Source organism: Budorcas taxicolor, chromosome X, assembly GCF_023091745.1.
Source record: "Budorcas taxicolor isolate Tak-1 chromosome X, Takin1.1, whole genome shotgun sequence".
Lineage (NCBI taxonomy): Eukaryota > Metazoa > Chordata > Mammalia > Artiodactyla > Bovidae > Budorcas > Budorcas taxicolor.
The window spans coordinates 88261926-88550283 of record NC_068935.1 but is presented as its reverse complement, the minus strand read 5'-3'; the positions used below and the strand labels follow the sequence as shown (position 1 = coordinate 88550283).

General features: G+C 40.1%; 1 protein-coding gene across 1 annotated transcript; it reads left to right on the top strand.

Moving 5' to 3' along the window:
• The first annotated feature begins 89486 nt into the window (after positions 1–89486).
• On the top strand, positions 89487–265525 carry DGKK (diacylglycerol kinase kappa). The gene is made up of 28 exons (XM_052662711.1): positions 89487–90002; positions 142014–142124; positions 148374–148454; positions 150416–150520; positions 159185–159320; positions 159797–159900; positions 160204–160329; positions 205638–205740; positions 210763–210946; positions 211648–211756; positions 212519–212658; positions 213578–213659; positions 236896–236987; positions 237871–237970; positions 238943–239162; positions 240942–241046; positions 241692–241788; positions 243313–243420; positions 248270–248366; positions 248636–248743; positions 249376–249489; positions 249837–249971; positions 253715–253875; positions 254568–254709; positions 255974–256060; positions 259610–259720; positions 263846–263969; positions 265446–265525. The coding sequence occupies exons 1-28, from the start codon at positions 89487–89489 to the stop codon at positions 265523–265525; spliced, it is 3678 nt and encodes a 1225-aa protein (XP_052518671.1).
• Positions 265526–288358: the final 22833 nt, after the last annotated feature.

The window sequence follows — 288358 nt, the reverse complement described above, 5'->3', positions numbered from 1 at the left end:
ATGTCTTTATATGGTTTTGATATTACGGTAATGCTGTCCTCATAGAATCAGTTAGGAAATGGTCCATTCTGTTTCTATTTTTTAGAAGAGATTATAGAGAATTGATATCATTTCTTTCTTAAATGTTTGGTAGATTCACCAGAGAAACCATCTGAGCCTACTGCTTTCTGTTTTGGAACGTTATCAACTATTGACTTAATTTATATAATGGATATATCTGTTCCTCATTGTGTGAGTTTTGGTAGCTTCTGTCTTTCAAGAATTTGTCCCTTATATCTACGTTATCAAATTGTGGACAGAGAGTTGTTCATATTCCTTTATTATCCTTTTAATACCAGTGATCAGCAGTGATAACTTCTCTTTTATTTCTAATATAAGTAATTCATGTCTTCTTTCCTTTTTTTGTGGTTAGCCTGGTGAGTAGTTCAGTAATTTTGCCAGTCTTTTCAAATAATCAACTTTTAGTTTTGTTAAATTTTTTCTGTAAATTTTGTTTTCAATTTCAATGACTTCTAAACTAATTTTTCTTATTTTATCTTCTGTTTCTCTGCTTCCTCTGATTTTAATAGAGCATTTTAACAAAGCATTATTCCATTTTGTTTACTTTCTTAGCATATCAATTATATTTCTTTTGTATTTTTAGTAGTTTCCCTAGAGTTTGCAGTATACATTTACAATTAATCTAAGTCCACTTGAAAATATCATAAAATAAAATAATATTTATTCACCAGAAGTGTGGATATTTTATAACAAAGTATTCCCAATTCCACCCAGTCATTCCTTATAACATTGCTGTCATTCATTTCACCTATCCATAAGCTATGATTACCAAATACATTGTTATTATTATTATTATTATTTTGAATAAACTCCTATCTGTTAGATTGACTAGGAATAAGAAAAATTCAATGTTTTATTGTATCTTTGTTTATTCTCTAACATTCTTCTTTCATCTGAGTTTCTGACATATCACTTTCCTTCTCCTTCTCTTAACATTTCTCACACAGAAGGTTTACTAGTGACAAATTGCTACACTTTCAGTTGGTTTGAGGAACCAACTTTCACCTTTCTTTCACTTTCGAAGGATCACTCTGAAAGAGGAGATTTTTCTCTTTCAAAACTTTTAATGTTTCACTCTACTCTCTTTGTGCTTGTATTATTTCTGAAGAGAAGATTGATGTGATTCTTACACTTGCTCCTCTATAGGTAAGGTATTCCCCTGCCCCTCTGGCTTCTTTTAAAATTTCCTTATTATCTTTGACTTTCTGCAGTTTGAATGTGATATGCCTATATGCAGATCCTTTGATATTTATCCAGCATAGTGTTCTTTGAGCTTCTGGAATCTGTGATTTGCTGTCTGTCATTAATTTTGGAAAATTCCCAACCATTATTACTCTAAATATTTCTTCTCCTTTCTCTACTTTATTTCTGATATTCCCAAATATGTTACCCATTTTCTAATGTACACAAATTAGACATTTTCTAATGTTACACATTTTCTAATTTTCCCTTGTTCTTAGATATTCTGTTATGACTTTTTCATTCTTTTTTCTCTTTGCATTTCAATTTTGGAAGTTCTATTAACACACCTTCTACCATATCTGAATTTTGTTGTAATGCTTGCTTTGTCTCCTCATATTGTTTTGTTTTTTGTGATTTTTTTAAATTGGGAATATTACTTTAAAGATTTATCTATGTTGTAATGAATATTCTTAATTTCTTTTTATTGTAGAATAATATTTTATTGAATGGGTGTACATTATACTTACCCATTCATCACTTGATGAAAATTTGGGTTGTGTCCACTTTTTGACTGTTATGAATTATGCTACTATAAACAGCATGTGAAAATAAGACATACTTTTTATTTTTCTTGGGTATATATCTAGGAGCAGATTTGTTGGACTATATAATAATTCTTTTTTTCACTTTATGAGGGACTGTTAAATTGATTTTCACAGAAACTGCACTGATTTACATATTCACCAGAAATACAGGAGAGTTTCAAATTCCTTACATCCTCACTCACTGTTGTCATTATCTGTCTTTTTGATTATAGCTATCCTAATGGGTGTGAAGTAGTATCACATCATGGTTTTCATTGCATTCCCCTAACAACTACTGATGTTGAGAATTTTTCCATAGGTTTAATAGCCAGTTATATGGTTTATATGAGAAATGTTTATTAAAATCATTTGCCTTATTATTAAAATTGCTATTGTTTTTTATTGAGGTAAAATTCATATAAATAAAATCAACCATTTAAAAGTGTATGATTCAAGGGCATTTAGTACATTCACAGATGTAATACAACCATTATTGCTATCTAATTCCAAGAAAAACTAGGTGTTCAACATAAATCATGTTATTTGTATAACCTGTGTAGACAAATTGTTACCATATGGCTCAAAGCTGTAAATGTGCAAAACACTCTTACCATTCGGCATTCCATTTTGTTTTGCCTTTTACCACAAAGGTCTGTCTAGTCAAGGCTATGGTTTTTCCAGTAGTCATGTATGGATGTGACAGTTGGACTGTGAAGAAACCTGAGAGCCGAAGAATTGATGCTTTTCAACTGTGGTGTTGGAGAAGACTCTTGAGAGTCCCTTGGACTGCAAGGAGATCCAACCAGTCCATCCTAAAGGAGATCAGTCCTGGGTGTTCTTTGAACGGAATGATGCTAAAGCTGAAACTCCAGTACTTTGTCCACCTCATGCAAAGAGTTGACTCATTGGCAAAGATTCTGATGCTGGGAGGGGTTGGGGGCAGGAGGAAAAGGGGACGACAGAGGATGAAATGGCTGGATGGCATCACTGACTCAATGGACGTGAATTTGAGTGAACTCCAGGAGTTGGTGATGGACAGGGAGGCCTGGTGTGCTGCAATTCATGGGGTCGCAAAGAGTCAGACACGACTGAGTGACTGAACTGAACTGACCGCTTGTAAGTTTTTGTTGAAAAGTAGACATGGTGTGGGCTTTCCTGGTGGCTCAGCTGGTAAAGAATCTGCCTGCAATGTGGGAGACCTGGGTTCGATCCCTGGGTAGGGAAAATACCCAGGAGAAGGAAACGGCTACCCACTCCAGTATTCTGGCCTGAAAAATTCCATGGACTGTACAGTCCATGGGGTTGCAAAGAGTCAGACACGACTGAGCAACTTTCACTTTCAGACATGATGTATCAGTTCAGTTCAGTTCAGTTCAGTCGCTCAGTCGTGTAAAACTCAGCAACCCCATGAACTGCAGCATGCCAGGCCTCCCTGCCCATCACCAACTCCTGGAGATTACACAAACTCATGCCCATTGAGTTGGTGCTGCCATCCAACCATCTAATCCTCTGTTGTTCCTTCTCCTCCTGCCCCCAATCCCTCCTAGCATCAGAGACTTTTCCAATGAGTGAACTCTTCGCGTGAGGTGGCCAAAGTACTGGAGTTTCAGCTTCAATATCAGTCCTTCCAATGAACACCCAGGAGTGATCTCCTTTAGGATGGACTGGTTGGATCTCCTTGCAGTCCAAGGGACTCTCCCAACACCATAGTTCAAAAATATCAATTCTTCAACAGTCAGCTTTCTTTATAGTCCAACTTTCATATCCATACATGACTACTGGAAAAAACATAGCCTTGACTAGACGAGCCTTTGGTGACAAAGTAATGTCTCTACTTTTTTTTTTTTTCTTTTGGTTTATACTGTCTGTCTAGGTTGGTCATAACTTTCCTTTCAAGGAGCAAATGTCTTTTAATTTCATGGCTGCAGTCACCATCTGCAGTGATTTTGGAGCCCAGAAAAATAAAGTCTGACACTGTTTCCACTGTTTCCCCATTTCCCATGAAGTGATGGAACCAATGCCATGATCTTAGTTTTCTGAATGTTGAGCTTTAAGCCAACTTTCTCACTCTCTTCTTTCACTTTCATCAAAAGGCTCTTTAGTTCTTCACTTTCTGCCACAAAGGTGGTGTCATCTGCATATCTGAGGTTATTGATATTTCTCCTGGCTATCTTGATTCCAGCTTGTGCTTCTTCCAGTCCAGTGTTTCTCATGATGTGCTCTGCATATAAGTTAAATAAGCAGGGTGACAATATACAGCCTTGATGTACTCCTTTTCCTATTGGGAACCAGTCTGTTGTTCCATGTCCAGTTCTAACTATTGCTTCCTGACCTGCATACAGGTTTCTCAAGAGGCAGGTCAGGTGGTCTGGGATTCCCATCTCTTTCAGAATTTTCCACATTTTATTGTGATCCACACAGTCAAAGGCTTTGACATAGTCAATAAAGGAGAAATAGATGCTTTTCTGGAACTTTCTTGCTTTTTCGATGATCCAGTGGATGTTGACAATTTGATCTCTGGTTCCTCTGCCTTTTCTAAAACCAGCTTGAACATCTGGAAGTTCACGGTTCATGTGTTGCTGAAGCCTGGCTTGGAGAATTTTGAGCATCACTTTACTAGCCTGTGAGATGAGTGCAATTGTGCGGTAGTTTGAGCATTCTTTGGCATTGCCTTTCTTTGAGATTGGAATGAAAACTGACCTTTTCCAGTCCTGTGCCCACTGCTGAGTTCTCCAAATTTGCTGGCATATTGAGTGCAGCACTTTCACAGCATCATCTTTTAGGATTTGAAATTGCTCAACTGGAATTCCATCACCTCCATTAGCTTTGTTCATAGTGATGCTTCCTAAGGCCCACTTGACTTCAAATTCCAGGATGTCTGGATGTATGATGTATCGGGTAAATAGAAACTGAAGTAAGTATGCCTGTAGTGTTAGATTTTATATTTATCTAGCTAGGAGTTAAGCTGCCTTTAATGTTTTCTGCAGTAAACTTCAATTTCCTGTAGTGTCCTCATTTTTGTCTCCCCTGTTGTCCTAGACAAGAGTTCACTGTTGTTTTTGCTGTAATTGCCTGTTATAAAGGAACACTCTTGATGTTGTAGTTAGGTATGAGGGGAAGGGAAATATTCTATAATCCTATGATTGGATGCCATTCTTTTAGTGGGCTTGTGTTTTTACAGAATTTGGTGATCTCTCGTTTTTTATTGAATTTTCAAATCCATTAACATTGAATATTATTATTGAGAGATTGGATTCGTGTCTCTTGTTTTACTTTTGGTTTCCTGTATGCCTCATGTCTTTTCTGTCCTCCTTTAATGCCTTTTTTTGCATTGAGTGAGTATTCTTAGTGAAACATTTTAGTATCATTAATGATTTTTCACTATGTATTCTTAGTCATATTCTTACTGTTTTCTCTAGGAATGGCCACATACCTCTTAACTTATCAGAATCTACTTTAGAATTATACTAACTTAATTCCAGTATGTGGAGTAGAAAATGGCAACCCAGTCCAGTATTCTTGCCTGGGAAATCCCATGGAAAGAGGAGCCTGGTGGGCTGCAGTCCATGGGATCGGAAAGAGTCGGGCACAACTGAGCAGCTAAACAACAAATTCCAGTATGAGGTAGAAACTTTATTCCTATAAACCTGTATTTTCCCCTCTTCGGTGCTATTCTGGGCTTCCCAGGTGGTCAGTGGTAAAGAATCCGTGTGCCAATGTAGGAGATGTGGGTTCAATCCTTGGGTTGGGAAGATTCCCTGGAGGAGGAAATGGCAACCGAGTCCAATATTCTTGCCTGGAAAATCCCATAGACAAAGGATGGCAGGCTATGGTCCACAGGTTAGCAAAGAGTCAGACATGACTTAATGGCTGAGTATACACATATGTATCTATATATGATAAAACCAACATATATTGTTTTAATTATCATATAGTATAAATTTATATACTTGAAAGAAACTCAGAGAAGAAAGAACAGCTAGTATATTTTATACAGTTTATTATAGTAGCCTTTTTAATTAACTATTTTCAGTTGTCTTTATTTTTTTCTGTGCATTCAAGTTACCATCTGGTGTCCTTTTCTTACTCCAAATCAGCTTTTTCCTGCCTGCATCCTTTGCCCTTTCATTATCAAATGGATCACATTCTATATGTCATAGGCTCAAAATATGATTGCTTTTTAAAATATCAACTAACCAACATATAAGTTTTATTGGGCAATTCCTGTGTACTAGGACATACTGAGATAAGAAAAATTCCTCTAAGATCTTATGTCTTATACCCAAAAGGCAGTAGATCTACAATGAGAGGGATTTGGGGTAAGATGCTAGGGCTATCTGTACATAGATATTAGACAGCAAGGAGGATTAATGAGGAACAATATCCACAAGCAGCAAAATATTACTGTCTACTTTGCTACAAAAGACTGCTCAAAAAGAAAGATCTTTGTGGTGAGCAAAGTACAAAGTTAAGCAAAGCAGTAGTCTCAAGGATCCTACACTGAGCATGGGCTCAGAAATTTGTTGATCCTGAGCTTATTTGGCCTCCTTGTCCATGTAGTTCTTTCAGAATTCAATTAAAAAAAAAACCTACATTCAACCTGTCATGATGCCATTGAGTTACTACTTTCTTTAAGGTAAATATGGAGAATATCTGTTTATTCTTATCAGCATAAGTGACACTTGTGTTTGCAGAGGACTCAAACTCCCCTGTTAGGGAGGTAACTTTGATGGGGTTGTGACTTGCTGTCCTCAGGTGTCTCCTGCACACGTGGGACTGACTTACAGTGAGAAGCATGTACCTCAAGGGCATTTCAGCACACCTTACTGACTGTAGGAGGTACAGGAAGAGTTGTTAGCACCAGGCTTCATTGCTGCAAGGCAGTTATCCCTCTGGCTTTGCAGTTCAGTTCAGTTCAGTCGCTCAGTCGTGTCTGACTCTTTGCAACCCCATTAATCACAGCACGCCAGGCCTCCCTGTTCCTCACCATCTCCCGGAGTTCACTCAGACTCATGTCCATCGAGTCCATGATGCCATCCAGCCAACTAATCCTCGGTTGTCCCCTTCTCCTCCTGCCCCCAATCTCTCCCAGCATCAGAGTCTTGTCCAATGAGTCAACTCTTCTCATGAGGTGGCCAAAGTACTGGAGTTTCAGCTTTAGCATCATTCCTTCCAAAGAAATCCCAGGGCTGATCTCCTTCAGAATGGACTGGTTGGATCTCCTTGCAGTCCAAGGGACTCACAAGAGTCTTCTCCAACACCACAGTTCAAAAGCATCAATTCTTCGGCGCTCAGCCTTCTTCACAGTTCAACTCTCACATCCATCTGGCTTTGCTTTAGATAACATTTGTTTCCCAGGTAAAACAGAAGTATTGGAATAGTGCCTTACCTTGGTCTGGTAGTCTTAACTCCTGCTGAAATGAGCTTAGGACAGAAGGAGAGTCTTTGACATTCAAGTATATTCAATGGTGTAAGAAAATCACTGGAGTATTACCTGGAAATATCATGGGCCCATAACAATTTCATACATGCAAATGTCCCATAGCTCATTTGAATACAGTCTGTATGTTTCTCGTGTCATTGAATGGCTTTAGGTCACTTTAGGCTTCCTTGTTGTAAGTTATTTAGTCCTTGATCTGCTACTAGGTTTGTGTATGATCTTGGCAGCACGTTGGGGTAGGATATGTGGTTGCAAGCTGATGTTTAAGACTTTGCATATCTGTTGAAAAATTTGCTTTTAAATTGGCTATACTGTTATAATTTTTTACATAATTACCTTTATAAGTATTAATTTCTTTCTTATGGATTTTAATTACTATCTGGTGTGTCACTTGCTTTCAGCCTGAAGAACTTTCTTTAATATTTCTTGCAAATCAAGTCTGCTAACAGCAAGTTCTCTCAGGTTTTGCTGATCTGAGAATGTCTTTTATTTCTTCTTCCTTTCTGAAAGATACTTTTACTACTTACAGTTGATCCTTGAACAATGCAGGAGTTAGGGGTGCCAACCTTCCTTGTAGTCAAAAACCTTTATATAACTTAAAGTCAGTTTTCTTTATATGTGATTCTTTTACATCTGTAGATACAGGCGAACCTTGGATATAGAGGAACCACATATTTGCATCCTTGGGTTCAATCAACCATAGATTGTGTGGTATGACAGTATTGACTACTGAAAAAAATTATGTAAAAGTGCACTGACACAGTTCAAACTCTTTCTGTTGAAACGTCAACTGTATCAGACACTTGCTTGGCAGACTTTTTACCTCTTTTAAGATGTCATGTCACTGCTTCCTGGCTTCTATTGTTTCTGATGAGAAGCCATTTATCCATCTTATTGTGTCATCCTTGAACATATGAATCAATTTTTTCTCACTGATTTCAAGATTTTCTCTTTGTCGTCTTTCAGCATTTTGACTACAATATGTTTGTATGTGGATCTTCTTAAATTTATTCTTCTTGGACTTTATTGATCTTCTTGCATATGTAGATTAATATTTTCAATCAATTTGCGAAAATTTCAACCAATATTTCTATGTACTTTCCTGTTCATTTCTCTCTCTATTCTTCTTCTGGTATTCCCACCATGCATATATTGGTATACTGAATGAGGTCCCATATTTATCTGAATCCCTGTTCAATTGTTTTTTGCTCTTTTTCCTCTATGTTCAGATTGCCTAATATTTTAAATCTATCTTCAAGTTCACTGATTTTTTTCTTTCTTTTGCCCACTCAGATCTATTGTTGAGCCCTGTTACTGACTTTTTTCATTTTGGTTATTGTACTTTTCAAATCTAGAAATTCGTTTTGATTCTTTTTTATAATTTCTCTATTTTGTAAGATATGTCATCATACTTCTTTTAATTTTTAAGAAAGATTTTTATTACCTAGTTGAACACATTTATAATGAGTCTTTGCCTACTTAGTCAATATCCAGGTCCCCTCAAAGGCAGTTTCTGTTGCATGCTTTTTTCCTGTATATGGATCATACTTTTCTGTTTCTTTGCATGTTCCAATTTTTTGTTAAAATGGACATTTTAGATAATATAGTAAAACAGTTCTGGATATAGATTCCCTCTCTCCAGTTTAGGTTTTTATTGCTTGACTGTTTATTTGTTTGTTTTGTGATTTAGTCGGACTATTTCAGTGAAGTCTATTTCTCCCTTGATACAGAGCTTCTGTTGCTCGTCAGAGGGTAGAGCCTTAGACATACACAGTTTTCCTGCCCACCAGGAATGACTGTAGTTTTAATCTGTCTCTCTTTGACTATCTCTCTCCCTGGTGTTCTTATTAAACTTGTGGCTAATCTGCTCCTATTAGTATTATACCCAGCTGTTGGCCTCTGTTAATTGCTGATGATTGCTCTATAGTTTTCAAGAATGCTTTGCAGCATAAATTGCTCCACAGTCTGATCTAATTGTAGTTGCATTCCTTGGCAGAGATACAGTGTTGCCAGTCTTTTAGGCTTGCTCAGATCTGCTTCTGGGAAGGAGTTTTTCATTATAGATCAGGAACTGGTGGGTGGAGTGGGAATAAGAAATGGGAAACCTGTTAGGCACTAGATACTCCACCTAGATCCTCCCTCTAGAGTCAGTGGTGTATGTTTGTGTGTGCCTGAGTATGCAGGAGGCACTGGTACATGCAGGAGGCACTGGTGTCACCCCCAGTTGCTGACACAATGTAGTATGCATTTTTGCAGTTAAGAACTGGAGAAGATAGGATCTGCAGTGTTCACTGGTCACTGATTCTACCTGGAATAGGTCTTCTACCCTGGAAATCTTGGCACTGTGGGAGCTATGACTCAACTACCAAGTGCTTTGGAACAGCTCTCTCATAAGACAGAGCTCTGCTGGAAAGAGGGACTATTTTCTTCATCAGCTGCCCTGCCCTGTCTGGATTCTCCATATATCGTGGGAGTTGGGGTGGGGAACAGGTGCATCCTGGCTACTGCCACCTATTGTATATAGATCTTCCATGTAACAGAGCTATGGAAAATGAATTGCTGAAGTTTACCAACTTCCAAAAGCACACAAAATAGCTTATCCATCCCAGGGGTCTGGGGAGATGAGAATCATCACTTGGCAGCAGAGACTGTTGAAATAGTTCTGCATGACAGAGCTGCCAGGGATGGCTGCAATATCTGCCCCAAAAGCCCTGGCCTCTTTCCACTTTTCTTGTTTTTATATATTTTTAAAATAAACATTTCTCAACTTTGTTAAGACCTTTGATCAATCTCCAGAGACTTTGATAATTTTGCCAGCTTACTAAATGTTTTTCTGAGGGAGAAATTTCCTTCAGCTCCATAGCCATTCTGGAAGTTGGAAGATCGTCCTTTTCCCTTTTATAACCACTCGTGTAGAGTAAGTTGTTTACGCTTAGTCTCTCCACTTCCTCATTACTTTCCCTCCTCAACCTATTGGGGTCAAGCTCCTGCCCCTACTATTCCCATGTGGTAAGTTTCCTGGTAATCTCCTCTCAGTCAAATCAATGGACACTTTTCAGTTCTAATTACACCTGTGACTCTTAGAAGAATCTGACTTATTGGACCAATCCCCTTTTGAAACTCTCTCCAATGTTAGTTTTTGTAATGTCTTTCGCTCGTGAGTCTCCTCCTACTTTGCCAACTATGCTTTGATATTCTTTTAGACTCTTCTTTATTTACCTTCTTCTCAAATGAAGAGTTTTCCCAGACTCTCCTTCTTGTTATTGCTTCTTCCTCTATAAACTTTCCCTTGGACAGTAAATTCACTCTCTTTGTTTCAAGTACTTCTGATAATAAAGTGCCTCCCAAATCTACATCTATATTATCTTGCCTGGAACTTGATATTTGTGTCCAAAACCTGCTGAAAATCTTCACACTGATGTTTCCTGTGCTCTTCAAATTCAACATCTACGAAACAAGCCTTATCGTCTATCTCCCCTGAAACCTGTTCCTTCTTCTGTATTTTAATTTTCAATAAATTGATCCATATCCACAAACTCCTCAGTACAGAAACCAGTAAGTCATCCTTAACTCCTTCCCTTTGCTCCCCAGCAATCCAATCAAGTAACCAAGTCCCATTAATTTTATCCTTTTTATTTTTAGATTTTTTAAAATATAAATTTATTTATTTTAATTGGAGGTTAATTACTTTACAATATTGCATTGGTTTTTGCCATACATCCTTTTTAAAATATGTATACATGTACACATATGGCTGATTAATGTCAAGGTATGGCAAAAATCACCACGATATTGTAAAGTAATTAGCCTTCAATTAAAATAAATTAATTTTAAAAAACTCTCAGATTTTATCTTTAAAACTCTCAGATTTATTCTTTTGTCTCTAGTCTTTCTGTCCCTGCCTTAATTCGGCAACCATCATGTATAGCCTTTACCTAACGGTCTCCATGTTCTAGTCCAACCCCAGTACCTCCCCATTCCTGATACAGCAGCCAGAATGAGGTATCTATAATATATATAAATGATGTTATTCTTATTGTTGTTCAGTCACTAAGTTGTGTCCAACCCCATGGACTGCAGCTTCCCAGTCCTTCACTATCTCCCAAGGTTTGCTCAAACTCATGTCCACTGAATTGGTGATGCTATCCAATCATCTCATCCTCTGTTGTCCCCTTCTCCTCCAGTCCTCAATCTTTCCCAGCATCAGGGTCTTTTCCAATGAGTCATCTCTTTGCATCAGGTGGTGAAAATATTCAAGTTTCAGTATCAGCATCAGTCCTTCCAATAAATATTCAGGGTTGATTTCCTTTAGGGTTGACTTCTTTGATCTCCTTGCAGTCCAAAGGACTCTCAAGAGTCTTCTCCACACCACAATTCAAAAGCATAAATTTTTCAGTGCTCAGCCTTCTTTATGGTCCAACTCTCACATCCATTCATGACTACTGGAAAAACCACGGCTTTAACTATATGGACCTTTGTCAGCAAAGCAATGTCTCTGCTTTTTAATATGCTGTCTACGTTTTCATAGCTTTCCTTCCAAGGAGCAAGTATCTTAGTTTCATGGCTGCAGTCAACATTTGCCGTGATTTTGGAGCCAAAGAAAATAAAATCTGTCACTGCTTCCACTTTTCCCACTTCTATTTGCCATGAAGTGATGGGACCAGATGCCATGATCTTAGTTTTTTGAATGTTGAGTTTTAAGCCAGTTTTTTTCACTCTCCTTTCACCCTTACCAAGAGGCTCTTTAGTTCCTCTTCGCTTTCTGCCATTAGAATGGTATCATTTGCATATCTGAGGTTGTTGATATTTCTCCCAGCAATCTTGATTTCAGCTTATGATTCATCCAATCCAGCATTTCACATGATATATTCTACATATAAGTTAAATAAGCAGGGTGACAATATACAGCCTTGACATACTCCTTTCCCAATTTTGAACCAGTCTGTTGTTCCATGTCTGGTTCTGTTGCTTCCTGACCTGCATACAGGTTTCTCAGGAGACAAATAAGGTGGTCTGGTATTCCTGTCTCTTTAAGAATTTTTCACAATTTGTTGTGCTCCACACAGTCAAAGACTTTAGCATAGTCAATGAAGCAGAAGTAGATGTTTTTTCTGGAATTCCCTTGTTTTCTCTATGATGCAACGAATGTTGGCAATTTGATCTCTTGTTCCTCTGCCTTGTCTAAATCCAGGTTGTGCATCTGGAAGTTCTCAGTTCATGTACTGCTGAAGCCTAGCTTGAATGATTTTGAGCATTACCTTGCTAGTATGTGAAACTGAGAAATTGTACAGTAGTTTGAACATTCTTCGGCATTGCCTTTCTTTGGGGTTGGAATGAAAAACAACCTTTTCCTGTCTTGTGACCACTGCTAAAAAGTTCTGTGACAGCTCCTCATCACCAGAAGGATAACATTCAAATTTCTTATGTTCTATAAAGCCCTACATGACCTTACCCCTGACCACTTATCTGACTGTATCTCTTACCAATTTCTGCCTTCCTCCATCTCTTCCAATCATATATCCAAAGTTACCAAATATTCTGTTAATGAACATCTTTCTTGCTTTAGATTAAGTCTCCATTTCTCATGATAACAATTCCAACCAGTTCATGATCTCTTTGTGTTACTCAGCAAATGAACCAGGCTTTTGGTTGCTTTCTCATCTTCTCAGAAGCTCCTCAAAAAGTTAGAGTACCCTACTTACATATCTTCACTGTCTGACAATGTCTATAAATTCTTTAAAATTCATTCCAAAACCAACTCTTCCATGAGGCCATCCTTGATATGCCTATACTAAATTAGGCATTGTCTCCTTCACTAGGCCTGTAGGTTTCAAGTGTAATGTTCATCACTGTTTCATGAGTCCTAGCACAGTGCCTACTCTAGCCTAAGTGAAAGTGAAAGTTACTCAGTCATGTCCAATTCTTTGCAAACCCATGGACTATACAGTCCATGGAATTCTCTAGGCCAGAATACTGGAGTAGGTAGCCTATCCCTTCTCCAGCGGATCTTCCTGGCCTAGGAATCAAAACAGGGTCTCCTGCTTTTCAGGCAGATTCTAGCCTAAGTGATCTGTAAATGTTTCTTAAGTACATGAGTGACGATTACCACTTAGATACTCTACCATTGTTTTTTTTTTTTTTACATGTTAATGCAACACTTTCAATAACCCTGCACAGTTTGTATTATTATTATCTCTTTTTTGTACATGAGGAAACTGAGGCACAGAGAAGCAAAGCCTTTGCCTAAGATCATATGGCTGATCAGTGGCAGTAACTGAACTGTAGCTCAGTTCTTCAGCACTCTGAAGCTTACACTTTATAAACTTCTGGAGTTAACTGCAGGTTGGGGATATAGTGAGTAGTATAAACATATGTGCAGAATTGAGAAGATAGAATACATATATGGGAAACAGTAAAGAGTTCAGCTAGTTTATAGATTTATAGAACCTAGCATGATAGGAAGAGATCTGAATGTAGATAGCTTCAAATGCCAAACAAAGAAGCATGGACTTATTTAGCAGACATATATAAGAGTGACATGCTGAATGTGTCCTTTTGAGAATATTAATCAAGTGTCACTATGCAAGATGGATTTGAAGCCAAGAAACTGGAGGACAGGGAACAAGTCAGGGCTGTTGATGTTGCTCAGCAATCTTGTTCCTCGGCACTTCCCTCTGTCTTTCCTCTCAACATGTTCCAAGCTCTTAAATACATTTATTCAGCCCTTTACCTGATCCATTGCTTGCACTTTCAGCAACTGACCTTTTTGAGATGAGTTAAAAGGACTTAGGTTGGAGAAGGCAATGGCACCCCCTCCAGTACTCTTGCCTGGAAAATCATGTGGATGGAGGAGCCTGGTAGGCTGCAGTCCATGGGGTCGCTAAGAGTCGGACACGACTGAGCAACTTCACTTTCACTTTTCACTTTCATGCATTGGAGAAGGAAATGGCAACCCACTCCAGTGTTCTTGACTGGAGAATCCCAGGGACAGGGGAGCCTGGTAGGCTGCCGTCTATGGGATCACACAGAGTCGGGCACGACTGAAGCGACTTAGCAGTAACAGCAGCAGCAGCAGCAGCAGCAAAGTACTTAGGTAGGAATGCCTTCCATTCTTGACTTTCTACTGCCGAATTTATCTGTAGCTTGTCCCATCCATTTTCTTAGTAATGATAGCTATCATTTTGAGCACTTACTATCTCATGTAATCCTTGAAACTATACTGTGAGAAAGGCTTGGTTATCCTCAATTAGTAACTGAGAAAATTGAGGCCTGGAGTGGTTCAGTGCTTGTCAGGTTCATCCAGATAGCAAGTGGGTGATTTAACCAGATAGCAAGTGGGGGATTTAAACCTAGGGCTATTTGATTCTAAGATCACCTTATTACTACTGCAGAATGGGAGTGAAAGGTATACCACTCTCCTCTTGGGCTCCATTCTGTCCATCTCCTTTCACCTCCGAAGGGGATCTTTTCCAACAGCTATTCCCTGTTTTTCTCCAGTAAACTCAACCTCTATTTATGCAGACTTTTCCCTCTCAGTGAATATATACCCTAAATTCTCATGCACTGAAAAACAATATCAAGCCAACAAAAGAATTCATTTAACCCATTTTCCCCCTATAAACATCATCCTAGTTCATATTCTTCATTCCACGTGCCTGTAAATATTTGTCTACCCTGTCTCTACTTCCTCACCTCCTACCCTGGAATCTGGTCTCAGTTTCTACCACTGCATGATATCACTTTTGCTAAAGCCACCAAATTGACACATTTTACTTCAGTCCTTATATTACCTAATCTCTCTGTTTCAGTCTTTTCTCCTTGTTCTTCTTGCACTGTGTCCTCTGTTATTAACTTTCACATCATCACTTTACTTCAGGTCCCCATCATTGCTTATCTATATAAACCTTTCTCCACTTTTATCATCTCTCAAATGGATTCATTCTCCACACTGGCCATAAGACTGAGCTTTCTAAAATGTAAATCTAACCATATCATTGCCCTGCTTAAAATCCTTCAATTCAAATAAAAACCTACATAGTTCATGATACATAACCCTTCAACGTTTAGCTTCATCTTTCTCCTCTCTTTCCTGCATACTCTGTTTTCCAGCCATATTTAATGTTTTCTTTTCATTCCCTGATGCCTTTCATGTGCTTTGCTTCCTCTTTTGTCCGCACATTTCTTTTCCCTGATCACTAAACTCCTCTTCCTTTAAGAGTCAGTTCAAATGTAGTTTCCTTTTTCTATCTGACCTGTCTGCCTGCAATTTCTCCACTCCTATCTTTTCACATTTCTCAATCCATCAGACACAGTTTGTTGCTTTGTGCCCTGTTTCAAAACAGGACCTTTAATAGCAGTAACAGATTCCAATAACAATCATTATTATGTTCCTCAAAGACAAAAGCTGTGTCACAAACATTGCTGTATCTTCAATGCCTGGTACAGAGCAGATGCTCAATGAATGTTGAATTTAAAGAATGAATTGTATGTGTGTGTGTGTGTGTGTGTGTGTGTGTGTGTGTGTGTATGTGATATATATGTAAAAATAAATGTCCAATATATAAAAATAACAGAGATCCAGTCTATGATAGCAACCATAGGAATATAACAGAAGAGAGAATAGACCTTGACTGGGTATGGAAAAGAGAATATGAACAAAACATCAAAGGTAATTGGAAATGTTGGTATCAACGGCAGAGAATGGAAGGTTAATAGGATTGAAGCATACATGGTGGTTGCCGAATTAAGGCAGGGGCAGAAAGACTAGAGAAAAAAGAATAAATCTGAGAGTTATTTGAAGGATAAAATTAATGTGACTTGATGACTTGATTGGATTGCTGGGGAGCAAAGGAGAGCAACTAAGGATGACTTACTCTGCATTGGAATGCTGAAATGGGATTGGTTATATTGAAGGTAAACATGACACATCCAGCTAGCAATTCAGAGCCACTGGAAATAGAGGGACAAATCTTGGGAATGAAATTGAGATTTCCAATACAGAACCTGAAAATAGACTTCTCATATAGAGAACAAGTGTCAAGGGCTTTTCTGGTAGCTCAGTGGTAAAGAATCCACCTGCCACTGTGGGGAACACAGGTTCGATCCCTGGTCTGGGAAGGTGCCACATGCAGCGGAGCAACTAGGCCTGTGTGCCACAGCTATTGAGCCTGTGCTCTACAGCCTAGGGGCCACAACTACTGAGCTCACATGCCACAGTTACTGAAAACTGTGTCCTAGACCCATTTCTCTGCAACAAGAGAAGCCACCACAATGAGAAGCTTGCATACCACAACTAGAGAATAGCCCCTGCTCTCTGTAACTAGAGAAAAGCCCGTGCAGCAACGAAGACCCAGAGGAGTAAAAAATAAATAAGAAAACAAATAAACAAAATTTCCTTTTTAAAAAAGAAAGCTGATGTCACAACAGGAATTAGTTTGATTGAAATTTCCCTCTATCACCTTATCTCCCACAGATTTGGGGAAGACAGTTATTAAGACCTTTCTATTTATAAATTATGACCAGATTACTTTGGTTGCATGTATGTGATTGAATGAGTGATGAGGATAGACATCTAGGTTCCCTTTCAGTCACCCATTTATTCAACAGGTGCCTACTTTCTATCAGACTCTGTGCCAGGTACTGGTCTTAACAAGACGGATTGAGTGCTTGCCTTCATGTGATACGTGGGATTGTGAACAAGGCACCATAAAACAAGCAATCACATAGATGTATAGAAAAGAAATATGTATGGCAAACCACTACAATATTGTAAAGTAATTAGCCTCCAATTAAAATGAATAAATTTATAAAAACGAAATAAATAAAATGTCAGAGAACCAAAAAAAAAAGAAATATATAATAGAAATTATGAAAACTATGATGATATGAAAGTAGAGAATAACTAGGGGAAATCCCCAAGAATTCTTTGAGGACGTGATATTTGAGACCTTAATTTTCATCAACTTCCTCAGTGGTCAGCTACTTAGAAATAGGGCAAAACCCATAAATTAGGAATCATTTAATGTCAGGGAGCCCAGTGGCACATTCAGTTGATCCTCTCAACCTCACTCCCATGCATATACACACCACCACCACCATCATCCTCATCCCTACAAATCTACCCAGCTGTAGCTTCAGAGAAGCAAAGACTGTTGGAATCAAGGGATAGGATGTGCTTTGTGGTGGCTAGTCTCCAAAAATGACCCCAAGTGAACCATACTTCCCAGTGTTCACACCTTTGCATAGTTCCCATCCCACACTGATTTTGAGCTGGCATTGTGACTCATTTTCACCAATCGTATGTGGCAGAAGTGATGTTTTGTAACCTCTGAAGTCAGGTCTAAAGGGATCTGAAGTTTCTGTTTTTGCCACTTAGTACTCTCCTTCTTGAATCCAACTGTCTTGCTATGAGGCAGCCCAAGCAGTCTTGTGAAGAGGGCTGAATGAAGGAAAACCAAGCCCTCAGCCAACAGTCCAGATGATTTCTCAGCCAATAGTTAGTAATGTGAATGAGATCATTTTGGATCTTCTAGTCATACCAGAGTGCTTCCCAGGTGGTGCTAGTGGTAAAGAGCCTGCCTGCCAATGCAGGAGACTTTAGAGACAAAGGTTCAATCCCTGGGTTGGAAAGATCCCCTGGAGGAGGGCACATCAACCCACTCCAGTATTCTTGCCAGGAGAATCCCACGGAGAGAGGAGCCTGGTGGGCTACAGTCCATAGGGTCACAAAGAGTCAGACATAACTGAAGCGACTTAGTACAGCACAGCACAGTCATCCCAACATCTCAACTGACAGCATATGAAACAAAACTGCCATGTCAACACTGCAGAATAATGAAATTTAAGAAAGAAACCATTATTGTTTTAAGCCACTAAATTTTGCAGCAGTAATTGAAATAAGTCCTAACATCCATGAAAGACCAAAAGAAAGAATATGTTAAACCAAAGCAGCATAAGTTATCTTTTTTGTGACTTTTTAGTCTTTGTTTATTTTGCATTTTCCAACCTTTTTTCTCTTATAAATATCAGTAATTTCTTTTGTAATTATAAAAAATAAACTTTCTAAGAATTTTATTTTTTTAATATAAATTTATTTAAGTAAAAGCATGCTGGGATGATTTGGGTGTAGCCTTCGCCATAGGATTGAGTGGTCAACTTGGTAATGAATAGATGACTGCCCACACAGTGCCCTTGCTGACTCTCCATTGATTGCACCAGTGTTTTTTACCTAGTCAGAGCAGTACTGGTAAAGTATCTTCCCGACTCATGAATCCAGTCCACAATTAGGGGTTGAATAAAAGGCACTCCAAACTTATTTGGAGATTAAGGAGTAGAACGGAGTAAAGCAAGGAAATAAATCAATAACAGAAAAAACACATCATGTAGCTAAAAGAGGTTGGAAAGTTTGGGGTCTTGGGTAGAGAATAACTGGACATTTCTGGAAACAGTTGAAACCCTGCTATTGGGAGAAAAGTTTGCAGCAGAACTTTAAGTATGTTAACAGAACTCTTGTCTTTCTCAATCCTCACCTTCCTGTTGCTTATTTCTTTGGCAAAAGGCATACAGATAATGCAGGTAAACTTCAACTTGCCAAATAGGCAGATGAAAATGACAGCTGTCTAACTGATACTCTCTATCAGACAAGAACTCTTCCTTCTCTTGGCAAGGAGACATCCCAGTTGGCACCTAGAAACTTTATGGCAGCAAAACAATGTAGAGGAATTGGACACAAAAATGCATTTTCATGTCACTTGCCACAAAAGCAATGAGTTGAAAATTGCTATTTCAGCTTTTAAAAAGACATTTTTAAAAACCTTTCTTCAGATTTACCCCTTTGGCAAAAGACAGCTAAGTTTTAAATCTTTCCTCCTCTGTTATTCCATTCAATTAGCAGGTGACAATCCCTTTCCATCCAATCTGTTGATTAAATTTGCATCAACTTATTCAGACTCAGTCAACCAGAAACTTAGGTGACAGTCTTCTCTTCAGTATGTATAAGTGTAGCATAAACAGATATTCACAGCTTGATTATAAATATTTCTGCTTCAGCAACACAAAAAATGTTATTTATTGCTTGCCTCCAAATTAGAAATAAACTAAATCAAAACCAAGTTCAACATTCAAAATAAAACCAAGGTTATTATGAAACAGCAGAATGAGAGAAGAAATATTTTAACAATTTCAAGACAAATCATCAGTCTCAAATTTGTGGTTTAGGAAAAAGCTTTGCTAAATCCTACTAGTTAAAGAAACAGCCAAAAAAATGGACAAAGGGATGTGATTAGTAAGTTCCCTTCTTGTACTTTGATAGTGTGAGTGTTGGACTGTGCATGAGCTGAAGGTGCAAGAAAATGAACTCAACAGCAAAACGCATTCTGCTTCTTATTTAATCAACTATAGTTTGATCACCTCCTTTTTATCTTATACTAGAGTTACAAAATGAAAAGAGTTCTGGTTCAGGAAAACACTGTGTATGGAAATCAAGGTCTGTAGAAGTAAGAAACCTTCCTTCAGTGACACCTAGAAAGGCTGGTAAGAAGGTGACTGAGGGATGAGAACTTTGAGAAAACGTGAATTTTGAAATTGATGATGAAAGCTTTAAAACATGACCAGCCACTTCAGGGGCTGGGTATATAGGAAAGGGGCTTTGTTCTAGGTGATTCTGTAGACAGCATCTGAGGAACCTACAGTATTTAGAATTGTACAGAAACGGCCGTGTTTATTGAGTCATCAGAAAAGCTGTGAGAAAAAGTTCTGGTTTTGAATGAATGGCAGTATTCATTCATTGATTTATTCAAAGGATATTTATTGGGTTACTACTTCATATTATGCCTTGTTATAAGTTCTGGGGATATAGCAGTGAACAAAACAATGTCTTTGCTCTCACAGAACCTAAATTTTAGTAATTAATTGAAAATGGCAGTGCACAAAATTTTTAAATGCCTGTTAAGAGCAGGATTAATTTCACTTGTACAACCTGTGCCTGACTCCTGAACTGACTTAAATTCCCTCATTGGTGTCTATATATCAACATCAGGGAGCCACACTGCACCCCCCAAGAATCTTCCCTTTCTGCTTCAGCTCATGACTTCCCATCCTTCAATCCCCTGTGGCTGACTTTTAGATGGGTCTGGATGCATTAAGAATGTTAACTCCACATTATGGAACAGGGCCTGCAGCTTGTTCCAGCCTCAAAGGAAGGTCCTAAGTGTCCCAGTCTGTTGGCTGAAGCTCATACTAGATAAGAGAAAGTGGTGAGAGTGAAAGCAGGCCAGAAGGTAGGGGATGGATCTGGAGAAGGAAATGGTAACCCACTCCAGTATTCTTGCCTGGAGATTCTCATGGACAGAGGAGCCTGGTGGACTACAGTTCATGGGGTCACAAAGAGTCAGACATGACTGAGCAACTAACAATTTCACTTTCTTTCACTTTCCCTTGTTAGTACTCTCAACCAAATTGAACACAGGATAATACACAGTTCTTCATATCTGTGTTCAGAAATCATTACCTTCTCCTCCACATTATGGTCTATCCTTTTCCCATACTCCTAAACTCAATGAATAAATAATACCAACACCCACCTATCTGCATCAGGTGAAAAACCTAGGAAATTTCCTTTGACACATCCTACCTCTTCATTGCCACTTTATTCAGCAAATCGTGGACCTCTTCATTTCCACTTTATTCAACAAATCCTGTAAGCCCAACCTTGCAAACATATTCTGAATTCACCTACCTCTCTCCTGCCATAGTCTCTTCCATAGTCCAAGCCACCATCCCTCATCTGACTACCACAATATCCTCCCGCATACATACTTGCCACCTTCAACCAATCCACGCTGCAGTCAGAGTGACCTTTACAGAAAGCCAATCAGGTTGTGATACACACATGTGAGCTACTCAGTGGTTTCCCACTGCTTTTAGAGAACAGAACTTCTTAACATGGCCTTCCACGGCTTGTCCCCTACTGTATCTCCAACCACACCTCAAAATATGCATCCCCTATTCTCTACAATCAATCACACTAGCCTTCTTTCAGACCTTCTTCCTTCCCATGTCTCAGTTGCCATGGGGGTCTTTGAATACACTGTTCCTTCAGCCTAAAATGTTCTTTTTCTTCACCTACTTAGCTCTTGTTCATTATCAAATCTCTACTACATAGCAATTCCCCTAAGAAGCTTTACTTGATCTGCCAGTCTCAATTAGGCCCTCATAATTATTCTCTCACAGCACGTGGAAGTCTTTCTTCCCAGCACATTTCAAAGTTGGACCTTTAGATTTGCCTAAGTGATTATTTAATTGATGTCTATCTCCCTCATTAGACTGTAAGCTGGGAGAAGGGGGAGGGATTGTATTTGTTGTGCTTCCCATTGTATCACTAATGCTTAGCACAGTAGGAAACATACAGTGAGTGCTCACTAGAAATTTGAATCCAGTCTCCTTTATCCCTTGCATTCCAGACATACTAGCGTCATTCCAATAACCTGTTCTTTGAACACTCTCATGCAGGAGCTTTGGCACTTTCTGCTCTTATACTTGTAAAACTCTTCCTCCAGCTCACTCTCCTAATTGTTCAGGTCTATGCTCAAATATTTTCTTTTTGAGCAAATATCTGTGGGGTGAACCCTTGCGTAAAGTGTTACTATAGGTGATAGTAAGGATCATTAACATAGTCCCAGTGGAATATAAACTTCATGAGAGCAGAGATTTTGATCTACTTTTTTTCCACTGATATATCCCCAACTCTTAGAACAGCACCAGAAATACAATTGGTACTCAACAAATATATGCTGAAAAAAATGGGTTATTCCAAGCACCTAACAAAAGTTGCCTATATTATGCAATAAGACAATTTGAAAGATCATTGAAAAATGAAATCATTGGAAAATTAGTGGGAAGCCATCTGAAACAATTTGTGTGAGGAAGAAATATTGGAATATTTACCTGTACTTAGAGATTCTATTAATGAGGGACACATCCTGAGGTCTCTCAGAGAGTGAGGTTTGGGTATGAAGAATTTCTCAGCTTATATTCTCTTCCTCCTGGAATTACCTAACATTGACTTAAAAGTTATTCTCATAAGGATTAGTCTGATTTTCCTAACTACTATACAATGTAAACTCCTTGAGACAAGTGAGTATATTTCCCTCTTCTCTAGGAAAGACTCAGTAGTCGCCCAACTCAATAGTTGCCCCATTTAGGAAGATGCTTCTGAAGCATCCTTTTTGCTTCTGCTTGAACTAATAATGCTCCTTTGCCTTTTTCCCTCCTTTTCCAGAAATACTGGAAGTTGTGGGGAGAGAGGAATGGAGCTGTAATTATTACTACAAAAAAAAAAAAAAAAAACACACACCTCTGACTTCTCTCAGTTTAATAAGAATACTGTTTTTTTTTCACATATGATCAAATTAGTATATTGCAGAAATAGAATAGAGATGTATTTCTTAATATAGTTAAGAGAAATACAGCATTTTCTCAATGGATCCAAAGGATAATGGACTATTTCTAAAATCATTTGCTGGAAACAAGTGATAGAACCAAATCACAACTCTACCGCAAGCTTCATAATTCATATAATTGAGGGAACTGTAGGACTCATCAAATCAGTGCCATGGGGTCCTGAGTATGGTTCAAACATCAGAAACAAAATACAGAGTATGCTAAAAGAAAGTTTTCAGTTTTCCTGAGGTTACTTACTAACAAACCTAAGATTTTCTTTATTTGCTCTTCCATAAGATGTATGTCCATCATTTTAAGTTTCTTAAACAGAATATAACAAAATAATAACTATTAATAATTATGGACTGCAAATAGCCAGACTTTGAACTTCTTGGGTGAATATGACCTCAAACTATCCCTAACTGTTCTTCCTAATTATTTCAACAGCAAGAGGGAAAGCAGTGGATGTCTTTTCCTTTATTTGTATAAAGCATTGCCAGGCTGTCTTTATAGAGCTGACAGGCTCTACACCTAGAAAAAGAACCAAACACCACAACATATGCCATTCACAGTCTTCAACCTACCAGGCCCATTTACAATGGTCCTAATGTGTGGGTATGAAAAATGTGCCAGGCAGGGGCCTGTCTTGGCTCTGTGAATTGATTCTTGGTAACTTTTAATCTCCTGTAGAGACGACCCCCTCCCACATGCGAGTCAACTCTAAGCCTGTTCTGACACATGAGACACATACCAAAATGCCCCCAACTAGATGGACAAGGGAATGTCAGAATGTACATTCTGACATTTTTTTTGTAGCAGGAAAGGGAAATGGACTATGAAACCAGAACAATCATATACAACAAGAAACTAACTTCACTATCTTTCATAAGGTCCCTAAAACCAACCTCATCTATTTTGAACTATCCTGCCTTATGACTCAGTAAGCAGTATCTAGAACCAAGCTGCTTCAATTCAAATTTCATTTCTTCCACGGGAGCTTTGGGTAAATGATTTAACTCTTGGTGTCCTTATTTCCTCCTCTAAAATAGGGCGACTAATAGTACCTACTTCCTAGGGTTTCTGTGACAAGAAAATATGTTTATAAAAGACTGTATTAAAAGTGCCTAAGTCATAGGACATTAATATTCAATAAGGGTTCAGTTCAGTTCAGTTCAGTCGCTCAGTCGTGTCTGACTCTTTGCGACCCCATGAATCGCAGCACGCCAGGCCTCCCTGTCCATCACCAACTCCCGGAGTTTACTCAGACTCAACGTCCATCGAGTCAGTGATGCCATCCAGCCATCTCATCCTCGGTCATCCCCTTCTCCTCCTGCCCCCAATCCCTCCCAACATCAGAGTCTTTTCCAATGAGTCAACTCTCTGCATGAGGTGGCCAAAGTACTGAAGTTTCAGCTTTAGCATCATTCCTTCCAAAGAAATCCCAGGGCTGATCTCCTTCAGAATGGACTGGTTGGATCTCCTTGCAGTCCAAGGGACTCTCAAGAGTCTTCTCCAACACCACAGTTCAATAAGGGTAGCTATCATTATTTAACTAATGGGTAGGGTAATTAGCCAGTTGTATCAGCCAAGACAAACTATGCCTAAACTTTAGATCAGACAGCCATGATTTATAAACCTATTTCTTTCAATACACTAACATGTTGCTTGCTTTCCCTTAGCTTTCAAATTAAAAAAAAAAAAAAAGGCTTTAGTTCAACTTGTGTCCCTATTACTGTGCAATATTCATTGAGTTACTTAACCTGTCTGTCTCGCTTTCCTCTATTACAAAAAGAGTATAATAAGAGCACTTTCATGATAAGGTTATGGTGAAGATTAAATGGGCTATTTCACATGAAATTCTTGAGACAATGCCTTCTAGGAAGACTGAGTGGGACAAGGGAAATATTGAAGAAAGCCCAGGGAAGTGAATTTTAATGATGAGGAAATTAAGTAGCTCATCTAAAATCTTACAATTAGAAGTGGTATATCCAGGATTTGAGTATAGTCTGAATGTACATTTTCCTCGAGTTTTTTTTTTCCCCTTCCTTATTGCCCAACTCTCCCTTGCATGAAGTTCCTTCTTCAGAGTAGTATAACCACTGTTCCCCAAATGTACCTTTCCCCAGCACATCTTCGCACACTGCATCCCTTGCTTGAAATGCTGTTTCCTCTTTCTTAGCACTTCTCTTAATCAGATTCTAAGTGAAATTATACCCTGCAAAATGGAGCTGCAGTGACTTGGTCTCCAGCCCACACTGATGTATTTGCCTCTCAACTCTGGAATTCTCAGTGTCTCCATCAAACGGTTGACTTTACTACTAGCGACTGACTGACACTTTTTTTTTTTTTTTGCCATGAGAAAAGTACTTTATTAATCTTTCAGAAATACATTAGATTGAATCAATTATAGATCTTCCATTAAGATAATTTGATTTTTTTTTCATATTTGCACTATGTAGACTGCAATAAACATAAACCAAACATTATGAGTAAACCTTTATTTTTTTAATATAAATTTATTTGTTACTGAGGTGCCTAGTGTTTGCCCAAGTATCATGCTAAGCAGTTAAATGCATGATCTCATTTAATCCTCCCATGAAGCTCAGAGCTAAGTACTTTGATTAACAGCCTCATTTTATAAATGAAAAAACTGAGACATAGCAAGGCTAAGTTATTTGTTAATGGCTTATAAATGGAGGAGACAAGGTTCCCATTCAGGGTATGTAATCCCTAAGACCACACTTTCCCCACAACATTCCACTGGCTGATGTCCTTAGGCTTCTCTTCACATGTTTCTCTCAGCTCCCTAGCTTAATTCTGAGCTAATTGAGGGGAACAACTGTGTCTTATTTATCTTTATAGTTCCAGTGTACCTAGTAGCATAGTACTGTCAAGAAAGAGGTATCATAAATATTTACTCAATAAAAATTGGCTTCCAACTTAATACACAATTTCATCTTGAATATCAAACAGAAACAAACTTAAATCATGTTTATGGGTGAAATTAGGCAAGGTAGTGTGGCTTGATCATCAATTTCATTAGTCATTAGTGGCAGGGTGATATCTGCATATTCTGGAACCTGAGATAAGCTTCTTTTTGTCTTTCTGTCTTTCATCACTCACTCATTCAATAAACTGTGATAGAGGTAAAATCATGCATAAGGTGCTATGGAAGCACAGAGAAAAGAATTGACTGGGGGTAGGGTGGGCAAGGGAAGGTGGGCATGGTAAAGGTGTTAGAAAATGTTTCTCAGAGATGGTGGCATAGCCCCATTCAGCAGCCACTGCAGTGCCATTTCAATAAATGGATGCATAATAAATGGCAGTAATAATGCCATTACCTAAATAAATAATGGAAATGGAATAGAGTTGGCAGAGATCACTTGGTTTTAGAATTCTTAGTGAAAACAAGTTAGAGAAAGGATCTTGAGGCTTAAGGGCATCGGATTTGCCAGGGCTTAAAGCATTGGTTCTTTATAAGAAATAAAAGATGGAGGAATAAAAAAAGAATCCCCATGTGCCTCTTATGTGCTGTATATTTGATGTGTATTATTTCATTTAGTACTAGAGTTTTTCTCCCATTTTATAGTAATGATGCTGAAGACAGGAAGTGAAATGATTTATAAATGATGAAGATCAGTGTAACTTCAGTTTTAGGGCTTTTCCATGAATACTGGGAGCAAACTCTCATATAGGTCTTATTAATTATAAAGCATATTTCTTAGGGTGTTACATTTAGTAAGTTGTTTAATTCTCTTAACATCCCATTGGGGTAGGTACTAATATTGCCATGTTATTTTACAGAAAATAAAATTGAAACACAAGGAAATTAAGCAATTTGCACTAGATCATACAGCAAAAGTGCTTCCCTGATAGCGCAGTTGGTAAAGAATCTGCCTGCAATGCAGGAGACCCGGTTCCATTCCTGGGTTGGGAAGATCGGCTGGAGAAGGGATAGGCTACCCACTCCAGTACTCTTGGTCTTCCCTTGTGGCTCAGCTGGTAAAGAATCCACCTGCAATGCGGATGACTTGGGTTCGATCCCTGGGTTGGGAAGATCCCCTAGAGAAGTGAAAGGCTACCCACTCCAGTATTCTGGCCTGGAAAATTCCATGGACTCTATAGTCCATGGGGTTGCAAAGAGTTGGACACGACTGAGCGACTTTCACTCACATAGAGCAAAAAATAATACAGCCAGAATTCAGACGAGATCGGGTGTGTTCAGGGTGGTATGGCCGTAGACTAGAGCCGGAATTCAAACATGAGTCATCTGTCTCTTAAACCATATATACTAGGCTGTTTCTATTATGTTAGGCCACCTAGTTAGCTGGAGGTTGCATTTGCTTTCCCAATTCTACCAGAGCATTAGCACAATTCTTCCTGTAAAGTTGAGACTAGGATAGGTATAATAGAGAAAAGGAAAAGAGAACTGGGGTCAGCAGGGGAAACCAGCATTTCTTACTACGTCTTTTCTTCCCCTGCTTTACTCTAAGGTTAGAGAAGGGTGGGGTGGGTAGCAGCCAAGGGGCACTGAGGTCACAAACCTCTCCCTCACCCTTGTCACTCAATCTAACAAGGACATAGTCAATCTTTTTAGGAATACTCCATGATGAACCCCCTCAACCTTATCCTAGAGAAATGCACAATGACTGACACTAGATCCTTACATTTCTCCTCAGTTTGCCCTATTTTCCACCCAGAGATACCATGCCAAAGAGAATTGGCAGAGTTCACTCATGATGGGGGTGTCCCATTTAAAGAAGCTTAAGGGAAAGCATGATATTTTCTAGTTCTGAACTGCAAGGACACAAGGTAAGGAGCGAAAGAATGTTCTGAAAGTGAAAGTCACTCAGTCATGTCAGACTCTTTGCAACTCCATGGGCTATACAGTCCATGGAATTCTCCAGGCCAGAATACTAGAGTAGGTAACCTTTCCCTTCTCCCCTGTGAGAAATCGCTGTCCTTCCAGCAACAAGCCTGTTGATTTGTTGGATATGGGTTGTCAAAATTAATGTCTTCTCTGACCGCCTCACTATCCAACTTACCTTTCACTTCTGTTGCCTCAGTTTACAACAAAATAGCTGACTATGTGTCATTAACATTTGTCAGGTCACTTTGGCGAATGATTTTCTGTAATGTTTTTTAGTTGGTTTTAATAGATAGAAGTAGAGCAGACAGGAGGAGCTGGTCCCAACTGTGTCTCCTAAAGGCACTTCGTTTAATGAAGGATGGGGAAGCCTGGTATGCTGTAGTCCATGGGGTTGCAAAGAGTCAGACACAACCTAGCAACTGAATAACAACAAAAGGCACTTCCATCTGATACACCAATCCTTCGCTGCATGCCACTCAATGAAATTCAACTCATTCGGAACTCATTTCCCCACACATTTGGAATTGAGTTCATCATTCCAGAGGCCGATTAAGCTGACCAGGACAGCCCAGCTTACAGAAAGGCATACACTAATTGAAGTGGGCACTCTCCAATCTTATCATGAATAAGAAATGGTGCATATACTTGATCACAACTCCCTTCACAAGTTTCCAACCTGCAAAATAGTACAGAGAGTGGTTTGTAACAAGCTAGAGAATTACCATTCTAAGTGTTTTTCTGCAGCTTGACTTCATTACATCTTGAATTAAATCAATGTTGCAGCACCCACCCCCAGTAGAGGTGATGAATGGGGGTTAGCTCTGAAGATTTCAGAGAAAGCAAAGAGCTTCTCCAACCTGTAGGCAGAGAAAAGTGTTGGCTGAAACCAAGCCTGAAGCAACTGTTGTGGGAAAAGAAAGGAGGAGAGGAAGGGGGAGGGGAAGGGAGATAAGAGGCGAGAGTGAAGGGTGAAAGTGAGTGGAGTACTGGATAGCAAAGACCAGAGAGAAGGTGAAGGATGCAACAGCTGCTGATCAAGCCCCAGAGCACAGAGCCAATATCTATGGGAAGTTTCCCTCCCACCCCCCGGGAAATAACTACATCAGGAAGCATACTAAGAACTTCATTGAGCAAAACTGTGGCTACAACTGCTTGGAGCTATGGATTGGGGAGGGCAAAAGACAAGCTTCTAGGTGTGGGAATGACTTGAGGGGGTCAGGGGTAGAAAAAGATAGAGAATAGAGGAAAATGCAACAATCTGTAAAAGAATAGAAAAAAAAACATTAAAGGTGAGATTCAGATGTTGACATTCCTTTTGCTCTTTAGTATCAGAGTCTCACGGGAGAAGAAAGAATTACACAATCCTCAAGGTGAAAGAAAGACATGTGCAGAATCACTGAAGGGAAGAGAAAACATCAGTAAACCATTCAAATGATGATTTGTTGTCAGGATTGGATACCCAGTGATATTAAGTAAATATTCACACAGAGACTGTGTGGTGGGAACATTAATAATTCACACATTGGGATGCTTCCCGGGGATCTATTTGATACAATTCAAATCTGAGGCATGACAGAATTTGATGTAAGTTGGAAGCCTCAGTGATGGCTGTCTATTGTGGAGTTAGCAGTAAAGCTACAAAGGAAAGAATCAGATGAATTTTAGAACTAAGAAACCAGCTAATTGAATCCTCCCCTTGACAGATAAAGATGCTGTGGTTCATAAGGGAAAGGTATTTGCCTAATGAATTACTGTGGGCTTTTAGGTCAGGAACTAGTGCTCCCCATACAGTTGGTCACTCGTGCTATCTGTGTGGGTCTAGAACTGAGGATAATTGGGACAAAGAGACACCAGAGCCAAATGCCATCTCCCACCCCCAAACTCATCTCCAGGAATCAGGAAGTAGATAGATCCACAAATAGGTGTAAACAAAAGAGAAAAGTGCCTGTGAGAAAGGTCTGGCCATCATAGTGTTAGGTAGGTAGAACAGGGAAAAGGAGTCCAAAATGGCAGTGGCTACAAGACAAGGAAGGGAGAAGTCCGCGAAAATGGAACAAAAGAAGGTCCGAGGACCAGAGTGAGGACCTCAGGTAAAACAAACAACACTCCTGGCTGGCCCAATTTATATAGGACAGGCCCAGGGAGAGATAAACATATAAATAAAGGAGCCAAAGCTAACTATCTCTCTCTCTCCCACACGCTGGGGCACTCTTCTCCTCGTGTCTTTGGATCAATGCCCTCACGCCTCGAAGATGGATTTTCCTGCTATCTTCTAAGTAAAATAGAGCTGTAACACTGAGCTGTAACACTGATTTGTCTAAGAGCTATAACATGGTCCATTCGAGACCTGAGAGCTATAAGTCTATCCAAGACCTGAGAGCTGTGACACGCCGAGGAGGCTTTAATGTCCATCACTCCAAATCTTTGTTGTGACAAGACAAAGAAGTGAGGAACATACACTCACATGACAATAGCAAGAAATGGGCTTTTCATCTCATTACCTGAAGTAATTAAATGGAAACAGCACCAAATAACATGCAGTCAAAATGACACTCTAATATCATCTATAAATTGAAAAGTATTTTTGAGATGCTTTTATGTATTCCATACTATGTAAGTCTGTGAGACATGTAGATGAGACATGATGTTTAATTTGCTCTCCCAAAGGAGATCCTATGTGGGTGAGGAAAACAGCTCTAGCAAGTGTGTCTGGCTACTAAAGGCCTGGGTTTTCCAGATCAGACCTCATTTAAAATACTCTACTCCATGATCCTGATTGTATATTCATAGTTGAAAAGAAAACATCTTAAGTTGGTTTAGAACTTTTGGTCATTCAGTTATTCTATATATGTGTGTGTGTGTGTGTGTGTGTGTGTGTGTGTGTGTATATATGTTAGGTGTCTGCTGCAAGGCAAGCATTGCACAAGGTGGCTAGGGATACAATGATAAACAAGACAAAGTCTCTGGCTTCACAGAACTCATAATCTGGTGAGAGACACAGACAAGCAAACACACCATTATAGACATTGGATAAAGGTTATCACAGAGTGAAACAGTGCTATAGGAACATAAAGGAGGGGACATTTTTATGCTTCTTGGAGGCTGAGAAGACTTCTGAGAGGTGGTGATAGCTAAGGCAATGACTGAAGGACAAGCAATTAACAAGGCAAAAGAGAGAACTAGAAAGGGGTGGAAGGCTATTCCTGGCAAAGAAAATAACATGTGCAAAGTCCCCAAGGCAAGAAAGCAAAATATGGAAATTACTTAAGGTCAGCTAAGTGTCAAATTGTTGGTTGTATATCACAAGGTCAGAAAGGGAAAACTAAAGGGTTTTTGAAGGGGAGGGGGTGACAAGCAGGAATGCAGTCTGGGAAAAATTCTAAAATACTGGATATTGGCAAATATAATTTTGACTTTCAAAAAATAGGGGAAAGGGAGTTCCACAAATGATTGACCAGTGTCTCTGATGTTAACCCAGGTCCATATTTCTAAATGTATTGGTAGTTTAAAAACATATTAAAAAAAATAAGTAGGCCTTACCAAGTGTTAGCCATGACAGGCTAACTTCATTTTCTTTATTTATGGAAGTTTTAACTTAGGGAAATGCTACAAGCAGGGCATATCTGTGTGCCAGACAGTTTCTCCTGATAATTTTTTCAACAATTGGAGAAATGAGGGTGGTTGATAGTAGAATTTGATGATTCCCAATAGGGTGAATGAGCATCCCCAAACATGTAAATGAAATCAGATGTGATGGAAAACTTAATAAGGAGACACAAAAATCTTTCCTCTTAACCAGGCCATAAGTACTCTATAACTAGAATGACCATATAATTTATCATCCAAACTGGAATATTTTGAGAGTGACAGGGGTAATTTTTAACAATTATATCAGTGAAATATGCATGAACCAGGACTGACCCCAGGCAGATCAGGGTATACAGTCTCTGATCTGTAACAATTTATCACATGAATGAATGTACAAATGCATGAATGAATCTCACCTAAGAATACCACTTCTCCTTAAGTCCTTTTAAGTGTGCTATAGTCAGGAGATGGTATCAAGGATCTTTCTAATTCTCTACTGCTGCTTCCAAAGAACTACTCCTCATATAAAAAAATCATTTTTTGAGGTTTATTCTTTCAGCAAGTGGTCAATACCATGCAAAAACCTCCTGGTCATTCTTCCACACTTATTTAAGACTTTGGAACCTACCCCTAGTTTCTTCCTGTCTCATACAAGGTTCAGCGCCATCCTCAGGGGACTTCAAGGGTCACTAACTCATTAATCCATGTGGCCTCACAGTTCTTTTTTTCTGGTTTTTTTTTTTAATTATTTATTTTAATTGGAAGATAATTTCTTTACAGTATTGTGATGGTTTTAGCCATACATCAACATGAATCGGTCACAGGGATACATGCGTCTCCCCCATCCTGATCACCCCCTCCCACCTCCCCCATCCTATTACTCTGGGTTGTCCCAGAGCACTGGCTTTGGGTGCCCTGCTTCATGAATCAAACTTACACTGGTCATCTGTTTTACATATGGCAGTGTACATGTTTCAGTCCAATTCTCTCAAATCATCCCACCTTTGCCTTCTCCCACTGAGTCCAAAAGCCTGTTCTTTACATCTGTGTCTGCTTTATTGCCCTGCATGTAGGACTGTTGGTACTGTCTTTCTAAATTCCATACATATGCATAATATACAGTATTTGTCTTTCTCTTTCTGACTTATTTCACTCTGTATAATAGATTCTGGTGACCTTCTCTTTTTCTTGCTTCAATCGTAACCACACCTTAGACATTTTTTTAGCACTTGGAACTGTTCCATTTCTGAAACTTGAACTTGAATATCCTATTATCTGACCATGCTTTCCTATGTTTCTAACTCTCTCACTCCTTAACTCCTAGGACATTAATTCTTCAGGCTCATTGAAACTTTGTTACTTCCTTTAACCAGCATATAACCCTTGAGCAATAAATTTCACCTCTTTACTGTCCTCTCTCTGACACTGCCTTTCCATCTTGTCCCTCCACTGCACCCTAGCAACCAAACTTTTATAGGGTCACCTGCCCTTTCTTCACCTATCCTAGGCTGAGTGTGATAGAGAAAAATCACACAAACCTGATTTTTGTGTGAAAAATCACACAAAAAATCTTAATCTCCAATCTTTGCCTGATCTTCAAATGACCAGAAAATCTTCCCATGCTACCCTATTCATATTCCTTTTTCAGTACCATCAGTGGCTGTTTGAAACTTTCACCAAGTACTTCAAGTCTCCTACCCACCATATCTCCCAATATATTCAGTAGATGAACTTGCCTCCTATTTACTAAGAAAGCAGAGGTCATCAGGATAGAAATTCTCCCAACTTTATTTCTCTACCTAGAAACTTATCTTCACCTGCAACTACCCTAACCTTATCCCTCATGCCTCAGGGGAAAAGAGGTATCTCCTTCTAACCAAGGTTTATTTCTCTATCTGTGCCCTTTATCTCATATTTTGCTTCCTCGAGAATGTTGTTCCATTATCTTTTCTCTCTTCTCTACCTTCAACATCTCCTTTTCTACTGAAATGGCCCTTTTCAATGTCTCCAATGACTACTTGGACAAAGTTTGTTTGTTTTTTCAAAATTTTGTTAAACTTATTTTGAAATAATTACAGATTCACAGGAAATTACAAAGATATTATAGAGTGGTACCACGTACCCTTCACCCAGTTTTCCCCAATGATCACATCTTAATTATAGTATAAAATCAAAATAAGAAATTGTATTGGTACAATGTGTGTGTGCCATGTCATCATATCGTGTGGATTCCTGTAATAACCACAGCATCAAGATACAGAACTACACCATCACCATAAGGGTCCTCATCATGCTACTCCTTTACACTCCAAACACCTCCTTACCTCCATTATCCTTAACTGGTTAATCATGGAACTGTTTTCCATCTCTATAATTTTGTGATTTTGAAGATGTTATATAAATGGCAAATAGTATGTGACTTTTTGAGATTTGCTTTTCTCACTCAAAACATTTCCTCTGAGATCCATCCAAGCTGTTGAATGGTTCATTCATTTTCATTGCCAAATAGTATACCATGGTATAAATATATGATAGTTTACCCATTCATCTGTGTAGGATATTATGATTATTTCCAGTTTGAGGCAATTAAAAACAAAGAATTTTTAAACTATCTTAGAGCCTGTACTTTTCCATATAAAATAAAAATTTGTCTAATGTCTACAAATAATCTTGTTGGGATTTATAAGGACTGCATTAAACCTGTATATAACACTTTAGGGAGAATTGTCATCCTTACTAGGTTGAATCTTCCAATCCATGAACACAGTATATATCTCCATTTAAATATATTTTTTAGTTCTTTCATCAGTATTTTATAATTTCAACATACCAATCTTATACATGTTTTGTTAGATTTACACCTAAGTGTTTAATTTTTATTTTTGAGTGATATTGTAAATGGTGCATGTGTGCATGCTAAGTTGCCTCAGTCGTGTCTGACTCTTTTTGACCCTATGGTCTGTAGCCTGTCAGGCTCCTCTGTCCATGAGATTCTCCAGGCAAGAATACTGGAGTGGGTTGCCATGCCCTCCTCCAGGGGATCTTCCCAATATAGGAATCAAACCTGCATTTCCTGCATTGGTAAGCAGGTTTTTTACCACTAGCACCACCTGGGAAGACCACTGTAAATGGTACTGTATTTTAAATTTTTGTTTCTACATGCTCATTGCTGGTGTATAGAAACAAAATTGACTTTTGTAGTTGACCTCATATCCTATGTATTTGCTGAACTTACTGATTAGTTCCAGGAGTTTTATTGCACCTTCCCTGAGATTTGATACATAGACAATCATGTCTTCTGGAAAAGGAGAAAATTGTATTTCTTCCTTTCCTATCTGTATGCTTTTTATTTCCTTATTGAACTGGTTAAAACTTCCAGTGCTGTGTTGAATAGCAATGGTGAGAACAAAAATCCTTGCCTTGTTTTAGATCTTAGGAGAACATTCCGTCTTTAACAATTATGTTACCTGTGGATCTTTTGTATATTTTCTTTATCAACATTAGGATGTCACACTCCATCCTTAGTTTGCTGAGAGTTTTTGCTATGAATGAGTGTTGAATTTAGTCAACAGTATTTCCACATCAATTGATATGAACATCTTCTATTTATCTTTTAGCCTCAGTGTGCTGGATGACATTGCTTGATTAACAAATAATGAAGCCATTTTGAATCCTTGAAATAAACACTTGTCTTTCTGTTAGTGATTTCTAGTTTTATTCTATTGCAGTCATAGAACAAATTCCATATGATTTCACTTCTTTTAAATTTCTCGAGGTTTGTTTTATAACTCAGGGCGTGGGTTCTCTTGGTATATGTTCTTTGAGCACTTGGAAAGAATGCATATGCTAATGTTTTGGAGTAAAATACTGTTTAAACATCCTGTTGAGTTCTTCTATAATCCTCGTTAATGTTCTGAAAAGTTGTTCTACTGATTCCTAAGAGAGAATATTTGAAGTCTCCAATTATAATTCAGGATTTGTCTCTTTCTTCTTTCAGTTTTACCAATTTTTGCTTCAGTATTTATGTAATTTGTTGGTTTGTTTCTATACATTTAGAATTCTTATGTCTTCTTGATGAATTGATCATTTTATCATGATGTAATATTCCTCTTGTAATAATACAAGAGTTTCAAGGAGGGTTTCAAAGAGGCAGAGGAACCAGAGATCAAATTGCCAACATTCGTTGGATCATGGAGAAAGCAAGGGAGTTCCAGAAAAACATTGATTTCTGCTTCAGTGACTACACTAAAGCCTTTGACTGTGTGGATCACAACAAACTGTGGAAAATTCTCAAAGAGATGAGATTATGAGACCTCCTTACCTGTTTCCTGAGAAATCTGTAGGCCAAGAAGCAACAGTTAGAACTGCATATGCAACAACTGACTGGTTAAAACTTGGGAAGGGAGTACGACAAGCCTGTATACTGCACCCTGCTTATTTAACTTATATACAGAGTACATCATGTGAAACACTGGCCTGGATGAATCACAAGTTGGAATCAAGATTGCCAGGAGAAATATCAACAACCTCAGATATGCAGATGATACCACTCTAATGGCAGAAAGCAAAGAGCCCCTTGATGAGGGTGAAAGGGAAGAGTGAAAAAGCTGGCTTAGCCAGCTCAACATAAAGAAACTAACATAAAGAAACTCAATTCAACATAAAGAAACTAAGATCATTGCATCTGGTCCCATTACTTCATGGCAAACAGAAGAGGAAAAAGTGGAAGCAGTGACAGCTTTTATTTTCTTGGGCTCCAACACCACTGAGGACTGTGACTGCAGCCATGAAATTGAAAGATGTTTTCTCCTTGGAAGGAAGGCTATGACAAACCTAGACAGCAAATTAAAAAGCAGAGACATCACTTTGCCAACAAAGATTCATATAGTCAAAGCTATGGTTTTTCCAGTAGTCATGTAAGGATGCGAAAGTTGGACTATAAAGAAGGCTGAGCACCAAAGAATTGATGCTTTCGAATTGTGGTGCTGGAGAAGACTCTTGAGAGTCCCTTGGACAGCAAGGAGGTCAAACCAGTCAATCCTAAAGGAAATCAACCCTGAATATTCATTGGAAGGACTGTTGCTGAAGCTGAAGCTCTAATACTTTGGCAAAGAACCATTGGGGGGGAAAAAAAAACCCAACAACCTGACACTGGGAAAGATTGAAGGCAAAAGGAGAAAGCAGAGACAGAGGATGAGATGGTTAAATAGCATCACTGACTCAGTGGACATGGATTTGAGCAAACTCCGGGAGATAGTGGAGGACAGAGGAGCCTAGTGTGCTGCAGTCCATGGGGTCCCAAAGAGTCCAACACAATTTAGTGACTGAATAACAACAAATATTCCTCTTTGTTCCTGGTGATTTTTATTTTTTGCTCTGAAATCTGCCTTACATAAATTCAACTTATCCCCTTTTGCTTTCTTCTTTTTTTAAAAAAAGTTATTTGTTTGTTTGTTTTTGGCTGGGCTGGGTCTTTGTTGCTGCTCAGGCTTTTTTTCTAGTTGTGGAGAGCTACTCTGTAGTTGTGGTGCACTGGGCTTCTCATTGCGGTAGCTTCTCTTGTTACAGAACATTGGCTCTAGGGTGAGCAAACTTCAGTAGTTTTGGTTCCCGGTCTCTAGAGCACAGGCTCAACAGTTGTGGTGCCCAGGCTTAGTTGCTCTGCAGCATGTAAGATCTTCCTGAACCAGGGATCGAAGCAATGTCTCCTACATTGTCGGGCAGATTCTTTTCCACTGAGTCATCAGGCAAGCCTCTTGCTTTCTTTTAATTAATGCTTGCATAATATATCTTTTTCCATACTTTTAATTTCGTCATATATATATATTATATTTGAAGTGAGTTTCTTGTAGATGCCATTTAGTTAGAATTTTTTATTTCAATTCACTCTGTCAATCTCTGTTTTTGAATTGAGATATTTAGACTACTTGAATTTAATGTAATTATTGATACTAGGGCTCTTAAGCCTACAGTTTTATTTTTAACAAATCTGGTTTTCTGTTATTTGGTTTCTCAGTTCTCTGTTTTTCTCCTTGTGCTGTGCTGTGCTAATTCACTTCAGTTGTGTCTGACTCTTCATGACCCTGTAGACTGTAGCCCACCAGGCTCCTCTGTCCATGGGATTCTCCAGGCAAGACCACTGGAGTGGGTTGCCATGCCATCCTTTAGGGCATCTTCCTGACCCAGGGATCAAACCTGTGTCTCTAAAGTCTCCTGCATTGGCAGGCAGGCTCTTTACCACTAGTAACACCTGGGAAGCCTTTCCTCTCTATAATTTATTTGAACTTTTTAGTTTAAATTTACTTCTTTGTATAGCATTTGAGTGATTAATCTTAGCTCTCCATTATACATGTATAACAACACATTCTACTGGTGTCAGTGTTTTTCTAGTTACAGTTAAGTATAGAGGCCTTACTTCTCTTTATGTTCTTTGCTCTCCTACATTTATAACATAATTGTCTTAAATATCCCCTCTATATACATTGAGTACAGCATCAGTGTTATCATTTTTCTTCAACCATCAAGTATAATTTATAAACTTATGAGAGGGAAAGTGTATTAACTCCCTAGGGCTTCCATAACAAAATACTGGGTGGTTTAAATAACAAAGATTTGCTTTCTTATAGTTCTGAAGGCTAGAAGTCTAAAACCAAGGCATTTTTTTTTATTTTTGGTTTTTTCCAAGGCCTCTCTGCTTAGCTTATAGGTGATAATTGTCTTGCTGTGTAGTCACATGATTTTTTCTTTGTTTGTGTGCATGTCTGTGTCGTAAGCTCCTTTCCTATAGATAAGATCACCAGTCACATTGGATCAGTGTCCACCCATATGACCTTATATTACCTTAATTATCTCTTTAAAGGTTCCATCTCCAATACAGTCACATGCTGAGGTCCTACAGGTTAAGACATCAACATATGAATTTTGGAAGTACACCATTCTCTCCATAACAGAAAGCTTACTGTATTTACCTATATTTTTGCTCTTTTGGCTGTTCTTCCTTCCTTTCTTATGTTTCAAGATCCCTTATTTTAGAATTTCTTTTCTGTTTTGAAAACTTTCCTTGCCATTCTTTTAAGGTAATTAGGTCTGCTAGCCCCAGTTTCCTTCCTCTGAGGATGTCTTTATTTCTCCATCATATCTAAAGGATATTTTACTAGGTATAGAATTCTGATTCAGAAGTTACTTTTTTTAAGTTCTTAAAAAATCTTGTGCCACTTCCTCCCAACCTTAATGGTTAATTCACTATCATTCTAGTTGTTTTTCTCTTGTAGGAAATACATTATTTTTCTGTTACTTTAAGATTGTTTTTATTTGTCTTTAGTTTTCAAAACTTTTACAATGATGTGTCTTGACACAGATTTCCTGGCATGGATGTTTTGAGTTCACTTAGCATCTTGAATCGGAAAAGGCAATGGCACCCTACTCCAGTACTCTTGCCTGGAAAATCATATGGATGGAGGAGTCCATGGGGTCGCTAAGAGTCGGACACGACTGAGCAACTTCACTTTCACTTTGCACTTTCATGCATTGGAGAAGGAAAAGGCAACCCACTCCACTGTTCTTGCCTGGAGAATCCCAGGGATGGGGGAGCCTGGTGGGCTGCCGTCTATGGGGTCGCACAGAGTCGGACACAACTGAAGTGACTTAGCAGCAGCAGCAGCATCTTAAATCTGTAGGTTTGTGTCTTTTGCCAAATTAGAAGAAATTTCAGCAATTTATTTTTCTCCAAATACTTTTTTAGCCCCACCCTTTTTTCCCTCTCCTTCTGGAACACCAATAACATGGAAGTTAGTGAGGCCTTCTTTGTTTTCAGTCTGTTATTCACATTGGGTATTTTCTATTGCTCTAATTTCAAGTGCTCAGAGTCTTTCGTCTGCCTTCTCTATCCTGATATTAAACCCATCCATTGACTTTTTAAATTTGGTTATTGTATTGTAAGTTCTAAAATCTCCACTTGCTTCTTCTTTTTTTAATATAAATTTATTTATTTTAATTGGAGGTTAATTACTTTACAATATTGTATTGGTTTTGCCATACATCAACATGAATCCGCCACAGGTGTACACGTGTTCCCCATCCTGAACCCCCCTCCCTCCTCCCTCCCCGTACCATCCCTCTGGGTCATCTCAGTGCACCAGCCCCAAGCATCCAGTATCATGCATCGAACCTGGACTGGCGATTTGTTTCATATATGATATTATACATGTTTCAATGCCATTCTCCCAAATCATCCCACCCTCGCCCTCTCCCACAGAGTCCAAAAGACTGTGCTGAGAATTTCTATTTCCTTGCTAAAAGTTTTTCGTTTTTCATTCATTTCAAGAATGTTTGTAACTACTCACTGAAGCATTTTTATTGACATTTATATTTGTTTTGATAATTCTAACATCTCTTGGTGTCATCTTGCTGTTGGTGTCTGTTGATAGGCTGTTGTCATTCAAGTGGAGATTACCCTAGTTCTTAGAATGAGAGTCATTTTTTTAAATCGAAACCAGGACATTTGGGGTAATTCGTTGTGGGACATGGGTTTTTACTGCTCTGGTGTCATGGAAGGATGGGTGCTGCGATTACTTCCATGCAAGAATTAAAGTCCAGTTTCTCTATAGGCCTCCATTGATATTTAGGGGGAGCATTGTTAAGTCTCAACTCTCCACAAGGCTTCCTCTGACATCACTCCAGCAAGTAGAGGGTGAGGTCTGTCATCACCGCCAGGTGGAAATGAAAGTCCAAGTTTTCCCTGTGATTTTCACTGACATCCTGAAAGGGTGGTCCCGTCACCTCTTGGTGAGGATGAAAATCCCAACTTCCCACTCACACTCTCTGACACTTCCCTGGCAGGAGGTGGTGTGGGGTTGGGTACCTTGTTACAGCCTGGTCAGGGTGAAATTCTGCACTCATTTTGTCTTTGCTGACAATGTGGGTGGGGGTGTGGTCCACAGATTTTCCTGTGGTGTTGACTTGGAGTTTTCTATCTTGCTATTTTCCCCCTCTCCTGGTCTTTTGTCTGGAGATAACAAGCTTTTCTAGGCCTTTTTTTCCTGTACCTATTGTTGTTGGCTTCTCTAACACCCAAGCTGGGATATATGAAACACAGCGGAAATCAGTCCAGAGGATTCATCTCTATGTCATTCCTTTGGATCCAAAGTTTCTAGCTGGTCTGTCTTCTTCTCTCTACCTAATAGTCTTTTTGTTCTATAGAAGTTTTCCAGGGTTTTTAGATACATTTAGTGGGCTTTCCAGGTGGTGTAGTCGTAAAGAATCCTCCTGCCAATGCAGGAGATGCAGATCTGATCCCTGGGTCGGGAAGTTCCCCTGGAGTAGGAAATGGCAACTCGCTCCAGTATTCTTGCCTAGAAAATTCCATGGACAGAGAAGCCTTGTGGGCTACAGTCCATGGGGTCACAGTCAGACATGACTCAGTGACTGAGTACAAGCACAACAAGTGGGCAGAATAAGGAAAACTATGTCTACTCAATCTTACTGGAAGTATGAATCCCATAATCCCAAATAATCATCTTACATCTTTGATTTGACTTCCCTGCAACATTTGACTCTGTCAACTACACCTTCCTTCTTGAAATTCTCATATTTTGACTGTTCTCCTACTCTCTGCTTTTCTTCAGAATCATCTTGCTGGTCATTCTTAGTCAACATTATGGATTTCTTTTCCCCACTCAGATAAATTTTGGAGTTTCCCAGGTTCTACATCAGATTTCTAATTTTAGCACTCTATGCTCTATCAAGATTGACTTTCAGACCTATCAAGCTCAGCTTTCTTGGTCAAACTCTCCATGTGTATATCCAGTTGCCTACAGGGCATAAACACATAAATATCTATAAGTACCAGAAATTTAACATGTCAAAAACTAAACTCATCATTTTTCACCTGAAACCTGATTTTTTTGCTTGTATTCTTGAAGGGGTGGTTAAGGATATAGTGGTTAAACATACATACTCTGTAGCCTAGATTCCCAAAGTTCAATTTGTTACTAGCTACATAGATATGGGCAAGTTATTTAATTTTTCAGTTCATCAGCTTTATCATTTGTAATGCGAGATAGTAATTATCTCATAGGTTAAAGGATGGATCATTATGACTTAAAATTTTTCAAATCCCTCCTTCAGGATCCAATTCAAACCCATTATCATAGTAAACAAGGTTCAGCCCCATGTTTTGACACTTTCCCTGTCATTTCCTCCGCTGACATTGCTCATGCAGTCTATGCTCTATTAAATTTGAAGTTTTCAAAATGTACCATGTTCTTCCTATCCCTACTGCCTGAAACAGTTTGTCCTGCCCTTTTAAAATAAATATTTTCATCTTTTAAGAAACTACTCAAATGCTCAAACTCAAACCCCTGAAGAGCCTTTCTTGATTTATTTAACACATATGTAAAGTTTCACACACATCAACTCATTTTATTTCTACAATTCCATAGATGGATGATATAATTATCCTCATTTTATTGATAAAAAGAATGAGGCACAGAGGGATCACACAACTAATAAGAGGTTAAGTGAATATATCACTCTAGGCTCATCCCTCCCAAGCCCAAGCTGAGACTTGGTACCCTTTTTATGCACTTCCATGTAACTCTAAACATGAGATCAACTTAGCATTCATTTATTAGTCTTTTAATTGTCTATTCCTACCACAATACATAGAAGTTATGGGGCTGTTTTTGTATCTCAGCCCTGGCACAGGACCTGGCCCTCTAAATGTTTTCTGAGTGAATGAATGGGATAATGAGTTGAATGAAAGAAAAGTTAACAGGAATGAATGTAAGGGGTTGCCTTTGAGTCCCAAGAACAAGCTATACAATGAAGGATGGGCAGTGTATCTTAACACCAGCCTGTATAAGAACTATATAGATATGTGGTTTGACAGGTACCCCCATTCCAGTCAACAGTAGGGTGTAGCTGTCAAAAAAAGTCTAATGAGGGAATGGCAACCCTCATTAGCTCAGATTTTCATAGCTAGAATCACTGCAACTTGGTTCTGTCCTCGTTATGTGCCTTCCTGACTTAGATAAGGCACGGTAGTACATTTCAAGTCTAAGATGGCATCAGGTGGAGGCTACTTCCAAATTTCAAAAGCATCAAAATGCAAAATGGCTGAGGGCCATTGGAAGATGTCATTAACTTTAAGACCCTTTCTGTCTTCAAAGAAGAGCTTGCATCTTAAGGTTAAAACACGAGGATTTGCAGTCTTAGCTCCACCACTTGATGGGACCTAAAAGAGTTAGCTTCACTAGCAATGCTAAGGCTAAGCACAAAGCTTTTGTATATAACCTCTAAGTTACAGCACTTCCTTAAAACTGATTTCCCTTTTCCCACTTCCTCTCACTTTTTAATATTAGTCCAGGCATTACAACAGGGAGTCTGTCCATCTCTATTTTTTTCTTAAGATTCTATTTCTCTGGTCCTAAGGCCCTACTCCAAACCCAAAGCCCATGGATGAGACTGAACCCAGATCTCTGAACTCCCCAGTCCCCAAAAGCAATCTATAGTTAATACGGTAATTTTCAGAAGCTCTTGACTTTGAGGACCCCTATAACCTTTAGACTTCTGACTCTCTATCTGCTTTTTCTGGTGGCAAAAGCTTGTCTCATCCTTTGGACACAGTGCTTTAGACCCACTGACGGCCCCTCAAAGGCTGGCCTCTGCAGCCAGTTAGCGTCCACAGAACTGCTTTGCTCCACTATGAAAAGCACTCTCACAGCTGTGACAAGAGCAGGGCCAAAAAGCACTTCATCATGGCTTGAAGCCTGCTGCAGTGTTTAAAGCATATTTGCCACTTGATTATCAGCCTGTGGATCATTTACTTTGTGAATTATCTGTGGTCATTTAGAGCCCTTGGTTGCCCCTCCTCCCGATTGCAGAGACTGCATCCAGGTGCCTCCACTCCCAACCAGCAGGCTCTCCTTCTCCCTTTGCCAACAATTCTTACGTGCTCAGGAAATGCAAACTCATTCTAATATTGGCCCAAGAAAAAAAGAATTAGGAACAGAGATGGCTATAAGGAAACTCTTAAATCCATCTCTGAGACAAAAAGAGAGAATTCAGAGCTTATCAATATCAATGATAACCTCAAGTAGTGCATATAATTAAGAGTGGGCTTGATTCTCTGAAGACATGCTGAGGTACATATAAACATGTAGTCTGAAGAAACTCATGCAGCAAAAATAGGCACTGTATATATTGTAGCTGTCCAGAGGTAGATCACTTTTGATATCTGGCTGAGAATAGACTAAAAATCAGAGAACTAGATGAAACACTAGAGAAAAAAGATGGAGTGGTCTGAAAGCTCATTGCCACTGAAAAATAAAAGATTTATAGATGCTAAAGAGATAGGAGTGGGGAGATGAAGAACTAACAAATAGGAAAGGAGGGAAAGAAGAAAAAGTGGTGGGAGAAATACTTGTAGACACCCTGGGGATGTTTGATGATAACAATGATGAAGATGGAGAAGAAAATCAGCAGTGCTGACTTTCTGCCTGCTGCTGGCTGCGGTAATGAAGGGGACTCCAGGATAGTACAGTGTGGAGCAACTGTAAGTCAGCATGGGGTGGCTCAGGGCTGTCTGCAAGGATGAGCTATAGCTATTTGCATTCATTTTTCAACAGGCTCAAAATAAGAAGGACATCAAAAGATGGGGGAAATAGTTTTTAAAAAAAGAGAAGAAGAAAAGAAATGATGAGGAAAACCAGAAACTGCAGCCCGAAAGAAGCTGGGAAAAGGACAAAGAGAAGCATGTGGCAAAGATTCAAGCTAAAAAGTACTTAAGGTCCAGCTATTTTAAGAGGTGCCTAAGGTGGAGAGCCAAATGAGACATAGCCTTAGTCATCATTGTGCCCTAAATGCCTAGTTCAATGCCTGGCACATTGTGAGTATTCACAAGGATTTTGTGTGATTTGGGATAGGTATATGTGTGCATGTGCACACAGGTACATGTGCATACTCCTGTAGAAAGTTAGGTGCAAGCTAAAGAATAAAATTCTCTTCAGAGATATGACAAACCTAGCAGAGTTTATTCCTATCTCTATCTGCATGAATGCTTGATATTCCAGTCCACATCAAGCCTCAATCATGCCCTTCACCACTTGGGACTCTGATTGCCCTGTTTATGGTACTCATCTTGTTCTGAGAGTTTGATTATACAGGTTGTTGTCTTTTCTGGGTACTCATTGAGCATAGAGATCTGTTGACCATAGCTCTTCCTAAAACAGAGCTAGACACATAATAGGTGCTTGAAAAACAGTAGAGTGAGTGAATTAACTAAGTATAAAATCCCAGTATTCTTCAGATAAATCACAGATTGATGTTACTCTCCAAGAAACTGTCTTAAAGTAGAAAGGAACAGCAACTTCCCAGTAATGGTGGCTGAAGGCTGCTTATTGCTTTGGAGAACATATTGGGAATCACAAAATGGTTCTTAGTCAACCTACCTTCCTAGAAGAACCCCTTAATAAATTCCTACTGAATGATGACAGCTCTGCTGCCTACAAAATGTAACCTCACATTTTAGGACAAAGGCTGATTTTAAGGCATTTTTATTTTTATTTTTTCACTAAAACAAATAAACTCTGTATTATTTTAAAGAGTTTCTAAGGAGTTTCCAAGGATGAATCTTATTTTGCACACAATCCAAAAGGTCCTTAGAAATGCCTTAACAGAAATAGGTCTAGGAGATGATAATGACACCTAACACTTGTGAGACACAATCTAGTTTGCAAAGGTTCCTCATATCAATTGTCACATTTAATCCTCACAACAAGTGTGAGGTACAGTTTATATTACCATTTTGTAGATTAAAAAATACTGAACCATAATGGAAAAGAATATATATATATACATATTTATACACATATATATACACACACACACACACACACACGTATACACACACATACACACACACACACACACACACCCAGACATGTGTCTATATAACTGAGTAACTTTGTGACTTTGCTGTACAAAAGAAATTAATACAACATTTGTAAATCAGCTATACTTCAATAATTTTTTTAATGTAAAAAAAGGCTGAGGTTTGGAGAACTGAAGTGACTTGCTGGTAAATGGTAAATGTCAGAATCTGCATTTATTGCAGAGATCAACTCTATCTAGAAACTTTAGCCGCCCAGATCCATCTGCAAGAGCAGCTTGTCATGCCCTTCTAATAACTATGATTTAAAGCTCCTTCCTTTGGGAACTCTCCTATCCTCCTATAGGAGTCAGCCACAGCCTGGTTTATCCCCCTCACCCACTAGCCTTCTTTTAGAGGGCCCAGTCTTTGGATGCAGATGAGTGATCTATGTAAGGCCTACCTGGATGAAAATGAAGAGGTCACTAACCACTATGAGCCTCATCTCATCTCCATGCAGCAGTTATGAGGATAAAGTGCGACAATGCATGCCAATCTTCCAGCACAGTACTGATAGCAATGACAACAATGGTTGTCCACTATGTGATCAACTATGTTTCATTTTGAAAATATGACACACACACAGAGAAATGCATGCTCACAAATATTCATGCACGCATGTACATACACACAGGTGCACACGTTATTACAGATCCAATGGTGCACACTTTCCAATGGTTTCCAGGGGGCGCAGTTGTTTACATTAAAATCATAGCATCTGGTCCCATCACTTCATGGCAAATAGATAGGGAGACAATGGAAACAATGAGAGACTTTATTGTATTGGGCTCCAAAATCACTGCAGATGGTGACTGCAGCCATGAAAAAGTAGCTTGCTCCTTGGAAGAAAAGCTATGATCAACCTAGACAACCTTTTAAAAAGCAGAGATGTTATTTTGCCGACCAAGGTCCATCTAGTTTAAAGCTATGGTTTTTCCAGTAGTCATGTATGGATGTGAGAGTTGGACTACAAAGAAAGCTAAGCACCAAAGAATTGATGCTTTTGAACCATGGTGTTGGAGAAAATTCTTGAGAGTCCCTTGGATTGCCAGGAGATCAAACCAGTCCATCCTAAAGGAAATCAGTCCTGAATATTCATTAGAAGGACTGATGCTGAAGCTGAAACTCCAATACTTTGGCCACCTGATGGAAGAACTGACTCACTGAAAAAGACCCTGATGCTGGGAAAAATTGAAGGCAGGAGGAGAAGGGGATGACAGAGGATGAGAGGGTTGGATGACATCACTGACTCAATGGACATGAATTTGAGCAAGCTCTGGGAGTTGGTGATGGACAGGGAAGCCTGGTGTGTTGCAGTCCACGGGGTAGCAAAGAGTTGGACAAGATGGAGCAACTAAACTGAACTGAATATTAAACAATTTATGTTTCATGCATTTTTCTGTGTGTATCCTATATTTCACACACACACACACACACACACACACACACAAAGTTGTTTTTTCTTTTTTATCTGTTGTTTCCAATTGACAAAGTTAAGTATATGCTTGTGGAGATTTTTTTTTTGAAGTATTAAAATGTAGAAAATGATTATAACACAGTGCTTCTGAAATATACAAAAGTAATCAGTCGTCTTTATTATCTCTGGAACAACATGTCACAAATGATAAGACCTCCATTAACTCTGAAAGCCCCATAAAATGTCCTACTTTGCCCCTTTTTAAATGAAGTCAATAACCTCTAGAAAATCCACAGGGATTAGTTTGGGGTACAAGTCTCTGAAAAAAAATTGTGTATGTGTTACTGTCCTCTAGAATCCTGTTGACATCACATGCATGCTTAGTCACTCAGTCGTGTCCAACTCTTTGCGACCCTAAGGACTATAGCCCACCAGGCTCCTCTGTCCGTAGAGTTTTCCAGGTGAGAATACTATAGTAGGTTGCCATTTCCTCTTCCAGGGGATCTTCCTAACCCAGGGATCGAACATGTGTCTCCTGCATTGGAAGGCAATTTTTTTTTTTTAACCACTGAGCCACCTAGGAAGCCTATTATCTGAAGCCAAATGACTAATTTGATACAATGCTGCCCTGGAAAAAACAAACACCCAAGAATGGTCATCTCACCTCTCTTTCCCAACCTACCCAGGACTACCTATCCAGTTGGGAATATAAGAATGATGGTAGCTACTGCCGTATTTGTTATTGGATATTTCTTTTTTTTTTTTTTTTCACTTTCAATATGTTTTTTTTTAATTTTTATTTTTACTTTATTTTACTTTACAATACTGTATTGGTTTTGCCATACATTGACATGGTCCACCATGGGTGTACATGAGTTCCCAATCCTGAAACCCCCTTCCTTAACCAAAGACACGTCACTACCAGTGGCTAATGAAAGAACCTGATTGCTAAGGAGCAGCTGTACAAAATCTCTTGCTGCAGATTCAAACTATAGTAACACAATAAAATGTCAGGAAATTATTATCTTCAGTCACCATATCCTCTGTCTCTGTCTTCTTTTCCCTGTATACACCCTCAAGCCTTATTACATGCTGTTTCCTCTGTCTAGAACACTGTCCCCCGTTTTCATCCCGGCTCTTACTTTGCTAACCTATATTCTTATTGTTGTTCAGTCACTAAGTCATGTCCAACTCTTTGTGACCTCATGGACTGAAGCAGACCAGGCTTCCTTGTCCTTCACCATTTCCTGGAGTTTGTTCAAATCCATGTCCATTGAGTTGGTGATGCTAGCTAATCAACTCATCCTCTACCACCGCCTTCTCCTTTTGCCCTCAGTCTTTCCCAGCATCAGGGTCTTTTCCAATGAGTCAACTCTTCACATCAGGTGGCCCAAGTATTGGAACTTCAGCTTCAGTAAAAGTCCTTCCAATGAATATTCAGGGTTGCTTTCCTTTAAAATTGATTGGTTTGATCTCCTTGCTATCCAAAGGACTCTCAAGAATCTTCTCCAGCACCACAGTTCAAAAGCATGAATTCTTCGGTGCTCAGCCTTCTTTAGAAATGGCAACCCATTCCAGTATTCTTGCCTGGAGAATCCCAGCGACAGAGGAGCCTAGTGGGCTGCCGTCTATGGGGTTGCACAGAGTCAGACACAACTGAAGTGACTTAGCAGCAGCAGCAGCAGCCTTCTTTATGGTCCAACTCTCACATCCATACATGACTATTAGAAAAACCATAGCTTTGACTATAAGGACCTTTGTTGGCAAAGTGATGTCTTTGCTTTTTAATATGCTGTCTAGGTTTGTCATAACTTTTCTTCCAAGGCTACCCAGGCTAGATTTGATGTCATTCCTCTTTACTCCCATAGCACCCTTTACTATCCCTCTTATAGTCCTGATCACACTAGATTGTACTGGCTTGCTTATGGTCTGGTTTACCATGGTAGTCTCAGCATCAATCACAGATTCTGGCACAGTGGCACAACGAAGGTTATTGAATGAGCAAATGAAAGAAAATGCATTTCTATGAAGCCTCCCCCCACCTCTCTCAGTCAGGACAAACTGTTCTTTCCATGTTTTATAGCACTTTTTTACAGACCTCTATTCTAGGCTGTCTCATGTTATAATTAGTTGTGTACAAGATGTCTTCCCTCACAATGTTTCATGCTTCTAGGGGCAAGGAATTAACCTTATCTATCTCTGTATTTTCCCTAAGACTTACACTATTCCTTATTTGTACAAAATAGACCTAAATAAATGTTTGTTGAATTGAATTGAATTTTTCTGCCCTCTAGCCCCACTGTCACACAGTTGATGATTAGTAATGAGTAGTTCATGATCTGTAAACAAAAACTTAACTGCGCTAGAGAAATTGCTATTTTAAAGAACCCCTTAGCAAATGTTTAGGGGTAGCAAAAAAATACGGATAGTGTAATGTGAGTAATTATCTCTTAGTTTAGCTGGTTTGTAAATCCAGTCTTTCATAAATAGATTTTCTTACTGCAAAAAGAAGCATACGCTTGTGATTACTTCAAATTTTTCAATTTTACTGTTTTGCTTCTCAGAATATATATATGTATATGAAATGGTCAGAATTAACCTATATGTGTGTGTGTTTGTGTGTGTGTGTATGCCAGAATTAATTTAGAGAACTAAATGAAAAGACACTGAGATGTCATATGCATGCACACACACACATATGGGAAAAGGGTTGTAAATTAGAGAGACCTTTTTGGTCTTAGCTCTAATCTGAGAGGGCACAGTTAACTGAGATGAGAGGCAGCATAATGAACATAGCCTGACACTTTTGCAAGGCACTAATTTAAACTCAAGGCGTAGATGCTGCTGCTGCTGCTGCTAAATCGCTTCAGTCGTGTCCGACTCTGTATGACCCCATAGACGGCAGCCCACCAGGCTCCTCCATCCATGGGATTTTCCAGGCAAGAACGCTGGAGCGGGTTGCCATTTCCTTCTCCAATGCATGAAAGTGAAAAGTGAGAGTGAAGTCGCTCAGTCGTGTCCGACTCTTAGGGACTTCATGGACTGCAGCCTACCAGGCTCCTCCGTCCATGGGATTTTCCAGGCAAGAGTACTGGAGTGGGGTGCCATTGCCTTCTCCGCAAGGCATGTAGATTCAGTCTTTAATTTGTTGCTTATATTGCATACTTTGGTCACAACTTTGAAAAATTAAACGGAACATTGCTATCTCTACTCCACTGGTCTCCCAGTAGAAAAACTTTCCCTTGTGCAGTCCATTTCCCACACAGCTTGCCAGAGTTTTCTAATGAAAACATAAATCATATCACATATGTATACTGGTTGCAACTCTCCAATGGCTTCACACAACATGAGAGCAAAAATACAAACTCCCTATCTCAGTCTAGCAGATCTCAGATGACTCAAACCCTACCTACTTCTCTTAACTATTCTCCACCTCACTCTTATTGTTGTTCAATTCCTTGAACAAGTCAAGCTATTCCCAGCTTAGACTTTGCAAATAGTTTCCTTGCCTTGAATGCTCTTCTCTTAGCTCTTTCCAAGGCTGATTCCTTTTCATCTTCCTGGTCTCCAGTCAAATACCATACCCTGACCATTTTACTTAAAGAAATCCTCCATCCCAACATTGGTCACTTTCTAAAGTCATTACCTTTATAGCACTTGGGCTTCCCTGATAGCTCAATTGGTAGAGAATCCACCTGCAGTGCAGGAGACCCCAGTTTGATTCCTGGGTCAGGAAAATCCACTGAAAAATGGATAGGCTACCCACTCCAGTATTCATGGGCTTCCCTTGTGGCTCAGCTGGTAAAGAATCCACCCGCAATGCAGGAGACCTGGGTTCGATCCCTGGGTTGGGAAGATTCCCTGGAGAAGGGAAAAGCTACCCATTCTAGTATTCTGGCGAGATTTCCACAGACTGTATAGTCCATGAGGTTGCAATGAGTCGGACATGACTGAGCGACTTTCACTTCACTTTACAGCACTTACCACCATCTAATATCATTATCTTATTTATATACTTGCTTATTGTGTGTTTTTTTCTTTAAGAAAGTAAGTTCTATTAAAGCAAAGGCCTTGTACACTGCTGTATCCTCTGCAGCTAGAATAGTGCCTCGTACAAAGTGTTTAATAAATATTCATGAAATAAATTATTGTGAAAATCAGTTGGGATCCTTTTCAGTACTGATATAGTTCAGTGTCTTGCCAAAGGCTGAAAAATTCAATCTGACTCAATTTAATTTAGTCCAGCAAGCATTTATTTGTGTTATTCACCTCTGATTCTCTAGAACCTAAGAATGGAGCCTGGCACATTGTAGATGCTCAACTAACAATGGTTAAATGAAGGAATAAACTGTGCACCTACTGTGTGCAACAGTGAGCTAGGGATAGTCCCTAGAGAAGGGGGCCACAATAATGAAGAAAGCAGTCCAAGAATTATTTGTTGACTACCAAATGGCCAAAGGCAGAGGCTTGGTCTGGTCTCCATGGCAACCTTTCAATAGAAAGCATACGAAGGAATCTATCTTATACCTTTCTGCCAGGCCAAATAGGAGCTGTAAAGAAGTTGAGAAAAGGAAAGGAATTTTTTTCCAAGGCTCTATGTCACCCCTCCTTTCTGCTAACAGGGTGTGGATCTTCAAACTGCTTGCAGGAGGTCTGTTTGGGGAGAGGCCTCTCCATCAATCTTGTTTCCACCAGAGCTCACTGATGGAGGAGTGAGTACAGCACAGCACCAGTTTCCTAGTAAGGGGATCCCTGGAGGCCTACCTGAATCACTGCGGAGGAGGAGTTTCCATGGAGAGGGCTTCTTCCCTTAACTCCATTAGGCCTAGATGAAAGGTGGGGATGGCAAGTGGGAAGGGGCCTAGCCTAGATTAAAGCTGCAACTTACGAAGCAGGAAGGAGGCTCTGTGCCACTTCTTCCTACAGCTGCATCTCGTCCCTGCTGCCCTATTGGTGACATGTTCTGGAAAAGTACTGTCTATACTGTAGATTGTACAGAAAGGCTCTTTCTAAAAGCACCAGTTCAGCAGGGCTGAGCTGGATTATTTATGAAGAATTGGTCCTGAGATATGTTACTTCTATTTTTCCAAACTCTCCAAAGAAGGATAATACTGGCCTCATTTTACAAATGAGAAAACTGAGACTCAAGTTAAGCAGAAGTTTAAAAGTTCAGACTCTGAAGCCAGACTACCTGAGCTGAGCTCCATCACTTAACCCTTCAGAGCCTCAGCTTCCTCATCTCTAAAGTCATGGTGAAAATCCACAGGGATTACACAAACACACACACGTATGCACACACACTAATCCTATGAAAGTGCTTAACACATCTAGTAAATAGTACATCATTGTTCAATAAATATTAGCTGCTGTCATTATCCAGAGTTACCCAAGAAGTGTGGAGTCCAGATTCAAACCCAGCTCTGTCAGGCCCCAAAGCCCAGTTGCTTTCATTATACCATGGGTTCTCAAATCTTAGCATGCATCAGAATGACTTAGAGCATGAGCTAAAACACAAGTTACTAGGCTTTGCCCCTAGAGTTTTAGGTCTGGGTGGACTCTGAGAATTTACATTTCTAAGAAGTTCCCAGCTGCTACTGCTGCTATTGGTCTAGAGACCTTGCTATGGACCACTGCACAAAACCCCTAAACTGGAAGTTTGCTTTCAAAGAACATCTAAAACCAGTTCAAGAGATTTTAGATGATAATAAGGTGTGAATTCTTCCAGAGCAACTGCATTTTAAATAGGGGATTATAGAAGCTGAGAGATTGAGGCTCTGCCTACAGAGAAGCACAAAGTAGGGTTGCATTTTTAGAGCCAGAAACTTGCCCCTCCAGTCATAAAAACTATATGCCTGCTCTTCATCTAGAGACTATACAGCTACTGTGTGCAACATAAGAAGGCCCAAGGGGAGAATCTCTTGACTGCTCATCAAAGTCACAATGGCAAACAGCCAACCCTGGAGGGGAGGTGTTCAGGACTTTTCTAGGGCTTTTGGGGGCTTGTCCAAATCACATTATTGGCATTGGTTCAAGCCTGAGCTCACACCTTGGGGATTTGAGGGCTAGTGGGAAATATGGAGCCTGTAGGTCTGTTTTAACAGTGAATCCACTTGGCTGGGATGGACTTTTCTTTTCAGTGGAACAGCTGTAAAACACTGTCTCACCAACAATTCATTTCAAAAAGGATCGAATATAGATACATGGGCCTTTTCAGGTCTCCCACTAATTAAAGTATATGTCTGGGAATTCTGTACTCTGGAACACCCATATCAACTTTCCTAAACTCCTATCTACAGTCCAGTTACCATTGGAGGTAATAATGCATCACATAGGGCTTAAGCAAAGCCCCTCTCCCCACTGCTTCTTAAGACTCTGTGCTATGCTTGATGCCCATAATAACTATCCACTTCCACTCTAGACTCTCAATTATTTATTTCCCCCTTTTAACAACACCATCCAGAGACCAGATTCAGATCCCTGATAGACAATATTTCCCTAATTTTCCAAGAAACATTGGTTCAAAATATAGTCCTTTGGCATAGGCTGCTCAAAATACAAACATCCCTGGCAGAATAAGACTTCAAAACACAATAATTCTTAATACCTTAATGTCAGTGATTCTGGAAGTCCTTTCCAAGTGTCAGCAAGCTAGGAGAAGATGGGGCATACAATGCAAGCTTCTAAAGAGCTGGGCCTATGGTTGCCATATCTCCATATTCATATCCCCAGGAAGGTCCTGATTTTATTCTGCCCTGTTTCTTTTCATATTTTGTTGTTTCATTGGGAAAGCCAGTTAAGACTGTGCATGCATTAGCTACTAAGTCTTCCAGAACATATCTATACATTGAAAATGTAGAAATTTTACCTTACTGTGCCAGGTCTCCAATTTTGACTTTTGTAAACAATAGATAGCTTTCTTTCCAGACAGTGAAAGTGCTATCTCTTTCTCTCTGTCTCTCTCTCTCACACACACACACATACACATGTCTCTTTATGTAATGTTACAGCTGGAAATCCCTTCATGATCATCTATTGCCCATGTTTCTCAGTTGGAGGAATGTATTAGAATCAGCTAGGTCACTTTATGGCTGCAAAGAATATAATCAATCTGATTTCAGTATTGACCATCTGGTGATGTCCATGTGTAGAGTCTTCTCTTATGTTGTTGGAAGAGGGTGTTTGCTATGACCAGTGCGTTCTCTTGACAAAACTCTATTAGCCTTTGCCCTGCTTCATTCTGTATTCCAAGGCAAAATTTGCCTGCTACTCCAGGTATTTCTTAACTTCTGACTTTCACATTCCAGTCCCCTATAATGAAAAGGACATCTTTTTTGGGTGTTAGTTCTAATGAAAAGGGGCTTCCCTGGTGGCTCAGAGGTTAAAGCATCTGCCCGCAATGCAAAAGACCTGGGTTTGATCCCTGGGTCGGGAAGATCCCTGGAGAAGGAAATGGCAACCCACTCCAGTATTCTTGCCTGGAGAAAGAACCCCATGGACGGAGGAGCCTGGTGGGCTACAGTCCACGGGGTCGTAAAGAGTAGGACATGACTAAGCGACTTCACTTTCACTTTCTAATGAAAAGGACATCTTTTTGTGTGTTAGTCTTGTAGGTCTTCACAGAACCATTCAACTCTAGCTTCTTCAGCATTACTGGTCGGGGCATAGACTTGGATTACTGTGATATTGAATGGTTTGCCTTGGAAATGAACAGAGGCCATTCTGTCATTTTTAAATTGTATCCAAGTACTACATTTTGGACTCTTTTGTTGACTATGTTGGCCACTCCATATCTTCTAAGGGATTCTTACCCACAGTAGTAGATATAATGGTCATCTGAGTTAAATTCACCCATTCCAGTCCATTTTAGTTTGCTAATTCCCAAAATGTCGATGTTCACTCTCGCCATCTCCTGTTTGATCACTTCCAATTTCTCTTGATTCATGGACCTAACATTCCAGGTTCCTATGCAATATTGCTCTTTACAGCATTGGACCTTGCTTTTATCACCAGTCACATCCACAACTGGGTGTTGTTTTTGCTTTGGCTCCCTCTCTTCATTCTTTCTGGAGTTATTTCTCCACTGATCACCAGTAACATATTGGGCACCTACCAACCTGGGTAGTTTATCCTTCAGTGTCCAATCTTTTTGCCTTTTTCATACTGTTCATGGGGTTCTCAAGGCAAGAATACTGAAGTGGTTTGCCATTCCCTTCACCAGTGGACCATATTTTTTCAGAAGACCAGGAGTTGACTATGGCTCAGATCATGAACTCCTTATTGCAAAATTCAGACTTTAATTGAAGAAAGTAGGGAAAACCACTGGACCATTCAGGTATGACCTAAATCAAATCCCTTATGATTATACAGTGGAAGTGACAAACAGATTAAAGGGATTAGAGCTAATAGACAGAGTGCCTGAAGAACTTTGGATGGAGGTTCCTGACATTCTACAGGAGACAGGAATCAAGACCATCCCCAAGATAAAGAAATGCAAAAAGGCAAAATGGTTGTCTGAGGAGGCCTTACAAATAGCTGAGGAAAGGAGAGAAGCCAAAGGCAAAGGAGAAAAGGAGAGATATACCCATTTAAATGCAGAGTTCCAAAGAATAGCAAGGAGAGATAAGAAAGCCTTCCTCAGTGATCAATGCAAATAAATAGAGGAAATCAATAGAATGAGAAAGACTAGAGATCTGGTCAAGAAAATTAGAGATATCAAGGGAACATTTCATGCAAAAATGGGCACAATAAAGGACAGAAATGGTATGGACCTAACAGAAGCAGAAGATATTAAGAAGAAGGGGCAAGAATACACAGAAGAACTACACAAAAAAGATCTTCACAACCCAGATAATCATGAAGGTGTGGTCACTCACCTAGAGCCAGACATCCTGGAATGAAAAGTCAAGTGGGCCTTAGAAAGCATCACTATGAACAAAGCTAGTGGAGGTGATGGAATTCCAGTTGAGCTATTTCAAATCCTAAAAGATGATGCTGTGAAAGTGCTGCACTCAGTGTGCCAGCAAATTTGGAAAACTCAGCAGTGGCCACAGGACCGGGAAAGGTCAGTTTTCATTCCAATCCCAAAGAAAGGCAATGCCAAAGAATGCTCTAACTACCGCACAATGGCACTCATCTCACACGCTAGTCAAGTAATGCTCAAAATTCTCCAAGCCAGGCTTCAACAGTACATGAACCATGAAATCACAGATGTTCAAGCTGGGCTTTAGAAAAGGCAGAGGAACCAGAGATCAAATTGCCAACATCCATTGGATCATTGAAAAAAGCAAGAGAGTTCCAGAAAAACATCTATTTCTGCTTTATTGACTATGCCAAAGCCTTTGACTGTGTGGATCACAACAAACTGTGGAAAATTCTAAAAAAAGATGGGAATACCAGACCACCTGACATGTCTCTTGAGAAATCTGTATGCAGGTCAGGAAGCAACAGTTAGAACTGGACATGGAACAACAGACTGGTTCCCAATAGGAAAAGGAGTACATCAAGGCTGTATATTGTCACCCTGCTTATTTAACTTATATGCAGAGTACATCATGAGAAACGCTGGGCTGGATGAAGCACAAGCTGGAATCAAGATTGTCAGGAGAAATATCAATAACCTCAGATATGCAGATAACACCACACTTATGGCAAAAAGTGAAGAACTAAAGAGCCTCTTGATGAAAGTGAAAGAGGAGAGTGAAAAAGCTGGTTTAAAACTCAACATTCAGAAAACGAAGATCATGGCATCTGGTCCCATCACTTCATGGCAAATAGATGAGGGAACAATGGAAACACTGAGAGACTTTATTTTGGGGGGCTCCAAAATCACTGCAGATGGTGACTGTAGCTATGAAATTAAAAGACACTTGCTCCTTGGAAGAAAAGCTGTGACCAACCTAGACAACATATTAAAAAGCAGAGATATTACTTTGCCAGCAAAGGTCTGTCTAGTCAAAGTTATGGTTTTCCCAGTAGTCATGTATGAATGTGAATTGGACTATAAAGAAAGCTGAGCACCGAAGAATTGATGGGTTTGAACTGTAATCTTGGAGGACTCTTGGGAGTCCCTTGGACTGCAAGGAGATCAAACCAGTCCATCCTAAAGGAAATCAGTCCTGAATATTCATTGGAAGGACTGATGTTGAAGCTGAAACTCCAATACTTTGGCCACTTGATGTGAAGAACTGACTCATTTGGCAAAGGCCTTAATGCTGGGAAAAATTGAAGGCAGGAGGAGAAGAGGATGACAGAGGATGAGATGGTTGGATGGCATCACTGACTTGATGGACATGAGTTTGAATAAACTCTGGGAGTTTGTGATAGATGGGGAGGCCTGGCGTGCTGCAGTCCATGGGGTCACAAAGAGTTGAACATGACCTAGTGACTGAACTGAACTGAGCTGAGGTCACTTTTTAAAACAAGGCACCTAGGCCTTATTCTGTATTTATTGCGGCTCCAACAAGGAGACCTGGGCAACTAGATTTTCTAATGCACACAGTTGGTTGATCTAGTTCAAGTTCTTCATTTTAAAAATTTAGAACGTGAAGTCCAGGGAAGGAAGGCACTTGCCCAAGGTTACATTGCCAGTCGTGACAGAACTGAAATAATCAACCTTGAAATAGCCAATTCATTGCCTTGACTCACAAGTTTGTCCAGAATTACTCTGGTGGCCTACAAGTTTAAGTGTACCCAACAAAAGCTATAAAACAATGAACACAAAGATAAGTGATAAAGGGAAAACAGGGAGAAGGAAAAAGAAAGCACAGTTCAAAAAGAAAGCACAGTGGATTTCAAATGATTCAGGAGCTTTGATGGGGATAAGGACCTGGGAAGTTGTGAAATTTCCAATACTTACTAACTGAACAGAATCTGTACAGAAACTATTTGAGATTCATACTGCAAATTCTATTGGGAATTACATGATCCTTGAGCTCAGCTGCTTCATCTTTGTATTGCTATTAGTCACCTTGGGTTGGCCTTCCATTCCCCCACTATGATCTCTTCAATTGTCCTTATCCCCAGGCTGTGCTGTGTGACACTTTCACCCCACACTGAATCCTACCCAATCTTCCGTCTCTTTTTGGGTCAGACAGGCTCCCATCTATCCTTTGGTGTTACAGCCACTTATGGATGGGCAGAAATAATGTCCCTATGGACTTATTTACATGAGTTAGTTTTCTTTTCAGATTTATTTTTGAGACGGAGGGAACTGAAAGGCTCCAAAGCTTTTTCTACCAACACATCAATGACATCCCAATCGAGAGGAGGGATTTTTTAGTTGTCACAGCTGTCTGTTTGAAATAGGGTCCTGAAAGAAATTAAGCTATTATAAATTCAAGATTAAGGAAACTAGCTAGAAGACTTGTAGCATCAATTACTCAACCATCTTAACCTTCTATCAATACACAAGTAACCTCTACCATGTGCATTTGTGATTTCTGCCCTTCTGAGCCTTGATAACAAAGGCCATTAAATTATGCTGAAGTCATTTTCTTCAGCTTTGAGTTTTATTTTCTTACGTGAAATACATGTACAGTTACAAAATTCAAAAGGTACAAAAGGATATAATTTTACATGAATCGCCTCCCCCTACCCTCTCCCGCCCCACTGCTGACCTCTACCCTTTTGCTCTGTCATTCAGTTCTGTGTACACAAAAGATACATAGTTTACACTCTTGTACATCTTGCTTCTTTTACATAATATTTCTGTATAGTTTCATATCAATATGTATGAAACTACCTCATCCTTACCGCCTATAGTAACCATAACCAATTGGTGGGCAGTTCAATTCCGTATCTTATGCTTTTACAAATAACGCTATATTGAGTAATCCTGACCATACATCATTTTGCATACATACATGTTTATCAATATGATAAATTCTTAAGAATAGAATTACTGGGTCAAACTCTAATATTTTAAACTAAGTTTTAAAATAATTTTCTGTCTATACCCAATAGGAGTTATAATATTCTGGATTTTCTGAGAGAAATAAGGATGTTTTAAATACTATTTCTTTAAGCCTTTTATCTTGTATTGGAGTAGAGCTGATTAACAATGTTGTGACAGTTTCAGGTGGACAGCAAAGAGACTCAGCTGTACATATACATGTAAATTCTAGAAACTCCTCAGCGTGTATTAAGAGCAAGACTTGAAAACCTATACATAATTTTACTATAAGCAACAGTATATAAAGCACTCAGGGTAACAGATAGGAAATTTCTGTCACACTAGAAGAAGAAATCTTTTCCAGTGCTGAGAAGAGCCATAGGTCAGTGTCTTCATTCACCTACATACCTTTTAAGAGGCTGAAAATGAAAGTAGGAAATGGAGGTGCTGATGATGATAGTGATCATGATAAAAAGAACCGGTTAGCTTCAGAAGGAAATCTGAGATCAGCGGGATTGCCTTAAAAAACTGACACTTTAGGGAATCAGAAATTCTAAGAGGGCTGGTCAGCTAGTCAAAGCCTATAAACAGAAAGCCTAGATGCCATCTAGTACCTGGACCTCAAAGCCAGAGGTTCTCAAACCCATAGACTATAGCAATATTCAAGGTTGTCTCTCAGCCAAAAAGACCAGCCAAATCTCAACTGACACATGCATAGAACACATAGTGATTAGGCAGAACGGCAAATGTCTAAGGTGAAGCCAGTTAGCTATCTGGCCTACGGCAAGTGAATCACCATTGGTCTCCCCTTCCCCATGACTATGAGACAAGTCAAACATCCTCCTTTTAATTTGCCACTATCCTAAAAGGAGCTTCTCCAGTGGCCCAGTGGTAAAGAACCCGCCTGCAATGCAGGAGATGCGGGTTTGATCCCTGGGTCAGGAAGATCTCCTGGAGGAGGAAATGACAACCCACTCCAGTATTCTTGCCTGGAAAATCTCATGGACAGAGGAGCCTGGTGGGCTATAGTCCATAGCAATGCAAAGAGTAAGACATGACTTAGCAACAGCAACACAACTTAGTGACAATACATCCCAAGAAAAAAGAGATTTGGGGAAATTTCTTAAAGAGATTGAACTTGTAATTGAATGACACAAGGAAGTTAAGAAACTTTTGTGTGGGATTTGAAGTAGAGTACACTCTAAACCAAGGAAACTGCATTGCGTCCAGTACCTTGAGTTTTTGTTTGCATATGCTGTAGTCATTTTATACATAGATTTTGGCTCCTCCATTACATTCCCTAGAGTATTCATCACATATCTTCTCTGCTCAGTCAAGCCCCCCTGTATGCAATCCTGCCTACCACCTTACTGAAAACATCATTCTAAGTGAGCACCATAGAATTCCCTTCTCCCTACATTTCTACCCAGCATTCTGTTTCCTTCTTTGTATTACCTACCTTCTCTGCAAAAACTGTCTATGTCCATCTATTTGCCCTTTCCTTAACCTCCAGCCCTCCGGCTTCTAGCCCTACCACTCTCCTATACTCTTCTACTTTTATCAGTAAACCCATGAAATGAAATAATAATTGTAGAGTATATGGCACAGTTCATGACACAGAATTCATGCTTGATAATATTGTAGGTTTTCTCAAACATATGCATATGTGCGCACCCATGCATACACACACACACACACACACATACATACATACACACACACAGTCAACTCCAATGACTTTCCCTTTCTCATTCTTTACCTCTTTGTAGAATTTGACACTGTTGATCACTCTCCTTCCATTTCTCAAAGTTTCTCTCACTTGATTCCAGGAACACTACCCATTAGTGTAGTGCCATAATATTTTTCTCTTTTCCTCCTATCCCTTCCAAATACAGTCACAGCCCAAGGTTCACAATGGAAATCCCTAATGTCTCTACATTGTCTCTCCCATAAAGCACTGCTACACAAACCATAGTTCATGTACCAGTACTGATACTCAAATTATTAGTTACTAGTCCACAACGAGATAAGAAGCTTGTCCAGAATGTAAATCACTCACATCACTAAGCACATAGATTAGCCCAGCTGGCAGTTTTGGGCAACAAAGCTTTCTCGATGAAGGATGCAGTGCATTGATTTACATTCTACCCAAAGTGTCTGCTCTCATCACAGTTTGGTGCTTTGAGGAGTATTGCCTTTGAGGTCCTACATTATGGCTTCACTACTAGCCTCTAGTCAACATCCCTAACCCCAGCTTCTCCCCCAAAGTTCCAAACTTGCATCTCTAGCTGACTGTTAGACCCCAACAACCAACAACAACCTGGATATTATATCAGCTCTTTAAACTCAACAAATCAAAAACTAAACTCATACCTAAAATCCTTTTTTGAAACAAATAAAACTAAAATAAAAACCAAATACATCTTTTTATATAAATTTTGACCATATGCACAATATATACATTCATTTTCTTTATAAATTTTTTGATGTTACAGATGAGGCTCATTTTGCATACCATTAATAGTCAAGGTCCACTCCTCTCTTCCTCAGAAATAATCCTTGTTGACAGTTTGGGTTTTAGTATACTTCTAGATCTTTTCTACACGTGTACATATATACATACAGAATATGTACTTATAGAAAACATAGGCATTTGGGCTTTTTCATCTCAGTGTTATATTGCAATGTATCATTTAAAATGTATCAGTGGAATGTGAATGGAAGTGATACATTCTACTGCTAAACCTTGGTGCTAAAATACAAGTCCTTCTGCTCTCTCTCTCTTTCCCTTCTATTATGACCATGGGGCCCATATGTGGAAGATATTGGTTTACAATATGGAAGAAACTGGGTCTCTGGATGACTGTGAGAAGCAGATGATCCCTCACTGACTTCATTGTGTGAACAATATATCATTGGTCATATATGAACAAACAATATATTTTTATGGTTTCAAGTCACAGAGATTTCAGGGTTGTTTATTACAATATCTAGCATTTATTACCCTGATCAATATATACCTTTAGGTTGTCTTAAAGCTTTTGCTACTTCAAATAATGCCACAATGAACAAGTTTTAGCACATGTCCATTTGCTTTCCTGTGATAAATTCCTTTCTACAATTTATCCTCTACTTTGGCTCAAACTTCATGGTCATTGTTAACTATTCACAATTTTGCCCTCCTCCCCATCCAGTTAGTTACAAAACTTTGGTAAATTTTACTTGGTAATGTCTCTTCAGTTCAGTTCAGTTCAGTCGCTCAGTCGTGTCCGACTCTTTGCGACCCCATGAATCGCAGCACGCCAGGCCTCCCTGTTCATCACCAAATCCCGGAGTTCACTCAGACTCACGTCCATCTAGTCCGTGATGCCATCCAGCCATCTCATCCTCGGTCGTCCCCTTCTCCTCCTGCCCCCAGCCCCTCCCAGCATCAGAGTCTTTTCCAATGAGTCAACTCTTCGCATGAGGTGGCCAAAGTACTGGAGTTTCAGCTTTAGCATCATTCCTTCCAAAGAAATCCCTGGGCTGATCTCCTTCAGAATGGACTGGTTGGATCTCCTTGCAGTCCAAGGGACTCTCAAGCATCAATTCTCTGGCACTCAGCCTTCTTCACAGTCCAACTCTCACATCCATACATGACCACAGGAAAAACCACACAACCATAGTTGATCTGAGTTTCATACACTTCCACCTTGATCAAGAAATTATCATGACCTCGTCATTCCATATACAATAAAATATAAACTCCTTGACCTGACACTTAAAGTCACAATCTAGTCCATTTCTACCTTTCCAACTTTAACATTAGTTACTTCCCCTTCAATCAGAAATACTTTCCCTTAAATATAAATTTGCTGCCTATATTTACAATGCTGCTTCCCTTTAGTTCCCCTTTCTATATATCTGAGTCCTACTAATTTTTATGATCATTATATCCTCTCTCTTCTGTGAAACTATTTCTGACCAGTTTACTTCACTGTAACTTCCAAGTCCACAAATTCCTTCAGCAACTTTATTTCCTCATTTGGCTCATAGACACTCTCTGGTTTTTAACCTTTCAAACTCTCAATTTCATACCACCATCCACATCAAGACCTTTTTGTAGATTAATACAGCTTTCCTGCTTCAGGACATCATCTGTTCTGAAATTTTCTACCATACATGTATTTTCTTCCCACTTAGGAATCCTGTGTTACCACCTTTTTGTCTCTCTTCCACCATGTATTTCTCATTTTGGTATTTTTTCATAAATATTCTTATATCTTCAAGCACAGCTGCATTTCTCTCTGACACTTTTCCATGGGCCCTAAAAGACTCCCTCATTTTCTCTTGTCTAAATATGGGTCAAAATGGGTAAGACTGGAAGCTTACAACTTTACTTCAAGGAAAGTGGAAGCAGCAAAGATCTTGTGGTCATGTTGGGCAGTTATTGGGGATTTTATAAAAGAGGGCAGAGGCTAGGTAAAAAAAAAAATAGATAGAAGTCACCTCAGGAGTTCCAGATAAAAGAAATAGATGAAGCAGTCTGGGGGAGGTAAAAACCAAGGTGGAAAGAAATTGGAAGAGCTATACAACTAAGGAGAAAACAGGCTGGATGGAAACTATGGACCAAGTGTTTAGGAGGTGAAAAGGTAACCAAGAATCTATGATAGCCTTAATGTTTTCTTCTTTGTTCCATTTCTGATTCAACCAAAGGCTATAATTATGGTTGATGAGTGTAAAAGCAGTGCTGATGCAACCAAATTAATTAATTCAGAACCATGTGCTTTAAAGTGAAATTAAATATGGTAGGAAAAAAAAAAAAACCTATGCAAAATCTTCTAAAGTCCTTAAATGTGCCAAAAGTTCTATTCAGAAACTCTGCTGAAGCCTTCATCTTATTTTATTCCATTCTTAATTAAACCAGTTTCTCTTCAAGTACCAGAACTAAAACACATCTTAATAAACTTTATAATTTTATTTAATTATTAGTGCGTTATTTCTCTTGCTTGACTACATCCAATATACCTTGATTCATGGACCTAACACTCCAAGTTCCTATGAAATATTGTTCTTTACAACATCAGACTTGATCTCACCACCAGAAACATCCACAACTGAGTGTCATTTCTGCTTTGGCCCAGCCACTTCACTCTTTCTGGTCAGTCAGTCAGTTCAGTTGCTCAGTCGTGTGTGACTCTTTGCAACCCCATGAATTGCAGCACACCAGGCTACCCTGTCCATCACCAACTCCCAGAGTTCACTCAAATTCATGTCCATCGAGTCTGTGATGCCACCCAGCCATCTCATCCTCTGTCATCCCTTTCTCCTCCTGCCCCCAATCCCTCCCAACATCAGTCTTTTCCAATGAGTCAACTCTTCTCATGAGGTGGCCAAAGTATTGGAGTTTCAGCTTTAGCATCAGTCTTTCCAAAGAACATCCAGGACTGATCTTTAGAATGGACTTATTGGATCCTTCTGCTCTACCCCAGTAGCATGTTGGACACCTTCCATCTGGTGGGCTTATAATAAAGTGTCATATCTTTTTGTCTTTTCATACTGTTTATGTTCACGGGGTTCTCATGGCAAGAATACTGGAGTAGTTTGCCATTCCCTCCTCTGGTGGATAATGTTTTGTTCATGAATCAAGGTAAATTGGATGTATTCAAGCAGGGGATGGCAAAAGTGAACATCAACATCTTAGGAATCAGTGAACTAAAATGGACAGGAATTGGTAAATTTAATTCAGATGACCATTATATCTACTACTGTGGGCAAGAATCCCCTTAGGAAAAATGGAATAAGTGCTCCTAATAGACAACAAAAGATTCAGAAATGCAGTACTTGGGTACAATCACAAAAGTAGGAAGTCAGGAGATACCTGGAGTAACAGGCAAGTTTGGCCTTGGAGTACAAAATGAATCAGGTCAAAGGCTAATAGAGTTTTGTCAAGAGAACACGCTGGTCACAGTAAACACCATTTTTCAACAGTACAAGAGACAACTCTACACATGGACATCACCAAATTGTCAATACTGAAATCAGATTGATTATATCCTTTGCAGCCAAAGATGAAGAAACCCTTTACAGTCAGTAAAAACAAGACCTGAAGTTGACTGTGGCTCAGATCATCAGCTCCTTATTGCAAAATCCAGGCTTAAATTTTAAAAGGCAGGGAAAATCATTAGTCCATTTAGGTATGACCTAAATCAAATTCCTTATGATTATACAGTGGAGGTGACAAATAGGTTCAAGGGATTAGATCTGGCAAACAGAGTGCTTGAAGAACTATGGACAGAGTTTCATAAAATTGTATAGGTGGTAGTGACCAAAACCATCCCCCAAAAAAAGAAATGCAAGAAGGCAAAGTGGTTGCTAAGAAGGCTTTACAAATACCTGAGGAAAGAAGAAATGGCAAGACTGAATGTCGACATTCTAGGAATCAGCAAACTAAAATGGACTGGAGTGGGTGAATTTAACTCAGATGACCATTATATCTACTACTGCTGGCAGGAATCCCTCAGAAGAAATGGAGTAGCCATCATGGTCAACAAAAGAGTCCGAAATGCAGTACTTGGATGCAATCTCAAAAACGACAGAAAGATCTCTGTTCGTTTCCAAGGCAAACCATTCAATATCACGGTAATCCAAGTCTATGCCCCAACCAGTAACGCTGAAGAAGCTGAATTTGAACAGTTCTATGAAGACCTACAAGACCTTTTAGAACTAACACCCAAAAAAGATGTCCTTTTCATTATAGGGGACTGGAATGCAAAAGTAGGAAGTCAAGAAACACCTGGAGTAACAGGCAAATTTGGCCTTGGAATGCAGAATGAAGCAGGGCAGAGACTAATAGAGTTTTGCCAAGAAAATGTACTGGTCATAGCAAACACCCTCTTCCAACAATACAAGAGAAGACTCTACACATGGACATCACCAGATGGTCAACACTGAAATCAGACTGATTATATTCTTTGCAGCCAAAGATGGAGAAGCTCTATACAGTCAGCAAAAACAAGACCAGGAGCTGACTGTGGCTCAGATCATGAACTCCTTATTGCCAAATTCAGACTTAAATTGAAGAAAGTAGGGGAAAACACTAGACCATTCAGGTATGACCTAAATCAAATCCCTTATGACTATACAGTGGAAGTGAGAAATAGATTTAAGGGCCTAGATCTGATAGATAGAGTGCCTGATGAACTATGGAGTGAGGTTCGTGACATTGTACAGGAGACAGGGAGCAAGACCATTCTCATGGAAAAGAAATGCAAAAAAGCAAAATGGCTGTCTGGGGAGGCCTTACAAATAGCTGTGAAAAGAGGAGAGGCGAAAAACAAAGGAGAAAAGGAAAGATATAAGCATCTGAATGCAGAGTTCCAAAGAATAGCAAGAAGAGATAAGAAAGCCTTCTTCAAGAGGAAAAGAACAGAATGGGAAAGACTAGAGATCTCTTCAAGAAAATTAGAGATACCAAGGGAACATTTCATGCAAAGATGGGCTCGATAAAAGACAGAAATGGTATGGACCTAACAGAAGCAGAAGATATTAAGAAGAGGTGGCAAGAATACACAGAAGAACTGTACAAAAAAGATCTTCATGACCAAGATAATCACGATGGTGTGATCACTCACCTAGAGCCAGACATCCTGGAATGTGAAGTCAAGTGGGCCTTAGAAAGCATCACTACGAACAAAGCTAGTGGAGGTGATGGAATTCCAGAGGAGCTATTTCAAATCCTGAAAGATGATGCTGTGAAAGTGCTGCACTCAATATGCCAACACATTTGGAAAACTCAGCAGTGGCCACAGGACTGGAAAAGGTTAGTTTTCATTCCAATCTCAAAGAAAAGCAATGCCAAAGAATGCTCAAACTACCACACAGTTGCACTCAATTCACATGCTAGTAAAGTAATGCTCAAAATTCTCCAAGCTAGGCTTCAGCAATACATGAACCGTGAACTTCCTCATGTTCAAGCTGGTTTTAGAAAAGGCAGAAGAACCAGAGATCAAATTGCCAACATCTGCTGGATCATGGAAAAAGCAAGAGAGTTCCAGAAAAACATCTATTTCTGCTTTATTGACTATGCCAAAGCCTTTGACTGTGTAGATCACAATAAACTATGGAAAATTCTGAGAGAGATGGGAATCCCAGACCACCTGACCTGCCTCTTGAGAAATCTGTATGGAGGTCAAGAAGCAACAGTTAGAACTGGACATGGAACAACAGACTGGTTCCAAATAGGAAAAGGAGTACATCAAGGCTGTATATTGTCACCCTGCTTATTTAACTTATATGGAAAGTACATCATGAGAAACACTGGGCTGGAAGAAGCACAAGCTGGAATCAAGATTGCCGGGAGAAATATCAATCACCTCAGATATGCAGATGACACCACCCTTATGGCAGAAAGTGAAGAGGAACTAAAAAGCCTCTTGATGAAAGTGAAAGAGGAGAGTGAAAAAGTTGGCTTAAAGCTCAACATTCAGAAAACGAAGATCATGGCATCTGGTCCCATCACTTCATGGGAAATAGATGGGGAAACAGGGGAAACAGTAGAAACAGTGTCAGACTTTATTTTTGGGGGCTCCAAAATCACTGCAGATGGTGACTGCAGCCATGAAATTAAAAGACGCTTGCTCCTTGGAAGAAAAGTTATAACCAACCTAGATAGTATATTCAAAAGCAGAGACATTACTTTGCCGACTAAGGTCCGTCTAGTCAAGGCTATGGTTTTTCCTGTGGTCATGTATGGATGTGAGAGTTGGACTGTGAAGAAGGCTGAGTGCCAGAGAATTGATGCTTGAGAGTCCCTTGGACTGCAAGGAGATCCAACCAGTCCATTCTGAAGGAGATCAGCCCAGGGATTTCTTTGGAAGGAATGATGCTAAAGCTGAAACTCCAGTACTTTGGCCACCTCATGTGAAGAGTTGACTCATTGGAAAAGACTCTGATGCTGAGAGGGATTGGGGGCAGGAGGAGAAGGGGACGACCGAGGATGAGATGGCTGGATGGCATCACTGGCTCGATGGACGTGAGTCTGAGTGAACTCCGGGAGTTGGTGATAGACAGGGTAGCCTGGCGTGCTGCGATTCATGGGGTCACAAAGAGTCGGACATGACTGAGCGACTGAACTAAACTGAACTGAACTGAGGAAAGAAGAGAAGTGAAAAGCAAGGGAGAAAGGGGAAAATATATCCAAGTGAATGCAGGGTACCAGAGAATAACAAGGACAGATAAAAAGACCTTCTTAAGTGAACAATACAAAGAAGTAGAGGAAAACAAGAGAATATGAAAGACTAGAGATCTCTTTAATAAAATTGGAGATATCAAGGGAACTTTTCATGTAAGGATGGGCATGATAAAGGACAGAAATGTTAAAGACCTAACAGAGGCAGAGAGATTAACAAAGGCAAGAATACAAAGAAGAACTGTACCAAAAAATGTCTTAATGACTGGGATAACCACGATGGTATGGTCACTCACCTAGAGCCAGACATCCTGGAGTGTGAAATCAACTAGGCCTTATGAAGCATTACTACAAACAAAGCTAATGGAGGTGATGGAATTCCAGCTGAGCTATTTAAAATCCTAAGAGATGATGCTGTTAAAGTCTTGCATTCAATATTTCAGCAAATTTGGAAAACTCAGCAGTGGCCACAGGACTGGAAAATGTTAGTTTTCATCTCAATCCCAAAGAAGGGCAGTGCCAAAGAATGTTCAAACTACCAGACAATTGTGCTCATTTTGCATGACAGCAAGGTTATGCTCAAAATCCTTCAAGCTACGATTCATCAGTACGTGAACTGAGAACTTCCAGATGTACAAGCTGCATTTAGAAAAGGCAGAGGAACCAGAGATCAAGTTGCCAACCTTTGGTGGATCATAGAGAAAGAAAAGGAACTCCAAAAAACATCTACTTCTGCTTCATTGACTAAGCCAAATCCTTTGACTGTGTGGATGACAACACGCTGTGGAAAACTCTTAAAGAGATAGGAATATCAGACCACCTTACCTGTTTAGTGAGAAATCTGTATGTGGGTCAAGAAAAAACAGTTAGAACCTTACATGGAACAATGGAGTGGTTCAAAATTGGGAAAGGAGTACATCAAGGCTGTATATTGTCACCCTGCTTATTTAACTTATATGCAGAATACATCATGAAAAATGCCGAGCTGGATGCAACACAAGCTGGAATCAAGACTGCAGGGAGAACTATCAATAACCTCTGATATGCAGATGACACCAATCTTATCTCAGAAAGCGAAGAGGAACTAAAGAGCCTCTTGAAAGTGAAAGTGGAGAGTGAAAAAGCTGGCTTAGAACTCAACATTCAAAACACAAAGATCGTGGCATCTGGTCCCATCACTTCATGGCAAATAGATGGGCAAATAACGGAAACAGTGATAGACTTTATTTTCTTGGGCTCCAAAATCACTGCAGATGATGGCTGCAGCTTGCTCCTTGGAATGAAAGTTATGACTGTCCTAGACAGCATATTAAAAAGTAGACATTACTTTTCAGACAAACTTCTGTCAAGTTGAAGTTATGGTTTTTCCAATAGTCATGTACGGATGTGAGAGTTGGACTATGAAGAAAGCTGAGCACTGAAGAATTGATGCTTTTGAACTGTGGACTTGGAGAAGACTCTTGAGAGTCCCTTGGACTGCAAGGAGATCAAACTAGTCAATCCTAAAGTAAATCAGTCCTGAATATTCATTGGAAGGACTGATGCTGAAGCTCCAATACTTCGGCCACCTGATGTGAAGAACTGACTCACTGGAAAAGACCCTGATGCTCGGAAAGATTGAAGGCAAGAAGAGAAGGGAATAACAGAGGATGAGATGGTTGGATGGCATCACCGACTTGATGGACATGAGCTTGAGAAAGCTCTGGGTGTTGGTGATGGACAGGGAAGCCCATCATGCTTCAGTCTATGGGGGTGGCAAAGAGTTGGACATGACTGAGTGACTAAACTGAACAGAGTACATCATGTAAGGTGCTGGGCTGGATGAATTACAGGCTGCAATCAAGATTACTGGGAGAAATATCAACAACCTCAGATATGCAGATGATACTACTCTAATGGCAGAAATGGAAGAGGAACTAAAGAGCCTCACGATGAGGGTAAAAAAAAGGAGAGTGAAAAAGTCTGCTTAAAACTCAATATTTAAAAAATTAAGTCATGGCATCTGGCCCCATGACTTGATGGCAAATGGAAGGGGGAGAAAGTGGAATCAATGACCCGTTTTATTTTCTTGATCTCCAAAATCACTTCAAATGTTGACTGTGGCCATGAAATGAAAAGATGCTTGCTCCTTGTAAGGAAAACTATGACAAAGCTAAACAGCATATTAAAAAGCAAAGACATCACTTTGCCAACAAAGGTCCATATAGTCAAAGTAATAGTTTTTCCAGTAGTTATGTATGGATCTTCCCAACCCAGAGATTGAACCCAGGTCTCCCACATTGCTGGCAGATTCTTTAGGAAGAATCTTTAAAAACATTCTTTAAAGAGAATGCTAAGTGCCCAAGAAATGATGCTTTTAAATTGTGGTATAGAGAAGACTTTAGAGACTCTCAAAGAGATCAAACCAATCAATCCTAAAGGAACTCAACTCTGAACAGTCATTGAAAGGATTTATGCTGAGGCTGAAGCTCCGATACTTTGGCCACCTGATAAGAAGAGCCCATTCGTTGGGAAAAACTCTAATGCTGGGAATGACTGAAAGCAAAGGAGAAGGTGACAGAGGATGAGATGGTTGGAAAGCATCACTGACTCAGTGGACATGAATTTCAGCAAACTCCAAGAAATAGTGAAGGACAGGGAATACTAGTTTACTGCTGTCCATGAGGTCGCAAAGATTCGGACATGACCTAGCAACTGAACAACAACAGCAACAAAAGCACATTATTTCTCTTACTAATTTTTATAACAAATAAACAGCATTTCAGCTATGTCATGGGACAAATTGTATTTGTGGATGCACCTGTTATACTACCCATCTTTAGCAAGTTCCTGATATGAAGTGCACTCTAAGTTCCAAGCAAATGCCTTACAACCAAACTTTAAGAAGCACCACTTAGTTTTCACTTTTCTACATGTCTGTTTCTTGCCTCATCAATACTCCATTTTGCAACACAAAGTCAGGAACTCTGCCGTTTTCATCTCTTATCCGTCCCCAGTGTTCCCTTGACACTAGGCTAGGCACACAATCTACATCTTCTTCAAAGAGGACAGAGTTCAAATAAGAATTCAGTTAAAAGGCAAAATACACCTGTATTTTCCAAAACTGTTCTTTCCACTTTCTTTCTTCCTTTACCACCACACTTCTTAAAAAGTAGTCTGACAGGACGAGTCACTTGACTTCTCTGACTTTGTTTCCACATCTGTATCCTGGGAACACGGTAATTTACTTAATTGATGTAAAATGTCAAGGACAATGTCTGGCTATTTAATAAAAGTGGTCCATCATTATTATCTCTCTTCTTGGCTATCACTGAATTATTGTTTCTGATACTGCAAGTCAGACAACCCCACTCCTGGTGTGATAGAGGGAGAAAAGGATTAAGCACCAGTGTCTGAGATGGTCACTCCATGGATTTCAGAGTTTAGTCTTCATAACTGCCTTGAGGATCCCTGATGGACTCAGAAGTGCTCCTCAGTCTTGATTTGCGGAGAAGTCTTTATGCCTATAAAAGGCAGACAGAAAGAGCAATATTCCCAGTATGTATTAATTCAGATGACTCCAGGAAGGATTCATACCCTACAGAATAACATTCCCTCTAGGTTAGGGAGCTTTTGATGTAGGTAGAAGCTTTTCTTAAACCAAAGGAGTTGGTAGGTCTATGGACCTTACTCTCCAGATGGGAGTTCTTACACTGTAATTGTGCTTACAGTAAAGCATCTGTCTACAATGTGGGAGACTCGGGTTCGATCCCCAGGTTGGGAAGATCGTCTGGAGAAGGAAATGGCAATCCACTCCAGTACTATTGCCTGGAAAATCCCATGGACAGAGGAACCTGGTAGGCTACAGTCCATAGTGTCGCAAAGAGTCAGACACGACTGAGCAACTTCACTTTCACTGTATCAGAAATCAAAGCACCCTCATATATGTATCTTTACTTATGTGCATATTATGTAAACCACAGTACAATATACAAAAATAAACACTAAATGTGAGATTCAGATAAAAAGCATCTGTTGCTAATCATTGCATCTCAGTGTACAACAGACTCTCAGGGCAAGTTTTGTTGTTTTTGGAATGTTTGTAAATCCATAATGCAAAGTAAACACAAAAGGGTAATCTCTCAGTCTCCACTTCCTTTCCTCCCATTTGTGTCTCAATCCCGTTGGCCTGGGTTGCTTCTGGTGCAATTCTACTGAATATGCTCTCTAGTATTGAATCATGTGGGCCCTTCTCCTATCATCATCTTTCTTGACCTCTGTATAGTAGCTGACACTGGGGACCAGGCCTTTCATATCTCCAGGTTTTCCTTCTATCTCTCTCATTATTCATTCTCCTCCTTCAACAACTTGTCTTCCTGTGCCTATCCCTTAAAGATTGCTGTTTCTAGCGGTCCTAGTCACAATGCCCATTTTGTATGTCTGCAAACTTTCCCAGGGAAATCTTCTCTACTCTCATGGCCACAACTACTACATTGATGATATATACATTTTTACCTCCAACCTACACATCTCTCCTCTACTCTAGACCCGTGTGTTCAACTATCTACTGGATCTCTTCAACCAATTTATGGCCCTGTCATCTATCAAGTCACCTAAACTGGAAATCTGGGAATCACACAAAACTTTTTCTTCTCCCCAGTAACCACATTCAATTAGCCACAAAATGCTGTTATAATCTTCTTTAGAATTGCCTCTTGATCATATTCCCTCCTCATTACTTCCACTGTCACTGCCTTTGTTCTGACCCTTATCACTTCTCACTTGGATTTTGCTGACAGCCTTCTAATTGCTCTCCCTGCATTCATTCTTGCCTCTTTCCAAACTGTCCTCCATGTAGTTGTTGGAGTGAACTTTGTCAGTCGTCAATAATGTCATCTGATGTTTCTGCCTATGAACATTCAATGCTGTCCAAGTTCTTTAAGGAGGTCCTTCATAATCACCCTAATTTCCCCTTCTAGCAAGATCATTTGACATTGCTTCAGTCAAACTGAACTTGTTACAGATCCTTGAACATTCTGCTGCTGCTGCTGCCAAGTCGCTTCAGTTGTGTCCGACTCTGTGCGACCCCATAGACGGCAGCCCACCAGGCTCCACTGTCCACGGGATTCTCCAGGCAAGAACACTGGAGTGGGTTGCCATTTCCTTCTCCACTGCATAAAAGTGAAAAGTGAAAGTGAAGTCGCTCAGTCGTGTCCAACTCTTAGCGACCCCATGGACTGCAGCCTACCAGGCTCCTCCATCCATGAGATTTTCCAGGCAAGAGTACTAGAGTGGGGTGCCATTGCCTTCTCCACTGAACATTCTAAACCCCTTTATATTTCTGTTTCTTCACAAATACCTTTTCTTATGCCTGGAATGACTTTTCCCTTTTTCTCTTTCTTTGAAACATGTCTCAAATGTCACCTCTTTTATGAACACTTCTCTGGTTTCCCTGGAGCAAAGATAGATTATTCCTCTTCTGAGTTAGCATTTCATCTAGGCATCTAATCCTATTATTCTGTATTTCAGTGATTTGTGCATGCTTTTGTCTTAAAGAGAGATCTGTCTATGGAGCAGTAGTAGTATGGAAGGCAGTAAATTGTAGGTGGCACAGTGGTAAAGAATCCCCCCCACCAATGCAGGAGACTCACGAGACAAAGGTTTGGTCCCTGGGTTGGAAAGATCCCCTAGAGAAGGAAATGGCAACCCAATTCAATATTCTTGCCTGGGAAATCCCATAGACAGAGGAGCCTGGTTGGCTATGGTGGGGGTGGAGGGTCCCTCCCATAGGATCACAAAGACTGGACACAACTGAGTGACTGAAGACAACACACAGCACATGTGTCTTTACACCTTCAATACTTATTACAGTAACTGGCATAGAGTAGAAGCTCAATTGATGCATGGTGAAAGGGTGAATATGGTTGACTGCCTAAACAAGCACTAAGCCAAAAAAAACAAAATTAATAAAAACTGCTCCCTATCCAGAGTTGCATGCATGCATTGAGACTCGTTAATTAGTTGAAACTCAAATGTCTGGGTTCACAGTCAATGGCTACATGAACTCTATTCTAAAGGTGCCTACGGCAATAATGGAAGATACTATAGCAGCAACCTAAACTATAATAACCCAGAAACTAAGTTACTTAGTTACTTATGGCACTGTGATTTTTTTTTTCATTCTTTAGTACATTCATTCTCAGTGCAGAAGAAAAACATTCACCCTTAAGGCTAGTGGTGGAGGTGGGAGTGCAGGGGGGGAGTCAGGATTAGCTGACTTCTTGAGTCTCATTCACACATTTCAGTTTCCATGGAGGAGAGAGAGAGAGTACATATGTGATGTCGTCAAGATTACAAAATCTTCCCTCATCATTCTTGTCTCCAAAGAAGTCAAATCTCTTTAAAGAACTCTATCCTCGGACTTCCACTCATCCACCTTCACTAGTCAAATAAAAAAAGACTTTTATCAAGGGAGGAAAATCTATGATACTTCAGTATGTAGTCAATCAATCAAGTCATCTCTTTTATCATCATACCAGAAGTATGTCTTGATGAAGCTTAATATAGCACAGAAGAAAGAGATTTACAGAGAAAGACTAAAAATCTAACCAGAATTCAGCAGAAACAAAATGGTTAAAGGCAAAGAGTGAGTCATCTCTACAAGCACTGCCATAGCTAGTGGTACCTAGGAAAACATGGACATGCATGCAAACCTCACCTGTGTTTGAGACAACAACCTGACTTTGTTTTCAGTGCCTTATGTTCTCACTCTACTGATTAGCACTGTGGGGAGGGGGAGGTTCGATGAGGACCCCACAAAACAGAGTTTGATCTTCTGCCATGTACTGAATTGTGTCTCATGAAAATTCATTATGCTGAAGCCTTAACCCCTAATGTGATGATATTTGGAGGTGGGGCCTCTGGGAGGTAATTAGGCTTAAATGAGGTCTTGAGAGTTTGTTTGGAGAGGTTTGACAAAAAACAGCAAAATTCTGTAAAGCAATTATCCTTCAATAAAAAAAATAAATTAATTTTTTTTAATGAGGTATTGAGGGTGGAGGAATTAATGCCATTCAAAGAAGAGACAACAGAAAGCTTGCTCTCTCTTCACTGTATGAGGACACAGTGAGGAGGCAGCCATTTGCAAACCAGGAAGCGAGCTCTCACCAGAACCCAGCCATCTTGATCTCAGACTCCCAACCTACAGAACTGTGAGAAATAAATTCCTATTGTTTAATAACGTCAACCAGTTTATCACATTTTGTTATGGCAACCCAAGCTGACTAAGACATCCTCCTAGGTTTTCCCAAGGGTCACAACCCCAAGTAATTAATTGTGAATTAATTGTGTGTATACTGTCTATTCCCAGTTCTCCCAACTATTCCACTTCTTAAGAATCTCAGGAAAAATTCCAAATTGCATTAAAAATCACTTCTCCCAGATCCCCTTGTTTGTCTTCCTGAAAGCTATGTTCACGTGAACAATTTAAGACATTTCCATTCTTAAGTGCTTTATTCCCAAAATTGTACATTTTTAGCTTGCAAAGTCCTCTTCATCTCTATTCTAAGTCTCTATTTCTCCTGTGAAGAAGTTGTGGAGTAGAATAAGGCTGCAGTTCTGTGCTGCAGATGGAATAAAGCATAAGAAAGGATTTTAAAAGGAAAGAATGGCAAGGCAAGAATGGGAGGAAGTGGTTTATGGGCAGGGGAGGGAGCATTGATAAAGAGCAGATGTCTCTTACCACGGGTTTGGAGTGTACAGCAAATGATTAGGAATGACAATGGCTAATGTAATGCCCTTTTATCACTTCTAGAGACCTGACACAATTTGTAGGGAAAACTATTCTCCCCAGACCTTGATTGATTTAGAAAGTATCCACTTGAAGGATCCAACAGTAATAAACCATAGTTGGTATTTATCTCCCAGGGCTGTTGGGGAAATTAAATGAAATAATATATAGAAAGGGTTTAACAAGGCTTATAGTAATTACTCCATAAATGGGAGCCATTGTTGTAGTTGTTGTTGCTGGTGGTGCTGTTTAAATTAAGATAACTTAATTTAACATGGTTACTGTGTTCCTGGCAATGTTAGGTTTCTCTGAGTCACTTCTGTGGTGACATCAATTGTGGTAGTGAAGGGAGACAAGTGAGCTGATAGCAGTCCTGGAAAACAACCTGACAGTAAATCAAGAAATAAATGAAATGTACCATCCCTCCTGCTACATGAGCTTGAGAGTCATCAGTGACATCTCTCTCTCTCTCTCTCCCCCCACCCCCTCTCATACATGCATCTCACACACACACACACACACTCAATCTACCATCAAGCTCTATTTCTCCTCTTAAATAGCTCTTGACTGGCTACCTAATTGCTCTCCCACCTTCTCTTATTCCTCCCTCATAGTCTATTCTTCACAAAAAGGTCAGTGTAATCTTCTTAGCATGTAAATCATAACATCCCACTGACCATAAAAATTTGAACATACACATTTACCTCCACTCCTTTGGCAAACTCAAAGACAGTAATTAGGGAAGAGATGATGATAACAATATTTTTTTTTTTTGAGCTAGGAAACAGAAATACAAGAAAAACTGCCTCTGTATACCAGAGGAAAGTGAATCCGAAACTGGCAGTGGGGGAAGTTGATAAGCTACACAACTCGAAACAAAGAACCTCCAAAGACTTAGCAATCAGTGGTATAAGTACTTCTATAAGTGAAGGTGAATGGGAGGTTTAAAAGAAGAATATTACTTGAAACTTTTATTAAGCAGTTAGATCCCAGTTCAGTTCAGTTCAGTTGCTCAGTCGTGTCCGACTCTTTGCGACCCCATGAATCGCAGCACGCCAGGCCTCCCTGTCCATCACCAACCCCCGGAGTTCACTCAGACTCACGTCCATCAAGTCAGTGATGCCGTCCAGCCATCTCATCCTCGGTCGTCCCCTTCTCCTCCTGCCCCCAGTCCCTCCCAGCATCAGAGTCTTTTCCAATGAGTCAACTTTTCACATGAGGTGGCCAAAGTACTGGAGTTTCAGCTTTAGCATCATTCCTTCCAAAGAAATCCCAGGGTTGATCTCCTTTAGAATGGACTGGTTGGATCTCCTTGCAGTCCAAGGGACTCTCAAGAGTCTTCTCCAACACCACAGTTCAAAAGCATCAATTCTTCGGCACTCAGCCTTCTTCACAGTCCAACTCTCACATCCATACATGACTAATGGAAAAACCATAGCCTTGACTAGACGGACCTTAGTCGGCAAAGTAATGTCTCTGCTTTTGAATATACTATCTAGGTTGGTCATAACTTTTCTTCCAAGGAGTAAGCGTCTTTTAATTTCATGGCTGCAGTCACCATCTGCAGTGATTTTGGAGCTCCCAAAAAATAAAGTCTGACACTGTTTCCACTGTTTCCCCATCTATTTCCCATGAAGTGATGGGACCGGATGCCATGATCTTCGTTTTCTGAATATTGAGCTTTAAGCCAACTTTTCCACTCTCCACTTTCACTTTCATCAAGAGGCTTTTTAGTTCCTCTTCACTTTCTGCCATAAGGGTGGTGTCATCTGCATATCTGAGGTTAGATCCCAAGATCCCCTAAAAAACTTCACACAGTTAGGTGATTGTCTCTGCCCTCCTCCCTACCAGAAGATGTGAGGCTTATTCTCTAGAGAGAGTAAAACAGAAGTTCTTTGGACTGGGGAAACATTGAGCATAGCTGAGGCAGAAGTATTATATGGAAAACTTAAAAATTTCACATTTTGATGGTTGAGACCCCTAGTCCCTTATCTCACTTGGTTCTTAGAATGCTGGCAGTCAGCCATCAGGCAGAGTATTGGGATATTCTCCTTTAAGAATAAGACAAATCTAAGAAAAGACTTAAAGACACTGCCATATGTGGTTGTCCAATGAAATGACTCAACCAGATCATCTTGCAGTGAAGCTTCTCATCGTAGATAGACCCTAAGATGATCGTCAATGAGTCCCATCTCCCGATATTCATGCCTTTGTATAATTTTCTTTTCTTAAATGCTGTTGAACCTGTGACTTGCTTCTAACCAATGGAATATGGCAAAGGTGATTCATTCCCATCTCTTTTTTTTTTCATTCCCATCTTTAAGTTATGATATATAAGGTTCTGCTTAGCAGATTGGAGCTAGAGTCTCTTCTTCTGAACTAAATGAAATAAGAAGTCATGCTGCGTAATTTCACATAGCAAAGAACTGCCAGCAGCCTTAAGGAACTGTGTGGGTGGCTTCTAGGACCTAAGGGTGACCTTCAGCCAATAGCTAGCAATAAGCCAAGGTCCTCAAGTATATGGTCACAAGGAAATAAATTCTGCCAAAAAACTGAATGAGTCTGAAAGCAAATTCTTCCCCAAACTTTTAGATGAGAATGCATCTTGACCCACACCTTGATTCACCCTGTGAGACCTTGAACAAAAGACCCAGCTATGCTCTACCCCCCTGGATGCATAGAAACTGTGAGATAATCAATGGGTCATTTTAAACCACAAAGTTTGTGGTAATTTGTTATACAGCAATAGAAAATTCATGTACTGAGATAGTCTACAAGTCTCAACTAAGCACCCTGATCTTCTAATCACAATTTTTAGGAACTTATTCATAAATATGAGCAGAAAGCTAAGGATGATGAGGTATCTGAGGAAAATCTCTGATATCAAGGTAGAGATCTAAACCAGCAAAAAGTCAAAAACTTAAAAGAAATAAGGAGAGAAAAAAAATATTATCCTCAAAGAGATTCCAGAAGCTAATGCCTCCACCAATCAAGAACAGGATGATACATAAGGGTGGGGGGAGAGAACACTCAGAAAACAAAAAAATTACTCTTAAAAATTCCTGCTTTTGAATTTCTTATTAGAAATTGGCATAAAATAAGGAATTTGTCTGGTCTCTATCCCAGGATCCTGGGATGGAGCTTCTAAACTCTTGGAATTTCTTGAGTGATAAGATTGTCTTCGTTATTCATGGTAGGCCTCTGGGACTGTGCCTAAATTTATGCTAATTAGGTAACTGATGGTATGACTCTAGATAGTTTCAGGATGGGAGCTGGCCATGCTGGAATGACCAACCATGTGACTAGAGAGGCAGGGCTTTGAGCCAGATTATATAAGTCCATCTTGATATCTGGGGAGGGAATGGAGAGCTGGAGATTGAGTTCATAATTCAGCCAAACATATCTACATAATGAAACCACAATAAAAAATCTGGACAGGAAAGTTCAGGTGAGCTTCCTGATTGGTGAATACATCAATATGCCAGGAAAGCAATGCATCTTGATTCCATGGAATCATGGGAGGAAGGGTATGGAAACTTCATTTTGGGGACTCCCCTCCAACCCAGACTTCATCCTGTGAATCTCTTCATTTGACTAGTCCTAATTTGCATCCTTTATAATAAAAATGTAATTGGAAGCATAGCACTTTCCTGAGTTATGTGAGTTGTTCTAGGGAATTAACAAATATGAGGGGATACTGGGAACCCCTAAGTTTGTAATCAGTTGGTCAGAAATGTGAGTCACATGGAGACCCCTGAATTTTGGCTGGTGTATCAAAGGAGGGTAATCTTATTGGGAACTGTGCACCTAACCAGTGAAGTCTGTGCTAACTCTGGGTAGCCAGTTTCAGTATTGCAGAAGGTTTGGAAGATAAAACTGAGGAAATCTTTCAGAAGTAAAACAGACAAAGAGATAAAAAGAGATAGAAAATAAAATATAAGGAAATTACAAGATCAGTGCAGGAAGCCCAATATAAGAATAACATGACTTCTAAAAAATAAGTCAGAAAAATTGGAGAGAAAAAATATGAAATAAATAAAGAAAATTTATCATAATTTAAAGGACAGTTTTAAAATTTAAAGGGCCCACAAAATACCCACCGCAATGGAAGAAAATAGATAAGCACTAGGGTATTTCAATGTGATATTGCATATTAAAGGCAAAACAAAAAACCTAACAACTTCCAGAGAAGAAAAAAATTGAAGGTCACTTATAAGATATCCCAGGTAGCTCAGTGATAAAGAATCTGCCTGCCAATGCAAGAGCCGCAGGATCCATGGGTTCAATCCCTTGGTCGGGAAGATCCCGTGGAGTAGGAAATGGCAACCCACTCCAGTATTCTTGCCTGGAGAATCCCATGGACAGGGAGCCTGGCAGGCTACAGTCCATGGAGTTGCAAAGAGTTAGACACGACTGAGCAACAGATGCACATTGTAAGATATAAAAATGGCTTTAGGTTTCTTAAAAGTTAGGAGCTAGAACACCAGGAAACAATGTCTTCAAAATTATTTAGGGATACCATGGGATGAGAGCAGTACCACAAATCACAGTGCAAACAGGCCATACTGGAGAATTCAAAAGAATGTCTTCAGAAGTTGAAACTGATAGAAGAGTCAATGTTCTCAATGCTTTCAATCTGCACATATTTGGAGAATATTTAGTTAATTGGGGAACAGGTTACAGATGAAGTAATGTTGAGTATATAGAAAATTAAGAAATTGAATAAACAAGACAATTATCAGCTCCATAAAAACAAACAGATGTGCAAGAAAGCAAAGGTAATCACAGCATGCTATATAACTTTACTATGAATAGGATTCCCCTAGTAATAATAACATAAACACTGAATATGGATGTAATTAAATTATGACATAATTATACCAGGAAACTGGTGAAATGGGAAGTTTGTGTTTGTGGGTGCATGATGGCTGATGGTGATGATGAGCTAACCTCCCCTTTTCCATAGAATACTTTAATCTGAAAATTATGCATTAGCTTTATAAGCATGCTATTTGACTAAAGAGGTTGAAAGTAGTTGCCTTTGGGAGGTAGATAATAGGAGTGGGCTTCTCTGATCACTCAGACAGTAAAAATCTGCCTTTGATGTGGGAGACCTGGGTTGGAAAGATCTCCTGGAGGTGGGCATAGCAACCCACTCCAGTATTCTTGCCTGGAGAATCCCCGTGGACAGAGGAGCCTGGCGGGCTGCAGTCCACAAAGTGACAGAGTAAGCACAGCACAGCCCAGCACATAATAGGGGCAGGGGACACTGACAGCTGTGACAAATAATTTTCTCTCTTTAAACTGCATATAAAGTAAAAATTTTAGAAAATAAAAACTACTTTTAAAAGAAAATTCAAATCAGATCATGTCACCAAATTGTTTAAAACTCCTAGTAGTTTACTACTGCAATTAGAATAAAATGCTAACTCTTTCCCATGATGTATAGGGCTCTGAATCATGTCTAACTATCTTACTTCAAGCATGCTCTCTTCCAAGAAGCTTTCTCTGATTCATTTACAGGATCAGTGATATTTTGTGCTAGAACACTTTAAAGCTAGCTGATCAAGTTCAACTATCTTACTTTATCTCATACCACTCCCCGCACCACCAATATCTAGGCTCCAGCCCCTCTGGTCTACTTTCTCTTCCTCAAACACAACAAGCTTGTTGCCAACTCAGCACCTTTGTGGTTCCTATTCCCTCTGCCAGAAATCACTCTCGCCAGATCTTTGCATGGCTGAATCCTTCTTTTTATTCAGGATTCAGCTGAAAGTTGCCCCTGTACAGATGCCCTCCACAATCAGACAAACTCCAACTGAGGAACAGTCTGAAAGTCAGCTGACCTGGGCTCTTCAAAAATGTCAGTGTCGTGAGAGAAAAATTAAAGCTGGGACTAGTCTACATTAAAGGAGACTAAAGAGACAAGAACAGTTACATGCAATTTATGATTTGACTCTTTTATAAAGCTATACTGAGCGTTATTGGAACAATTGGAGAAATTTTAATATATATTGTTTAAATAATATATAATAGTGTTATTGTTAAAATTCCTAAATATGGTAATTATATATTACCATGTATATATTAAATATGGTAAGTACATATATAAATTAAATATGGTATATATTACATATATATTATATATAACATATATATTAAATATGGTAAGTATATATGCAAGAATGCTTTCGTTCTTATGAGATATATGCTAAAATGCTTATGGGTGGAGTTCATGATGTCTGCAATTAATTTCCAAATGATTTAAAGCAGAGAGGGAGAGAGAAAGTTGATAGTTTATAGATATCAAGTAATTGTGGCAAAATGTTAACAACTGGTGAATATTAATGAAGAATACATGCATCCACTATTTTATTCATGCAACTTTTCTGTAGAATTGAAAACCTGCCAAATCAAAAGTTGGAGGAAAAAAATCTTGAACTTTACTTAGTGGGTTTGTTGACAGTGTATTTGTGAAGTAATTCCAAACTATCTTGCATATGTAATAGGATTAGGCAAATGAGTAAAAATATTGACCAAAGAAGCCCTCTAGTCACTTTCTATCACATTATCCTGTTTTGTTTTCCTCATTACATTTATCATCTCTAAAGCATTAATTTTATTTATGCATTTGCTTAATGCATAAAGCCCCTACCCAATAAATGTTATTTAAGCAGAGATGGTGTCTAATTTACTTTTGAATTCTCAGCATTCAAGCCAATGCCTACCTAACACATTGATAATTGTCTTGTTTATTCAATTTCTTAATTTTCTATATACTCAACATTACTTCATCTGTAACTTGTTCCCCAATTAACTAAATATTCTCCAAATATGTGCAGATTGAAAGCATTGAGAACATTGACTCTTCTATCAATTTCAACTTCTGAAGACATTCTTTTGAATTTCTCCAGTGTGGCCTGTTTGCACTGTGATTTGTGGCACTGCTCTCACCCCATGATATCCCTAAATAATTTTGAAGACATTGTTTCCTGGTGTTCCAGCTCCTAACTTCTAAGAAACCTAAAGCCATTTTTATATCTTACAATGTGCATCTGTGCTCAGTCGTGTCTAACTCTTTGCAACTCCATGGACTGTAGCCTGCCAGGCTCCCTGTTTTGGGGGCTGCTTCATTCATTCGTTCTATAAGTAATTAATGAATGAATGAAGCAGCCCCCAAAACCCTTGGGTAGAAACAATGGAAAAGGAGGACTGCAATTTTGCCCCTACAGCCAAGTTAAGGCTCTGAGGCACAGTTGCGAAAGGGTCTTGTTATTTCAGAGACCTGTGAAGTTGAGAGAGGAAAAAGAGAGGAACTCAGCCTCATTCTGGCATGTGGACTGTGGTTAAAGGGAATAACCACTACCTGAAATGGCAGTGACCCCAAAGGTTACAACTACAGGATAGGGACTTAAAACTAAAATGTGAATGATGATGGGGAGGTCCCGGAAATGACTTTTTAATACTTTAATCTCCATCTAAGACACCTGAGTTATGTGACACCTTGTCTTTGCAAGTCACTTCAATTGTGTAAAGACTTCCTGAAATTCCCTCTTCCCACAGAGCTGAGGAATGGTGCATTTCCAGCTAACTTTCAGTAATGGAAGAGAACTACAGGGAAGAGAAAATGAGGCCCCTAAGAACACAGTTGGTAATTCTTTGGAGGAAAGGAAATCTCCCTTACTCCTCAACTCTTTTCATCACAGCAGTTTTGCCTATCAATATCTTTTTTTTTTTTTTTTTGTGAGATCTTAGTTCCCTTGCCTGGAGAATTCCATGGACTGAGAAGCCTGGTGGGCTACAGTCCATGGGGTCAAGAAGAGTCGCACACGACTGAACAACTAACACGTTTTTTAGTTTCATGAACAAGGATTGAACCTGGAGCCATGGCAGTGAAAGCCTTGTGTCCTAACCACTGGACTGTAAGGGATCTCCCCAGCCTCTCTTTTTCTTAATCTCCTTTTCGTACCTGTTTCTCACTCTTCCATCATTCCTCCCCACCAGGTTGGTGCCAGAAAGAAGTGCTTGTGGAGAGTGGTGGGATAATAAAGTATGTGCAGGGATAATCCTTACTAAAAGAATCTCTTTTTTTTTTTTTTTCATTTTTGGATAAAGACACACACATGCACACTCAAATACAGAGAATGACTAATGCAGTTGTCTGCTTGCCTCCATTATTGATGTCATACCATGAGGGTTCTAAGACAGAGTCTTTTCTAGCCATTCTAAACACCATCACCTCAGGAGTGCTATCAGCTCTTTGCTTTCCCTCACCCGCATCCTACCCTCCCACACACCTGTGATCTGTCACACCACTGCTTTCTCTATGGCATTAGAGCAATCTGTTTTCTCTTATTACTCACTGCTTTCTCTATGGCATTAGAGCAGTCTGTTTTCTCTTATTACTCCGGCAACGGCACCCCACTCCAGTACTCTTGCCTGGAAAATCCCATGGATGGAGGAGCCTGGTAGGCTGCAGCCCATGGGGTCGCTGAGAGTTGGACACGACTCAGTGACTTCACTTTCACTTTTCACTTTCATGCATTGGAGAAGGAAATGGCAACCCACTCCAGTGATCTTGCCTGGAGAATCCCAGGGATGGCAGAGCCTGGTGGGCTGCCATCTATGGGGTCGCACAGAGTCAGACACAACTGAAGCGACTTAGCAGTAGCAGCAGTTTAGATCCTTGGCAGTTCTTGACTGGATGGCTGTTTCTCATCAGCTTTTCCCCATATTAAAGCCATAGTAAGTCAAAGATACTACAAAGATCCACTTTTCTTATCCTCCTTCAGATTGTCCTCAATCTCTTAAACTGCTTTCAAGGTCCATAACCATTCCACTCCTGCCTCCTTAAGACTTTTCCCTCATCTCCTCTATTCTGTTGGTCATTCATTATCGGTTAGAATTTCAAATTAGGAACTCCATTATGATGTTGAGCCCACTGAAGTCAAATGACCCATTATGGACTGAATCCAAATAAGTTGTTAAGCAGGTTGGGCCAGCAGCCTTGGCAGTAAATACACAAAACTAGAGGCTGCAACAAAAATAAAGAATCATAATTTCACAAATGACCTGAAATTAACTGGATACCAACTCAAAGGGAGCAAAGTAGATTTTGTACATGCTTCCAAAACTAAATACACTGTCAAGGATAATTTTTCTCACTAGTTAGTTTTACCATTTTGCCATGCCACCCCTACTCAAACAATATTCATTGACTCCCAATTACCTTTAAAATAAAATCTTCAAATCCTTCAGTCTGGCATTCAGTGTCTTTTACAACCTGCCTTCTTCCTAACACTTATACTTACTCTGCTCTAAATTCATCTTTCATCAGTCCTTGGTAGGGTCCCCCTACCTCAGTATTACCACCAGGTTTCAATCCCTGCTCCTCTCCCTTCAGCTTCCTTCTTATTGATTCGTATTAACTGCGTCATTCAAGACCCACTTCAAGTATGCTGTCTTCCAAGAAGCTTTCTCTGATTCATTTACAGGATCAGTGCTATTTTGTGCTAGGACAGACTTTAAAGCTAGCCGATCAAGTTCAACTTTATCCCCTCAACCCCTTTTTTCAGATGAGAAAACCTTAGGCCCAAAGATAGTAAATGATTTGTATAAGGTCATGCTGTAAGTTTAGTGGTAGCAACTTAATCTGAAGCCAGAGTTCCTGACTCCCTTTGCAATTTCCTTTCCACACGGTCACACTTTGTTCCACTGCTACACCCCATGTGCACGAAGTGTGAAGTCATAATCATAAACCGACATCTGTGTTTGGATTTTTTTTCACCTGTATTTGTCCTATCTCAATCACCAAGTTCTAAAAATTATTGAGGGAAAGGATATTGTCTAATATTTCTGCTCCATCTTCTCCTTCCCCATCGCAGCTAAAAAGGCTGTATATACCTCAGACTGGCAGTAAATGCCAGTTAAATCTTAACTGTGGAATGCTTCACTTCAAGAAAGTATAAAAACAGAACCAATAAAACAAGTACACACTGGGTGAATTACTATATTACATACATATTCAAAAAGGTTCCTCTAAGCAGGGGCCTCCTATAGTGAGGTTGGCTACAGATCATTAACTACCATCGAGAGAAACAGTGAGAGTTGAGAAACCTAAGGGTAAAAATGTAAGAATCACTGCTCCTCTTACAGGCTCAAGAAATAGAAGGGCATTAAAGCAGACTTCCTGCTTTGTGATGGAGAGGATTCATGCAGCCCCTGTCTCACAAACCCCAACTCAGCCCTACACTCTGGGAGTTGAGTGACACAAGTTCTAAATGTCTGTTCCAGCACTAATTATCTCTGTGACCTAAGACATATCACTTAATCTCAGTGGACTTGTGTTTTCTCATCTGTAAAAGGTTAGAGGGATGTGGAATGGAAGTCCAGACTTGCTTTGCCTCACACATTTACTGTGAGGCTAAAGTGAGATAATATATGTGAATGTACTTTAGAAAGCAAAGGCATTATATGAATACAAGGTATTAACTCTTAAACCCTCAATCTTGGATCAATTAAATCCTATGTGACTAGAGCAAGTGAAAGATAATGGGTTTACATGTTAATCCCCTTGAAATTAATTGTCTGAATCCTCTACCCTCCTCAGTAAATGCTGTTCTTCATCCCATCTCTTTATTTTATTTAGTGGAGTTTTATAAAGGTTGTTATTTTGGCTTTGCACATTGCCAAGGTGGCAGAAGTGGGGAAGATTGGCAGCTAAGACTCAGGAAAGGCACCCATTTCATCCCTAAATTGCTCTAAAAGGGAAGGTTTAGGAAAATTGAAGCTATGGGTCAAGGAAAAAAGGGGCTTCCACTTAGCTCAGCAGTGTCACACTCTCATTCAATAGTGAAAAGAAAATGAAAAAAAAGGAGTAATAAGAGCTTTAATTTGGCCACATTTCTTGGGTTTTCTCTACTTTGCCTCTCCAGAAATTCTAACAAGCCTGAAATCAAGGATCTCTGTTCTGACTTGGATTGACTTTATTTTGTGTGGAAGTGGGACAAATGCTAGGGGTGGGGGTGAGGTAGCATATTGCATACCCAAAGGTATGAGCCCACCATACTGATCAATCCTTCATCCTGCCCAATTGGGTAACATATATAACATGCCAAAAAGTCCCAGCTGAGGGACCATGTCTGCCCTGGGACACACAGAATCATGTCCACTCAAGCCTCTGTGGAGATGGTCATCATTCTTACTCTTATGTAGCTCTTGGCCCTTCTGTCAGTATTGTTGAATTAGAAAAGAGCCTCTTAGGAGATCATCAATCATCTGGAATATCAAATACTTTTTAGAAGCAATTCAGAAAAGAAAGACATCCTAACCGGTAAGCTGCACATCCATTTAGCAGACATTTCCTGAATCCTTACTATGGCCTCAGCCCTGGGTTACATTTTAAAGAAAATACACAAGCATCCAAGTAAAACTTTCTCTCTAAGAGACCAGTAGACTATGGGGGAGAGGAAGGTATAGATAAGATACAGCAAAAGTGTCTCCCTAACTCAAGCACCAATCAATCTATTCTAACCATCCTCCCCTTCTCTCCCCCGCCCCACCCCCCTGCAAACTGTGGTCCCATGAAAAGCACTGCATTCAACACTGAGCTAATGAGAGAAAAAAAAGCAAAACAAAACACTGCTGTAACATAAGGCAATAAGGCAGCTTCTGATGTGCTGAGAACTTTCTATTAAATTAATCATAATACAATCTAGCCAATATATCTCTAGTAACACACCCTAATGGAGCAAAAGTCACCCACAGACAACTATTTTAACATTCACCCTCAAACTAACCTTGCAGCGAGAGTTTACATCATACATTTCGGACTCCTTGTGATTAAATATAGAAGAATAGACAAGAGTATCAATTAACATATACAAAGCAATAGCTCCAAGTTTTCCCCTGGTGGTGCCCTGCTTGATGACACCCGGTCTATGCCATCACTCTCTAACCCAAAATGTCGTTCTACTCAATGACTCCTCTGCCTTCAGCTCTTCTAATATGCCAAGGCCTAGTGAAAATAAGATTTAAATGTGAGATAATGGCCCTTTCTAAGGGTAGAGATTTCACCAAAGCCTAAAAGCCCGAGAAGTGAGCTCCAAGCATAGGCTTACTGGCTGGTCAGGTCTGGCATCTGTATGTTCAGTCCTGAACCCTTAGGGGTAAAAGCAGCTTGACTGCTTGAGTAAGGGATAGAAGAGAGGAAGAAAACCCCAAGGAAGATGAAGAGGATGAACCATCTGTGTGGGTTTACTGGAAGGAGTTCTGCCATCAGTGAAGAACTTGATAGACAAGGTTCACCTCCCCTGGACTTCTCCAGCCCCAGAGGTTAGGGATGGTCCCTGTACTAGCTTAGTAGCTGTCGAGCAGTGTAACTGTTCTCCAGAAGAGTGGGCTGAGGCTGGGATGCTGCAGTGAGGATCTGGGAAATGTAGCTCTCATCAGAGATTCTGGTCTTTGGAGGGGGATAGGAGAGACTGTCTTCTGAGGTGTTAATAATAATAATAAAGCAAATATTATTAATATTTAGTGCTGGGATGTGGTGTGGGAAACAAAAATGTTGCAGATTCTAGAAAATTCCGGGTGGGTCACTGTCAGTTGGCAAAAGAAGAGGGATTAGTGGAGGACATGGTCTGGGAGGAAACAGGGAAAGGAGGGGCTGCAAAAGAAGAGCTGCCATCCACAACAGCAGCATTATGTGTGTCAGAGATAAATTCACTTGTCATATTTCAAATTAGGTTTATAGGTGCTCCTTCCCCCACTCCCACAGAGCAGTGACTTAACGAGTGGTCTTCTCAATTTTTAATTGCAATTTTGCAGTATATTAGCATCTAAAGTCTAGCTCTGACTGAGGTGATAGTTTGTATGTACGTGAACATGTACATGACTAACAGTCGAGAGAGCTTCTAAAGTCTCCAGATGTGGTGGGAAGGGTGATGCGGCAGGCACCGGCCGCTCTTTTTGCAAGAGTATGCTTCCGAGGTATCAGGAGGTGAAAAAGGTGTGAGTGTTGCAGTGAATTTCCTCAGCCCAAGATGCACACACACACATTAACAAGTTCAGTAAAAAGTCCTCCTGAAACCTGACAAGTCCAGCTAAAAGCAAAAGGCAGTCTCCTACCGTAAAGGCGAGCCAGACAGACGCCCGGCCGGATCGCTGCGGATACCCGGGCAGCCTCAGCTCAGGAGAGCACAACCGAGCCGCCGCTACCCGGGTACTCTTGCCTGGTTCCTGGGCTACATCCGCGGGCTGCGGAAAGCCAGGGCTCTCGCCCAGCTTCATAACACACGTTTGCCGAAGCACCCTCAAACCCTGTACCCTAAGGCAAACCTCTCAGATCTGGCAAAGGTCAGAAATGCAAAAACTGAGACGGGGGACAAATTTTACTTCAATGCAAAAGATTGACCACACACACACACACACACACACACACACACACACCCATTTTACTTCAACCCCAAAGACTGAACACATACACAGAGACACAGAGAGAGATACACACACCCCCAACCCCGTGCCAGCTAATTTCTTTTCCCTCGTTAGAAAAAAAGGATTACTTGCCCACAGAGGCTTGGAGATGGGGGGCATAGAGGTTGGTCCGAGGCTAGGTTCACCTGCTGCTGAGGTGAGAGAGCAGACACAGGATGGAAGCCGACCTGAGCAGCAGCTCACAGCTGGGTGGTAAGGGGGATTGCAAAGACCCTCAAGTTCGCTTCTAGCTTTTTATTTATTTTTTTTTCGCATTTGCGTCACTAAAGGGTTAAACACAGCGGGGCTCCAACACCCCCCTCTCAACGCCTCCCCACTCCCCCTCCCCTTTTTGTCTTCCCCCTCCCCTCCCGCGCGTCGCTAGGAGGTCATCAAGCGCTCTGTCCAGTCCGCGTTCTCAAGCCCCTCTGCTTCCCGCCCATCCGGCCCGTGGCTGCTTACGAAGAGGTGTGCGCTCACCGAGGGGCGTGTTCCAGCACTGGGAGACGCCGAGCATCCCCCTGTTAGACCTCAGAGCAGAGCCAGCCATGGAGCGGGGCGGGGGAAAGTTTGGCACCTTGAAAGGGGTTGTTGAACTGGGGTGGGCGGGGCGCCCGAGGATACTTTAGCCCTCCGAATTCAAGGGCGCCCGCTGCCCGGACCTGAGGCGGTGTTCGGCCATGGACCGCGGAGCTGCCGCGGCCCAGGGCACTGCCCCGCCTCAGGATGGAGAGCAACCCGCGGAATCTCCAGAGCCGCCGCCGCCGTGGCCGCCGCCGCAGCCGCCGCTCCTGCGGTCGCCGCCGGCGCGGGCTCCTCGGCTGCTCTGCGCGCCTTCGCCGGAACCGGCACCGCAGTTCTGTCCCGAGCTTGCTCCAGAACCTGGTCTGGAGGCGACCCCAGAACCAGCCTCAGAACTCGACACAGAACCGATCCTAGAACCAGATAGAGAACCAGCCCCAGATCCAGCCCCTGAGCCGATCCCAGTACCAGCCGTAGAACCGGCCCCCGAGCCGGCCCCAGTACCAGCCAGAGAACCAGCCACAGAGTCCTGCCCTGAGCCGGCTCAAGTGTCCCGTCTGGAGCAGAGCCCAGCACCACATTTATTGCAGTGTCCGGTGGTCGCTCCAGAGAAGGGTCTAAGGACCTCGCCAACGCCGCGAACACCAGTGCCAGTGCCACTGTCCAGTATAAAGGTAAGAAGAAGACCCCCTGGGGCGGGAGGGCTCGTAACCAGGCGAGGCCGTATGGCTATCCTGCTTTCGGGACTCTGGACACCCTTAGCATCCCATTTGGTTGCCACGGACTAGCAAAGATGCTCGGAAAGATGCGGGGATGTGGGAGCCCAGGGGAGAGGGAAGCGGTTGGGAGGTGGGAAGCAACATGTGGAAGTGAGAGTGGGCTGTTGGGGGGAGCTAGAAACGGGGATGATAGCACCGGTTGGGAGTCAGAGCAGTGTTCCCTATGAGAAGTGACAGTGCGGTGAGCGCCTATATCTTGAAAAAGAAGAGGAAGACGACCCAGGGAGCGAAAGAGACCTAGAGAGGTGTTAGCGGCCGGTCCACGGTACCCAGGGATGGGATTGAGTGGGGGCAGTGGAATACACCTATTAGCCGCGGTCACTGCCGCAGAGGCCCAAGCTGTGGAGCCGCAGTCGTTTGATTGACCCCCTCCCTGCCACTGGGGAGGGAGTCCTCAGCTTGGGCGCAACTGGCAGCGCTCCAGGGAAGGGCCCGGAGTCTCTGTTGCCCGCTGGGCGCTGGTACTCGATTCGGGTGGGGATTAGGGGTTGGGCGGCGCCCACGCGCACTGCAGGGGAAGGGCAGGGTTCGCCCGAGAGGACTGGGAGAGCATGCGTGCGTCGAAGCCACCATTCCATCTGTTTGCAGGATTTCCCGTCAGGTAGGTGCAAACACAGTGTTACAGTGATGGGCCGCGTCACAAGCGGGCGACTGGCATCCCGCACTGGTGCCAGTTGGAATGGTACAGGAGTCCTGGTTTAAAGACAGGAAAATAGGAGTTGATATTTGAGAGCGTGTGAATGGGAACCCTCCTCTCTTCCAGTCTTCAGAGACGCCTTTGTAAATGTTGCACTTCACGGGGATCCTCCTGCTAAGGGGGGAGGGGGAAAAAGAAGGTTTTCGGTCTTTCCTTGGACCTTGAAACCCCGAAAACGGTGTCTGATCTTCAGGAGTCTGTCTCTCATGCTTTCTTTGTGATCCCCCTACTCCTCGTTTTCCTAAACTTCGTTCCACAAGATTGTGAAAATCGTAATAATGTATACATACACCTTCATTGAGCTTCGCCCCAAAGAAAAGCAATACAAAACACAGAAACAACACACCATACCAACCTGCTGCTTAGCAGGGCATAGGGACAAGGCTCAGAATCCTGTCACTCTGGACCACACACTTGTAGAATGTAGGGGACTGGGGGACAGAGGTTGTCATCTCGAAATGGAAATGGAAGCGCTGGTTGCTTCCTGAGTTATGAATAGGGAGGCTTGAATTTTTGAAAAAGAGAAACAATGAAGGGAAAAGTTTCACAGGGGGAAAAAATGCACAGGTTTCAAAAGAAAGAAATAAAACTGCAGGAGATTAAGATTAAAAAAATAATCCAACAATCCCGCTTTCACAGAGGGTGGATCTCCATGCCCCACCATTTCCTCCTGCAGCCCTTCCCTGCAGTGATCTCTAGGGCAGCTGGGCCTGGGAGGTCACCCTAACCAGGTGCTTGCTCTTGTCTTTTTGGAAGAGTTTGCATAAAGCTGATAAGAAGGAGAACAATAAGGCTGACCTGACTTGTGGCCTTCTTGAGATTCCAACAGCAGGACTGAGAAACTGACACCTGAAGGCTTAATTACCAGGATGGTCAGTGAATGTATGGCCTCTTTGGCCTCTGAAAGACTGACTGCAGGCCGGGAGCTCCAGGGATGAGCCCTGTGACAGAGGGAAAGCATCTCTCACCAGCTTGACAAGAAAATTTCTATTGCCAGACAGATAAGGAGCATCAGGGTTGGGGAACCAGGTTAGCTTCCTCCACACAGCGTCCATTCAGGCATGCTAGCCAGCTGGCCCACAGGTACTTGGCCGTCTCAGCAGGTGACAAAGACCACTTCCCTCCAGTTTGATTTTGCCAAGTAGAGCTGGTTTTGTTCCGTCACTTATCTTGTAGAGTGAGTTTCTTCCCATCTGTGATAAGGGCCATATACACGAACCCTAGAGAGTTTTGAAGGATGCAAAAATCTGGGTAATGCTAAAACTGCCAGGAGCAAACACTTCTCTAACTGTCTAGGTGTTGCTATGCAATTATTTCCTGGTGCAGATGAAAACACCTGATCTTCAGTGATAGGACCATTCTCGGCTGCATTCTCCTCAGGCAAATAGCACCCATAACCAGCTGACTTGGATCTTAACATTCAAGGCAAACAGGCTGCCATCTTATCTAGGGTTTTGTTGCATTGTTCTCAGACACTGCCTTCTTGAGGCAAGCTTGGGGAATGACATACATATACACACACACACATGTATACACACACACACAGAATCTTAGAGATCAAAACAATATATAGCTCTCATCATACAATGAAATCCTACATGGTAAGCACAGTCAGTACCAGTAGCATGAAACTAGCCTGATAAATCAAAGGACAAAATGAGTGAAACCAAGGCTTTGAATGTGACTGCAAATTTCTCCCAGATAACTTTGCTGACCAGTACTGCACTAAAAAAAGGTCTTCCAGTGTGTGGTCTGCTCTCTTTGGGGGTTTTGAACCTGCTGGTTGCAAATCTATGACAAGCATAAAGGTAAAGACAGAGAAAAGAGGGCTCGTATTTTCTTTCCAAATAGCTACCAGAATAACAGTCTGTGAACCAAATCTATTTCCTTCCTTTCTGAAATGGTTTAATTTCCAGGAAATGAGCCATGGTCTCCCACCTGGTGGCAGCAAGTGTAAGTAAAGACGTGTGAATTGGTTCTTCAACAATGCTATAACTCTCTTGGGTGGGGCGGGGGGTCCTACATGTGAACCATATTTGCTTCCTTTCCTTCAACTGTGGTTGAAAAAAGACCATATGTATTTTTATTCATTGGGTTTGATCAGCTATGAAGTTATAATCACACCACACAGGTGACTGATGAAATACACTTTTGTGGCTTTTATTTCTAGGGTGGAGAGGGGCCTCTGTATCCCTCACGCCTAATAACTACACAGCAGTTACCATTATATCCCAAACCATAACAGAACAGTTTCTTGGTATTTTTGCACACATTTTCTTACAAAGCAGCAGGCATTTGCTTATATGACACCTGGTAATTCTTACTGGAATGCTTTATTATCTTACCTATGACTGAGCTTCTCAAAGGTAGATACCATCTCTCCTTCCCAGTGCCCAATACAATTCAGCCCTTTCTATTTTTGCTCAATAAACACTTGCTGAAGCTTGAAACCTATCAATTCCATTTTCAGCAATGACATAGAGACTGCTTCTGTGAATGAATAAAAAATGCATTCTCACTTGTTTCAGAGGGATAAGTAAATGCTTATTTAAATAGCCTGGAATATATAGCCCTTGGGGAAATGCAGTCAATCTTTCCATTTTCAGAATGAATGTTAGAATCATAATTAAGAAGCAAATTACTAACAATTAAAAAACTGATTTGGAAAGTGTCCTTATTCCCTGCAGTCTCAGCAGCAGCAGACTAATGATGTTGTTGATTTCAGGGGTAATACATTTTTTTTCCCTAAGTGAACAGAATATCTGCAGTGACTGTAAACAGCTTCAGGATTGTAAATTCGAATGTTTAACCTGTTGAAGGTCAGGATGAAATTACTTTCCTTCCTCTTAGGCTCTTTCCCCCCTCCTTTCCAGGTTTTGATGACACCATCTGATATATTTGGTATATTCTGAGAGCGCCTGAGCATTTGCTGCAGGATGTTCTAAAAAAGATAATGAGATATTTGGCCAGTGGTCTTTCTTTTCTGAGAATACAGTTCTTATGTGTTTATTAAAATCTCCAAGTGGGACTTCTGCGGATCTGCAGTCCAAAAGGCACAGGGACGGCTGAGCCATCAGTTACCCAGTGCTTCCAGGGAAAGGGAGAAAATCCACAGAGGCCAGGAAAGCATTCAGGGGCATTATAACAAGGATTATGTAATGCCCACTGCTATTATGGTACTCTATAGTTTGCAGAATGCTTTCCTCTGCATTATTATTAACTCTTTTATTCCCCTGAAGAAGGCAGCAGGGTGGGAGAGAGCAAAAATAGAATGTGATACCTCATGAGTGCATGCATGCTAAGTCGCTTCAGTGGTGTCTCTTTGTGACCCCCACGGACTGTAATGCACTGGGCTCCTCTGTCCATGAGATTCTCCAAGCAAGAAAACTAGAGTGGTTGCCATTTCCTCCTCCAGTGACACCTAATAGGGTATAACTATCAATTTATCTATTATAGATTTTTAAAAAATCCAACATATGCCTTTCTGTGACACACAAGATGCTCATTTGTTTAAGAAAAACTTTTAAGCTGACATTCCATTAGCCTTGATTTTTTTTCCAAAGTAGTGATTGCTGTTCCCTGTGTGATGCTCCCAGAGGAGACCATCACAGAACAGGAGCCTGAGAAGGAAGGAGAAGAGGCACAAGACCCCAAATCTATTACTCCCAAAGAAGCCCGCCTTTTTTTCTGGAAAGAAAATAAATAGAAATTCTGCTAGGGATATGGTTGCCAATCTTTCCAAAGCCTGCCTACTATAATCCTCTAAGTGGGAAAAAACGTAAAGCATTTAAAAAAGAAAGCAGCCATTCCAAAAGGGAGATGCCCCCACCCTCACCAAAGCAAATAAACCTTATTCTCAAAATAGAAGAAACAAATTTACAAATTTTTTAAAAAAGGAAGGGGCAATGACCCCAGATAATGAAACTCCCCTGAAAATTATTTTAAGAAAAAAAAAATTCTAAAGGGAAGAGCTCCTCTCCCTCGACAAAGCCCATGAAACATATCCCCAAGAGAAAAATTTTAATGAAAAGAATGAATGAGAAATCATCTCAAGGTAAAAAGTATTTTTCACCCTAAAATTTTCTTGAAACTTATAAACTGTATTTGCACCTCATGGCCCATGCCCAGTCTCTCACAAAACCTATGGGTGCAAAAATAAGTTGATGTCCACCAATCTCATCAAAGCTCCCTACAGTCATCTCTTCTAATTATATGAGATGTCCAAAATAAGCAAATCCTTAGAGACAGAAAGTAGATTAGTGGTTGCCAGGAACTGAAGGGGATGGGAGGGCAAGTGTGGGTGATAGCTAAAAGGTATAGGGTTTCTTTGGAGGGCAATAAAAATGTTCTGAAATTAGGTGGGGCTTCCCCAGTGGCTCAGTGGTAAAGAGTCTACCTACAATGCAGGAGACATAGAAGATGCAGGTTCCATCCCTGGGTCAGGAAAATCCCCTGGAGGAGGAAATGGAAACCCACTCCAGTATTCTTGCCTGAAAAATCCCATGGACAGAGAAGTCTGTGGGCTATAGTCCAAAGGGTCACAAAGAGTAGGACATGATGAGCACAAGCACGATGTTTGCACAGCCTGTGAATATACTAAAAAGCACTGACTTGTATGCTGTAAAGTCGTGAATTTGACGGTATGTGAATTATATCTTAATTAAAAAGATAAGATTGTTCCTCCAACTATATGATAATAAACCTACTACCTTCCCACAAATAAGCAAACAAATGAATAAATTTTAAAAGAGAGGATCCTCTTAAGGCCCTCCAACCTCACCAAGAAAAATAAATTTTATTGACTTCCATTTTTTTTTTCTTTTGAGAAAAACAAAAGGGGAAATCTCTTCAAGGGCATATACTTTCAAAATCATCAAAATCAATGAAAGTTATGAATCCCTCCACCCAGATACATGCAAACATTTTAACTTAATAAAGAAAGAAATATTAAAGGATAAGGTTCCTGATCTTACCAAATCCCCTGAATGTTTAATTCCCATGAAAGGGGGAAAAACAAATAAATAAATAAGGGGAGATGCCCCTTCCTCACCAAGAACATGAATATTATTTCAAAATACAATTTCTTTAGGATTTCGAAGATTTAAAAGAAAATTAATGATGGAAAGACGTGTGTTGGTGGATGGGATAATATCAAAGAAATGAATACAAAATCCTCTTAAAAAGAAGCTCCAATCTCACAGACACATGAACTTTTCTGTCAAAACACAATGAAAACAAATGCAAACAATTTTTTTAAAAGAAGGAAAAAAGAAAAAGAAATCCTTCTAGTGAGAGGTGACCTGAATTCATCCAAACCCCAAAGCTTTATTTTTAATATAAGAAATTTTTAACTTGGAAAGGTAAGAGAGAAACAGAAACAAGACCAAGAAAGTCCTCTAACGGAAAGATTTCCTCAGTCTCCACAAAGTTCCCTTTTCTCAAAACAAGTAATGCATTTAGAATTAAAGGGGAAAGAAGAAAGAAAATAACATTTTAAAAGAGAAATCTCCTTTTTAGGGAATGATGAAGCTCCCAAACTCATCAAAGTCCCTGAACATTTTTTTCTCCAAAGAAAGAAAGAAAAAGAATGAGGGAGGTGGGAGAAGAGGAGGAGGAAAGGGAGAGAAAGGATGGCAGGGGAAAAGGAGGGGTAGAAAGGAGGGAAAAATGGAAGAGGAGAAAGAAGAAAATAAATTAAGGAGTAATTTTTTTAAGGAAGAAATTCATAGGGGAGGTGAACCATTGCCTTATTGAAAATAATGAATGTTATTTCTGATAATCAACCTACCCCACCCCCCATAAAAAGGAGAAATAAAACACAAAAGCTCTTTCTAAAGCTTCTTCAAAGGGAGATGCACCCAGTCTCACTGGAACCCCAGTACCTTATCTATTTTCCAGCATTCAAATATTTTTTTTTTTTATTAAAAGGAAAATAAGAAATTATTTCAAAGACAAATGTTCCCAATCTTACTTCTTCCAAATAGATTACTTATTTTAAAGAAAGAAAGAGAAATCCTCCTGAGAAGGGCTCCCCAATCTCATTAAAGTCAGTGGCCCTTAGAGCTCCTGTCCACAACACCTGTTTAAAAAAAAAAATAAGGAAGTCCTCCAAACCTAAAGAGAGGTGCTCCCTCTAAAGAAAAAAAGTTCCATCATAAGAGATACCCTCAACTTCACTAAAATTAATAATGATTCCTCTCCACACTCAAAGGGTTTGGAAAAAAAAAAAAAGAAATTTAAGAGGAAAAAAGAGAAACCCTCCTAACCTAAGGCAAGTTGGCCATAATCTCACCAACAGCCTTGAACTTTATTCCCCTAAAGAAATTTTTTAAAGAAAGAGCAAAAATGAGAAAAAAGACCAGTCTTTTAAGAAAAAGTACCCTCTCTACCCACCCCACTCTAAAGACTAGAAATTATTACACAAAGAAAAGGTTATATCATTCTAGAACCAGTGAACCTAGGGCTTCCCAGGTGGCGCTATTGGTAGAGAACCTGCCTGCCAATTCTGGAGAACTAAGAGATGTGGGTTCGATCCCTGGGTCAGGAAGAGCCCCTGGAGGAGAGCAGGATCCCTGGAGAAGAGCATTGCAAACTGCTCCAGTATTCTTGCCTGGAGAATCCCAAAGGCAGAGGAGCCTGGTGAGCTAAGGCCCAAAGGGTTGCAAAGAGTTGGACACGACTGAAGTAAGTTAGCATGCATGGCACGCACACCAGTGAACCTTAAATTCAGAACATGAAGCTGAAGAGTTTGTTGTTGTTTAGTTGCTAAGTCATGTCCAACTCTGCCACCCCATGGACTGTAGCCCACCAGGCTCCTCTGTCCATGGGATTCTCCAGCCAAGAATACTGGAGTGGGTTACCATTTCCTTCTCCAGGGGATCTTCCTGATCCTGAAATGGAACCCATGCCTCCTGCATTGGCAGCCAGATTCTTTACCACTGAACCACCAAGTAGGCTGAAGCGTAGTCAATGTTTAATTCCAGGCTGGCTTCTCTCTGCCCCCCGGCCCATTTCTGGTTAACCTCTCCCATCCATCAGTCAGGGTGTACACTCAGGAAAGGCAAATCCTGTCCATAGAAAACAGAATTAATAAGGAAAAGCTTCTAAGGAAAAAATTATATACTTATTTTCCAAACCAAACAGAAATACTTTGGGAATTAGCTGTATTATTATGCCTCTCTAATACTAACTTCAAGAGCTGATGATAAACTTAAAGCAATGACATTCTTACTACTAATTTTCAAATTAGATACACACCCCTACCTAGCTGAGAAGGAGCTTAGCCAGTTCAATAATGGTGTTCTGACAGTGGTTGTCTAATCATGTGCTCACTTAAATGTCTGTTCTTATAGAGTGATAAAGGGCTTGGCTCTTACAAATACATACAATTTCCAAGTCAGGTTTATAAGCAGAGAATAAGACTCAATGTTTTCCAAATTTTAAACTTCATTTACTTATTTAAAAATTAAATTGAAGGTCCTACCGTATAGCACAGGGAACTATATTCAAGATCTTGTAATAACCTATAATGGAAAATAATCTGAAAAAGAATAGGTATGTGTATACACAACTGAGTCACTTTGCTGTACACCTGAAACTAACACATTGTAAACTAACTATGCTTCAGTTTTTTAAAGGGTTTAGAAATTTTTTTAATTACACTAAGTGCCTCTTTTGTGTCCCTACTTGCTTAGCACTGAGGAATCCATGGTGGGCAAAATCACATAGATGAGATTTCCTTGAAGCAATACTAGTAAATGAGGGACCCAGTTACCAAAACAGATGTACAGGGAGTGATTATTTGCTTTCCCAGCTTGCTTTACCAAGGCATTTACTCAGTCGATTCTTTCAGCATACCTCTTCTTAAACAAAAATGTAATGCAATAAAATAATGAAATATATACTAATTTCAGAAAATGTGGAAAATCATGAAAGCTTCCAAAAAGTAAATAAAAATTATATAGCAACCGACCAATCAAGAGATAGTTACTCATGTATTTTCCCCATTTATTTCCTCTGATTACATGCTTATAGTCTACAATAGTAAGATGTTAGGGAATGTGCAATTATGTCTCAAGCTTCCTCCTACCCCAGTCACCTCCCTCACTTAATCATTAGGTCATGTGCATTGTTCTACACTGTATTTGAAAGTGAAAAAAAATGAAAGTGTTAGTCACTCAGTCCTGTCTGACTCTTTGTGACCCCATGGTCTGTAGCCCGCCAGCCTTCTCTGTCCATGGAGTTCTCCAGGGAAGAATACTAGAGTGGGTAGCCATTCCCTTGTCCAGGGGATCTTCCCGGCCCAGTAAACCCTAATTAATTTTAGCTTAAAATGTATCTACCTGTATGATATCCTTGCTAAACATGTGCTTGAAACATAACTATTAAGGGATGTATTAGAGGTATAAAGCAATGAGAGTATACATTTTATGTGTACACAATTGTTGTGTCTACACAAACAAAATGTCTCATATATAAATAGCAGACTGAACTCACATTTACTTGGTCATCTAGATTTCATTTGTCCAGCTAGGTTTGTGACTTGAGTTTGGGGAAGACTCACTGTTAAATTTCCAAAAGGAAAATCTAAGTTTCTGGGACTATTTTTTAGCCATATGCAAAAATGCACTGATGGCTTTGTCTCTTTAACACAAAGTTACAGAATCATGCTTTTCTGTGTACCTCCTACCCAGAAGGGAAATACCTATGTGTGAGGACATTATCAACAATTATTAGGAGATAGGCTATTCAATTTATCCAGCTTTCATTAACCCAATATAGAAAATTAAGAGAGTTAATAAAATTTGTACAATCCAACCAAGGTTGAATCAGTAATTTAAAAGGCAAATGTAATGCAGTATTGGGTGGCTAAGTGGTTAAGAACCAGCCTGCCAGTGCAGGAGACCTGGGTTCCATCCCTGGATCAGGAAGATCCCCTGGAGAAGGAAATGGCAACCCACTCCAGCATTCTTGCCTGGGAGATCCCATGGACAGAGGACCCTGGTGGGTTACAGTCCATGGTGTCACAAAAGAGTTGGACACGACTTAGCAACTAAACAATAACTATGCAGTATTAAGATCAGAATCTTCAGCCTTATCTGTAGCACTTAGAGATTCTCATCTTCCAAAGTGTTACAAGTATTTGCCCTTTAAATCTTTTGCTTTTAAAGAGCCTGTAAGAGAGATATTGGCCCCTGAGAACAGGGATTCCCACTGCCTTGTTTCCCTCATAGCAACACAAGGCGAGGCACATGATACTGTGGGATGCTGAGAGATAAGCGTGATGCTCCCACCCAGAGCTTTGGTGAGTTCTTCTGAAACAAGAAGTGATGGGCATGGGGACTGAGCTTGGCCCCTGCCTCCAGGAGCAGGAGAGGCTAGAAGCACTGCTCACAGGACTCAACTAAGAACACTCAGAATCCTGGATGTTCATTCATTTGCTTTCTGCTGCAGCCAATGTTCTCTTCCGGGATTTTGCAACTTGAGGCAGGAAATGAAAGGTACCCGCTGAGTAAAATTTTTTCATCTCCTTGGCTCTTCTGTTCACCTCCTTGGCTCTGAGTAGAGATGTTTGAAATCAGGAAAATTTTTCAGTAACCCTGGGCTTTGTCAACTGAGTTCCCATTCTCCTGAAGTGGCTTCAGCATCATCCTCCAAATCCCGACTCTAACAGTAGTGGCCACATCCTATTTTAGAATTACCTTGATTGTTAACTTTCCTTTAATAAGTGTCATTTGTCATTAATAAGTGTCATTTATTATCTACTTTTAACATACTATTTCATGGTTTACTTACATCACTGTACATCTCCCTTGCAGTATAAAAGGAAAACATGATGTAGTATTATTAAAACAGCTAAGCATAAACAGCAGAGAGGAAAGTAAATGAAGCTATAAAACAAGATTATTGATTTCAGAATAACAAGTTGGTGCCCTTCTCACTAACAATTAATGTTTATTGTGACGATTTCCCTCCTGCCAGACTTGAGTAGAACATAACTTTTCTCTTACCCATAATTTGGATACTGTTGTGGCTTTCTCCCTCACCTTAATCAGCTTGACTAATGTTAAGACTAATTAAAATGATAATTTTGGTGTTTACCATGGGTCTCCTGTACAAAAAAGATCTTCACGACCAAGATAATCATGAAGGTGTGATCAGAGCCAGACATCTTGGAATGTGAAGTCAAGTGGGTCTTAGAAAGCATCACTAGGAACAAAGCTAGTGGAGGTGATGGAATTCCAGTTGAGCTATTTCAAATCCTGAAAGATGATGCTGTGAAAGTGCTGTACTCAATGTGCCAGCAAATTTGGAAAACTCAGCAGTGGCCACAGGACTGGAAAAGGTCAGTTTTCATTCCAATCCCAAAGAAAGGCAATGCCAAAGAATGCTCAAACTGCTGCACAATTGCACTCATCTCACACGCTGGTAAAGTAATGCTCAAAACTCTCCACTCCAGGCTTAAGCAGTACGTGAACCATGAACTTCCTGATGTTCAAGCTGGTTTTAGAAAAGGCAGAGGAACCAGAGATCAAATTGCCAACATCCGCTGGATCATGGAAAAAGCAAAAGAGTTCCAGAAAAACATCTATTTCTGCTTTATTGACTATGCCAAAGCCTTTGACTGTGTGGATCACAATAAACTGTGGAAAATTCTGAAAGAGATGGGAATCCCAGACCACCTGACCTGCCTCTTGAGAAACCTATATGCAGGTCAGAAAGCAACAGTTAGAACTGGACATGGAACAACAGACTGGTTCCCAATAGGAAAAGGAGTACATCAAGGCTGTATATTGTCACCCTGCTTATTTAACTTATATGCAGAGTACATCATGAGAAACGCTGGGCTGGAAGAAGCACAAGCTGGAATCAAGATTGCTGGGAGAAATATCAATCACCTCAGATATGCAGATGACACCACCCTTATGGCAGAAAGTGAAGAGGAACTAAAAAGCCTCTTGATGAAAGTGAAAGTGGAGAGTGAAAAAGTTGGCTTAAAGCTCAACATTCAGAAAACAAAAATCATGGCATCTGGTCCCATCACTTCATGGGAAATAGATGGGGAAACAGTGGAAACAGTGTCAGACTTTATTTTTTGGGAGCTCCAAAATCACTGCAGATGGTGACTGCAGCCGTGAAATTAAAAGACGCTTACTCCTTGGAAGAAAAGTTATGACCAATCTAGATAGCATGTTGAAAAGCAGAGACATTACTTTGCCGACTAAGGACCATCTAGTCAAGGCTATGGTTTTTCCAGTGGTCATGTATGGATGTGAGAGTTGGACTGTGAAGAAAGCTGAGCGCCAAAGAATTGATGCTTTTGAACTGTGGTGTTGGAGAAGACTCTTGAGAGTCCCTTGGACTGCAAGGAGATCCAACCAGTCCATTCTGAAGGAGATCAGCCCTGGGATTTCTTTGGAAGGAATGATGCTGAAGCTGAACCTCCAGTACTTTGGCCACCTCATGCGAAGAGTTGACTCATTGGCAAAAACTCTGATGCTGGGAGGGATTGGGGGCAGGAGGAGAAGGGGACGACCGAGGATGAGATGGCTGGATGGCATCACGGACTCGATGGATGTGAGTCTGAGTGAACTCCGGGAGATGGTGATGGACAGGGAGGCCTGGCGTGCTGCGATTCATGGGGTCTCAAAGAGTCGGACATGACTGAGTGACTGAACTGAACTGAACTGAACTGAACTGCCAAATTATGGTATGCGTAAAGAAGAATTATGCTTCAGTTGGGCAAGTGAGGCCGGTGCCTATAGACAGGAGAGTGAGGTATATGGACTTAGAAGTAAAGGCCACTTTGATAAAATTGTAGACTACAGATTGAAATGTTGTGGAAAATAAAGTGGATTGAAGAAAGTCCTATTGAAACTTTGAAGGTAACTTATACAATTGTGTGTATCATTCGTGTGATAAGGTGCAACCATTGGAGAGCTGTTGATTAGTAAAATAATAACTGAAGCAGAGGGTTGGCTGATAAGGCATGTAATTAAACACTAACTTTTAATTTCCTTGTATACCAAATTCCAAATAAAACTTCTAAAACTAAAAATGGAAGAAAATAATTGCATTATCTAGTGTCCCTTTTCTACTGTTTTGGGCCTTCTTTGGCCACATTCCACTTTTGTAAGAGCCTAATGTGCTTTCTCTTCAATATTTTTCCTATTTCATACCACGGGACTTTCTATAGAGAAAAATAAGAAATCATGATGGGAATCCATTGAAACCTTTTATCTTCAGTATTGTAGACCCATAGACTATTGTGAAAGGGACCTTTGGAGTGTTTTTAAAACACTAGTCCAGTGTTTCAAAAAACCTTTTTAGCAGTAGAGTCTTTTAATGTTTTTCTCGATAAAGTCAAATGAAAGCCTAATATTTAACACAAATGCAAGAAGTATTTCATTAGTCCTTATCTATGCTAATTTGGATCTGTAACTGACCTACTTTCCCAATTCTTTATTTTAAGCTAATAGGAAAGTGAGTTTGTACTCCCTGTTTAGTACTGGCTTCTTAGCAAGGGTGCTGGTGATGTAGGAACATGCTGTATAATAAAAAGAAGAAAGTCAGAGTTTAAAATTTGACCTAATATTCCAGAAACTAGATAATACTGTCCTGCAAACATGGTCATTCTAGAGAGTTCCTCCTTCCTCACCCACCCCAAGAATGTATTACAGCTGTCTTATAAAGTAGGTTGTCATAAAGTAGTTTGTACACTGTCTTTGCTTGTAGAAACATTTTTGTTATTGGGGATTGTGTTCCTGACTAAGGACACCACAAGTAAATTGTAGATAGAACTAAAAGTAGGTAATAAAAGCTAATATATAACTGTAAGCTTCTGTAATAATTTAAAACAGTAAAATTGTTCCAAAACCTATAAAATGGGTATAAATGTATCATGCACATTGATTTTGTAAGGGGCCCCAGGGTACTGTAAAATGTGCTTTTGAGGTAATGTATATGTTTCCATGCTACTCCCTCATTTCATCCCACCCTGTACTTTCCACACTGTGTCTACAAGTCTATTTTCTATGTCTGTGTCTCCCTTGCTGCCCTGCAAATAGGTTCATCAGTACCATCTTTCTAGATTCCATGCACATGTGTTAATATATAATATTTGTCTTTTTCTTTCTTACTTTATACAATAGGCTCTATACAATAGGTTACTCTACTCTTACTTTACTCTAAACAATATGTTCTTCCACCTTATTAGGAGTGACTCAAATGCATTCTTTTTTTATAGCTGAGTAATAATAGCCAGTGGGAATTTGCTGTGTGACACAGGGAGCCCAACCCAGGGCTCTGTGACAACCTAGAGAGGTGGGATGGGGTGGGAGGTGGCAGGGAGGTTCAAGAGGGAGGGAACATATGTATAACTATAACTGATTCATGTTGATATATGGCAGAAACCAATATTGTAAACAGAAAACAATATTGTAAAGCAATTATCCTCCAATAAAATTTTTTTAATGTGCACATGCAGCACATAGAAGAGCCAATTCTACATAAATGTAATCTATTGTTATTATTTATTTAGAATGCATACTCTGCCTGCATCCAAAAAGAATATAAAGTATCCTACAAAATTAAACACATAAATAGGACAATTAAGCACAAATAAAGACAGGACAAAACCAATTCAAAGCAGTGGTGAATGAGACTTTAAACTAATATATCTAGTTATAATAAACCCTAATTACACATTTAATTAGCAGTGCTTTTGTCTTCTGCCTTTAGTGATGGAAGAACTTTAGAGAATGATTTGAATGACTCATGTTTCTTAAAGTTGGTACCCAAGGAAGTTAGAGCTAATGCCTGATTTTTATGCAATACATCTTCTTGTAGCAGGTTCTGTGTGTGTGTGTGTGTGTGTGTGTGTGTGTGTGTGTGTGTGTGTGAGTCGCTCAGTTGTGTCTGACTCTTTACAACCCATGGACTGTAGTCCACCAGGCTCCTCTGTCCATGGTATTCTCCAGGCAAGAATACTGGAGTGGATTGCCATTTCCTTCTCCAGAGGATCTTCCCGACCCAGGGATTGAACCCAGGTCTCCTGCATTGCAAGCTGTAGCAACCACAAAATTAAGAACTAGAGGTTGCCAGGACTATGGCATAAGTGTTGATTAGCTATCCTAAGAGGCTACAGATTTGGATTATTTTGGTGTGCCTGAATTTTTCTAATATTCTAATGTATGTATGTGACTAAGAGGCATGTAAGTATGGAACTTTCTCAAATAAAATTTATTTCTGAAATAAATCAAAATGATACTTTGTAACCAGACATTCAATAGTTTTGACTCTTTCTTGGATTGGGAGGTACTTCACATTGGTTCTACTCCTGATTCCTCTTTATATAGCTGTGTAATAAGGAGCCAGAGAAGGCAATGGCACCCCACTCCAGTACTCTTGCCTGGAAAATCCCATGGATGGAAGAGCCTGGTAGGCTGCAGTCCATGGGGTCGCTAAGAGTTGGACACGACTGAGCGACTTCACTTTCACTTTTCACTTTCATGCATTGGAGAAGGAAATGGCAACCCACTCCAGTGTTCTTGCCTGGAGAATCCCAGGGACGAGGGAGCCTGGTGGGCTGCTGTCTATGGGGTCACACAGAGTTGGGCACAACAGAAGCGACTTAGCAGCAGCAGCAGCAGTAATAAGGAGCATACTGCTTAATCTTTCTATAGCTTAGCTTTTGTGACTCTTAAATGAAGCCAGTAATGTGCAGCTGACTCAGTTCAGTTCAGTTCAGCAGTCTTCTCTAGCAAGTCTTCACCAGTATCCCATCTGGGTTGGGTGCCCTTTTTCTGGACTCCTGTACCACCACCCTGTACAAACTTCTGCTTCTCATTTGCTTCTCATGAACTGAGATTATCAGCTTGTGTCCCATTAAGGCTATAAAGATAAGGCTCTTAGGGCCTAACATACTTCATGCCACTCCATACATGGTGGCTGAACTACTTTATGAAAAATATAAAGACTTAGTGAAAAATTAGATTTAAAATACATATTTCAAAAATAAAAATATGCAAATACTGGCTTATTTTAGTATCATTTGCATATGTGCCATGATATTTGCCATCATCACTTTCTTTCTTTAGGTATGCAGGTAAGTTTTAATATACTCACCCCTCAAAAGCTGGACTTAATGACGCAGGTGCATTACCAATAGGTTATGGGAGGCAGGGCTGCCTCCTATCCTCCCAGAAGGCTGTAGTTTTTTCTAACCCACCCAGAAGGACCCTACATATTATTAGCACTCATGTATTGATCATGTGAATTTGAATTACTAGTCTCGAGTTATATGTATAATCCTGATAAAAATGAGAATGATGAGTTATCTAGTCAGGTTGTTTTAAACTGCAAATTTATTAAAACACAAATACTAAAGAATGTTATAGTATATAGAGAGCAAGGTTTTGTGTTTAACTACTTGGCACGATTTTCACTAATTTTAACTGTTAATCAGAATTTAATTTATTTATGGTATTCTTTTCACCACAATTGAAAAGCTCCTGACTCATTATCTTGGTGTCAAATTTCTCCTGTATCTGGCACCTGAATTTGAAGGTAGATGTCAATATGACTATTCTGAGGTTCTCCTTTTCTTGTGAGGAATAAGAAGCAACAATTAAGCTTTGATGTCCCCTTGGCAGTCCAAGTTTTATCCAAAATAGCTTTCTACTAGTTAGAGGAAAAGCCTTAATTTATTTTACCAATGCCTCTAATCAGATCAGCGCCCTGAGCTTGAAAATGCTCTGATCAGGAAAGTGAACATGGAGTCTCTACTTAGCAGGGAACTCTAATGGCCATTTTGTTTCCAATCAGAAGGAGCTTCTCCAGTAAATGAGGTAGAAAACTTCTACCATTTCTAGACTAGCTACTAGGCAGGATCACCACGTAAAGCTGTGCAGGTTGTACACAATGTGAGGCTGCATGCCTAAGGGGATACCTTTTGCAAAGTAGACATCATGAAGATAGATACAGATATTTAGTCTAACAGTTTTCCTGCAGATGGCAGTCAAGTGCCTCACACTAACAAAATCAACTGACCCCTTTGAACAACTCTGGGGTTAGGAGCAGCAACTTTCCACTCACCAAAATCTGTATATAATTTGTAGTTGGCCCTCTGTATTTGGACTTCCTCCTTATATGTGCTTCCTCCATATTCAAGATTCTACATCTGCAGGTTTAACCTACTGCAAATCATGTAGTAGTATAGTATTTACTATTGAAAAAATTCCACCTGTAAGTGGACTTGAACAGTCAAATCCATTTTGTTCAAGGGTCAACTGCTTTGTGACAATTTTCTGACAAAGGAAACTAAAATATCTTTAGCAATGGTACATTTTCCTATTGTGTTTTATGGGCTAATCCTGATACTAATTCCTCACATTTAAATACAGCAACTCCCTTAGCAACCCTCAGAAGCCTGTAAACCATATGGTTTATATGCTTAGAACTGATTTTAGAAGTCCCTATTTTACTTCATATCACATTTAACCTGAGCATCATTTTATGGACCCAGCACACATCCACTGTGCCACTCTGCTAGATGTGAGCATCATTTTAAAACAGAAAACTGTGACAAGGATTTGAACCAGGAGTTTATAGGGGCACAGTCATGGGAAGGTATACATCCATGGATACACGCTGGTAGATTCACTCCCAGGAACATACCCAAGTATATGTTCTTCAATAGATGAACAACCTGGTAGGTAGGCGTGTGCACATATGCATGCATGCACAGCACACACACATGCACACAGAGATAAATAGAGATTTAGCTGCACATTGAAGAATATAAAGGAGGAGGCTCTGGCATCAAGCTCTTGCCCACCTCTCCTGTTTAACCTGTTTTCAGCCTGTTTCATTCCCTGTCTTCTTTAGGCAATGATTTCCCTAAAGTTTACATGCTCTTATGTGATTTCAATTCAACAAACATCTCTAGGGTATACTAGTGACAAAGAACTATGCTAAGTAGATATAGGAAGTCACTCAGTCTTGGAAGGTTATTTGATGGAAGTGAGATCTGAACTGTGTCTGAAGATTAAGGAGGATAGGCAAGCATAGGGAAAGAGATGGGAGGCAGAGGGAATATCTTGAGTATAGACATGGAAGAAGTAGAAAGAGTGATACTCTGAGAATCCCACAAAGACTGGATATGTTTGGAACATTTAGTGCATCAGGAAGAAAGGCTAGAAAAGTTAGTTGGAAGCTAAATTGCACAGGGCCTTGAATGTCAGATGAAGGAATCGTGTGTTCTATTTCATAAGCAGTAGAGAATTATGGCAGGTTTCTGATTGAGAGTAACATGACTAGCTTTAGATTTAAGAAAACTGTCAATATATAGGATGGGTTAGCCAGGAAGATGCTAGAGAAAGGGACATTAATCTAGGCAAGAGATATTAAGGACCAAGGGCAATGAGTATGAGAAAAAGTGGATAGAAGAGATACTGTCAGGATTTGGTTTGTAACTCATTTGGTGTGGATGGTGGGGAAAGAGAAGAATGGAAAGTGACTCTCAACTTTCTAGCCCAAAGTTGTTAAAATGATAAAGAAAACAGCAGCAAGAATAGGCTTAGGTAGAATCCAGAGGAAGATTATGAGTACAGTCGTGGAAATTTTGAGTTTTAGGTGTTGGTGACACCTAAGCTCAAGAGAGTGATTAGAAAAGGGTGAGACTGCTGCTGCTGTTAAGTCGCTTCAGTCGTGTCCGACTCTGTGCAACCCCATAGATGGCAGCCCACCAGGCTCCCCCGTCCCTGGAATTCTCCAGGCAAGAACACTGGAGTGGGTTGCCATTTCCTTCTCCAATGCATGAAAGTGAAGTCACTCAGTTGTGTCCAACTCTTAGCGACCCCATGGACTGCAGCCTACCAGGCTCCTCCATCCATGGGATTTTCCGGGCAAGAGTACTGGAGTGGGGTGCCATTGCCTTCTCCGGAAAAGGGTGAGAACTTAAGGGTTAAATGACCAAAGTATGTATGTTTCCCATGAAATGTAGGCAGGGTGGGAAAAGTTTGTTTCTCCCCCCATCCACCACACACATACACACTAATTGAAAATAATGAACAAACTCAGTAGAATCAGATAATGGAAGAGAGATGAACATGGAAAAAAATGTTTGGAGACATAGGCAGAAAAAAAGATATTATTGAAATATTGAGCAACAAGAGGGAAAAAAGAGACTTTGTAATTTTTTACAGAAACATTTTCTTTGGAAGTGTTGATCCTGAGTAATTTTTTTCAACAACTTTTCTATCTTCTCCTTTGGCTGTTTTCTCTTTGTTGAGAAAAATTCTCTGAATGGGGATATTGTTCATGTGTTGTCCTTGGATAGGATGCAAGTAGCTTTTCTCTTATTACTCAAGTCTTTATCTGTGAGTCTAAGAATATACTGTGTTTTGGGAAACCAGTAAGTAAGGTTAACAGTTATCTAGTTATTGATAGGAAGACCATGAGAACATTTCTCTTGTGTTAAAGAAGAATATATTGTTCTCTAAATCATAAAGATTCTATTTTAAAGCTCTTCACATATACTAGGCACTTGATAACTGTTGAATTTGCAATAAAAAACAAATAGTCATGTTATTTCTTATAAATTTGATATCTTGTGATAAGATATTTCCAAAGACAGCAAGCTAAGATATACTTAGGGTATTGTAAGATTTGCTCTGAAAATATTGAAAGTAGGTGGGGGCTTTCTTAAAAAAAACTGTTCTTACCAGGTAAATTTTGTCTTTTAGGTATGAACTGAATAATAAGCCCCTCAAAATAGTGGCAGACAGTGAAAGGAAACAAAGGAAAAGCCAAATGGAATAATCAAGGAATAAATTGACAAATGTTTGAAAATATGAACTAAAGACCTAGCAGGTCCTCAGACCTTTGCTATGCTAGTTGATGTGGAAAGAACAAGGGAAGCTGTGAAGTCTGCAGTCCCACTGAGAAAACAAAACATGTATACCAGAGACAGGTACATAATAATATAAGAAAATATGGGTATGTTACAGCATGTGTAGGTCAGCGAGTAATGTTACACAATTATAAAAGAGGGACAACAAGAGATAGAGAAGTGAGGAAAGGCTTCCTGATAGAGGTGAGATCAATGTAACTTAAACCTTGCAGCAACATATACAAAGACTTGGAAACAGCAAGGACTCTATTCAACTGATATCAAAGAGTTTTGAGAGAAAGGCAGGAGAATTTGCACATTATTCTGTATAGCAGGACATTATTTAGGGTTCTTGGGTATAAGAAAGTAACATAATGAAAGTAATTTTATGAGATATATATTGTGATAATGAAAAGGATAGACTAGAGTGGGATAAGTAGTGGGGAGATTACTTAGGCTGTTGCAAAAATCCAGGTGAGAGATGATGGTGGCCTGCTTATTGAAAACAATGATGATCATTTGTTCATTCATCTAAAATAACTTCTTGAACATCTATTCCGTGGCAGGCACTGTGCCAATAACTATAAGTTCCCTGAGGAAAATTATAGCCAAGTAAGAAAACCAAGACTGAGCATAAAATAACTACCAGCCCCAAGAAGAAAATGACAATGGTCATGAGAGAAACTCTGAGTTCAAAGGAGATAAGAACTGATTACAGCCTAGCAGGATGGTGTAGACTTGGGTTTGGAAATGAGTAAAAAGACATTCCAGAATTTTTCTTATTTGAGAAGAAATGCTGGGAAGAGTGCTAAGAAGGGAATTCTAGGCAAACAAAACAGTGTGAGCAAAGGAACCAAGGTGAGAAAATACTGGGTATTTTTTGGAGACCAGAGGCTGTGTGGTACAGACAGAAATAAAGAGCTAGGAGAGGGTGAAAACAGGACAAGCAAATGGGGGTGAACAGGTAAAGAGAAGGGACATTAATCATTTCTAATATTTTTTCTGCTTTGCAGCTCACAGTTTGCTCAGACTCTGTCTGGATTCTTTCCAAGGCTCTGGGATGCTTTTGTTTCATTCCTGGCCTGCCCACTTCTATGCACCATCTTTTTTGACATAAGGTCCTGACTGATAGTCAGATGTGCCCTGATCTGAGAAGGGAACTGACTCCCCCTCCCACGCATCTTATACAGGGCCGTTTTGACACTAAGCAGCATCTATATTCAAACTTTGGATTTGAGGACATGTCTCAATTTTGCTGCCAAATATGCTTATTTGGCATGCCTTTGGAATGCTTCGTCATGCATGTAAGGAACACTATTCCTAATCCATTTCTTAGTACATTTCAAACTGAGCCTTCAGAGATACTTCTCAATTAGGTATGTTATAGCCATAAAATGTTATGGCTAGACTACTAGACTACTACTTGATATTTGTATCCTACTCTACAGCCTCCTAAAATGCTCTCACACTTCCCATGTCCTATGTCCTTGAATTCTCACCCCAACTCTGTATGTGATATTGGCTCTATCCCCACTGTGCAGATGAGAAAAATGAGGCTAAAGGAAATCAGGGTCAAGATTCAAGCCCAAGGCTCCTGATGCCAAATCCAATCCCTAATCCATGTCAGGCTAGTCAGTGCAAGGTTTTCAAAGCAGCCCCCTTGATCCCAGAAATGATCTAGGATCCTCTAAACAAAGTAGGATAATGGGGGCCATCTGCCTTTATCTTAGAACTAATTACCTTCCTTAAAGTTAACAAATCCAGAAGCTTAAAATGAGACACAGCTTTAAGTTGGTTGTAATGGTTGTTTTCTAAAAAAATTCTTTTGAAAGCTTATAATGATGATTCATCGTGTAAATAGTTTGGTACTTCCCAATATCAGAATTCTCAAAAGGTTCTACAGTTTGTAAGAGATTGAAAGCACACCCATCTAGAGGTTTGGGCCCAGAATTGAGATTTAAGAGGCTGATTCTATTCCTAGCTGTGCGTTTGTGATTTGAGGTAAATCCTTTAACCTCTCACTTCTTATTTATCCATTGGTAAGTAAGCATAATTCCCATCATATAATATCTGAGAAACACTTTAAAATTCTAAGCTCAAAGGTATTTTAAAGCCTTGCAAATCCTGTAAAGCACTTTGTACAGCTTCAAAATGACTGTGGCATCAATACATGGTGGAATTAGTTCATTAAAAACAAGTGTATGGAGACAGGGTTAAAGCATGGATTTCTGCCTGCCTACTACTGTTTTTTAATAGGTACAGCTTAGATCTGTGTTCCCCTTTCATCTCTGCCACAGTGTGGTATTGCCACAGCAAGTTGGTTCATCTTACATGCCACCTCCTGTGAGGTCGTATGTCATTACAACTAATTTCCCCTTGTAGAGATTTTTCTAAGGTAGAAGCCTAGTGAAGAAGGCTAATTCTCTATTTCATTTCTTCCCTTTGAAAGCTAGATTGTGTGGAAGGGAAAATGTTTTAGACTCTTTGGAATAATACTTCTCTGTCCTATGCCTTAATGTCTCCATCTATAAAATGGAGCTATTAAGATCTGCTTCCACTTGCAGAAACAATACATGAGCCTAACCATGGGAGATGCAGTGTAAACCCAATGGGCCCTAGAGTAGGACACATTTGGGTTGAGATCCATCTCTGTCACTTCCTAGTTCTGTGACCTTGGGCAAAGAACCTCACTCACCTCTCTGAGTCTCATTTTCCTCATCTATCATATGAGATTAATAATTCCCACTTTGTGTGGTTGCTGTGTGGATAACATAGCAAGTGTTTACTTCAGTGCCTGGCACCTAGTTAGTTCTTGTCAAATTGGTAGCTACTAACACCTATCCTGCTCAAACTCTTCTCAAAAAGTACAAAGGGTGGAAAACTCCCAGACTCATTCTATGAGGCCACCATCACACTGATACCAAAGTCAGACAAAGATATCACACAAAAAAGAAAATTACAGACCAGTATCACTGATGAACATAGATGCAAAAATCCTCAACAAAATTCTAGCAAACAGAATCCAACAACATGTTGAAAGGATCATACATCATGATCAAGGAGCGTTCATCCCAGGGATGTAAGAATTCTTCACTACATGAAAATCAATCAATGTAATACACCATGTTAATATATTTAAAGATAAAAACCATATGATCATCTCAATAGATGCAGAGGAAGCTTTTGACAAAATTCAACACCCATTTATGATTTTAAAAAAAAGAAAAAAAAATCTCTCCAGAAAGTTGGCATAAAAGGAACCTGCATGTGTGGGTGCTTATAAGTCGCTTCAGTCGTGTCCATGGGATTTTCCAGGCAAGAATACTGAAGTGTGTTGCTATGCCCTTCTTCAGGAGATCTTCCCAATCTAGGGATCAAACCTATGTCTCCTGCAGCTCCTGCATTGCAGGTGGATTCTTTACTGCTGAGCCATCAGGGAAGACCCTAGGAGGAACCTATCTCAACATAATAAAGGCCATATATGACAAAACCACAGCAAACATTATTCTTAATGATGAAAAACTGAAAGCATTCCCTCTAAGATCAGGAACAAGACAAGGGTGCCCACTCTCACCCCTATTATTCAACATAGTTTTTTAAGTCTTAGACATGGCAATCAGAAAAGAAAAAGGAAAAAAGGAATCCAAATTGGAAAAGAAGAAATAAAACTCTCACTGTTCGAAGATGACATGATACTATATATAGAAAACCCTAAAAATACCACCAGAAAAATTACTAGAGCTAATCAGTGAATTTAGTAAAGTCACACGGTATAAAGTTAATACATAGAAATCCCTTAGCTCCCCAACCAGGGATCAAACTTGCACCCCCTGCATTGGAAGGCAAAGTCTCAACCACTGGATCACCAGGGAAGTCCCTATCATTGCTTTTTTAAAAAGTTTTTAAAATTTATTTTATTTTTGGCTGTGTCAGGTCTTAGTTCTGGCATGCAGGCTCAGTAATTGCAGCACACCAGCTTGGTTGCTCTGCGGCATGTGGGATCTTACTTCCCTGACCAGTGATCGAAGCTGTGTCCCCTGCAGTAGAAGGCAGATCCTTAACCACTGGACTGCCAGTGAAGTCCCCCTATTGTTGCTTTTTAACAATTCATTTTAACATCATAGTCATAGACCACCCCCTCCATTTATTTACTGCTGCTTTCTTCTAGTTAAATTAAGAAGGGCATGTCAAGAGAGAGACTTGCAGTTCAATTCAACAAGTATTTTTGAGCACTTAGTAATTGCATCTCTGACTTCTTTCATAATAAATTCTCTCCTCTTTCCATAATTTATTGGTAAGAGCAGATATTTCATTCGTATTAATTATAAAATTCTAAATTTCTAGTTAATTATTTCAATTCTGCCTGACATTTGAGCTACTGATTTCTCTCAGAATTTTTTTTCCCCAGGAAAGCAGCAATTTTAATTTGAAAGCAATCTTATGTGTGAGTGAAAGAGAGGAGAAAGGACCCCCCCCACAGCCCCTCCTGCCAGTGAGCTGCAGGGAAAAAAAAAATCTGCACACCTAACTGCGTAGACCTGCAAAGAAAGACAGATGATAGATAGACAGAGAGATAGATATGATAGATACAGATCGAAGATAGATTAGATAGGATAGATAGATGATAGATAGATAGATAGATAGATATAGAGAGGGCTTCCCTAGTGGCTCAGATGGTAAAGAATCTGCCTGCAATGCAGGAGACCTGGGTTCGATCCTTGGGTTGGGAAGATCCCCTGGAGGAGGGCGTGGCAACCCACTCCAATATTCTTGCCTGGAGAATTCCCATGGACAGAGGAATCTGGCGGGCTACAGTCCATGGAGTCGCAAAGAATCTGACACAACTGAGCAACTAAGCACAGCACAGCATAGAGAGAGATGATAGGTAGATAGTTAGTTGATAGATAATAGATTAATAGATACAGATAGATACATAGATGATAGATGCATAGATACATAGAGATGATAGATACATAGATAATAAATGCATAGATAAGTGATAGGTGATAGAGAAGACAGATAGGATAGATAGTTATAGATAGGGCTTCCCTGGTGGCTCAGATAGTAAAGAATCTGCCTGCAGTGTGGGAGACCCAGGTTCAATCCCTGGATCAGGAAGATCCCCTGGAGAAGGAAATGGCAACCCACTCCATGATTCTTGCCTGGAGAATTTCATGGACAGAGGAGCCTGGCAGGCTACAGAGGATATCTGTCCTCTGGCATATGGCTTCCTTCTAACTCTGGGGTAAAGTGGGGGGAAAGCAAACAAAGTAGCAGTTGGCCTTCTCTTTCTTCATGGGAGGAAAAAGATTTCATGGTATCTCAAAGAGTTAAATACAACTGAGAAACTAACACACATAGATAGATAGATAGTTAATCATAATCTCCAGGGTACATAGAATTGGTACCAATTTAATTTGGGCTGGCCTCCAGCAAGAACGTTAGTAACACTTGAGTGATCTTCCTTTGAACATCAAGTTCATGATGATGAACTTTCATGGTCAAGCAAAATGAGAATTTACAAAGTCTAGTGTTAAGTTTATTCTAATATTTGTAGAAGTTGCCACAGGAACCTAAGTCCTGAAAGAGACTTTTTTTTTCACTTGGAAACTCTCCAAGGGAGATTTTTCAAGCAGATATGATATTTTCTTAGTATTGCTTTGTAATTTGAGGTTGTAGCATAGCAGTAATGGCAGGCTCACTCTCTGACATGTGGATTTATATCTAAGAAGTGTAGGGAGCAAGGATGTTTATGCACCGATAATACAACAATGTTTGCTATTAAGAGATCTGAACTCTGATATCAAGTTTGGCTTTTTGACAAGGTCTCCAAGATCCTAAAACTCCTCATAGTGGATCATATCATGTATAACCAACTCTCCATCTCTAGGTGAAATAAAGACAGATTTAAGTATTTAATCCATGGTGCCAAGTAGCCTTGAGATTTTTATGAAGGAGGCTCATAGCAGTGCACATCTCTTGTCTTTTGAGAAATTCTTGGACTTGGTAGTTTAAAAATAACACTTAAATTCCAAGGATAGTCATTAGATACTGCTATGGTTAAATGGTTGCATTTGCTAAGCACATACCTCAGGAGACAGGCAAATTATTATAAATAAATGACAGTACATATACAGCACTGCACTTCTGGGAAGCATGAACAAATCCAGTTTATGTGTCATCCCGCATCAAGTTCTGTCCACAGATGGCACTCAATGGAAAGGTACCACTTAAATCTCACCAATGGAACAAGGAGGGCAGTATCAAAAGTCAGGGCAGCAACATCTGAGTTCCCATCACCCCTCAGTTCCTCTGAGTTGGCACTCTGTGGATTATCAATGGAAGCTGGAAATTCAACAACCAGTATGTGATGAAGTGAGATAATCAGAAGCCTAGAGGATGAAGAAAAGCTTCCAAGACACACTGAAACATAGCAAGACATGCTCTTAGACTTAACTCACTGTGGGAGCTGTTGAATCACTCTATACTCTATGTGTGTCTGAGCAAGAGTGGGCATCATACCAATAGCATAGATGATAGCACTGGAATAGTTGTAAGCCAGTTCACTTCTTATGGTCAGAGTGCTTTATTATTGCTTTTTCTCTCTAGGGAGCCTGGAAACAGGGGTGCATTGCCTTCTTTGCTCAGAGGCTTGATGCATTGCCTTCTTTGCTCAGAGGCTGCATAGGATATCTGTCCTCTGGCATATGGCTTCCTTCTAACTCTGGGGTAGAGGAGGGGGAACCAAACAAAGTAGCAGCTGGTTTTCTCTTTCCTCGGTGTCTTTTAGTCCTATCAGTGATGAACTGGGTCTTAGCTGTTACATGTCTTAGCTTTGTCTTAGCTGTCAAGGCTTTCACCACATCAGACATTTGTGAAATAGCTTTTGGCGGGGCAATTGGGTATGTCATCACCTTCAGGTAGGTCTTTCCCAGCTTCTACTTGAGGAAGAGAAATGTGGGAGGAGTGACGGAGGAGGGGAGGCTCCAAGTGGGTAACATCTCGGATGCTGTTATTTCTCCCTCTGACCACTCCCTGGGCTGCCATCCTAGGGGGCACACGGTTCCTGGGTTTGGGTGTCAACAGTAGTTTAGCATGTTACAGTCCAGAGCTTGGACTTCCTGCCTCACAGGAGTAGTGTAGTGGTGACCTCAACAAAGAAAGAAATTGATATTCTTTGTGAGAAACAAAACTAGTGTGGGCAGGCTACTGATGGTATGGGCTGATGATAATGACCTCTACTTTACTCTGCCCTTGCTGTAGGAAAACAGTCCAAAGAATCATTATAGGTCAAGATACCTCTCAGTTCATTCTGATATCCTGGCAACTATTTTGTCAGGGTGGATACAGAGGCAACTCCCTACCCCTCCCAACATCACAGGTCCCTGCAGTCCCTCTAGGGCAGTGAAGGCCACTATTTGTAGTGAATCCTGCAGGAAGAATTGCATGTCAGGGGGCAGGATGGAGCCCTTAGCTTTTATGGATTGCAGTGTGGTTTACTGTTGGGGCACCTTCCACAGTGACTCATAGTAGGCGCCTAATCTTCTGAGTCACCACTTTTAAGGGAACATGGTCATCCAGTGCTCAGTATGAGGCCCTGATAGCTATGAAGACTTTACAGGCCCTACGAAGTACAGGAGAATCTATTTTGAAGCTCACCACCCCCTACTGCACCCCTTCTATGTGTTATTGAGTCCATTTATGGCTTGTTGTATACTTATGCACTTTCATATGGATTTGCCCCTGGTGATGTATGTGTGCTTCTCTTCCTACCAGTGTGGGTTAGTGTTTTGTGTAGGAGTCTAGCATTATATTTTTAAGTCAAGTCCTAGGTGGGGCATTCTCAGAATTAATAGAGCAATTTGTTTAGAAAAAAATTCCCACCTCCAGATGTCCCTAAGCAGACCAAGCTAGTTACAAAAAGGACCAATTCAAACCAGAACTCTTTGAGAAGTTCCCAGAAGATTAAATATCCCAATATCAGACCAGCCATTTGTGGCCTGGGGAAAGATATTGGGACTAGAGGCTATAAAATGGAGGTACTGGGCATGGGATCGAAAAAGAGGGGGGAGAAAGGAGGTTTGGTAAAAGCTTAAAAAGAATAACAACTAAAAAGGACATAGTTCCTGCCAGATGCCTAATTTCTCTTTCAAAGTTTGGAAATACCACACAAATAGCTCTTGCATTTGAGTTATCCAGGTGACTAGAGATCTATTTATTTTGCATTTAACCAAGGGTCAAAGGATCTTTGATGATGTTTTTATTTAATGGTTCCAAATAAACTTCGCACCATGTTTATCTGGGAATGGACTGAAGTAGAGGTGGTTTATTCAGTACTTAGATTATTTTTAGATCACCTTTAAAGTCACTCCTTTGGAAGAAAGCAGCATTTATATCCTGAAGGAGTTCCAAAAAGAATCCAGAAAAGTTGGGTTACTACCCTTCATTCCTGACTCTGAAAGGATTTTCCACTAGGAATCCAAGTAAGTCACTTGGGCTATCTGTTTGCCCCAATCTCAAAGGGGACAATAACTGGAATTTGTCAAATAGTGGTAAAAACTAAGCCAATATATCAGAGATCTAGCCCTACCTTATACCAAATTGAGTTTCAAAGGCTGATAATGATAACTAGTCAGTGCTTGGTGATATAAACCCATGGAATATGACTGTCCTCATATGGAATACCGAAAACCACTGTCCTGCTCTGAGTCCCATTTTACTCAATTTTGATTCATGTTGGCGACTTACTAAAAGTAGATGTGTCAAGCATTTTATATCTGGCCACATAACTTTTAAGGCAGAAATTTCACAGATTTATATGACATTGTATATATATTTGGTGGGCTGCCGTCTATGTGGTCGCACAGAGTCGAACACGACTGAAGCGACTTAGCAGTAGCAGCAGCAGCAGTATGTATATTTGGAGAAGGCAATGGCCACCCACTCCAGTACTTTTGCCTGGAAAATCCCATGGATGGAGGAGCCTGGTAGGCTGCAGTCCATGGGGTCACTAAGAGTCGGGCATGACTGAATGACTTCACTTTCACGTTTCACTTTCGTGCATTGGAGAAGGAAATGGCAACCCACTCCAGTGTTCTTGCCTGGAGAATCCCAGGGACGGGGGAGCCTGGTGGGCTGCCATCTATGGGGTCGCACAGAGTCGGACACGACTGAAGCTACTTAGCGGTAGCAGCAGCAGCAGTATATATATTAGTCATGTGTATCTTTTCTAAATGGAGGACAGCAAAATTCAAAGAGAAATTGTAATTTTATGAGCTATTTCTACCCTGCTTATATCAGGCATGGTAAATAAACTCACAAAATTCACTAGGTGTATTTTATAGTATTATACGCAGTTCCAGAAGCCACAAAGTAGTACAAATACATTAGTAATTATACAAAAGCAATAAGCTCAAATTCTTGTAGACAGACCAGTGTACACACACACACACACACACACACACACACACACACACACACACACACACGGAAAAGCCTTCCAAGGCAGGAAAGACAGCAGAAAGTCACGGTGAATGTGTTCTCCAAAGGTGTTATAAAATAGGCATTTAACAATATGATACCAAAAGCATGATCCATAAAAATAAAAGGTAATAAACTCGACTTCATCAAAATGTAAAATTTTTATTCTGTGAAAGATCTTGTTAAGAGGATGAAAAGGCAAATTACAGACTGGGAGAAATATTTTCAAATCATATATATATATCAAAGGACTTGTTATTAGAATGTATAAAGAACTCTAAACACAACGTTTTAAAACAAAAAAAAAATCCAACTAGAAAATGGGCAAAAGACATATACAGACATTTCATCCAAGAGAATATACAGGTGGCAAATAAGTATATGAAAAGATGTTCAATATCATTAACCATTAGGGAAATGCAATGAGAACCACAGTAATATGATGCTACATACCTATAAAGTAAAATAGTAGTGACACGACCAAATGCTAGAGAGGATATAGAGAAACTAGGTCATTCATAAATTGCTGGTGGGAATGTAAAGTGGTACAGGCACTGTGAAATATAGTTTGGCAGTTTCTTTTCAAACCAAAAGTAGATTTACCATATGTCCCAGCAATTGCATACTTGGGCATATATTCAAGAGAAATAAAAACTTATTTTCACCCAGAAATGTGTACACATATGTTCATAGCAGCTTTATTCATAATAGCCAAATACTGGAAAGTACCCAGATGTCTCTCATTAAATTGAATGGCTAAACAAATTGTGGTGCATGCATACCATTGAATACTACTGAACAATACAACTTTGATGAACCTCAAGGAAACTATCGTATGTGTAAAAAGTCAATTTTAAAAGAATATGCACTGAATGATTCCATTTATGTAACAATTGTGAAATAACAAATGATAGAGATGGAGAACAGATTTGTGGATGCTATGGGTGAAGAGTAAGAGGCGGGGCCAGAGGAAACAGGTGTGGTTATAAAGGAGTAGTGTTAGGGAGTGGTGATGGTACCACAATAGTGGTGATGGTACAGTTCAGTATCTTAATCAGTATGATGTTTCGTCAAAGCTACAAATGTGATAAAATTGCATAGAAGTACACACACATACCCACACAACTCACATATAAAATGGGTACATGTATAACTGGTGAAATCTAGATAAGCTCTATGGATTGTACGAATGTCAGTCTCCTGATTTTGATATTGTACTATAGTTATACAGGATGTTAACACTGAGGGAGGATTGGTGAAGTGTACACAGGACCTCCCTGAACATTTCTTTGCCCCTTTCTGTGAATCTGTAATTATTTCAATTTTTTTATATTTAAAAAAACAAGAATAATATTTTTTGGATGCTGCATATTTTGTTTAATATATAAGGCACAATTTTTTGCATTACAAATAATTCCTGTGTATTAAAAATGATTTTATATTTTTGTGCCAAAATATAACATAATATATTTTTAAAGTATATCTTCTAAAGTAAAAATAAATAATTCTGTGGTATAGGGGTGCCAGGGTGGAAATGGGAGATACCTAACAAAGCCAAATCCAGAGTTTTATTGTTAAACTGTAACTGACAAATTTAATAGGATCTTTTGTTTAGGATTTTGCAATAATCAGTCCTCAGTTGTCGTAAAGCTAATTAAAATACATTTATATTTGTTTTTTAAAATAGGTTTTAAACTTTCATTTAAATATGCTTGTATAAGCCTGAGCGACTTCATATTCCATTCAGAAAATAGATGACAATAAATTACATCTTAGACTCATGAAAAGTACTCAAGAACACTTTCTTGGGACTTAAAAAAATGTATTTTTCACATATTTCATAGCTTTTAGTTGCTCCTGGTTGTTTATAACATGGAGAAATGGCCTTGTGACATTAAACTTCAGGTAATTAATCAGATATTTTGATTCAGGAAGCCTCTTTTGGGGCTGTAGTTTGCATCAGAATTTAAAAAGAGAAAAAGAATGTTATCAGTAATCTTCCTCAGGATTCTTTGTTGAATTGTATCAATGAGCTCCTGAAAGCATTTGGGCCCAGGAGAATGAGATCATTTTTACTTACTTATATCAATTTACTAAAAGGTTTATACCTAGACTAATATATATCTACACATATTCTGAAAAAGCATATAAGTGATGATACTACAAAATGACCATGGTCTATAACACACTTTCACGTTCTTAGACGTAGATGCTACTGAGAAAATATGACATTTTACTACATTTTAAACTTGGAGAAGGAAAAGCGCTAAGTGTACCTATTGAGTCAGTGAGTTACAAAAATGATAACCTACTTCCTCATTCACAAAACTAAAATCATGGCATCTGGTCTCATCACTTCATGGCAAATAGATGGGGAAAAAGTGGAAACAGTGACGGATTTTATTTTCTTGGGCTCCAAAATCATTGAGGACAGTGACTGCAGCCATGAAATTAAAAGACGCTTGCTCCTTGGAAGAAAAGCTATGACAAACCTAGATAGCATTTTAAAAAGCAGAGACATCACTTTGCTGCCAAAGGTCCATATAGTCAAAGCTATGGTTTTTCCAGTAGTCATGTATGGATGTGAGAGTTGGACCATAAAGAAGGTTGAGTGCCGAAGAATAGATTCTTTCGAACTGTGGTGTTGGAGAAGACTCTTGAGAGTCCCTTGGACTGCAAGATCAAACCAGTCAATCCTAAAGGAAATCAAACTTGCATATTCATTGGAAGGACTGATGCTGAAACTGAAGCTCCAATACTTTGGCCACCTGACGTGAAGAGCTGACTCGTTGGCAAAGACCCTGATGCTGGGAATGATTGAAGGCAAAAGAAGAGAGTGACAGAGAATGAGATGGTTGGACGGCATCACTGGCTCAGTGGACATGAATCTGAGCAAACTCAGGGAGATTGTAAAGGACAGGGAAGCCTGAAGTGCTGCAGTCCATTGGGTCACAAAGAGTCAGACACAACTGAGTCAGACATGACTGAGTGACTGAACAACAACAACACTGCCTTTGTGTGATGTTGTAAGGATAAATCAGGCAGAGTATACAAAGTATTTTAAGCTTAATGCAAAATATATGCTTGAAACATTTTTCTATATAATACAATGTCTTACACACTGAAAAATTCCTTCACTGACACCTTTTATTCTAATTACCATTCTCGCTTTGATTCTCCTATCCACTCAGTCCAGAACTACCTTCTGTTATCTAAATATCCATATACCTACCCTAGTTTCAAGCCATCAGTGAACATGTCCTCTTACTTCTGAACATGCTATTTGGAGGAAATATATATGTGAGACTCAGGAAACTGAGACAGACCAAAGGGCATCCCCAAACAACCTTAAGTCCTTGAATGAGCAGATGACATGTATATATGTACTTTACACATTTTGGAGTCAGAAAGATTACCACCTTTCACATTTACTCAAAGCTCATGAGATTTCCAGTTTGCATTTCTTTTGTTATTTTTCATTACATAAATTGCTTCTCCTAGCTAAAAACAGTTCAGTGAATCATGAGACTGGAAAAGAGTCTTATACCATGTTTCCAAGTGAGAAAGACCTAAAGAAATAAAAAAAGCTCATCAGTTGAGAATGCCAAGGTGGAAATTCTGCCCATCCGGAAAACCCTAGGGATTGTAGGCAAACATGTTGTTGTTCAGTCACTAAGTCATGTCTGATTCTTGGCAACCCCATGGACTGCAGCATGCCATGCTTCCCTGTGCTTCACTATCTCCTGGAGTTTGCCCAAACTCATGTCTGTTGATTCAGTGATGCCACCCAACCATTTCATTCTCTGTCACCCCCTTCTCCCTCTGTTCTCACTTATAGCTCATTTCTCTGTAATAACCATTGAGAATTCGCTGGCATGGGCAATCTCCATGTCCTCTACACTCATTTCTTTGCAGGAAAAGTGCTCTTGGTTTGTCACTGGTCTCAAGTTAGTAGAGCATATCTTCAACTGCTCCTGCAGAATTGAGAGCTAAGAAGAATGGACATCTCCTTTCTTTGGATCAATGATAAAAGGAGAAAGATTTGTTTAAGAAAAGTAAGAACCAAAAAAGATTTTGAAAAATAAGGACAGTCATTTGGATGAGATAACTTATGTATATAGTCTTCTCCCATTGCCATGGGCAAGATGGTGGATTTGTTGACTATGAAGTCCACTCCAGCCATCTTAAGGTTTTGAAAGGGACATATGTAATGAAAAGATACATTTGCCCATTTTCACTGTATAGCTGTACATTTAGACTTTCCTTGAAAGCCCAAGGAACATCAATGGCAAGGTAGAATAAGAAGGGGTTGGAATTTTTGCTTTAGGACAAACACATGCAGAAGCTATTATATGGATAGTTGCAGACTTCTGGGTTCTGTCCATTGTAAAAGATCTAGTCAGTTGGTATGATAAAACCCTGATTTTACTTAGTTATGTGGCAAAATTACCTTATGATATTTCTGTTTATTTCATTTAACTAGTTTTAAGTTTGCAAGGTTAGACTTCTAAAAGCTAATGATTTCCTCCTAGATAATTGGCCTGGGATAATAGGAATACTATCAGTAGAATAAAATGCCACCAGGTGCTTTAGTTATGGCAGATTAGAGCTGCCTTTGAAAACTGTGTTTCCCATAGTTGCAGTTAGTGGAATATAATAGAAGAGGATATTTTCAACTCAGTTATCCTTTTTGTCCTTCAAAATTTGCCTCACTGTTTTAACATAAACATTACAGAAGATTAGACTTGAAATGTCTGTGTGCTAAGTTTAAAGAGATAGAAACACTTGAGCTCACTAATCCTAATTGTTCTAATCAGCACTTGTTCTCACACTGGTTTCTCTTCCAGGCTTGAACAGAACATTTCTCTTAACTTGCCTTAAATATTCATACCTACAATCAGAAGCCCTTTTGATCTTCTAGGTTCTATTTTTTTAAGGGAGGGGAGTTCAAAAGTCCCAGCATTATGGGTATTCTTTATGTGGACAGAAGGTACAAATTCATCTCCAGACTTAAATTTGATTTTCTATTTATAGTCTTTGTTTCCTTTCTCATCCATCCCTGTTCTGTTATTCATGGGAAGGAAAGAGTCTGTGTTTGCATGGACTAAATCCACAAAAATCAAAAGCACACTAACCACAAGTATAAGATCCACTGGACTTAGATTATTAGCATTTAAATTATGCTCCCAATTTTGGGGGCAAATACTGATTTCAAATTAATCCATTAATCTACCAATACCCCCATTGCAACCACATATACACTTACACTTGGTAAGTCTTGTGGTCCAATTTAGAGGTCAAAATATTACCACCTATCCACAGAAGGGAAGAGGAAATATACATTGAATTTCTACTTGGCCATGAGCACTTTCATATATTCCCTTGATCTTTGTAAGAGTTGAATGTCTTTATATGTTGTTTTGCAGATAAAAATGCTGAGGTTTGTAAGTTAAATTACTTGCCCCAAAACAAACACATAGTAAGTGATGGAGTTAGTTTCAAATCCAGGTTTATTTGATTCCAAAATCTACAGTCCTTTACACCATACCAAATTGGTTTTTGCCAATCATGGTTAGAAATGTAAATAACATCATGTGTTTCCTGCAATAGCAACTGGTTTTTAGGAGCCAAGTGATAGGCTGAACATTTGAGAACACCTTTTTTTTTTTTTTCAATTTCTCATTGTCCTCTCTAGGTGTGTTTTCCCTTACTCAATTTCATTTTATAATTATTTACCAAGTACCTACTATGGGTAGGTTGTATCACTCTGGGCACTTTTCCTGTCAGAGGTAACTCGGCTATAACATATATTTGTGATTACCAAGAAAGCTTTATACTGAGGTTTGCCTTCCTGATCTGCTTGGTTTTGAAATAATTTCTATTTCTGGGGCCAGGGCCTATCCTTTGCTTCCATCTTTAAGTTGGTGGGAGGTTACTTTGTGATAATAGACCTGAGCAACCTTAGCAGTTTTGTTCTGTTATGCATTGGTCTTCCCTTGATGAATCAAGTGCCAAATTTTAGCATCTTTATCTGCAATTCTTTTTTTTTTTTTCCATTAGGTGTACTAGCCCTATCTTGGTGCCCACCTGATTTGAATGATGAGAATGGAGAACCTACTGATAACTTGGTACCAACTATTTTGGATAAAGCTCATAAATATTATCTGCAATTCTTAGCATAAAGTTGAGAGCTTGGGGAAGTGGCATGGGCTATATATGGCATGCTTATATAGCAGTTTACTTCTGGAGCCCAGACTGTATGGAATTCATAGTCCATTAACCCACTGTCATTTCATGGTACCATATGCTGCCCGTACTGCACCCAAGTACAAATATTTCTGTGAAAACTCACAAGTTGGATCTTTCAGATCTCCCATGGTTTTGCAAACTACCTACCCCCGCCACCCCAAATCAACTCTCACTTTACAGGAGAGAGAGGCTAGGTTTACAGTATAATGAGTAGAAATGTGTGTAGGCTTTAGAATCAGATAGACCTGGGTTCATAGTCATCTTCCTTTGTAACTGTGTGTGATCTTAGAAAAGTCAGCTGACCATTCTGAGCTCCAGTGCCTTATCTGTAATGTGAGGCTAATAATACTTACCTCACAGTTTTCTTGTATTATTACTAATGGATATAACTCGCTTAGCAAGATGCCTAACCATAGTAGACACTTCAGAAAACGTGTGGATTTCAAACTTAAGGGGCAAAAGGGGTTAGCCTTGTGTCTCCATATTTCTCTGTATCAATTTTGGTGTATGTATATTGCTATTAGTGAGTCTTTTTCATACTGAGTCTCCCCTGCCATCTGCTCTGCTTCTTTCCTTTCTCAAGCAATGCTAGTTTTTAGGCTCTGTTTCCAATTAAAGAACAGTCCCCTCCCCCTGCCAGAGGACAATTTTGCTTACTGTTTATTTTTTGTGTGACTCAGGTCTAGCTGTCCCTCAGATCTCCGTTGATAAATCCTTCTCTTCCCATTTTAGTCAGCACTGTCTTCTCCCCAGCAAGCTTAGAACAGAGGACCGCACACATGGATTAGGGCACAATCTCAGAGCCAATGAAACAGTGGTTGAAAGAAGGTTCCAGGATCAACAAGAGTCTTATGCATCACTGGTGGGGAAATGAGCCTCTTGTGTCATCTATTCTGTGTTTTCAGTTATCCCCAGCCACCCCTCCATGCTCATCCTAGTCTTATTTCTTCTCTATTCCTCCTCTCTTCCCCTTTTCCAGGCCTGTCAGCTTAACTTTCTTCCCTCTCTCTTTCCCTCTTCTTCAGTGCAATTGTACTTTTCTGGTGGCCCCTTCTGGATAAGCTATAAAGAGCTGAACAGAGCAAAAACTGACTGGTAACAGTCAGTCAGCTTTGCTCTAAGCCCTGGTCAGTGGGTGTTAGAATTTGATTACTGTAGTTAGTAGCCATTTAGGAGTGGAGAAGTCTTAATCCCTTAAACATAGCCTGGCTAGAGAGGGTGGTGGTGTTTTACCAGGTGTTTGACTGCAGGGAGAAGGTGAAGAAGAATGCAGTCTTTCAACAGAGAAATAAATGAAGGTCTGAAACTATGAAAAGAGTAACAGTATGTCTTCTGGTTAAAGCATCTGAATAGGCTGTGGGAAGTGGCCCCTAGGAAGGGAGGGGAACAGTAATAGCAGTGTTCTCAGTCTATCCTAGTAAGATCTTTGTAGGATGCTTTTGTGGGGTAGTTTCACATCCAAATTAATTTTTCATTATTGTTACTAAGAGTCATCCAGGTCAGAGAAGAGTTTCCCTTTGGGTCCAGCATGGTACTACCATCATTAACCATGAAGATGCCTGCCAATGGCACACTTGACTATGTCCATACTTCTTTACCAGCAGTGATGGCAGAGAGTTCTATTGCTGGATGGCAGAACAGGGATGATAAGGGGAAATTGGACTTTGAAACTACAGAATACTAATTAAAATGATATCAAACAATATAGAAGGCTTCCCACGTGGCTCAGTGGTAAAGAATCCACTTGACAATGCAGGAATGCAAGAGACAGACCTTTGATCCCTGGGTGGGGAAGATCCTCTGGAAGAAGAAAGGGCAATCTGTTCCAGTATTCTTGCCTGGGAAATCTCATGGACAGAGAAGCCTAGTGGACTACAGTCCATTCTGTTGCAAAGAGTCAGATATGACTGAGTGACTGAGCATGCACAAACAACACAGAAAACATAAAATACAAAGATACAGTGAAAAGAGCCTTGTACCAGAAGTCAGGAGGCCAGAGCTAGTTTACAACATAGTGACCTTGGGCAAGTCACTTCACTTCCTTGAGTCACATTGTTCTTATCTTGAAACTAACCCATAGTATTACCTCCCTCGTTGACTCCTCACAGTTATTTTCAGTCAGGTAAGAATCTTCTAGCTCTTTATAGCTGATAAAGTGCTGTGTAATTAAATAATAATTAAATAATTAAACATTATTGTTGTCTTAATTACTTTGCTGCTACTGCTGCTGCTGCTAAATCACTTCAGTTGTGTCCGACTCTGTGCAGCCCCCATAGACGGCAGCCCATCAGGCTCTGCTGCCCCTGGGATTCTCCAGGAAAGAACACTGGAGTGGGTGGCCATTTCCTTCCCCAATGCATGAAAGTGAAAAGTGAAAGTGAAGTCACTGAGTCGTGTCCAACTCTCAGCGACCCTATGGACTGCAGCCTACCTGGCTCCTCCGTCCATGGGATTTTCCAGGCAAGAGTACTGGAGTGGGGTGCCATTGCCTTTAGCATGTAATATTAAAAACAAAACTATGATTGAACCAAATATGTGCGATTGACACCACCAAGCTCCCCTGGCTATCCTGCCTCCCTCTGTTGACTGATGTAGGATAGGATATAACTTACAATAAGACCAGTGATTTAAACCCCACTCTTTTTTCTTTCAATGAAGGAATAACTTGTCTTCCATGTCCTAAAAACTCCAAGAGAGATTTTCACTCTACCATTTATTAACCTATTAAAGAAGTTACCTAATCTCTCTAAGCCTCAGTTTCTCGATTTATAAAATGAAAATTGTTATGGCACCTACTTTTTAGAATTGTTATTGGGCTCAAGTGAGATGTAACATGATTTAATACAGTGCTTCCCACATAGTAAAGGCTCACCAACTGTTAGTAATTCATGTTACTACTACTATTACTACTACTACTACACTACTATTACTACTCCAGAAAGCTTGTCCCTGGTAGCCTCCTTTTACTAACTGGCATAGCTTTTCAACTTTGTTACCTGGCCAGTAATTTCACCATAACCAAAGCCTACAACATAGTCACCTGTTTGACAGATTAGTGTCTCCTGCAATCACAGCTCTTTCCTCCATTCCCCTCTAGGCTGGGTGGGCTATTAAATTACCATACCTCCTGCCTCCTGTTGACTTAAAAAAATGCTCAACATGAGAGTTGCAAGTTAAGTTTTATTTGGGGCAAAATGAGGACTGCAGCCAGGGAGACAGCACCTCAGATAGCTCTGAGAAACTGCTCCAAAGAGATGAGGGAGGGGGAGGTCAGAATATATATGATTTTGGTGAAAGGAAAATACATGCAATCAAACATATATTTTTCCAGAAGGTTTCTGCTAGTCTCATGAAACTTTCTGCTAGTCATGAGGACCAGTCATCACCATGAAGGATTTTAGTACTTTTCTGGATAGGGGATACAAGAATTGAGCTCATATTAATAAATTGGCCCCTGAAAATATTTAACTCTCTCGAAGACCTGTTCTGCCAGTTTTTCTCTGAGCACAGAGTGCCTCATTTCTGCTCTCCACCCTGAACTTCTTTTAGGGGGTGTTGAAAATCAGCAGCTACAGCAGCACATGCTTTAATCCTTGTAGAGGTAGATGGCAAGCACCTATGGCAAGTGTCAATTTTGAGTTGACACTCTGCATGAGGCAGTTTTACTCAGCCAGGGATAGTCCTCTACTCAGAGGCAGCAAGGCTATCCACAGCTTTAGTTGTTGGCTGGAGTCTCCCATAGCTCTGTCCTTCACTCTGCTCCCAGGCCAATCCCATCCCTAAGGTTCCCTTACCTGAGACCTTTCTCCTGCTCTCACCTGCCACTGATGGGGCAAAGTGGGCAAGCACACATGCACATACACACACACACACACACACACACACAATATGCATATAGATCTTCTATTCCCCTAACACACAACCACTAGCGAATTAGTGAACTTCATCTTGCCTAGACTATTACTGATGCAAGAAGCAGGCAAGAAGCAGGCAAACCAACTGTTTCTAGCATCAGTTTCTGTCTCCCAACCTCGCAATTCTTGTCAACACCAATTCGTAAGGCTGAGAACAAATTAAAATGAAAAAATCTCACATTCCCTTTTTATCATCTAACCACTTCATCCCCAGAGGACCTGTTAGTGACTGTATTTTTAGGTCCTGTGCACATCTTCAGGTGATTGTCTGCATGGAGCCAGTTTCACAATAAGGCAATCTCCCCAACTCCCCACGTATATATGGTTAGGTAATATGGGCTCATCCAGGCCACTTTATCAGAGACTTTTGAAGCCACGATTTGAAAGAGGTATTTCTAAAGATGAAAGCACCAATCAAATCTTCATTGATTTGCTCTTCAAATGAGTTATAGCCAAATGAACTACATATTTCCATACTTACAAAGTTTTTTTGGCCTCAGGTTGCAAGCACTTTAAAATACCTCTAAAAGCTGAAGTCCTCAGGTTTAGGAGCTCCTAGACATGTGGGGTCGCACAGAGTCGGACACGACTGAAGTGACTTAGCAGCAGCAGCAGACATAATCCAACATATTGTTACAAAGTATCAACATATGAAAAATATGGGATTATGATATTTCAGGCATCCCTCAAAAAAACTGACTTTTTTCTTCCCTTGTGAAATCATTTATAATACATGGTCTCCTTCCATTAAACTAGTGGGAAATCTGCAGACATTACTGGCCATGGCTTTGCCTCCTAAGTGAAATAGTGGCCTCTAGGGGAAGAAATACCAGACCACCTTACCTGCCTCCTGAGAAATCTGTATGCAGGTCAAGAAGCAACAGTCGGAACTGGACCTGGAACAACAGACTGGTTCCAAATCGGGAAAGGAGTACATCAAGGCTGTACATCGTCACTCTGCGCATTTAATTTATATGCAGAGTTCAGTTCAGTTCAATCGCTCAGTTGTGTCTGACTCTGTGACCCCATGGACTGCAGCACGCCAGGCTTCCCTGTTGATCACCAACTCCCAGAACCTACTCAAACTCATGTCCATCCCATCGGTGATGCCATCCAACCATCTCATCCTCTGTTGTCTCCTTCTCCTGCCTTCAGTCTTTCCCAGCATTAAGGTCTTTTTCAATTGAGTTGGTTCTTCACATCAGGTGGCCAAAATATTGGAGTTTCAGCTTTAGCATCAGTCCTTCCAATGAATATTCAGGACATATGCAGAGTACATCATAAGAAATGCCAGGCTGGATGAACCACAGGGTGGAATCAAGATTGCCGGGAGAAGTATCGATAACCTCAGATATGCAGATGATACCACCATTTTGGCAGAAAGTGAAGAAGAACTAAAGAGCCTCTTGAAAGTGAAAGAGGAGAGTGAAAAAGTTGGCTTAAAGCTCAACATTCAGAAAACGAAGATCATGGCATCTGGGCCCATCACTTGATGAGAAATAGATGGGGAAACAGTGGAAACAGTGTCAGACTTTATTTTGGGGGGCTCCAAAATCACTGCAAATGGTGACTGCAGCCATGAAATTAAAAGACACTTGCTCCTTGGAAAAAAAGCTATGACCAACCTAGACAGCATATTCAAAAGCAGAGACATTACTTTGCCAACAAAGGTCTGTCTAGTCAAAGCTATGGTTTTTCCAGTAGTCATGTTTGGATGTGAGAGTTGGACCATAAAGAAAGCTGAGCACCAAAGAATTGATGCTTTTGAACTGTGGTGTTGGAGAAGACTCTTGAGAGTCCCTTGAACTGCAAAGAGATCCAACCAGTCCATCCTAAAGGAGATCAGTCCTGGGTGTTCATTGGAAGGACTGATGCTAAAGCTGAAACTCCAATACTTTGACCACCTGATGTGAAGAACTGACTCATTGGAAAATACCCTAATGCTGGAAAAGATTGAAGGTGGGAAGAGAAGGGGATGACAGGAGGATAAGATGGTTGTATGGCATCATTCACTCGATGGATATGAGTTTGAGTAAGCTCTGGGAGTTGGTGATGGACAGGGAAGCCTGGTGTGCTGCAGTTCATGGGGTCACAAAGAGTTGGACGCAACTGAGCAACTAAACTGAACTGAACTGAAGGTAAGAAATAAGTGGACTGAAGTGATCCCCAGGTTGGATCTGACACCCATGCCAGATCATGATGACCATCATTCTGTTGATGCTTAGGATTTTGTGGGGGGAGAGGCAGTAGAGTCCAACGGAGCTGGCTTTAAACCCCAGCTCTGCCACTCACTGTGACTTGGAACTAATTACTTAACCTCCCTAATCCTCAACTTCTCCACCTCCCCAACAGGACAATTTCTGTCGGCAAGAAATTAGATAATGCATATAAAACAAAGGCAGATAGCAGATATTTGTCAGCCAGAAACAACTGTCTTCCTCTGGAGAGAGATAATTGAAGAGAAGCTTAGAGAACATGCTACCCTGGCTGCTTCTATGAGGATGTCACCAGAGTCAGAACAGGAGCCACATGTCTCACAGAAGGTGATTAGGACAGATAAGGCACGTGACATGGTGGTGGCACCAAATAGAAGCAGTAGGGGCAGTATCCGTGAGAGAAGAAACATACACAGGATGTTATAAGAGCCTATCCATTTCTGACTACAGATAGTCAGGTGAAAATATGGGGAAGAAAGCAGTTGGAAGCAGTTATGCTTTGTCATTCCTTGTAATTCAGTGGCACTAGATATGATAATATGTGTCCTGGCCTCTGTGAGCTTGGTTAGGTTGAAGGCCAGTGTCCAAAATTCCCTAATATCTTTCGTTTAGGGATTTTGTGTGACCACAGAGCTTCCTTTTCTAGGCAGCAGTTGCTGCTTCCACTAAGCTTTCACTTATACTGCTACTTTAACTGGATTTCCTGCTTCCAAGATTTAAAATCCAAGATTTAAAATGCCATACAACCATCTCATCCTCCTGTCGTCCCCTTGGATTTCCTATCTCCCAAGGCTGAAACTGGGATTCAAATGGTAAAGAATCTGCCTGCAATGCAAGAGATATGGGTTAGATTCTTGGATCAGGAATATTCCTTGGAGAAGGAAATGGCAACCCACTCCAGTATTCTTGCCTGGAGAATCCCATGGACAGAGGAACCTGGCGGACTCCAGTTTATGGGGTTGCAAAGAGTCGAACATGACTGGGCAACTGAGCACAGCAGAGCACAACACATGTTTGTGCATGTATATAAAACATCTTTGAAATGATATGGAAGAACTGGTTAAAATTTTTGCATATGCAGAGAAAAATGTAGCATCATTTTCTTTTTTTTTTCTATCAATAACAAATGTTATTGTGTCAACTGTCTTTTATTTCACTAATAGAGAATAGGAATGTGGTTGAGCCTCTGCAGTTCTTCCTTAGCACAGGAAGCAGCAGGAGGGATTTGCAGCAATAGTCCTTGTAGACTTGAGCAGTAGAGAGATCTGGCTCCTGAATGCTAGGGTGACCAACAGGTCTCAGTTTGCCTATGACTCTTCTGGTTTTAGCACTGAAAGTCCTGGGAAAACTGAGACAGTTGGTCCCTATTCCTCATTCTTCTGCTTCAGCCTTTAGCCAGCCAGGCCTACTAGTAGGGCCAAAGACAGGAGCTCCCAGTAGTGGGATGAATGGACTGCTTGCCCCCATACACCACAAGGGACTCACACTTAGATGGTGGCTGTCAGGCACATGCTCTGCAAGGTATTCTCATCTGATAGACAAGGAAATTGAGGCTCAAAGAGGTTAAGTGATTTGCTCAAGGTTACACAGCTAGTCAGTGCTGGAGCCAGTCTGTCTGACTCCTGCAACATCAACAAGGAACCTGGGGAATATAAAGCTTTCAGAGACGCAGCGGGCCTGGCCTTTCTTAAAGCCTAAAAGCTCCCAGAGTTGCATTTTAACCAAATCAAACATTATTGCTCTGAATCAACTTTGGTGGGCCTGGGTTACGAAATGGCTTTCTTTCCATCACCCCCACCCCCAAAGCAAAGAGAATAGATGTTCCAGGTTTTGGACTGAAGGAGCCATAGATCTAAAACTGGCTTCCTTAGCTGTGCTCATAGTGGAAGTCTGGTTTTCACTGGAGGAGTGGTAACCCACTCATCCCAACTTGGTCCAGCCTCCATCCCAAGAGCAGCATGAGGAAATAAAACAAAAGTTCAGTTCAGTTCAGTCACTCAGTCGTGTCCGATTCTTTGTGACCCCATGAATCACAGCACGCCAGGCCTCCCTGTCCATCACCAACTCCCGGAGTTCACTCAGACTCATGTCCATCGAGTCCGTGATGCCATCCAGCCATCTCATCCTCCGTCGTCCCCTTCTCCTCCTGCCCCCAATCCCTCCCAGCATCAGAGTCTTTTCCAATGAGCCAACTCTTCGCATGAGGTGGCCAAAGTACTGGAGTTTCAGCTTTAGCATCACTCCTTCCAAAGAACACCCAGGGCTGATCTCCTTTAGAATGGACTAGTTGGATCTCCTTGTAGTCCAAGGGACTCTCAAGAGTCTTCTCCAACACCACAGTTCAAAAGCACCAATTCTTCAGCACTCAGCTTTCTTCACAGTCCAACTCTCACATGCATACATGACCACTGGAAAAACCATAGCCTTGACTAGATGGACCTTTGTTGGCAAAGTAATGTCTCTGCTTTTCAACATGCTATCTAAGTTGGTCATAACTTTTCTTCCAAGGAGTAAGCGTCTTTTAATTTCATGGCTGCAATCACCATCTGAAGTGATTTTGGAGCCCCCAAAAATAAAAAGTCTGACACTGTTTCCACTGTTTCCCCATCTATTTCCCATGAAGTGATGGGACCAGATGTCATGATCTTCGTTTTCTGAATGTTGAGCTTTAAGCCAACTTTTTCACTCTCCTCTTTCACTTTTATCAGGAGGCTTTTTAGTTCCTCTTCACTTTCTGCCATAAGGATGGTGTCATCTGCATATCTTGAGGTTATTGATATTTCTCCTGGCAATCTTGACTCCAGCTTGTGCTTCATCCAGCCCAGTGTTTCTCATGATGAACTCTGCATATAAGTTAAATAAGCAGGGTGACAATATACAGCCTTGACGTACTCCTTTTCCTATTGGGAACCAGTCTGTTGTTCCATGTCCAGTTCTAACTGTTGCTTCCTGACCTGCATACAAATTTCTCAAGAGGCAGGTCTGGTGGTCTTCCCATCTCTTTCAGAATTTTCTACAGTTTGTTGTGATCTACACAGTCAAAGGCTTTGGCATAGTCAATAAAGCAGAAAGAGATGTATTTCTGGAACTCTCTTGCGTTTTCTGTGATCCAACAGATGTTGGCAATTTGATCTCTGCTTCCTCTGCCTTTTCTAAAACCAGCTTGAACATCTGGAAGTTCACGGTTCATGTATTGCTAAAGCCTGGCTTGCAGAATTTTGAGCATTACTTTACTAGCCTGTGAGATGAGTGCAATTGTGCGGTAGTTTGAGCATTCTTTGGCATTGCCTTTCTTTGGGATTGGAATGAAAACTGACCTTTTCCAGTCCTGTGGCCACTGCTGAGTTTTCCAAATTTGCTGGCATGTTGAGTGCAGCACTTTCACAGCATCATCTTTCAGGATTTGAAATAGCTCCTCTGGAATTCCATCACCTCCACTAGCTTTGTTCGTAGTGATGCTTTCCAAGGCCCACTTGACTTCACATTCCAGGATGCCTGGCTCTAGGTGAGTGATCACACCATCGTGATTATCTTGGTCATGAAGATCTTTTTTGTACAGTTCTTCTGTGTATTCTTGCCACCTCTTCTTAATATCTTCTGCTTTTGTTAGGTCCATATCATTTCTGTCCTTTATCGAGCCCATCTTTGCATGAAATGTTCCCTTGGTATCTCTAATTTTCTTGAAGAGATCTCCAGTCTTTCCTATTCTGTTGTTTTCCTCTATTTCTTTGTAAAACAGAAGAACAGCCAGCTAATAACAAGTAGTGGTGTATGTCATGATACTTGCTTACTTTTTGATTAGGTGGGGGTAGAATTCACTCTGGCTATGTAATAGGGGCTCCTTTTGCTAGGACAGGATAAGAGAATCTTCCAAAGCCTCATCCTGCAAAAAACCACTGAGCCACAGAAAAACAAGCCTAACAGATAGTAGAAACTTTGGAGGATTTTGGAGGAGCACAAGAAAGGTTCATAGAAGCAGTTGTGCTTGCCCTTTCCCATCTAAGCAGGATTAATTATATATAGGCAATTGGACTGCTTTACAGACCCTGTTGAGATATTTTATAAAATATACTTTTATAAATATGGAGCAAAGGAAATCCTTACCATCACTGTTGGCAATTATTTTGTACATGCCAAGTTGTAGACCATCAGGGAGAAAGATCACTGGTGCTAGAGTGCAGGGGTTTCTGGGAATAATGAATTGAGGGGTTGGCTTATTAAAGAAGACACAAAAATAAACTGCTTTCTCTTCAAGGGCTGCCACAGGTTAGGCAAAGATGTTTTGTGTGAATGCTGTACTCAAGACCTGAATTAACTATACCTCAATAAATCCTGGGGGCTTCCCAGGTGGCTCAGTGGGTAAAGAATCTGCCTGCAATGCAGGAGACGCAGGAGACTGAGGTTTGATCCCTGTGTGGAGAAGATCCCCTGGAGGAGGGCATGACAACACACTCCAGTATTCTTGCCTGGAGAATCCCATGGACAGGGGAGCCTGGCAGGCTACAGTCCATAGGGTCGCAGAGTTGGACAGGACTGAAGCAACTGAGCGCACACGCACGATAAATCCTGCGCTCTTGGATTTGAATGAAGTCAGTTGATGTCTGTGGTGATTGAACTCAGCACCACACTCACTCCCACTATGAAACACCCAGCCTTGAGAGTTTAAAAGTAGAGATATCAGTGCTATTTGCATTTTAATGTCAGAACTGCGTGCAATATATTCTGATTTAAGAAGCATTTCAGTATGTACCAGGATCCAATGGCCCTTCCTAACTTCTTCCTATTTGCAGCACCGCACATATTGCCACAGGAATGTGGCAACTTGAACCAAGAGGATTACAGATGTGCCTCATTTTATGAACTATCTGTGTGCCTATAAACATGGCCACCAAAAACAATTCCCATACATAATCCTGTTTTTTATTGCCTCCCATTGGATAAGGAAATGGCAACCCACTCCAGCGTTGTTGCCTGGAGAATCCCAAGGACGGAGGAGCCTGGTAGGCTGCCGTCTACAGGGTCGCACAGAGTCAGACATGACTGAAGCGACTTAGCAGCAGCAGCAGCATAATAACACTGGAGATGTATTCTTCTGACAAATACTGTAGTCCCAAGATGCTGCAAAATCTCAAAAATATCAAACATTGACCATCTTACTTGAGAAGGAAATTTTCAACTGTCTTGATAATGCCTTAGAAATAAAAATATTAGTCACTTAAAGAAATAAAAGTTCAGGGTATCTTTCATAGGACAGAACTGATAGGTGCCTTTCACTACCTACTTCAGAGTGATGCTGGGGAGTTTCAATAACAAAAGTAAAAGCACTTTATCCATTGCAAAGCTCTGTATGCATGTGAATTCTCCTTACTCTTCTAATTATTCTTGGATAGTCACTTTAAAGAAACAGAAAAACTCCTCATCTGGAAATTGGAAGTAACATTTCACATGGTTGTGGCAAGGGGTCAATGAAATGATGTTATCTGGAAACTGAAAATCCTGTTACAGGATAAGCGAGGGTTCTTCTGCTAATGCATCACTTTATAGGCTGTATCTTTTGGTTTGTTTCTTCCAATTTTTGTCTCATGTCCTTGTTAAGCTTAGTGACCCTAGGCAGGTAAAGTTTCATTTGCATGCACATATTTTATTGACTTGTGGTAGCCTATTGATTGAGTGGCTTTTTAGCTTCTGCTTCTTCAAACTGACTTCTGGGAGCTGCTTATTGTTTTTTTAAGTAAACCATGGTTTATTTAGAAACATCTCCCCAAGGGGGACAGAGTTTAAAGAGAAAGAAACTATAGGAATTTTACCTTCTCTCAACCCATTAATGGGTATTATTGAACAATAATGGATTAATGGATATTTGTAGAAGTTAAAAGTTGACAATATAGAGCCTGAGTTTAGAACTTGGCACATTATTTACCAGAGACATATTAACGCCAGAGGCATTAGTTTCTGCAAAAATCGCCCAGTCAATAATGTGTTAAGAAACTTTTAAATGGTCTTCTAACCTTTCTCCTTAATTACTATACATAAGTCACATAAACATTTATCTGCTACCAACTTGGTAATATATATCTTACATATACAGGCAAACACTGAACTCATACACTGCAACCTCTTCTGTTGCCAGCCAGGAATACCCACCACTCACTCATTTTGTCATCTAGAGAAACTGACAGTAGTTACAGTTCAGAAATTGCAAATTGGTTGTCTGTGGCATGATTTTGGCCTCATCTATGTTTTGTTTGGCCCTTTCAAGTTTTTTGTTTTAATTTAATTAGTAGTTAATATGTCCATATTCCAAAACTTCACACAAATTTTCACCTGGATTGCCAACTTGTCTTGAAAAATGGAATGAACTGGTAACACTGGATCAGCATTCAATAATCCCCTAGAATTTAGCAGCAACTGGGCTTGGGCTGCACAGTTCCCCTGCTAGGTTGTTGACTCTTTGTAACCAGCTAGCCTTCTATGGTCATTGAGTAGACAGCCCTGCACGTAAAACTAATGCATTCATAAAGACCAGTTTAATATCATGGAACAGAGAGGAGATAATTGTGATTTGGCCAGTATACCCAATGGCAGGGTGTGCAAGTGGATAGCCACTATCTTAGTGGAACCTTTCATTTGAACCAGAAGGTAAACATTTAACGCAATGGACATGAAGGTCCCAAGCCTCTTTCAAATGGTGCTCTGAGCTCATATAACTTCATGTTTGTCTACATGGATTATCTGTCCCTCCACCTCCACTCCCACTATCCATATCTTTGAGACAGGGAAAGTGAAAGTGAAAGTGAAGTCGCTCAGTCATGTCCGACTCTTTGCAACCCCATGGACTGTAGCCTATCAGGGGATTTTCCAGACAAGAGTGCTGGAGTGGATTGCCATTTCCTTCTCCAGGGGATCTTCCCGACCCAGGAATCGAACCCAGGTCTCCCGCATTGCAGGCAGCTTTACCGTCTGAGCCACTAGGGAGACAGGGAAGGTGCTTGCAACTTCTTTAGCTGCCTCTAATGGCCTAGAAAAAGGTGGGGTCAAAAGTAGGAGCTCAGAAAATACAAAGCATTATATCCAGTGATCAGTTCAGTTCAGTCACTCGCTTGTGTCCAACTCTTTGAGACCCCATGAATTGCAGCACGCCAGGCCTCCCTGTCCATCACCATCTCCCGGAGTTCACTCAGACTCACATCCATTGAGTCAGTGATGCCATCCAGCCATCTCATCCTGCCCCCAATCCCTCCCAGCATCAGAGTCTTTTCCAATGAGTCAACTCTTCGCATGAGGTGGCCAAAGTATTGGAGTTTCAGCTTCAGCATCAGTCCTTCCAATGAACACCCAGGACTGATCTCCTTTAGGATGGCTGGTTAGATCTCCTTGCAGTCCAAGAGACTCTCAAGAGTCTTCTCCAACACCACAGTTCAAAACGATAAATTCTTCAGTGCTCAGCTTTCTTCACAGTCCAACTCACACATCCATACATGATCACTGGAAAAACCATTGCTTTGACTAGATGGACCTTTGTTGGCAAAGTAATGTCTCTGCTTTTGAATATGCTATCTAGGTTGCTCATAACTTTTCTTCCAAGGAGTAAGCATCTTTTAATTTCATGGCTGCAATCGCCATCTGCAGTGATTTTGGAGCCCCCCAAAATAAAGTGTGACACTGTTTCCCCATCTATTTCCCATGAAGTGATGGGACCGGATGCCACGATCTTAGTTTTCTGAATGTTGAGCTTTAAGCCAACTTTTTCACTCTCCTCTTTCACTTTCATCAAGAGGCTTTTTAGTTCCTCTTCACTTTCTGCCATAGGGTGGTGTCATCTGCATATCTGAGGTGATTGATATTTCTCCTGGCAATCTTGATTCCAGCTTGTACTTCTTCCAGTCCAGCGTTTCTCATGATGTATTCTGCATATAAGTTAAATAAGCAGGGTGACAATATACAGCCTTGACTTACTCCTTTTCCTATGCACCATAAAGTCTTTCTTTTTTTAAGTACAGCAATATAAAGTTTATTAAAGTAAACTAACATGCATGCAATTTAAGCTATCCAGTCCTTACAATTAGAGTAGCTAGATATTGGTTACATGGCTTTTACCCTGAAAGAACACAGTTCTTAGTTAACCAAATCACCTGTCATTTTCTTTCTTTTCTTTTCTTGACCATGACAAATGCTGAGTTCATGAAATGAGAACTGAACATTTTGATGATTTGCTGTGTCTCCAGATTAATGGATTAATTAACTAATTAATTAACTGGTTTTCTGTGTGCCTAGGTGGATAACATGATTAATTAGTAAGGCACAAGTAAGGGAAGAAAAGGAAACATTTCTTAAGTACCAGGAAGGGAAATTAAACAGTGATCATTACTACAGGTTGATAGAAGGAAGTAGCTCGGGAGAAGAGGCTGAATTCTATTTGTTTTAGTATGTCAGATCATAGGGTGTGGCAATTTTCTGAGGGAAACAGAGGGTCCAGGGTTCTGGGAGTCTTCTAGAGAAGCAAATCCCCCTCCTCATTTCATCATTGCCACCTCACCCCATCATCCTAATCCCGAAAGCAACAGGAAGAGAAGGAACCTGGGTATGGCAGCAGGGTTAAGAAAAAGCAGTTGAAATTAAGAGATGTTTTAAACTTAAAATGGAATGGGGGAAATATCCAGTCAAAAACTGTAAATAAACTATTACAAAGGATACCATACATGGTAAAATAAGAACAATGGAAGAATTTAGCAATTGACGAAGTAGAATAGCTTGGGAAAGGGGAAGAAATAATGGATGTGGCTTCAGTTGTACGAAGTTGGAGCACTTAAAATTTTGAACTTAAGTCTTTGGCAGAGAGAAGTAAATATGACTGTCTAGGTATCATGAAGACTTAGTGTGGAACAATATATGGCATAAAGTTGAAAAGATTGGGATAGAGAATACCAAATGCCATCATTGAGAATATATTCCATAGGCCATCCGACCAAAAAAAGAGTGATGGAATCACAGTGCTTACACAGAGTTGCTTTCTCATTGATGACTCAGTTTCAACAATTGAAATGTAATTTCTCACTCTCCATGCCACATTCCCACAAGATCTCTTTTTTATCTCTTTGTCTTGACTCCTTGGCACCATTCTTTTGTAAACATCCCAAGGGTGGTGCCATAACTTGGAAACTCCCATAAGTTATCAAGATGATTCAGGTAAACTTTGATTGCTATGAACTGACTTTTCAATTGACATACAAAGGCTCTGTCCATTAGTACTAACTTATTGGTTAAAGAATTGAACAGACAGTATAACAGATGTGGGTATATTTGGGAGAGCGGGAGTAGCAAATGATTGTTTAAGTGGAGTCCCAAACTTAAATACCACTGGAATCGGGTGCCCCATCTAAAGGGAGCAGCTGCTACTGTGTTCCAGCAGACTGTTGCCATGTGAAAATGTAGGTCCCCTGTTATCAGATGTTCAGATTTTTTAATAGAAACTTGGATTTTTATTTGAAATTTTCTGCTTTTTAAATATTATCAATTAATTAAGAACTGAAAAACACTAGGTGGGCCAAGCAAACACTTCCACAACTACCAAATGGTGAATTCTAATTTAGATGATGGATGGAATTCATGGTAGAGCTTTGATTTTATGACTTCAGTCTGTCTCTTCGTCCATTCAGCATAGGTTTATTTGCAGCTTGGTGGATGTGAGTACTTCCAGATGGTAGTCTTGCATGTTGACTTGTATCTTATAAGGTTACACTGGGGAAAGCCTCCCCAATGGTAACATGGTAAGCAGACTCTATGCTTGGTTAGAATCAATCTGTTTGACAAGTAGCAGAAAAATCAGTTGGTAAAACTAAGAGATATGTAAATAAAGTAATCAGATGGTAGTTCTTTTTCATGCACTTTTTGCTCTCACCAGATCATGAATCCCTTGAAGGCTATGATAAAGACTTGGGATTTGGTTCTAAAACTGTTGGGAAGCTATTGGAGGCTTGCGAGCAGGAAGGGATATGATCCAACTTATTATTCTAAAAAGAACACTCTAAAATAGCAGATATGAAAGCCCTGTCAAGCCCTGCAACCTGAAGATTTCCAAAATATCTGCCCTTACTGAACTCAGCCTCTCCCCCAACCATTTGTTCTTCCCTAGGAATGTAGCTCTTATATTTATGTGTTCTGTCTCTCATCCCCTCCTCCTACCACAAATGAAAATGTTTTCCATGGTTGTTGGGCCATGTGTCCTAAGAAACTTAGAGCCTATATGATTTGGAATGTGTTATCCAAGGGTAACCAATGCTTTTTCTGAATAAACTAACTAAGAAACTCTAAGAAACTTTGTATTCTTGCTTGGCCCTTAGGCCATTTCTCAGATATGTGACAGGGCCTTCTAGATATCTGAACTTCTCAAATGAGAGGACAAGTGATATGGTCTTGCAAATTGACCTAATTACTCAAAGCTATGCTTCTATCTTTCAGAAAATACTGAAGGAAGGACCTCTGCTAAAGAACTGTAACTCATTCAAGAGATGGAAGCTTAGATATTTTCTGGTTCGAGGACAAAGGCTCTGCTTTGCACACCATCCTGCGGTAAGAGAATATATATATATATATATATACACACACATACATACATATATATATATATACGTATATGTGTCAGTTGTGTCAATTGACACAATACGTGTCAATTGTGTTAGTAGGTAGGTACCAGGAAATAATTTGAGAGGAGATAAACCAAGAGGTAAAGACATGTTAGCGAGAATTAAGGTGGATAATCCCAATCTGCTCCACTATGTCCCTAGCTAGACCATATCCCATTATGTTGTTGCTGTTCAGTCCCTAAATCATCCCGGACTCTTTGCAACCCCATGGACTGCAGCACTCCAGGCTACCCTGTCCTTCACTACCTCCAGGAGTTTGCTCAAATTCATGTCTACTGAGTCAGTGATGCTATCTAATCATCTCATCCTCTGCTGCCCTGTCTCCTTTTGCCTGGAATCATTCCAAGCATCAGGGTCTTTTCCAATTTTTACATTGGAAAAGTAACCAATGCTTTTTCTGAATAAACTATCTAAGAAACTCTAAGAAACTCTGTATTCTTGCCTGGCCCTTAGGCCAGGTAGCAAAAGTATTGGTGCTTCAGCTTCAACATCAGTCCTTCCAATGAATATTCAAGGTCAATTTCCTTTAGAATCAACTGGTTCAATCTCCTTGCAGTCCAAGGGACTCTCAGGAGTCTTCTCCAACACATTTGAAAAGCATCAATTCTTCAGTGCTCAGCCTTCTTTATGGTCCAACTCTCACATTCATACATGACTACTTGAAAAAATATAGTTTTGACTAGACAGACCTTTGCAGGCAAAGTGATGTCTCTGCTTTTTAATATGTTATCTAGGTTTGTCACAGGTTTCCTTTCAAGGAGCAAGCATCTTCTAGTTTCATGGTTGCAATCACTGTCCAAATGATTTTGGAGCCCAAAAAAATAAAATCTGTCACTACCTGCACTTTTTCACCTTCTATTTACCATGAAGTGATGGGACCAGAGGCCATGATCTTAGTTTTTTTGAATGTTGAGTTTCTTTTTTTGTTTAATATTATTTTTTTACTTTACAATACTGTATTGGTTTTGCCATACATTGACATGAATCCACCACAGGTGTACATGAGTTCCCAACCCTGAACCCCCCTCCCATCTCCCTCCCCATATCTTCTCTCTGGGTCATCCCAGTGCACCAGCCCCAAGCATCCTGTATCCTGCATCGAACCTGGACTGGCGATTCCTTTCTTACATGATAGTATACATGTTTCAATGCCATTCTCCCAAATTATCCCACCCTCTCCCTCTCCCACAGAGTCCAAAAGTCCGTTCTATACATCTGTGTCTCTTTTGCTGTCTCACATACAGGGTTATCATTACCATCTTTCTAAATTCCATATATATGTGTTAGTATACTGTATTGGTGTTTTTCTTTCTGGCTTACTTCACTCTGTATAATAGGCTCCAGTTTCATCCACCTCATTAGAACTGATTCAAATGTATTCTTTTTAATGGCTGAGCAATACTCCATTGTGTATATGTAGCACAGCTTTCTTATCCATTCATCTGCTGATGGACATCTAGGTTGCTTCCATGTCCTGGCTATTATAAACAGTGCTGCAATGAACATTGGGGTACACGTGTCTCTTTCAATTCTGGTTTCCTCGGTGTGTGTGCCTAGCAGTGGGATTGCTGGGTCATAAGGCAATTCTATTTGTAGTTTTTTAAGGAATCTCCACACTGTTCTCCATAGTGGCTGTACTAGTTTGCATTCTCACCAACAGTGTAAGAGGGTTCCCTTTTCTCCACAACCTCTCCAGCATTTATTGCTTGTAGACTTTTGGATCGCAGCCATTCTGACTGGTGTGAAATGGTACCTCATTGTGGTTTTGATTTGCATTTCTCTGATAATGAGTGATGTTGAGCATCTTTTCATGTGTTTGTTAGCCATCCGTATGTCTTCTTTGGAGAAATGTCTATTTAGTTCTTTGGCCCATTTTTTGATTGGGTCGTTTATTTTTCAGGACTTGAGCTGCATAAGTTGCTTGTATATTTTTGAGATTAGTTGTTTGTCCATTGCTTCATTTGATATTATTTTCTCCCATTCAGAAGGCTGTCTTTTCACCTTGCTTATAGTTTCCTTTGTTGTGCAGAAGCTTTTAATTTTAATTAGATCCCATTTGTTTATTTTTACTTTTATTTCCAGTATTCTTGGAGGTGGATCATAGAGGATCCTGCTGTGATTTATGTCGGAGAGTGTTTTGCCTATGTTCTCCTCTAGAAGTTTTATAGTTTCTGGTCTTTGAATGTTGAGTTTCAAGCCAGCTTTTTCCCTCTCTTCTTTCACCCTCATCAAGAGGCTCTTTAGCTTCTCTTTACTGTATGCCATTAGAATGATATCATTTGCATATCTGAGGTTGTTGGTATTTGTCCTGACAGTCTTGATTCCAGCTTGAGCTTCGTCCAGCGTGGCATTTCTCATGATGCACTCTGCCTATAAGTTAAATAAGCAGGGTGACAATATACAGCCTTCTCACACTCCTTTCCAAATTTTGAACCAGTCCATTGTTCCATATCTGGTTCTAACTGTTGCTTCTTCACCTGCATACAAGTTTCTCAGGAGACAGGTAAGGTGGTTTGGTACTCACGTCTCTTTAAGAATTTTCCATAGTTTGTTGTGACTCACACAGTAAAAGGCTTTAGCATAATCAATGAAGCAGAAGTAGGTGTTTTCCTGGAGTTCCCTTGCTTTCTCTATGATCCAACAAATATTGGCAATTTGATCTCTCGTTCCTCTGCTTTTTCTAAACCCAGCTGGAACACCTGGAAGTTCTCAGTTCATGTACTGCTGAAGCCAAGCTTGAAGAATTTTGAGCATAACCTTACTAGCATGTGAAATGAATGCAATTATACAGTAGTTTGAACATTTTTTGGCATTGCCCTTCTTTGAGATTGAAATGAAAACTGACCTTTTTTAGTCCTGTGGACACGGCTGAGTTTTCCAACTTGCTGATATATTGAGTGCAGCACTTTCACAGCATCATCTTTTAGGATTTGAAATAGCTCAGCTGGACTTCCATCACATCCACTAGCTTTGTTTTAATAGTGATGCTTTCTAAGGCCCACTTGACTTCACATTCCAGGATGTCTGGCTCTAAGTAAGTGATCACACTATCGTGGTTTTCTGGGTCATGAAGATCTTTTTTGTATAGTTCTTCTGTGTATTCTTGCCACCTGTTCTTAATATTTTCTGCTTCTGTTAGGTCCGTACTATTTCTGTCCTCTATTGTGCTCATCTTTGCATGAAATGTTCCCTTGATATCTCTATTTTTTTTTCACCAGATCTCCAGTCTTTCCCATTCTATTGTTTTCCTCTATTTATTTGCACTGATCACTGAGGAAGGCTTTCTTATCTCTCCTTGCTATTCTTTGGAACTCTGCATTCAGATGGATATTTTTCCTTTTCTCCTTTGCCTTTCACTTCTCTTCTTTTCATAGCTTTTTGTAAGGCCTTCTCAACAACCATTTTGCCTTTTTGCATTTCTTTTTCTTGGGGATGGTCTTGATCAGTGCCTCCTGTACAATGTCATGAACCTCCGTCCATAATTCTTCAGGCATTCTGTGTATCAGATCTAATCCCTTCAATCCATTTTTCACTTCCACTGTATAGTCATAAGGGATTTGATTTAGGTCAAACCTGAGTGGTCTAGTGGTTTTCCCTACTCTCTTCAGTTTAAGTCTGAATTTTGCAATAAGGAGTTCATGACCTGAGCCACAGTCAGCTCCTGGTCTTGTTTTTGCTAACTATATAGAGCTTCTCCATCTTTGGCTGCAAAGAATATAATCAATCTGATTTCAAATCTCTAAAGATGATGCTGTGAAAGTGCTGCACTCAATATGCAAGCAATTTTGGAAAACTCAGCAGGGGCCACAGACTGGAAAAGGTCAGTTTTCATTCCAATCCCAAAGAAAGGCAATGCCAGAGAATGCTCAAACTACTATACAATTGCACTCATCTCACACGCTAGCAAAGTTATGATCAAAATTCTCCAAGCCAGGCTTCAACCTGATTCAACATGAACCATGAATTTCAAGATGGTAAAGCTGGATTTGGAAAAGGCAGAGGAACCAGAGATCAAATTGTCAACATCTGTTGGATCATTGAAAAAGCAAGCAAGTTCCAGAAAAACATCTATTTCTGCTTTATTGACTATGCCAAAGCCTTTGACTGTGTGGATCACAACAAACTGTGGAAAATTCTTCAAGATATGGGAATACCAGACCACCTGAACTGCCTCCTGAGAAATCTGTATGCAGGTCAGGAAGCAACAGTTAGAACTGAACCTGGAACAACAGACTGGTTCCAAATCAGTAAAGGAATACAGCAAGGCTGTATATTGTCACCCTGCTTATTTAACTTATATACAGAGTACATCATGAGAAATGCTGGACTGGATGAAGCACAAGCTGGAATTAAGATTCCTGGAAGAAATATCAATAACGTCAGATATGCAGATGACTCCACCCTTATGGCAGAAAGTGAAGAACTAAAGAGCCTCTTGATGAAAGTGAAAGAGGAGAGTGGAAAAGTTGGCTTAAAACTCAACATTCAGAAAATGAAGATCATGGCATCTGGTCCCATCACTTCAGAGCAAATAGATGGGGAAACAGTGGAAAGAGTGACAGACTTTATATTGGTGATTCCAAAATCACTGCAGATGGTGACTGCAGCCATGAAATTAAAAGATGCTTGCTCCTCAGAAGGAAAGTTATGACCAAACTAGACAGCTTATTAAAAAGCAGAGACATTACTTTGCCTGCAAAGGTCCATCTAGTCAAGGCTATGGTTTTTCCAGTAGTAGTGTATGGATGTGAGAGTTGGACTATGAAGAAAGCTGAGCACTGAGGAATTGATGCTTTTGAACTGTGGTGTTAATGAAGACTCTTGAAAGTCCCTTGTATAGCAAGGAGATCGAACCAGTCCATCCTAAAGGAAATCAGTCCTGAATATTCATTGGAAGGACTGATGCTGAAGCTGAAACTCAAATACTTTGACCACCTGATGCTAAGAACTGACTCATTTGAAAAGATCCTGATGCTGGGAAAGATTGAAGGCAGAAGGAGAAGGGGACGACAAAGGATGAGATGGCTGGATGGCATCACTGACTCAATGGACATGAGTTTGAGTAAAGTCCAGGAGATGGTGATGGACAGGGAGGCCTGACATGCTGCAGTCCATGGGGTCACAAAAAGTCAGACATGACTGAGTGACTGAACTGAAGGCCCGCTTGACTTCACACTCCAGGATGTCTGGCTCTACGAGATTGACCACACCCTCATGGTTATCTGGGTCATTAAGACCTTTTCTGTATGGTTTTTCTCTGTATTCTTGCCACCTCTTCTTAATCTCTTCTGCTTCTGTTAGGTTCTTACTGAGCCACTTCATTCTTTCTGGCCTGAGTACATGCTAAGTCACTTCAGTTGTGTCCGACTCTTTGCAACCCTAGGTACTGTAGCCTGCCAGGCTCCTCCGTCCATGGGATTCTTCTCCAGGCAAGAACACTGGAGTGGGTTGCCATGCCCTCCTCCAGAGGATCTTCCTGAGCCAGGGATCAAATCTGCATCTCCTGCGGCTCCTGCATTGCAGGCAGATTCTTTACCCCTAGGCCACCAGAGAAGCCTCATTCTTTCTGGAGCTATTAGTAATTTCCCTGAACTCTTCCCCAGTAGCGTATTGGACATCTTTCAACCTGGGGGCTCATTTTCCAGTGTCATACCTTTTTGCCTTTTCATACTGTTCATGGAGTTTTCCAGTCAAGAAGACTGGAGTGGGTTGCCATGCCCTCCTCCAGTGGACCACGTTTTGTCAGAACTCTTCACTATGTCCTGTCCATCTTGGGTGGCTCTGCATGGCATGGCTCATAGCTTCCTTGAATTATGCAAGGCCCTTCACCACAACAAGGCTGTGATCCATGAAGGCAGTATCCCACTATATTCTCCAGCATAAACCTTTAGTTTTAAATAATCCTGAGCTACCTAAGCTTTCCTATAAATCCATATAAAAGTTTTGGGAAGAGTTGTGTTTTGGGTTTAGTTTGGTTAATTTTCTGTTTGTTACATGATATATCAATCAAAATCATAATGCTAAATAAATCCAGCACTCAAGCCAAATAAATAATGGGGTTATAAAACTGCCAAAAATGCCTTTTAGTGTGCCTGTGTGTGTGTTTACTTTTTAGTGTACCTTTGCCTCAATAACCAGATGGTTCCTTTTCCCTCTCCCTCTCATACCTTTCCAGTTTGCACGCTTTGAAACAATTGATTTGTCTCAAGTTGCCTTGGCAGAAAGCAGCTGTAGAAACCCTTGCCACAGTTTTTGCGTAAGTAAGATTAGGATTGCCTGATGGGGCAAGGGTGAGAGCTAGCTGGGAAGAGGGGTCTCCATACCCACCTGTCGCCTGTTTGGAATTCAAATTTCCCATGTCTTCTTTAATCCCAAAGTGTGTTTGGAAATGCACTTAAAGTAGCATTGCAAATGAGTGCTAAAGATTATTCATGTGAGTATTTTCTATCAGCCCACTGATGGGGGGAAAAAGCATGATTGCCCTGGTCTCTATTACCAGTTTGATATAAAAGCAGAGCTAATTTCAGGATGGGGGTGACTATTTCAAAAATCAATCCTTCCGGTGAAGGTAATTTAAATGAATATCATTGGGAGGCTTTCAAGAGACTGCTAATATGTTGTAGACTATATCAAGATATTTGAGCTACATGACATTTTCTCCTTTGATGAAACAGATAAGAACCTAAATCCAAAGTGAAAGTTACTCTATGCTGAGATTACTAATGAGAGTACCTCAAAGAAAGCAGAGGGTTTTCCAGGGATGTATTCAAGGGCTTGTCACTGCTAAAATGTCATAAGACTTGGTCATTCAGGCAAATTCATAATAGAAATCTCACTGAAAAATAACAAGTCCATTGGCCCAAGAATTCTCCTACCCATCTCCTCACAGAAATGTTTTTTTTCTCAGTGTCAGTGGTGGGTTATGGAGAGCAGGGTTCCTCTTCAGGCAGGTGGAGAAGGTACTTAGCAGACTAAAGAGCTATGGGCCCAGTACCCTGCTCCCATGGCTGGTCCACAGTCTATTCTCCTTTGAAAGGAGAGCAGTTGAAAGGAGACCCTACTCTCACTTCTCTCATTGCATCATACTGACCCAGGAAAAAGCTGAGGGTTCTGTTGACCCTGTTCCAAAATCTTAACTTTTGAGTGATACGCATACAAGATAATGTTTTGGGTATCCATTCTACAATAATTCCAAGGGCTAGGTTTCCCCTTAGCCTAATTAAAACATGGAGGCACTATGCATCAACCCCACATAAGAATGGGTTTAGATCAAAGGAGTGACTGTTGTTACTAATTCCAACTAGTTCCTATTGCCATTATCACAGAATCATGCGGTGCTACATGCACAAGAAGAACAAATTGTTTGTTGTGGTGGTGAGCTTTAGCTGCAAGATTTGGGCTTGGGGTGGTGGGCACTGGTAATGAAGACAAGTAGGGCCACTGAAGCAATGACTGATGCTATGGCTATCCATGCTCCTCCTGCCCTTTGGGAAAAGATGAAGTTAGCAGGGTCTACCTCTGCTAGACCCTCAACATGGCTTTCTCATTGTTTCTGCAAGGCTCTTGCACCAAGCAGGATTAAGAGAGATAATAGTAAAATTCTCCTCAGATTTGCCCTGACCATAAGAAACAAAGAAACTGGATTTTTAGTTTCCTCACTCCAGTCTCACCCTCCCCTCAAACAGAAATAGGCACACCCTAATGAAAAAGAAACATTTTTACCATTTCAGGTAGGTAGAGCAGCAAGTAAACAAGTAAGATTTTCAGGCAACTTTATTTGAGTAACAGATGGGTGCTTGGCCTAGTGTTTAAGAGCATGTGTGCTGGAGCCAAAGAATCGAGATTCAAATTCTGGCTTAGTTTCTTACCTACTCTTTTGCCCTGAGCAAGTTATTTAACTCCCTTTGCCACAGAAAAAAATATCCTGACTATAAAGTGAGGGAAAATAATACTGCCTAGCTCTTGGATTTGTAATGAAGATTGAAATAAATAAGATACATAAAGTACAATAGAACAGTGCCCAGTACATAGTAAGTGCCTTTAAATTGTTGTTTATTACTGTTATTAGTTGGGGTGGCTCTGGGAACTGCTGTCATATATTTAAGAAGTGGCTTTGGTTGTGCTTGGTAGACCTGCCTAGTATCTTAGAGAGTTCAAATGCTATGTTTGGGGGCAAAGTTTGAGTTGGGAATCAGCTAATAATGTGACTTTCTGTAGGTGATCACACCACAACGAAAAGTTACGCTGGCTGCACCCAATCGGAAAGACATGGAAGAATGGATTAACGTCATAAAAACCGTGCAACAGGGAGAAATTCGTAAGGTAGGGTAAATAATAGAGAATCCGCTCAACTCTCATGAGTAAACACTTAATTGACTGCATTAGCTAAGCTACCTTTCAAACAGGGAAATAATGAAATGGAAGCAGATACCATCTGATCAGGAATTTTGGATGTATATCATTAGGAAATCTGTCTATAAATAGAATTAATTCACTTAGACTCAAACCTTGGTAAATATGTGGTTTAGATACCTGTGTACACATCCACTTTATATATAGATGTCACTGTTTGCTCAATGGATGAGGTACTCAAGATGTATGTGAGAAGCTAACTTAGATGTTCTTGTTATTAATAGCATAGCTGCAATCAGCAGTCTTGACTTGAGTCTGCAAAGTGACTATAGTAACAACTAAGGAAACTGAGGCTCAAGGATAAGGAACCAGACCAAGACAAAATAACTACTCAGTTGCAAAGCCAAGATTTAGACCCAGGCTATGTGAATCCAAAGCCTATGTCCCTAACCATTATGCCCTTCTGCCTCTCTGTTTACTGTTCACAACAAAGGAAATATAGAGGGAAGAGCAAGGCACAGTCTTCCCCAAAGTGTGGCAGGGTTCCTTTTCTCCTTAACAATACCAAGCCTTGGGCTACTGCTCCCTGCAACAAGTGGTGCTACCACTGAAACTCTGGGCTATGCCCTCTGCTCAGTCTTCTACAAACCTACTGCACTAGAAGTTATGTAAGTTCCAAGAGGGGAGGGATTTTTGTCATTTATTTACTTAGAGCAGTGTCTGGCACATAGTAGAGGCTCAATAAATATTATTTGAATGAATAAATGAATCTGAGGGTAATCTTGGGGCCAGGATTAGAAAGAGAGTGATATATAGTTCATCCTAAATCAAAGTTCTGCTGTGAAGATTTTAGAGATAATGGGGAAGATTAATTCAAATGTAAAAAGAAACTGATGTATAGGAGATGTATAGGCCCTGTGATACTCAAGAGGGATAATGGATTCTATAATCCCATAATCATAAGCTAGCAAACTTTATAAAAGCCATTAAAAAGAAGTATAGAGAACCTATATATGAAAGTGGTCAAGTTCTCCAGTAAAATGCTAATGTTTTATTGTTTAAGAATTCAGGTTTTCTTTCTCTACTTATTAGCAAAAATGCATATAAAAGTTAAAAAATATAACCTGATGTCTTAAGTAACTAGTAAAGGGTACAGGATTGTTATAGATATTTGGGGTGGAGCAGTGTAAAATAATAGGTAGTAATGTTGTTCAGTCACTCAGTCGTGTCTGACTCTGCAACACCATGGACTGCAGCATGCCAGGCTTCCCTATCCTTCACCATCTCCTGGAGCTTGCTCAAACTCATGTCCATTGAGTCAGTGATGCCATCCAACCATCTCATCCTCTGCCATCCCCTTCTGCTGCCTTCAATCTTTCCCAGCATCAGGGTCTTTTCTAATGAGTCGGTTCTTTGCATTAAGTGGCCAAAGTATTGGAGCTTCAGCTTCAGCATCAGTCCTTCTAACGAATATTCAGGACTGATTTCCTTTAGGATTAACTGGTTTAGGATTAACTGGTTTGATCTCCTTGCAGTCTAAGGGACTCTCAAGAGTCTTCTCAAAACCACAACTCAATAGCATCAATTCTTTGGCATTCAGCCTTCTTTATGGTCCAAATCTCTCATCCATACAAGACTACTGGAAAAACCATAGCTTTAACTATACAGACCTTCATCAGAAAAGTAATGTCTCTGCTTTCTTAATATGCTGTCTAGGTTTGTTATGGCTTTCTTCTAAGGAGCAAGTGTCTTTTAATTTCATGACTTCAGTCACCATCTGCATGATTTTGGAGCCCAAGAAAATAAAGGCTGTCACTGTTTCCATTGTTCCCCCATCTATTTGCCATAAAGTGCAGAGACCAGCTGCCATGATCTTCATTATTTGAATGTTGAGTTTTAAACCAGCTTTTTCACTCTCCTCTTTCACTTTCATCAGGAGGCTTTTTAGTTCCTCTTCACTTTCTGACATAAGGATGGTGTCATCTGCATATTAGAGGTTATTGATAGTTCTCCCTGCAGTCTTGATTCCAGCTTGTGTTGCATCCAGCCTGGCATTTCTCATGATGTATTCTGCATATAAGTTAAATAAGCAGGGTGACAATATATAGCTTTGATGTACACCTTTCCCAATTTTGAACCACTCCATTGTTCCATGTCTGGTTCTAACTGTTGCTTCTTGACCTGTATACAGATTTCTCAGGAGGCTGGTAAGGTGGTCTGGCATTCCCATATCTTTAAGAATTTTCCACATTTTGTTGTGATCCACACAGTCAAAGGCTTTAGCATAGTCAATGAAGCAGAAGTAGATGGTTTTCTGGAATTCTGCTTTATCTATGATCCAGCAGATGTTGGCAATTTGATCTCTGGAGAACTCCATGGACGGTATGAAAAGGCAAAAAGATATGACACTGGAAGATGAGCTCCCCTGGTTAGAAGGTGCCTGATATGCTACTGGAGAAGAGAGGAGGGCAATTACTACTAGCTCCAGAAAGAATTAAGAGGCTGGGCCAAAGCAGAAACATTGCTAAGTTGTGGATGTGTCTGGAGGTGAAAGTAAACTCTGATGCTGTAAAGAACAATATTGCATAGGAACCTGGAATATTAGGTACATGAATCAAGGTAAATTAAACATGGTCAAGTAGGAGAGGGCAACACTGAACATTGATATCTTAGAAATCAGTGAACTAAAATGGACAGAAATGGGAGAATTTAATTCAGGTAACCGTTATGTCTACTACTGTGGGCAAGAATCCCTTAGAAGAATTGGAGTAGTCCTCATAGTTAACAAAAGAGGCTGAACTGCAGTACTTGGGTGCAACCTCAAAAATGACAAAATGATCTCAGCTTGTTTCCAAGTAAACCATTCAACATCACAGTAATACAAGTCTATGCCCCAACCACTCATGCCAAAAAGGCTGAAGTTGACCACGTTTATGAAGACACACAGCACCTTCTAGAAGTAGCACCAAAAAAAAAAATGTCCTTTTCATCATAGGGGATTGGAATGCAAAAGTAGGAAGTGAAGAGATACCCAGAATAACAGGGAAGTTTGGCCTTGGAGCACAAAATGAAGCAGGGCAAAGGCTAGCAGAGTTTTGTCAAGAGAAAACACTGGTCATAGCAAACACCCTTTTTCAACAACAAGGGACAACTCTACACATGGACATAGCCAGACGGTCGTACAGAATTCAGATTGATTATATTCTTGGCAGCTGAAGATGGAGAAGCTCTATACAGTCAGCAAAAACAAGACAAGGAGCTGAATATGGCTGAGATCATGAGCTCCTTATTGTAAAAATAAGGCCTAAATTGAAGAAAGTAGGGAAAACCACTAGATCATTCAGGTATGACCTAAATCAAACCCCTTATGATTATACAGTGGAGGTGACAAATAGATTCAAGGGATTAGATCTGGTAGATAGAGTCCCTAAAGAACTGTGGACAGGTTCGTAACATTGTACAGAAGGCAATGACCAACACCAACCCCAAGAAAAAGCAATGCAAGAAGGCAAAGTGGTTATCTGAGGAGGCTTTACAAATAGCTAAGGAAAGAAGAGAAGTGAAAGTCAAGAGAGAAAGGGTAAGATATACCCAAATGATTGTAGAACTCCAGAGAATAGCAAGGAGAGATGAGAAGGATTTCTTAAGTAACCAATGCAAAGAAATAGAGAAAACAATAGAATGGGAAAGACTAGAGATCTTGTCAAGAAAATTGGAGACACCAAGGGAACATTTCATGAAAAGATGGGCACAATAAAGGACAGAAAAGGCTAGGACCTAAAAGAAGCAGAGGAGATTAAAAAGAGGTGGCAAGGATACACAAAGCTATACAAAGAAGGTCTTAATGACCCGGATAACCACGATGGTGTGGTCACTCACTTAGAGCCAGATATCCTAGAGTGTGAAGTCAAGTGGGCCTTAGAAAGTATTAGTATTAACAAAGCTAGTGGAGATGATGAAATTCCAGCTGAGTTATTTAAAATACTAAAAACAATGATGCTGTTAAAGTGCTATACTCAATATGTCAGCAAATTTGGAAAACCCAGCTATGGCCACAGGACTGGAAAAGGTCAGTTTTCATTACAACCCCAAAGAAAGGCAATGCCAAAGAATGTTCAAACTACCATACACTTGTGCTCATTTCACATGCTAGCAAGTTAATGCTCAAAATCCTTCAAGTTAAGCTTCAACAATATGTGATCTGAGAACTTCCAGATGTACAAGCTGGATTTAGAAAAGGCAAAGGAACCAGAGATCAAATTGCCAACATCCACTGGATCATAGACAAAGCAAAGAAATTTCAGAAAAACATCTACTTTTGCTTCACTGACTACACGAAAGCTTTTGTGTGGATTACAACAAACTGGAAAATGCTTAAAGAAATGGGAATACCAGACCACCTTAGCTGCCTCATGAGAAACCTCTATGTAGGACAAGAAGCAGCAGTTAGAACTGGACATGGAACAACTTTGTGGTTCAAAATTGGGAAAGGAGTGTGACAAGGCTGTATATTGTCACCCTCCTTATTTAACTTATAGGCAGAGTACATCATTCAAAATACTGGACTGGACGAATCACAAGCTGTAATCATGATTACTGGGAGAAATATCAACAACCTCAGATATGCAGATACCATTCTAATGGCAGAAAGTGAAAAGGAACTAAAGAGCCTCTTGATAAGGGTGAAAGCAGAGTGAAAAAAACTGGCTTAAAACTCAACATTCAAAAAAACTAAGATCATGGCATCTGGGCCCATCACTTCATGACAAACAGAAGGGGAAAAAGTAGAGGCAATGACTTTTTTTTTCTTGGGCTCCAAAATCACTGCGGATGGTGATTGCAGCCACGAAATTAAAAGACGCTTGCTCCTTGGAAGGAAAACTATGACAAACCTAGACAACATATTAAAAGCAATAAATAAAAAATAAAAAGCAGAGACATCATTTTGCTGACAAAGGTCTGATAGAGCTATGATTTTTCCAGTAATCATGTACAGATGTGAGAACTTGACCATAAAGAAGGCTGAGCACTGAAAAACTGATGCTTTTGAATTGTGGTGATGGAGAAGACTCTTGAGAGTCCCTTGGACTGCAAGGAGATCAAACTGGTCAATCCTAAAGGAAATCAATCCTGAATATTCACTAGAAGGACTGTTGTGGATGCTGAAGCTCCAATATTTTGACTGCCTGATGAGAAGAAATGACTTGTTGGAAAAGACCCTGATGCTGGAAAAGATTTAGGTCAGGAGGAGATGGGGGTGGCAGAGGATGAGATGGTTAGATAGAATCACCATTGAGTTGGAAGATAGTGGAGGACAGATGAGCCTGGTGTGCTGAGTCCATGAAGTCCCAAAGAGCTGGACTGGACTTAGCAACTGAACATCAACAACAGCATGTATAATTAAATCACTTTACTGTATCTGGATCTAACACAATATTGTAAATCAACTATATTTCAATATTTAAAAAAAAGAGATAACACAAGAGGTAATAAGTCCTGACAGGAATGTAGAAAAAAGAGATTAATAATAAATTATTATTGGTACAGGCCTTATAGAAAGTAGTATTGCAGTTTCTCAAAGTATTAAAAATATAACTACCTTATGCTCCAGCAATTCCACTTCTGGGTATATATATCTATAGGACATGAAATCAGGATTTTGATTATGTATCATCACTCTCATGTTTCTTTCAGCATTATTCACAGTAACCAAGATATGGATGTAATCTAAATGCCCCTCAGTGGATTAATGGGTTAAAAGTGTAATATTTTTATATACAAATACAATGGAATATTGTTCAGCCTTTAAAAAGAAGCAAATCTTGCCAGTTGTAATAACATGGATGAACCTGGAAGACATTATGCTAAATTAAATAAGCCAGACACAGAAAGACAGCACTGTATGTCCTAATTTGCATGTGGCATCTAAAATAAACTCAATCTCCAGGAGAAGGAAACAGCAACCCACTCCAGTATTCTTACCTGGGCAATCCCATGGACAGAGTAACCTGGTGGGCTACAGTTCATGAGGTCACAAAGAGTTGGACCCCAAACTTCTTCTCACTAAGAGTTGGACCCCAAGCTTTTTGTCACTAAGAGTTGGACCCCAAACTTCTTGTTGGGGTTGGACTATAAAAACTTGGACTGCTACAACAAATCCACAAATTTGTGAATTAAGAAAATCTGTCACAGTTCTGGAGTTTAGAATTCCAAAATCAGTGTATTGGCAGGGCCATGCTCTCCTGAAGCCTCTAGAAGAGAATCTTTCTTTACCTCTTCTTAACTTCTAATGATTATAGGCATTCCTTGGCATTTCTTCACTTGTAGACACATCATTCCAATCTCACCTTCTGTCAGCACTTGCGGTTCTCTCCTGTAACTGTGTCTGAATTTCCCTCTTCCTGTAAGGACAGTAGTCACTGGTTTAAGGCGTACTCTAACCCATTGTGTGTGTGTATGTGTGTGTGAGTCGCTCAGTCATGTCCAACTCTTTGTGACCCCATGGACTGTAGCTCGCCAGGCTCCTCTGTCCACGGAATTCTCCAGGCAAGAATACTGGAGTGCATTGTCATTCCCTTCTCCAGGGAATCTTCCTGACCCAGAGATCAAACCTAGGTCTCCTGCATTGTGGGCAGATTCTTTACCGTCTGAGCCGCCAGGGAACCCCAATCCATTATGACCACATCTTAAATTGATTGCGTCTATAAATATCTTATTTTCAAATAAGATCACATTCACAGATACTAGGTATTTGAACATATTTTGGCAAGGGACATAATTCAGCATACAATACATACTCACTCAGGGTTGTATGCATCAAAGTTTCCTTATACAATAAGATGCACATAAGGAATATACATCCCATTTCCTCTACTGCTGAACCAAAACAATGTCCGTTTTATATATGTTTATATTATGTAGCCAATTGTACCGTGAAATTCAGTATTCTACTCAGAGTTCTTCATTTCTTCCATTTGTCCCATAGAATCTTGAACATTATAGGAGAGCTCACTTGTAACTCTATACTGGAAGGATCCATTTAGGAAGTTGTCTCCTACAGTAGACCCTGAGCTCCTTGAGGGCAAAAACTATGGATCATGCATCTCTGCATCTCTAGTTCCTAGCTTTGTAGATGACACAAAGTAGCTCTTAGTAATTATTGGAGGAGAGGGGGAAGCTGGAAGGAAGGAAGGTACTTTTAGAGTTATAATCTAGTGGCTTGGGAAATGGAAAGGTGCTTGTTGCTCAATATGTCAAGACCAAGTCTATCTCATTTCCTCATGACTCTCCACTCTCTACTCTGATCTTCTTGGAACTTTGCCAGGGTCTCAATATGCAAAAAATAATACAATCACAAAGTGACCTCATACTAGATGAGCCTTTGTCTCATCCACGTAGCTTTTCCTTCCAGAAGCTTCCTGGTCAATCCAACAGCAATTTAGCACATAAATAGCATGCCAGAGAGGGAAGCAGGGTTCAAAGAGTACCATATACAGGCTATGTTTTAAATGACTAATTCCTATAAATTAATCAATGTTGAAGACTAAATGTGCTAGGTCCCTCAATAGTGCCCTCTCTCCGCCCCCTCTTTTTTTCTCTCTCTCCTATCCTTCTCTCTCTCTCTCAGGGACCACTATCAGGAAGAATGTGTATTTCATTTTAAGATCTTATGCCTTTACACGCCCAAATGATTATAACATGAAGAATAAAGAGCTGAATGTGTATGCCTATGTCTACATTCCAGAGGAAGGCAGAGAAAGAAGAGATCAGGCATCCACAGGAATTAGAGAAAAGGTGGAAGTGTCCTGTGGAATGTACACCCAGAATAAATTGAGGGGTTTTTGGTGTCCACCCCTCCCCTTCTGCTTTTAACCCCGAAACTAGTTGCTGTTATACCCTGTGTCTGCCCAATAGTCATGAGAAATAGGCTGTGTTAAACAAATGCAGCATTTACAGACAGGTTAATAGTAAACATCAAATTCAATACCATGAAAGAGGGACACCAAACAGAATGTTGTTTCCAGAAGGCAGAGACTTCGTCTTATTCATCACTATATCCCCAGTGCCTTGAAAAGTGCCAAGTAGTTACTTGGTAAATATTTAATGAATTTTGAATGAATTAAATTGATTAATCAGAAAATTTCTATAGGCAGTCAGAGCATGGTATTCTGAAAAGAATGCTTTGGCCAGAAGCTTCTGAAATGAAACTGTTGTCCCAGCAATGCAATTCTCTACTCACTTGGCAGCAGTAAGCCAGGAAGGGTAATATATCTCCAGGAGGAAGCTAAAGCTTGACAAGCATTCCTTAGCCCAGAGTCAGAGCCCTACTTCCTCCCTTTCTTGCCTGGTCAGAGGATTTGGAACCCATGCGCCCTGCACTGGGAGTGTAGAGTCTTAATCACTGGACTGCCAGGAAATCCCACCCCCTCATTCTTTTTCCCTTTCCAAAACCGCTGGGGAAAAAATCGAGATGGGAGGTTTATTAAGTGTCAGCTCAACTTTGATTCTTACTTTTCACATGCTCTGATACCTTATATAGATGTCCATTTCACCCTTAGCATTAGGTTTTCTGGCCTTCCCTCATCCATCTCTGTGATTAACTCTCTATTCTTTGTTCTCTTTGCTTTATTTTAGATACCTGCAGCAGAAAACAACCCTTTTCTTGTTGGAATGCACTACTGGTATTCGAGCCATAGTCCCCGGACCCAGCACTGCAATGTTTGTCGGGGGAGCATTCCTGCCTTATCTCGAAATGTTATCATCTGTGAAGGTAACTTTCTGATTCCTTCAGGAAGTGAAGCTCAGTGGGAGGAGAGAGGGGTGAAAAAGTTCATGTGGCTTTAGTATCATTGACTCAAACCACATCACTGAGTCCAGTGTAAGATTAACCCTGATATTTAACAGACTAGGAAAAGAAGATGGGAGGAAACTGGCATGAGGAAGAATTTTCATGAATCAAAAGAGAAGGTTGGATCTGGGAGGACTGGACAATACAGTCACATGGTTGAAAAGAAAAAAAACAGAAAATCACCTCTTTTTTATCATCAATTTCCATTCAAGTTGGGTAGTCGAAAATTTGGCCAGGAAGGATAAAAAGAAACTGAAATGTATGGAAAATAAGCCTTTGGAGTTAAGTCATAACTACTTAGATGCATCTAGGTTCTAACTTTTAGAGCAGCTTAGGGAAAAAAATTAGAATCTTCATTGTCACCAGATTAACATCCATCTTTTTTCTTCTTTTTACAGTGTGCAAAGTAAAGTCTCACAGATTATGTGCTTTAAGAGCAAACAAAGATTGCAAATGGAATACATTATCCATTACTGATGACCTCCTCATGCCTGCAGATGAAGTAGTGAGTACCAGCCATGCTTTCTCGTAATCACCCTTTTACATCTCCCCTTCAGCCAGGACACACAGACAACCCAAGTAAGTTTGTTCCCTAAGCTCATGATCCAAACAAATCTATAAGAATGAAAGCCTCCTCCCATCTCCCCCCTGTCATTGGTCACTAGCATTGAAGTAGGGAGAGCAGGATGATGGAGAACTTCCTTAGGGTTATCTAGTGTCCTCCGGGGGTTAGTACAGTTATTCCATCTGGCCGTCCTCTCTTTATATCTCTAACTTCTATATCTTGTCTCTTTCTATCCTTCAGAAAACCATGCCTCATCAGTGGGTAGAAGGAAACATATCTGCCAGTTCTCAGTGTGCAGTATGTCAGGAGAACTGTGGCAGTTACCAGAGACTTCAAGATTTCCGGTGTCTCTGGTGTAATTCTACGGTAAGATTCTTCTCATCTCCTTGATACTTAGAGAATTGACTTCTAGAGAAGGGGTAGGTTGGAGGCTGATTGTGCCTACATATAGATAGAAATCTCAGTGACCCTTACTCAGATTATACAGATTCTATAGAGTAGAACTCAATATCCTACCTTTCCAAAATTGGCTATGGAATCTTTGAGAGAAAGATGTAATACTCCTTCTTATCTTTGAGGGTCTTAAATGATGAAGCTGCTAGCAAACGGGAAGAGCTGAACTCTTTTATGACATTATGGTCAATTAAAAAATTTGTTCTCAGTATACCCTTAAGAAACTTCCTGCTTTCCTCATTTACCATTTCCTAGGAAATTGTAATCTTTGTTAATTAAGAATGGTTAATAATATTAGCACATTATTACTGCCACTATATATTATTTTATATACATGACCTCATTTAATCTTACAACAACCCTAAACCAACCCTCATTGTCCCCATTTACAGAAGGGTAAAGTGAGGTTCAGAAAAGTGAAGTGATTTGCTCAAGGTCATGCAACCAGTAAGCAAAACAGTCTTGATTTATACATAATTGTGCAAAAAACTGTGCTCTTAACTATAACATTACCATACCTTTAAACCAGTGGTTCTCAGCTGGGGTTATTTTCTCCCACCCCCAGGACACATTTGACAATGTCTGGAAAATTTTTTGTATCCAATGATATTCTGATGGAATTTTTTCTATTTATTGAAGTATAATTGTTTTATAATATTATATAAATTTCAGGGGTACAAAATGATGATTCATAATTTTTTAAGTTTATACTCCATTTATACATATTATAAAATATTGCCTATATTCCCTGTGTTGTTCTATATATCCTTATAGCTTATTTATTTCATATATAATATTAATAATTTATACCCCTTAATCCCCTACCCCTACCTTCACCTCCCCTCTTCCATCTCCTCACTAGTAAACACAAGTTTGTTCTCTATACCTGTGAGTCTATTTCTTTTTTGTTATATTCACTAGTTCATTTTTTAGATTCCATATATAAAGGATAATATACAGTATTTGCCTTTCTCTGTCTGACTTATTTCACTTAGCATAATACTCTCAAGGTACATCCATGTCAGTGCAAATGGCAAATTTTCATTCTTTTAAATGTCAGAGTACTATTCCATTATATATAACAGAAAAAAAAAATGAACTTTTTAGCCACTCCAACCTTTACATATGTAACAATTGTTCTTTATCAATTCATCTGTTGATGGGCAATAAGTAAGGATGCTTCCATATCTTCACTATTACAAAAAATGCTGCTGTGAACATTGAGGTGCATGTATATTTTTGAATTAATTTTCTTCAGATATATAGCCAGAAGTAGGATTGTTGGATCCTAGGAGCCTAGCAAGCTATAGTCCATAGGGTCACAGAGTTGGACACAACTGAAGCGACTGAACACATATATGGTATCTCTATGTTTAGTTTTTTGAGGAACCTCCATACTGTTTTCCATAGTGACTGTACCAGTTTACTTTCCCACCAACAGTATACTAGGGTTCCACTTTCTCCACATCCTTGCCCACATTTGTCATTTGTGGTCTTTTTGATGATAACCATTCTGACAGGTGTGATGTGATATCTCATAGTGGCTTTGATGTGCATTCCCCTGATAATTAGTGATGTTGAGCATCTTTTCATGTGCCTGTTGGTGTTCTGTGGAAACCAACTTTTTCTTTGGAAAAGTTGTCTATTTAGGTCTTCTGCCCATTTTTTTATTGGAAGATAACTGCTTTAGAATGTTATGTTGGTTTCTACTGTACAAAAACGTTCATCAGCCATAAATATATATAGGCTCCCTCTTGAGCCTCCCTTCCATTTTTTAATTGGGTTGGTTTTAAATATTGAGTTGTATGAGCTATTTGTATATTTTGGATATTAACCCCTTATTGGTCATATCATTTGCAAATAGTTTCTCCCATTCTGTAGGGTGTCTTTTCATTTTGTTGATGGTTTCCTTTGCTATGCAAAAGCATTTAATTTTAACTGGACCCCATCCATTTATTTTTGCTTTTATTTCCTTGCCTTAGGAGACAGATAAAAAAATACTGCTGTAATTTATGGCAAAGAGTGTTTTACCTATATTCTTTTCTAGTGGTTTTATGGTTTCAGGTCTTATATTTAGGTCTTAAATCCATTTTGAGTTTACTTTTGTATATGGTATGAGAAAATGTTCTAATTTCACTCTTTTACATGTAGTTGCCCAGTTATCTCAGCACCACTTATTGAAGAGACTGTCTTTTCTCCATAGTCTATTCTTGCTTCCTTTTTTGTAGATTAACTTATCATAAGTGTGTAGGTATATTTCTGGGCTCTTTATTTTGTTCCAATGATCTATATATCTGTTTTAGTGCCATTACTATTGCCTATTGCTCTGTAGTAAGGTCTAAAGTTAGGGAGTATTTCTTTCTCAAAAATTTTTTGGTTTCCAGGGTCTTTTGTCCCATACAAATTTTTAGAATTATTTGCTCTGGTTCTGGAAAAATGCCATTGGTATTTTGACAGGGATTGCATCAGACCTGTAAATTTCCTTGGGTAGTATGGTCATTTTAATAATTTTAATTCTTGCAATCCATGAAAAAGGTATATCTTTCCATCTGTTTGTATTGTCTTTCATCAGTATATAAGTACAGGTCTTTTTACCTCCTTAGATAAGTTTATTCTTACATATTTGATTCTTTTCAATGTTATTGTAAATAGGATTTTCTCATAATTTTCTGATGGTCCATTGTTAGTAGATAGAAATTCAACAGATTTCCGTATATTAATTTTGTATCCTGCAACTTTACCGAACTCATTGATGAGCTCTACTTGTTTTCAGATGGTGTCTTCAGGATTTTCTATGTATAATATCATGTCATCTGCAAATAGTGACAGTTTTACTTCTTCCTTTCTAATGTGGATTCCTTATAATTCTTTTTTTTTTTTTTTGTCTGATTGCCATGGCTAGGAATTCCAGTACTATGTTGAATAAAAATAGTGGGAATGTCTTTTCCTGATCTTAGGGGAAATGCTTTCAGCTTTGTGCTACTGTTGAATATGATGTTAGCTGTGGGATTATCATATATGGCCTTTATTATGCTAAGGTATGTTCCCTCTATGTACACTTTCTGGAGAGTTTTTATCACAAATGGATGTAGAATAAAGAAAGCTGAGTGCCAAAGAAATGATGCTTTTGAACTGTGGTGTTGGAGAAGACTCTTGAGAGTCCCTTAGACTGCAAGGAAATCAAACCAGTCCATCCCAAATGAAATCAGTCCTGAATATTCATTAGAAGGACTGATGCTTAAGATGAAGCTCCAATACTTTGGCTACCTGATGCAAAGAACTGACTCACTGGAAAAGATCCTAATACTGGGAAAGATTGAAGGCAGGAGTAGAAGGGGATGATAGAGAATGAGATGGTTGGATGGCATCACAAACTCGATGGACATGAGTTTGAGCAAGCTCCAGACATTGGCGAAGGACTGGGAAGCCTGGCATACTGCAGTCCATGGGGTCACAAAGAGTTGACCATGACTGAACGACTGAACTGAACTGACTGAACTGAGAATTCACCTGTGAAGCTATCTGGTCTTGGACTTTTCTTTGTTGGAAGTTGTTTCATTACTGAGTCAATTAAATTATTGGTAGTTGATCTGTTCATATTTTCTATTTCTTCCTGGTTCAGTCTTGATAGATGGTACATTTCTAGGAATTTGTCCATTTCTTCTATATTGTCCATTTTATTGGTATATAATTATTTGTAGGAGTCTCATTATCCTTTGCATTTCTATGGTATCTCCATTGTCATAATTTTATCCATTTGGGCCATCTCTCTTTTTTCTTGATCAGTCTGGCTAAGGGTTTATCAATTCTGTTTATCTTTTCAAAGAACTAACCCTTAGTTTTACTGATCTTTTCTATTGTATTTTAGTCTTCATTTTATTTATTTCTACTCCAATCTTCATGAATTTTCCTCTACCAACTTTAGGATTTGATCTCTTTTTCTACTTCCTTTATGTGACCTGGGTTCGATCCCTGGGTCAGGAAGATCCCCTGGAGAAAGAAATGGCAACCCACTCCAGTATTCTTGCCTGGAAAATCCCATGGATGGAGCCTGGTAGGCTACAGTCCATGGGGTCCCAAAGAGTCGGACATGACTGAGCGACTTCACTTCACTTCACTTCACTTAGGTGTAAGGTTAGTTTCTTTGAGATTTTTCTTCTTTCATTAGTTAAGCTTATATCACTATAAAATTCTCTCTTAGAAGTGTTTTGCTGTGTCTCATGTATTTTGGATTGTGTTTTCATTTTCATCAGTCTCCAGCCATTTTTTTAAATTTCTCTTTGAGTTATTCAGTGATCCATTGGTTGTTTAGTAACATATTATTTAGCCTCCACATGTTTCTGTTTTTCACAGGTTTCCTTCTTTTTTCTTTTTTCTTTTTTTTTTTTGCTTTTAGTTGGTTTCTAGTTTCATAATATTGTGAAAAAAAAAGATGCTTTATATGATTTCAATTTTCTTAAGTTTACCAAGGGGCCTCCCTGGTGGCTCAGATAGTAAAGAATCAGCCAGCAATGCAGGAGACCCAGATTCAATCCCTGGGTCTGGAAGATCCCCTGGAGAAGGGAATGGCTACCCAGTACAGTATTCTTGCCTGGAGAATCCCATGGAGAGAGGAGCCCGGCAAGCTACAGTTGGTGGGGTCACAAAGAGTTGGACATGACTGAGCAACTAAGCATATATACACATGCAAGTTTACTGGGATTTGTTTTGTGATCTAGTATGTGATATATCCTGGAGAAAGTTCCTTGTAAACTTGAAAATATGTGCATTCTGCTGCTTTTTGATGGAATATATATACATATATATTCCACTTTCTCTAATATGTCTTTTTCAGTGTTTATTTCCTTTCTGGATGATCTGTTCATTGATGTAGTGGGATGTTAAAGTCCCTTCTTATTATTGTGTAATTATCAGTTTCTCCCTTTATGTCTATTAATATTTACTTCATGCATTTAGGTGCTCCTATGTTGGGTGCATATATATTTACAATTGTTTTACCTTCTTCTTGGAATGATCCCTTTATCATTATGTACTATCCTTCTTTCTCTCCTGTAATAGCTTTTGCTTTAAAGTCTTTTTGCCTGATATAACTATGGCTATCCTCTTTTCTTTTCCATTTGCATGGAATAATGTTTTCTATCCCCTAACTTACAGTATGTGTTTGTCTTTAGATCTGAAGTGAGTCTTTTTTAGGTGGTATATATACAGGTCTTGTTTTTGTATCCATTCAGCCACTCAATGTCTTATGATTGGAGCACTGAGTCCTTTTACACTGAAAGTAAATACTGATAGGTATGTACTTATTGCCATTTTGTTCATTGTTTCTGGTCATTTTTAGTACTTTTTGTTCTCTTCCTCCCTTACTCTCTTCTCTTATGATTTGATGACTATCTTTAGTGTTATGTTTGGATTCCTCTGTTTTGTCTTTTGTGTGTGTGTACCTATTATAGATTTTAAATTTGTGGTTACCATGAGGTTTATATCTACATTTATACTTAATTGTTTTAAGTTACTGATCTCTTAATTTCAAATACATTTTAACAATCCAACATTTGTACACTCCTCCTTCACAATTTACTGTTTTCGACATCATATTTTATATCTAACTCTTTTGTGTAATCCTTAACTATTTATTGCAAATATAGATTATTTTATTCCTTCTTTCTTTTAACCTTCTACTTTCTATGTGGTTGGTTTTCTACCTTTACTGTATATTTATTTTTTACCAATGAGCTTTTTCGTTTTGTAATTTTCATGTTTCTAGTTGTAGGTTTCTGTTTTTCACTTAGGGAAGTCTCTTTAACATTTGTACGACTTGTGTGGTGGTGCTGAACTCTTTTATCTTTTGCTTGTCTGTATAGCTTTTCACCACTCCATCAATCTAAATGAGAGCCGTGTCAGGTAGCATATTCTTGGTTATAGGTTTTCCCCTTTCATCACTTTAAATATATCATACCACTCCCTTCTAGCCTGCTGAAAAGTCCACTGACAGACTTATGGGAGTTCCCTTGTTTGTAATGTGTTGCTTTTTCCCTTATTGCTTCTATGGTGGCTCAGATGGTAAAGAATCTGCCTGCAATGCAGAAGACCCGGGTTCAATGCCTGGATTGAGAAGATACCCTGGAGAAGGGAATGGCAACCCACTCCTGTATTCTTGCCTGGAGAATTTCATGGAGAGAGGAGCCCGGCAAGCTACAGTCCATGGGGTCACAAAACGTCGGACATGACTAAACATGACTTTCACTTCACTTCATTTTCATTTTTTCCATTTTAATTACAGTTTATCTTGGTGTGTCCCTCTTTGGTTTAATCCTGTATGGGTCACTCTGCACTTCTTGGATTTGAATGTCTGTTTACTTTCCCAAGTTAGGGAAATTTTCAGCTATTATTTCTTCAATTATGTTCTCAGCACTTTTCTCTCTTCTCCTTCTGGGTTCCCTATAATGTGAATATTAGTGCTCTTGATGTTGTCTCAGAGATCTCTTAAACTGTCCTAATTTCTTTTCATTCTTTTTCTGTTCAGCATCAGTGATTTCTGCTACTCTGTATTCCAGCTTGCTGATCCATTCCTCTGTATCATTTAGTCTACAGTTGATTCCTTCTAGTGTATTTTTTATTTCAGTTATAGTATTCTTCACCTGGTTTTGGTTGTTCTTTATATTTTCCAACTCTTTGTTAAAAACTTCTACCTTCTCAACTCTGTGCATCCATTCTTCTCCCAAGTTCTTTGATTATTTGTATGATCACTACCCCAAACTCTTTTTTAGTTAGATTGGCTGTGTCCACTTCACTTAGTTTTTCTTCTGGGATTTTGTCTTGTTCCTTCATTTGGAACATGTTTGTCTGTCACCTCATTTTGCCTAAGTTGTTGTTTGTATATATATGGTAGGTTGGTTACATTTCCCAACCTTGAAGAAGTAGCCTTTTGTAAGAGACATCCTCTGTGTCCCAGAAACACATTCCTCTCTTATCACCAGAGCTAAATTCTCTAGGGGTGCCCCCTATGTGGGCTACATGGGTCTTTCTGTTGTGGTGGGCCGACTACTATGGGTGATCTGGTAGTCATGGCTGACCTTCAGTCCAGCTGGTTGACAGGTTTTGCCTCATGTGGGTGCTGCAGGACCAAGTCAGTAGGTGGCTGGCTGTGAAACAGCAGGGGGCCCTAGGACTAGTGCTGGCTTACTGGTGGTCAGAACCAGGGTCCAAGAGATCCTGGGGTTGTTGCCAATAGACTTGTGGTTGAAGCCAGGTCCTCTGACTAGTGCTGGCCCACTAGCAGAAAGAACTGAGTCCTGAGGTCTGGCTTCAGGGCCCCACAGCTGGTGTTGGACTCCAGTGGGTAGGGCCGATTTCTGACACAACTGGCCCGGGGTGTCTTGATGCTTGTGTTGGCCTGCTAGAAAGCAGGACTATGGCTCAGTGGTCCCATGGCTGGTGCTGGACTACTGTTGAGTAGGCTGAGTCTGCAGGCTGTGAGGCTGTAGCTGTCTTGTGGGTGGTGTCTGTCCACTGATGGGTAAGGCTGGTCCTGAGGCTAGAGTAGTCTTGCTGATGGGTGAGTCCAGGCATTCTAGAGCTGATGCCTGCCAACTGGTGGGTAGAGGTCAGTCCCAGGTCTCCGGCTGCCAGGCTTTTAGGGTTCTGGTCTAGTACCTTCAGACACTAGCGTGTGGGGACACTTCCTGGGCCCTCTGGTGGGCAGGGCCATGTGTAGGGGGCTGTTTGTGGGTTCAGAAGATCTTAAGGTAGCATGTGTGCTGGTGGGTAGGGCTTGCCCTGAGGCATTCTGGTACTGATGCCTATGGACTGTTGAGTGGGAGTAGGAAGGGTCCTGAGGTTAGTAAGATGTAGGGATGATTCCAAAATGGTGCTTGCTAGCTCCAGTTTCCCCATGGTAGAGCAAGCATCCCAAAATGGCTGCAACCAGTGTCCCCAGAGTGAGCTCCACTTGCCACCTGCCTCTCCAGGAGAATCTCCAAGATCATCAGTTAGGTCTAATCCAAGCTCCTTTCAAATTACTGCTTCTACCCTGGGTCCAAGAGCATATGAAATTTTGTTGTTTCCTTTAAGAGTAGAGTCTCTATTTCCCACAGCCCTCTGAGACTCCTGAAAGTAAGCCCTGCTGGCCTTCAAAGACAAACATCTAGGGGCTTGTCTTCCAGGGCAGGAAGACTGGGTAGCATGGGGCTCAGACCCCTCTCTTCTTGGGGAGAACTTCTACAATTGTAATTCCTGTTTGTTGGTTGCCCACCCAGGGGTATGAAAATTGACTATACCACAACTCCAACCCTCCTACCCATCGTGTTGTGGTTCCTTCTTTATAGTTTTAGTTGTGTTAATAGAAGATCTTTTCTGATAAGCTCCAGAATTCTCATGGATGGTTGTTCTGTAAATAGTTGTATTTTGGTGTGCCCAGTGAAAGGAGGTGAGCTCAGAGTCTTTCTACTCTGCCATTTTGGCTGATGTCTTTGTCTAGAGATATTTTTATTATTACAATGTCTTTGTCTAGAGATATTTTTATTGTTACAACTCAGGGGGGGAAGGATGTGCTGCATATTTCTAGTGAATAGAGGCCTAAGATTCTGCTAAACTTCCTGCAATACACAGTATAGCAAAAAGAACTATTTGGCCCAAAATATCAGTAGCAATGATATTGAGAGACCTTGATCCAGTCTTTGTAGCCTTTTATATACTTCTTTAAAACCAATCATTCTAAACAAGAAGAAATGAAAGTATGAGCTTCTTCTTAGAAGATTTTGGTTTCCTCTGCCTTGCTTCTGCCAGTGGACATCATCTTTGTAATTTCCTTCTGCTCTGCTCCAGCTTACCATTATCTCCTGGAAGGAAGCTTGAACCCTCATCAGGTGTCCTGATTTTTGCACCTGCCCCCAGGGAACACCTCTAGATCACCTGGATCTGATGACCAGCAGGATTTATGCTCAGAGGTCCCAATGAATTGTAACAAATGAAGAAAGAGTTCTTATAGCTGCCACCACCAGGGCACAGCAAGAAGCACAGATTGAGGAGCCCAATCTTTCTGCAAAAGAGGTCTGTTATCTTATCTTCATCCTTGCAGCCTGAGGAATAGACTTTTAATTAAACATATATCTAAGAGCCAACTCTAATCCTTTCCACAGACCTTAGAGGCAGGTGCTTTTTCACGCTCTCTTTTTTGACATGATCCAAAATGCTAGTATCTCCTGGAGAGGAGCTGTTACACATGTTTTGTGCCCAAGTGTTTTGTGATTTCTGCCCAAGGGACAACTCTTGATTGCCTGGTTCTGGTGGCCAATGTAGCTTTCATTTTGGCGTCCCATGGGACTGTAACAGAGAGAGTTTTGGGCCAACCACTATCCGAAGGGCACACACAGACAGTAGGCTGAAATGCAACTCATCTTTCTATGAAAGAGGCTTATTTACTTGTCCTGGAACTTTGGCATGGAGAGCAGGCCTCTGGCTTCACACACATCTAAGAATCTACTGAGATACTCTTTGAGGATGGTGGATGCCACAATTCTGCTCTCTCTATGATTTACAACAAGTCATGGACATCTACTGGAAAGGAGCATGTATACTCATCTGGCACCCTAGTTTTTGCAAATGCCACACAGGTGACACTTATAGGTCACCCAACTCTGCTGACCAGTGGGACTTACATATTCAATCCCACAGAACTACATCTATTGGCATACTCTAAAAGCTATGGCCTGAGGGCCCAGCTACCAATTAACCTGAATCTAGGTACTAATTGAGCTGTTCTCCTTTGGGACACTGAGGTTCAGTTTAGTTCAGTGGCTCAGTTGTGTCCAACTCTTTGCAACCCCATGGACTGAAGCACACAAAGCTTCCCTGTCTATCACCAACTCCCAGAGCTTACTCAAACTCATATCCATCGAGTTGGTGATGCCATCCAGCCATCTCATCCTCTGTTGTCCCCTTATCCTCCTGCTTTTGATCTGTCCCACCATCAGGATCTCTTCCACTGAGTCAGTTTTTCACATCAAGTGGCCAAAGTATTGGAGTTTCAGCTTCAGCATCAGTCCTTCCAATGAATATTCAGGACTGATTTCCTTTAGGATTGACTGGTTTGACATCCTTGCAGTCCAAGGGACTCTCCAGAGTCTTCTCCAACACTACAGTTCAAAAGCACTAATTCTTTGCTGCTCAGCTTTCTTGTTTTCTCACATCCATACATGACTCCTAGAAAAACCATAGCTTTGACTAGATAAAACTTTGTCGGCAAAATAAATAAATTAAAAAAATTTTTTTTAACAAACTTTGTCAGGAAAGTAATGTCTCTGGTTTTAAATATGCTGTCTGCTGCTGCTGCTGCTAAGTCACTTCAGTCGTGTCCGACTCTGTGCGACCCCATAGATGGCAGCCCACCAGGCTCCCCCGTCCCTGGGATTCTCCAGGCAAGAATACTGGAGTGGGTTGACATTTCCTTCTCCAATGCATGAAAGTGAAAAGTGAAGTCACTCAGTCGGGTTCGACTCTTAGCAACCCCTTTGACTGCAGCCCACCAGGCTCCTCCGTCCATGGGATTTTCCAGGCAAGAGTACTGGAGTGGGGTGCCATTAAATATGCTGTCTAGGTTGGTCATAACTTTCCTTCCAAAGAGTAAGTGTCTTTTAATTTCATGGCTGAAATCACCATCTGCAGTGATTTTTGAGCCCCCCAAAATAAAGTCAGCCACTGTTTCCACTGTTTCCCCATCTATTTGCCATGAAGTGATGGGACTGGATGCCATGATCTTGGTTTTCTGAATGTTGAGCTTTAAGCCAACTTTTTCACTCTCCTCTTTCACTTTCATCAAGAGACTCTTTAGTTCTTCGCTAGTTGGAACACCCCAAATATCGAGATCCACTAAAAATAAAATAGGCTGCTTGGAAAATCACAAAAGCTTGAGAAACAACAAAGACCTAGAGAAGGGTTGAGCAATAAGATTCATCCCCTATGAGGCCACTTCCCCAAGACTGGGAGAAGTAACTGTTTTATATAATGCTAAAACACACACACACACACACACACACACACACACAGAAAATCAAGGAAAATGAAGAAACAGAGGAATATGTTCTAAATGAAATAATAACAGAAACAAGTTCAGAAAAAGTCCTTAATGAAACAGAGATAAGTGATTTACCTAATCAAGAGTTCAAAATAACAGTCATAAAGATGCTCACCATGCTGAGGAAAAAAAAAAGGATGTACACAGTGAGAACTTAAACAGAGAGATGAAAATTATAAGAAAGTACCAAATGGAGCTGAAGAAAATAATTAAAGTGAAAAATACACTAGAGGGTTTCAAAAGCAGACTAGATGAAGCAATAGAAAAGATTAGAGAACTTAAAGACAGAGAAATGGGACTCATCCAATCAGAGCAGCAAAAAGAAAAAAAGACTGGCAAAAAGGAAAAAAGACTGACAAAAAGTGAAGATAGCTCAAATAATGTATGGGGCAACATCAAGCAGACAAACACTCACATTATAAGGGACATAGTAATAGAATAGAGACAGAAAGTGGCAGAAAATTTATTTGAAGAAATGATAGCTGAAAACTTCCCTAACCCAGGGAAAGAAACAGTCATCCAGACCACTTAGCCCAGAAAGAGCCAAATAAGAGGAACTCAAATAGACCACACCAATATACGTTGGAATTAAAATGTCAAAAGTTAAGGACAAGGAGAAAATCATAAAAACAGCAAGAGAAAACAGTTATATACAAGGTAATACCCATAAGACTATGAACAGATATTTCAGCACAAAATTTTCAGGCCAGAAGGGAATTGCACAATATATTCAAAGTGCTGAAAGAAAAAACCTTCCAACTCTGCCAGAAAAAGCTGTCCTTATGAATTGAAAAAGAAAGAGTTTTCTAGACAAGCAAAGGTTAAAGAAGTTCATCACCACTAGACTAGCATTACAAGAATATTAAAGAGAAATTAGGCTGAAATTAAAGGACACTAACATGAAAACACAGGAAAGTATAAAGTTCACTGGTAAAGGTAAATATATACAATAAAATTCAGAATAATCTAATGTTGTAAAGGTTGTACACTGATCACTTATAAAACTAGTATGAGGGTTCATGAAAAGATGCTCAACATTGCTCATTATTAGAGAAATGCAAATCTAAACTACAATGAGATATCACCTCACACCAGTCAGAATGGCCCTCATCAAAAAGTCTACAAACAGTAAATGCTGTAAAGGGTGTGGAGAAAAGGGAGCACTCTTGCACTGTTGGTGGGAATGTAAATTGATACAGCCACTATGGAAGACGGTATGGCGATTCCTTGAAAAACTAGAAATAAAACCACCATACGACCCAGCAATCCCACTCCTAGGCACATACCCTGAGGAAACCAAAATTGAAAGAGGCATGTGTATCCCATTGTTCACTGCAGCACTATTTACAATAGCTAGAATATGGAAGCAACCTAGATGTCCATTGACAGATGAGTGGATAAAGAAATTGTGGTATATATATTCAATGGAATATTACTCGGCAATAAAAAGGAATGCATTTGAATCAGTTCTAATGAGGTGGATGAACTTAGAACCTATTATACAGAGTGAAGTGAGTCAGAAAGAGAAAAATAAATACCATATTCTCAAAGGTCCGTCTAGTCAAGGCTATGATTTTTCCAGTGGTCATGTATGGATGTGAGAGTTGGACTGTGAAGAAAGCTGAGTGCTGAAGAATGGATGCTTTTGAACTGTGGTGTTGGAGAAGACTCTTTAGAGTCCCTTGGACTGCAAGGAGATCCAACCAGTCCATTCTAAAGGAGATCAGCCCTGGGTGTTCATCGGAAGGAGTGATGCTAAAGCTGAAACTCCAATACTTTGGCCACCTCATGCAAAGAGTTGACTCATTGGAAAAGACTCTGATGCTGGGAGGGATTGGGGGCAGGAGGAGAAGGGGATGACAGAGGATGAGATGGCTGGATGGCATCACCTACTTGATGGACATGAGTTTGAGTAAACTCCAGGAGTTGGTGATGGACGGGGAGGCCTGCCATGCTGTGATGCATGGGGTTGCAAAGAGTCGGACATGACTGAGTGACTGAACTGAACTGAATACATATATACAGAATCTAGAAAAATGGTACTGAAGAATTTACTTACATGGCAACAGTGGAGAAACAGACACAGAGAATAGACTTATGGACATGGGGAGAGGGGAGGAGAGGGTGAGATGTATGGAAAGAATAACATGGAAACTTACATTACCATATGTAAAATAGATAGCCAACGAGAATTTTATGTATGGATCAGAAAACTCAAACAGGGGCTCTGTAACAACCTAGAGGGGTGGGATGGGAAGGGAGATGGGAGGGAGGTTCAAAAGGAAGAGGTATATGTATACCTATGGCTGATTCATGTTGAGGCTTGACAGAAAACAGCAAAATTATGTAAAGCAATTATCCTTCAATAAAAAGTAAATTAACTTTTTAAAAAACTAGTATGAATGTTGAAAGACAAAAGTAGTAAAGAATAACCATAACCACAAAGAAAAAGAGGTAAACTGTGGAAAAAAAAACATTAAAAGTTGTCGAGGGAGAGTAAAAATGTAGAGCTTTAGAAGGCACACAAACTTAAATCATTATCAACATAAATTAGACGGTTTTAAGTCCTTGTGTGTAAACCTCATGTTAACCACAATGTAAAAACCTATAGTAGATACACAAAAGATAAAGATAAAGGAATCTAAGCATGCCACTATAGAAAATTATGAAATCACAAAGGAAGAAAGCAAGGGAAGAAGAATGGAACAAAGGAAATACGAAACATCCAGCAAACAATTAATAAAATAGAAATAAGCACATACCTGTCAGTAATTACTTTCAAAGTAAGTGGTCTAAATTCTCCAATCAAGAAACAGAGTGGCTGAAGAGATAGAAAAACATGGCTTATCTATATGCTTCCCACAAGAGACTCACCACAGATATAAGGATGAAAGAAGGTATTTTGTGCAAATTTAATGCAAAAGAACGCAAGGGCAGCTATACTTATATCAGGCAAAACGGACTTTAAAACAATGACTGTAATGAGACAAAAACAGGCCATCATATAATGATAAAGGGGATAATCCAAAAAAATCCTAACAAAAAGATATAATATTTTAAAATATTTATGCACTCAACATAGAAGCACCTAAATTATAAAGTAAATATTAACCAACTGAAAGGGAGGGATGTACAGGGTATATTAAGAGCAGGGGATTTTAATATCCCATTATCATTAATGGATAGATCATCTAGAAAAAATCTCAAAGGAAACTTTGGCTTTAAATGATATGTCATATCAGATACATACAGAACATATCATCCAAAAGCAGCAGAATACAAATTCTTCTCAAGCACACATTGAACATTCTTGAGGATAGGTCATATGTAAGGCCACAAGCAAGTCTTGATAAATTTGAAAATATTGAAATCATCTTTCCTAACCACAATAGTATGAAACTACAAATTAATTACATGAAGAAAACTGGAAAATTTGCAAAGATGTGGAGGTTAAACAACATGCTACTGAAAAACCAATGGGTCAATGAATAAATCAAAAGATAAAAACAACTTTGAGACAAATGAAAAAATTTTTTTAAAAAGCATGCAAAAACATATGGCATACCACAAAAGCAGTTCTATGCAGAAAGTGTGTTGTGTTTAGTCTCTAAGTTTTGTCCAACTCTTTTGCAGCCCTGTGGACTGGAGCCCAACAGGCTCATCTGTCCATGGGATTTCCCCAGCAAGAATACTGGAGTGAGTTGCCATTTCCTTCTCCAGGGGATCTTCCCAACCCAAGGATCAAAACCATATCTCCTACATTGGCAGGCAGATTCCTTACCACTGAGACAACAGGGCAGCCCATAAGAAAGTACATCATGATAAATGCCTACATTAAGAAAGAAGAAATTTTTGAAATAAACAACTTAACTTTGTACCTCAAGGAATTAGAAAAAATGAAAATATAGAGCCTAAAGTTGGTAGGAAGAAGGGAATAATAAATATCAGAGTTGAAATAAATGCAATAGAGACTAAAAAGAAAGCAGAAAAAAATCAGTGAAATTAAAACAAGCAGAATCAATAAATTATTAGCTAGACATACCAAGAAAATAAGAGACAGGATTCACATCAATAAAATCAGAACTGGAAGAGGAGAGATTGAACCAACACCTAAGAAATAAAGAATCATAAAGACTACTGTGAACTATTTCTCAAGTGGAAACATAAGACAAATTCCTAAAAACATAAACTGAATCATGAAGAAATAGAATATCTGAACAAACTGATTGCAAGTAACGAGACTGAGTCAGTAATCAAAAAATCCCCCCAAAGACAAAAGTGCAGAAACAGATGGCACTTGGCTGTTGAATTCTACCAAACATTCAAAAAAGAATCAATAGCAATCCTCAAATTCTTCCCAGAAAATAAAAGAGGAAGGAACATTTCCAAATCCATTTTACCAGGTCAAAATTACCCAGACAACAAAACTGAACAAAGATGTTACAAGAAAAGAAAATTATGGAACAATACCCCAAATGAACACAGATGCAAACATCCTCAACAGAATATTAGCAAACTGAATTAAAAAATACATTAAAAGGATCATATACCATTTTCAACTGACATCTATTCCAAGGATGCAAGGATGATTCAACATCTGCTCATAAAAAATTGGAAAGGCTATAAAGTTTTCCTCTCAGATCAGGAATGAGAATGGACAAAGATGCCGATCCTTGCCACTTTTATTCAACGTGGTGTTGGAAGTCTTAGCACAGCCACTTAGCAAGAAAAAGTAACAAAAGGTAACAAAATCATGAAGAAGTAAAACTGTCACTTTTTGGGGATAACGATGTATTTTTTCCTTGCAGTTTTGTTGAGATACAATTGACATACCTTCATGCAAAGATGGGCACAACAAAGGACAGAAATGGAAAGGACCAAACAGAAGCAGAAAAAAATTAAGAGGTGGGAAAAGAAAATACACAGAAGAACTGTACAAAAAAGGTCCTAATGACCCAGATAACCACAATAATGTGGTTACTCACCTAGAGCCAGACATCCTGGAGTGTGAAGTCAAGTGAGTCTTAAGAAGCATTAGTATGAACAAAGCTAATGGAGGTGATGGAATTCCAGCTGAGCTACTTCAAATCCTAAATGATGATGTTGTTAAAGTGTTGCACTCAATATGTCAGCAAATTTGCAAAATTCAGCAATGGCCAGAGGACTAAAAAAGGTCAGTTTTCATTCCAATCCCAAAGAAAGGCAATGCCAAAGGATGTTAAAAGTACTATACAATTGTGCTCATTTTGCCTGCTAGCAAGGTTATTCTCAAAATCCTTCAAGCTAAGCTTCAACAGTACATGAACCAAGAATTTCCAGATGTACAGGCTGAATTTAGAAAAGGCAGAGGAACCAGAGATCGAATTGCCAACATCTGTTGGATCATAGAAAAAACAAGAGAATTCCAGAAAATCATTTACTTCTGCTTCATTGACTACGTGAAAGCCTTTGACTATGTGGATCACAACAAACTGGAAAATTCTTCAAGAGATGGGAATACCAGACCATCTTACCTGCCTCCTGAGAAGCTAGTATGCAGGTCAAGAAGCAACAGAACTGGACATGGAACAATGGACTGGTTCAAAATTGGGAAAGGAGTAGGTCAAGGCTACATATTGTCACCCTGCTTATTTCTATGCAGAGTACATCAAGCAAAATTCTGGGAAGGATTAATCACAAGCTGGAATTAAGATTGCTGGGAGAAATTTCAACAACCTCAGAAATGCAGATGATACCACCCTAATGGCAGAAAATGAAGAGGCACTAAAGAGCCTCTTGATGAAAGTAAAAGAGAAGAGTGAAAAAGTGGGCTTTAAACTCAACATTCAAAAAACTAAAATCACGGCATCCAATCCCATCACTTCATGGCAAATAGATGGGGAAAAAATGGAAACGGTAGCAGATTTTAGTTTCTTGGCTCCAAAATCACTGTGGACAATGACCACAGCCATGAAATTAAAAGGTGCTTGCTCCTTGGAAGAAAAGCTGACAGATCTAGATAGCATATTAAAAAGCAGAAACATTACTACACCCACAAAGCTACATATAGTCAAAGCTATGGTTTTTCCAGTAGTCATGTACAGATGTGAGAGCCAGACCATAAAGAAGGCCAAGTGCCAAAGAATTGATACTTTCGAATTATGATGCTGTAGAAGACTCTTGAGAGTCCCTTGAACAGCAAGGAGATCAAACCAGTCATTTTCCTAAAGGAAATCAACCCTGAGTATTGATTGGAAAGACTGTTGGCTGAAGCTGAAGCTCGAATACTTTGGCCACTTAATGGATAGAGCTGACTATTGGAAAAGACTCTGATGCTGGGAAAGATTGAGGGCAAGAGGAGAAGGGGGTGGTAGAGGATGAGATGGTTGGATGCATCACTGACTCAATGAGTAAGCAAACTCAGTGAGGGACAGGGAAGCCTGTCTTGCTTCAGTCCATGGAGCATGGAGTTGCAAAGTCATCTGAACAACAAATTGACATACAGCACTGAACAAGATTACGCTATCCAGCATAGTGATTAGACTTACTACATACATCATGGAATGATTGTTAAAATAAGTTTAGTGAGCCTACATCATCTCATAAAGATACAAAATTAAATAAAAACATTGTCTTTCTCATAAGGAGAGCACTTAGGATTGACCCTCTTAACAACTTTCATATATAACATGTGCATGCGTGCTTAGTGGCCTCATTGTGTCTGACTCTGCAACCTCATGGGTTCTTTCTCTTTTCTTTCTTGGACCCTTATAATGCAAATGTTGGTGCATTTAATATTATTCCAGAGATCTCTTAGGTTGTCTTCATTTCTTTTCATCCTTTTTTCTTTATTCTCTTCTGCAGCGGTGAGTTCCACCATTCTGTCTTCCAGGTCATTTATCCACTCTTCTATCTCAGTTATTCTGCTATTGATTCCTTCTAGTGTATTTTTCATTTCAGTTATTGTATTCTTCATCTCTATTTGTTCTTTAGGTCTCTGTTACACACTTCTTCTTTTTTTTTTTTTTTAGGTAGCTTAATCTTTTTTGTTGTTGTTGTTGTTGTTTTTTCATTTTTTTTTAATTTTAAAATCTTTAATTCTTACATGTGTTCCCAAACATGAACCCCCCTCCCACCTCCCTCCCCATAACATCTCTGTGGGTCATCCCCATGCACCAGCCCCAAGCATGCTGTATCCTGCGTCAGACATAGACTGGCGATTCAATTCTTACATGATAGTATACATGATAGAATGCCATTCTCCCAAATCATCCCACCCTCTCCCTCTCCCTCTGAGTCCAAAAGTCCGTTATACACAGCTGTGTCTTTTTTCCTGTCTTGCATACAGGGTCGTCATTGCCATCTTTCTAAATTCCATATATATGTGTTAGTATACTGTATTGGTGTTTTTCTTTCTGGCTTACTTCACTCTATATAATAGGCTCCAGTTTCATCCATCTCATCAGAACTGATTCAAATGAATTCTTTTTAACGGCTGAGTAATACTCCATTGTGTATATGTACCACCGCTTTCTTATCCATTCATCTGCTGATGGACATCTAGGTTGTTTCCATGTCCTGGCTATTATAAACAGTGCTGCGATGAACATTGGGGTACATGTGTCTCTTTCAATTCTGGTTTCCTTGGTGTGTATGCCCAGCAGTGGGATTGCTGGGTCATAAGGTAGTTCTATTTGCAATTTTTTAAGGAATCTCCACACTGTTCTCCATAGTGGCTGTACTAGTTTGCATTCCCACCAACAGTGTAGGAGGGTTCCCTTTTCTCCACACCCTCTCCAGCATTTATTGCTTGCAGATTTTTGGATCGCAGACATTCTGACTGGTGTGAAGTGGTACCTCATTGTGGTCTTGATTTGCATTTCTCTGATAATGAGTGATGTTGAGCATCTTTTCATGTGTTTGTTAGCCATCTCTATGTCTTCTTTGGAGAAATGTCTATTTAGTTCTTTGGCCCATTTTTTGATTGGGTCGTTTATTTTTCAGGACTTGAGCTGCATAAGTTGCTTGTATATTTTTGAGATTAGTTGTTTGTCCATTGCTTCATTTGCTATTATTTTCTCCCATTCAGAAGGCTGTCTTTTCACCTTGCTTATAGTTTCCTTTGTTGTGCAGAAGCTTTTAATTTTAATTAGATCCCATTTGTTTATTTTTGCTTTTATTTCCAGAATTCTGGGAGGTGGATCATAGAGGATCCTGCTGTGATTTATGTCGGAGAGTGTTTTGCCTATGTTCTCCTCTAGGAGTTTTATAGTTTCTGGTCTTACATTTAGATCTTTAATCCATTTTGAGTTTATTTTTGTGTGCGGTGTTAGAAAGTGATCTAGTTTCATTCTTTTACAAGTGGTTGACCAGTTTTCCCAGCACCACTTGTTAAAGAGATTGTCTTTACTCCATTGTATATTCTTGCCTCCTTTGTCAAAGATAAGGTGTCCATATGTGTGTGGATTTATCTCTGGGCTTTCTATTTTGTTCCATTGATCTATATTTCTGTCTTTGTGCCAGTACCATACTGTTTTGATGACTGTGGCTTTGTAGTAGAGCCTGAAGTCAGGCAAGTTGATTCCTCCAGTTAAACACTTCTTATATCCTCTCAATCTTTGCCTCCATCTTTCCCCAAGATCTTCGATCATCTTCACTATCATTATGCTGAATTCTCTTTCTGGAAGATTGCCTATCTCCACTTCATTTAGTTGTCTTTATATGATTTTATCTTGTTCCTTCATCTAGGAGATAATCTTCTGCCTTTTCATTTTGTTTAACTTTCTGTGATTGTGGTTTCATTCTGGAAGCTGCATGATTATAGTTCTTTTTGCTTCTTCTCTCTCTGTCCCCTGGTGAATGAGGCTATCTAAGCCTTGTGCAAGATTCCTGATGGGAAGGACTGGTGGTGGGTAGAACTGAGTCCTGCTCTGGTGCTCAGTAAAACTTTAATCCACTTGTCTGCTGATGGGTGAGGCTGTGATCCCTCCCTGTTATTTCTTTGGCCTGAAGTGAACCAGCCCTGGAGTCTACAGGCTCTATGGTAAGGCTAATTACGACCTCCAGGAGGGCTCATGCCAATGGGTGCTTCCTAAGACTGCTGCTGCCAGTGTCTTTGTCCCTGCAGTGAGCCACAGCTGCCCCACACCTCTGTAGGAGACCTTCCAACACTAGCAAGTAGGTTGGTTCAGTTTCCTGTAGGGTCACTGCTCCTTTCCCCTGGGTCCTGTTGCACACAAGTTTTTTTTTGTGCCTTTCAACGGTCGAGTCTCTGTTTCCTCCAGTCCTATGGAAGTCCAGCAACCAAATCCCACTGGCCTTCAAAGTCAGATTCTCTGGGGATTCCTAGTCCCCTGGGTGCCAAAAACTCAGCTTCTCTGTACACTGGTTCTGAATAAAATCTCAGGGACAGGGTTTGGGGAGAAGTAGAGAAGGATAGATTTGTTACTTTGTCAGGCAAAGCGGGCCACAGCCAGCTGATGTCCTCAAAACTGTGTGTCCCAACTTGAGGAAGATAGTGAGAAGTTTTATAGTAATTGTTCAAGGGGGACGTAATCAGCTCTGGACATTCTTCTGATGGGTTGGTGATGAGATAAGTAAGAGTCAGCATCATCAAGCTTCAGGTCTAATTGGTCTGGGGTCTATATGCTCATGGGCAGCATATCACCATTAACTGTTAACTTCTCCCAGGTAGAGGGGAGTTCAGCATCTACAAAATAGCTCAAAGATATTGTTGTGTGTATCTGTTGATGGGAAAACAGGACCTTGCCCCAAGGCTGCTCTTGACTGTTTCTCCCTGGTCTCACCCCCTCTCCCTTCTCTAATTAGCAACTGATTGAATCTGCCCATTGGTACTCAGGAAAGGTTATGGAGGCTGAATGAATGCTGAAAGAAATGGGGGACACAGAAAGGCTTTGTGCCCTGGAGCCCCACAGGGCCCTGTGTGGTATCATATTTGCTGGATGCCCAGGCTGGGAAGCCTGATTGGGCTCAAAACCTTCACAACAATGGGAGAACTTCTGTGGTATAATTGTTCTCCAGTCTGTGGGTCACTCACCTGGGAGTATGGGATTTGATTTTATTGTGATTGCACTCCTCCTTGCCTTCTCCTTTGTTTTTGAATGTGGGATATCTTTTCTGTTGGGTTCCACTGTCTTCTTGTTGATGGTTGTTCGGCAGTTGTGATTTTGGTCCTCACACAGGAGGAGATGAGCACACGTCCTTCAACTCCACCATCTTGAACCAGTCTTCATTGTGGGTTTTACTTACATTTCCGTGATGATTAGTGATATTGAGCATCTTTTCTTGTGCCTGTTGGTCATCTATATGTCTTCTTTGGATTTTTCAACCAAGTTTTTTGTTTTTATGATGTTAAGTTATATTAGTTCTTTGTACAATATATTTTGGGTATTAAACTCTTCTTGGATATCTTGGTTGCAAATATTTTTTTACCATTCACTAGGTGGTCTTTTCATTTTGTTGATAGTAACCCTCACAGTGCAAAAGCTTTGTATGAATAGTTTGATTAGGTTCCATTTGCTTTTGTTTCCCTTGCCTGAGCATCACTCCCAAAATATTTCTATTACTAAGACCAGTAATATTTATATTACTAAAACTTACTGTGTTTACTTACCTGTATTTACTTCTAGAATTTTTTTCAATTTCAGGTCTTACATCTAACGTTTTAACCCATTTTGAAATTTTTTTGTCATGGTATGAGAGAGTAATCCAGTTTATTCTTTTGCGTGTAGCTGCCAAGGTTATCTAGCTCCATTTATTGAAGAGGTTGTCTTTTCCCTATTGTATAGTCTTACTTCCTTTGTCATAGATTAATTGCCAAAAAAATGTACATTCATTTCTTGGCACTCTATTCTGTTCCATTGAGCTATGGCATTTTGTACCAGTACCAATGTGTTTTGATTACTGTAGCTTTGTAGTACAGCTTGTAATCATGGAGGTTGATACCTCTAGCTCTGTTTTTTTTAAGATTGTTATAGCTCTTTTGGGTCTTTTGTGTTTCCACACAAATTTTAGAATTATTTGTCCTAGTTCTGTGAAAAATGATGTTGGTATTTTTATAAAGATTGCACTGAACCTGTAGATTGCCTTGATAAAATGGTCATTTTAACATTAATTCTTCTAGTCCATGAAGATGGTATATTTTGTGTCATATTCAATTTCCTTCATCAGTGTTTTATAGTTTTTTGTGTAAAGGTCTTTAATATCCTCAGTTAGATTTATTCCTAGGTATTTTATTCTTTTGATGTTATTGTAATAGGATTGTTTTCTTAATTCCACTTTCTCATAGTTTGTTGTGAGTATATAGAAATGCAACAGATTTCTGTGTCTTAATTTCATATCCTACAACTTCCCTAAATTCATTGATGAGTTCTAGTCGTGTTTTCATGACATCTTTAGGGTATTCTATGTATAGTACCATGTCATCTGCAAACAGTGACAATTTTACATCTTCCTTTCCAATTTTGATTCCTTTTATTGCTTTTTTTCTATTGTGGCTAGGACTTCCAATATCATGTTGAACAAAAGTGCCAAGAGTGGAATGCTTTGTCTTGTTCCTGATCTCAGAGAAAATACCTTCAGCTTTTCACATTGAGTATGCTGTTAGCTATCAGTTTGTCATTTTGTTAGCTATCATTTGGCCTTTATTCAGTGGAAGTATGTCTCCTCTATTCCCACTTTCTGGAGAGTTTTATCATAAATAAATGTTGAATTTTGTCAAAAGCTTTTTAGGCATCTATTGAGATTATCATATGATTTTTATTCTTCAGTTTGTTAATATGGTGTGTTACATTGATTGATTTGCAGATATTGAATCATCTTTACATCCCTGGGATAAATACTACTTGATGTATGATCCTTCTAGTAATGCATTGTTAAATTCAGTTTACTAATATTTTGTTAAGGATTTTTTAAAAATTTGTGACATCTTTATTGAGACATAATTCACATGCCACACAATTCACCCATTTAAAGTGTACATACAGGGTATTTTTTTTAGTATATCACAGTGTTGTGTAATCACCACTACAATATCTTAGAACATTTTCATCACCTCAAAAAGAAACAACACACCTATTGGCAGTCAATCCCCAGGGCCCCTTTTGCAGGCTCTGGCAACCACTAATCTACATTTTGTCTCAGAATTTGACTATTTTGGACATTTCATATAAACGAAATCACACGATAGTGGCTTTTTTTGACTGATGCTTCATTTAGCTTAATATTTTCAAGGTTCATCCATGTATAAGAATGAATGTACTAGAGACTGTCATGCAGAGTGAAGTAAGTTAGAAATAGAAAAGCAAATATCGTATATTAATGCATATATGTGGAATCTTGAAAAATGGTATAGATGATCTTATTTGCAAAACAAATAGAGACACAGACATAGAGAACAAATGTGTACACACATAGCTGGGAAAGGGATGGGTGGGATGAATTGGGAGGTTGAGATTGATATATATATACTATTGACACAATGTATAAAATTGATAACTAATGGGAACCTAGTGTATACCTCAGGGAACCATAATCAGTGTTCTGTGGTGACCTAAGTGGGAAAGAAATCCAAAACAGAGGAGATATATGTATACATATAGTGTACCAAAGACAGCAGAGTAGAAGAATGTGTGCTCATCTTCCCCTGCAAGAACTCCAAAATTGCAATTTGCTGCTGGGCAACCATCAACAGGAGAATGTTGGATCCCACCAAAAAAAAGATACCCCACATCCAAGGACAAAGGAGAAGCCCCAAAAGACGGTAGGAGGAGTGAAATTGTATTTAGAATCAAACTCCATATCTGCCAGAGAAGCTCAGAGGGCTCAAATGTTTGAGTGTCAACTGCGGAGGCACTAGTCAGCAGAGGCCTGCTGCGGGGACAGTGGCTCTGGCTGCAGCAGATCTGGGAGGCGCAGTGGGTGGCATAAGTCTTCTTGGAGGAGGTTGCCATTAGCCCCACCATAGGGCCACTGATCAGATGACCCACAAACTGGAGAACTGTTTTAGCAAATAACTTATCACACTGTTATGAAAGTTCTAGGGCCCACAACAGATTTCCCAACCTGGGGATATACAAAAGGACTGAGAACCCCTAGGGAATTTGACTTTGAAGGACAGTGGGATTTGATTACAGAACTTCACAGGACTGGAGAAACAGACGCTTGTAGGGAACAAACAAAACCTTCTGCACACCAGGACCCAGGAGAAAGGAGCAGTGATCCCACAAGAGACTGAGCCAGAATTGCCTGTGAGCGCCCAAGAGTCTTCAGTGAAGGCGTGGGTCGATAGTGGGTTGCCATGGGGTCAGGGGCACTGAATACAACAGTCCTGGGAGCCTCAGCATAAGTCTTTTTGAAGGAGGTTGGCATTACCCCTACCATAGTTTGGCCTCAGGCAAAACTACAGGGAGGGAACACATTTCCACCCATCAAGTGGATTAAAGATTTACTGAGCATGACATTAAAGATTTACTGAGCATGACATTGCCCATCAGAGCAAGGCCCAGATTCCCCGACAGCCAGTCCCTCCCATCAGGAAGCTTCTACAGGCCTCCTATCCTTATCAATAAGAGGCCAGACAGAATGGAATCTACAGTCACAGAAAACTAACCAAATTGATCACATGGATCACAGCCTTGTCTAACTCAGTTAAACTATGAGCCATGCCTGTGTACGGCCACCCAAGATGGGCGTGTCATGGTGGAGAGTTCTGACAAAATGTGGTCCACTGGAGAAGGGAATGGCAAACTACTTCATTATTCTTGCCTTGAAAACCCCATGAATAATATGAAACAACAAAAAGATATGACACTGAAAGATGAACTCCCCAGGTCAGTAGGTGTTCAATATGCTGCTGGGGAGAAGAGTGAAGAAATAACTCTGGAAAGAATGAAAAGATGGAGCCAAAGCGGAAACAACACCCAGTTGAGGATGTGACTGGTGATGGAAGTAAGTCTGATGCTGTAAAGAACAATATTACATAGGAATATGGAAAGTTAGGTCCATGAATCAAGGTAAATTGGAAGTGGTCAATCAGGAGATGGCAAGAGTGAACATCGACATTATAGGAATCAGTGAACTAAAATGGACCAGAATGTGTGAATTTAATTCAGATGACCATTATATACACTACTGTGGGCAAGCATCACTTAGAAGAAATGGAGTAGCCCTCATAGTCAATAAGAGTCTGAAATGCTTTGGGTGCAATCTCAACAGTGACAGAATGATCTTTGTTTATTTCCAAGGCAAACCATTCAATATCACAGTAATCCAAGTCTATGCCCCAACCACTAATAATAAAGAAGCTGAAGATGAATGGTTCTATGAAGACCTACAAAACCTTCTAGTTCAGTTCAGTTCAGTTGCTCAGTCATGTCCGACTCTTTGTGACCCCATGAATCGCAGCATGCCAGGCCTCCCTGTCCATCACCAACTCCTGGAGTTCACTCAGACTCACGTCCATCGAGTCAGGGATGCCATCCAGCCATCTCATCCTCTGTCGTCCCCTTCTCCTCCTGCCCCCAATCCCTCCCAGCATCAGAGTCTTTTCCAATGAGCCAACTCTTCGCATGAGGTGGCCAAAGTACTGGAGGTTCAGCTTTAGCATCATTCCTTCCAAAGAAATCCCAGGGCTGATCTCCTTCAGAATGGACTGGTTGGATCTCCTTGCAGTCCAAGGGACTCTCAAGAGTCTTCTCCAACACCACAGTTCAAAAGCATCAATTCTTTAGCACTCAGCTTTCTTTACAGTCCAACTCTCACATCCATACATGACCACTGGAAAAACCATACCTTCTAGAACTAACACCAAAAAAGATATCCTTTTCATCATAGGGGACTGGAATGCAAAAGTAGGAATTCAAGAGATAACTGGAGTAACAGGCAAGTTTGGCCTTGGAATACAAAATGAAGCAGGGCAGAGGCTAATAGAGTTTTGCCAGAATGCACTGGTCATAGAAAACACCCCTTTTCAACAACACAAGAGACAACTCTACACATGGACATCACCAGATGGTCAATACTGAAATCAAACTGATTATTTTATTTGTAGCTGAAGATGGAGAAGCTCAATACAGTCAGCAAAAACAAGACCAGGAGCTGACTGTGGCTCAGATCATGAACTCCTTATTGCAAAATCCAGACATAAATTGAGCAAAGTAGGGAAAACCACTAGGTCATTCAATTATGAACTAAATCAAATCCCTTATGATTATACAGTGGACATGACAAGTAGATTCAAGGGATTAGATCTGATAGTGTCTGAAGAACTATGGGTGGAGATTCGTAACATTGTATGAATGACGCTGTGATCAAAAACATCTCTAAGACAAAGAAAAAACCTGTGGTACATATACACAATGGAGTATTGCTCAGCCATTAAAAAGAATACATTTGAATCAGTTCTAATGAGGTGGATGAAACTGGAGCCTATTATACAGAGTGAAGTAAGCCAGAAAGGAAAACACCAATACAGTTTACTAATGCATATATATGGAATTTAGAAAGATGGTAATGATAACCCTGTATGCGAGACAGCAAAAGAGACACAGATGTATAGAACAGTCTTTTGGACTCTGTGGGAGAGGGCGAAGATGGGATGATTTGGGAGAATGGCATTGAAACATGTATAATATCATATATGAAATGAATCCCCAGTCCAGGTTCAATGCATGATACTGGATGCTTGGGGCTGGTGCACTGAGACGACCCAGAGGGATGGTATGGGGAGGGAGGTAGGAGGGGGGTTCAGGATGGGGAACACATGTACACCCGTGGCAGATTCATGTTGATGTATGGCAAAACCAATACAATATTGTAAAGTAATTAACCTCCAATTAAAATAAGTAAATTTATATTTTTAAAAAAAAGGCAAAATGGTTGTCTGAGGAGGCCTTACAAATAGCTGAGAAAAGAAGAGAAGCAAAAGGCAAAGGAGAAAAGGAAAGATATCCATTTGAATGCAGAGTTCCAAAAAATAGCAAGGAGAGATAAGAAAGCCTTCCTCAGTGATCAAAGCAAAGAAATAGAGGAAAACAATAGAATAGGAAAGACTGGAGATCTCTGCAAGAAAACTAGAGATACTGAGGGAAAATTTCATGCAAAGATGGGCACAATAAAGGACAGAAATGGTATGGACCTAACAGAAGCAGAAGATATTAAGAAGGGGCAAGAATACATAGAAGAACTATACAAAAAAAAATATCTTAATGACCCATAAAGCCATGATGGTATGATCATTTACCTAGAGCCAGACATCCTGGAGTGCAAATTCATGTCGTCCTTAGGAAGCATCACTATGAAAAAGCTAGTGGAGGTGATGGAATTCCAGCTGAGCTATTTTAAATCCTAAATGATGATGTTGTTTAGTTGCTGCATTCAATATGCCAGCAAATTTGGAAAACACAAGTGTCCCCAGGACTGGAAAAGATCAGTTTTCATTCAAATCTCAAAGAAAGGCAAGGCCAAAGAATGTTCAAACTACTGTACAATTGCACTCATCTCACACACTAGCAAAGCAACGCTCAAAATTCTCCAAGCTAGGCTTCAACAGTACGTGAACTGAGAACTTCAAGATGTTCTAGCTGGAATTAGAAAAGGCAGAGGAACCAGAGATCAAATTGCCAACATCTGTTGCATCATAGTAAAAGCTAGAGAATTCCAGGAAAACATCTATTTCTGCTTTATTGACTACACTAACATCATGAGAAACGCTGGACTGGAAGAAACACAAGCTGGAATCAAGATTGCCGGGAGAAATATCAATAACCTCAGATATGCAGATGACACCACCCTTATGGCAGAAAGTGAAGAGGAAGTAAAAAGCCTCTTGATGAAACTGAAAGTGGAGAGTGAAAAAGTTGGCTTAAAGCTCAAAATTCAGAAAACGAAGATCATGGCATCTGGTCCCATCACTTCATGGGAAATAGATGGGGAAACAGTAGAAACAGTGTCAGACTTTATTTTTTGTGGCTCCAAAATCACTGCAGATGGTGACTGCAGCCATGAAATTAAAAGACGCTTACTCCTTGGAAGAAAAGTTATGACCAACCTAGATAGTATATTCAAAAGCAGAGACATTACTTTGCCGACTAAGGTCCGTCTAGTCAAGGCTATGGTTTTTCCTGTGGTCATGTATGGATGTGAGAGTTGGACTGTGAAGAAGGCTGAGCGCCGAAGAATTGATGCTTTTGAACTGTGGTGTTGGAGAAGACTCTTGAGAGTCCCTCGGAGTGCAAGGAGATCCAACCAGTCCATTCTGAAGATCAGCCCTGGGATTTCTTTGGAAGGAATGATGCTAAAGCTGAACCTCCAGTACTTTGGCCAACTCATGTGAAGAGTTGACTCACTGGAGAAGACTCTGATGCTGGGAGGGATTGGGGGCAGGAGGAGAAGGGGACAACCCAGGATGAGATGGCTGGCTGGCATCACAGACTCGATGGACGTGAGTCTGAATGAACTCTGGGAGATGGTGATGGACAGGGAGGCCTGGCATGCTGTGATTCATGGGGTCGCAAAGAGTTGGACACGACTGAGCGACTGAACTGAACTGAACTGAATGCCTTTGACTGCATGGATCACAACGAACTGTGGGAAATTCTTCAAGAGATGGGAATACCAGACCACCTTACCCACCTCCTGAGAAATCTGTATGCAGGTCAAGAAGCAACAGTTAGAACAGGACATAGAACAATGAACTGGTTCCAAATTGGGAAAGGAGTGTATCAAGGCTATATATTGTCACCCTGCTTATTTAAGTTATATGCAGAGTACATCATGAGAAATGAGAGTCTGATTGAAGCACAAGCTGGGATCAAAATTGCCAGGAGAAATACCAGTAACCTCACATATGCAGATGACACCACACTTATGGCGAAGAGGAGTTAAAGAGCCTCTTGATGAAAGTGAAAGAGGAGAGTGAAAAAGCTGGCTTAAAGCTCAACATTAAAAAAAAAAAAACAAAAAACAAAAAACTAAGATCATGGCATCCGGTCCCATCACTTCATGGAAAATAGATGGGGAAACAATGGAAACAGTGAGAGACTTTATATTCTTGGGCTCCAAAATCACTGCAGACAGTGACTGCAGTCATGAAATTAAAAGACGCTTGCTCCTTGGAAGAAAAGCAATGACAAACCTAGAAAGCATATTAGAAGGCAGAGACATTACTTTGCTGACAAAGGTCCGTCTTGTCAAAGCTATGGTTTTTCATTAGTCACGTATGGATGTGAGAGTTGGACCATAAAGAAAGCTGAGTGCCGAAGAATTGATGCTTTTGAACTGTGGTGTTGGAGAAGACTCTTGAGAGTCCCTTGGACTGCAAGGAGATCCAACCAGTCCATCCTAAAGGAGATCAGTCCTGAATATTCATTGGAAGGACTGATGCTGAAGCTGAAACTCAAATACTTTGGCCACCTGATGTGAATAACTGACTCATTAGAATAGACTCTGATGCTGGGAAAGATAGAAGGCAGAAGAAGTGTATGACAGAGGATGAGATGGTTGGATGGCATCACTGACTTGATGGAGATGAGTTTGAGCAAGCTCCGGCAGTTGGTGATCCACAGGGAAACCTGGCGTGCTGCAGTCCATGTGGACACAAAGGACTGAACAAAATTGAGTGACTGAACTGAAAATTGATCCACTTGGCTGTACAGTAGAAACTAATACAACATTGTAAAGCAACTCTACTCAAAAAATAAAAGGCTAGTAAACAAAACAACAACAACAAGAATGAATGTAATATTTCATTCCTTTTTATGGATGAATAATATTCCATTCTAAGTGTTTCTATTGCTTCCTATCCTCATCTACACTTTATAATCTTTTGTTTCATTTTTAATGAAAGTATAATTGAGTTATAAAAGTATGTACAGTATTCAATTTTTTGCAGATTATATTCCATTATGGATTTTTACAAGATATCATATATACTTCCTCATGCAGTATATACTGCATATTTCCTATATAGTAAACCCTTGTTGTTTATCTATTTTATGTATAGTACTTTGTATCTATTAATCCCATGCTCTTAATTTGTCCCTCCTCTACTTCCTCTCCCATTTCAAAAACCCAAGCTTTTTTCTTTCTCTGTGAGTCTATTTATCAAATTTATTTGTATTATTTTTTAGATTCTGCATAAAAATAATATCATATCAGTCAGTTCAGTTGCTCAGTCGTGTTCTACTCTTTGCAACCCCATGAATCGCAGCACGCCAGGCCTCCCTGTCCATCACCAACTCCCGGAGTTTACCCAAACTCATGTCCATTGAGTCGGTGATACCATCTAACCATCTCATCCTCTGTCGTCCATTGTATTTGTCTTTCTCTGACTTATTTCACTAAGCATAATATTCTCTAGGTCCATGCACTTTGCTGCAAATGGAAAGATTTCATTCCTTTTATGACAGTAATATTCCATTGTGTATATGTTTCATACTTTCTTAAACCATACTTTCTGATGGACACTTGGGTTACTTCCACATCTTGGCTGTTGTAAATAGTGCTGCTAAGAGCATTGAGATGCATGTATCTTATCAAATTAGAGTTTTCATTTTTTCCAGATACATACCAAGTAGTAGAAATGCTGGATCATATGGTTTAGTTTTTTATGAAAACTCCATACTGTTTTCCACAGTGATTACACAAATTTACATTCCCACAAACAGTGTAGGAGGGTTCTCTTTTCTATAAATCCTCTCCAGCATCAGTTATTTATATACCTTTTGATGATAACCATTCTGAGTGCTGTGAAGAGATACCTCATTATAGTTTTTTTCCCTATTTGCATTTCCCTATTGCATTTCCCTAATAATTAGTGATATTGAGATCTTTTTGTTAGCCAACTGTATTTCTTCTTTAGAAAAATGTCTTTTTAAGTTTTCTGCACATTTTTTGATTGGGTTGTTTGTTTTTTTCAATATTGAGTTGTATGGGTTGTTTGTATATATTGGATATTAACTGCTTCTTGGTCACATTGCAAATATTTTCTCTCACTCCATAGGTTATCTTTTCATTTTGTTGATGGTTTTCATTACTGTGCAAAAGCTTTTAAGTTTGATTATGTCCTATTTTTAAGTATTTTCCAATTATTTCTTTTGCTTTGGGAAACTGATCTAAGAAAATATTGCTATGATTTATGTCAAGGAATGTTTTGCCCCTGTTCTCCTCTAGAGGTGTTATGTCTTAACATTTAGGTCTTTAACCATTTTGAGTTTATTTTTGTATGTGGTTTAAGGGAATATTCTAATTTTTTTTAATCTACATGTCCAGTTTTCCCAGCACCACTTACTGAAGAGACTCTCTTTTGTCTATTGTATAATCTTGCCTCCTTTGTCATGGGCCATATCTGTGTGGGTTTATTTCTGGGCTCTCTATTTTATTCCATTGATCCATGTGTCTGTTTTAGTGCCAATACTATAATGTTTTCATTACTGTTGCTTTGTATTACTACACAGTCTGAAGATCTGAAGTTAGGGAGTGTGATTCTTCCAGCTTTCTAATTCTTTGTCAAGATTTTTTTTTTTTTTTGCAATTCTGGGTCTTTTTTGGTTTCCTATAAATTTTAGGATTATCTGTTCTAGTTCTGTGAAAAATGTTATGGGTATTTTGATAAGAATTGCATTAAATCTATAGATTTCTTTGGGTAGTATGGCCATTTTAGCAATATTAGTTCTTTCATTCTAAGAACAAGTGATTATCTTTCCATTTCTTTGAGTAATATTTAATCACTTTTATCAAAATTTTATAGTTTTCATATGATGAGTCTTTCACCTCTATTCCTAGAGTTAACTCTATTCCTAGAGTTTTTTAAGTGCTGCTTCAAATAAGATTTTTTTCACTTTCATTTTCTGATATTTCACTATTAGTGTATAGAAATACAAAAGATTTCTGGGTATTAAATTTGTATCCTAGTCCCTTTCTGAAATCATTTATTAGTTCTAGTAGTTTTACATATAGACTTTAGTATTCTGTATATATTCTGTATGCATGTCATCTTCAGATAATGAGTTTTATTCCTTCCATTCCAATTTGGACAATGTTTGTTTCTTTTGCTTGCCTCATGGCTATATCCAAGACTTCTAATAATATGTAAAACAGAAGCAGTGAGAGTTGGCATCTTTGTCTTATTCCTCAATTTGGCCGGAAGGTTTTCAGCTTTTCTCCACCGAGTATTATGTTTGCCATGAGTTTGTTGTAAACAAACACATCTTTATTATATCCACTTTGATGAGAATTTTTATTTTGAATTTTGTCAGATGCTTCTTATGCATTTATTGAGATTATCAAGTGCTTTTTCCTTTCTTTTTGTTAATGTGCTGTATCACATTGATTGATTTCTGTATGTTGAACCACCCTTGCAACTCTAGAATGAATCCAGCTTTATCATCATGTATGATCCTTTTATGTATTGTAACATTTGTTTGCTAATATTTTGTTGAGGATTTTTGCATCTATATTCTTCAAAGATATTAGCCTTTGATTTTCTTTTTTGTTGTGTTTTGTCTGGTTTAGGTATGAGGGTAATGGTGGCCTCATAGAATGAATTTGGAAGTGTTCCCTCTTCTTCAATTTTTGAATACTTTGAGAATATAGGTGTCAACTCATCTAAATGTTTGGTAAAATTCACCTGTGAAGCCATCTGGTCCTGGATTTTCCTTTCTTGAGAGTGGTGTTTTATTACTGATTTAGTTTCATTACTAGTAATTGGTCTAATAATGGTTTCTATTTCTTCTTGGTTCAGTCTTGGGAGATTGTACATTTTTAGGAATTTGTCCATTTCTTCTACATTGTCCTTTTTATTATCATATACTTTTTCATAGAAATCTCTTATGATCCTTTGTATTTCTGTGGTATCAGTTGTAAATTCTCCTTTTTCATTTCTGATTTTATTTACTTGGATCCTCTCTCTTCTTTTTTATGATTCTGACTAAATGTTTATCAATTTTATCTTTTAAAGAACCAGCTCTTAGTGTCATTGATCTTTTCCATTTTTTAGTCTTTATTTCATTTATTTATTAGAGAAGAAATCTTTATCATTTACTTCCTTCTATTAACTTTCGGTTATATTTGTTTTTCTTTTTCTAGTTCCTTTAGGTATAAAATTATAGATTGTTTACATGAGATTTTCCCACGATTCTTTCACCTCACTTATCCTCTGTTCTGCCTCAGTTATTCTACTGTTGGTTCCCTCTGGAGGGTTTTTGGTCTTATTTATTGCATTATTCATTATTGATTGACTCTTTTTTATTTTTTCTAGGTCCTTGTTAGACATTTCTTGCATCTTCTCAATCCTTGTCTCTAATCTATTTATCTGTAACTCCATTTTGTTTTCAAGATTTTGGATCATCTTTACTATCACTATTCTGAATTCTTTTTCAGGTAGACTCCCTATCTCCTCCTTTTTTATTTGCTTTGGTGGATTTTTATCATGTTCCTTCACCTGCTGAATATTTCTCTGCTTTTGCATTTTGTTTAGATTGCTGTGTTTGGGGTGCCCTTTCTGCAGGCTGGAAGTTCGTGGTTCCTCTTAATTGTGGAGTCTGCTCCCTATGGGTGGGGTTAGACTAATGGCTTGTCAAGGATTTCTGATTGGGGGAGCTTGTGTCTGTCTTCTGGTGGGTGGAGCTGGATCTCTTCTCTCTGGAGTGCAATGAAGTGTCCAATAGTGAGTTTTGGAGTTTCTATGGGTTTAGCATGGCTTTGGGCAGCCTGTTTTTTAATGTTCAGGGTTGTGTTTCTGTTTTGCTGGAGAATTACTATGGTGTGTCTTGCACTGGAACCTTTTGGCTCTTGGGTGGAGCTTGATTTCAGTGTAGGTGTAGACACTTTTGGGTGAGCTCTTGTCTATTAATGTTTCCTAGAGTTAGGAGTTCTCTGATGTTTCACAGTTTTGGAGTTAAGCCTCCTGCCTCTGGGTTTCAGTCCTTCTCTTACAGTAGCCTCAAGACTTTTCCATCCATACAGCATAGAAGATAAAACCCTTAGGTTATTGGTGAAATGACTCTCCACAGCCAGGAGCACCCAGAGAGATTCACAGAGTTATATACAGAAGAGAAGAGGGACCAGGAGGAGAAAAGGGGAAGTCAAAAGGGGAGGGAGCAATCTAGCCAGTAATCAAATCCCTAAGTACTCTCCATAGCCTGGAACACCCAGAGAGATTCACAGAGTTATGTAGAGAAGAGAAGAGGGAGGAAGGAGATAGAGGTGACCAGGAGGAGAAAAGGGAGAGTCAAAAGAGGAGAGAGCAATCAACCCGGTAATCAAATTCCTAAGTGAAAATGGATACCAAATATTAGATTCTTAGCGGTACAAAATTGATAACAAATATCAAAAAGCAAAGATTAAAAACCTAGAATAGAGGTTAGACTCTCAAAAATACAATATAAAAATACAAAACATAATCACAAATTTTTTTAAATATATATGGAACTTGTTTTAAAAAATAGGGTTTTTTTAAGTAATAGTAGGCTATAAAAATGAAAGTTAAAGGAGTAATAAAAAACTAATTTTAAAACAATAATTAAAAAGTGATAATAGTAAAAATATATCTAGAAATTTCTCTTTGGCTGTTGTGGGCAGTGTGGGGTCAGTTCAGTGTCAGATGGTCCCTTGTTCCGGCTTGTACTTGTTCTCAAGGTCTATAGGTACCCTTAAAATGCAGTCTCCATTACTAAATGCAGGGTTTTAATCTGTTGCACCTGTCACTTCCAGAGCAGTTCCCCCTTCTTTGTTTATTTTGGCTTCCTTCCTTTGCAAGTCTCTTCAGTATCTAATTTCCGCCCTGACACAAGGGGGCAAAGGTGGCCACTAACTTAGGCTCACTTGTTCAGTTGTGTTGTGGGGAGGGAGGGGCACTGCAAACAAATACCACTGGCATGCAGTGGGGAATGCTCACAGTGGATGGACCACATTAGGTTTGCCACAGCCCAAGGCAGCATGTTTTTCCCAGGTCTACACTGCTCAGGCTCCAGGGTGCTCTGCAGGGGCACTGTCCCAAGTGGGCCCTGCATTTCATGCAATTCCCAGGTATAAGCCACTCAGGTTCTCTGCAGGGGCACAGACCCAGATGGGCTGTGTGTTTTGTGCCCTTCCCAGGTCCAAGCAGCTCAGGCAACTGGGTGCTTGACGAGAGCACTGTCCCAGGTGGGCTGTGCTTTTATTCACCTCCCTGGTCCTGGTCACTCAGTTTCCCAGATGTGCCACTAGAACACAGTCCCAGGTGTTTTGTGTGTCTCCTCTGGGGAACTGATCTTAGGCTGTGACACTCCTGACAGATGTCAACCTTCCAGGATTCCAGGAAGATGTGGTTAGCAACTGGGAACCTGCTCACAGTTTGGTGGAAGATGCAGTCTCTGGGGCTGAGCTTGCAGCAGCCCCTTGCCTTCTGGCTCTGGCTGTCGCAGGCCAGCCTCTCTGCCTCCAGGGAGGGAGGGCCCTATGTGGCAGCCAGCTTGCTCTCCTTTGGTATTCACTCAGTCCTTTGTTCTGTGATAGTGCCAAGGGTCACCATGAGGCTTTAGAGCCTTTTGCAGGAAAAGCCTTTTTTTTGGTCTCTGGTGTTCCGAGGATTTGGGTTATCTCACATTAGCTCCTTCAGCATGTCCTCAGGGCATTCAGGCCCAGTCCTTACCCTAAGGACCAATGATGCAGCCCACGTCCCCCTGCCCAACCCCCACTTGCTGCAGGAGGACATCAGCGTCTGGGCCACTTCTCTGCTGGCAGTTGTGGTTAGGTGCATATTCTGTGGATTTTTTTTTTTCCCTCCCAGTTATGTTGCCCTCTGAGATTCCAAAACTCCCCACAGACATGGCTGTGAGAGCATTTCCTGCTGTGTGGAAACTTCTCCTTCACGACTCCCTCCCCAGGAAGGGTCTCCATCCCTAAATCTTTTGTCTCTGTTTTTGTATTTTATATTTTGTCCTATCTCCTATTGAAGAGATTGGGCTGCCTTTCTGGGTGCCTGGTGTCCTCCACCAATGTTCAGAAGTTGTTTTGTGGAAGTTGCTCAACATTCAAATGATCTTTTGATGAATTTGTTGGGGAGAAAGTGGTTTCCCGTCCTATTCCTCTGCCATCTTGGGATTGCCCCCTCCAGTTTTGTTTTTTCTCCTTGTAGTTTATTTATAGTCTCATAACATTGTGGTCAGAAGAGTTGTTTGATATAATTTCTTTTTTTTTTGATATAATTTCAATTTTCTTAAAATTTACTGAGATGTTTTCTTCAGCCTAACGTGATCTATTCTGGATAATTTTCCATGTATAGTCAAAAGTAATTTATTTTCTGCTGCTTTTGAATGGAATATATATAAAGAACAGTTTGGCTTATGTATTAAGGACAATGTTTCCTTATTGGTTTTCTATCTAGATAATCTGTTTGTTGGGTATGTAGGTTGTTATTTGCTCTTGTGTTGGGTGTATATATGTTTTCAATTGTTATATGTTCTTCTTGGTTTGATCCCTATGTCATTATGCAACATCTTCCTTTGTCTTTGTTATAGTCTTTGTTTTAAACTCTATTCTGTGTGATGTAACTATTGCTATCTTGGCTTTTGTTTAATTTCCATTTACATTAAATACTCTTTTCCATTCTCTCACTTTCAGTCTGTATGTATCTTTAGATCTTCAGTGAATTTCTTTTAGGTGCATATATATGGGGGTTTTTTTGTTTTTTGTTTTTTGTTTTAATCCCTTCAGCTACTCTACATATTCTTTTTGGAGCATTTAGTTCATATTTATATTTAAAGTGACTACTGATAAGTATTGCTTATTGCTATTTTTTTCATTATTTTTGTATTTCTTTTTGTTCTTTTCTTCTTTTCCTCTCTTCTTTTGTTATATGAAGGCCACCTTTAGTGTTATGTTTGGTGGCTCAGAGGGTAAAGCGTCTGCCTGCATGCAGGAGACCTGAGTTCGATCCCTGGGTCTGGAAGATCCCCGGAGAAGGAAATGGAAACCCACCCCGGTACTCTTGCCTGGAAAATCCCATGGACAGAGAAGCCTGGTAGGCTACAGTCCGTGGGGTAGCAAAAGAGTCGGACATGACTGAGCGACTTCACTTTCACTTTCTTTAGTATTATGTTTAGATTCCTTTCTCTTTTTTGTATGTATGGTTGTTGTTCAGTCACTCAGTCATGTTCAACTCTTTGTGACCCCATGGACTGAAGCATGCCAGGTTTCCCTGTCTTTCACCATTTCTGTGAGCTTCCTCAAACTCAGGTCCATTGAGTTGGTGATGCCATCCAACCATCTCATCCTCTGCCATTCCCTTCTCCTCCTGCTTCTATCTTTCCCAGCATCAGGATCTTTGTATGTATATCTAATAATTATATATATATGTTGTTGTTGTGGTTGTTTAGTCTCTAAGTTGTGTCCAACTCTTTGCAACCCCATGCACTACAGAACACCAGGCTACTCTGTCTTCCATTATCTCCCAGAGTTTGCTAAAATTGATGTCCATTAAATAAGTGATGCTATCTAGCCATTTCATCTCATCCTCTGCTGCCCCCTTCTCCTTTTGCCTTAATATTTCCTAGCATCAGGGTCTTTTCCAATGAGTCAGCTCTTTGCATCAGGTGGCCAAACTATTGGAGCTTCAACTTAAACGTCAATCCTTCCAATGAATATTCAGGGTTGATTTACTTTAGGATTGACTTGGTTTGATCTCTCAAGAGTCTTATGCAGCACTCCAATTCAAAAGCATCAGTTCTTCAGTGCTCAGCCTTCTTTATGGTCCAACTCTCACATCTATACATGACTACTGCAACAACCATAGATTTGACTATATGGTCCTTTGTCAGCAAAGTGATGTCTATTTCTCAATATGTTGTCTGGGTTTGTCATAGCTTTCCTTCCAAGGAGCAAGCATCTTTTAATTTCATGATGGCAGTCACTGTCTGCAGTGATTTTGGAGCCCAAGAAAATAAAATCTGTCACTGCTTCCACTTTTCCCCCTTCTATTAATATTTGCCATTGAGTGATGGGATCAGATGCCATGATCTTAGTTTTTTTAGTGTTGAGTTTCAAGCCAGCTATTTCACTCTCTTCTTTACCTTCATCAAGAAATGCTTTGGTTCCTCTTCACTTTCTACCATTAGAGTGGTACCATCTGCATATCTGAGGTTGTTGATATTTCTCTTGGCAGTCTTGATTCCAGCTTGTGATTCATCCAGCTTGGCATTTCGCATGATGTACTCTGCATAAAAGTTAAATAAGCAGGGTGACAATATACAGCCTTGTTGTACTCCTTTCCCAATTTTGAACCAGTCAGTTGTTCGATGTCTGGTTCTAACTGTTGCTTCTTGACCATCATATTGGTTTCTCAGGAGACAGGTAAGGTGGTCCAGTACTCTAATCTCTTTAAGAATTTTCCACAGTTTGTTGTGATCCACATAGTAAAGGGCTTTAGAGTAGTCATTGAAGCAGAAGTAGATGTTTTCCTGGAATTCTTTTGCATTCTCCATGATCCAATGAATGTTGGCAATTTGGGCTCTAGTTCCTCTACCTTTTCTCAGCGTAGCTTGTACATCTGCAAGTTAGTTCACATACTGCTGAGACCTGTGCTGTGTGCTGTGCTTAGTCACCCAGTTGTGTCTCTTTGCAACCCTATGGACTGTAGCCCGCCAGGCTCCTCTGTCCACAGGGATTCTCCAGGCAAGAATACTGGGGTGAGTTGCCATGCCCTCCTCCAGGGGATCTTCCCAACTCAGGTATCAAACCCAGGTCTTCCACATTGCAGGCAGATTCTCTACCATCTGAGCCACCAGAAAAACCCAAGAATACTGGAGTGGATAGCCTATCCCTCCTCCAAGGGATCTTCCCAGGAGTCATACCTATGACCCAGGAATCATATTGGGGTCTCCTGCATTGCAGACGGATTCTTTACCAGCTGAGCTACCAGAGAAACCCCACTGAGGCCTAGCTTGAAAGCTGTTTTATAGCCCTAAGTTTTTGCCTCTTAATCCCACTCACTTATTTCACTCATCCTCCAACCTCTTCCACTCTGGCAACCACCAGCTTGTGTATATGAGCCCATTTCTGTTTTGTTATGTTTGTTCATGTGTTTTCTTTTCAGGTTTCACATATATATGAAATAATACTGTATTTGTGTTTCTCTATCTGATTTATTTCACTTAGCATAATAACCTCCAAGTCCATCCATGTTGCCACAAATGACAAAATGTTCTCTTTTATGGCTGTGTGATATACCATTATATATATAAAAATATAGACATGTATGTGTACATTATATATATATTATATGTGTGTATGTATATACATATGATGTATGTGTGTATATGTATGTATTATATGTGTATACATTATATCTGTATATATATATATATATATATATCACATGTTCTTTATCCATTCACCTATGAATGGACACTTACAGTGGTTCCATATTTTTGTTATTTTAAATAGTATTCAGTGAACATAGGGGTATGTATATCTTTTTGAGTTAGTGTTTTCATTTCTTTGGATAAATGCCTAGAAGTGGAATTGATGGGTTGCATGGTAGTTCTATTTTTAGTTCTTTTGAGGAATCCTCATAATGTTTTACATAGTGGCTGCATCAATTTACATTCCCACCAACACTGCACAAGGGAACTTTTTCTCCACATCCTCACCATCAGTTGTTGTTTCTTGTATTTTTGAAAAGTCATCAGAAACTTGTGAGGTGATAGCTTATTGTCATTTTGATTTGCATTTCCCTGATGATTAAAGATGTTGAGCATCTTTCCATGTGCCTGTTGGCTATCTGTATGTCTACATTGGCAAATGTCTGTTCAGGTCCTCTGCCCATTTATTAACCAATTTTTTTGGTTTTTTGTTTTTTGTTTTTTTTTTTGTATTGGGTTGTATGTGTTCCTGATATATTTTCCGTATCAACCACTTACTGGGTATATCACTTGCAATTATCTTTGTCCAGTCAGGAGGCTCTCTTTTCATTTGGTTGGTGTTTTCCTTCACTGTGCAAAAGTCTTTGTTTCATATAGTTCCATTTGTTTATTTTTGCTTTTGTTGCCTTCCCTGAGGATACATATACAAAAAAAATATTTCAAAGAGCTCATTGCTTATGTTTTCTTCTAGTTTTATGGTTTCAAGTCTTACATTTAAGCCTCTAATCCATTTTATTTTATTTTCATATATTTGTAAGAAAGTGGTCCAGTTTCATTCAATACAGCTGTCCAGTTTTATTGAAGAGGCTGTCTTTTTTCCATTTATATTCTTATTATCTCTTTTGTCATAAGTTAGCTGATCATATGAGTGTGGATTTATTTATGGACTCTCTGTTCTTTTCCCTTGATCTGTGCCAGTTCCATACTGCTATGAATTCTATAGCTTTGTAGTATGGAAGTGTGACAGCTCTAGTTTTGTTCTGTCAAGATTGCTTTGGCTATTAGGAGTCTTTTGTGTTTTCATCTAAAAACTGTGTTTTTTCTTGTTCTGTGAAATATGCCATTGATATTTTGATAGGGATTGCATTTAATCTGTTGATTACTTTGGGGAGTATGGACATTTTAACAATATTGAGTCATCCAGTTCATGACTGTGATATATTTTTCCATATTTTGGTGTGTCATCCTCAGTTTCTCTAATCATTGTCTTATTGTTTTGAGGTTACAGTCTTTTTACTTCCTTGGTTAAATTTATTCCTAGGTATTTTATTATCTTTGATGCAATTATAAATTGGATTCTTTTCTTCATTTCTCTTTCTGATAGTTCATCATTAGTGTATAGAAATGCAACAGGTTCCTGTATATTAATTTTGTGTCTGCAAACTTCTTAATTCGTTACCTTTACTACATTTTTGGTGCAGTCTTTGGTGTCTTCTCTATATAGTATTCTGTCATATGAAAATAGTGATTTTTTTTACTTTTGCTTTTCTTATTTTGATGATTTTATTTCTTTTTTGTACCTCATTGCTATGGCTAGGTTGAGGATTTTTGCATCTATATTTATCAAAGATGTTGGCCTGTAATTTTCTTTCTTGTAGTGTTTTTGTCTGGTTTTGGTATCAGGATAATGGTGGCCCTATAGAATGAGTCTGGAAGTAGTCCTTTGTCATTTTTTTTGAAACTGATAGATATTAACTCTTCTTAAAATATTTAGTAGAATTCATCACGAAGCCATCTGGACCTTGATTTTTCTATGGGGGGGTTTTTTGATTACTGATTCAATTTCATTACTAGTAATGAGTCTGTTCATATTTTCTGTTTCTTCATGATTCTGTATTGGATGATTATATGATCTAGAAGTTTTTTTTTCATTTCTTCTAGGTTGTTTAATTTGTTGGCATATAATTGTTCATAGTATTCTCTTATAATCCTTTGTATTTCTGGTGTGTAAAGTTATAATTTTTCCTTTTTAATTTCTGATTATCTTTTTTGGGGTGCTCCTTTTTTTCTTGATCAGCCTAAATAGTCTTGATTTTGCTTGTCTTTTTAATGCCATGATCTTACTTTTTTCAGCGTTGAGTTTCAAGCCAGCTTTTTAACTCTCCCTTTTAACCCTCATCAAGAGACTCTTTAATTCCTCTCTTAAACCAACTCTTACTTTCATTGATCTTTTGTATTTTTTAGACTCTATCTCATTTATTTCCTCTATTATCTATTATTTTCTTCCTTCTCCTAAGTTTGGGCTTTGCTTATTCTTCTTTTTGTAGTTCCTTTAAATGGATATTTAGATTCTTTGAGATTTTTGTTTCTTCAAATACACCTGTATCTTTATAAAATTCCCTCCCGCTTTTGCTGTGTCCCATAGATTTTGGGACACGCGAAAGAATGCTCAAACTACACTACACTGTGCTCATTTCACATGCCAGCAAGGTTATGCTCAAAATCACTCAAACTAGGCTTCAGCAATACGTGAACTAACAACTTGTAAATGTACAAGCTGGGTTTTGAAGAGGCAGAGGAATCAGAGATTAAATTGCCAACATTCATTGGATCATGGAGAAAACAAAGGAGTTCCAGGAAAACATCTACTTCTGCTTCACTGACTACTCTAAAGCCTTTGACTGTGTGGCTCACAACAAACTGTGGAAGATTCTTAAACAGATAGGAATACCAGACCACCTTACCTGCCTCCTGAGAAATCTCTATGCAGATCAAAGAAAAAAAAAAAAAGAACTGGACTTGGAACAACTGACTGGTTCAAAATTGGGAAAGGAATATGAAAAGGCTGTATATTGTCACCCTGCTTATTTAACTTATATGCAGAGTACATCATGAGAAATGCTGGGCTGGAAGAAGCACAAGCTGGAATCAAGATTGCCAGGAGAAATATCAACAACCTCAGATATGCAGATGGTACCACTCTAATGGTAGAAAATGAAAAGGAATTAAAGAGTCTCTTGATGAGGGTTAAAAGGGAGAGTGAAAAAGCTGGCTTGAAACTCAACGCTGGAAAAACTAAGATCATGGCATCTGGTCCTATCACTCAATGGCAACTATTAATAGAAGGGGAAAAAGTGGAAGCGGTGACAGATTTTATTTTCTTGGGCTCCAAAATCACTGCAGACGGTGACTGCCATCATGAAATTAAAAGATGCTTGCTCCTTGGAAGGAAAGTTATGACAAACCTGGACAGTGTATTAACAAACAGAGACATCACTTTGCTGACAAAGGACCATATAGTCAAATCTATGGTTGTTGCAGTAGTCATGTATGGATGTGAGAGTTGAACCATAAAGAAGGCTGAGTGCCAAAGAATTGATGCTTCAAACTATGGTGCTGGAGAAGACTCTTGAGAGTGACTTGGACTGCAAGGATATCAAACCAGTCAGTGTATTAGCCACTCAGTTGTGTCCGACTCTTTGCAGTCCCATGGACTATAGCCTGCCATGCTCCTCTGTCCATGGGATTTCCCAGGCAAGAATACTGAAGTGGGTTGCTGTTTCCTTCCTAAAGGAAATCAACCCTGAATATTCATTAGAAAGACTGATGCTGAAGCTGAAGCTGAAGCTTCAATACTTCAGCCACCTGATGTGAAAAGCCGACTCACTGGGAAAGCCCTGGTGCTGGGAAAGATTGAAAGCAAGAGGAGAAGAGTGTAACAGAGGATGAGATGGTTAGATAACATCACCACCTAAATGAACATGAATTTGAGCAAACTCCAAGAGACAGTGGAGGACAGGGGAGCCTGGCATGATACAGACCTTGGGGTTGCAAAGATTTGGACACGACTTAACACTGAATACAACAACATAGATTTTAGAGGTGTTTTTCCATTTTCATTTGTCTCAAGGTATATTTTGATTTTTTTATTGACCTATTGGTTATTTAGCAGCACGTCATTTAGTGTCCTTATGTTTGTGTTTCTTCCAGTTTTTTTCATGTAGTTGATTTCTAGTTTCATAGTGTTGTTTTCAGAAAAGATGTTTACCATGATTTGAATCTTCTTACATTTAATGTGACTTTGTTTTATGGCTTAGCATGTGATGTATCTGAAGAATGTTCTATGCACACTTGAAAAGAATATGTATTCTGCTGCCTTCTTATAGAATGTTCTATGTATATCTATTAAGGTAATCTCATGTGTTAAGGTAATCTAATTTGTTAAGGCCAGTGTTTCTTTATTGACTGCCTGTTGGCTGATGTATCCATTAATGTAACTGGGATATTAAAGTCCTCTAAAATTCTTGTGTTTCTGTCTCTTTCTTCAGTTATTTCTGTTAATATTTGCTTTATATATTTAGGTGCTCCTCTGTTGAGTGCATAAATGTTTACAAATGTTATATATTCTTGTTGGATTGACCCCTTTATCATAATTTAATGCCCTTCCTTGTTTTGTTACAGTCTTTGTGTTAAAGTCTGTTTTGTCAGATATAAGTGTTGCTACTATGGCTTTCTTTTAATATCCATTTGCACTTTCAGTCTGTGTGTGGCTTTAGATCTGAAGTGAGTTTCTTGTCAGCAGCATATATGTGCCCTATTTTGGTATCCGTTCAGCCCTCTATTTCTTCTGATTGGAGAATTCATCCATTTAAATTTAAAGTGATTATTGATAGGTATTTACTTACTGCTATTTTGTTCATTGTTTTCTGGTTGTTTTTGTAGTTCTCTGTTCTTGTCTTCTCCTCTTGGTTTCTTGTGTTTTGATGGATTCCTTTAGTAATATGTTAGGGTTCCTTAAGAAAGTAAATCTAGTAACCATCAGTGACATACTGAACAGCACAGGGAACTCTGATCAATATTCTATAATAATCTAAATGAGAAAAGAACATGAAAAAGAATATATACATGTACATGTGTAACTGAATCACTTCACTGTATACCTAAAACTAACACAACATTGTTAATCAGTTATACTCCAGTATAAAATAAAAGTTTTAAAGGAAAGTAAATCTTAAGTTTTCATCACAAGGAAAAAATGTATCCATGTATAATTATTGATTTAACTAGACTTACTCTGGTGACAATTTCACAATGTATACAGATATCAGGTCATTAGGTTGTATACCTGAAATTAATGTAATGTTTATTTCAATTATATTGTCATTTAAAAATAAGACAACTCTGGTTGTCCTCTGGATCTTTTTAAATTAATTTTGCCTAATTAGGCCAGGTTCATGTCATCTAGTAACTGTGTAATTTTTCAGGAAGTGATGCTTGAAGATATCAGAAATCTGGGAAGTATGCCATTAGTAGGGAAGGTGGCCGAGTCTTAGGTTTTTTACTTCAAGGTTTGACCTTGAGCAAAATTCTTTTCCTCTCTGAGCTTTGGTTTTCTTATTTCTAAAACAAATTTAATAATGTCTTCCCTAACACACATGACTGTTGTAAGGTTTGAAGTATAATAACATATTATCAGGATTAGCACTCTTATACTGCAAGTAAACTCCCCATTCTCTAGGCCACTAAAATTGTACCCTAGGACTGGCATATACTCAGTGCCTATAATAGTATCTTCTGAAAGGCACCTTTGAAAGGAACAGGGTTCAGAGACCACATTCAGGGATGATGCAGACTCAAAATGGAGAAAGACGTTGAGTCAGGAGTATGTGTATGGCACCAAATCTCAAAAAGGGAGTTTTGAGTACTAAGCACTTAAATTTTGAAATTGAGACAAAATGATGCTCTATGTTATCCTTTTCTCACCCCACTCATGTTTTTTTTTTCTTTCTTTCTTTCTTCTCCTGTCGTTCCAGGTGCATGATGACTGCAGGAGACGGTTTTCCAAGGAATGCTGGTTTGGAAGTCATCGATCATCAGTCATTCCTCCCACTGCCCTGAGCGACCCCAAAGGTGATGGTGAGTAGCTAAATGTTAATCTCAGAAATACATTGTGGAGGGAAGGAGGGTGCAAAGCCTGGGGGAAATGACTGCAATTAAATTATTCTGGTCAACTAGTCAAGCATTTCTGAAAGTACAAGTGTGCAAATGTGTAGAGCATACCTGTGTGCTCAGCTGCTCAGTGTGTCCTATTCTTTGCAACCCCATGGACCATAGCCCACCGGGCTCCTCTGTTCATGGGATTTTCCCAGCACAAATACTGGAGTGGGTTGCCATTTCCTCCTCCAGAGGATCTTCCTGACCCAGGAATCAGACCTGCTTCTCCTGTGTCTTGTGCATTGCAGGCAGATTCTTTACTGCTGAGCCACCAGGAAAGCCCCTATGTGTAAAGACAGCTCATGATTTTTAGACCTTTGGGATGGTGAATGTAGATGTATCTGTATGTGGGGATGTTCTTTGTAGCCTCTGTCACAATTGTTACCAAATGATCAGAATTCATTTCAGCTTTTTCTTGATTTCCAGACACTAGATAATCCATGAAATAATTTTGTTTGCTTGCTGCCTACTTCATTGCCAAGTAAAACCCAGCATTAGCTGGGAGCAGAGAAAGGAAAAGAAAGAAGAGTATATAGTTTCCTTAGAGAACAAAAGGAGGAAGGATTCCTGTAATCATTACAACAGTTTTAGAACTAGACACAGCATATGTGCACATACATGTATGTGAGCTGCTCTAGTATTTTCCAGTTTCTTTCCTAATCCCAACACAGATACAGACAGACATTGGTACATGGAATGAGCCACTCACACAGTTTTCTGCAGGCAAACATACTCATATGTCCCCATGATGACATGCTCAGGCACATATCCCTCACTCAGGGATGCATATATATAATAATCTCAGATCTATTCAAATATTTATCCACATAGATTCACCTACAAGATAGGTGACTAGAGAAGTCATGAGACTGATGCCTTGGTACATAAGGGATACTTGACTGGCTAGGAGAAAAAAGAGACTAAGGGAAAGATGGAGTTGATAAAACAGGAAAAGTAACAAACTAGTCAGCCAAGTGTACTCAGACTCCTAGTGAAAGTCAATGAAGTCCTGAATGTGAAGTGGTGAGACTTTGCTCACCACTACAGGAACCTGGGGAAGATGTCTTTGGGGAGTCTGAAGGATAGCCACTTCAGCATCTAATAAATCACTCCCAAATAAGTGTTAAGGGGCTGCCACCTCTTCTTTGTAACTGGCCCAATGAGTTCTATGTTTCCTGGCCTGGTGGAAGTTAGAGTTTTTTAGTTTGTTTTTTCCCATCCTATATAATTTCTTATTCCTGTTATAGATGGTCAGCTAATAGTATTGCTGCTTCCTTTTGCTTTCCACCAATGTCATTATTTCTTAGAAGCATCTATGCTAAGCCATTGTTTTGGTGTAGTGACTCACGTTAATGTCCCATGAGTTAGCCTTTCATCTTCGTCATCTGCAGTCTTGATCCAACTGAATGCCACTCTTGAGAACCCGTCATTCTAGCATGTATTACTTAGTTTATTAGGAGTAGCTTTTAAAACCTCTGTATCTTCTTGACTTTTTCTGGCTTCTTGGATTAAGGATAGGTCTCCCGTTGGGAAGTCCCACCCAACTTGGAGATGATAAAATAATTAAAAATGATCTGGGCCAACCCCTCTGGCCAAGCTAGGGAATCCCTTCTCTAACATCCCAGAGTGGAGGCATCTGAGGAAACATGTGCCATTGCTGAGTAGCACTCATCTATCCATTCATTATTTATTTAGTCAACAAACTCTTAATTTCTGAGAATGTCTTCTAATTTCCCCTTTTTCCTACCCAATCTGCTTGGTAAATTTCTTCTCTCATCCTAGAGGGTGAGAACAAAGTTAATTCTTATCTTCTGTTTAAAGGTTTCTGTAATTGCCCCTCCCCATTTCTCTTGACAAATAAATCACTTCCTTTGCTGTGAACCCAGAACACATATCTCAGAGCACTTACCACACTATATTATAGTTCATCACATGAATGTCTTCTATTCCAGACTGGGAGCTCTTGTACCACTAGCACTTAAACCTGGATACATGGCATATGCACAGTCAAGATTTGTTGCATGAATTAATTAATACATTTACTGAATGCCAAGTATATGTAAGGCTCAGTGATGAACAATGTAGAGAATAGGATATGACTAAGACAGAATCCCTGATTCATATGGGGGCAAAATTCATATGCAGTATTTGTCAAATCTGAGAATGCATCAGAATCATCTGGAAGGCTTGTTAAAACACAGATTTCTAGGCCCCAGCCCCTGCCCCACAGCTTTTGATTCAGTAGAGCTGAGTAGGGCACAAGAATTTTCATTTCTAACACATCCCCAGATGATGCTGATACTACTAGTCTTGGGAGCATACTCCATCATGTACTAACTGTGTGACTTTGGGCCAGTTACTTAACCTCTCTTTGCCTTATGTACCATTTGTTTCCTGCTCGGATGCCTTATGAGGGTTAAATGAGGAGTTAACATTTGTAAAAGAGGATTTTAAAATACAGGAAGGGGAACAGGAAGCCAACCTTAACATCCTTTTGTGGTATGAACTGAACAAGTTTGAGAGTGACTGTTGGCTCCTTGATTTGGGGCACTGTGATTATATTAATGTAGCTCAAAGAAGCATGAGCTCTTTTTTGAAAGGCTCTTTCAGACTGTTGACTCATCTGGAGCTTAAAGTCAAGTAAATCCCCTAAGCCCTTTTCACACTTTGATGCTGCCAAGCCAAGTTCCTATTGTCCTGTTCTGCTGCAATTTATGCCGTTGGGCCTAAAGGCCAAGCTTCATATTTATCCCCTTTTCAGCTTGTTGACTTTGACCCAACTGCTTGTTAAGGTCATTTGTCAATCTTGATTCTGTCATCCAGTGGCTCTCCCTCCAACTGTAGGTACTTCAAAGTTGACAAGTTGCCCTTCTATATTTTTATTTTAATTAGTTAAAATTGCTGAATAATGCAGGACATTCCCTTACAATTAACATTAGCCTATTCAAAAGCAACCTTGTGGACATGATTATTTACTTGGTTATGAATCTTCTTAACATTGCTATATTCTAGCCCACATTACTATCCATGTAGTAATCTTGTCACCTTGTTCACAGGATTCATTTAACACCTTATTGTCATTTTATCTGGTCCCTGTCACCTCTCTCCTTTACTCCACAGTAGCCATGCTCTTCTCTTCACTGTCCCTAGACATCCTAGGCCATCTGGGTAGCTTCTTAATCTTCCTCCTGACCCCTAAAAAACTATTCCCCCAGATATCTGCTTTACTTACTACCTTCATTCAAATCTCATCTCAAATGTCATCTCCCCAGAGGAGCCATTCCTGACCATCTTGTCTAAAGTAACATCCCCTCCAGTCTCCATCCCCTTTTCGTGCTCTATTTTTCTTCATATCACATTATTTCTATATTTATTTCTTACAGTCTGTATCCTTATATTAGAATATAAGTTCCACAAGAGCAAAGATTGTTTCTATCTTGTCTATCATTATATATCAGAACATAACAAGGACAAGCACAAAGAATGCCCTCAATACATATATGTTGAATGAATGAATGTCTTAACTACCACTATTTTAACGTATTTTTCATTTAAAAAAAAGTGTTAAAAAAAGGATAACGTGTTCAAGGAGGATAACTCCTTCCAGACTATGCTACTGAAGGGACATAGCAGACTCCTCATGTAGTTATAAGTCCTGGCAAGCTCTGAAAATTTGGTGCATGACAGCCTAACTGGTTCAGGATGCCTTCAAGTTCCGCTGGCCAGTGAGTAGAACCTAGCCCATAGAGGAAGCTTGCTTTAGATTTTTCCAGGTAAAATAGCCATGAAATCTGTTCAAGTCAATAGTCTTTCCTTCAGGCTCCTTTTTATCCAGGCTACAACAAATGGGACATTTCAACCTGCCTCTCTCCCCCTAGCCCACACCATTCAGGAGCAACCCATATCCTTTTTCCTCTTTGCACTTATTTTTGCTGGGGAATCCCTGCAAAGCCATGAGCTCAGAGGTTTGGGGACTCATAATTTGTCTAGCATCTCCTATGAGGCTATTGCTCACTGCCTGTCTCCCTGCCAACAGACTCTACGACTCAGCATGAGCTGGCAGGCTTTGGCAATTCAGACTGCTATAACTCCACTTCTCTATGGGGAATTTTACTATTGGGGATTATTAAAAGCTTCTGTCTTGTCCAGACAATTTCCCTATAGTCTTGTTTCCCCTGAAAGTTGATATGATAACTTAGATTGCTCTACCAGAGCCTTAGAGGAGCAATTAAAGTGCCCTGCTTCACCCCACGTTGATATCTTCTGTTATTAGTTCTTGGCTGAAAGGCAGCCTTTCCTACCTATCTCTCCTGACATTATATCTTCTCAGTGTAGCAACTGAGCTAGCACTCACTGAGCTAGTACTCATTAGGTGTGCTGATCCTTCTCCTAAGCTCTCAGTCTTCTCTTTCCTTAGTTTCCCCTTGGCATTTTATTGACCTTTGGTTGTGGTACCAAATTTTTATTCTTTGTGTTACAATACACTTTTTTGTATGTCTGTCTGCCCAGCTTGAGGGCAAGGTCTAGAATCGTAGAAGTATCTAGCATGATGATTGGTATGTAGTAGTTGCTTAAGAAATATTGGCTACCTGGCAACAGCTGGGCAAAGATCAGCTGTTTGTTTGTTTGTTTGTTTGTTTGTTTTTAATGAAAGCCCCTTTGGGTTGCATCTGACTTCCCTTCTGTTCTTCAGTCTCAGAGGCACAAGGAAGCTGTGGGAAGTATTAGATGCCTGTTTTCTTGATGGTGGTGATGGTATCATGAGTATTTGCATATGTCTAAGCTCACTAAATTGTACACATTAAATATATGCAGTTCTTTGTATATGTTATACCTCAATAAAGCTGTTTTTAAAAGTCTGCTAATTTTGATGTTAAGTCATCTCAATGACCCTTTTCTTTTTTTTTTCTTTTTTTCTTTTCTTTCTGTTGTGTGCACTATTAGGCCAATTAGTAGTATCTCCAGACTTTTGGCATCTTGATTGGTCTTCAGCCTGTTCATGCCCCCTTCTCATCTTCATCAACTCCAAAAGCGGCGATCATCAAGGGATCGTCTTCCTCCGGAAATTCAAGCAGTACCTTAACCCATCTCAAGTGTTTGACCTGTCGAAGGGTGGACCTGAAGCCGGGTAAGCATGGGGTAAGGGATGTAGTTGGGCATATAGAAATGATTCCCCTCCCTGCACATTCTAGAGTAGGATATGCTTCCTGGAATTAGTTCTAGTACCTGCACAGGAAAGATCTATTTTCTCAAGACAGGACACAAACACAGCACCAGAACATCTTGAGTTGGTTGGCTAGCAGACTTTTAGCCATCTCCAGAATTCCTTTCAAGCCTATGTCTTGCTCTCAGATTTGCTTCATCTTTTCCAGTTGGAAAAGGTAAAACTGTGTCTCCTGACTTCAGAGGAGGAGGCAAACTGATATTACTACACACGTTTCCTGTCATTCACTCTTTTTCCTGGGGCCCAGTAGATATATCTCTACTATCTCTTATTTAGAGACCATCTGGCTGTTCAGCCCTGGTTTCTGTGAACCCACTGGCAACTGTGCAAGGCATTCTTCCTAGGCCTCAGCAAGTAGATTTGGCTAGGCCACTAGTAACTTACAGAACAAGGTTGAGCCAACAAAAGTGTGGGTCAAGGCAAGGCCTGTGGGAGCATTTCCTATAATCTTAAGTACACAGAGAGATAGAGGTTAAGGAAAAAGAGGCAGGTAGCCTAATAGCAGAGTGCAGAAGGAGCAGTCCTTAGCTCCTGGCACATTGTAGGAAAGAGTTTTAAAACTTGTCAGTTCATGAAATGACTGCCCTTTCCCTTGTTCTTTCCAGGCTCTGCATGTTCAAGAACTTTGCTCGCTTTCGCGTGGTGGTTTGTGGTGGAGATGGCAGTGTGAGCTGGGTCTTATCTCTGATTGATGCCTTTGGATTACATGAACAGGTGAGTCCCTAGGTGATTTAGTTTAACCATTGCTAGAGAGAGTATGGAGCTGCTTATCCTACGACATCCCCGTCTTTACTCTCTTTGTCTATAAAATGTGTGTTTCCTACTGGTTTCCCAGTCAACCTGACTGATAGATTCCCAATCTAAACCTATACCATTTGGGGGTCTATCAATAGGAAGGAGAAAAGAGGAAATTAGCTGAAAAAATGAGCAATGCTCTATTCCCCAAGCCCCAAGATGAAAATTTGAAGGGGAGGAGGGCAAGCAAAAAAGAAGTGGCATCAGGGAGCATTCAACACCCATTCCCTACCCTTCCTGAGGCCACTTATTTTCTTCACTGAGTCTCAAGTGTAGCAGAATGTTCCTCTACCTCTACCTCACTGCGCTCTCCCTAAGCAGCCCCCTACTCTTCTGACTGCAGTAACTTTGTCTCCTTGAGGCCCCTCATCTCCTTGGACCAGCCTAGATAAAAATTTGTGGCTATGTTTCTCTTTTAGAAGCATAACTACAAATATTGGCATATTCCAGCAACTTTTCTGCTTATTGAGTAGGTTCTGTATTGCCAAGAGTGGGACCCAACTACTTAGGGAAAATTTCACTCAGTTTCAAACATCTTCCTATACACTTCCTAAAATCACAAGTCCCTTATTGCCACTGACTTTGAGACAATATTCTTTCCCAAAAAGGACCCTCTGGGTCTTTTTATGGGTGGATCTAGGTAGGATTGTCTGAAAAGGTTGCCTGGTATTGTTCTTGCAGTGTCAGCTGGCAGTCATCCCTCTTGGAACTGGTAATGACCTGGCCCGTGTCCTCGGCTGGGGTGCATTCTGGAACAAAAACAAGTCACCTCTGAACATCCTCAACAGAGTAGAGCAAGCTGGTGTGAGGATTCTAGACAGGTGAGTGGCTGAAAGATCAGTTCATTGTGGCTCTTCCAGTCCCTTGCCAGTTACTCTCAGTTACATTATCTCAATCAGGGATGTTCTAAACTCCTTCACAGAGCCTCATTGCTTTTCTGGCTCCAGTGCAGGGAAATTTGGGGGATCTTGTTTATTAAGAAAAAATAACCTACTATGTATCCTTTAAACATCACTGAAGCCCCTCTTCAAACTTAAAAGATCCTAGAGCAGGAACCCCCATCAGTAAATTTCAAGGGTTCTTCGAACCTCCTTCAAATCGCATAGCTAATTATCTATGTAAGCATAGTTTTTCCTTGGGAAAATTTCCATCTTTCTATTCTAAGATTGTATAAAAAACTATTCTATAGTTCTATAGCTTCATCCAGTTCTCAAAGAAATTAAAAAAGAGGATTCATAAATAATTGGCCTGGATTATTTGTGCCCTAGAAAAGAGAGAATATTGCCCTCCAATCTTCTGAGAAGAAAGATTTTTTATGAGGGGGCATACTATTTGATTTATGGCTGCTAATAAGACTGTCCTTGGGAGCTTTTTCAAGGTACCGAGCTGGGCCCTAGCACAAATATTCTTATTCAGTAGGTCTTGGGTAGGGCCCTGGTATGTATATGTTACAAAAGCACCTCAAGTGATCTTGACAGTTATCACTGCTTGGGAAGTGCTGCTCTCTGAGAACTCTGGTAGAATTCCTTCCGTCAAACTGGCTTTGAGAAGTCATGAGGCAGAGGACCCTCTTGGTCCTCTAACCTTGAGATCAAGTGACCTGAGATAACTTGGGCATCCCCTACAACACATCATGACTCACCACATAAATATTTTGACCTTTTTCATGACATATGAAGCATTGATGCCACCCTTTAATGAAACAGAGCCCTAAATATTTGTCTTTAAACTTTATCTCAGATGGAGTGTGATGATCCGTGAGACTCCCAGACAAACCCCATTGCTAAGAGGGCAAGTTGAAATGGACGTACCCCGATTTGAGGTAACTACTGCCTAGTTGTAATTCAAGCCAATATCTTTATTATGCATTGAAATAATAGGTAAAAACCAAAGTGACCCATTTGTATTATCCATGGTCTTGATGAAGATGAGATCAATGAGGATTAGGGACATTTCAATCAGCAGTTCTTTACCAAACAAAACTGTGTGAGGTGTTGGGGATATAATTCCATCAGAAAATATGGATTAACTATAGTGTGTGAAATACTGTTCTAGGAGTTGTTCTTATAGGCTAATTGGCAAAGAAGATTGACACAGTTCATGCTGTCATGGAGCCCATAGTCTATGTGCAGTGGTAGAAAAATAGTTTAATAAAATAGTAATAGTGTTTGTATATAATGAAATAGAAGGGAATGGAAATACCCAGCAGGTGTACCTAACCTGGGGCTTCCCAGGTGGTGCTAATGGTAAAGAACCCACCTGCCATTCCAGTTAGGTATAAGAGATGCTGGTTTGATCCCTGGGTCTGGAAGATCCCCTGGAGGAGGGCGTGGCAACACACTCCAATATTCTTGCTTGAAGAATCCCGTGGACAGAAGAGCCTGGTGGGCTGCAGTCCATAGTGTCGCAAAAAGTCACACATGACTAAAGCGACTTAGCACACACATACCTAACCCAGTCTGGGGAAAATCAGGGAAAACTCAGAAGGTCATTTCAGAAGCAATTCAAGGACCAGAGGGAGTTAATTCAGATAATAAGAGGAAGCCTGTTTCAGACAGATGGAACAGTATGTGTTACAAAGGAAAGAGCATGGAATATTCACAGAACATAAATGCATTCATAATGGCTAAGGCATAGGGACCTTAGCCATAGTGGGTATATAGGGAAAGTAACCAAACATGAGGTTGGAAAGGCAATCAGGGATCAGGCCAGGAAGGACCTGGTAAACCATGGCAGGAAGTTTAAACTTTTTTTTTTTAGTTGATTTAGGGCTCCCCTGGTGGCTCAGACAGTAAAGAATCTGCCTGCAATGCAGGGGACCCAGGTTCCGTCCCTGGGTCAGGAAGATGCCCTGGAGAAGGGAATGACAATCCACTCCAGTATTCTTGCCTGAAGAATTACAGGGACAGAGGAGCCTGGCAGGCTACAGTCCACAGGGTTGCAAAGAGTTGGATACAACTGAGTGACTAACACTTTCAACACATAGTTGATTTAGGGCTTCCCTGGTGGCTCAGATGGTAAAGAATCTTCCTGCAATGCAGGAGACCTGGGTTCGATCCCTGGGTGGGGAAGATCCCCTGAAGGAGAGCATGGAAACCCACTCCAATATTCTTGCCTGGAGAATTTCATGGGTAGAGGAGTCTGACAGGCTATAGTCCCTAGGATTGCAAAGAGTCGGACATGACTGAGGCAACTTAGCACACATGCACACAAAGTTTAAAGTTATTACAATATAATAGCTATATTTTGCTGTGCAATATGTCTTTATTGCTTATTTTATAGATAGTAGTTTGTATCTCATAATCTCATATTCCTGCCTTGCTCTTCCCATCTTCCTTCTCCCCACTTGTAGCCACCAGCTTTTTCTAAATATCTGAGTCTATTTCTGTCTTCTAGTATTAATCCTTTTGTATTATATTTTAGATTCTACATATAAGTGGTAACAGTATTTGCCTTTCTACTTATTTCACTATGACTAATACCCTCTAGGTCCATCCACATTTTTGAAAATAGCAGAATTTCATTCTTTCTATGACTGTTATATCCCATTTTGTGTGTACACACACACACACACACCCAAATCTTCTTTATCCATTTATCTGTTGATAGATATTTAGGTTGCTTCCATATTTTGGTCATTGTAAATAATGCTGCTAAGAATATTGAGATACGTGTATCTTTTCAAATAAGTGTTTTCATTTCTTCAGATATATTCCTAGGAATGGAATTTATAAATCATATGGTAGTTCAATTATCAGTTTTTTCAGGAATTTTCATACTGTTTTCCATAATGGCTGTACCAATTTATATTCCTACTGATGGTATAATTGGGTTCCCTTTTCTCAGCATCCTCACATCCTTTACTATGTATTGTCTTTTTTATGATAGTTATTCTGACAGGTGTGAAGTGGTATCTCATTGTGGTTTTCATTCGTATTTATCTAATGATTAGCAGTTTTGAGCGTCTTTTTCTTGAGCCTGTTGGCCATTTGTATATCTTCTTTGGAAAAACGCCTATTCAGATCTTCTGCTCATTTTACTTTAAATTTTTTATTTTGGGTGTAGTCCAAATAGCTTGATAGTTTCAGGAGAACAGCAAAGGGTCTCAGCCATATATATACAAGTATCCATTCTTCTCCAAACTCTGCCACATAAGATTGAGCAGAGTTCTATGTGCTATACAGTAGGTCCTTATTGGTAATCCATTTTAAATATACCAGTGTGCACATGTCCATCCCAAACTCACTATCTCTTCCCCCCACCCTTCCTCCTGGCAACCATGAACTCACACTCTAAGTCTGTGAGTCTGTTTCTGTTTTTTAAGTAAGTTCATTTCTATCATTTCTTTTTAGATTCCATATATAAGGGATGTCATATGATATTTCTCCTCCTCTTGTCTGACTTACTTCTCTCAGTATGACACTGTCTAGGTCCATCCATGTTGCTGCAAATGGCATTATTTTTTTTTAATAGCTGGGTAATATTCCAAAATTGCATATATGTATCACATCTTCTTTATCCATTCCTCTGTCAATTGACATTCAAGTTGCTTCTATGTCTTGGCTATGGTAAACAGTGCTGCAATGAACATTGGGGTGCATGTATCCTTTTGGATCATGTTTTTCTCTGGATAAATGCCCAGGAGTGTTAACTTATATGCAGAGTACATCATGAGAAATGCTGGGCTGGAAGAAGCACAAGCTGGAATCAAGATTGCCGGGAGAAGTATCAATAACTTCAGATATGCAGATGACACCACCCTTATGGCAGAAAGTGAAGAGGAACTAAAAAGCCTCTTGATGAAAGTGAAAGAGGAGAGTGAAAAAGTTGGCTTAAAGCTCAACATTCAGAAAACGAATATCATGGCATCTGGTCCCATCACTTCATGGGAAATAGATGGGGAAACAGTGGAAACAGTGTCAGACTTTATTTTGGGGGGCTCCAAAATCACTGCAGATGGTGATTTCAGCCATGAAATTAAAAGACACGTACTCCTTGGAAGGCAAGTTATGACCAACCTAGACAGCATATTCAAAAGCAGAGACATTACTTTGCCAACAAAGGTCCGTCTAGTCAAGGCTATGGTTTTTCCAGTAGTCATGTATGGGTGTGAGAGTTGGACTGTGAAGAAAGCTGAGTGCCAAAGAATTGATGCTTTTGAACTGTGGTGTTGGAGAAGACTCTTGAGAGTCCCTTGGACTGCAAGGAAATCCAACCAGTCCATTCTAAAGATCAGTCCTGGGTGTTCTTTGGAAGGAGTGATGCTAAAGCTGAAACTCCAGTACTTTGGCCACCTCATGCGAAGAGTTGACTCATTGGAAAAGACTCTGATGCTGGGAGGGATTGGGGGCAGGAGGAGAAGGGGACGACAGAGGATGAGATGGCTGGATGACATCACTGAATCAATGGACGTGAGTCTGAGTGAACTCCGGGAGTTGGTGATGTACAGGGAGGCCTGGCGTGCTGCGATTCATGGGGTCGCAAAGAGTCGGACGCGATTGAGAGACTGAACTGAACTGAGCTGATGGTAGCTCTATTTTTAGTTTGCTTTTTTTCTTAAGGAACCTCCATTCTGTCATCCATAGTAGCTATACCAATAAGAGGGTTCCCTTCTCTCCACACCCTCTCCAGCATTTATCGTTTGTCAATTTTTTGATGATAGCAATTCTGGCTGGTGTGAGATATTATCTCATTGTAGTTTTGATTTCCATTTCCCCAGTAATTAATGATGTTGAATATCTTTTCATGTGCCTCACCTCCATCTGTATGTCTTCTTTGGAGAAACATCTATTCTTCCTTTTTTCTGATTGGGTTGTTTGTTTTGATACTGTTAAGTGTCATAAGCTGTTCAAAAATTTTGAAGACTAATCCCTTATCAGTCACATCATTTGCAAACATTTTCTTCCAATCTGTGGGTTGTCTTTTCATTTTGCTTATTGTTTCCTTTGCTGTGCAAAAGCTTCGGAGCTTAAGTAGGTCCCATTTGTTTATTTTTGCTTTTATTTCCATTATTCTGGGAGACCTTCTGCCCATTTTGGTAGGTTGTTTTGTTTGTTTTTTTAATATTGAGTTCTGTTTTTAATTTTTTTGGCTATGAACCCCTAATTCTGGTCATATCATATATGAATATTTTCTTTCATTCAGTAGGTTGTCATTTCATTTTGTCAATGGTTTCCTTTGCTGTGCCAAAACCTTCAAGTTTAATTAGGTCCCACTTGCTAATTTTGTTTTTGTTTCTTTTGTCTTAGACATATACAAAAAAATATTGCTACAACTTCTATAAAGTAGTATGCTGCTTATGTTCTCTTCTAGGTTTATAGATCTTTAATCAGTTTTGAGTTTATTTTTTGTACATGGTATGAGAAAATGTTCTTTTTTTAATTTAAATTTTATTTTTTTACTTTACAATACTGTATTGGTTTTGCCATACATTGACATGAATCCACTACAAGTGTACATGAGTTCCCAACCCTGAACCCCCCTCCCACCACCCTCCCCATATCATCTCTCTGGGTCATCCCAGTGCACCAGCCCCAAGCATCCTGTATCCTGTATCGAACCTAGACTATTGATTCATTTCTTACATGATAGTATACATGTTTCAATGCCTAATTTTATTCTTTTGCATGTAACTGACCAGTGATCCCAGCACCATTTATTGAAGAGATAGTCTTTTCTTCATTGTGTATTCTTGATTCATTTCTTATAGATTAATTGATCATAAATCTAAAGGTTTATTTCTGAGCTCTCTCTTCTGTTCCATTTATCTTTGTGTCTGTTTTTGTGCCAGTACCATGCTGTTTGATTACTGTAGCTTTGTAATATAGTTTGAAGTCAAGTAGCATGATACTTCCCACTTTGTTCTTTTTTCTCAAGATGGCTTTGGCAATTGTGGTTCTTTTGTGGTTCCATATAAAATTTAGGATTATTCTAGTACTGTGAAAGATATCCTGGATATTTGCTAGAGATTGCATTAAATCTATAGATTGCTTCAAGTACTATGGACATTTTAAACCATATTAACTTTTTCAACCCATGAACAAGAGATATATTCCCATTTCATTGTATCATCTTCAGTTTCTTTCATCAAGGTTTTATAGTTTTCAGAGTATAGGTCTTTCACCTCCTTGGTTAGATTTATTCCTAATTATTTTATTCTTCTTCAATGCAATTTTAAACAAGATTATTTTCTTGCTTTCTTTTTCTGATAGCTCATCATTTGTGTAGAGGAAAGCAACAAATTTGTGTACATTTATCTTGTATCCTGCAACTTTACTGAATTCTTTTCTGGCTCTAATAATGTTTTGTGGAAAATTTAGAGTTTTCTATATATAGTTTCATGTCACCTGCAACTTGTGACAATTTTACTACTTCCCTTCCCTTGGATGCCTTTTATTTCTTTTTATTTTCTGACTGCTATGGCTAGGACTTCCAATAATATGTTAAATATAAGTAGCAAGAATGAGTATCCATGTCTCATTCTTGATTTTAGAGGAAAGGCTTTCAGCTTTTTACCACTGAGTATGATGTTGCCTGTGGATTTGTCAAAATGGCCTTAATTATGTTGAGATATATTCCCTCTATACCCACTGGGATGAGAGTTCTATCATGAATGGATTTTGAATTTTGTCAAATGCTTTTTCTGCATCTATTGAGATGGTCATGTGATTTTTTTCCTTCCTTTTGTTAATGTGATATGTCACATTGATTAATTTGCAAATATTGAATCATCTTTACATCCCTGGAATAAATCCAACTTAATTATGGTATATAATTATGTTTATATGTTATTGGATTTGGTTTGCCAATATTTTGCTGAGGATTTTTACATCTATAGTCATCAAAGATATTGGTGTGTAGTTTTGTGTGTGTGATGTCTTTGTCTGGTTTTGGTATCAGGGTAAAAGTGGCCTTGTACAACGAATTTGGAAGTGTTCCTTTTTCTTCAATTTTTTGGAATAGTTTGAGAAGACTAGGTATTAGCTCTTCTCCGTATGTTTGGTAGAATCTCCTGTGAAGTCATACAATTGTGGACTTTAGTTTGCTGGAAGATTATTTTATTACAAATTCAAATTTACTACTAGTGATCAGTCTGTTCAGATTGTCTATTTCTTCCTTATTCAGTCTTGAAAAATTGTATATTTCTAGAAACATGCTCATTCCTTCTAGGTTGTTCAATTTATTGGCATATAACTGTTCATAGTATTCTTTTTGAATCTCTGTGGTATTGGTTGTTATGTCTCCTGTTTCATTTCTTATTTGAGTCCTCTTTCTTTTCTTGGTGAGCCTCACTGAAGGTTTATCAATTTTATCTTTTCAAAGAACCAACACTTAGTTTCATTGATCTTTTCTATCATTTTCTTATGGGGGCCTGTATTTTATTTATAGTCTCTTGAACTTTATTTCCTGCCTTCTGATGACTTTGGGATTCATTTGCTCTTTTTATCTTTTGGGTGGTAGTATAAGTTGTTTACTTGAGATTTTTCTTGTTGCTTGAGGTAGGCCTGTATCCCTGTAAATTTCCCACTTAGAACTTCTTTGCTGTTTCCCACAGATTTTGGAAAGTTTTGTCTCCATTTTCACTTGTATCAAGATATTTTCTGATTTCCTCTTTGACTTCATCATTGTCCCATGAATTTTTTTTAGTAGCATGTTGTTTAGTCTTCACATGTTCGTGTTTTTCCATCTCTCTTTCTGTAATTGATTTCTAGCTTCATATTGTCATGGTCAGAAAAAACGCTTGATATAATTTCTATCTTCTCAAATTTGTTGAGGCTTGTTTGGTGGCCTATCATGTGATCTGTCCTGGAGAACATTCCATGTGCACTTGAAAATAATGTGTATTCTGCTGTTTGGGGATGGAATGTCCTATAGATATCTACTGATATTAAGTCCAACTGGTATAATATGTCATTTAAGACAGTTTCCTTCTTGATTTTCTCTCTAGATGATATGTCTATTGACATAAGTGAGGTGTTAAAGTCCCCTACTATATTTGTATTATTGTCAACTTTTCCATTCATGTTTGTTAATATTTGCTTTATATAGTTAGGTGTTCCTATATTTGGTGTGTATACGTTAAGGAGTGTTGTATCTTGATTGTATTTATCACTTTGTCATTATATAATACCCTTCATCTTTTGTTAAAGACTGTTTTGTCCTATATGAATATTCCTATTCCAATTTTCTTAGTGTTTTCATTTACATGAAATATGTTTTTCCATCCTCTGGTTTTCAGTCCATGTGTGTCTTTAACTCTGAAGTGAGTCTCTTGTAAGCAGCATATATACGGGTCTTATTTTGATCCAATCAGCCACCCTAAGTTTTTCAATTGGAATATTTAGTCCATTGACCTTTAAAGTAATTAGTGATAGGTATGTATTTATTGCCAATTTGTTAATTATATTATACTTGTGTTTGTATTTATCCATTCTTCTTTTAGTTTCTTCCCTTGTTGTTTGATGGTTTTCCTTATTGGTATACTTATATTATTTTCACTGTGGTTTTATGTTTCAGTTGTAGGTTTTTAATTTGTGGTTACCAGTGGGTTTCTATATGTTGACCTACTTTTTTAAAACTGTTAGTCCTTTAAGTTCAAACACATTCTAAACTATCTACTTTTTTACTCCCCTCCCCACATTTTGTTTTTGATATAATATTTTACATCTCTATGTTTATCCCTTCAGTTTATTGTAGTTATAATTGATTTTACTTTTTTTTTCAATCTTTGTACTGGCTTATTTAGGTGGTTGATTCTCAGCCTTTACTATATATTTGCCTTTACTAATGTAAATGTAAGTCTGCCCTGGTGGCTCAATGGTAAAGAATCTACCTCCAATGAGGAGGCATGGGTTTGAGCCCTGTGTCCAGAAACTCTGCTGGAGAAGGAAATGGCAACCAATTCCAGTATTCTTGCCTGGACAGAAGAGCCTAGCAGGTTACAGTCCCTGAGTCACAAAAAGTTGGACATGACTTAGTGACTAAACAACAGCAAATGTAAATGTAGCCTTTTCAATTAGAGAAGACCCTTTAACATTTCTTTTAGGATAGGTTTTTATTGCTCAGTGTTTTTAGTTTTTGCTTGTCTGGGAAGTTCTTTTTTCTTTCCTCCAATTCTAAATGGTAATCTTGCTGGGTAGAGTATCCTAGGTTGCAGGTTTTTCCCTTTAGGACTTTATATACAGCATGCCCTTCCTTCTGCCCTGCAAGTTTTCTGCAGAGAAATCAGCTGATAGCGTTATGAAGGTTCTTCATAAGATTCTCATGATTCTTTTGATTTCTCTTGCTGCCTTTAGAATTCTTTATCTTAAACTTTTGCTGTTTTAATTACTTTTTTGGTGTGGGTTTGTTGGGATTCATCTTGTTTAGAATCCTCTAAGCTTCATGTACATGGATATTGGTTTCCTTCTTCACGTTTAAGAAGTTTTCAGCCATAACTTCATCGAATACATTTTCAACATCCCCCCCCACTTTGCTTCTGAGACCCCTATAGTGCAGATGTTGGTATGCTTTAATATTGTCCTAATTATCGCTAAACTGTTATCATTTTTTTTTAATTTTCTTTTTGCTGCTCTGATTGTGTCCTTTCTGTTATTCTGTCTTCCAGATAACTTCTGCATTCTTCTGTATCACCTAGGCTCCTGTTAATGCCTTCTAGCCTGTTTTTCATTTCATCTTTAAAAAATCCTTATTCCTGTGTTAAAATTCTCAGTGTTCATCTATTCTTTTCCCTAATTCAGTTAGCCTATCTATTACTAATGCTTTGAATTCTTTATTTAGCAAATCATTTATTTCTGTTTCATTAGTTGCTTTTTCAGGGGTTTTCTCCTGTTTTTTCAATGAAACAAATCCCTCTGTCTTCTCAGTTTTGCTGTATATATTCTATGAAATTAGATGAAACAATTACCTTTTTCCAGCCTTGAAGGGGTGTTCTTGTTTATGGGCATCCCCACACACTCTGCCTGTGCCCAAGGACTTTAGTGGCAGAGCTACACCTGACTTGAGCACAAGTCATGTCTTTCCCCAGAGTATGCTAGCAGCTATCATCTTGTTAGGAGGTAATGCTGGAGATACAGCAACAAGAGCCAGAGTCAGGTGTGAAGCAGGGTTTCTCCTTCCTTCAGTGCCAACACTACCCTCTCAGAGTGAGGGCAGGTCCCAAACTGCTGGAGCAGAAGCCCTGAGGGTCAAGTCTAAGATAGCTCTATTCCCTCTAAGCTCTATTCCCTCCCAGCACCAGCACACTTCCCCAGAGGGGAATAGAACTACAGCAAGAGGGGCTGGAGAGGGCACTTGGCATGGGCCTGGGCACAGACTGTGGTGTCCTTAGTTTCACTCAGAATCCTGGAATACTTTTGATGTGGTGCCTCCATAAACTCCAGTTTGAGGCCCCTGCCTCATTTAGATGCCGTTCAGGATCTGGGCTGGCATAGTCCCTCACATCTGAGCGCTCCCCTCAGCCATTCTCACCCTAGTGTAGAACTACTATTGTGAAGCAAGTGGGATAAAATGGGTTCTTGGCTCAGGCTGGCCATGGGCCAGAGGTTGTGGGAAACTGGCCAGAGTCCTATTCAGTTTCAATCTGATTCTTCTGCCTTGTTTCAGGAGAAATCATATGTGTGTGTGATCACTAGCAAAGAAAAAGGTTTCTTTGGTTTGTTTGCTGTACAATACATCCAAGTTGTTTATTTATTCTATGTATAACTTGCTTGTATTTTATAAATATATATTTATTTTGTATTTCTAAATCTGACCCCCCTATCTCACCCCTCCCTGTTCCCTCTACACTTGCAACCACTAGTTTGTTCTCTACACCTGTGAGTCTGTTTTTATTCTTTAAGTATACATTTGTTTTATTTTTCATATCCTATGTATAAGTGATAAAGTATTCTTTTTTTCTCACTGATATATTTCATTAATCATAATACCCCCAAGGTCTAGTCACATTGTTATAAATGGCAGGATTCCATTTTTGGGGGGAGCTTAGTAGTATTCCAGTAGTATTGTATGTATAAACCACATCTGTATCCATTCATCTGTTGATGGGCACTCAAGTTGCTTCCATATCTTGGCTATTATAAATAGTGCTGCTGTGAACATTGAGGTCCATGAATCTTTTCAAATTAGTGTTTTCATTTTCTGCAAATACACACCTAGCACTGAAATTGCTGGATCATATCATAGTTCTATTTTTAGTTTTTTGAAGAAACTCCATACAGTTTCCCATAGTGACTGGAAACAGTGTAAAACCCCACCAGTAGTGTATGAAGGTTTCCATTTCTCCACATCCTATCCAAAATTTGTTATTTGTAGACTTTTTGATAATAGCCATTCTGACAGATGTGAGGTGATATCTCATTGTTGTTTTGCATTTCTGTAATAATTACTGATGTTGATCATCTTCTCATGTGCCTGTTAGCCATATAGTCTTCTTTGAAAAAATGTCTATTGAAGTCTTCTGCCCATTTGTTGATTGGGTTGTTTCTTTTTGTGGTATTGAGTTGTATGAGCTCTTTGTGTATTTTAGATATTAACCCCTTGTCAGCCACATCACTTGGAGATATTTTCTCTCCTTTCATATGTTGTATTTTCATTTTATTGATAATTTCCTTTGCTGTGCAAAAGCTTTTAAGTTTAAATAGGCCCCATTGTTTTATTTTTGCATTTATTTCCTTTGACTTAGGAGACTGACCAAAAATATTGTTACAGTTTTGCAAAGTGTTCTGCCTGTGTTCTCTTCTAGGACTTTTATGGCGTCATGTCTTACATTTAGGTCTTTAAACCACTTCAAGTTTATTTGTGTATATGGTCTGAGGGAATGTTCTAATCTCATTGTTTTACATGTGGTTGTCCAGTTTTCCCAAAACCACTTGCTAAAGAGACTGTCTTTTCTCCACTGTATATTCTTGACTCATTTCTCATAAATTAATTGACAATAGATGTACGGGTTCATTTCTGGTTCTCTATTCTACTCCACTGATCTATGTATCTGTTTTTGTGCTAGTACCATGCTGTTTGATTACTGTAGCTTTGTAGTATATTCTGAAGTCTGGGGGGTTATAGCTCCAATTTGTTCTTTTTTCTCAAGATGGCTACGGCAATTTGGGGTCTTTTGTAGTTCCATATGGATTTTTATTTGTTCTGATTCTGTGAAAAATGTCATGGATGTTTTGATAGATGTAGTCAGTCGTGTCTGACTCATTGCAACCCTATGGACTGTAGCCCACGAGGCTCCCCTGTCCATGGGATTCTCCAGGCAAGAATACTGGTGTGTGTTGTCATGCCCTTCTCCAGGGAATCTTCCCAACCCAGGAATTGATCCTGGGTCCCCTGCATTGCAGGCAGACTCTTTGCCATTTAATCTGCAGATTGCTTTGGGTAGTATGGCCAACTTAAAAATATTTATTCTTCTAATCCAAGGGTATAGGGTATATTTCCATTTCTTTAAATTGTCTTCAATTCCCTTAATCAATGTTTTTTCAAATTTTAGATTATAGGCCTTTTACCTCCTTCGTTAAGTTTATTCTTAGTGTTTTATTCTTCTGGTTGTGATTTCAAACAGGATGATTTTTTACTTTCTGTTTCTAAAATTTCCTTGTTAGTGTATAGAAATGCAATATATTTTTATATAGTAGTCTTGTATCCTTCAACCTTATTGAATTCATTTATTAGCCCTAATATTTGGGGGCAGACACTTTAGAATTCCCTATATAAATATAGTGTCATCTGCAAATAGTGACAGTTTTACCTCTTCCCTTCTAATTTGGATGCTTTTTATTTCTTTTACTTCTCTGATTACTGTGGCTAGAACTTCCATTACTATGTTAGACAGAAGTAGTAAGAGTGGGCATCCTTGTCTTGTTCCAGAATATAATGAGAAGGTTTACAGCTTTTCATCTCTGAGTATGATGTTGGTTATGGGTTTATCAATATGGCCTTAATTATGTTGAGACATGTTTCTTCTATACGTACTATATGAGAATTTTTAACATGAATATCAGTTCAGTTCAGTTCAGTCACTCAGTCATGTCCCACTCTTTGTGACCCCATGAACTGCAGCACGCCAGGCCTCCCTATCCATCACCAACTCCTGGAGTCCACCCAAACCCATGTCCATTGAGTCAGTGATACCACCCAACCATCTCATCCTCTGTCATCCCCTTCTCCTCCTGCCCTTAATCTTTCCCAGCATCAGGGTCTTTTCCAATGAGTCAGCTCTTCACATCAGGTGGCCAAAGTACTGGAGTTTCAGCTTCAACATCAGTCCTTCCAATGAACACCCAGGACTGATCTTTAGGATGGACTGGTTGGATTTCCGTGCAGTCCAAGGGACTCTCAAGTGTCTTCTCCAACACCATAGCTCAAAAGCATCAATTCTGCTGTGCTCAGCTTTCTTTATAGTCCAACTCTCACATCCATACATGACCACTGGAAAAACCATAGCCTTGACTAGATGGACCTTTGTTGGCAAAGTAATGTCTCTGCTTTTGAATATGCTGTATAGGTTGGTCATAACTTTCCTTCCAAGGAGTACGTGTCTTTTAATTTCATGGCTGCAATCACCATCTGCAGTGATTGTGAAGCCTAGAAACATGAAGTCAGCCACTATTTCCACTGTTTCCCCATCTATTTGTCATGAAGTGATGAATGGATGTTGAAATTTTTCAAATGCTTTTTCTGCATCTATTGAGATGATCATGTGACTTTTTTATCCTTCCTTTTGTTAATGTTGTGCATCAGGGGTCCCCAGTCCCTGAGTCATGGACTGCTACTGGTCCATGGCCTGTTAGGAACCAGGCTGCAGAGCAGGTGGTGAGTGGCAGGTGAGCAAGCAAAGCTTCATCTGCTGCATCTCATTTTTCCCCATTGCTCCCATTACTACCTGAACCATCCCCCACCTCTCCGCACTACCTGCAGGTCTGTGGAAAAATTGTCTTCTGTAAAACTGATCACTGGTGCCAAAAAGTTTGGGACTACTGTTGTACATCACATTTATTGATTTGCAAATGTTACTCCACCCTTTTGATCCTGGAATAAATTCAACTTGATCATGGTGTATGATCCTTTTTATATATTGTTGGATTCAGTTTCCTAATATTTTCTTGAGGATTTTTGCCTCTATATTCATCAAAGATATTGGCCTATACACTATGGAGAACAATATGGAGCTTCCTCAAAAAACTAAAAATAGAGCTACCAAATGACCCTGCAGAAGATATTAAGAAGAGGTGGCAAGTATACACAGAAGAACTGTACAAAAAAAGATCTTCACAACCTGGATAATCACGATGGTGTGATCACTCACCTAGAGCCAGACATCCTGGAATGTGAAGTCAAATGGGCCTTAGAAAGCATCACTACGAACAAAGCTAGTGGAGGTGATGGAATTCCAGTGGAGCTATTTCAAATCCTGAAAGATGATGCTGTGAAAGTGCTGCACTCAATATGCCAGCAAATTTAGAAAACTCAGCAGTGGCCACAGGACTGGAAAAGGTCAGTTTTCATTCCAATCCCAAAGAAAGGCAATGCCAAAGAATGCTCAAACTACCGCACAATTGCACTCATCTCACGTGCTAGTGAAGTAATGCTCAAAATTCTCCAAGCCAGGCTTCAGCAGTATGTGAACTGTGAAATTCCTGATGTTCAAGCTGGTTTTAGAAAAGGCAGAGGAACCAGAGATCAAATTGCCAACATCCGCTGGATCATGGAAAAAGCAAGAGAGTTCCAGAAAAACATCTATTTCTGCTTTATTAACTATGCCAAAGCCTTTGACTGTGTGGATCACAATAAACTGTGGAAAATTCTGAAAGAGATGTGAATCCCAGACCACCTAACCTGCCTCTTGAGAAACCTGTATGCAGGTCAGGAAGCAACAGTTAGAACTGGACATGGAACAACAGACTGTTTCCAAACAGGAAAAGGAGTACATCAAGGCTGTATATTGTCACCCTGCTTATTTAACTTCTATGCAGAGTGCATCATGAAAAACGCTGGACTGGAAGAAACACAAGCTGGAATCAAGATTGCCAGGAGAAATATCAATAACCTCAGATATGCAGATGACACCGCCCTTACGGCAGAAAGTGAAGAGGAACTAAAAAGCTTCTTGATGAAAGTGAAAGTGGAGAGTGAAAAAGTTGGCTTAAAGCTCAACATTCAGAAAACAAAGATCATGGCATCTGGTCCCATCACTTCATGGGAAATAGATGGGGAAACAGTGGAAACAGTGTCAGATTTTATTTTTGGGGGCTCCAAAATCACTGCAGATGGTGACTGCAGCCATGAAGTTAAAAGACGCTTACTCCTTGGAAGAAAAGTTATGACCAACCTAGATAGTATATTCAAAAGCAGAGACATTACTTTGCCAACAAAGGTCCATCTATTCAAGGCTATGGTTTTTCCAGTGGTCATGTATGGGTGTGGGAATTGGACTATGAAGAAGGCTGAACGCTGAAGAATTGATGCTTTGGAACTGTGGTGTTGGAGAAGACTCTTGAGAGTCCCTTGGACTGCAAGGAGATCCAACCAATCCATTCTGAAGGAGATCAGCCCTGGGATTTCTTTGGAAGGAGTGATGCTAAAGCTGAAACTCCAGTACTTTGGCCACCTCATACAAAGAGTTGACTCATTGGAAAAGACTCTGATGCTGGGAGGGATTGGGGGCAGGAGGAGAAGGGGACAACAGAGGATGAGATGGCTGGATGGCATCACGGACTCGATGGACGTGAGTCTGAGTGAACTCCGGGAGATGGTGACGGACAGGGAGGCCTGGCGTGCTGTGAATCATGGGGTCGCAAAGAGTTGGACACGACTGAGCAACTGAACTGAACTGATGACCCTGCAATCACACTCCTGGGCATTTATCCAGAGAAAAACATGATCCAAAAGGATACATGCACCCCAATGTTCACTGCAGCACTGTTTACAATAGCCAAGACATAGAAGCAACCGAAATGTCAATCGACAGAGGAATGGATAAAGAAGATGTGGTACATATATGCAATTTCAGAATATTACTCAGCCATTGCAAAGAATAAAATAATGCCATTTGCAGCAACAAGGATGGACCTAGACAGTGTCAAACTGAGTGAAGTAAGTCAGACAGAGAAGAAGAAATATCATATGACATCCCTTATATATGGAATCTAAAAAGAAATTATATAAATGAACTTACAAAACAGAAACAGACTCACAGCCTTAGTGAATTTATGGTTGCCAGGAGGAAGGATGAGGGGAAGGGATAGTTAGGGAGTTTGGGATGGACATGTGCACACTGGTATATTTAAAATGGAATACCAGCAAGGACCTAGTGGAACTCTGCTCAGTCTTATGTGGCAGAGTTTGGAGAAGGGACACATGTACATGTATGGCTGAGATCCTTTGCTGTTCACCTGAAACTATCACAACATTGTTTGTTAGTCAGCTATACCCCAATACAAAATAAAAAGCTTTTAAAATATATATATATATATATTGGCCTATAATTTTCTCTTTTTTTGTAGTGGTTTTTTTGTTGTTGTTGTTGTTGTATTTTGGTATCAGGATAAGGGTGGCCTTGTAGAATAAATTTGGGAGTACTCCTTCCTCTTCAAGTTTTAGAACAATTTGACAGGGATAATTATTTACTCTTGTCTATATCTTTGAAAAACGCAGAGACATTACTCTGCTGACAAAGGACCATCTAGTTATGGTCCATCTAGCTATGGTTTTTCCAATAGTCATGTACAGACATGAGAGTTGGACCATAAAGAAGGCTGTGCACCAAAGAATTGATGCTTTTGAATTGCGGTGTTGGAGAAGACTTGAGAGTCCCTTGTACTGCAAGGAGATCAAACCAGTCAATCCTAAATAAAGTCAACCCTGAATATTTATTGGAAGGACTGATGGTGAAGCTCCAATACTTTAGCCACCTGATGCAAAGAGCCAACTCATCAAAAAAGACCCTGATGCTCGGAAAGATAGAAAGCAGGAGAAAAAGGGGACACAGAGGATGAGATGGTTGGATGGCATCACCGACACAGAGGATGAGATGGTTGGATGGCATCACCGACTCAATGGACATGAGTTTGAACAAGCTCTGGGAGATGGTGAAGGACGGGGAAGCCTGGCATGCTACAGTCCATGGGGTTGCAAAGAGTCAGACATAACTGAGCGACTGAACAGCAACAAATATCTTTGTTAGAATTCTTTTCTGAAACCATCTGATCCTAGACTGTTCTTAGCTAGAAATTTTTATTACAAATTGAATTTTGCTTGTAGTGATTATTCTGTTCAAATTGTTTCTTCTTGAATCAAGTCTTACCAGGCTGTATTTTTCTAGAAATTTGTTCATTTCTTCTAGGTTGTCCAATTTGTCGGCATATAACATAGTATTCTCTTATGATTTTTTACATTTTTGTGTTATTAGCTGTTTTGTCTCCTCTTTCATTTTTATTTTATTTGGGTCCTCACTCTTTTTTTCTTGGTGACCCTGGTGAAAAGTTTATCAATTTTATCATTTCAAAGAACCAGTTCTTGGTTTCATTGATCTTTTCTATTGTTTATTTTTTTAATTAATTTATTTATTTTAATTTGAGGCTAATTACAATATTGTGGTGGTTTTTGCCATACTTTGACATGAAACAGCCACAGGTGTACAAGTATCTCTATTTTATTTATTTCCTCTCTGATCTTTATTTTTTTTCTTCCTTCTACTGTCTTTGGGTTTTGTTTTTTCTTTTTCTAATGCTTTTAGGTGATAAAATGTTTTATGCAAAATTTTTCTTGTTTCTTGAGAAAGGCCTGTATTGGCACTAACTTCTCTCTTAGAACTGCTTTTGTTGCATCTAATAGATTTTGGAAAATTGTATTTCCATTTGCATTTGTCTTGAGGGACTTTCTGATTTCCTCTTTGATTTCATCCTGTCCCAATGGTTTTTAGTAGTGTGTTGTGTAGCCTCCATGTGTTTGTTCTTTTACCATTTTTCTTTTTGTAGTTGATTTCTAGTTTCATACTGTTGTGGTCATTAAAAAATACTTGATATAATTTCTATCTTAAATTTGTTGAGACTTGTTCTGTGGCCCAGCATGTGATCTGTCCTGGAGAACATTCCATAAGCACTTGAGAAGAATGTGTATTCTGCTATTTGGGGATGGAATGTCTTGTAAGACATCTATTATGTCCAACTAGTCTATTGTGTCATTTAAGTTCACTGTTGTCTTATTATCTGTCTAGATAATATGTCTATAGATATCAGGGGAGTGTTAAAGTCCTCTACTAATATTGTATCATTGTCAAATTTTCCCTTTATGTCTGCTAGTATTTGCTTTATTTATTTAGGGGCTCCTGTGTTAGGTACATATATGTTAACAAGAGTAATAGCTTCTTTATATATTGATCCCTTTATGATTATATAATGCACTCATCTTTTGTTATAGCCTTCATGTTAAAGTTTTTTTGTTCTATATGAATACCACTACCCTCACTTTCTTGTCATTAACGATTTCATGAAATATCTTTTTCCATTCCTTCACTTTCATTCTATATGTCTTTGGCCCTGAAGAGTAGCATATTAAAGGGTCTTGTTTTTTAATCCAATCAGCCACCCTTTGTCTTTTGGGACATTTAGTCTATTGACATTTAAAGTCATTTAAAGTAGTAATTGATTGGTATGTACTTACTGGGCTTCCCAGGTAGCTCAGCTGTTAAGAATCTGCCTGTAATACAAGAGCTGCAGGAGCCACAGGTTCAATCCCTGTGTTGGGAAGATCCCCTGGAGGAGGGCATGGTAACCCATTCTAGTATTCTTGCCTGGAAAATCCCATGGACAGAGGAACCTGGCTACAGTCCACAGGGTCACAAAGAATCGAACATGACTGAAGCACCTGAGCACAGCACAGCACGTGTTCAGTTCAGTTCAGTCACTCAGTCGTGTCCGACTCTTTGCGACCCCATGAATCGCAGCACGCCAGGCCTCCCTGTTCATCACCATCTCCCGGAGTTCACTCAGACTCACGTCCATCGAGTCAGGGATACCATCTCATCCTCGGTCGTCCCCTTCTCCTCCTGCCCCCAATCCCTCCCAGCATCAGAGTCTTTTCCAATGAGTCAACTCTTTGCATGAGGTGGCCAGAGTACTGGAGTTTCAGCTTTAGCATCATTCCTTCCAAAGAAATCCCAGGGTTGATCTCCTTTAGAATGGACTGGTTGGATCTCCTTGCAGTCCAAGGGACCCTCAAGAGTCTTCTCCAACACCACAGTTCAAAAGCAGCAATTCTTCAGCGTTCAGCCTTCTTCACAGTCCAACTCTCACATCCATACATGACCACTGGAAAAACCATAGCCTTGACTAGACGGACCTTAGTCGCCAAAGTAATGTCTCTGCTTTTGAATATACTATCTAGGTTGGTCATAACTTTTCTTCCAAGGAGTAAGCGTCTTTTAACTTCATGGCTGCAATCACCATCTGCAGTGATTTTGGAGCCCCCCAAAATAAAATCTGACACTGTTTCCACTGTTTCCCCGTCTATTTCCCATGGAGTGATGGGACCGGATGCCATGATCTTCGTTTTCTGAATGTTGAGCTTTAAGCCAAATTTTTCACTCTCCTCTTTCACTTTCATCAAGAGGCTTTTTAGCTACTTATTGTCATTCTATTACTTGTTTTCCAATTTTTTTTTATAGTTCTCTGTTTATTTCTTCTGTTTCTCCCACTGTGGTTTAATTATTTTCTTTCGTAGTATGCTTAGGTTCCTTTCTTTTTGGTTTTTGTATATCTTTTGCAGGCTTCTGATTTGTGGTTACCATGGGTTCAAATATGTTGACTCATAATTATATCTATGTGATTTTAACTGATAGTCATTTAAGTTTAAACACATTCTAAAAGATCTACATTTTAATTCCCTTCCCCAACATTTTGTATTTTTTAAAATCCTATTTTACATCTTTACATTTTTTCCTTCACTGTTTATTGTCTTTATAGTTGATTTTACAATTTTTCCTTCTTCAGGGGATCTTCCTGACCCAGGGTTCAAACCCATGTCTCCTGAGTTGGCAGGCGGATTCTTTACCACTGAGCCACCAAGGAAGCCCTTTTAATCTATGTGCTTGCTCATTTGAAGTGACGTGAAGTCGCTCAGTCGTGTCCAACTCTTTGCAACCCCGTGGACTGTAGCCCACCAGGCTCCTCCATCCATGGGATTCTCCAGGCAAGAATACTGGAGTGGGTTGCCATTTCCTTCTCCAGGGATCTTCCCAACCCAGGGATCGAACCGAGGTCTCCCACATTGCAGGCAGACACTTTAACCTCTGAGCCACCAAGGAAGCTTGCTTATTTAGGTTATCTTAAATCCTTTCCTATTTTGGAGTTTCCCATTCCTATAGATTCTTATTTCTTTTTCATTTGGAGTAGGACATTTCTTTTAGAGTAGGTTTAGTATTGCTCATTTATTTTGGTTTTTGCTAGTTTGAAGAGGTCTTTCTCTCTCCTAAATAATAACCTTGCTGGGCAGAGTATCCTAGGTAGCAGGTTTTTCCTTTTCAGTATTTTGAATATTTCTTATCATACCCTTCTGGCCTGCAACATTTCTCTAAAGAAATTAGCTGATAGCCTTATGGGGGTTCACTTGTAACTGACTCTTTATTTTTCTCTTGCTGCCATTAGAATTTGTTTTGACATTTTAATTATATGTCTCGGTGTGGATCTGCTTGGGTTCATCTTATTTGGGAACTTTCATGCTTCTTATATCTGGATATCTGTTTCTTTTTTCAGGCTTGGGAAGTTTTCAGCCATAATTTTTTTTTCATAATTTCTTTTAATACATTTTCAACACCCTTCTCTCTCTCTTTTCCCCTTCTGCAATGCCTATAATGTGAAAAAGTCATATATATATGGACTACATATCAGGCAAGCAAATTTTCATGGGCTCCTTCCAAGCAGAGTCCAGGCTTCCCTGCAGCCCTCCTATTAGTCTCACTGACCCTCCGACCAGCCAAGGGGGCTCGTCTCCCCTTTGCTGAACCCCAGGGATGGAATGCCTGCTATATATAGCTCCTGCTATATGTATATATATCTCCATATACAAAAATCCACATATTAAAGTTTCTTTTAAGTGTGTGCTCTTCCCCCTCCCAGCATTGGCACCCTCACCCAAGTAGAACAGTGCTGGAGCAAGAGGGGCTAGTGTGGGTATTCAACAGGGGTGGAGGCATGGGCTGTGGTGGTCTGGCTGCCATCAGAGATCTTGTCTGCCTCTGATGCTTCAACTTTGCAACTGCCAGTAGTCGATGCCCACTCCCTACTCAGATGCCACTTAAGGTTTTATCCACCATAGCCTTTTTTTTTCTTTTACTTATTTACTTTATTTACAATATTTCAGGTGTATAGCAAAGTTTTATACACACACACATTCTATTTTCAGATTCTTCTCCATTGTAGGTAGTTACACCATAGCAATGTTAAAAAGCAGAGACATTACTTCGCCAACAAAGATCTGTCTAGTCAAGGCTATGGTTTTTCCAGTGATCATGTATGGATGTGAGAGTTGAACTGTGAAGAAAGCTGAGCGCCAAAGAATTGCTGCTTTTGAACTGTGGTGTTGGAGAAGACTCTTGAGAGTCCCTTGGACTGCAAGGAGATCCAACTAGTCCATTCTAAAGGAGATCAGTCCTGGGTGTTCATTGGAAGGACTGATGCTAAAGCTGAAACTCCAGTACTTTGGATACCTCATGCAAAGAGATGACTTATTGGAAAAGACTCTGATGCTGGGAGGGATTGGGGGCAGGAGGAGAAGGGGATGACCGAGGACGAGATGGCTGGATGGCATCACCGACTCAATGGACGTGAGTCTGAGTAAACTCCGGGAGTTGGTGATGGACAGGGAGGCCTGGCGTGCTGCGATTCATGGGGTTGCAAACAGTCGGACACGACTGAGCGACTGAACTGAACTGACACCATAGCATCTTACTGCGAAGTTTTTTCCTTGTTGTGGCAGCCCTTAGTCCTGTGTGGAACTGCTAATGGTGCTGGAGCATTTGCTTGGCTCAGGCTGGGGCAGACACCAGAGTGATCAGAGGAAACCAGTCAGCCCCGGGTGGTTTCAACTCACCATTTCTGCACTGCTTAGGGAACTATCAAGTGTTCATGGGCTCCTTCCAAGCAGAGTCCAGGCTTCCCTGTAGCCCTCCTATTAGTCCCACTGACCCTCCAACCAGCCAAGGGGGCTTGTCTCCCCTTTGCTGAACCCTGGGGATGGAATGCCTGATATGTAGCTGTCACTGCTCACTCCCCAGGGAGGGCATGTACCCATGTAGTCTCCCTTTTTCTACACATCCCCTCCTGGGGACACATCCCATCATGATCGATTCTCTTCCTTCCTATGTGATTCTGCGTGGATCTTTCTTATCGCCTTGGTTATATAGGAATCTTTCTGCCAGTCTCCTGTTAGTTTTCAGTGATAACTGTTCCACATGTAGATGTATTTTTGATATATTCATGGGGGAAGCTGAATTCCATATCCCCCTACTCTGCCTTCTTGATTTGAATCACTCTGAGTCTAGGTTTCTTACAGCCTTCCTATTAGTCCCACTGGTTTTCTAACCTGTTTAGGGGACCTGTCTTCCTGATGTCAAACTCCAGGGATGTGGTGCCCAATATGTGGCTTGAACTGCTCACTCCCCAGGGAGGCTCTCTGCTTTGTAATGCTCTTCATCTTCTGTGCCCCCCACCAAGGGCACAGGTCCCAACATGATTGCTACTCCTCTATTCTTACCAGAATCTGTATGGCTCTTTATTATAACCTTGGTTGTACAAAAGTCTTTCTGCCAGTCTCCAATTCGTTTTCAGTGATACTTTCTCTGCATTTAGAGGTATCTTCATGTTCATGGGGGAAGTGAGTTCCATGTCCTCCTAATCTGTCTTGATCTCTCCCCCAGGAAATTTGAACTTTTATCCTAAGAACAGTAAAAATTATAGAAGAACATTTTCTTATTTTATTATAAAATTTTCAAACATATAGGAAATTTTGAATGGTAGATTCTACCATTAATATTTCACTATACTTTATCTCATATCTATCCATCTATCTATTCTGCTATCTAATAGAAAGGTGTTAAGCAGAATATTTCCATGGTATATGGAGAAACAAATGAAGGAATAAAGCATAGAGGCAAGGAAAAAAGATAGGCAGTGCTAAAATTGTCTAGGCAAAAGATAATGGTGATTTGGACTGCTGAAGTGGTAATAGGTCCATATTTAAAACATTTTCAAGTGATAGAATCATCAGATCTTGGTATATATTTCAATACAGAGGGTGATAGAGAGGGGTGAGTATAAGTTATAGTTAGGAGTGCAGACTCAAGAACCAGACTACCTGGAATCAAATCCTGACTCTACCATTTAACAGCTCTCCCTTTCCTATGCCTCAGTTTTCTGTTCTGTGAAATGGGGATAATAATCCTTATTTCATAGGACTGTTATAAAGGTTACCTGAAAAAAAAATATATATATATATATATGTATGTATCTTAAAACAGAGCCTGGGACATAGCAAGTTCTATATAAGTGGTTGCTGTTATTTTTCCCTGGAGAAAGAAATGGCAACCCACTCTAGTATTCTTGCCTGAAAGATCCCATGGGCAGAGGATCCTGGTGGGCTACAGTCCATGGGCTCACAAAGAGTTTGATATGATAGAGCATGAAAATGATTATTATTTTTAATATTATATATAAGAGATGACACTCTAGTTAGAAAGATATAGGTTCAAATCCCAGATGTATTATTTACTAGCTATGTGATATGAGATGGTTTTTTCATTTGAAACATGTACCCCCTTCACATGAGTTTTTGAGTATTAATTTAAATGAGAGGAAATAATATACATCTCTTATTTTTAGAGTAACCACAGATCTAAGATTATCTGTGGAAATCTTCAACGAGAATTCTTTTTGAGTGTATTATTTTCAAAGAAGCAGTTGTGTTGCTGGTAAAGCATCAGTAGAAAATAATGAGGGGGTGGGGATGTGTGGCACACTATGTGACAATGCTAAGATTCCAGGGCTGAACACTCATTTTCTCCCTAGGCTGCTGCCATCCAACACTTAGAATCTGCATCCACTGAGTTAAACAAAATCCTGAAGGCCAAGTACCCGACAGAGACGATTATCGCAACCAGGTCAGTCTTCCTTTGCCTCTCAACCTTTTGGGGTGTTTTTTCTCATAGGCTGTTCCATCAGTCAGAGATGGTGCTCATTTTAATAGCTTGGGGGTTGAGGTCAAAGAAAGCATATGTTTACCTTCCCAAATCAAATTTCTTCTAACTCAAATCTCCTGAGTGGGAAGTTTATGAAAAATAAATTTTAAAAAAATATGAGATTGGGGTGAGTTCTCCTGCTGCTCCAAAATGACAAAATTGCAAGCCACAGATTTGGAAGAGGGGTTACAGAAGGGAAACACAACATTCCATACCACTCAAGAGCATAGCATATCTCCCTCCAGTAGGGACACATTTTCCATCTAATACTTAGAAAACTCTCTGTGGTGCCTACTACTGCTGCTTTCTCATAGCTGAGCAACACATTCTCCTCTTCTAAATATGTGGGCCATTCATTCATCCTGGGACTCTGGTGGAGTCCTTCCAAGTCTACCACATTCTTTTTTGAGAAACAGTCCCTACATGGGCCATAATACCAAAGTCATTATATTTTTACTAAATTAGCTGGGTCCTTGAAACATAGTTGATTTGACCCAGGATGAAATCCAGACCCAAGTTATACCAATTGAATTCTGTTTTCTGAAAATTTGGAATTTGGGCTAAGAAATGTTGGTTAAACTCTCTTAAGTACTGGCATATTTGCCCAAATGCACATGAAGAATCAGAATAAACAAAGAGAGGAGAGGGAGTTGGGAGAGAGGGACAAGGAGAGGGAGAAAGGAGAGATCAGAAAAGAGAGAGGGAGAAGGAAGAGGAGGAAGATGGAAACTAATGACATTATAAGACAGAAGGGCTCTGGACCTCATGTCCATGTCACATTGTGCCATCTATCTTATCTTTCCAGATTCCTGTGCTCAGCAGTGGAAGATTTTGTGGTTGATATTGTAAAGGCCTGGAGCCGGATAAAGCAGAACAATACAGCAATAGAGTCTGTCATTTTGAAAGTAAGTTTCCATCCTTTTGTCTTGTACTCTTTGTGGCACCAGGACCCCAATTTTTAATAAAAGCAAATGTCCCTCTCACTGGGAATCGTTAAAGGGCAAGGAGAAGCAGCTGGTAAGCCTCCCTGATGGTGAAAATTCTCATTGAACTTCCACCTTTTACCAAATAAAGAGTGGCACTGTACATGCTTGTCCATGTACCATGTACCTAAGCATATGTTAAGCATCTGTCCACACCCAGACACAAGCATATACCAACATGTATGCACATGGCTGTATACCTGAACATTCTTGAAACTACATACGAATACATGCTAGAGATACACCCATGGCCACCTCTATGATAACAGTAACAATAATAGCTAATAATTCTATAGCACTTATTCTGTGCCAGGAACTGTTCTAAGCACTTATAATGTATTCACTTATTTAATCTTGACAACTTCTCAAGAATATAAAAGCATAACGAGATTAAGTTACTTGCCTCAGTTCACAAACTATTAAGTGATGGAGCTGGGAATCAGGCCATAATCATGCAGTACATCCCCAAACATACACACAGACAAAAGCAGACACCAGGCACCCATGCAGAGCCACATCCGTATCCATAGGAGCATGCCCACGAAAACACCAATCCAGAAATGTGTGTTTACCTTTCCTCAATTTTACTATATTGTATATCATTTTACAGACCATTTGGACATGAGAAAGACTAGGCAACGTACATTGGTGCCTGCAGCTGCTCAGAAACAAATGATGTCTCTTTAACCCCTAATACCCTTTGGCTATCTTATCACATCTACCCAAAATTTCTTTCCCTAAACTTTCATCTCCCCACATTTAGCTTCCTATGCTCAGTGTCCTGGCCAACTGTTACCCTTCTGCACTTCTCTCCATGCTATCTAACTACTCATTCTGTCCTTTCAAGCATGAATTTCTCATAACAATGCCCTGTCTGTCTCATTCCCTATATAGAGCGACTTAATGTACGACAAGCTCAGTGTCCTGATTGATATCCTTGCTGAGGATCCAGCTGCTGAGAAGAGTGCCAAAGCACATAAAGAAAGTGCCAAGGCAGATGGAAAGCCCTCCATCCCTGAAATAGACCACATAGCCAAGTGCAAGTTGGAACTGGCTACAAAGGCCCAGAATCTCCAAAAGTCATTGAAACTCATCATATTCCAAGTTGAACAAGGTAAAGGTCCCAGGGTTGTGCTGACTGAAGGAGGGGAAAGGGAAGGTTCCTGTGGATCGTTACTGATCTACCTCACTCTGGGTCTTCTATTTGACACCACTACCCAAACTTGACTAGATTCTGCATTCATAAAGCATCAAAATCAGAGACTGATTTTGAAAAGCCTCACTCCTGATAAGCTGCCCCTTTGGCACCTCCTACCTCACAGGGACTAAACTCTTGCTACTTATTTATTTTTGGAACTAGCACTCATCCTAAATAATTACAGCTGCTTAGAGGCTTGGCTCAAAGCTCTGTCAGCTTCCACCTCCAGCCATGGAATTTTTTTCCACCTGCTCCTATCCCCTTCCAACCACTGAGCCTATGACAATTATAGAAAGAAAATGGTGTTCATCTCTGCATGTCTTACACAGTATTCATCAGGCACAAGGGCCCCGAGAGTGGTCCTGGCAGCTCCAGCATTGATTGCCATTTCCCATAATTCATGACAACCTACAAGCTTCCAACTGAGTATGAAAGCTCTTTCAACTCCAACTTCTTAATTTAACATTCTGGTTTCCATTTCTTCTCCACAATGCTTCTTTGAAAAACAGATCAGAAAATTATGTTAACACCAAGTGTGTTCTGCCTGAGCTATTGGAATTGAGCAGTAGTTCATGTAGCAAGGAAGTCCCTTTGGCTGGCCTTTGGCTTTTACCTATGGTACCTTCTCCTGCCTTGGTGCATGTAGATACAACCTCAGCAAAGTTTCTAAGGAAAAAAAAGGAAATATCCCTTCTGCAGTGTGAAATAATTAAAGAGCCAATTTGCCTCTATTTCTGTAAGTAGTTTCCAAGGGGGCTTCCCAGGGAGCGCTAGTGGTAAATAACCCGCCTGCCAATGAAGGAGACACAAGAGATGTGGGTTCGACCCCTGAGTCAGGAAGATCCCTTGGAGGAGGGCATGACAACCCACTCCAGTATTCTTGCCTGGAGAATCCCATGGACAGAGGAACCTGCCGGGCTACAGTTCATAGGGTCGCAAAGAGTCAGACACGACTGAAGTGACTTAGCATGTACACATGCAGTTTCCAAGGAGCAGGGATCAGATCAATCTGATGTAGCCATAACACTGTCACAACTAGTACTCAACCTGCTCCATTGATACATAAGTCAGGTTTAGAAGTATAGCTTGTGGCCATGAGACAGAGAAAGGCACCCCTGGGTAGGATAGGGATTGAACCTACAGGCTTTGGCATAAGCCAAGCACCTGAGCTATATGATATTAATATATAGGTTGGTGAAAGGAAGGCGACTTCTCAAATATTCTGGGTATTGGTGAGACATTGAGTGAAAGAAAGGCATGGTCCTAGAGGGTTAAGTTTAGAACAAAGGGCACATGAGTAAATGAATTACAAATAGGATGAAAATGGAGGTAGAAGAGCAGAGGGTTTCCTATCCTGCTCCACCTACCCCTGGCCCCCAGCTTCTACTCACAACCACATTTACTCGGTGATAGGAAAAGAGTAACAAGTAAAACAGAGAAAACTCAAGCATGGACATAAAGAAACATGCCAATACTATAGAAAAACTGAAACCATAAACAGCATTATGGAGCAGAAGTAATAATGATCAAATGGGAGTCTCCGTTGTCTCCCCATACACTGGTGTTAACAAAAGAGATGCTCAAGAAATGTGACCAATCCTCCTTTTCTCCTTTCCTCCCTCTGTCCCCTCCTCCTTCCTTCCCTTTCTTCCTTCCATCCCTCCTTCCCTCCTTCCTTCCATTTTTTCTCTGTAGTTCTTGATGAGCAAAGCCGACAGACAATATCAGTTAAGAACTTCAGTTCAACTTTCTTCCTAGAAGATGACTCAGAAGATATTAACCAGATGAGCCCAAGACACCGTAAGGATCTTTCTCCTTTTATTCTATGCTTCATCTCTGTCTTCTAGTTCCCAGATAATATATCTTTAGTATTTTCATGCATCTTCCTTTTGCCTTAATCCTATTCTGCCATGTGGTTCAGCTGGTAAAGAATCCGCCTGCAATGCAGGAGACCTGGGTTTGATCCCTGGGTTGGGAAGATCCCCTGGAGAAGGGAAAGGCTACCCACTCCAGTATTCTGGCCTGGAGAATTCCATGGACTACAGTCCATGGGGTCGCAAAGAGTCAGACACGACTGAGCAATGTTCAGTTTCACTTATTCTGCCATAGAGATCCCTCCCTTTTCTCCAGAAACCCCACACTATAAGGCCCCATGCCTATATCCAGAAGTAATGACCCCATTAGGTTCTTTGAAAAGGCCTGATGAAACCCAAGATTTGAAGCTGTTTCACTGCCAACAAGCAGTCTGCCCAGCCTTATTATTCTCTCAGTAGAAGTCCCTGTCCATCCAAGATGATCCCTCTTTGGAATGAGAACCCTGAATATTATCTAAAAGAAAGTCATTGAGCTTGACTCTGTTCCAACAGAGAAAGTAGGGTGAAATAAAAGTAGGGGAAGGGCTTTCTTTTTTGTATCTGACACCAAGGTGATATCTTTTGTGTCTAGGTTCTCGTCTTGGTACTCTGTCTTCTATATCTTCTCTCAAAAGTGAAGACCTAGAAAACCTCAATTTGGAGCACTTATATTTTACACCTGAAACTATGTAAGTATTTATGGACCTATTACCTTTCTATGGCTTCTTCCTTTCTCTGGTTAAGAGAATAGAATAAGGATACCTAGAGTCAAATGCTGACTCACTAATTGTGTGACCTTACACAAATAGTCCAACCAAACCTCAGTTTCCTCACGTATAATATGGAGATAATTGTAGAACTTGTCATATAGGTTGTGTATTTATTGAGTTTATTTATCCAAAGTACTTACATTGGTCAGTCTTTGGCATCCATAGTTAGGTTTATATGTATTATAGTTATTATTATCACAACTTCATTTCATTTCAAAGGACCTGTTTTTCACTGTTGCCTTTGATACTAAACAACTGAAGTTGCTAAGAAATAAGTGGGCATTTAGGGGACTAGGAAACAAACGTAAAGACATTTGTCTCAGTAACCCTACCTCTTTAGAATATTCCCAGTAGCCAAGTTCCAACACACTCACTCATTTTGAGTTCCATTAAGAAGATTGGTGATATCAGTCAAAGAAACCCCAATATCTGGAGTATATTCAAGGGAGGCAAATCTTACATGAAAGATGTAGGGTCAATTTAGTAGTGAATTATAAAAAATCTGTGATTAAGTAGCTAAACTACCTATTTTTAGTTTCTTGAAAGACAGTTAGGAATTATATGTTTTCTACAGCTTCCCCCCATTTTCAACTCCCACTTCCCTCCACTTTGCCACTGGCTTAAGTTCATATCTGAGACCTCAGTGAACTTATCATTTATCACTTTGATCAATGGTGTGCTAAAAAATGTTTAACAACCAGCTCCCAAGGGTGGGTGGCAGGTGGGAAGCCCTGATTTATTCCTGTTATAAACCTTCCCATTATGGCCTATTTCAAGCTACTGATACAATGTCATTGATTGCAGAGTTGGGAATTATAGGCATAATCAGCTTACATAAGCTAATATGAACTGTCTCCAGCACACCACTGGTTTTAATGGATGGATGCAAAAGAATCAAATAAACTGCTTGTTTTGTTTGTTTGTTTGTTTTTATTCTACATATATCTACCTTCTTTTATAAGGTTTTCCCCCCTCAAATGTGTGGTCACTTTGCCCTTGGATGTGAAAGTGCTAAAAGGAGTTCAAAAATCTCTAAAAACAGTAATACAGAGTTTCCTCTCATCATACATTTTAATATGAGATACTTAAAGTTTCTTTTTGGGAATAAGTCAATGACTCTTATTTCCTTCTAGTTTATGTGGAGAAAATATTGGCCACTCATATTGGACAGTCTCCAAAGGCGACTTCTTCATTATGAGTCTCAATCCCACTGAATCCTCCCAGCTGGCTGGGTATCCTCTCTTACAGCTAATAAGCTACTTGTTAACAAAATAGGATATCTACATGTGCCTCTCAACAATATTAAATTAAGCCTTGTACCCAATGTAGAACAGGCCTTCTCTCATTGGTTTTGAACATTCAGATAAAGTCTGCAGCCCAGTGATAATACCACTTCTTTCCCATACCAATGTCTACTCTTTTCTTCCCTTTGGCTAATTTCAGACGCTTCAAAGAAAAGCGTGTCATGAACAACTATTTTGGAATTGGACTAGATGCTAAAATTTCTCTGGAATTCAACACCAGAAGAGATGAACACCCAGGACAATACAAGTAAGGAAAAGAAACTTCCCTGCCCACATGCAAACACACAATCACAATACACACATGTACTCCTGCTGCTGCTGCTGCTGCTAAGTTGCTTCAGTCGTGTCCAACTCTGTGCGACCCCACAGATGGCAGCCCACCAGGCTCCCCTGTCCCTGGGATTCTCCAGGCAAGAACACTGGAGTGGGTTGCCATTTCCTTCTCCAATGCATGAAAGTAAAAAGTGAAAGTGAAGTCGCTCAGTCGTGTTCAACTCTTAGCGACCCCATGGACCGCAGCCTACCAGGCTCCTCCGTCCATGGGATTCTCCCGGCAAGAGTACTGGAGTGGGGTGCCATTGCCTTCTCTGACATGTACTCCTACATCCCCCATATCACAAACAACAGAACTCTTTTGAGAAGTAAAGAGTCCGTCATTTGAAAGTAAAACATTAGTTCAAAGCTTAGCCTAATAGGATAGCTTGCCCCAAATGTTGACCAAATCTGTGATGACTGCACTGGTATTCTGAACTTGGAGCCATCTTCATAGTCTTGACCTGTGGACTGCTGTGTAAATACAGCTACCTGTGTTACTGTTAGTGAAAACAGATTACATTGATTTGATTTAGCCATTTCTCTATCTTTGTTCTGTCTCTGAGAATTTGACAAGGTCCTACTAGTAGTTTCAGGTCTGCTTTTGTTTGGCAAGGCTGCAAAGTATCAAAGATCACTCTACTGGTTCTTAGGGTTCCTAACCTGGTTCCCCTGGACCTACTGATTTTACGCCATCCAGGGCTGGCCTGCTTGGCACCTTCTAGTACTTTTGTACTGCAGATATACCCTAAGGCAGCCTCAGAGTTCTTTTTTTTTTTTTTCTAATTTTTATTTTTACTTTATTTTACTTTACAATACTGTATTGGTTTTGCCATACATTGACATGAATCCGCCATGCGTGTACATGAGTTCCCAATCCTGAACCCCCCTCCCACCTCCCACCCCATATCATCTCTCTGGATCATCCCTGTGCACCAGCCCCAAGCATCCTGTATCCTGTATTGAACATAGACTGGCGATTTGTTTCTTACATGATAGTATACATGTTTCAGTGCCATTCTCCCAAATCATCCTACCCTCGCCCTCTCCCTCAGAGTCCAAAAGTCCATTCTATACATCTGTGTCTCTTTTGCTGTCTCACATACAGGGTTATCATTACCATCTTTCTAAATTCCATATATATGTGTTAGTATACTGTATTGGTGTTTTTCTTTCTGGCTTACTTCACTCTATATAATCTGCTCCAGTTTCATCCATCTCATTAGAATTGATTCAAATGTATTCTTTTTAATGGCTGAGTAATACTCCATTGTGTATATGTACCACAGCTTTCTTATCCATTCATCTGCTGATGGACATCTAGGTTGTTTCCATTTCCTGGCTATTATAAACAGTGCTGCGATGAACATTGGGGTACATGTGTCTCTTTCTATTCTGGTTTCCTCAGTGTGTATGCCCAGCAGTGGGATTGCTGGGTCATATGGCAGTTCTATTTGCAGTTTTTTAAGGAATCTCCACACTGTTCTCCAAAGTGGCTGTACTAGTTTGCATTCCCACCAACAGTGTAAGAGGGTTCCCTTTTCTCCACACTGTCTCCAGCATTTATTGCTTGCAGACTTTTGGATTGCAGCCATTCTGACTGGTATGAAATGGTACCTCATTGTGTTTTTGATTCGCATTATCTAAAGCCTCAGAGTTCTTATGGTAGATTGAAATTATGAAGAAAAATAAGCACCTCCTCCATCCACCATCATCACTCCTGCCACCTGCCACCAGAACGTCTTTCTCACAGCAGGTCTGGACTGAGAAACAAGTACTTTATCAGATAAGCATTTTGAAAATATTGTTTCCCAGTTGCTTGTCTTTTTTGTTGTTATTGCTTGTCTTTTCATGTAATGGTATCTTATGATATAGAAAACTTTTGAATTTTGATGAGTTCCTATTGATTGATCTATTTTTTATACAGACCATGATTTTGATGCTGTATCTAAGAAATCTTTGCCTAACCTAAGGTCTTAAAAATTTGCTCTGTTTTCTTCCAAAATTATTGTTTTTTCTCTTACCTTTAAGTCTGTGACCTGCTTCAAGTTAATTTTTATGTGTGGTGTTAGGTAAGAACCTAGTTCATCTTTTTGCACATGGATATCCAATTACCACAACACCATTTTTTAAAACTATCCTTTGAATTGTATTTCCCCCAACAAATTGTGTTGGCACCTTTGTCAAAAATTGCTTGACCCTAAATATAAAGGATTTTTTCCTAGACTCTCATGTATTTTCCACTGATCTATGTATCTATCCTATGCAAGCACCACACTGTCTTGATAACTGTAGCTTTATAGTAAGTTTGGAAATTGGGAGATGAAAGTCCTCCAACTTTGTTCTTTTTTAAGAATGGTCTTATTTGTTGTAGGTATTTTGCATTTCCATATAACTAAGCTCTGATTTTTAATAGATGAGGAAACTAAAGTGTCCAGAGAACTTATGGTTTAAAGCAGAGTGCAAATAATTTTGTGCTAGCCTTGTTACATTTCAAAACCCATGCCTTGTGGCGGCTCATTTCTGTGACTCTACTTTGAAAGTTCAGAGTAGATTCTATCCAGCCTTTCTAGGGATTGTGAGTATCCTGCCTGCTTTTATCAGAGAGTCTACAGTAAGAAGGACCTTGTTCTTCCCACCTCCACCACAAGTCTCCTGATATCCTTGCCTGTCCCATATTCTCTCCACTGGGCCCTCCTCTACAGTCTGTCTAGTAAGACAGACTTAGCTGTCTTAGCTCTATTTTATAGCACTGAATTAAGTGTTTAGCCTTTGACTGTGTGGACCACAACAAACTGTGGAAAATTCTGAAAGAGATGGGAATCTCAGACCACCTGACCTGCCTCTTGAGAAATCTGTATGCAGGTCAAGAAGAAACAGTTAGAACTGGACATGGAACAACAGGGTGGTTCCAAATCAGGAAAGGAGTACGTCAAGGCTGTATATGTCACCCTGCTTATTTAACTTATATGCAGAGTATATCATGTGAAATGCTGGGCTGGATGAAGCATAAGCTGGAATCAAGATTGCCAGGAGAATATCAATAACCTCGGATATGCAGATGACACCATCCTTATGGGAGAAAGTGAAGAAGAACTAAAGAGCCTTTTGATGAAAGTGAAAGAAGAGAGTGAAAAAGCTGGCTTAAAACTAACATTCAGAAAACGAAGATCATGGCATCCAGTCCCATCACTTCATGGCAAATAGATGGGGAAACAATGAAAACAGTGTCAGACTTTATTTTCTTGGGCTCCAAAATCACTGCAGATGGTGACCGCAGCCATGAAATTAAAAGATGCTTGCCCCTTGGAAGAAAATCTATGACAAATCTAGACAGCATACTAAAAAGCAGAGACATTACTTTGCCGACAAAGGTCCATCTAGTCAAAGGTGTGGTTTTTCCAGTAGTCATGTATGAATGTGAGAGTTGGGCTGTAAAGAAAGCTGAGTGCCAGAGAATTGATGCTTTTGAACTGTGGTATTGGAGAAGACTCTTGAGAGTCCCTTGAACTGCAAGGAGATCCAGCCAGCCCATCCTAAAGGAAATCAATCTTGAATATTCATTGGAAGGAATGATGCTGAAAGCTGAAACTCCGATACTTCGGCCACCTGATGCAAAGAACTGACTCATTTGAAAAGACCCTGATCCTGGGAAAGATTGAAGGCAGGAGAAGGGGATGAGATGGTTGAATCCATCACATCCAGTGTCCATCACTGACTCGATGGACATGAGTTTGAGTAAGCCCCAGAATTTGGTGATGGATAGGGAAGCCTGGAAAATCTCATGGACAGAGGAGCCTGGTGGGCTGCAGTCCATGGGGTCACGAAGAGTCAGACACGACTGAGCGACTTCACTTTCATTTTTCACTTTCATGCATTGGAGAAGGAAATGGCAACCCACTCCAGCATTCTTGCCCGGAAAATCCCAGGGATGGCTAAGCCTCGTGGGCTGCCGTCTATGGGGTCACACAGAGTCGGACACGACTGAAGCGACTTAGCAGCAGCAGCAGCAGCAGGGAAGCCTGGCGTGTTGCAGTCCATGGGTTCTCAAAGAGTCAGACATGACTGAGCAACTGAACTGAACTGAAGTCTTTGAGATACAGGTCTTACAAAATCCCTCCACTTTGCCAGAAAACTTATGCTTCAAAGAAACTGCAGTCTGTCACATATTTCAAATGAAATTGATTCCAAGAGGCTAAAATCTTGATCTCCCAGAGTGGCACTTGCTGGTATGTACCAGCCAGGTGGGCTTCCTAGGTGATGCAAGTGGTAGAGAAACCAATGCAGGAGACATAAGAGAAGCAGGCTCGATCCCAGGTTCAGGAAGATCCCTTGGAGGAGGGCATGGTAACCCACTCAAGTATTTTTGCCTGGAGAACCTCGTGGACAGAGGAAGTTGGTGGGCTACTGTTCAAAGGATTGCAAAGAGTCAGAAACAACTGAAGTGACTTAACACGTACAAGCCAGTTATGCTCACAGCTTTTATGAGCTTTATTTTTAAATATAGCCTATCTCTTGCAAAACTGAACCAATATCAATAGCAAGTGACAAATCAATGGGATGCTGAGGTCTCAAGGACACCCAGGAACCCATTACAGCTGGTGTATGAATAAGGATTCCAGTTACACTATCCTAGCATTCCCTCTTGTGTCACATTACCATGACTCCTCCCTATAACAAGGCACTTGAGGAATAAGATAGCATCTTGTCTTACTTTTCTTCATCCGTTTACCTTTATATTATTCACCCTCTGACTATCTTTCTCTACCTTTATCTCCCTGTAGTAGCCGCTTTAAGAACAAGATGTGGTATGGCCTTCTGGGAAGCAAGGAACTCTTTCAGCGCTCTTACAGGAAACTGGAAGAACGAGTGCACCTGGAGGTCAGTGGAAAAAGAGGATGATCCTTCCTGGGCGTGAAGAAAGGACATATCATGACCTTGAGAATCAACTTCCCTCTATATCCTTAGTTCTTCTCAAGCTTTAACCCTGATCCTCACTCATGGGAGGAAAGCATGAAGATAGGTTTCCATTTTATGGATAAGAAAATGATAGCATGGCGAGAAGACAGAGCCCTTCCCCCATGTCTGTAAATATCCCTTCACACTGGTATCTGAGGAGCCAGCCAATAAGGGCTATTCTTTTCTTTCAGTGTGATGGAGAGGCCATCTCCTTGCCAAATCTGCAAGGCATTGTAGTGCTCAACATTACCAGCTATGCCGGAGGCGTCAACTTTTGGGGAAGCAGCACGGCAACCACAGTGAGTATGGAACAGGGAATGGGGAGGGAGAAAATCTTGACCCCTCTAAAGTCTATCAGAAGGAGAGCTGAACTGACTGGAGTGTGGGGGAAAAGGAGGCAGGCTGGGGACCATTATTAGCAGCTGTATGACGAGTATTTTTAAGGCAATTACCACCCTAGAGCACAAGAATCAGCTGAAAACCTGAGGATCAGATCAATTCTTCCGTGTTGCATGGACTTTGAATTTTCCATTTCTCAAGCCTGACAGATCCTTGAAAGGTTGACTGCATCATGAACTTTTCACTAAGGAGGTCTGTCAATAAAATCTCCTGAGAAACTGGTCATGAATCCTTTCCTCTGAGCTCACCCAAGAAGGCCATGAGACCAGTGGCTTTGGGGATTTATGATGCTATATTGGACAGGGAGGGAACCAGCTAAGAGTTGTGATCTCAAAAGGAGCTGAGTTTAGAGCTCAGTGCCTTTCTCCCAAGTTGGCTTCCTGACCTCATCCTTCCCCTTTTCGTAATGTAGTAGTTTCTCTACTCTTCATGAGCTAGAAAAAATTTTACCATGAGCTTTCAAAGCATACCTGTGTGTGACAAAGTGTGGTTCTTCAAAAGTGAGGTATGTGACACAGTTCTTTTTCTTCAGGAATATGAGGCTCCTGCGATAGATGATGGGAAGCTAGAAGTAGTGGCAATCTTTGGTTCTGTACAGATGGCAATGTCTCGTATCATCAACCTCCATCATCATCGCATCGCCCAGGTAGGCACACGCTGGGTGGGCATCAGAAAGGGTCTGAGCTCTGTGGCTACAGCACAGGATGTGGGGTGCTCCCAGGAATTAACCAGGTATAAGAATGGCAGGGTGGAGGGAGTAGGGTATCTGGTAGGCAGCAAGGTGCTGGCTGAGATTAGAAACAGAGGTGGTAGGGACCAAAGGAGCAAAAAGTCTAGAGCAAACATATGTTTCCTCCCTGGGATACTCTGATTCACATTTTTGCTGATCCTGTTCAGATACACATTTAGGCTGTGACTGTGAGCTTATCAGATTAGTCTATAGTCATTGCCTGATTTTTCTTCCCCATTCTCCCTCCTCCTCTTCTCTGGCAGTGCCGTGAGGTGATGATAACTATCAATGGTGAAGAAGGTGTCCCAGTGCAGGTGGATGGGGAGGCCTGGGTTCAGAGGCCAGGCCTTATCAAGATTAGATACAAGAACACTGCTCAGATGTTGACCAGAGATCGGGTAAGAAAGGAAATGCTCATCTTGGGCTCCTCCACTGTCTCATCTACAGCTATCACTTGAGTACTGAATGCTTCCAGTCAGGCAGAATTTCTCAAAGGGAGGTCTGCATGACATCTCAGAGTCACCTTGGGTGCCTGTTAGAGATACTCATTACTATGCCCCACAAGTTCCCACTGCATCAGAATGGGGAAGGGTATTTCCTGGGAACTTGCATTTGCAGACAAGCTCTCTGAGATACTCTCATACATAGAGACACTTGCAAAGCACTGTCCAAGAGAGCGACACAAGGAGCTGCCTCCTGTGGTTTTCAACAAAGTTGTCCTCATTCTTATAATGCACAGAGAGCTAAAGACCTCAGTGGTTATGGAGAAATCTGCTCCCTCAACAAGAGATTCTTCATTGAATAGGATCTTTAGGTTCCAAATGGTATGGTCCTAACAGAAGCAGAAGATATTAAGAAGAGGTGGCAAGAATACACAGAAGAGCTGCACAAAAAAGATCTTCATGATAATCAAGATAATCACAATGGTGTGATCACTCACCTAGAGCCAGACATTCTGGAATGTGAAGTCAAGTGGGCCTTGGAAAGCATCGCTACAAACAAAGCTAGTGGAGGTGATGGAATTCCAGTTGAGCTATTTCAAATCCTGAAAGATGATGCTGTGAAAGTGCTGCACTCAATATGCCAGCAAATTTGGAACACTCAGCAGTGGCCACAGGACTGGAAAAGGTCAGTTTTCATTCCAATCCCAAAGAAAGGCAATGCCAAAGAATGCTCAAACTACCGCACAATTGCACTCATCTCACATGCTGGTAAAGTAATGCTCAAAACTCTCCATACCAGGCTTCGGCAATATGTGAACCGTGAACTTCCTGATGTTCAAGCTGGTTTTAGAAAAGGCAGAGGAACCAGAGATCAAATTGCCAACATCTGCTGGATCATGGAAAAAGCAAGAGAGTTCCAGAAAAACATCTATTTCTGCTTTATTGACTATGCCAAAGCCTTTGACTGTGTGGATCACAATAAACTGTGGAAAATTTTGAAAGACATGGGAATCCCAGACCACCTGACCTGCCTCTTGAGAAACCTATATGCAGGTCAGGAAGCAACAGTTAGAACTGGACAGGGAACAACAGACTGGTTCCAAATAGGAAAAGAGGTACATCAAGGCTGTATATTGTCACCCTGCTTATTTAACTTATATGCAGAGTACATCATGAGTAATGCTGAGCTGGATGAAGCACAAGCTGGAATCAAGATTGCCGGGAGAAATATCAATAACCTCAGATATGCAGATGACACCACCCTTATGGCAGAAAGTGAAGAGGAACTAAAAAGCCTCTTGATGAAAGTGAAAGAGGAGAGTGAAAAAGTTGGCTTAAAGCTCAACATACAGAAAACGAAGATCATGGCATCTGGTCCCATCACTTCATGGGAAATAGATGGGGAAACAGTGGAAACAGTGTCAGACTTTATTTTGGAGGGGCTCCAAAATCACTGCAGATGATGATTGCAGCCATGAAATTAAAGACACGTACTCCTTGGAAGAAAAGTTATGACCAACCTAGACAGCATATTGAAAAGCAGAGACATTACTTTTCCAACAAAGGTCCGTCTAGTCAAGGCTATGGTTTTTCCAGTAGTCAAGTATGGATGTGAGAGTTGGACTGTGAAGAAAGCTGAGCGCCAAAGAATTGCTGCTTTTGAACTGTGGTGTTGGAGAAGACTCTTGAGAGTCCCTGGGACTGCAAGGAAATCCAACCAGTCCATTCTAAAGGAGATCAGCCCTGGGTGTTCATCGGAAGGAGTGATGCTAAAGCTGAAACTCCAGTACTCTGGCCACCTCATGCAAAGAGTTGACTCATTGGAAAAGACTCTGATGGTGGGAGGGATTGGGGGCAGGAGGAGAAGGGGACGACAGAGGATGAGATGGCTGGATGGCATCACCAACTCGATGGATGTGAGTTTGAGTAAACTCCGGGAGATGGTGATGGACAGGGAGGCCTGGCGTGCTGCAATTCATGGGGTCGCAAAGAGTCGGACATGACTGAGAGACTGAACTGAATTGGTAAGGCATCTTAAAGGGCTTCCCTGGTAGCTCAATTGGTAAAGAATCTGCCTGCAATGAGGGAGACCTGGGTTCAATCCCTGGGTTGGTAAGATTCCCTGAAGAAGGGAACAGCTACTCACTCCAGTATTCTGGCCTGGAGAATTCCATGGACTGTATAGTCCATGGGTCACAAAGAGTTGGACACAACAGTGACTTTTACTTTCACGGCATCTTAAAATACTGCTTTCACAAATATCACCTCAGCTAAGCCACCTAAAGCTAGAAAGGAACCATTATTGATCAGTGTTCAGTGATTACAGGCTTTCTTACACTGTGGCTTATGCACAGTCCATAGACACAGCACTAGTGAAGGGATGGGATGTCTAGTTTATAAACTACCTGCTTTGTGTTGGGCACTTTACGTATATTCTCTCAAATATTCCTCTCAACCATCTATGAGGTTCAGTTCAGTTCAGTTCAGTCGCTCAGTCATGTCCAACTCTTTGCGACCCCATGAACCACAGTATGCCAGGCCTCCCTGTCCATCACCAACTCCCAGAGTTTACCCAAACTCATGTCCATTGAGTTGGTGATGCCATCCAACCATCTCATCCTCTGTCTTCCCCTTGACCTCCTGCCCTCAATCTTTCCCAGCATCAGGGTCTTTTCAAATGAGCCAGCTCTTCGCATCAGGTGGCCAAAGTATTGGAGTTTCAACATCAGTCCCTCCAGTGAACACCCAGAACTGATCTCCTGTAGGATGGACTGGTTGGATCTCCTTGCAGTTCAAGGGACTCTCAAGAGTCTTCTCCGTCAACACCACAGTTCAAAAGCAACAGTTCTTTGGTGCTCAGCTTTCTTCATGGTCCAACTCTCACATCCATACATGACCACTGGAAAAACCATAGCCTTGACTAGATGGACCTTTGTTGACAAAGTAATGTCTCTGCTTTTCTACATGCTATCTAGGTTAGTCATAACTTTCCTTCCAAGGAGCAAGCGTCTTTTAATTTCATGGCTGCAGTCACCAACTGCAGTGATTTTGGAGCCCCCCAAAATAAAGTCTGACACTGTTTCCACTGTTTCCCCATCTATTTCCCATGAAGTGATGGGACCAGATGCCATGATCTTCGTTTTCTGAATGTTGAGCTTTCAGCTAACTTTTTCACTCTCCTCTTTCTATGAGGTAGATACACTTATTCCCATTTTACAGGTGAGGAAAATAAGGACCAGAGAGGTTAAATACTTTTCTAAAAGTCACATGACTAGTGAATGACAGAAGCACAATTCAAAATTAAATTAGATCTAAAATTAAATCTGGCTCTAAAATCCATCAGCACATATTGCCTAGATTTGGCAAAGAAGGGAGCATGAAATGGGCTCCACTGTCTTACTGATCATGATGCCTTCCTATAGAAGCTTCTGGAAGACAGACATCTGTCTGATTCAAGCATCTTGTCCCAAGACTTGGCATTGTAACAGTAAAAACAACAACAAAACTAAAAGTGCTTAGTATTAAAGACATTGAATAAAATGTTGGACAGATGTATAAAGTGTGGAGATGGGTGTATGGGGGAATACGTGGGGCCCTCATTCCCCTTGACCCACACATATCAGACTCACAGACAGACCTGTCATGTGCTGTCTTAGCTAACAGCAGTCATTAGGATCTGCCACTGTCTTCATTTCCAGGACTTTGAGAACTCAATGAAAATGTGGGAGTGCAAGCATTCTGAAATCCAAGCTGCCTCTCAACCCCAGCTGGATTCCCAGGAATCTCAAGATAGCCTCTCTGATGAGGAGTATGCCCAGATGCAGCACTTAACTCGGCTTGCAGAAAACCTCATCAGCAGGTAAGTGGTCTGGCCCAGATGCAGGCCTGGAAATCCCAAGAAGGGATAGGGAGAAGAAGCCAACTTGTGTCTGTAGGCTACTGGAGAGCATGACCTCAGAAAGGAGTCTTGCCCAGAGCTCTGAGGATTGAAAGGGACCCTAACAATCCAGACAGGAAATAGTCTTTGTAGTCAACTTGGACTTCTCCCCTTAAGTCCAAAGACGAATTTTGATCTCTTCCTGCTCCCCCAGACCCAACAGGATTTAAAATGTTTATCCTTGGCCTTAAATATCAGGAAGGCCTTAGAATTTCTGGAATCAGCTCCTTCCTCTATTTTCTAGCCTCCCACTCTTCCAAAGTACCTAGTATCTAATTCAGGTAAGATAAGGATGGACAAAGTGGGAATTCCCTGGCAGTCCAGTGGTTAGGACTTGGTGCTTTCACTGCCAGGACCCGGGGTTCAACCCCTGGTTGGGGAACTAAGGTCCCCCAAAAAAGGATGGACAAAAGTGAATACCTACAGAAGAGTAGAAATATTTTCTGGCATAAGTGGCTACCTAGAAATGAGTAGAAATAACAGGAGGGAGTAAAGAATACAATTCAGGTACTCAGAGCTTTGATTTTTTCTTTTAATCCTAACCCTCACAAGTACCTCAGACCAGAAGTCCTTCAGAACTCTAGACTTGTTTATCTCTCCTTGCTTTATTACAGACTTACTGACCTGAGCAAGGTCCACCAGCATGTGTCTGTCCTCATGGATTCTGTGAATGCCAGTGCTAACACCCTAAATGAAGTATTTTACAAACAAGAGAGTGGCAATGAGACAGCTGCAGCTTCCTGCACTCCCATTGAGGTAAGGAAGGAAGGGGCAGATGAAGGAAAGGAGTAAACCAAATAGGAAAGGGGATAGAAGGGAAGGAAGAGGAACCAGAGGCTAGATAGAAAACCCGAGCAAATGACATGGGAGGAAACTGATGGATGGAGTAGAAAGGGAGGCAGATATTCCTTGACTTGTTACAGGTTCAGAGTGGCTACTGGGAGAATCCCATAGCAGACTTCATCAGCCTGAGAGCTATCTGCTACACTGGTCTCAAGGAGAAATAGCCTGTGAATGGAGAGGAACTTGGCTTTGGCCCTTCCTCATCCCAGGTGGATCCCTGTATAACCTGTTAAGGTGATACTTGTCATTGAAACCTGGACTCCAGGTTGCTTTGGTTTTCCTCTTGAGGGAAAGGTCCAGATTAGGATGCTCGATGTTAAATGTGCCATCTCGTGACTTGACCCACTGGCAGAAGATTTTTAAGTGATGTTTGTAAAAAGTAACTTTATGCTAAGAAAAACAATATAAAAGGGCCACATACAGGATCAGGGTCTCCTAAAATATAGGCTACCTATTTATGGGGAGCCAGATCTTCATTGGAATGGGCCTGGAGTTTCAAGAAGAGAGATGGTTAAGCCTAATTCCACATTCCCTAGAAAAGGTGGCTTTAGCTAGCAGCATGGAGAAGGCAATGGCACCCCACTCCAGTACTCTTGCCTGAAAAATCCCATGGGCGGAGGAGCCTGGTGGGCTGCAGTCCATGGGGTCGCTAAGAGTCGGACACGACTGAGCGACTTCACTTTCACTTTTCACTTTCATGCATTGGAGGAGGAAATGGCAACCCACTCCAGTGTTCTTGCCTGGAGAATCCCAGGGACGTTGGAGCCTGGTGGGCTGCTGTCTATGGGGTCACACAGAGTCGGACATGATGGAAGCAACTTAGCAGCAGCAGCAGCTAGTGGCAAGAAGTGGCCTCAAACTTATGTCCGGTTTGCATATTTTGTGTTTCCCTATACCCAAAGTACTCAATCAGTGATGATAAATGCAAAGTTGTCCTATGTTGCTACATAGGACACACCAGTACAGCTGCACTTATAGTTGATAGCTGGCATCAGTTTTGACTGGTTGCCGCCCATGCTGAACTATTAGTTGTGCTATATTGTGAATATTACTTTTTTACTTACAGCCACATCCTACTAGCCTGCCCCTACCTTCCCATAGAAAAGCCAGTTGCATGCTTACTAACCAGCAACTTTGTCTTTGTCCTTTCCCTTCCTTTCTTTTCTTCTCCTCTCAGACTTTAACCAGAAATGATGCAGTAGATGTTACATTTAGTCTTAAAGGGCTCTACGATGACACCAAAGCTTTCCTGGATGAAAACTTGGTGAGTGGATGGGTTTGGAACAAGGGAGGGCAATGTATCCCATCTAAAGTTGGTCACAGTCTGCACTTGGTTCTAGGGCACTGGAAAACATGTAGGAGCATTTTGCCCACGTGTTTATCTGGCAGTCCCTGCTGTGTCATCCTCACCTAGAGTTATCATTGATCTTGTCACTTCATAAATTATGCGAGTCCATAGGAACTATCATATCCTTGAAGAAAAATCTCCCCCTCTTCTTTGGCAAATGTCTCTTAGGTCCATACGAGACCAAACAGAAGTAGGGTGTTCTCATTATACCCAATACAGCTTCAGTAGAAAAGGGTGAGCTCTTTTGAGCTGCTCTGTGTCTCCCGAGTTTCCACAATACATCTTTCACCATGTGGGAAGAGAATAAGGAATAGTGGGGAAAATTGGCAGTCTCTGAGTTCAAATCTGCCAGTTACTAACTGTATTAATTTCCTAAAGATGCTGTAACAAACACTGAAGCCTGGGTGACTTTGGACAACAGAAAGTCATTGTTTCACTGTTCTGTAGGCTAGCAGCCTGAAATCAAGGTGTCAGCAGGGTTATGTTCCCTCTGAAACTTGTAGGGAAATCCTTCCTTGCCTCTTCCTAGCTCCTGGTGATTTGTTGGCAGTGTTTGGACCATTCCTTGGCTTGTAATATAGATGCATTTCTCCAGTCCTCCATATTCACATGGTGCTCTCTCTGTCTTCCCATGGCTGTCTCCTTAAAGGACACCAGTCATACTGGATGAGGGCCAACCCTACACCAGGGTCCAGACCAGGCCAATGATCTCAGTAATTACATCTTCAGTGACCCTATTTCCCAATAGTTGAGGTACTGAAAGTTAGGATTTCAAGATATCTTTCTGGAGGGAACACAAATGAATCCATAACAGTATCTATGTGAGGTAACTTCACCTCTGTTTCCCAACCTACAAAATAGGGATTGTAATCTCTACCTCTCCAGGTTGTTGTCAGGATTAAACAAACTACTGTTTATTAAGTGCCTAGCTCTGCCTAGCAGCTTGACAGATGGTAGATTTTATCAGTGTTAGGGAAAATGGACTGAGGCTCAGTTTTTGAGCTACAACAAGAGTTGCTATTTCTCATACTGCAAAGCCCATAGGCACACCTGGTGAATGTGCGCTAATGAGTCAACTGAACATGACCAACCCACTTTGAGTTTCACTGCTAAGGCCCTGAGGAAGATGCTGTTCTTGCCTCTCATCTAATTAAGGTTTATTTGAAGAAGGGCCTGTGAGTTGATTTTGAAAGAAGTGCATCCACTTCCCCCTTCCATTTGCACATCTAATTGGCACACTGCACAGGTGGCAGAGTGGCAAAGACAATCAGGCCAGACTGTCCCAACATCTGAGCCGCAGGCTAGAGTTTCAGCCTTTAGAGACAGCACCAGGAATACCTTCTATATATAGATAGAGCTCAATGACCTTGCCAATTTGGGCAGCAGGAAATATGGGAGCCTGGTCTCTCATTGACACTCAGGCTTTCTTGAGGCTCATGGGCTCATGAAAATTGATTTATACCAGCCAACAACCCAAACCAAGCACATACCACACTTAATAAAGAACCTGGTAAGGACCCACACACACACAAACATCCAAATGAGACCTGGGTGCAAATGGAAGCTAAGAAAGGCCATATCATGAAGGTGGCATGGACATAAGGTTTATTTCATTTGAATGTTGTTATTTCTCCCTTTGAAGGAGGAGGAAAATAAGGAGCTCAGTGTTGGGAGAGGGTTGTAGCCTTTTGATGAAGAAAATCCCAGCCAGTAACTCCAACTTCCCTTATTTGGCAAACTGACTTAGCGATGTGTTCGAACAGGAACAAGAAGTGAGCAACACAGTCCCCTGAGTCAGTTTGCACATTTATCTCAGAGAAGAGTCCTGGACAAGGTCTCTCTTGGAGCCAGAAGGACAAGAAAATATAGCATGAGATTCAGGCCCACCCACATACTATTTTTCAGAGCCTGATTCTCTAGGTGCCAAAATAGGAAGTTCTTAGGAAGCCATTTTACTCCTCTCCTATTATGATCAGGAATAATCTTCTAAGGCCCCAGCTCCTCATTTTACTCTGTGGCTGTGGGTTTGCCTACCAAACCCCTTTGGAGCATTGCTTGTAAGTATGCCCTCAAGGACCCCTGCCCCTCCCCCTTACCCTCAAGTGAGGACATGTCTGCCTGTCACCACCAATGCCCAGCCCACCACATGCACAGACGTGTCCTGTGCACCTGGGCTGCCCTGTACTATCCTAACTCATTAGTTGTAAAGCAACAGCAGGAGATCATTTGTCACCATGACTTGGTCACCCTCTCATATCCCATCATGATTGGTCATAATCTCCAATCCCACCCCACCCCCCCACTCATTCACCTGCCACTCATTTGTGACAGTTGGCAAGGTTCCACTTAAGGCTGGCCCATGCACAGCAAGAAGCCACATAAGTATCAGATTGAAAGTAGAGCACATGCCAGCGAGGAGAGATGAAGGCAAGTTAGGTGAGCTGGAAAGGACATCAGGGCTGATGATATCGGCATGCATCTATCCTCCCAGCTCACTAATGGAATAGGAACTATCTCACCCATGTTGTTGGTCTGGAACTTGGGTCTTCTAAGTTGGAGATGATTTTAGAAGAATCTATTTTAACTCTTCCATGGAGTATACAGAGTTCATCCTGTGGGTGCTGGGGGATACTTAAGCTTTGTTTCTTGAACCTGTGAGACAAGCCATCTGAAACTATTTCTTATTTACTAAGAGTGAATAGCTAGGGGCTAAAAGCACAGCCTGGAGAGGCAGACCCTCTTTGCCAGGAAGGGAAATTTTGAGCCTGTCTCTCTCTAGCCCTCCCCCTTGCTTCACAAAGCAGCCTTTAAATTATGGTAACTGGGTAATAAAGATTCCCCCCCAACCCTAATATCTAGCCACCCCACATACCCTTTCTGGGATAGTATAGTATAGAGGATAGGCTATAGAGTTAAATAGATCTGGTTTCTGTCTAGTCATACGATCTTGAGCACTAAACTCGAGTTCAATTTTCTACCTATAAAATGAGAACAATAGTACATCATAAGGTATTATCAAGCTACTGAGAAAATGGAATGAAATCATGTATGCATGGTGCCTAGCATATAGTATGTGCTCAAAAATTGGTAGCTATTATTATGAGGACATTTTGATGTCTCCAGAGCCTTGAGGATCAAGGGTAGGACCTTTATCCTGGACCCTAAGCTATTGGGGTACAACTCAGTGTTAACTTTTACTGGTCAAAGGGCCTCTCTGCTTGCAAACTGTAAGTGTGCCAAGCTCCAAGGAAAACATCACTATCTGATTTTTTTTCCTGAATCTCCCTATTGAGAAAGTCAAGAGCTGGCTGAGTATACTTTCCAGTGAACCTATGGACCAAAGGAGATATAAGTTGGCAACCTGTGGTCTAATGGCCACTAGGCAGGGACCGGGAGTTGAGGAGAAGGCATGAGTCTGTGAAGTACTAGGCATTGGATACTCACTCTTTTTCCTGTTTTCACCAGCTGAGAAACGCTGAATATGAGGCCACACTGAAAATTTCCCTGGATGCCATGAATAAGGAGTTTGAAAAGCTATCCAAGATTGACTGGATGAATTCAATCCTTTTCCCAGAGGTATGTGACCTGTGGATTGGGAAATAAAGGGAAAGGGGGTTCTTCCTGAGGGCTTTGCCTTCCAGTGTAAGCCAGGACACAATGACTGATATAGCAGATGGAGACCAGTAGTGGCTTTCAGCTTGAGCTTAATGGAGCCTCCTCCTTGCATCTCCTCTCCATTTAAGTAGACAGGACAAGGCAGAAGGCACATTGAAAAACTAGATGACCATGGGAACATAACCAGAAAGAAGAACCACTCTGTAGAGAAGATTGGAAAAGAATAAGCAAGATTGGTCTTTTTTTGTGCTTTTCTCCTGGCCACAATTCCCCTCCCCTGCTTAGTACCTGCTACCAGGACTGAATTTCATCTGTACATACCATTAGGGCCAATACCAGTTGTTTACAGCCAACATTTGTTCTAAATGGTTGGTGCCCAGGCCATACTCGTGGTTAAATCAACCAAGTATCACCTCTCCTTGCTGCTTTCTGTCCCTCCCACTCTGGGAGGAAAGCAGGCTTTCTCAGTGCCTTCCCCTAGCACATGTGTGGCTTAAAAGAAAATCAAGCATGGCAGCAGTGGCTACAATATAGCTCTGGGGATGTTGTCATTTTTTGACAATTCTGAGTGCTTTCCTGAGATGGAAAAATAGTGCATTTCATAAATCAAATGACTGAAAGATGTCTACCTATCACCAGGTAAGTTACTCCCATTATGGTCTGACAGGGTTTTTCTTTAAACTTCTCTACCATGGAATTGCTCATTTCAACACTGTGTAGGAATCCTTATTTATTCTGCTCATTATACCTGTTTTCTGACTTTATATACCAGTTATATGAATGTGAGCAAGCCATACAAGGATTTGGACTAGTGCAGCAATTAGGCTACCATTTAAGCGAAAACACAAAAATCAGATTGATTATATTCTTTGCAGCAAAAGATGGAGAAGATCTATACAGTCAGCAAAAACAAGACCGGGAGCTGACTGTGGCTCAAATCATGAATTCTTTATTGCCAAATTCAGACTTAAATTGAAGAAAGTAGGGAAAACCACTAGACCATTCAGGTATGACCTAAATCAAATCCCTTATGATTATACAGTGGAAGTGAGAAATAGATTTAAGGGCCTAGATCTGATAGATAGAGTGCCTGATGAACTATGGACAGAGGTTCGTGATAGTGTACAGGAGACAGGGATCAAGACCATCCCCATGGAAAAGAAATGCAAACAAGCAAAATGGCTGTCTGGGGAGGCCTTACAAATAGCTGTAAAAAGAAGAGAAGTGAAAAGCAAAGGAGAAAAGGAAAGATATAAGCATCTGAATGCAGAGTTCCAGAGAATAGCAAGAAGAGAAAAGAAACCCTTCCTCAGCGATCAATGCAAAGAAATAGAGGAAAACAACAGAATGTGAAAGACTAGAGATCTCTTCAAGAAAATTAGAGATACCAAGGGAACATTTCATGCAAAGATGGGCTCGATAAAGGACAGAAATGGTATGGACCTAACAGAAGCAGAAGATATTAAGAAGAGGTGGCAAGAATACACAGAAGAGCTGCACAAAAAAGATCTTCATGACTAAGATAATCACGATGGTGTGATCACTCACCTAGAGCCAGACATCCTGGAATGTGAAGTCAAGTGGGCCTTAGAAAGCATCACTACGAACAAAGCTAGTAGAGGTGATGGAATTCCAGTGGAGCTATTTCAAATCCTGAAAGATGATGCTGTGAAAGTGCTGCACTCAATATGCCAGCAAATTTGGAAAACTCAGCAGTGGCCACAGGACTGGAAAAGGTCAGTTTTCATTCCAATCCCAAAGAAAGGCAATGCCAAAGAATGCTCAAACTACTGCACAATTGCACTCATCTCACACACTAGTAAAGTAATGCTCAAAATTCTCCAACCCAGGCTTCAGCAATATGTGAACCGTGAACTTCCTGATGTTCAAGCTGGTTTTAGAAAAGGCAGAGGAACCAGAGATCAAATTGCCAACATCCGCTGGATCATCGAAAAAGCAAGAGAGTTCTAGAAAAACATCTATTTCTGCTTTATTGACTATGCCAAAGCCTTTGACTGTGTGGATCACAATCAACTGTGGAAAATTCTGAAAAAGATGGGAATACCAGACCACCTGACCGGCCTCTTGAGAAACCTATATGCAGGTCAGGAAGCAACAGTTAGAACTGGACAGGGAACAACAGACTGGTTCCCAATAGGAAAAGGAGTACGTCAAGGCTGTATATTGTCACCCTGCTTATTTAATTTATATGCAGAGTACATCATGAGAAACACTGGGCTGGATGAAGCACAAGCTGGAATCAAGATTGCTGGGAGAAATAACAATAACCTCAGATATGCAGATGACACCACCCTTATGGCAGAAAGTGAAGAGGAACTAAAAAGCCTCTTGATGAAAGTGAAAGAGGAGAGTGAAAAAGTTGGCTTAAAGCTCAACATTCAGAAAACTAAGATCATGGCATCTGGTCCCATCACTCCATGGGAAATAGACGGGGAAACAGTGGAAACAGTGTCAGACTTTATTTTGGGGGGCTCCAAAATCACTGCCGATGGCGATTGCAGCCATGAAATTAAAAGACGCTTACTCCTTGGAAGGAAAGTTATGACCAACCTAGATAGCATATTGAAAAGCAGAGACATTACTTTGCCAACAAAGGTCCATCTAATCAAGGCTATGGTTTTTCCAGTGGTCATGTATGGATGTGAGAGTTGGACTGTAAAGAAAGCTGAGTGCCAAAGAATTGATGCTTTTGGACTGTGGTGTTGGAGAAGACTCTTGAGAGTCCCTTGGACTGCAAGGACATCCAACCAGTCCATTCTAAAGGAGATCAGTCCTGGGTGTTCTTTGGAAGGAGTGATGCTAAAGCTGAAACTCCAGTACTTTGGCCACCTCATGCAAAGAGTTGACTCATTGGAAAAGACTCTGATGCTGGGAGGGACTGGGGGCAGGAGGAGAAGGGGATGACAGAGGATGAGATGGCTGGATGGCATCACCGACTCAATGGACATGAATTTGAGTGAACTCCAGGAGTTGGTGATAGACAGGGAGGCCTGGCATGTTGCAATTCATGGGGTCGCAAAGAGTCGGACATGACTGAGCGACTGAACTGAACTGAACTTAAGCAAAAAAGCCATAGGCAAATTCAGGTCTTAAATGATTTAATAACTTTATCATATGCCTTTGCTGCTCTTGACCAGCAGCCCTCTGGGAAAAACATGCTGTTATGCAGATAATGAAGCAAACTCTTGTAGTAGTACTTCCTTCCTCAGTTCAACTATCTAGCACCAAGCCCCTGACCTAGACAGACAGACTGGATGTTGAGAGAACTAAGACAAACAGTCCATGTTCTGAGGTCTCAATATTTGAATTTGCCTTGTCTGGGCATAATCTATTTTCTGGACTTCAGTATTTCCATAAAGATGAAGAAATGAGACTCTAAAGAAGGGCAGAGTAGATTGAAAGGCAGGAAGACGTTGATCATTCACCTGACACCCACCTTGCTTGCCTTAATGCCACAGAAGATGCAGATCCACTTTGATGGGGAAAAGCAGGAGGAGAGTCAGTTGTTCATTGGGCTTTCCAGAGCTTTGGTTGAGAGGGAAGGTCCTATGCCCTTACTTTAGGTTTCTTCTGAAAGGCAATTCAGAAGAGCAGTAATACATATGAGAGCATTTATTTAGGGGCTAGGCGTTTCCCAGGTGGCTCAGTGGTAAAGAATCCGACAGCAATTCAGGAAACCCGGATTCTATCCCTGGGTCAGGAAGATCCTATGGAGAAGGGAATGGCTACCCACTCCAGTATTTCTTGCCTGGAAAATATCATGGACAGAGGAACCCGGTAGGGCAATAGTCCATGGGGGTCACAAAGAGTTGGACATGACTGAGCGACTGACCACACACACATTAAAGTGTTTAGCAAAGCATCTGGCACAGAGCAGGATCTTGGTAAAGACCAGATCCCTTCTCAGGTATGGTACTAGTGAGTAGGGATGTCTCCCACACCTGAATAGATAGCAGATTGGGCAGCTTCCTGCAGCCATCCTTGTTCACCATCTCTCCAAGTCTCTAAGAATTGTTTCTATTAGGCAACTAACATTTTGACCTTCCTTTTGTCATGCCTTGCTAGGAAAAGTCCTCAGACACTGACAGCAAAAGCTTCAGATTGAAAGTTAAGTTCCCCAAATTGGGGAAAAAGAACTCAGAAGAGGAATACAAGCCTAAATCAGGCCAAGGCATCCCAGGTTTTATTGGTAAGTTTCCCCCAGGGTCATGAAGACCTCCCAGCAGCCTGGGTCCCTCCCTCCCAAAGACCTGAAGCTCACATTAGAAATGTGTGCAGGTACAGTGGTAATGGAGGAGGCAGCCAGCTGGGAGCCAACTTCAGGTGATACCAAGAAGTCTCTTGGATAAAGTATGAGTTAGAAAGTGATATGGAGGGACTTCCCTGACAGTCCAGTGGTTAGGACTCCATACTTCCACTGCAGGAGGCACAGGCTTGATCCCTGGTTGGGCAACTAAGATCCCACGTGTTGTGCAGTGTGACCATAAAAAAAGACAGACCTTTAAGGAAAAAAGCAAGTGGTTATGGACACTGACAAGAAGAGAGCCTGAGCGGCAACCTTACAGTGCAGTCTCTGTGATGTAAACAGCTGCAGACGAAAAAATGAGAATAAGCAGTTAACTTTCCACATGATTCATTCCTTTCTTTGTTGATAAAGTATTGCAAAATAGTCATATTTAGATATCTTTCCCAGTCAAATACAACTACAAGCTTCTGGTCCTGCTCCAGAAAGCAGTATTATTTGACATGGGTTGAGAGTGTCATGTCGGTATGAGCACCTACAGTGTCAGGAACAGTTTTCATGATCTATCTAAACACTCCTATTCTGTATCTGTTATAGTCAGTCCCTGGAAATGCAAACTTTGTTTCATTATTTGAATTTTGGTTCCACCTCTTCTTCAAAATACAGGCTTCCCAGGTGGCACAGTGATAAAGAAGCCACCTGCCAATGCAGGAGACACAAGAGACATGGGTTTGGTCCCTGGGTTGGGAAGATCCCCTGGAGGAGGTCATGGGAATCCACTCAAGTATTCTTGCCCAGGAAATAAGAGGAGCCTGGCGGGCTACAGTCCATAGGGTCGCAAAGAGTCAGACACGACTGAAGCGACTGAGCACTTCTTCAGAATTGGACTTAAATGTTCTTGATATGTCAGTGGAACTCAAAAGAATGTTCCCTTAGAGTTGTCAGTTATGCCAATTCTGACTTCAATGGTCTCTCCTAAATTTTGAGCCTAGATGACCTGGAAGCTTGAGAGAGATAACAATGGTGGACATAGGGGAAAAAGAATGGAGGGTGGTAGTTTTTTGTTTTTTGAGATTTGCACAGATACCAAGAGAGAATTTCCTGGATCAAGTTGTGTTTGGTCCAGCTATGTTGAGTCCCAAAGAATCTGCCAGCTAGGAGACCCATGGTGCTTGAGAGTCTTTCTGAATACTCAGAAGGGGTCAATAGCAGTTTCATGGGTTATCAGGTTCTAAGAACTCATCCCATCTGTGTTTGGCTCGCATGGTATTAGCTGGTTTTCTAAGATGACTCAGAGATGGCTGAGACAATATGAACAAATGAGTGTCTCCTAAAAGACTGTTTGCTCTCTTTAGGGTCCCTACATTTAGGCTGGCAAAGTGCTAACCTCTTTGTTTCTATATTTGCTTTTTTTCTCTAAAGGAAATTTGTGGCATCACAGACATCATGAAGATGAAGCAAAATATGATGATTCTCCAACACCATCAGGATCTCAACTATAATCCTGGAAAGATGGAAGAAATCACAACATTTAGGATTCTACTAAAAACTCTTGAAACCTCAATACAGGCTAGACTAAATTATTTCAGAACAAACATGAGCACCACCAAGAAAGATCCTCCAAATCTTTACACTAATACATTTTTGTCTGGACTCAATCAGGTCTCCTTAGAGGTTTACATTTTCTCATTGGCCAAAGATTCTTGTTCCGAGTTGTCTTGTTCAGTTCTCTTCGTGCATCTTGAGCAACTACAGTATTTAATTGAGATATGCTTTTTGTGAATGGCCTAGGATCTGCAAAGGATTCAAGGGAGTTCACTTTTTCAGGGACTTGGGGAATGTTTTTCTCTGGCAGAAAAACTGCTGATGCTAGGAAATGAATGAAAGAAATACTCTCAGGGAGGTGAGGAGAGGGGTCAGGAAAGCCAGGTGTGGTGGTATTTCTCCCCTAATCCCTGCCAATTGCAACTTGTAACTTCAGGAGGTCTCTACTAGTTGACTTATTAAAATGAGAACTAGATCATGGGGGCTTGTGCAGTTGCCTGTTACAATGACCATGTGAGATCTTTTCTTGTGGTGACTGCTCTCTCTGCAAAACCATTCTGTTTTTCCATGTGCGCGTGTATGTCTTTGCACATGTCCAGGTGGTGCTCTGGTGGCTGGGTGGGCCGCCCATTTGTTGGAACTCACCCCTATGGCAACCATACAGGCTCCCCTCCTACTGCCTTCATCCTAGCCTGCATGCCTCCATGGAGTGTTTTGCTGCATTCTTGCTGGATTTTTTAACTAAATGTTTTGCTGCTGTGCTGCAGTATAGTTATGTATAGAGACACATAAAGATGTATATATATAAATATATATATATATATTTTTAAGAACTGAAAATACAACTCGACCTCTAAATGACCCTATAATTTATTGTGCTAACCCAGGAATCCCTCCCCACCCCCACTACCCTACACACACATATGCCTCTACCAACTGCCCTAGTTCTTGGTGGAGCTTCTAAACTTTTGGTGCATTTTCAGCGTCTTAGAATTGGCTGGGATCTACCTATGGCCCAGCTGATTCTGACGCCCCCTTGAAATTCTGAGCCAGGCCACAGAAAGGGGAACAAAAACATCAATGCCCTAGAGAAGGGGGCTAAGCTGGCATGCTGCCTTTTTTGCTCTATCTGTCCTGGACTCTACATCAGCAACTGCCCCAACTTATGCTGTCCCCTCACCCAATAAACAGTATATGGAGCAATGAGGCCTTGAGCTCTTTGACTTAGATGTCTGAGCAAAGGACTGCCTGACAATCAAGCCACAGCCTAGGCCCTTCCCCACAAGCTCCATCTTGGTCTGCTGTTGGTTAAGTCCCCAAATCACCTCTGAATCTCCCTTCTTGCTCCTTTCCCTTGAGTACCAGAGGGAAATTCAAAGTGATCAGAGAGAACAAGGGCCTGGGAAAATGGAGGCTAAAAGCTTCTGCTTCTCCCATGGTTCTTCTTCCAAATTTCTCAAGAAAACAAACCAGGCCAAAATTGCTCCAAATCCCAATTAGCATTTTTTGAATGCCTGTGCCCAATCAGGCAAATCTAATCAAACTCCAGTATTTCCCCAGTTATTTCCTCTAGTCTGCCTTGTATCCCCACCCACCTTCAATTTATACCTTTAGGTAAATTTCCCTTCCCATTTACAACAGAAAGCCAGGAAACTGGCCTCTCCCCACTTCTCAGACAAACTTAGCGTGCTCAGTTACCTGACTCAGTCCACTGGCTGGTTCATCGAGGTGCACAATCCAACTCTAAGCACTGGTTCTCAACTCTGGAATTCCACCAGCCTAGCCCACTTAAACCAGCCACCTGTGTTCCACCTCTGCAGGGGTGAGGAGAAACATACTAACAAGGGGATAGTCCCCAGATGTCTGACTGCTGTGCCAAACAAACAAAAAAGTCTTAGCTCTACAACTAGTTAAGAAAGTTAATGGAAAAATATTGAGAGAAAACATTTAAAACTTATTTAAGCATCAGAATATGTTAACTTACTGTATGTATTTAAGTGGGGAATGTGCTGTTGCTGTGTCTTTGGCTTTCTCTGCATTTCTCTTTCTTCCCAGGAGGAGGTATTCGATCAAATCAGTAAGGCCACAGTTGTTGCAGCCCAACTTGACTCCTCCGTGGCTGCACACCTTAACAGCTGCACACATGCTCACTCACAGAGTTGGGAACCAAGTTGCATTTTTTTCTCAGAAAAGCCAAATGAGCAAATTTAAGGAAACAAAAGAAAGTCCTGGGAGAGGGTAGCTTTTACTTGGCAGTGCCTAAGCAGGGCTGTGTCTTGTAATTATTTTTTAATCACCGGTGACAGTAAACTGTAATAGTACTCCATCTCTTGTGCTTATTTTGCTGACTTACTACATGTCTTTGTATGTTGTAATGCTGCTGTTGCTCTGTTGTATCATCTGGATTCTGTTTCATTCACCCTGTCCTCCCAGCCTGATTCAGAATGATATTGAATAAAACCACTAGGATTGGAAGCTGGAGTCAACTGATGGAGCAGAATTGATAGGCCATGAGACCTAGGAGCAGATGTGGCTAGCTAAATCACTTGGTTATCTCCTACACTGCTTAGTTACCAGTTGCTTTCCAAAAAAGGGAGACAGCTTTGCTGAGCACTTGTTCTTGCTCATACTAGCTTGAAAGTGGTCATCTCTTTTTCAAGAGAGTTGGCTCAGCCTCTGGAAGTATAAGCTCCTTTCAGGACTTCATGGTTAACTTCTTGCAGTAATGTAGCTGTTCAGGTGGTGGGACCAGACACCAAATATCCATCTCAATTCTGTTCAAAGTTGCCATTAAGAGCCAAAGTTCTGGGATTTGATTGCATCTTTCTGGCACTTTATGATGGACCGATTGAGTGGGCAATTCCTAGTCAGAAGAACTAGTGGGGAAGCAGAATGCCGGTAGATTTGGACTGCCATTAACTGCTTTTGGTGTCAACAATACAGGAGCTCAGCAGCTATCAGTCTCTTCACCAAAAAGAGGCCTGTGTTTTGTCCAAAGGAACAAGGGAAGAATAAGGAAGACATTTTCAACTTAATAACTTAGGTTAAAGGTTGAGCAGAAGCAATAGTTGAAGTCAATGTCATCTTCCCTTGGGACATAAGTAGAAGAATTTTTGTTTCATAAGAAGTAAATACCAAGGCAACCAAACTCATTAGCACCATTCCACCCTTGTAAAGGACCTTGGTTGGTTTTATGGTTTGTGGAACTGCATCTGTCTATTCATCTAATCTTTAATCTATGTTGTATTCTATTTGTTGTTTTGATTCCTCAGAGGCCCCTGCAAGTAAGCAGCAGGGCCAGGGGCTTGCTGGGGGGAGGAAACTGGGGTAGTTATGGGGTAATGCAAAAAAGCAGAAAGCAAAGGTCTACAAAGTGTGCCTATTCCTCCTCCCCACAAAATGGAACACCAGTCTTCAAAGTTAATAAAGTTTTGCTTCTTAAAGTATTTTAATAAATGGATAAACATAATTAACACCAATATCTCATCATTTACCTCAGGATGGGAGGAGTTGAATGGCGGTGGAAATGGGGAGTGGGTCATCCAAGCTCTAAACAAGCCACATGCATGTAGAAAATGGCATGTGGCATGGGGGTGGGATGGGGACAGCAGCAGCACAAACCAAGATTCTCCATCAGGGTGATCACAACACTAAAAGGGCTGCCACGAAAGGTTCTAAAACCTAAAACAATTCAGGACAAACTTGTGGGGAAATATACCTGCTACTATACTTCTAGAAGCCAATTCTCTGCAGAATCCAGATTCCAATGAAATGAATTAGGTTACAGGGGAGGTGAAGTGAGGTAGAGGAGTACAGCCCAGATTGCTAAATAAATGCATAAATGCAAAAAGTAACTAGAAAAACTCTTGACAATACAATGTGCTCCCCTCAACTGGCCACACATCACATACTCCTCTCCCCCCGAGAAGGGTTGAAGTGGGAAGGATTGTTCTTGTCAGATGCAAAGTTGGCTAGGCCTGGGATCAAAAGTGGTTCAATTTCTGCCCAACAGTGACTCTGGGGGAATCAGTTATAAGTCACATTTAATAGAGGCAACTGAGGCTGTACTAGACCAGGGTTCCACAAAATGCTATACCAGCATTTCTCACCAGGTAAGGATGGATATTCTAAATCCTCAACTTTCCAGTACTACTATCTCTTGTATGCTGCTGTGCTCAGTCACTCAGTCGTGTCTGACTCTCTGCAACCCCATGGACTGTAGCCTGCCAGGTTCCTCTGTCCATGGGGATTCTCCAGGCAAGAGTAATGGGGTGGGTTGCCATGCCTTCCTCCAGGGAATCTTTCCAAACCAGGGATTGAACCCAGGTCTCCCACATTGCAGGCAGATTCTTTACCATCTGAGCCAAAAAAAAAAAAAAACTGTCTCTTACTTGGAGACAAAACAGTTGTGACCTTCAGGACCACACATCAGTCTCTCCATGAAAATGATATCCTTATGCTTTATGAGTGAAACAGCCCTGTTGCTGAGGTGCTACCACCAGGGTGGGCCCTGTAATTCATGCTAAGTTTATACTACATCCTATAAACCTAGTAAAGTACCATCAGAATTGAATTTTGTCTGTTTGTTAAATTATCACACAATAGAATTGCTTTTTTATCTTTTGGTATATAATCTGGTGAATTTTAACACATGTAGATATTCATGTAACCACCACCAGTATCAGGATACAGAAGTTTCCACTACCCCATAAATCTCCTTCGTATAATTCCATTAAATTAATTAATTTAGGGTGTGCTGGGTCTTCATCACTGCACATAGGCTTGCCCTAGTTGTGGCGAGCAGGTTTACCCTCCAGTTGCACTACAAGGGCTTCTCATTGCAGTGGCTTCTCTTGTTGCTGAGTATAGGCTCTAGGGTGTGTGGGCTTCAATAGTTGCAGCATGTAGGCTCAGTAGCTGTGACACACAGGCTTAGTTGCCTCATAGCCTGTGGAATCTTCCTGGACCACGGATAGAATCTGTGTCCCCTGCATTGGCAGGCAGATTCTTTACTGCACCACCAGGGAAGTCCTATATAATTCCTTCAAGGTAACTTAACCTTACCTCTAACCACTTATCTGTTTGCCATCCCTACAGTTTAGTCCATTCAAGAATGGCATAGAATATGTAACCGTTTGAGACAAGCTTCTTTAACTCAGCATAATGCCTTTCAGATTCTTTCAAGGTGTTATATGATCAACAGTTTGTTCCTTTTTATTGTTGAATAGCATTCCATTATATTGATCTACTAGTTTGTTTATCCATCTAGTCACCGAAGGACCTTTAGTTCGTTTCCAGTTTTAGGCAATTATTAATAAAGCTGTTATAAACATTCGTATCCAGGTTATTGTATCCACTTCTCTAGGATAAATACCCAGGAGTGTGATTGATGGATTATATGATAAATCCATGTTTAACCGGATCAGAAACTTCCAAACTATTTTCCATAATGGCTGTACCATTTTGCATACAAAAAAAGCAATGCTTGAAAGTTTCACTTCCTACACATTCTCACCAGCTCTTGATATTCAGTAATTTTTATTTTAGCCATTCTGTGGGGTCGCACAGAGTCGGACATGACTGACGCGACCTAGCAGCAGCAGCAGCAACAGATGTTCAGTGGCACCTCATCATAGCATTTCCCTAATAGCTAATGATGTTGAATATCTTTTCATGTGCTTATTGGTCATACTTAAATTTTCTTTGGTGAAATAGCTGCTAAAATTATTTTCCCTCTTTATAATTGTGCTTTTTGTTTATTCATTACTGAATTTTCAGAATTCTTTATATATCCTGGATCCAAGTTCTTTTTCAGATATATGATTTCCAAATATCTCCTGCCAGTCCATAGTTTGTCTTTTCATCCTCTCAACAGTATCTTTCCAAGGAAAACTTTTACGTTTTTATAAAAACAACAATTCATCATTTTTTTCTTCTATGGACAGTACTTTATTGTCATATCTGAAAAACCGACTCAATGGTTTTTAACCAGGGGTTACTTTATCCCCAGGGACATTGGGCAATGTCTGGATACATTTTTGGCTGTCATGAATTGGGGGGCATGGTGTTACTGGTTTCTCATGGGTAAAGGCTAGCTGCTACTGCTGCTAAGCCACTTCAGTCATGCCTGACCCTGTGCGACCCCATAGATGGCAGCCCATCAGGCTCCCCCGTCCCTGGGATTCTCCAGGCAAAAACACTGGAGTGGGTTGCCATTTCCTTCTCCAATGCATGAAAGTGGAAAGTGAAAAGTGAAAGTGAAGTCGCTCAGTCATGTCCGACTCTTAGCGACCCCATGGACTGCAGCCTACCAGGCTCCTCCGTCCATGGGATTTTCCAGGCAAGAGTACTGGAGTGGGATGCCATTGCCTTCTAGAGATGGTGCTAAATATCCCACGTGCATGTATGCTTAGTTGTTCAGTCATGTCCAACTCTTTGTGACCCCATGGACTGTAGCCCGCCAGGCTCCTCTGTCCATGGGGATACTCCAGGCAAGAATACTAGAGTGGGTTACCATGCCCTCCTCCAGGGGATCTTCCAGAACCAGGGATCCAGTCCGTGTCTCTTATGTCTCCTGCATTGGCAGGCAGGTTCTTTACTACTAGCACTGCCTGGGAAGCCCAAATATCCTACAATGCACAGCAACATTTCCCTGACAAAGAATTATCAGGCCAAAAATGTCAGTGGTGCTGCTGCTCAGAAACCCAAATTTAACTCCAGGCCACAAAAATTTTCCTTTATATTGATTTCTAAAGGTTTTATAGTTTTATGTTTTAGTTTTAGATCGATGACTCATTTTGAGCTAATTTTTGTATAATGAATGATGTTTAGGTGAAGGTTCATCATTTAGCATATGGATGTTTAATTGCTCCAACACCATGTAGTAAAAAAGACTGCCATTATCACAGAACTGTTTTTGCACCTTTCTCAAAAATCAAGTAGCCATAATTGTGTGGGTCTAATTCTGGGCTGTCTGTTACATTGCCTTGCCTCTCTCTTTCCCAGTTGTGGTTGCTGTTCAGTCATTAAGTCATGTCTGACTCTTTGCAACCCCATGGACTGAAGCATGCCAAGCTCCTCTGTCCTCCACTATCTCTCAGAGTTTGCTCAAATTCATGTTCGTTAAGTCGGTGATGCTATCTAACCATCTCTTCTACTGCCACCCTCTTCTCTTCTTGCCTTCAATCTTCCAGCATCACGTCTTTTCCAATGAGTTGGTTCCTCAAATCAGATGGCCAAAATATTGGAACTTCAGCTTCAATATCAGTCCTTCCAACAGATTCATGGTTGATTTCCTTTAGGATTGACTGGTTTGATCTTTTTTTAATTTCTTCTATTTATTAATTGTTTGGGTTTATTTATTTATTTATTATCAAAGGATAATTGCTTTACAGAATTTTGTTGTTTTCTGTCAAACCTCAACATGAATCAGCCATCAGTTCAGTTCAGTCGCTCAGTCATGACTGACTCTTTGCAACCTCATGGACTTCAGCACACCAGGCTTCCCTGTCCATCACCAACTCCCAGCGTTTACCCAAACTCATGTCCATTGAGTCAGTGATGCCATCCAACCATCTCATCCTCTGTTGTCCCCTTCTCCTCCCGCCCTCAATCAGCCATAGGCATACATATAGTCCCTCCCTTTAGAGCCTCCCTCCCATCTCCTGCCCCATCCCACCCCTCTAGGTTGATATGGAGCCCCTGTTTGAGTTTTCTGAGCCATATAGTAAATTCCAGTTGGCTATCTATTTTACATATGGTAATTTAAGTTTCCATGTTACTCTTTCCATACATCTCACCCTCTCCTCCCCTCTCCCCATGTTCAAAAGTCTATTCTCTATGTCTGTTTCTCCATTGTTGCCATGTAAGTAAATTCTTCAATACGATTTTCCTAGATTCCATATATATGCATTAGAATACAATATTTATCTTTCTCTTTCTGACTTACTTCACTCTGTATAATAGGTTCTAGGTTCATTCACCTCATTAGAACTGACTCAAATGTGTTCCTTTTTATGGCTGACTAATATTTTGTTGTGTATATGTACAACAAGTTCTTTATCCACTCATCTGTCGATGGACATCTAGGTTGCTTCCATGTTCTACCTATTGTAAATAGTGATGCAATGAACAATGGGATACATGTGTCTGTTTCTTTTTGGTTTCCTCAAGGCATCTGTCTATGAGTGGGATTGCTGGGTCATACAGTGATTTTATTCCTAGTTTTTTAAGGAATGTCTATACCCTCTTCCATAGTGGCTGTATCAATTTACATTCCCAACAACAGTGCAAGAGCATTCCCTTTTCTCTACACCCTCTCCAGCATTTATTGTTTGTAGACTTTTTGATGAGGGTCATTCTGACCAGTGTGAGGTGATATCTCATTATAGTTCAGATTTTCATTTCTCTAATAATGATTGATGTTGAGCAGCTTTTCGTGTGTTTATTAGCCATCTGTATGTCTTCTTTGGAGAAATGTCTGTTTAGGTTTTTCCCACTTGTTGACTGGGTTGTTTCTTTTTCAGGTATTGAGTTATATGAGCTGCTTGTATATTTTGGAAATTAATCCTTTGTCAGGTGTTTCACTTGCTTTTATTTTCTCCCATTCTGAGTGTTGTCTTTTCACCTTGCTTATAGTTTCCTTTGCTGTGCAAAAGCTTTTAAGTTTAATCAGGTCCTACTTGCTTACTTTTGTTTTTATTTCCATTAGTCTAGGAGGTGGGTCATAGAGGATCTTGGTTTAATTTATGTCATCGAGTGTTCTGCCTATGATTTCCTCTAAGAGTTTTACAGTTTCTGGTCTTACATTTAGGTCTTTAATCCATTTTGAGTTTATCTTTGTGTATGGTGTTAGGAGATGTTCTAATTTCATTCTTTTACATGTAGCTGTCCAGTTTTCCCAGCGCCATTTATTGAAGAGGCTGTCTTTACCTCATTGTATGTTCTTGCCTCCTTTGTGAAAAATAAGGCACCCATAGGTGCGTGGGTTTATTTCTGGGCTTTCTATCTTGTTCCATTGGTCTATATTTCTGTTTTTGTGCCAGTACCATACCATCTTGATGACTGTAGCTTTGTAGTATAATCTGAAGTCAGGAAGGTTGATTCCTCCAGCTCCATTCTTCTTTCTCAAGACTGCTTTGGCCATTCGGGGTCTTTTGTGTTTCCATATGAATTGTGAATTTTTTTTATTCTAGTACTGTGAAAAACGCCATTGGTAATTTGATAGGGATCACATTGAATCTGTAGATTGCGTTTGGTAGTATAGTCATTTTCACAATGTTGATTCTTCCTACCCAGGAACATGGAATATCTCTCCATCTGTTTATGTCATCTTTGATTTCTTTCATTAGTGTCTTATAATTTTCTGTGTACAGTTCTTTTCTCTCCTTAGGTAAGTTTATTCCTAGATATTTAATTCTTTTTCTTGCAATGGCAAATGGGATTGATTCCTTAATTTCTCTTTCTGATTTTTCATTGTTAGTATATAGAAATGCAAATGATTTCTGTGTATTGATTTTGTATCTTGCAACTTTGCTAAATTCATTGATTCGCTCTAGTGATTTTCTGATACTATCTTTAGGGTTTTCTATGTATAGTATCATGTCATCTACAAACAGTGAGAGCTTTACTTCTTCTTTTCCAATCTGGATTCCTTTTATTTCTTTTTCTTCTCTGATTGCTGTAGCTAGGATTTCCAGATTATGTTGAATAATAGTGGCAACAGTGGACATCCTCATCATCTTCCTGATATTAGAGGGAATACTTTCAGTCTTTCACCATTGAGAATAATGTTTGCTGTAGGCTTAGCATATATGGCCTCTAATATGTTGAGGTAGGTTCCTTCTATGACCATTTTTTTCAAGAGTTTTAATTATAAATGAGTGCTGAATTTTGTCAAAGGCTTTTTCTGCATCTATTGAGATTATCATATGGTTTTTATTTTTTAGTTTGTTAATATGGTGTATCCCATCAATTGATTTGCATATATTGAAGAATCCTTGCATCCCTGGAATAAACCCAACTTGATCATGGTATATGAGCTTTTTGATGTGTTGCTGAATTCTGTTTGCTAAAATTTTGTTGAGGATTTTTGCATCTATGTTCATCACTGATACTGGCCTGTAGTTTGTGTGTGTGTGTGTGTTGTCTTTGAATGGTTTTGGTATCAGGGTGATCACCATCACCCTGGCCTTGGAGAATGAGTTTGGACGTGTTCCTTCCTCTGCGATTTTTTGAAAATGTTTTAGAAGGATAGGCATTAGCTCTTCTCTAAATGTTTGACAGAATTTTCCTTTGAAGCCTCTGGTCCTGGACATTTGTTTTTGGGAGATTTTTTTTTTTTTTATCACAGCTTCAATTTCAGTGCTTGTAATTGGGTTGTTCATAATTTCTACTCCTTCCTGGTTCAGTCTTGGAAGATTGAACTTTTCTAAGCATCTGTCCATTTCTTCCAGGTTATCTATTTTATTGCCATATAGTTGTTCATAATAGTCTCTTAAAATCCATGGTATGTCTGCATTGTCTGTTGTAACCTCTCCTTTTTCATTTCTAATTTTGTTGACTTGATTCTTCTTTTTTTCTTGATGAGTCCGGCTAAAGGTTTGTCAAGCTTGTTTATCTTCTCAAAGAACCAGCTTTTAGTTTTATTAGTTTTTACTATTGTTTCTTTCATTTCTTTTTCATTTATTTCTGCTTGGATCTTTATGATTTCTTTCCTTCTGCTAATTTTGGGGTGTTTTTGTTCTTCCAATTGTTTTAGCTATAAAGTTAGGTTGTCTATTCAATGTTTTTCTTGTTTCTTGAGGTACGATTGTATTGCTATAAACTTCCCTCTCAGGACTGCTTTTGCTGCATCTCATAGGTTTTGAGTTGTCGTGTTTTCATTGTCATTTGTGTCTAGAAATTTTTTTATTTCCCTTTTGATTTCTTCAGTAATCTGTTATTTAGAATCATGTTGTTTAATTTCCATGTGTTTGTGTTTCTTACAATTTTTTTCTTGTAATTGTTATCTAGCCTCACAGCATTGCAGTCAGAGAAGTTGCTTGACACGATTTCAGTTTTCTTAAATTTACTGAAGTTTGATTTGTGACTCAAGATGTAGTCTATCCTGGAGAATGTTCCAAGTGCACTTGAGAAGAAAGTGTGTTCTGCATTTGGATGGAATGTCCTGAAGATATCAATGTGATCCATCTCATCTAATGTATCATTTCAGACTTGTGTTTCCTTATTAATTTTCTGTTTTGATCATCTGTCCATTGATGTGAGTGGGGTGTTAAAGTCTTCTACTATTGTGTTACTGTCAGTTTCTTTTATGTCTGTTAGTGTTTCTCTTATGTATTGAGGTGCTCCTATGTTGGGTGCATAGATATTTACAATTGTTATATCTTCCTCTTGGAGTCATCCCTTGATCATTATGTAGTGTCCTTCCTTATCTCTTGTAACAGTCTTTATTTTAAGGTCTATTTTGTCTGATATGAGGATTGCTTCCCATTTGCATGAAATATATTTTTCCATCCTCTCATTTTCAGTCTATATGTGTCTTGAGGTCTGAAGTGGGTATCTTGTAGACAACATATATATGGGTCTTGTTTTTGTACCCATTCAGACAGTCTGTGTCCTTTGGTAGGAGCATTTAATCCACTTACACTTAAAGTAATTATTGATATATATGTTCCTATTGCCATTTTCTTAATTGTTTGGGGTTGATTTTGTACATCTTTTTTCTTCCCTTGTATTTCTTGACTAAATTAGTCCCTTTAACATTTGTTGTAGAGCTGGTTTGGTGGTACTATATTCTCTTAACTTTTGCTTGTCTGAAAGGCTTTTTATTTCTCCATCAATTTTGAATGAGTTCCTTGCCAGGTACAGTAATCTTGGGTATAGATTGTTCCCTTTCGGTACTTTAAATATATCCTGCCATTTCTTTCTGGCCTGCAGAGTTTCTGCTGAAAGATCAGGTGTTAAGTGTATGGGGTTTCCCTTGTATGTTACTTGTTGCCTCTCCCTTGCTACTTTTAATATTCTTTCTTTGTGTTTAGTCTTTATTAGTTTGATTAGTATGTGTCTTGGGGCATTTCTCCTTGGGTTTATTCTGTATGGGACTTTTTGTGCCTCTTGGACTTGATTGACTATTTCCTTTTCCATGTTGGGGAAATTTTCAACTCTAATCTCCTCAAAAATTTTTCTCACACCCTTTCTTTTTCTCTTCTTCTGGGACAACTATAATTCAAATATTGGTGTGTTTGATATTGTCCCAGAGGTCTCTGAGACTATCCTCAGTTCTTTTCATTCTTTTCACTTATTCTGCTCTTCAGAAGTTATTTCCACCATTTTATCTTCCAGCTCACTGATTCGTTTTTCTGCTTTAGATATTCTGCTATTGATTCCTTCTAGAGTATTTTTAATTTCAGTAATTGTGTTGTCTCTGCATGTTTATTCTTTAATTCTTCTAGGTCTTTGTTAATTGATTCTTGCATTTTCTCCATTTTTTCAAGGTTTTTTATTATCTTTACTATCGTTATTCTGATTTCTTTTTCAGGTAGTTTGCCTATTTTCTGTTCATTTATTTGGACTTCTGTGTTTCTAGTTCCTTCATTTGTGTAGTATTTCTCTACCTTTTCTTTGTTTTTTTTTAACTTACTGTGTTTGAGGTCTCCTTTTCCCAGGCTTCAAGAAAAGTTGAATTCTTTCCTTGAAGAAGGTTGAATTCTTCCTTCCTTTTGGTTTCTTCCCTCCTAAGGTTGGTCCAGCAGTTTGTGTAAGTTTCGTATAGGGTGAGATTTGTGCTGAGTTTTTGTTTGTTTTTTCCTCTGATGGGCAAGGCTGAGTGAGGTGGTAATCCTGTCTGCTGATGATTGGGTTTGTATTTTTGTTTCGTTTGTTGTTTAGATGAGGCTTCCTGCACAGGGTACTACTGGAGGTTGGGTGATGCTGGGTCTTATATTCAAGGGGTTTCATTTGTGTGAGTTCTGACTATTTGATACTCCCTAGGGTTCGTTCTCTGGAATCTAGGGTCTTAGAATCAGTGCTCCCATTCCAAAGGCTCAGGGCTTGATCTCTGAGGAGTGCAAGCTAATAAGTAGCAAGCCCAGAAGGGAGGTCAGTCACCAATAGGTCACCCCTGTTTACTGTGCCAAGATGAATTGTGTCAATTCTCTGGCTCCTTCCTTTAACCTTGATGGGTAACAGCTGGACTACAGGAAGTAATGATATTTGAAACTCAGGTTTTAGAGAATACACAACATGCTCCAGGGCCACACTGTGAAGTCATGGGGTGGGAGAAGTGGAGAGAGAGAGAACTTGGGCAGAATCTGGGGCTCTGCCTTTGTTAGGATCCAAGGTTGGGGTGCTTAGGGTTTTGCAGGTTCAGATTGTCAAGAGGAAGAAATTTTTCCTCCACCATTGTAGATTCTTCTGACTAATTTCAGGAAGCAGAGATGCAGGTGGGCTCTCAAAGTTAGGTCTATAGGGTATGGGCAGCCAGGTATTTATTTTTTTTAATTTTTTAAAACTATAAATTGATTTAATTGGAGGTTAATTACTTTACAATATTGTATTGGTTTTGCCATATAAGAGGCATTTCTTTGAAAACTTCAGGAGACATCCAATCCTTGGGGTCAAAAAGATCCTCTGGAGAAGGAAATGGCAACCCACTTCACCATTCTTCACTGGGAAATCCCATGGACACAGGAGCCTGGCCGGCTACAGACCATGTAGTCTCAAAAGACAGGACTTAACAACTAGGTTCTTGAAGGTTCCACAGCTAACTGCTATACGACTTAATCCATGCAAAGCTTTACACGGTAAGTGCTGTATGAGTTATCTATTTTTTATTACAATGCATTTTTGCATTACTTATGTAATTTTAAAGTAAATAATGTTTGTGATTGCATTAATAACTCTGAACCCAACTGCCTGCCAAGCATAAGGGTCATTTATTACAACCCCTCCATTCCAAAAGCCCAGCACAAGGTCCAGCAGTTAATGGCCTTGTTGTGAACACATGCTGCGGGGACCAGCCTGCTGATTCTTAGCACTCCCCACACCCTAGTGAGATCCTAAAATCAACATTCACCACACCACACTAATCCTCCCTCAGACAGCACAGCTACCAGCCATCCAAAACACAGGCACAAGAAGTGGTTTGATCTTCTTGCTGTCCAAGGGACTCTCAAGAGTCTTCTCCAGCACCACAATTTGAAAACATCAATTCTTCAGTGCTTAGCTTTCTTATGGTCCCATTCATGTATGGTCCATACATGGCTATTGGAAAAATCACAGCTTTGACTATATGGCCATTTGTTAGCAAAGTGGTGTCTCTGCCTCTGAATATGCTGTCTAGGTTTGTCATAGCTTTCCTTTCTAGGAGCAAGTGTCTTTTAATTTCATGGCTGCAGCCACCATCTGCAGTGCTTTTGGAGCCCAAGAAAATAAAATCTGTCAGTTTCCACTTTTTCCCTTTCAATTTGCCATGAAGTGACAGGACTGGATGCCATAGTTTTCTGAATGTTGAGTTTTAAGTCAGCTTTTTCACTCTCCTCTTTCACCCTTATCAAGAGGCTCTTTAGTTCCTCTTTGCTTTCTGCCATCAGAGTGGTATCATCTGCATATCTGAGGTTGTTGATATTTCTCCCAGCAGTCTTGATTCCAGCTTGTGATTCATCCAGCCTGGCACTTCCCATGATGTCCTCTGCATATAAGTAAAATAAGCAGGGTGACAGTATACAGCCTTGTTGTACTTCTTTCCCAATTTGGAACCAGCCTGTTGTTCCATGTCCGGTTCTAACAATTGCCTCTCAACCCGCACACAGGTTTCTCAGGAGTCAGGTAAGGTGGTCTGGTACTCACGTATCTTTAAGAGTTTTCCACAGCTTTTTGTGAATCACACAATCAAAAGCTTTATCCTAGTCAAAGCAGCTGTTTTTCTGGAATTCCCTCACTTTCTCCATGATTCAACGAATGTTGACAATTTGATCTCCAGTTTCTGTGCCTCTTTGAAACCCAGCTAGTACATGTGGAAGTTCTCTGTTCATGTACTGTTGAAACCTAACAAAGGATTTTGAGCCTTACCTTGCTAGCATGTGAAATGAGTGCAATTGTGTGGTAGTTTGAACATTCTTTGGCATGGCCTTTCTTTGGGATAGGAATGAAAACTGGCCCTTTCCACTCCTCTGGCCACTGCTGAGTTTTCCAAATTTGATGACATATTGACTGCAGCACTTTTAGGCAGCACATATTGACAGCATCATCTTTTAGGATTTGAAATAGCTCAGCTGGAATTCCATCACCTCCACTAGCTTTGTTCATAGTAATGATTCCTAAGACCCACTCAACTTCACACTCCAGGATGTCCAGTTCTAGGTGAGTGGGCACTGCCTCATTGTTATCTGGGTCATTAAGACCTTTTCTGTTTAGCTCTTCTGTGTATTCTTGTCATTTCTTCTTAATCTCTTCTGCTTCTCTTAGGTCCTTGCTATTTCTGTCCTTCATTGTGCCCTTTCTTACATGAAATGTTCCCTTGATACCTTCAATTTTCTTGAAAAGATGTCGTCTTTCCCATTCTATTGTTTTCCTCTATTTCTTTGCATTGTTCACTTAAAAAGGGCTTCTTATCTCACCTTGCTATTTTCTAGAACTCTGCAATCAGTTAGGTATAGCCTTCCTTTTCTCCCTTGCCTTTTGCTTCTCTTCTTTCCTCAGCTATTTGTAAGGCCTCCTCAGATAACCATTTTGCCTTTGTGCATTTCCTTTTTCTTGGGGATAATTTTAGTCACTACCTCCTGTACAGTGATACAAATCTCCATCCTAGTTCTCCAGGCACTGTCTACCAAATCTAATCCCTTGAATCTATTTGTCACCTCCACTGTATAATCATAAGGGATTGGATTAAGGTCATATCTGAATGGTCTAGTGGTTTTCCCTATTTTCTTCAATTTAAGTCTGAATTTTGCAATAAGGAGCTCACGATCTGAGTCACAGTCAGTGACCAGTCTTGTTTTTACTGACTGTATAGAACTTCTCCACCTTCAGCTACAAAGAATATAATCAATCTGATTTCGGTGTTGACCATCTTGTGATGTACATGTGTAGAGTCATCTCTTGTGTTGTTGGAAAAGGTTGTTTGCTATGACCAGAGTGTTCTCTTGAGAAACCTCTGTTAGATTTTGCCCTGGTTCATTTTGTACTCCAAGGCCAAACTTGCTGGTATTCTAGGTATCTCTTGACTTTCTACATTCGCTCAGTATTAGAGAAATGCAAATCAAAACTACAATGAGGTATCACCTCACACCAGTCAGAATGGCCATCATCAAAATAACTACAAACAATAAATGCTGGAGAGGATCTGGAGAAAATGGAACCCTTCTGCACTGTTGGTGGGAATGTAAATTGATAAAACCACTATGGAGAACAGCATGGAAATTCCTTAAAAAAAAAACTAGGAATAAAACTACCAACTGACCCATCAATCCCATTACTGTGCATACTCTGAGAAAACCACAATTCAAAAAGACAGATGTACCCCAATGTTCACTGCAGCACTATTTACAATAGCCAAGACATTGAAGCAACCTAGATATACATTGGCAGATGGATAGGTAAAGAAGATGTGGACATATATTCAATGGAATATTACTCAGCCATAAAAGGGAATGAATTTGAGTCAGTTATAGTGAGGAGGATGAACCTAGAGCTTGTTATACAGAGTGAAGTAAGTCAGAAAGAGAAACACAAATATCATACATTAACACATATATATGGAATCTAGAAAAACAGAACTGATGAACCTATTTTCAGGGAAGTAATGGATACTCAGTCATAGAGAATGTACTTGTGGACACCACAGGGAAAGGAGAAGGTACAACAAATTGAAACAGCGTTGACATATATACAGTACCATGTAAAACAGATAACTAGTGGGAAGCTGCTATAACAAAGGGAGGCCAGCCTGGTGCTCTGTGGTCACCTAGAAGTGTGGGATGGGAGAGGGGAAGGAGGCTCAAGAGGGAAGGGAGATATATATAGATACAGATATAAAATTATGACTGATTTGCATTTTTGCAGGGCAGAAACTGACGCAACATGGTAAAGCAGTTATCCTCCAATTTAAGAAGATAATTTTAAAAATAAAAAGAAAGTTTAGAATCAATTTGTCTATGTCTATAAAATTATCCTGCTGAATTTTGACTTGTATTGAGTTAATCTATAGATCAATTGAGAAGTTGACACCATGAACACCATGTTTCTCAATTTACATGATTTCATCAGCATTTTTAGTTTCCACTACATAGATTTTGTAAATATTTTATTAGATTTACACCTAACCATTTCATATTGGGGACCTATTGTAAGTGGTATTTTGAAGTGTTAATTGCCTTGTACATTGTCAAGAAGATCCCTTGATATTTTCTACACATATGGTCATTTGCCCCAAAATCAATTTTATTTATTCTTTTCCAATCTGTATTCTTTTTCCTTCTTTTTGTTGTCTCATTGCACTGGATAAAATTTCTAGTATACTGTTGAAAAGAACTGGTGAGAGTAGAGATCCTTGTCTTGTTCCTAATCTAAAAGGGAAAGCATTCAGTCTTTCACCATTAAGCATGATGTTACATGTAGAGTTTTGGAGACAACCAGCTTCCCTGGTGGCTCAGATGGTAAAGAATCCACCTGCAATGTGGGAGACCTGGCTTTGATCCTCTGGAGGATCAATGGTTGGGAAGATCCTCTGGAGAAGGGAAGAGCTACCCACTCTAGTATTCTGGCCTGGAGAATTCCATGGACAGAGGACCCTGGCAGGCTACAGTCCATGGGTTACAAAGAGTCAGACATGACTGGGCAACTTTCACTTCACTTTATCAGGTTCAGAATGTTTCTATCTACTCTTAACTTGTTGATCATTTTTATCATGGATGAATGTTGAATTCCGTCAACTGCTTTTTTCATATCAATTGATATGTGACTTTTCTTCTTTAAATTTTGCTAATAATGACTGATTACACTGGATGATTTTCAAATATTGAACCAGCTTTTCATTCTAAAGATGAATTTCATTTGCTTGAGCATTACTATTTCTGGACTGGATTTGTTAAAAATCTTTTTGAGTCTATGTTTATGAGAGATATTAATCTGTAATTTTCCTTTTTTTTTAATACTGTCTTTGTTTGGTTCTGGTTATATGGATAAAGGTAGCCTTGCAAAATGAGTTGGAAAAGGTTCCATCTTTTTTCTGGTGAGATAGTGTAGAGTTGGTATTAATTCTTCTTTAAATGTTTGGTAGAATTCACCAGTGAAACCACCTGATAATGTAGATTTCTCTAGGGGTGGGGGGAGGTTTTCAACTATGAATTCAATTACTATATTATAGGACTACTCAGGTTATCTATTCTATCTGAAAGACATTTGGTAGTTCATAGTATTCAGGAAATTGGTCCATTTCATCTAAGTTGTCAAATTTATTGCATAGAGTCGTTCTTAGTATTGTCTTACTAGCCTTTTAATTAATATGAAATCTGTAGTAATTTCCCCTCTTTCCTGATATTGATGATTTGAATCTTCTTTCGAGTTTCTGTAGGTGACATAGTTGAGTATGCCATTTTAATTTCTGTCTTTTCATTGTTTAGACCACTAATTAATTACTGATATGACTATATTTAGGTTTGCAATTTTACTATTTATATTCTGTCTGGTTCCTCTGAATTTTTATTCCTGTTTCTCTTTTCCTGCCTTCTGAATTATTTGAACATTTTTAATACTCAATTTTAATTTAGTGTGACTTTGAAATCTCTTTATACAATTTTTTTTAGTAGGTGGTGTAGGGATTTAAAAAACACATATTTTTCACAGTCTATTTAGAATCAATATTTACCACTTTAATTGCAAAGTGAAAAAACCTTTCCAGCATTTTGGGCCCTTTACCCCTCCACTTTATGCTAACATCCTCTTATGTATTGCATCGACATACGCTGAAAATCCCATCAGAAAGTGTTGCTATTCACTTTCAGTCAAAACTCAAAAGAAGAAAAATAGTTTATTACCCAGGTTTTCACCACTCTGTGTTCTTCCTTCATTTGTAATGTTCCACTTTCTCTTCTGATATCATTTGACTTCTGTATGAAGAAATTATGGCTCATCTTCCGCTGTGAGAACTCCAAAATTGCAGCTAACTGGTGAAATACCATCAATAGGAGAATGTTGAATCCCACCAAAAAAGATACCCCACGTCCAAGAGCAAAGGAGAAGCCCCAACAAAATGGTAGGAGGGGCAAAACTGTGTTTAGAATCAAACCTCATACCCACTAGAGATGCTTGGAGGACTCAAACAAAACCTTGTGTGCACCAAGAGCTAGGCATCCCACAACAGACTGAAACAAACCTGCCTTTGAGTGTTTGAGTGTTTTCTGCAGAGGCGTGGGTCAGCCGTGGCCTGCCACAGGGACAGGGGCTCTGGCTGCAGCAGACCTGGGAGGTGCAGTACATGAGCCTCACCATAGAGCTACTGAGCAGACAAACCACAAACTGGAGAACAATTATACCAAAGAAGTTCTCACACTGTTATAAAAGTTTTAGGGCCAAAAACAGATTTCCCACCCTGGGGGTCCAGCAAAGGGACTGAGAACCACCCAGAGAATCTGACTTTGAAGGCCAGTGGGAAGTGATTACAGAACTTCCACAGGATTCGGGAAACAGATGCTTGAAGGGCACAAACAAAACCTCATGCATACCAAGATCCAAGAGAAAGGAGCAGTGACCCCACAGGAGACTGAGCTCACAAGAGACTGAGCCAGACTGAGAGTGTCCAGGAGTCTCTGACAGAGGCGTGGGTTTACAGTGGCCTTCTGTGGGGTCAGGGACACTGAATACAACAGTGCTGGCATAAGTCCTTTTAAGAGAGGTCACCATTAACAAATACCCCTACCAAAGTTTGGCCTCAGACCAAACAACAGGGAGGGAATACAGCCCCACCCATTAACAGAAAATTGGATTAAAGATTTACTGAGCATGGCCCCACCCATCAGAACAAGACCCACATTCCCCCACAGCCAGTCCTTCCCATCAGGAAGTTTCTACAAGCCTCTTATACTTATTCATCAGAGGCCAGACAGAATGGAAACCACATATCACAGACAAATAATGAAACTGATCACTTGGATCATAGCCTTGTCTAACTCAATGAAACTATGACCATGCCATGCAGGGCCACCCAAGACGGACAGGTCACAGTGGAGAGTTCTAACACAATGTCGTCTACTGGAGAAGGAAATGGCAAGCCACTTTAGTATTCTTGCCTTAAGAACCCCATGAATAGAATGAAAAGGCAAAAAGATATGACACTGAAAGATGAATTCCCCAGGTCAGTAGGTGCTCAATATGCTGCTGGTGGAAGAGTGAAGAAATAACTCTGGAAAGAATGAAAAGATGGAATGAAAGAAAGAATGAAAAGCTTGTGGATGTGACTGGTGATGAAAGTAAGCTCAATGCTGTAAAGAATAATATTACATAGGAATCTGGAATGTTAGGTCCATGAATTAAGGTAAATTGAAAGTGGTCAGTCAGGAAATGGCAAGAGTGAACATTGACATTTTAGAAATCACTGAAATAAAATGGACTGAAATGGGAGAACTTAATTTAGATGACCATTATATATACTACTGTGGGCAAGAATCCCTTAGAAGAAATGTAGTAGCCCTCCTAGTCAATAAAAGAGTCTGAAATGCAGTACTTGGGTGCAATCTCAAAAATAAAAGGATGATCTGTTTGTTTCCAAGGCAAATCATCAATATCACAGTAATCCAAATTTATGTCCCAATCACTGATGCCAAAGAAGCTGAAGCTGAACAGTTCTATGACGATCTACAAGACCTTCTAGAACTAGCACCAAGAAAAGATGTCCTTCTCACCACAGGGGATAGGAAAAAGAAGGAAGTCAAAAGATACCTAGAGTAACAGGCAAGTTTGGCCTTGGAGTGCAGAATGAAGCAGGGCAAAGGCTAACAGAGTTTTGTCAAGAGAACACACTGGTCATAGAAAACACATTCTTCCAAGAATAAAACAGATGACTCTACATGTGGACATCACCAGATGGTCAACACTCAAATCAGACTGATTATATTCTTTGCAGCCAAAGATGGAGACGCTCTATACATTCAGCAAAACAAGACCAGGAGCTGACTGTGGTTCAGATCATGAACTCCTTATTGCAAAATTCAGACTTAAATTGAAGAAAGTAGGAAAAACCACTAGACCATTCAGGTATGACCTAAATCATATCCCCTAACATTATACAATGGAAGTGACAATTAGATTTAAGCGATTAGATCTGATAGAGTGCCTGAAGAACTATGGACAAAGGTTTGAAACATTGTGTAGGAGGCAGTGATCAAAACCATCCTCAAGAAGAAGAAATGCCAAAAGGCAAAATGGTTGTCTGAGTAGGTCTTACAAATAGCTGAGAAAAGAAGAGAAGCTAAAGGCAAATGAAAAAAGGAAAGATATACCCATCTGAATGCACAATTCCAAAGAATAGCAAGGAGAGATAAGAAAGCCTTCCTCAGTGATCAATGCAAAGAAATAGAGGAAGACAATAGAATGGAAAAGACTAGACATCTCTTCAAGAAAATTAGAGCTACCAAGGGAACACTTCATGCAAAGATGGGCTCGATAAAGGACAGAAATGGTATGGACCTAACAGAAGCAGAAGATATTAAGAAGAGGTGGGAAGAATACACAGAAGAACTATACAAAAAAGATCTTCCTGACAAAGATAATCACGATGGTGTGATCACTCACCTAGAGCCAGACATCCTGGAGTTCGAAGTCAAGTGGGCCTTAGGAAGCATCACTACAAACAAAGCTAGTGGAAGTGATGGAATTCCAGTTGAGCTATTTCAAATCCTAAAAGCTGATGCTGTTAAAGTCCTGCTTCAATATGTCAGCAATTTTGGAAAACTCAGCAGTGGCCACAGGACTGGAAAAGGTCAGTTTTCATTCTAATCCCAAAGACAGGCAACGACAAAGAATTCTGAAAATTACCACACAATTGCACTCATCTCACATGCTAGGAAAGTAACGCTCAAAATTCTCCAAGCCAGGCTTCAGCAGTACGTGAACCAAGAATTTCCAAGTGTTCAAACTGGATTTAGAAAAGGCAGAGGAACCAGAGATCAAATTGCCAATATCTGTTGGATCATAGAAAAAGCAAGAGAGTTCCATAAATACATCTACTTCTGCTTTATTGACTATGCCAAAGCCTTTGACTTGTGTGGATCACAGCAATCTGTAGAAAATTCTTCAAGAAACTGGAAAACAAGACCACCTTACCTGCCTCCTGAGAAATGTGTATGCAGGTCAGGAAGCAACAGTTAAAATCTAACATGGAACAATGGACTGGTTCCAAATTGGGAAAGGAGTGTGTCAAGGCTATATATTGTCACCTTACTTATTTAACTTATATGCAGAGTACCTCAAGTGAAATGCCAGACTGGATGAAGTGCAAGCTGGAATCAAGACTGCCCAGAGAAATATCAATAACCTCAGATATGCAGATGCCACCACCCTTATGGAAGAAAGCAAAGAGGGACTAAAGAGCCTCTTGATGATACTGAAAGAGGAGAGAAGAGACTTTCTGGCTTAAAACTCAAAATTGAAAGAACAAAAAAAGATCATGGCATCTAGTCCCATCACTTCAGGGCAAATAGATGGAGAAACCGTGGAAACAGTGACAGACTTTATTTTCTTATGCTCCAAAATCACTGCAGATGGTGACTGCAGCATTGAATTTAAAAGATGCTTGC

What these genes read in the sequence shown, in the direction of transcription:
- DGKK (XM_052662711.1), top strand. Translation starts at nt 89,487, where the DNA reads ATGGACCGCGGAGCTGCCGCGGCCCAGGGCACTGCCCCGCCTCAGGAT. An exon ending in ATCATCATCGCATCGCCCAG is followed by an intron (nt 249,490 to 249,836) that starts GTAGGCACACGC and finishes CTTCTCTGGCAG; the next exon opens with TGCCGTGAGGTGATGATAAC. An exon ending in AGATGTTGACCAGAGATCGG is followed by an intron (nt 249,972 to 253,714) that starts GTAAGAAAGGAA and finishes CTTCATTTCCAG; the next exon opens with GACTTTGAGAACTCAATGAA.